This window comes from Lissotriton helveticus, chromosome 7 (assembly GCF_964261635.1).
Source record: "Lissotriton helveticus chromosome 7, aLisHel1.1, whole genome shotgun sequence".
Classification (NCBI taxonomy): Eukaryota; Metazoa; Chordata; class Amphibia; order Caudata; family Salamandridae; genus Lissotriton; species Lissotriton helveticus.
In genome coordinates, this window is record NC_136068.1 from 1847283623 (window position 1) to 1847514988 (window position 231366).

The 231366-nt window shown below is 43.1% G+C and overlaps 1 protein-coding gene across 2 annotated transcripts; it reads right to left on the reverse strand.

The window, feature by feature from the left end:
- Positions 1-47153: 47153 nt before the first annotated feature.
- LOC144767764 (uncharacterized) lies at positions 47154-191477 on the reverse strand. 2 transcript variants are annotated; one of them, XM_078651146.1, is made up of 7 exons: positions 190591-191477; positions 170773-170865; positions 169046-169153; positions 158605-158685; positions 150973-151136; positions 129124-129230; positions 50094-50979 (listed from the first exon to the last, which is right to left on the reverse strand). In XM_078651146.1, exons 1-7 carry the CDS (start codon positions 191438-191440, stop codon positions 50844-50846), a joined length of 1539 nt encoding a protein of 512 aa, XP_078507272.1. In that variant the 5' UTR covers positions 191441-191477; the 3' UTR covers positions 50094-50843. The 2 variants fall into 2 exon arrangements, with proteins under 2 accessions (XP_078507273.1, XP_078507272.1); XM_078651147.1 differs by lacking the exon at positions 170773-170865 and having other exon boundaries at positions 47154-50979.
- Between the last annotated feature and the right edge of the window lie 39889 nt (positions 191478-231366).

A 231366-nucleotide genomic window follows, 5' to 3' on the forward strand; every position in this document is an offset into this window, starting at 1 on the left:
TCAGGTACTCTTCATCCTCGATCCACCCTTGGATCCAACCGGACTCTTCTCTCCTGGTCGCCTGCAGCATCTTTTCTCCAATGCTCCATAGAACTCCACGACAAAACCCGACGCACTTTGACACCTATGCACCCGCTTCCTGTCGGTGAGGTAACGCGAGTACTGCGGTGCTCCTGTGTAGGTTTACTCTCCTAGTACCCCAGTTTCAAGTGGTTCTAGTCCAGTCAGAAGACTCCTAACTCTTTAACTTTCTAACTTTACGCACCCATTGACTTCTATAGGTGCACGCGTGGGCATTCAGACACTGCACCTGCATACTGTGGGCCTCCTGCTCCCTAACTTGTGTTAGTCCAGTGTAGCCCCAGCGATTCCCAAGGCCCAAGGCCTTACCGTTGTTCGTGACGTGGTTCTTATACCACTATTTTAGTATATGGTTTCACGGGCCACCAGGGCCTATCCATATTGTGCAACTTATTGTATGTTATACGCTTGTGCTTCTGTGCTCATAAAGAGTACAGAGGGTTGTGTAGAAATAAATACATATTTATTTTGAATATATAACCTGTGTGGTGTCCTTTCATTTGGTATTAAAAGTTTTGCATATGGTAAAACAGCTGGCTTCACATGCCCTCTTGAGTTTAGCCTAAGACTGCTTTGTCCATGCTACCACTAGGATAGCTGGTCTATAAGGTTGACTTTACAACCATCACCATAAGGGTTGCTTGCACTGGTACAAGGTGCTCACTAGAATAGTGAACATCATATACCAGGCCAACTTCTCACACAAATGAATCAGATACTCATCAACACTCAGTAACAATAGCTTGCATATAATAGTTGTAGTAGCAGTCTTTCTAGCAAACTTAGATATTCCAAGGTAATTGCGCAAAGTCGCATCACTTTCTTAGGAGTCTTGCTGTCTTCTGGTGGCTTACTCTCCTTGAAAGCTGCTTTGAAATCTTCAGCCATTAAGCTAGAATTCCGGTTTGCCTGGAGGATGATAATTTGCATAAAGGTCAGCTGCTTACCTGATTTTACCGAAAAAGTAAACACACCAGCGTTACTACCACTAAAATTCACTTTCAAAGTTTGCAGAGATCGAATTGAGTGGATAACACTTTAGCAGAGTTCCTTCTGATATAATTATGCACATGTTTACTACCATTGTGTCTATTGCAGTGTTTTGATTTTCAATTGGCAGCTAAAGCGTGTCTTTTTAAATTTTGGAATGGTACTTGATTCTTTTAGAAGCTAAGTGCTAATGTATGCTAATGAGGAAGCTTAGACATCGTAACTGTGGTCTGCTTCTACCAAGCACTCACTTCTAGTAAGTGAAATGTAAACAGTTGCCCATATGTTTGTGGCTGTTCTGCAGAAAGGGGGCATTCCAACCAACTCATTTAATACTGTGGCAGGAAACTACCCTGAATTCGAGCAGCCCTCAGAAATGCAGTCATTTTTTACCAACAACATCAAGCTTGGCCTTTCCTGTTTGAAAGCACCCTTGCAAATCGGCACTTGTCATTGTTATTAATTCTGTCAGAACAAACATGTTAGGATAACGGCTGAAAGACGCTAATTAGTTGCCTCAAACACATATGGTTCACGACTGAAACACAGTCATACTCATTCCGGAATGTTCCACTGAGCTCATGCACATTTTTTCTTTAATTCAAGGAGTGGGTACATTAGGAAAAAAAACATTTACAAGGTTTTTTTTTCCAGTGGGGCAACATTAAGGTCAGCATTTTATGGGAGCACACCCCAAAGAACGAATCTTTCAAATAGTACGTTCTTTTGATGTAAAGTTCACAGCCAATGAGTGAGACTTGTGGTGTGTACTCCAGCTGTAAGGGGCATCTGAGCAATACCTAAGGTTCCCTACAAATATTGCAATTGGCCACCATTTATTCAGCACCCTCTAATACACTAATGTCCCGATTTTTGAACTTCAGAATGCACAAACATTTCTGCCTTTAGCTCATAGGCTATGTACCGAAGATCAGGCCTTACAATTACAGACTATAGTAAGAGAATTGCAATTACATTTGCTTATGATTCGGCAACAAAAAGATCCCTACCGCAGACAATTGTCTTCTGAGCTGACTTCCTATGTCTCAATTTACCATTTGCAGGTTACATCCACACCTATGTAACCATCACTCAACATACTAAGCAATGCTCCTTTCAATTAAATATCTGATCTACTGGTTATAATCAGTCCTTTTCATCAGATGCCACACCAGTGAGCTAATTTTTCATTGCTTTAAACTTTCATTTACAGGTGACACTCATCTCTGCAACAGGCACTGATGCGCCTAGACAGCATAACAAAGTATGTACTTCGCACACAACTCTCTGCTGCAGGCAATAATCCAGTTACTTCACCTCCCCAGTTAGCATATCTAGAGCTTCAACCATATGGTGGATGTACATAAACAAAATCAATAGCTCTCGCATATTCAAGAACTATTGGCTTTGCCAATGCTTGTTTTCAATTTTTGTATTCTCTGTAGCCCTCTGGACCACTCGTGCATAAACGGCACCAATGCGGATCCCGTATGTGTGCCGTGTTCGCATTCTGATCAAGCATCTTTGTAGTGGCAAGGGAATAGTGCTCCCCTCGTCGCCAATGTAATAGCTCGACTAAACTGATCAAAGCGTGCACAAATAATCATGCCAGACACACTCAGATTATGTTGAGGATTAGCTGGCATGCTTCCATGCTCACAGCCAGCAGGATCGTTATTGACCTCCTGATGCCATGCTGGGCATCAGGATTTGCAAGCATGCATGTGTGTATGCTGCATCATCTGGGCACGGCCCGCGAATCATTACAGTACCCAATGTGTAATAATGTATTTTTCTATAATTTGTTTCTTTGACAGTCATCTTTTACTTCACCTGCTTGTATACATCAAGTTATTACTATTATATACATAACTACGTATAGACATATTAGAAGATGGCTTGCATTATTGTTTTTCACCTCAATAGAATTTGTCTGAATTTTGGGTTGGTTGCAGACCTGTGCACGCTTCAAAGCAGGCTCCGCCATGGGACAAGAAACCTGACTTTCCATATTACCAATATGCCACACTTTTATTTGTTGTCTTTTGTAGGAGAAACTATGGGAGTTATGGCGTTACGGTCAAAGCTGGCTCATTGGAACTATGGAACCAGGTTGAAGTAGTAGCATCAGTTTACCATCCGTTTTCAGGCAAATCACTTTATCTCCCTATCAGTGGCAGTCTGTACTTTTACTTTTGGTGTCCCCCAGGGCTCCTCGCTAAGTCCGACACTTTTCAACATCTACGTGTCGGACTTGGCGAGGGTAATTAAGTCATTTGGCATAGGGCTAACATCGTACGCCGATGACACACAATTGGTCCTGGAGATACACAAAAACGGAGAAGCTGTGGCAGCGAATTTTCAGGTAGGCATGAAGGCCATCAGTACCTGGATGAACCAGAATTGCTTAAAGCTAAATTCCGACAAGACGGAGGTATTGGTTTTTGGTGAACTGACTCCGTCTTGGTCTCCGGTCTGGTGGCCTTCGGAACTGGGTATGCCTCCATTGCCAGTAGCCAAGGTGAAAAACTTGGGCGTGCTTTTTGACAGCAAGCTTACGTTCCTTAGTCACGCCAATGCCGTGGTTTCGGCCTCTTTTTTCACTTTGAGAATGGTGAAGAAACTGCTCCCTTTTCTTCCTCCCACTGCTGGCAAAACTTTAATGTCCTCGTTGGTACTATCCAAGGTGGACTACTGCAATGGCCTACTGCTCAATGCACAGGAACAAGTGGTGAGCAAGCTACAGCTTGTTCAAAATGCCGCTGCAAGGATCCTCATGGGGATTCCAAAACATGCCTCTATCTCTCCTACAATTCGAGAGCTTCACTGGCTACCTATAAGAAGTAGGATAAAGTTCAAGGCCATGTGTATCACTTACAAGGCGCTGAAAAATAATGGTCCCGACTTTTTTAAAAGCGCTTTTAAAATCTACAAACCCAGTCGAACATTGCGGTCATCTACGGCCCAACAGCTCCAAATTCCTCCAACAAAAAAGGTAACATGGGGAGACAGACGTTTTGTAGTGGCTGCATCAAAACTATGGAACCAGGTTCCCTCTCAGATTAAGGAACACACCTCGCTGTTTTCCTTTCGAAAACATCTTAAAACCTGGCTCTTCAACCAGTAACATCTTTATAACCCTCGCAATCTGCAAACACTAGCGCCGAGACACCGTAAGGTATTTGTGCGCTTTAGAAATTTTAAAAATAAATAAAATAAATAAATAGCACAGAGGAGGGGCGGGGGCCACACACACACATACACACTCACTTACACTTGTGCATTCACACATGCACACAGATACACTCACAACACTCACTCCCAAATATTCATGCACACATGCACGCATGCACCAAACATTAAAAATAGAGTCATTCTTACCTGCACATCACTCACTCAGAGATCCCAGGAGAGTTGAGAATGCTGCCTTCCTTCATTGGCTGACCTTATATCAGCCAATAAGGGAAGGCAGCAGTCCCTCACTTGTCACAGAGTGAGATAGGGTCAGTGAGACTGCTGACCCCACCCTACTTTGTGATGAGGTGTCAGTGATTGACACTCGGTCCAGAGAACTTTACGGATTAGAACTGAAGGGTTCAGGTCCAAGGCAATCATGGTACAAAAGGGGGTGGTGATGGACGGAGCATCTGAACCAATCAAACACTCACACCCAGTCAACAGATCTGGGTTTAATCCATCAACGTTCTTTAGCCCACTCTGCCACTCCAGTTCATACATGGCCATATTCAAATCAGTCTGACCCTGTGCCTCATGGGAACAGTCCAGCCCGAACAGCCAAGCCATGCCTTCCCTGGACCGGAATCAAGCTTCCTAGGACCAGTTTCTGGCATTTCAGTCGTCTTCAGCCAGGCTTGCTTGAATCCAGTGGCAAAGTGAGCAAGGGACTCACGTCTGAGCATACCCTGCCAACTTATGGCGAACAAAGCGGTACAAAAGGGGGTGGTGATGGACGGAGCATCTGAACCAATCAAACACTCACACCCAGTCAACATATCTGGGTTTAATCCATCACCGTTTTTTAGCCCACTCTGCCACCCCAGTTCAGACATGGCCATATGCAAATCAGTCTGACCCTGTGCCTCAGGGGAACAGTTCAGCCCGAACTGACAAGCCATGCCTTCCCTGGACCGGAATCAAGCTTCCTAGGACCAGTTTCTGGCATTTCAGTCGTCTTCAGCCAGGCTTCCTTGAATCCAGTGGCAAAGTGAGCAAGGGACTCACGTCTGAGCATACCCTGCCAACTTATTGCGAACAAAGCGGTACAAAAGGGGGTGGTGATGGAGGGAGCATCTGAACCAATCAAACACTCACACCCAGTCAACAGATCTGAGTTTAATCCATCACCGTTCTTTAGCCCACTCTGCCACCCCAGTTCAGACATGGCCATATGCAAATCAATCTGACCCTGTGCGTCAGGGGAACAGTCCAGCCCGAACTGCCAAGCCATGCCTACCCTGGACCAGAATCAAGCTTCCTAGGACACGTTTCTGGCATTTCAGCCATCTTCAGCCAGGCTTGCTTGAATCCAGTGGCAAAGTGAGGAAGGGACTCACGTCTGAGCATACCCGAGGTGTGGCGCCGCGGCCAGGGCGACTGACGCTGGAATCTGGGGACCACGGTTCGATCCCCGGCTCCGGCGGCAGGGTAGCCCAGCACCATGTGACTCCGGGCAATAGCTCGCTTAATTTTCCCGACGGCCCCCAGCGCCTAGAGACCCTTACGGGTGAGTGTGCGCTTTACAAATGTGGACTTTACTTTACTTTACCCTGCCAACTTATGGCGAACAAAGCGGTATAAAAGGGGGTGATGATGGACAGAGCATCTGAACCAATCAAACACTCACACCCAGTCAACTGATCTGGGTTTAATCCATCACCGTTCAGACATGGCCATATGCAAATCAGTCTGACCCTGTGCCTCATGGGAACAGTCTAGCCCGAACTGCCAAGCCATGCCTTCCCTGGCCCGGAATCAAGCTTCCTAGGACCGGTTTCTGGCATTTCAGTCACTTCATCATGAGGGGGAGGACCTTGAGGTGCTTTGCCAAGCTGAAGATGTCACGTCCACGAGCTGTGACTTCTTCAGCCTTGCAAAGTTCAGCTCCAGCAGACAGAATCCTGCACATTTAGCGCATGTCTAGCTCCTGGCTGCCTGACCTCAAAATGAAGAGTTTCTGTCAGGCTGACGTTTGCTCACCCTGACACATTCTTTTTAGTGGCTAAAAAGTGAGGGGGCATGGCCTCTCAGCTCATTAGAACAGGTCCTGGCTGCTCCTCATGCTAAAAAATGAAAGTTTCCTTGTGTGATGAAACTGGTGCTTATGTAAAGCACTCTAATGCCCTTGAGCCATGTTTTTGCTGTAAAAAGCAGAAAAAAAAAACAGCAGAATGAGAAAACAAAATGGGGGCTGTGGTTGGTTGATTGGGGTGCTGCAGCGCCCAGCTACATGTTACAGATTACATTCAGAAAGCAGCAATACTAGAATAATCAGAGTTGCAGCACATTCTAAGGTGATTGCCTTTAGGAATGCAGCTTCTGGAGGGAGTAGGACAACAGAGCCTGGCATAATTCTGCGTGGGACCCTTGTCCAGCTTTAAAGTTAGGTAAATAATCTACACAGGGTGTAGTGCTTTTTTTGTTCACGTCTTCTAGTTTAATTTCAGCCTGATAAGGTTCTCAGGAAGTGTTCACATTTAGTTTTTTGATTCATTTGTATGTAAACACCTGGTACATCTTGTTCGGGAATACAGAACAGAGTAATTCCAGTTTGTCATGGCACACAAAAACTCATGTTTAGTGCACTGCAAGAATATATCCATGAAGCACTGTAAATTAGAAACATATAGGCTACCGTCAAAACCAATATGTTACGTTGATGCAGATACAGAACTAGAAGGGTTTACCGTGGTGTCTATTCCATTTGTGTTAGTCTATAATTGGTCAGTGAGCATGTCACGTCTTGGCAAAATAACTTTGTCATTTTTCAAGGAGGGTGGGAACACAGTGTGACTTCTGCTTCCATTTTATTATCTACTGTTCTGGTTTATGGAAAACACTGTCATTAACAAGCCATTTGATCAGTCCAGAGGATGACCCGGGGCATCACTGTACCTTTCTTAACCTCATTGTCACGTTGATGTAGTTCTATTACATGGAAAGCAACAATGATAGACTCACATCGCATCTAGACTTTTCTAACACTAGAGTACCACTTAAACCACCTCGTACCTGAGAGTCTTTCTAGCTCCATTAAATACATATTACTGTCTTTCTGAGCTTTCACAAAATGTTGTACTGGTTGTTTATTAGTTACTGTTTACTCTAATGCATGTTTTAGGCAATGGGCATGGCAGTGTATATAAATTGCTTATTCTGCAATCTCTCTTATTTTTGCTTGTACATCATTAAAACAGCCACTCAAGTCCAGCTTTCTGTACTTCATCAATGACTGCATCAAGGCATCTAACCTCTTCATATGGTAACACCCTAGTGCATTCTCCTGAACATTTGCATCACCATCAACAAAGCGGATAATAAAACTCAGCTGCTCTGTATGTGAGACATCTTTGGTTTCATCAGCAAGCATTGCAAAATATTATGTCACTTTTTTGACAATACTCTTATGGACAACGGTTGCCAGCACAGATATCACGTCATTATGGTAATCAGGGGAGGTATAGTGACCATACCTCTTGGACATTTGTTCTTTTAGCATCTCATCTTTAACAGAAATCCTCTCTAACCATTCATTGCAATATCCGCTATTGTCAGAATGCCCAGTTTCATCCGTGGCATGGAATGCAATCCCTTGATGTCCCAAGAAACAAACTACCTTGAGCAGCTGCTCCACATGTTGTCTATTCTCCTCAATCTTCTGCTCTGCACCTCTAGCATCATGGAATACACTGACTGCTGATGGTTTGCAGGCTGCTGTAAATTTGGAAGTTGGTCTAAGCAATAACTGATGATTTAAGCTTCTCTGACTGTGAATGTTTGGGCAAAGAACGAGTAAACTTTTCCCACTTACTGAAGCCATGATCAACGAATGCAACATTGCCAGGTTTACATCAACCTCATTCCACAGTACCAGTACTGAAATTCCTCATACAGAACAATGACCAGAATATTTAAGGACTGAAATCTCTACCCAAGGATGGATTTTGTAATCTTCATTAAACCTACAGCTTGCTGTTAAGAGGAATGTTTGAAGTTCTGGTTGCACTGGTTTGCAATAATGATTCAGTGACAGGTTGTCTGCCAAGATTTCACTTTCTAGGTGGGATTTGGATGTTGGTGTCTGACTAGTTTCTGTGATTCAAGTTGTCCCTATTATGTCACTCCTCAAAAAACAGCTAGCTGTATTGTCATCACAGGATGATGAACAGTCAGCTAGGCCAGCCAGGGAAGTACTGTTGTCTAAACTGTCAACATAAAAAGATAAATCTTCAACCTTGGTGTGAAATGAACACTCAGCACTGTCATCATGTGAAGTAGTATTGAAAATGTCAACAGTGGCAGAACTATCATCAGCACAGGGAGAAGCCGCTGCAATGGAAGTAGATATTTCAGGGATGTCATAAGAATGTGAGCATATGCAACACTTTTGTTGTCCTGTCTTCATTAGAACCTGTAGGAGGGTTTCGGCACTCCTTTTTTTAATCTTTCTTTTGGATCTTTGGGTTTTGTAGAATGGAAAGAGATTCTTCTGTGTCCTCTTGTTTGCAGCTGAACTCAGCAATTACACTGCTAAAATGACGAAAATGCAGAAAAAAGGGTTAGGGCATAGCATGGTACACTGAACATTACAGTTAGGAAACATCAGACAGTGGGGTAACATCAAACCATGCAGGGCAGGAGGGAGGGGCCAGGTGCATGGAGTTGGACAACAGAGGGCAGGGAGGCAATGTGTAGTAGCAGCAAGATAACTGTGTAGTGCAGGTAGAAAGGGTAGTGACAGAACAACAGCCACAAAGGACAGGACATGGTAGAAGGGGGATGGACTTGGACACTGGAGGGCAAGGAGGAGGGGAGTCTGGGACAGCAAGTTTGGACAGGGGCAGCACAATGGGAAATGCCAGGGCAGACCCTGCTTCCAGCTCCCTACTATGGATTACAATGGACATCATACTTTATTTTACAAAAACCCTAGGAATTCAATAACAACACAATGTTTAAAGTTACTTTATGTTTAAGAATTGTAATTTCTAACTTTTCATTAACAAAACCTTAGAAATTCATTGGAAAAAAGAAAAGGTTAAAAGGATGTTTTAGTTAGGTGAAAATGTCACGTAAAATATACCATTTGAAATTAACAAAGCCACTGACATTTAGCCTAAAATAACTATTACTCGTGCCCTTGCCCTTAAGAGCGAAAGAGAGACACAGTCAGAGATAGTTAGAGAGAGGGAGAGAAATCATTTTTAAAGAGTCAGTGGTGAGACAAAAAGAGACTGAGAGAGAATTTTATCAGAAGGGATCTTGGAAAAAAGCCCAAAAAAATCAGTTGGGAAAGGACAAGCTCCATCAGTAAGAGGAGTTGCTCTGATGGAAGCCAGCCTCAAGACAACTCCCACATCTCAGCAAGTTTCATATACACTTCAGTCAGCTGCATCACATCAGTGGTTCTTTTTACAGATACATTTTGGAGCATAGAAGTTCAAGGAATTGCTGTAATTATTGATTCTGGAGCAACAGGCAATTTTTGTGATATTCAGTATGCTTGTAAAATAGATATTCAATTTGTTAAGAAGACTACCCTGGAATTTTTCATCTGGCCCCATAACCCATGAACTGAGCCTATTTGTATGAAGGGACTAAACGGACACCAAGAACAGATAGTTTTCAATTTGATCGACACTCCTCAATTTCAGTTGATATTGGGCTACACTGGCTTTCTGAGCATAACCCAGCTATAGATTGGAGTCACAGAACAGTAATCATGGATTCTCAGTTCTGTAGAAAGAACTGCTTCCAAAACCATGAGAAGAGACTGGAAACTTCCCCCACCATCAGTTCAGCTTCTCTTCATACGACCGTTTGTACCATTAAAACTAAAGATATTCCAGGAGAATATAAAGATGTAGTCATTGTGTTCGACAAGAAAGAAGCTGAGAAGTTACCCCCTCATCATCCCTATGATTTAAAGATTGGATTGGAGCCTAAAGCAGTCTTACCATGCAACAGAATATATGCATTAACTGCGTCATCAACAATGGCTTCATGTCCATCCAAATCCCCAGTCTCCTCATCATTATTTTTTAATCCCAGAATGAAGGTGAATTAAGAGCATGCATAGATTACTGAGCAATAAATCAAGTCACTGTGTAATTTTTTTACCAATTACTCATTGATATCAGAACTTGTGGATCAAGTAAAGAATGCAAAAGTATTCTCAAAATTAGATTATCGAGATGCATACCATCTGATTTGAGGCCCCAAAGAGATGAGTGAAGATCGCATTTCAAACTTGTTTTGGGCTGTTTGAGTCTCAAGTGATAAAATTATCAATTCAACGAAGACCCTGTCCCTTGGGCAAACACACATGTAGATCAAGTTATCTTTGTCTATATACTAGAGGAGGAGACGAGGAGCTCTGTGTCGCTCCGGACAATTGATAAATACAATCGTATTGTCCATGAATAGAAGAGTTACATAAGGAGCCCATAACCACAATACTCTCCTCTCCAGCGGGTACGACTGACATTAGCTGATAGAGGATTGATAAAACAACCCAATAGCTACAAGGAAGAGACTTTTTATGGAGAACAGATTGCTTTCTTCAGCTGGTATGGAAACCAAGTGTCGCAGGGTTTCTGTTCTCACACAAAACTGTGCACAGAGGATTGGAACCTCGGCGAATTAGGGTGACCCAAAACTCACCTTAGTACCCAACTTACCCCTTACCGAGCTAGCTACAGTGTCTCATTGGTCTTATCAACCTCCCAATGTTTAGACAAACCAGAACATGAACTTACAGTACCTCAGGATACGTGGAACTCATGAACACTCTTTCGTTATATTATCATTACAAACCAGAACATGGAGTAAAGAAGACACATGTGCATTTGAAATGTTTATTTAGTAATGCCGTCTTCTCAGGCGCAGTATCTTAGATAATACAAGTATACTTATTATCAGTAGCAAAATTACCAGCATAGTTACTAAGACATAAAAAGCAAATGGTGACAGCATGTTAACATACTGTAATGAATAAGAGTTAACAACACTTATATCTCACCCTCCCTAACACATATATTATATTATTAGCTAAGAAGGTCTCTTTGGGTTGGTTTAGGGCGGGCCCATACCTTAGTGTCCTAGCATGAAGGAATCACATCAGCATACACCAGCTCTCTCTGCATGTGCACCGCATCAAGTGTTTTCTATGTGCCTCATGCAAAGTAATATCAATCCCGCCTGAAGCCAGAGTTGGCAAAGGCTGCACTTGTGTTATGACTATGAAGGCGTGGAGATCAGACCTCATAACAATTCCATATCGTGTTGTTCCTGAAACTTCAGCACTCTTCGTACAGACATAGTTTATTAAACAAAACTGATATCAGAGCAATAACATATTATTCTCACATAAACCACGGCAAACTACTAGGTTGAAAGCTAAGTCAACAATTAAGTGTCGTGTGCAGAAGTTGCAAGAATGGAAAATGGCGTTTAAACCTCAAATGTACCTATGCTAACTTAACACGATATAAGGATATTCAGGAGCTACATGACACCCCCCCATGATCCGAGAACGGACTAAATATAATAACAGAAGTGCCATCTCATGAGAGCAGAACTCAACAGTAAACGAGCATGATCCGAAACTAAACATTTAAAAAGTAATGCTAAAAAATAGCCCAAAAATATAACGTGGCTCAAGCCAATAGGCAAGGAAATAATAAAAATGTTGACAAATAAGTCAATAAAATCAATGAAATGCTATTAATCAGCACGTCAATCCGAGGCAGTGTCTATGACAAAACTGTATATGCAAAGTAAGAAGCAACAGCCTCCAATAGGAAATCACTGTCCTCATCCGAAAACAGTTCAGCCATCCAATTTAAAAGATGAAAAGAACATACGTGTTCTCCCAGCACCGGATCCTCTATAACCATCAGAGGACAGCTCGGTGGGTTTTCAAGAAAACTTAGTTCCAAGAAATTCTGTGCTGCCGACAATATATCCCAGGGACCAAAGTTCCATTTAGATGAGTAATGCATGTTCTTTCCTCGACATAGTGTCCATTCATGATTCGAAAAAAATAAAACACAAAACCAATTGACATAAAAAGGTAAACTGAAAAAAGGACCAGCCAAATGTATGTCCAAGGGGGAATCAAAAAATGTTTTTTAAACAGGCTAGCATAAACTGCAAAACGAGAGGGTTTCTTTGAGGCAAGGGAAACAGAGTCAAATGAAAATCTGGATTCCGTGGCTAAACGTGCTTGCAGGTCAGGCATGGACAAATCAGTGGGGTAGGCATAGTCTATCTCATCAATGTTAGTTCCAGGTAAATTATTTAATAAAGGACAGGAAAGAGCAGGTAATTCGATGGCCATCTCAGGTTCAATAGTAGAAGCAGTGGGCATAACTGAATTTCTCACAATGGAAGGACAGGAAACCGCCGGTGTCATGCTAAGAAGAATCGGCCACTCTGTGTATCTTGACATTGTCAATAGAAATAAACCTGTTTTCCTTACGACCAGGAAGTGGTGGTAAAATGACTGTTCTTGTGCCCTTCACTCCAAGGACTGGAACCGGAGCACGATAGGAAGGACCAAATTCTTTCTTGTTATCAATCTTCTCTCGAACCAGTTCTCCAACTTGGGGTAGCCAGCCAACTACCGGGATCTGCAACGCATCATCCGACGTGGAGGGCAAATGTTCCTTTGCAAGTCTGTCTCAGGTCTTTTGTAGATTCTGTAAAACATTGCAATGTTCATCGGCGTCAAAGGAAGTGGCGCAAACCACACAGTCTAGACCGTCAAGGTCAGGGACGTACATCTTGATGCCAAAGAGCATTTCGTATGGGGTCCGCCCACCCAGAGACCTTCTAGGGAGATTATTAAGAGCACGCTGCACGCCATAGAGGTGAGCAAGCCAGTTTCTGCCAGTGCCTATAACTCGGGCTGTCAAAGATTGCTTTAAATCACAGTTTATTCGCTCAACTACACTGTTACCCTCAGGTCTGTAGGGAGACGAAAACTTGACTTGGACCCCCATCGAAGTCATGGCATCCTTATATGCCTTAGAGGAGAAAGCCGGACCCTGATCCGAATGGAAGGTACCACAGGCAAAAATCCCTATAAAGACACGCAAATTTCTAATGACAGTCCGTGAATCAGCGCTGCGATGTGGCCATACCCACACAAAGTGTGTGCATGAGTCAACTGCTACTAAGATGTACTTATACGCAGTATCAGATGAAAAAGGACCGCAGTGATCTAAATAAACACAACCTAACGGTTTATTAGAAATATACAACTGAGTCTGTGGCGGACGCGTAGCAGTCGAAGGTTTAATCTGCTGGCATATGTCACAAAGAAGGACATAATCACGCGTCTGTTTGTACAGTCCCCGCCACCAGAAACGTTGCTGTAATTGAGTTACAGTGGCCGAGACGCCCGCATGCGCAGACGCCACACCTTCATGTGCCGCTGTAATCAAGTCTGCTCTGCGATCCAAGTTGGGAATCAGCCGTTCCCCAACTTCAGGAATTGTCACAAAAGGAACCTTTTCGGGACTTAAGTGGTATTTGTACTTCGAAGGGAATCCCGCAGGATGCTTACTTCCCTTCTCAGAGGCAGCAACAGCTGCCAAGATGTCGCTATCAATCTTGGTTTTTGACCTAGTAACCGCTGCAACTAAGTATGTAGATACTGCAGATTTCGCCGCCTCATCAGCAAGCGAATTGCCAACAGCGTGAACTCCTACGCGCTGATGACCGAGAGTATGAATCACATAAACGAGTGGCAACATCGCCTTAAGCTCTGCCACTCGAACCCAGATCATTTTATGTTTTATTGTGCTACCCTTGGAATCATGAAAATCATTTTGAATCCAAAAGAACAAGTTCTCATTGTAAGACTGGACACAGTAGTAAGAATCACTTACAATCAGAGTAGTCACACTAGGATCTGCGTACTCCAACGCTAGTAAAAGAGCACGAAGCTCAGCCAATTGTGCAGTGCAATCGCCAAGGGGCAACGTGTGTACTTCCCTGGAAATGAACTCATCGTTCAACATAGCACCAACCACAATAGCGCATGCGGAAACGTAGGCATGTTTAGAGCCATGCGCAACCTGCGCCGACCCATCAGTGTAAATGATGCAATGGAAGTCCTCCAAAGGTCGCATAGCCAGAGGAGCAGGATGAACGAATTCATACTGCAAGTACTCTTGCGACCGTAAGGAGGCGTCAAAAATAAACGTGACATCCGTGGATGTCAATGACGCAGCCCACTGAATCCACCGAGGGTGCAAAGCTTTTGAATTTGGTACACTGGCTTTTGTGACTGCCTCCAAATGAGGACAGGGTGTTACCACTAACATGCGTTTCCCCTGCGACAGTGCTCGTTCCTTAAGAATCGCCATCTGTACAGCAGTTAAAACCTTTTCCACAGTGGGAAACCGCAATTCAGCCGAAGTGTACAAGTGTGACTTGTAAGCAATAAGTACTGTGTCTCCTTCATTAAAAGTGAGGTACGTGAAACCCACCGTCCCAGGAATTATTCTTATTACCAGGTTGGTGTGGTTATCATGAGTCAGTAAATATTTAGAAGCGAGCAGATCAGCCTGCAAGGATTGCAAAATGGCTGAATGCTCAGGCAGCCAGCATGATTTTGAGAAAGTTGGTTGTATCAAAGCATACAAAGGCTTGATACGCTGGGCATATTCCGGAATGTAAGTTCTGCCGAAATTCAAGAAGCCCAGCAAAGACTGTAATTTTTTCAGTGTTGTAGGAGCGCGCAACTGTGCGCATTTCTCCAAGAAGTGAGGAGCCAAACCTCTACCTTCATTGTTCAGCTCATAGCCGAGGAACAACACTGTGTGTTCTGCAATGTGCGATTTTGCAAAATTAAATTTGTAACCCATATCTGCAAAGACACAAATGATGGAATTCACTCGACACAGATGCATCCAAATTTCGGCGTCTGTGAGATAAATGTCATCCACATAAGAACATGCATCTGGATCGATACTCTCCAATAGAGTGACTATTCTGGAGGTGAAGACTCCAGGACTATTTTGTAGCCCATCGGGAGTCGCCGGAAGCGTTTTTGCACACCAGCGGACGTAAAACTTGTCCATTGGGAGCTAAAGCTATCCAGTCTGTGGGCATAAAAACCGTTGGAAATGTCAAGCGTTGTCTTGAAACGCTTACGCACTAGACTATCCACTAGGGCAGAGCCGTGAGTATTCTGTACTGCACAGTTACGGCAATGCGAGTTCAAATGCCGGTAATCCAATACCAAACGATATGATCTGTCAGGCTTGGTCACAGTAAAAAGGGGATTATTCATCGGTGACACACACGTTTCAATAACTCCCTGATATTCTAATTGTTCAAGGATTTCTGCGACGGCTGCTTTAGCTTCACGCCGTATGGGATATTGAGGCTGAGGCTGCGGCTCAGACCGCAAAGGAATTTCGTGGCAAGGAGACAATTTATCCCAACCACATTGGTTGCGGTACAGAGCCGGCGCAAGAGCTCGAGCCCACTCTTCTGCAAAATGCTGCGCATGCTCAGTTGAGACAGTGTTCGCGAAACTGGGAAGGATTACTTCCTCCCCTCGCGGCGCCGCAAGCACAAAAGGTGGGGGCCAGTCAGCCTCCGAAAGCAAAATGTCATACGTAGAAGAAAGGTTCTCCCAAAATACCCCTCTGACAGTACGCTGTATGTCACCTTCAATTAACAGGATAATTTCAAAAAGTCTTTCAGGGGGAGCTAGTCTCGTATCGGCTGTTTCTATTACAACAAATACTTCAGTCGCTGTCACCCTCAGTAGTGGACGGAGCGCCTCTCTGACTATGGTAATCTCCGCCGCGCTGTCCAGCAAGGTCAGAGCCCACGTCAGATTCCGAAGCCGCGTTCTCACTATCTGTGGCATTTCTATGCGCTGTTAAGGCTGCGACTTTCTTTTTCGCAAACTGCGGTCGCTTAGGCGTAGAATCCTCCTGCTTCACTGCGCCGTCCGTCAGGCGGGACTGACCACGTCCTTGTTGGCCACCACGTCCACGTCCACCCCCTCCTCCACCGGTCTTCGGGGCCGATGTTTCCTGAAAGGAACGAGGAGAGCGTTGATCAGAACCCTGAAATCGATCTGGTGATGTAATCATCGCGCGATCGCGCAAATCATAAACTTTTTCTGCCGGCGCAGGAGCTTGTACTGCAGGAAAAGAATCCTGAGTCTGTTTATTCTGCTTCCCCTGTGTCTGTTTTTTAGGCCAATTCTGTTTTTTGGACTTGGGCTGGACATCTGTCACTGCAGATTGTCCCTGAGGTTGTTTTTTCTCCTTTACTGAAAAATATTTCAGACCTCTACTAGTGCGGCCAATTGTCTTATAAGCGGCCACAACAATCTTTGCTAACTGACGGGGTTTATCGGCATCGGGCAGAGCAGCCAAAGCATTCGACACCTGAAAGTTCACCGCATCTCCTTTAACATTGGAGAGTATGAGATCACTTACAATCTCAAAAGAACCACACAGGCGCATACCCAATTCAACCGCTGCCTCTGGACCGTGATCATTCTGAACACGTTTAATGATGTCAGGCAGGGCATTCATAGACGGGGTGCCGAAGCACCTCGTATAAACAGCCGCAAACGTTTTCCCCCAGCTTTCACAGTCAACAAGTTCAGGAGTTAAATCCTTCGGTAAAGTGATCGTCAACATTCTATGCTTATCAGCAGGAGTAGAATTCGGAAAAACCGCCTCCAGTTGATCAAACTTCTCTGCTAGCCAGAACGGGAAGTCATCGTTGTCAACTGGACGTGCACCAAAAACCGAATTTACCATTACTGGATTGAGACGCATACCGCCTCGATCTATGGGAACGGCCGCACCCCCCTGGGGACCACCAGGAAGATGGCGACCGATGTATTGCACTAGGGCTCGAATCACGGAAATAGAAACAACATGTAGCCTACGAATTTCTGCAAGGGTACAAGCGCCGTGATTCGGGTGCGGGGTAAAACCACCCAATGCAGGCCAGTTTGCACCTGGAATCAAGAGTGGACCTAACCTCGCAGCGGACAAAGAGTGGGGGAGGGCGCCATCAAACCAAACTCTATGCTGCCAATGATCAATAGGTATTTCCAGTGCCCTGTACGGTGTATATTCAGCTGGGACAGCGGAGGCGGTGTAGGAGTGGCACAAACCAGAAGTTGCATCCACCGCCGGAAACGTAACCCAAGAGTAAAACAACTCGAACGGGAAAGCCGGATCTGCCCCCACCACCAAAATCACAGCCATCCCATCCACCGGTACTTGGTACGTCTGGAGATGTGTGCGCACCGCTACGTGACTATGCTGCGCAATGGCCACCGACGCCATGACAACACTGGAAACTAGAAAAGACAAAGAATACTTTGTAGCACAACTGGGTAGTAATTCAAAGAAACCGTTTAAGAAAGAATCAAGCTTGAAAAAGACCTATTTCAAAAAATAGGTAGGTTTCACCGACACCCCGTTTTCCGGAAACGGAGGTGAAGGGGTTAAGGTTTGAACGATATACTAATCGAGTGTCATGATATAAGACCACCGAAACCGTTGGGCGCCATGTCGCAGGGTTTCTGTTCTCACACAGAACTGTGCACAGAGGATTGGAACCTCGGCGAATTAGGGTGACCCAAAACTCACCTTAGTACCCAACTTACCCCTTACCGAGCTAGCTACAGTGTCTCATTGGTCTTATCAACCTCCCAATGTTTAGACAAACCAGAACATGAACTTACAGTACCTCAGGATACGTGGAACTCATGAACACTCTTTCGTTTTATTATCATTACAAACCAGAACATGGAGTAAAGAAGACACATGTGCATTTGAAATGTTTATTTACTAATGCCGTCTTCTCAGGCGCAGTATCTTAGATAATACAAGTATACTTATTATCAGTAGCAAAATTACCAGAATAGTTACTAAGACATAAAAAGCGAATGGTGACAGCATGTTAACATACTGTAATGAATAAGAGTTAACAACACTTATATCTCACCCTCCCTAACACATATATTATATTATTAGCTAAGAAGGTCTCTTTGGGTTGGTTTAGGGCAGGCCCATACCTTAGTGTTCTAGCATGAAGGAATCACATCAGCATACACCAGCTCTCTCTGCATGTGCACCGCATCAAGTGTTTTCTATGTGCCTCATGCAAAGTAATATCAATCCCGCCTGAAGCCAGAGTTGGCAAAGGCTGCACTTGTGTTATTGAAAAACACGAAGTAGGGGAGGGTCAAAGAGGGCAATAATTTAACGACCAAGGCTACTTGGGCCCTTACAATAGCAAAACAAACAAAAGAAACCTGGTCAGAATCGCTGTGAGTATGCCATGTTGAATCTGAGACCATGAGTCCATTAATGACACTATAGTGATATCACTGGGCTAGAAAAATTCCCATCAGCCCACCCATCTGGTGGTGTATCGTCACATGGGAGATGTATCATAAATCCAAATCTTCAAGCAACTGAGATTGATGCAAAGAAGGATTTTGAGGATTTCTAAGACCACAGTGATTCACTCGTGATGTCTAATGGGGTGCAGTGCGCGTGAGAAAGTGAAAGTGTGTGATAAAATTGACTCAAAAGGACCAAAAATTCAATTTATTCAGTATGGTACTATGGTCAAAACTAAAAACAATGCCTCAATAGTTTTAAATAATAACTAACCCGAGGCATAGTGCATATTGGTCGACATGTTTCAGCTAGATGGACAAATGGTCCTAGCTTTCTTCAGGACCCGGTGAAATACTGCGACTGCAAATTTACACAATTAATAACGTACTTATAGTGTTGAATTTGTACAACAATAATGGATTAATCCTACCAGTTGTTCTGAGCCCAGATGTGAACTGGTGGCAATCCAATCATAACGTCTATCCTAAAGCAAGATAGAAAATTGTACAACTCAATTAGTGTGAAGAATAGTCTCAAGGATAAACAGACACACAACAGACACACTCACAGTACGGTAGAGAAATTCTCACCGCAACACAGTAGTTATTTAAAATCCTACTGGAAAAGTGTATGAAAATCACCGTAAATTAACAGAATAGCTAAACTCACCCAGCATTATGTGGAATGATGCCTCACCTCACCCGGTCACCCACTCGGGAAAAGGGAGGCCCCGCTCTGTCAGAGAGGAAAAATCAAGAAACCTCAGAAAAATATCAGGGGTACTTGAGTGCAATTAGTCACTATTCACCTATATTCTACTGACAAAACCTAGTCATTAAAAAGGAGATTCAACCTCAAAGAAACCTGGCAGTAACTAAGCAGGGTGGTTATGATGAACTGGGGGAAAAAAGAACTTATAGTATAAGTCAAAAAACACCCCAAACAAAAAGGTATTAATGCTAGAAGAAGATATTCTGCAGACTAAGTCTAGAATACCCCAAGCAAGAAGGTATTTGTGTTTGAAAGGGCATTTCTGACAAAGTCCAAGTACAATACCATAGTATGGAGTAGGTATTTACGCTTAAAGAAAATATTCTGAAGAGTAAGTCTAGAATAACCCCAGCAAATAGGTATTTATGGTTTAAGTCCAGGTACAATGCCATAGTGTGGAGTAGCTAGCCAGAGTCCCACCCCAAGCGTCTTACCTGTCCGTCGGTACCTCAGTGTTGGCATCCGAGAGGGAGTGGAGGTAAACGATGGACAGGCACACTCGTCTATATATAGCAAGATTCAATTCTAATGAGAGGCAGCTGTGTGCAAAAACGCGCTAAATCTCGCGTTGTGGAAGTGCGCTATACTCCATGTACATGCGCGCTGAAGGAAGCCAGCGCACTATGCACTGTGCCCATGCGCGCTGAAAACAGTCTTTACAATGTTAGCGTCGGCTGTAATCAAAGCTGTGCGCATGCGCAATGTGAAAACAGTATTTCATCACGCAAGCGCAAACCAGCTCCTTGTGCGAGTTCGCGCTAGACAGTCTCCAAACTACACGCATGCGCAGTTGGTGACCAGTATTGTACGCATGGGTGCAGCAGATGACGGGCATCATTACGGACGTCCAAACAGCGAGGAACCAACTAAATTGCATCTAAGATGTATTGGCAGATCGTATTTGAAAAGATATATATATTTTGCCGGTCAAGTAGATAAGAATAACTACCAGCCTATGGGGTGTGTTAAAAAATATGTGTTAAATATAAAAAATATATATATTTTCATATTGCCGGTGAAGTAGATAGGAATAACTACCAGACAATGGGGTGTGTGTCAATACCCAAACGTTGTCTGTATATTAAAATACACAAGGTTGTTTATCCAAAAAGGTGTATAGATAGCAAAAGGGTATCTGTATAAAAATACATTAAATTATACACCTAATGTGTTTGGACAACATGATAATACTTGAATAGAAGTTTTACACGGAGTATATCACTTGTGAGGCTCAGTCAAACCAGTCATATGCTTTATAAACTGTTATACGCAGGTTCTCACTCACAATTAAATGATAGAGTTCTCAGAATTACATGAACAAATACCCGGACGTAGATAGTTATAATGATGTCCACGGTATGTCGTCATTAAGTCCCTGGATGTGGCTTTTGAGAAGGAAAATCCATTTTTGTTCTTTCCTAAATAGGAACTTGGATATATCATTGATGTGAGGAGGGATGAACGGCTGCTCAAGGATTAGCCATTTCATCTCTTCGGCTGAGTGTCTTGCATCTAAGAAATGGCTCGTCAGTTTAGTAGCCTGTTTTCGACACCTGATGGTGCTCTTATGTTCCCCAATTCTTAATTTAATTTTGCGGGTGGTATAGCCAATGTATTTAAGAGAACATGGGCAGATGATCATGTAGATGACATTGTCTTTTTTTTTTTTTTTTTTTAAACCTTTATTGCACAATGTCATGAAACAAATACGGGCCTACAACCATCCGGCCGGCCTCAACAACGTTTTGGAGCACATCAGCAAACAATACGGCATCGCAGTAGTACTGCAAACAAAATACAGTCGATTCGAGTTACACTGGAAAAATACGTACTACTGGGGAGCAGGAGAAGGGATGGTTCATTGTGAAAGGTTTTTCTTTTTTTACTTTTTTAAATGAAGAATATTAAGCTGGAAAAGACTAGGAAGGATCAAAGACCGAACATACCAAACAAAATTGAAGTGGGCAACGCACAGCAAGAAATCCAGCAAGCATGGAGACATCATCAAAATGGCGGCACTAAAACAGCACATAAGGATAGACAATCGCAGAACACGTTGTGTGCCAGTTGCTACCCACCCCCTGACAACTAACACCAGTGACCCAAGAAAAAGGGGAGAGAAAAAGGAATATAAAATAAAGAGAAATAAAGGCCCATAGAAACCAAAAAGGACAAAATAACATCCCCCCACCCTACACGCATGCAGAGGCTACGGCCTACCCCCCCCTCGCAGTGTGTCTGTCGCCCCAAAAGAGTACCCGAAATGAAGAAGAAAGAAAAGAGAAGAAAGAAAAAGGAAACATGTATTACCGGAGGAGGGCCATCCACATGCACCCAGAACAGCCAGCAGGAATACTATCGGCCACCCCACCCCCGACCCCTAATCAAAACATAGCCAACGTCCAGCTCCCCTGTCTATCCATCATCGGTAAGTAAGAAGGGGAAAAACAGAGTCAACCTTGTCCCTTGCGATCCAGTGTGCCAATGAAGTACAGTAGCGAAGTAGCCCCACGGCACAGGGGAGGCAGCCAGAATGACCACAGCAAGACAAGGCACCATCCACCTATATCCATCCGACTCAGGGCAATGTGATCCATAAAGGCACAGCACGGGCCAGCACACAGCAGCAGTCCACCAAAGCGAGTCAACCCAGGCGCAGGCAACATGTCCAGAATAAGAGTGTCAGTCTCGCCAATAGATCTCGACGGAGGTATCAGACATGGCTTCCAAAGGCGATCCCCCAGCATCCGTAAAAGAGCAGGGCGCAAACCATCCACCATTGCTGTGACCGGCAGAGTCGCGATGTTGTTTGGTTCCCTCAACCTCAGCATCTCCACGCATCTCTGAAGAGGCGGCTCGCAACAGTCGAGCCCAGGGTGTGGCAAAACGCTTCGCACGCGAGCGCCAGCTCGGTCAGGCGAGGAGAGTGGGGGCAAAATGTCACACAATCGGCCCTCCAGATCACGGGCGTTATAACACAGGGAATCGCGCAAGTCGGCCAGAGCACTCAAAACATCGCCGATATTCAAGGGCTCCCCGAAAAAGGATGATACTGCAGCCCCCTGCACACGGGGCTCACAGACGTGTGGCAACCCCCGGTCTCGATCGCCGGCGCAACTTCCCAGCAGTCGGTCATCAATGCGGCTCCCCGACAAGCACAGCCAGGGCGTGGGGACCAGGGCAGCACCTTCCATTTCAGCGCCGCGTATGATGGCAACACAATGTCAGTTGTCGCAGACGCCCACGGCAAAGATCAGTTCGGCAATGCCGGCGCTAATCACTCCGCCCAAAATGGCCCCCACCACTCCGCTCAAAAACAAGAAGATTCACGTAATCATCAGGGGAGAGGGATACAAGTGTTGCAGCGCCAGCGATGGAGCCTTGAAAGCGTGGAAACCAAAGGGAATATTGTTGCGCCGCAGCGGAAGACCCAGAACCGCCGCCGCGTCTCGCCAGCCGATGCCGCCCTGCCTTCAATGGCCGATGTTGTTGTCGTCCGGCCGGGCGCAGCCGAGAACAAAGGACCGGTCCCCTTCTTAGAACACCAGCAGGATAGCAGGGCGTCCAGTCACTTCCATCGCAGGGAAACCAACGGGGAGCACTTCGTTGGAAACAGCGTCGCTTCCCGAACCCGATCCCGCAACACAGTAACAAAACAGAACGCAGGAGAAGAAGCGGTACGGGAGGGAAGCGGAAGGGTCGGCGGAGCCGAGGGCTCAGGCGGCCATCACGGTTGCTGGCTAGGCTCCTCCTAGATGACATTGTCAGTATTACAATTCGTATGTTTCCTAAGAGTCCATACTTTGCCTGTACCAATGTCAACTGTTTTGGTTTTAACCGTCTGTGGACAAGCACTGCAAGACCCACACGGATAGTGACCAGTAACCGGTGGAAGATCCCACAAGTTGGCCGATTTTTCACAGATGGACGTCTGGGGCCTGGTGTGGACAAGGGTGTCCCTCAGACTAGGTGCTCTTTTAAATGAAAAGAGGAGTTTCGGGATGTTGGCACTGGTAGTATTGAGGATACCCCAATGTCTACGGACTGTACGTTGCATGGTGTTGGACAATGCATTGTAAGTGCTAACAAACGTGAGTCGTTCCATAGGTGGTTTAGGTGGCCGTTTCTCAATAAGTGCCTCACGATTGTTGTTTGATGCACGTTTCCATGCTCTCTTCACAAGGTTGCGAGGATATCGTCGGTCTTGTAATTGATTGGCCAACACATTGGCATGTTTATTGAACAACTCTCTAGAGGAGCAGTTCCTCCTGAGTCGGAGAAACTGCCCCACTTGGAGATTATCCACTAGGGAACGAGGATGGTGACTCTCAAAGAGCAATAGCGAGTTCCTCGCCATTGGTTTTGTGAAGAGCTCACTCTGGAGTCCCCCAGATTCTGGAAAGATGTAAAGATCTAGAAAAGAGAGTCTCTCATGACTATACTCTAGCGTGAAATTCAGATGTTCATTTTGTTCATTGAGCCATAGATGGAAAGCCTGAATCTCAGTGACAGAGCCTTGCCAAACCACCAAAACATCATCAATATACCTCTTCCATAGCACCAGATGGTCAAAATACGGGTTGCTATGGTCGAGGACATGATGTTGCTCAAATTGATGCATGTATAGGTTGGCGAGGCTCGGGGCGAAAACACTGCCCATCGAGGTCCCAGAGATTTGAAGGAACAGTTGGTCCTCAAATTTGAAAATGTTTTTTCTCATAGCCAGGTCAGCGCAAGCTAGAATAAAACTAACCGGAGTAATACTGTTGAGATCTTCTGTCGACAGCAAACTCCTGATAGTATCGAGTGTATCCTGCTGTGGTATACAAGTGTAGAGTGATTCTACATCAAAACTCACAAGCAGGTCAGTCTCCACGTTGAATTCTATAGTTGGTAAAAGCCTAAGGACATCAGCCGTGTCCTCAAGATATGTAGGCATTTTCTTAACCAAAGGTCTAAGAAAGAAATCAACAAAAGTGGAGAGAGGCTCCAAAAGGGAGCCAATCCCAGAAATTATGGGACGCCCTGGTGGTGGTCTGGTGGCTTTATGAATATTGGGTAAACAGTAAAAGCCAGGGGTGATTGGTTTCTCTGTCACCAAAAATCTGGCTTCCTGTGGTGTGATCCATCCCTCAGTATTACCCTCGTCCATTAAAGTTCTGATTTTAGCAAGTAAACGTGGGGTAGGGTCTACAGTAAGACGTTGGTAGAATCTGTCATTGTCTAGTTGTCTCAGACATTCCTGTCGATATTGGGTCAAGTCCATAATCACAGTGGCTCCCCCTTTATCCGCAGGTTTTATAATAATAGACGGATCCTGAGATAGACTCTTAAGGGCCTGTTGTTCCACTTTAGAAAAGTTATGAAATACACGTTGATCTGTGTCCTGCATTTGTGCAACGTCATGTCTGACTGCATGTTCAAAAGTGATGACGTGAGAAGGGACTTGATGACTCAAAGGAGTGAAAGTAGATGCAGGACGTAGCCCTGTGTTGGTTGGCATAGTCTCTTCTGATTGAGAGTCAGTAGTTTTGTCTTTAAAAAAGAAAAAAAGACGAACTTTGCGAAAGAACTTCTCAAGTTCAGTTCTCATAAGGAATGGATCACCCAAATTAGTCGGCACAAAGCCTAGACCCTTTCTGAGGACTGACTGTTCAACAGTTGTCAGAGCTCTTGAACTCAAGTTAACTATTAAGTCCCGCTCGACTCCCCGCTGGTGCTCTGTTGAGCAGCTCTCCTGCTCCTGGTATTGGGGAATGTCTGATCGGACTCCCACTGTACAGTCTGAGGTCCTCTTCTCCTGCCTCGGTTTTGGCCTCGGCCACGCCCTACAAAAGACTGGTCAGGGAAGAACTGGGGGTATTGATAGGAGTTGGGCTGTTGTGCAAATGGTGGTAATGGTTGAAAACCCCATGGGCCGGGTGGCCACCAAGGGCCCGGATTCTGGTAGTTGCTAGGATGCTGATTATATGAGCCACCTCTCTGGCGACCCCCTCGTTTGAATGGTCGTTGTTGTTGACCACCCCTGGGGCCAGCACCAGTGTGGCTGGATGACCCTGAATCACTGGTGTCTGAGCCAGATGATGAATAATTGGAACCGTACCGTCTCCCCTTGCTGTTAAAGCTAGGTGCTACATAATCGTCGCTGGTATATGGATAAATCTTCACTAAGGAAAAGCGATCTAGATCTTTCTTAAATTTATCCATTTTGCTGGTAATGATGTTGTCTTTATAATCTTTATTAGCTTTGTTTGTTTCGTCAAGATGTTTCTTGAATAAAGTGCTACACGTGGCTTTTATCTGACCCTCCAGTATCTGGATATCAATGAGGATAGCATCAGCTATCCTCTTGGCCGTGCTAATGATCAAAATTAGCCAGTCACGTGTGCAACGCCATGCTATAAGGGACCAGTCACGTAGAAAAATTTTGTCGGTTAGAAACAGCCTAGGGGTGTTAGTAACAATAAGGCCCGTCGGGGCACACTTGCCTCTAAGATATTGTGCCATAATAGTGCCATGGATAGAGGTGCGTGTGATTTTTTTAAATTGAGCAACGTAACCCAGTCATCCTTGGCTACACTAGGGGTTTCTGTGGATGAGTCTAATAGGTAAGAATTCTCATCTAGAATCTTTTGTAGCATCTCGTCATCAAATGCCAATCCGGCAAAGTCTGCCATGGTTCAAGAGGGAATCTCCAAAAACACTAAACTAGGTGAGCAAAAAAAGGGAGGGGAATACCCTCAAAGAGAGTAGTTCACTAGAAAAAGACCCGCAACTGAAAAGTTGCTCTAGATACTGAAAAACACGAAGTAGGGGAGGGTCAAAGAGGGCAATAATTTAACGACCAAGGCTACTTGGGCCCTTACAATAGCAAAACAAACAAAAGAAACCTGGTCAGAATCGCTGTGAGTATGCCATGTTGAATCTGAGACCATGAGTCCATTATTGACACTATAGTGATATCACTGGGCTAGAAAAATTCCCATCAGCCCACCCATCTGGTGGTGTATCGTCACGTGGGAGATGTATCATAAATCCAAATCTTCAAGCAACTGAGATTGATGCAAAGAAGGATTTTGAGGATTTCTAAGACCACAGTGATTCACTCGTGATGTCTAATGGGGTGCAGTGCGCGTGAGAAAGTGAAAGTGTGTGATAAAATTGACTCAAAAGGACCAAAAATTCAATTTATTCAGTATGGTACTATGGTCAAAACTAAAAACAATGCCTCAATAGTTTTAAATAATAACTAACCCAAGGCATAGTGCATATTGGTCGACATGTTTCAGCTAGATGGACAAATGGTCCTAGCTTTCTTCAGGACCCGGTGAAATACTGCGACTGCAAATTTCTAGATCTAGAAAAGAGAGTCTCTCATGACTATACTCTAGCGTGAAATTCAGATGTTCATTTTGTTCATTGAGCCGTAGATGGAAAGCCTGAATCTCAGTGACAGAGCCTCGCCAAACCACCAAAACATCATCAATATACCTCTTCCATAGCACCAGATGGTCAAAATACGGGTTGCTATGGTCGAGGACATGATGTTGCTCAAATTGATGCATGTATAGGTTGGCGAGGCTCGGGGCGAAAACACTGCCCATCGAGGTCCCAGAGATTTGAAGGAACAGTTGGTCGTCAAATTTGAAAAAAAAAATTCTCATAGCCAGGTCAGCGCAAGCTAGAATAAAACTAACCGGAGTAATACTGTTGAGATCTTCTGTCGACAGCAAACTCCTGATAGTATCGAGTGTATCCTGCTGTGGTATACAAGTGTAGGATAGACGTTATGATTGGATTGCCACCAGTTCACATCTGGGCTCAGAACAACTGGTAGGATTAATCCATTATTGTTGTACAAATTCAACACTATAAGTACGTTATTAATTTTGTAAATTTGCAGTCGCAGTATTTCACCGGGTCCTGAAGAAAGCTAGGACCATTTGTCCATCTAGCTGAAACATGTCGACCAATATGCACTATGCCTCGGGTTAGTTATTATTTAAAACTATTGAGGCATTGTTTTTAGTTTTGACCATAGTACCATACTGAATAAATTGAATTTATGGGCCTTTTGAGTCAATTTTATCACACACTTTCACTTTCTCACGCGCACTGCACCCCATTAGACATCACGAGTGAATTACTGTGGTCTTAGAAATCCTCAAAATCCTTCTTTGCATCAATCTCAGTTGCTTGAAGATTTGGATTTATGATACATCTCCCACGTGACGATATACACCACCAGATGGGTGGGCTGATGGGAATCTTTCTAGCCCAGTGATATCACTATAGTGTCATTAATGGACTCATGGTCTCAGATTCAACATGGCATACTCACAGCGATTCTGACCAGGTTTCTTTTGTTTGTTTTGCACTTGTGTTATGACTATGAAGGCGTGGAGATCAGACCTCATAACAATTCCATATCGTGTTGTTCCTGAAACTTCAGCACTCTTCGTACAGACATAGTTTATTAAACAAAACTGATATCAGAGCAATAACATATTATTCTCACATAAACCACGGCAAACTACTAGGTTGAAAGCTAAGTCAACAATTAAGTGTCGTGTGCAGAAGTTGCAAGAATGGAAAATGGCGTTTAAACCTCAAATGTACCTATGCTAACTTAACACGATATAAGGATATTCAGGAGCTACATGACACAAGAGCTACTGAAGGTCACTCAGAGGAAAAGTGTCCAACTTTGGTGCTGTGGCAGAGTGTCTAGCCCTGAAGAATTTGCCAAAAATACAGTGGCAGAGAAACACGGTGGCAGTGGGTAGTGGTATACAAGGGTAGTTACCATTCCCTTTTGTTAATTCAACAGTAAACACCTAGTAATTAAGAATACAAGTTTGAGAGAGGTGTGCCTGTTGATTTTAATCACTTTTTGTCACAAATAGAGGGGGATTGTTTATCTCACATTTTTCTTTCTCTTTACTTTGGACACTTTCTTTTCTGGGACAATAAAGGACTGCTTATGATGAGAAAAGGGGCTTCATCTGGTGAGTACCTACAAGTTACCCCGTTGGTGGTGCGCCCGTGAGGGGTCCTTTTGTCCCTTACACTTTTTTTCCACTATTATTGGTGTACTGAATAACTGTTTTTCAGTCATGTATTTAGCCCTGGTTTGACTGTTGATTGAAAAAAGGTGTTTTATTTTAGAAGGGGCTAGAAATAGTAAATATTCACATGAAGGATAAAATCAGACAAAGGGTCTTGGTGCAGCAGAGAACATAGCTAGTTAATGTCTCATGCTCAAAAGTAGTATATAGACAAAGATAACTTGATCTACATGTGTGTTTTCCCAAGGCACAGGGTCTTCGTTGTATTGATAGTTTTTGAGTGGAGGGCAACCCTGGTCCCCTGTGTTTCCCTCTAGGCTCCTTTGTGCTATTGATGAGTCTCAAGTGATGCCTTAGGGTCTCTGCAATGCTCCAGCTGCTTTCCAACATTTTGTCAATTATGTTTTTTCAAGAATATCTTGACAGATTTGCCGTAATCTATATTGATGATATATTGATTTTTTATAACAACCTCAATAAAGATTTATCAGATGTTAGAGTCATCCTCGAAAAGCTGCTGGAGAATCCCCGTTATGTAAAACTAGAGAAAGGTGCTTCCATGTTGAACAGGTGGAATTTCTGGGATTCGTTTCCTTCGTCAAACAGAGTCATCGTGGATCCAGCCAAGGTGAAAGCAGTGCAAAATTGGTCAACCCCGAAGAGTGTTAAGGTAATTCAAAGCTTTATAGGCTTTGCAAATGTTTACCGGAGATTCCTCTATAATTTTTCACAGTCAGTCCTGTAACCTGCCTTCTAAAACAGGGGGTACATTTGAATGAACTGCAGAAGTAGATTTGGCTTTTAGATTTTTAAAAGAATCTTTTACAACAGCGCCCAGATTAATGCATCCAAATCCTGAAGAACCATTTTATGTCGAGGCTGACGAATCTGATGCTGCAAACTGAGGAATCCTTTCTCAGCATCAGAAAAGCACCAGACAGTTGCATCATCTGGCTTTTTATTTTTGGAAACTGAGTCTGCTGGAATTGAATTATTCAATTGCCAATGAGGAATTGTTAGCAGTTAAGGACGCGTTCCTAGAATGGAGGCACTATTTGTTGGGAGCTCAACATAAGGTCGCGGTGTACACAGATCATAGAAACCTGCAGTTCTTAAGATCAGCCCAACTCTAACAGCAAGACAACTACATTGGTCCCTCTTCTTTGCAGATTTTAATTTTATCATCACTTATCATCCAGGGGTAATGGTGAAGCTGATGCGTTATCTAGAATTGACATTGAAGCAACTGGTGTAATTTGAGAGAAAGTCCCTATAATTCCAGAAACAACATTTCTATTGGCAACTCCCTTTTGGGATTTTAAGATATCCATTGTGGAAGCCATACCAGAGAATGTGATGCTGGGATGGGTAAAACAAGCCTCAGGTTGAAAAAATCCAGGAACATTTACCGTATTTCAAAGAAGCGTTATACTGACCCACTGATGATGTACAGAAAATTGTTCTTTTAGCTTGTCATGACAATCCATGGCTGGTCATAAGGGTATTCTGAAAACTCTGGCACTTGTGAAAAGAAACTTTTAGTGGCCCAAGACGGAGGCTCAGATAAGACAATATGTTTCCACCTGTGAAGAATGTTCGAAAGGAAAACCCAGTGTATCTGCTCCTCAAGATTTTCTTCAACTTTTGCCTACCGCACCCCATCCCAGGCACAGTTTCTATGGATCGAATATTAGGCCTTCCCGTTAGACAAGGTTGTAATTCAATGTTGGTGTTTGTTGATACATTCTATAAGACGGTACCCTTTATACCTTTTAAAATGATTCCTAGTGCTCTAGAGCTAGCTTAGTTATTCATACAGCACAATATGAGAGCCCATGGGATCCCAAAGGTTCTAGTTTCAGACAGAGGATCTCAATTCCTTTTGTTTGGAGGGCATCCACTAAAAGATTAGAAATAGACTTCCACTATTCAACTAGCTACCACCCAGAAACTAATGGACAAACAGAGAGGGTCAAACAGGAGCTGGAACAATATTTGCAGCTTTATCTATCTGACCAAGTAAAGCATTGGGCAGAAAAGGTTTGGGCAACAGAATTTGCATACAACAATGCAGTTCACTCTTCAACAGGCTTCACACCTTTTTACCTTAATTATGGGAGACATCCTAGTGTGCTTTTGGGTAAAGAAGACAATATTGTCCAAGTAGTTGATGAGCTAGTCAAAGAATTGCAAAACACATCCTTGAAAGCAGAGAAAAACACAATCAAAGGCTAAAAAGTCATACAAAGCACACGCAGATAAAAAAAACTGAAAGAATGCCACGTTTTCATTAAAGGTGATAACGTGTGGCTATACACCCGGCATTTGCATTGAAAAGAGAATCACAAATTTCAGCCAAAATTTGTATGTCCTCTCCAGTTTGACAGGATGATAAATCCAGTAGCAGTCGTTAAAACATGTTTACCTCCATTGTTGATAGTTCACCCGGTTTTCCATGTCTCTTTGGTAAAGAGAAATCCACCAGAATTGAGAATTAACTCACTCCCAGCTCCTATTCAGATAGACTTGGCTGAAGAATTTTAAATCAATAAGATCTTAGGCTCCAAAAATACATAGAGGAAAATTATATTATTTGATTGATTAGAAAGCTTTTGGTGCTAAGGAGAGATCTTTGGAGCCACATGTCATGCGGATATAAAAATATTGGGAGGGTCTAAGGGGAAACTTAATTTATAGACCGACTTGCACCCTGTCCCCCAACTAAGCAATCAAAAAACACCAAAGGGGGTGCAAAGGGTCTCTAAACATACTGTGGAAAAGACTACACACTCCGAAGTAGTGTGACGTCAAGTGGTTAAGACACCAAACCAAAGGAGATAGAGAAAGCACAGGTATGAAACCCATCAGCCCACCCGTGGGCGGAACCACATCATCTGGGTTTATTTAGAGATGAAGACTGGTATCCACTAGATCCTTACTTGAAAGTTGTCACAGGATACTAGTACAAGGATCCACCAGTCAAATGGACAGCCAACAGGAAGTGTTGAAGGGCTGAGGGAAGAAAATAGTAAAGGGTTGCAGTGCTCAGAAAGTGAGGGAATTAAAAATGCCTGCTATGATGACAAAGAAAAACTTTATTGAGGGTGACCATCATACCGGCATGGTTAAAAGCAGAGTGATGATAGTATGAAAGGAATTACTATCAATTCAAGATGTTACCTGGTCAACATGTTTCAGCCTTAACAGGCTTTCGTCAGGACCAAAAGAAAACACTACTGCAACAGTGGGTCTCAAAATACCACCAGTGAGAAACTTATAGTGATTACAATGTAGACCTACCAGTAGAGCAGATTTTTCATTATGGTAGTCTTATTTACATGTGACAGACATTCTCCTAAGATAACAGAAATACAAACAGAAAAGTGAAAGCATTTATAAACATTCAGCAGTTTGTATACATGTTATTTTCCACAGTCAAGTAAATGAATTTAGACTCACCCATATATTTTATGGAGAAGACCCCACCTCGCCTGGCACTCGCTCAGGTCAGGAAAAGGCCACGCTCTATACATAGCGATTAAAGAAATGAAAAGGGAGATTTTTTATCACAAATGTGATTTGATCGCCAAAAAAGTGCGTCATAAAAAAATTCAGAATGATACTCTGAATGAGCAGCAGAAGACGGCAGAACAACAACTGAAAAAGCATTCAGGGACAAAAGCGTCTATATGTGGTGCACATTGGTTAAGCAATATTAGAATTGAGAGTCATGTATTTGAAATTAGCAAGGCAACCAAATATGTGTGCCTTCAATCGAAAAAAGTCAAGTGTGCATCTATATCCAGTAAGTTAGAAAGCAGGAAATAGAGGGGAACTGAACATCCTGGTAGTTTGCAAATGAAGTGTCTCCTTGGAAAAATAAAACGGAGACGTTTCAATTAAGCAAAACAACGGGAGCAAAGTTCTAGCTAATGGCACAGTAGCGCTCTCCTCGAACGAGAGTATAGCGCTCACAAACAGACGTAGAACAAAGCAAACCACGGTTGTCTCACCTACCTGTCCGTCGTTGCCTCGGTTCTGAATACTGAGCCGCGGGGAAGGTGGTGAGGCAACCCGTGTGTTTCAATTAAAAAGGGCCAGTGGCGGACCAGAGAGAGAACCACGTGTTTCTTGTTTACTGATTGGTTCAGTGGCGTGTAACAGCAGGTTTGCATCTGATTGGTCAGTGTTCATCTAAAAACCTCGTGTCCCGATGTTACTGGAGTCTTTTCTTCGATAAAACTTAGTAAGTAAAAATGAAACTAAGTATAACTGGTGAAAAACCTTATGGAATGGAAAACGTGGATCTATTGAATGCTAGTATACAAGATTTTGCAGCAGTTCACTGTCGGCTGCAAAACACAGTATATATAGGACAGGAAACGGAAATCAACGTAGTGTTTCCGGTTTTCTCTCGCCGAATTCGGTATGTAAACAGAGCTGGTAGCGGACTTGAAAGGGAACAAGGAGAAATGTAGGTTTGTTCATTCTATGCATAAATTCACCTGAGGAGGACTGGCACAATACGGTATAATGCAATCAGAGGAGTGTTTTACAGTCCATTACTCTTCATGACCCTTGGCTGTGGCCATTAATCAATGGACACATGGCGAGACTGTTTGTAAAGGATATCTTAAACAACGAGTCATATCCTTGTTCACAAGATAGGTAAGGCTGCTTAGAAGAGCTAGGAGTCAAACCTATGTCGTGGCAGCAGAGGGACACTGCGGATGGTGATAGACTTGTCCCTGTCTCATGTATTCGCAATGTGAGCTTGTGTTGTACACAATGTTCTAGAGTAATGAGGGAGTTTATCTCACCCTGGGCAGTGTAATAAATAGCAAATATCGAATTTGCAAAAAGGCATGAGTATATAGGCAAAGTCTCCAGATGCAAGGAGCTAGAAGGCAGATGGGAGCACTAGGTTGAGCCCGAAATGCATTGGGTATTTTTTTAAATAAACGCTGCCTGACATGAATTATTGCTTCAGTTCTGTTCATTCATAAAGTCCGGATAGACATGGGGTGAACAGTAAAAACTCGAAAACAGCATGTACACTCAGCGCGCAGGCTCGAATTAAAACGGATTAAGGAGGATGACAAGCGTGGAATATATATGGAACAAATTGGATGTAAATGAAATAATGATAAGTAAATGAAACATGAAGGCGATTGGCACATTTAGCTGTGCGATTGTTTGGGGCGTGATGGCGCCCCACTACAGTGATAGCACTAGGTTAGCAACATAATATTTCTATTGTGTGATACAATAAAAGATGTTTTGAAAAGTATGTATAACGGTATCATCATGAATGGCCCAGGTCCCTAAGATGGTGCATTTAAACCTGAATCCAGGAAATATCATCATTTAAACCTTGAATGTCACATTTAAGTTTAAAAATCCATTTCTGTTCCCTTACGAACAGAAAGTGGGAAATGTTCCTGACATGTGGGGGTATGAATGGTTGCTCAAGGACTAACCACTCCATTTCGTCCACAGTATGTTTCATTGTGAGGAAATGGTTTGTCATTCTGGTCGCTTGTTTGTTGCGCCTGATGGTACTTTTGTGTTCCTGTACCCTAAGTTTGACCTTCTGGTCGTCATACCTATGTATCGGAGGGCACAAGGGCAAGTAATTTGGTAAATGAACCTCTCGCTGTTGCAATTCGTGTGCTTCAGCTGTTGTTCTGCCGTCTTCTGCTGCTCATTCAGAGTATCATTCTGAGTTTTTTTATGACGCACTTTTTTGGCGATCAAATCACATTTGTGATAAAAAATCTTCCTTTTCATTTCTTTAATCGCTATGTATAGAGCTTGGCCTTTTCCTGACCTCAGCGAGTGCCAGGCGAGGTGGGGCCTTCTCCATAAAATATATGGGTGAGTCTAAATTCATTTACTTGACTATGGAAAATAACATGTATACAAACTGCTGAATGTTTATAAATGCTTTCACTTTTCTGTTTGTATTTCTGTTATCTTAGGAGAATGTCTGTCACATGTAAATGAGACTACCATAATGAAAAATCTGCTCTACTGGTAGGTCTACATTGTAATCACTATAAGTTTCTCACTGGTGGTATTTTGAGACCCACTGTTGCAGTAGTGTTTTCTTTTGGTCCCGACGAAAGCCTGTTAAGGCTGAAACATGTTGACCAGGTAACATCTTGAATTGATAGTAATTCCTTTCATACTATCATCACTCTGCTTTTAACCATGCCGGTATGATGGTCACCCTCAATAAAGTTGTTCTTTGTATCATAGCAGGCATTTTTAATTCCCTCACATTCTGAGCACTGCAACCCTTCACTATTTTCTTCCCTCAGCCCTTCAACACTTCCTGTTGGCTGTCCATTTCACTGGTGGATCCTTGTACTAGTATCCTGTGACAACTTTCAAGTAAGGATCTAGTGGATACCAGTCTTCATCTCTAAATAAACCCAGATGATGAGGTTCCCCCCAAGGGTGGGCTGATGGGTTTCATACCTGTGCTTTCTCTATCTCCTTTGGTTTGGTGTCTTAACCACTTGACGTCACACTACTTCGGAGTGTGTAGTCTTTTCCACAGTATGTTTAGAGACCCTTTGCACCCCCTTTGGTGTTTTTTGATTGCCACATGTCATGCTCCAAAGGTAGTACAAATCTTTCGTCAAAGCACCCCAACAAATCCAAAAAGGGGGACTGTGTTTTTTGAGGGGGGTACTGTCAAGAACTCACAGATCTGTAGTGTGCTGTGGTCTAGAAGCTTGTTTTCATGTAGGAAATACCTGTGTAGTTACAAGTATCCTCAATGGAGAAAACGGTGTCCCTTTTGGGAGACCGAGTCTAGGATTGTGCTGTGAAGATTGCATGACTTTAAGCAAAAAGAATTCCATGATGGATGCCGCAATCCAGAGGAACTTCTTGGGGCAGTCTAGTTGCAGTGGTTGATTGAGCTAGTGTTACGTTTTCGTGCTCGCGCACCTAGTGTGCTGCACACTACAACCAAAATTCCTGTCATGACAGTAGTATCTTGTTAGCCTGCCGACGACAAAGAAATTCATTGCGCTCACTGTTCCACTTCTGCACATGAGCTGTCAATAATATTTTAGCCATGAGTACGAACAAAAATTCCTTGAGGGTATCAAAGGCTTTCTGACAGGCCTCGGTCCACATAACTAACCAATCTGGGCTGCTTCTTTGAACACCCAAGTTGCTTCTCCTTCTGGAGTTCGAGTGTGAAGATGGAGAATGGTGTCTCTTGCAGTCCACTCTATTGAACGACATTACAAGTGTATGAAAGTTTTCCTTAAAGAGAATATTTGAAGCTTTTTCAAGAAAGTGACTTTGCAGTTTCCAGAGCTTTTCCTGAAGTGTTTCTTTTCAGAGGCATTCCTTTCCAGAATATATTAAGACTTTACAAAAGGACAATTTAATCGCTAATTACTTATTTTATGTTTATTCATTTGAAATATTGAGCACATGTAAATACAGGAAATCAAATTTACCTTTCCTCATAATCCATTCATATATATAAATATGAATACACATATATACACACACACATATATATATATATATATATATATATATATATATATATATATATATATATATATATATATATATATATATATATATATATATATATATATTCCACAAGTTGTTGCTTCTGGTAAGCCAAAAGCTCACCTCCTGTATTCCACAACAAAGAGCCGACCCAAAGATTGCTGGTGCGAAGAAAATTTATTCCAATAAAGCCAGCGCTGCCGCCATGACGCGTTTCGCCTCCAGGGAGGCTTGATCACATGACAAACTACACAAGCTTGATGAAGCTTTTTAAAGTGACAGTGCAATTAATGAAATCATAGGCATAGACAACATACTATACAATAGAAACGTCGCTGCAGTGCAGGAAATAGTCAAAGGGTGGTTACAATGAACCACAAATCTAAATGACCATATGCACATTCCAAAAAGTCATATAACCCGACATTTTTAGAAAGAAGAGCGTGTTTAAATGGGAAAAGTTCATATGAGAAAAAGGAGCAAAGAAATTGATATATTCACATGATAATCAACATCATCTATGTACAACTAATGTTCGCTTTACATATAAAAAAAACCCCTCTTTTAAAAAACAATCGCTCTTCAATCAAATGCAGTTGCGTTTAGTCAATATGCCTTTGATGATTAATTTTTCTGGGATAGAGCCCAAGTGGGCATGTCACATTAGCAAAGACTGGAATAGTCAAAAAAGTGCAAAGAGGAAAATAGTGCAAAGATCATTAAAGTGCTGATAGTCATTAAAAAAGTCCAATATTAAAAAACATGTGCCAACAAACTCAATCATTCTAAAAAACATCAATTCATCATTGAATACAGTTACATGATACAGAAAAAAGGGGGAATATATACATAGATCAATGAGTTAAATGTAACCAAACAGGACTATGATAGGAAACTCCAAAAATCCTATAGACATGTATAAAGATCTTCTCTATCATTGAGACCGTTTGGATGCTTGGTATTGAGCTCCAAGATGTATCTTGTCTCAAGAAGACGGAGTTTGGCCTCACGGTCACCTCCTCTCCTTGAGGGTTCAACGCAGTCAATGAGGAAATATTGGAGTTTATCAGGGACACCAAGGTGTTTCTCCTGAAAGTGCCGGGCAACCGGGTAGCTCTGGTCGTGCCCCGTTATTGCTCGCATGTGCTGGAGAATGCGCCTGTGGGCGGGCAGCTTAGTGCTGCCCACATACTGGAGCCCACAGGGGCACTCCAACACATAAATAGCAAACTCAGTTTTGCAATTCAACCATTTAGTAATGGGAGTAGGATGTTGTAGGAAGGGGCTTTGGAAATGGGTTCTGTTGGTGCCCTGATGGCAGGCTTTACATTGAGGGCATATTTTGAAACCCTTTCTTAATGCTCCCCAAGTTGTAGAGATCTTGGGCTCTAAGGTGTTACTCACCAAAGTTTTAGACATGGAAGGGGACTTCCTGAAAGTCAGGATGGGTTTGGTGCCAATGTCAGGACCGATAATGGGGTCACTGCGGACCAAATTCCAGTTTTTATTTACGATTTTACGTAAAGCTCCATGTTGACGATTAAAAGCTAAAATGAGTCGTGGAGCACTCATTTGTCCCTCTCTTGAAATGGAGTTCACCATGTCATCTCTCATAGATTTGGGAATAAGAGCCTCTTGCCTGCTTGTAGAGTTAGAACGACGCATAGCTTTCGTAATAACATCTAAAGAATAGCCCCTTTCAAGGAAACGTTCCTTGCATGCCTCTTGTGCAATAGCACATTCGGCATCCGTGCTGCAAATACGCCGGATTCGAAGCATTTCCCCGAAAGGAATGCTTCGAATCAAGTGGGCGGGATGTTGACTATTTGAGTGTAGTATGGTATTACCAGCACTCGGTTTCCGATAGAGCCTAGTATTCAGGGTAGAATCTTTCACAAAGACCTCCACATCCAAAAAGCAAATCACGTCAGAACTTACAGTTGCAGTGAAGTTAAGGTTAACACTATTCACATTGATCAAATTAACAAAAGCCCTGGCATCATCCTGGCTACCTCTCCAAATAATAAAGACATCATCGATATAGCGAAGATAAAGGGAGATGTTATTACACAAAGTCTCATGGTATTCAGTAGCCAAGACCTGCTCCTCCCACAGCCCCACGTGTAAACACGCGTAGCTGGGAGAGAAGCAGGCCCCCATTGCCACACCCCTTATCTGATGATAGATTGCGCCATGAAAAATGAAAAAATTCTGTTCCAAGCACATCTTGGTCATTTCAATCAACATTTTGCTATGTGCAGTTGGATGAGGTAGATCTTTGTTAAGGTAATGCTCCAAGGCTTTAAGACCGTCCACATGCCTAATAGATGTATAGAGGGATGAAACATCCAAAGTCATGAGTACCATATCATCATCCCATGCGAAATCTGCAAGTTTGGCCAGGAAATCAAAAGAGTCCTTCACAAAAGAACCCAAGTTCCTGATATGGGACTGAAGAAAATAATCAATGTATTTGGATACATGTTCCAAGGAACTATCTATTGCCGAAATAATCGGGCGTCCGGGCGGTGTTGAACTGTCCTTATGCACTTTGGGGAGTAGATAGAAGGAGGGAATTACCGGATGTTCTTTTTTGAGGTATCTAAACTCCTCATGCGATAAAAGCCCTGCACTTCGCCAAATCTGAAGTTTGTTGGTTTGTTCCATCCATGAATTCTTCACAATTTGAATGTTACTCCTGCGGTAGCATGATATATCGTTAAGTTGCAGTTCCGCTTGATCAAGATACATCTTTCTCGGCCAAAGGACGACATTTCCGCCCTTGTCTGCCTCTTTCACAATGATGTCATTATTGGATCTTAATTTCTTGGTCAGTTGGTAGTAACACTGATTTTGTTTGGAAATTTGAAATTTCTTTTTGTTGATAGTGGTGTATAGTTGTTTGATATCATTCACCACCATCTCTTGAAAAGAATCCAAATTGCCATGGGCCATAATTGGCTGGAACGTAGATTTGGGCTTAAAAGGTGTCGTTAAGCTCCCAATGGAAGCAAGTGGGACTTCACTCAAGTTGCCCGCAGAGGATTGTTGTTGTAAGTCCCATATGGTATTAAAGGTGGCTTGGCTTTGGGTACTCTGGAAGGTTGGACTCGATGTTATTGTTGATGGCAAAGGATCTTTTGGATGCAACTCGAAGAATTTTTTAAGTTTTAATTTCCTCGTGAATTTATAAAGATCCATTCGTGTGTCCGCATAGTTCATGTTGCAAGGCGGACAGTATGAAAGTCCTAAGTGTTTCTTTTCAGAGGCATTCCTTTCCAGAATATATTAAGACTTTACAAAAGGACAATTTAATCGCTAATTACTTATTTTATGTTTATTCATTTGAAATATTGAGCACATGTAAATACAGGAAATCAAATTTACCTTTCCTCATAATCCATTCATATATATAAATATGAATACACATATATACACACACACATATATATATATATATATATATATATATATATATATATATATATATATATATATATATATATATATATATATATATATATATATATATATATATATATATATATACACTGAAAAAACCATAGGTTATAGACCATATATAGTTAGGAATTAGCATTTACAAAACCTTGAAAATTCACTGAAAAAACCATAGGTTATAGACCATATATCGTTAGGAATTAGCATTTAAAAAACCTTATTTTACTCACACAAAACCATTGAAATTCCAATTCGTGATGTCATTTGAGATGTCATCAGTGATGTCATCAGTGATGTCACTGACCATGTCATGAATGATGTAATATGTGACATCATCAGCAGTGGATTGCGGGTGCGCGATATATAGTTAGTGCAACTAACTATATATGGAATTTCAATGGTTTTGTGTGAGTAAAATAAGGTTTTTTAAATGCTAATTCCTAACGATATATGGTCTATAACCTATGGTTTTTTCAGTGAATTTTCAAGGTTTTGTAAATGCTAATTCCTAACTATATATGGTCTATAACCTATGGTTTTTTCAGTGAATTTTCAAGGTTTTGTAAATGCTAATTCCTAACTATATATGGTCTATAACCTATGGTTTTTTCAGTGAATTTCAATGGTTTTTTAATAGCAAATATCATAAGCTGTCGAATGTCAAGTACGTGGTAAGTAAAAACATTTTCGTGTTTATGCACACTGATCTGCTTTGAATGCTGCCCCCCCCCTCATTTCTATTAGGAGTACTCTCTCTATGCAGATAGTGAAAGGTAGTTAACGCAGGCCTTTGCCCCCGTTGTAATACGTCGTGCCTGCTTCTCTCTCCATTTGATTGATTGTTATCTAAGCATTTACTGTTTTAGAATTGGTTCTCTTTGGTTCATTCTCTATTTACAAACAAACACAGAGTCGCAATACTCTGTTTAGTCTTTGCAGATAACGAAAAATCGTGTAAAAAAACAAAAGGAATCGAGCAAAATCAGTAGGCCACTAATGGGATCTCTTTTTGACCTCGCTAAAATAGAAACATTAGGAACAACCCCTCATGACAAATACGAAACTAGTGAGATGAACTGAACTCCACACCATGATGGCTGCAATACAGCTCGGCTCCGCCACCCACCCCGCCCAAAATAACGATAAAGAGCGGCTGCCATGATTGCTCGCGGAATGGCCACGACGGAGCTACGAAATGGTGGTGCTCTCATGCTAACCCCAGCTTCAGTCTGAAACATCCAGAAACACTGTAGACTACCAATTCGATCAGTTCCGGTAGCGCCCCAACGTAACCCGGTAGAGAAGAACTAGCCCTCCCCTCTTTGACTGATGGTTCTTGTTGCCTGTCCCTTCTGTTGTCATTTAACAGAACTATTTAGCCTGCTGAAAGGGGTTGTGTTCCGACCGCTGGTTGGTGGAGACATTTTGACTATATTCTGGACCTGCGTTGTCGCGTAATGCGTCATATGACGCGCCGCGTTAGCGCATCCGGAAGTCATCCGGGGCGCGACGCGCAGCGCGTAACGTAAGCATAACAGGTCATGTGACTTGTTAATAAAACTTTTCATTGGTTCATTTTACTTTTCTTATTCTAATGATGAAAGGCTTGGTCATATGACCTAAAAATTACGCTTTTTATTACTTCCGAACATTATTTTTTCTTAAATATATGTTATAATGTTCCAGGCTAATGTACTTTCCCGGAAAATTTACAACTGTCCTGCAAGTAAAATATATTCTTTTTTCTAGAAAAAGGGCGTTTCTTCGTCCCATGACGGAGCCGTTGAGCAAAAGAGGGTCGACCTGCTGTCTTAGTCGCCGATACGCCTGAATATGAGATTCTTATCGATCACTTTATGTTGCAGGAGTAGAAAACACAACAGCCCTTGACCATTTATCTTTACTGCGTTCCTGCGTATTATACCTTTTACCCTTCATGTAATTGGTCTGCTTTATTTCACTTGCCTTTTACTGATTCTAAAACAGTGACTATTATTAAAAACTTTACCAATGTATATACTACTACCATGTTTTCTTTTAAAAACCTTTATTGTGAAAATTTCATTATACAAATACGAGCCTATAACCACGTGGGCCGGCCACGGAGCAAACTGTAATCATATATGATGAGTAGACATTTACACTGTAGAGGAACATAACGGGCGGGCCATTAGGTTGCAAGAACTAAGGTGTCTAACAGTTGCGGAATCGGTGGACGTACATTTTATAATTAAAATACGACAGGGCCAGTTACAATACAATTATCTAGATATACATTTGCGGGCAAGTACCATGGGTAACGTTAATTCGAACTTTCAATAGTACAGTAATCAATAACACATCAGAACTTAATATCAATAGAGATGTCGAAATATTCAATCTATTCTCGTCCCCGCCCACCATGTGCTTCAAAACTGCATACGTATCTCGTGATATCAAGGTTGTGCAACCAGTACACAACAAGGAGTTACGAGTCCCATTTATTCCGGCGCCATTTTGGGCGAGGACGGGCAGGTCCAGGATATAGTCAAAATGTCTCTACCAACCATCGACTATGATGATGTTCATATGCTGTATTTATTAGAGTAACACTCATCTGTCCACATGAAATTAATTTGCCACAATCTAAACATGTCATTTTAATCTTTCCAAAGTTCTTCTAAATATTTGGGACCGTTTCCCTTGTCTCTGATGCTGTCAGTGCCACTTCTTTGATGAATGTACTGGCAGGTTGGGGGTTCTCCTCCAAATCTCTCTTTTATGCAGCACTATAATTAATTGGTGCCACCTCTCCATATGACGATGCATGGTATAGTTACCATAACTATATTTTTTTTCGGTTCCTCTGGAGAGTACATCGTGGCAGATGAAGCGTGTAACGTACCGGGCATTTACCTTTTTTTGCATGTAGAGGAAAGGAAAAAAAATTCGAGCGTCCGAGTTCTAAGGTGTCCCAGGGCCATTTTAGTGGACCAGGCCCAAATCCAAAGAACAGGCCGCCATTTTGAGAGTCCTGTTGCAGCCGCCTGTCGCTGTAGCATCAAGAGCGGCCGAAACTCAGCTAAATGGCAACTGAAACGGTAAAGGGGCGCCCCACTACAGCAGACGAGCCTCCACCTGGGGAGGCCCGTTCACGCCGCCTCCCCCCCCCCCCTTCGGGCACCCCACGCCGTTATTCGGAGCAGTATTGTAGGATGGCCACACCAGTGCGGCAACTTGCTAGACATCACCTCGGTGGTAACCGAATCTCAGCGCCTTGTGGTGTCTTCTATTCAGAAAATATTGTTGCGCTGCCTTTGGCCCCATTCGCACATCGGTCCGCTACTGACGCCATCTCACAGGCTAATGGGGCGCCCCACGCCGACTTTCAGCATTGTAGGATGGCCACACCAGTACAGCAACTTGCTAGACACCACCTCGGTGCCATCCGGATCTTGGCATCTCAGCGCCTAGTGGTGTCTTCTAGTCAGAAAATATTGTTGCGCTGCCTTTGGCCCCATTCGCACATCGGTCCGCTACTGACACCATCTCACAGGCCAACGGGGCGCCCCACGCTGACTTTTACCATTGTAGGATGGCCACACCAGTGCGGCAACTTGCTAGACACCACCTCGGTGCCATCCGGATCTTGGCATCTCAGCGCCTTGTGGTGTCTTCTATTCAGAAAATATTGTTTCGCTGCCTTTGGCCCCATTCGCACATCGGTCCGCTACTGACGCCATCTCACAGGCCAACGGGGCGCCCCACGCCGACTTTCAACATTGTAGGATGGCCACACCAGTGCGGCAACTTGCTAGACACCACCTCGGTGCCATCCGGATCTTGGCGCGTTGTGCTGCCTTCGGCCTATTCGCACATCGGTCCGCTACTGACGCGAACTCACAGGCCAACGGGGCGCCCCACGCCGACTTTCAGCATTATAGGATGGCCACACCAGTGCTGCAACTTGCTGGACACCACCTCGGTGCCATCCGGATCTTGGCGCGTTGTGTTGCCTTCGGCCTATTCGCACATCGGTCCGCTACTGACGCCGCCTCACGTGCCAACGTAATTTCTCCGCATTTTATACCCTATGCCGCATAACAGGTCATGTGACTTGTTTATAAAACTTTTCATTGGTTCATTTTACTTTTGGTTTCCTAATGATGGAAGGCTTGATCATATGACCTAAAAATAACACTTTTCATTGGATGAAAACTTTTTTTTTTCCCAAACGATGAAAGCCCCACCTTGTTTCTGGATGTTTCAGACTGAAGCTGGCGTCAGCATGAAAGCACCACCATCTCGTGGCTCCGTCGTGGTCATTCCGTGAGCAATCATGGCAGCCGCTCCCCACCAGAAGCCTGCAGGAGTCGGGGGCCCCCAAAACTTTTGTTGAATCCTCAAGGCAGAGGGGACGCTTTCGAGAATGGGGTCCAAGACCTAGCAGACAACCGTCCGATTTCCAAGGTGTCCCAGGGCCATTTCAGTGGACCAGGCCCAAAAAGGAAAGAGCCGGACGCCATTTTGAGAGTCCTGTGACAGCCGTCTATCGCTGCACCGCAAGAGTGGGCGCAACTCAGCTGAATTGCGGCTTTTGACACAGTGGACCAAAAGCGGACGGAATGGCAACTGAAACGGTAAAGGGGCGCCCCACTACAGCAGACGAGACTCCACCTGGAGAGGCCCGTTCACGCCGCCTCCCCCCCCCCCTGGGGCGCCCCACGCCGTTATTCGGAGGGCGGCAACTTACTGGACATCGCCTTGGTGCCATCGTTCGGCTGCCTTGGAACTATTCGCACAACAGACCGCTACTGATGAACCACCCCCCGCGACGCCCCACGCCTGATACCGAAATCAGTGCGGCACCCAGGCAACATCACCTGGGTGCCGTCCAGAAATCAGGACGTTGTGCTGCGTTGGGACTATTCGCACAACCGACCGCTACTTCCTTCTTTTTCCCTAAAAATGTTTAAATGTTTTTACTGTTTTTGTTTTGTTGTATATATTTCTAAGTTATTAAAGTTTTATAATCCTACTACTTTGTTGGAGTGCTATATATTTTTAATGTGACACATAATTGTAAAAACTTTGATGTACAAAGAGTCATCCCTGGAATCTTCCGCTTCAGGCTCGGTCCCCTCCCCAATCACAATACAGGATGGTTTTCAGATAGTAGGAACGCGTGTGCTGTAACGGATCTCATCGAGTGTGGGCCTTGATCTACTATAACTCCTTTGTAGAGGGGTGATTCTTTACAGCTGGGGCCATAAACTACATCTGCAGGGCTAGCTGATAGCCTGGGACCGGCCTGGACAATCGGACACAGAGGAAGAGGAGTGTCAGAGGGTGTGGTAGTGAATAGGGCGAAAGGGAGGTGTCGGGCGGGCACAGGGTTTGATTCTCAGGGAAGAGCAGCGCAGATGGGGGGAGGTTTATTACCCATGCATAACACAGAGAGCGGGGGTGACCAGTCCCTGGGGGAGATGCTTGCGAGGGTGGGGAGCCATGCTAAGGATCGACAGCGTGCAGAGAGTGGGTTTGGTCAAGGCATCTAAAATGACTGCCGTGCACGACAAAAGTGTGGCATTTGAAAAAAGGCAAGATGGCGCAGACAATGTTTTTCAACACTTCCTGATTTCCTTCGAATCGAACGTTAACCGACGTTGGGGCATATTACCAAAGTTAAGCGATATTTATCCCTAACGATGCTTAGCAACGAATTTTTTACTGCTAAGCATCGTGAGAAATTATCGCAGATAAACCTTGCTATTATCAAGGTTTATCGCAAATGCGATAAAAAACGACCGCAATGCATTAATATCGCTGAAAAGTCAGCGATATTCATGCATTACCGAGCTAATGCTCTTAGCCATTGGATAACATGGCTAAGAACTGCTCAGGGCAGGTGTTACTTTTTGGAGATATTCGCGCTTAGCGCAAATATCTCCAAAAGTTGGTAATAGGAGATAGCGATGTTAGCGACTGTTTCCAGTCGCTAACATCTTGGCATGCCCACTTTGCATGTCATTAGTGATAAATATCACTGACATGCAAAGTGGAGCCCAAGATGGTCGCTATCTCCTACTAGCGGTCGCTAACTGGTGTTAGCAACAGCTAGGTAATACAGAGATAATTTTATCTCCGCGAAGCGGAGCGCTGTTACAGATATATATCTTTTTTTGAACGTTAATTTCTCAAAATCCACTGAAGCACATATATTGAGACCTAGCAAAGGCACATCGGGCTACCAGTCCCTACAATTTTGCCAAGTTTCGTGCAAATCCATTCAGCCGTTCGATTATTATATTTTTTTTTTTTGCCCCGCGGGGCCCTTTTAAAACCTCCACATCAAACCTAAGAGGTCAAGGAGGATCTACTATGCCCCCTTATGGTCATTTGCCCCTTCGCTTTGGCCTCCTCTTGTCTCTCGATCCTACCGAGAGACAAGATGGCGGCCGCTACGGACTGTTTCGAATGTTTACAGACGCCGGAGAACCAATCAGCTTCGCTTCACAAAGCTCCGTAACGCGAAAAGTATGCGAACTGGAACGCTGCCCGGTCCGCTGTTACAGATATACATCTTTTTTTGAACGTTAATTTCTCAAAATCCACTGGAGCACATATATTGAGACCTAGCAAAGGCACATCGGGCTACCAGTCCCTACAATTTTGCCAAGTTTCGTGCAAATATATTCAGCCGTTCGGGCTAAAAGTGAGGCCAACCGCCCTATGGAAAACTCAATGTTAAAAACACGTTTTGGGACCCCCCTTTTTTCTCGGCCCCCCCTTGACGACCCCCCCCCCCAATTTTCAGGGGCTGCTCAGAAACAAAATGTTCCATTTTCCTGAAAATTTCAGCCAATTCCGTCCACAAACGCCAAAGTTATTAGACATAGAATTTTCAAAAATCCCATAGAGAAAAAATCCTAACTATATATACCTACTGGCGAACGCCAGTAGGTAATAAATATATATATATATATATATATATATCCATATATGTATTTAGCATCACTATATTAAAAGAAAAGAGCAAGTCTTCACTAAGAAGTTTGTAAGATTCAAATTCATTAGCATTACAGAGACTAGCAAACTAAAGAAAATGAATACCTTACCATCTTGATATATTAAAGACAAAAGAAAGAAGCTTCTCCTCAGTTATTTGCAGGCAAATAATTGGAGAACATACATACAGGTACTTAGTGTCTTGTCAGTGCACTTGGGTAATGTTAGCATCACAATTGCAAGAACGTAGTAATGGTGTTGTAACTCTTGCAGGTGGCAGCAAGAACTGAATTACTACTGGAAGAAGATTCCAGTAGCGAAGCACCATCTGTAGCTGAGGCTGTTTGTCTCTCTATCCACTTCCCCTTCCCCCCTGCTGCTGTGTGTGACTATTGTTATTATGGTCACATCCAGTGGTGGAGTGGACTGAGGACCATTCTTCTGCTCCTGTGAAAATAGAAATCTAACATCGTTTGACAATTAAGTAAGTAAGTAAGTAAGTAGTTTATTATGCATGATTAATTAAAATATTTGCAAACACAATGCAATAAAAAAATCTTGTTCACAGTTAAAAGAAAAAGATAAAACCTGCATTAAAAAACCCATCGATAAACATTTTTTATTTTTTTATTTTTTATTTTTGAGAGTTCTATATAGGGCGAACTGGACCCGAATCGGGTATCAGAGTGCTTTACTAGAGCACCAGTTTTGTTACAGAATGACACATTCATTTTTGTTAGGCACATGTTTGCAGTTATACAATTGCCCATTACGGTTGTCAATAAATCTAAAGTGCTTGTGCATCTGGAATAGCTGGACTGACAATAGTTACCCTGAGTTGACCAACCGTCCTAATACAGCATAATAAAGGACATTATTTCGAGCATATATAGTTATCATTAGTTAGGAGTGCTGGAGCGACTATAAAGTGCTGTTGCTTGCTTTTTTGCAGCCTACTTCATGGGGTGCCAGGTGCATTTTTGGACCCTGGCGACTCCTTGCGCTGAATTTTTGAGTCTCCTGATTGCAGTCTCAAAAAATGTGTTAGCTGGCAGTTAAGCTGTACCTCTGCAGGATTGAGGCACTGCTTTACTTCCTGCCTACATGTCTGGATACTGTGATGCCTTTCCACTTGTTCCTCCGGGGATAAGCCATGAGAAGAAACACTGCTCCCTGTAATGTCAGGGGGCTCTATTCTAGGGGTCAGGTCATCTCTTTCCACTGCAGGTGGCTCTTCCATCTCAGTATCTTCTCTTGTGTTCTCACCCGATATGGAGTGAAATCCTATGCAGGCTGTCATCGCTTTTGCAATAGGTAGGTAGTCCAAATTCCTTGCAGTCGTCCTTGAGCTGGTTTACAAAGTAGAGCTCTAAGCAAGCCAGCTCAAATCACATGGAGTCACTCTAAGTGCTGGGGTCAAGTGTTGTAGGTCCAGTCCTTCTCACCCAGGCAGGAAAGCAACAGGCCAGCACAGCAAAGAAGAAGTCCAGTAGAGCAGCAGCCTAGCAGAGTGGCAGTCCTTCCTGGAAGAGTTTCCACAGGTCCTGAAGTGTACTGAAGCGGTGGTGTCCGAAGTCCAGTACGTATACCTAGTAGTGCCTTTAAAGTGGGGGAGACTTCAAAGATATGCCTTTGAAGTACACAGAGGTACACCCTTCCTCCCTCCCATCCTGTCAGAAATGGCCCTTTGAGACTCACCTAAGCACCCATTGTTTGTTGTTATGTAGGAAGAGTACAGAAAGCCCATCTGCCAACTACAACTACACCCAGTCCTATGATCAGAGACAGGCTACAGGCCTCAAATGGCTAAAGCAAGAAAACCCCAACTTTCTAAGAGTGGCATTTCTAGAAATGCAATTTAAAATCCAACTTCAACATAAGTATGGATTTTACATTTTGATTTCAGAGACACCAGACTTGAAGGGGTTATCTCTTCCCTATTGGAAATTACAGTTTTAAAATATAATAAGGTAATCTCAATGTTATTCTGAGAGTTGTTCACTACCAGGATATGTAAAACTGAAAGGTATATGTCTACCTTTTAAACACATTGCACCCTGCCCTCTGGGTTGTCCAGGGCCTAGTTTACAGGTGAATTAAATGTATGAAAAGGAAAGGGTTGTTCCTGGCAAAAGGTTTATTTTGCCACATTAACTTGGCAGTATACACTCCAGACACAGGCTCTGCAATGGCAGGCCTGAGATGTGGTTAAAGGACTACTTAACTGGGTGACAAAAGCTGTGCTGCAGGCCCACTAATAGCATTTACATTTACAGGCACTGGGCATAAGTATTAGTGCTTTACTAGGAACTTATAAGCAAATTATACATGCCAATTCGAGAGGAACCTATATTACTATGTTTAGGAGAGAGAGCACTAGCACTTTACATTGTATACCAGTGGTAAAGTGTGCAGAGTCCTAATACTAGTAAAAAGGAGAACAGAAGAAAATGGAGGCGAAGGTTAAAACTTGGGTGGAAGACCACCCTAAGGCTGTCAGGTCTAACACAAGGTATGATTCAGAATCTCCATAGAAGGTACGGGATAGGTAATGGAGAAGTGTAGCTAGATAGACACACCCGTCACATATGGGATTTTTAGAATGCCTTTGGGAATCCTTGTTGACAAATACATAATTTTGCCACCATTCTCTCAATTTTTTCTGAGTAGGAGAAGTGAGGCACAATTCTTTCATCAACCTTCTCCCATCGACCAAGATACACGACATGAGTTCACTTAGGGATTCACACGATGCATGGATCACTAGGGGAGAAGTACATCTATGGCTGCTCATACAGTGACAGAACATTTTATTTATGTTGTAACAGTGTAACAATGTGCACTGTGTGACTTTTTATTTGCTCACATTACTGTTTTCTCTGGCATTCGTAATACAAATGTATGGCTTGCTGCCTTGTACAGTGCTCTCATACTTGCTCATATCATGTTTGTGATTTAGAAAACTCTTTAACTAAATAACCTGCAATACTCCTGAGAAGGGGCAGACTTCGCTGGCACACCACTAAAGAATGAGAATGTTTTCCGTCTACTCTTTTAAAGACTAAACACATGATTTAGAGTTTTGTACACTGTACTCCATCAGGTACTCGTCACAAACTTTGTAAGAAAAAGGAATGCAATACAGTGCATAGGCGTTTCTGTGAGTACACCCATTGATTTTGACGCAAAGAGATGTAAACATGGCTATGGTGTGACGTAATGAGGAGAAATATCATTATTTCTCCTTGCTATTTCCACTTTGTATGCGAGCTACATTTTGCAGCACACATTCAAAGAGGAAATAGCCTTAAAGAATAGTTTTTGAGCAGAAAGATAGCCCTTCCTGCAAAAACAATTATCCTGACCATAATTCAGGAAGACTTGCACCATGGCACAAGGGTGCCTGCATTGGTACTAGTGTCACAAAGTGCACCAGAGCAAGAGGAGAACAGTACTAGCAATTTCTTTGAAGTAGCTCAGTTCTGCTCTCTTTGTTTCACACAATGCAGCCTAATAACTTCACCTGTAGCTGCATGACTATGCTGGGTGAACTATTAGTAAATCTGTCCCTGTATTTATTTTGTCAGTTTCAGGTCTGTATAGAGGCAAGCAAGCTGGTCCCTGAACTGGAGAAAACACCTAATTCAAGATATGAGCAGGTTGGATACTTTGCCCTCTAGGAATAGCTAAACGTTAATACCAATAAAGTCACTTTGGTATGGTTGTTTTGGGTACTGCCACAGCTGGTACAATGTGTGAACCTGATCTGTCTTTATTGTGATATCGTCTCGCTAAGGATCAAACACAAACACACAATAAAGCCAGAAACACTTTTCTAAAATCATCCTTAAAAATGCAAGGATGCTGGTACCTGAACAAATTGCCAATGAGTGGAGAAAGATGAGAGGTTGGGAAATGAGAGTCCTCCCAATGATGACGTTTATTTAATACTTTAGAGACATGTACACCTCAGAAAGGCACTAACTTCTGCCTTGGTCCCCAGAGTAGCAGGACTGTGATTTATACACACAACTGGTCATTTATTTAATTACCAGATTATTAAACAGAAGCCACGCCCAACCTTAGCTAAGGTCACCGTTTGTCAAGTGGAGAGTGTTTTCAGGCAGATCACAGGAATATCAAGCCTGGTCAAATAACATCTTTATTAACAGCACTCGTCATTCTCAGAGTTCTTAAATTGCCAAGGAGGAGACAAATCATTTACTAGTATTTTAGTCCCAGCGAGTGAACCACCCATCCTGCTTGGCTTTCCCAGTTGCTGAAGTCATTGACTACAGGTTTACACCCTGGAGCTGGAGGTCCCCACTATCTTCTGGCAGATCCAGTATAAATCATTGATGCAACGTGAGGATACAATGGAGCCCCTGTTCACCACTCCACACCAGTCTCCATCAGCAGAGCCTGTGACACTTAACCTGTAGAAACAGGGACATTAATATGAAACAGCTGCTGTAATTATTAACTGGACAGACATTCATTACAAACTATTGGGCTGACATAGATATACAAGGTAAGACATGTTTTAGTGAACAATGTTGAGCATATGTCGCAAGATATCTAAATATGAACATTTGATCCCCTACACCAGGACTGTTCAAAGTTCAGATGTGATTTATTTCCTTCAGGCAGAACTAATTATACAATCAACTGCAGTAACTGCAAGAAAACAAATCCATTTTATTGCACCACAGCTGTCTGTTGCCTGCAGCACAAACTCTGTCTTTTAGGGAATCTGCAAATAACAGAGAAATAAGGGGAGGGGTCAACAGTGGCCATCTCTATTCAAAACAACTACTTTAAAGAGCTTGAATACTAATGAGAGGTTGAAACACAAACCGGATTTCTCAGGGCTATACCTCCCAGATAGCAGATTTGCGTGAATAAATATGGATTCATGTGCTAAACAAATTGTATGATTTTTGTTTTGTGTATTACCATCAGTTAATGCAGAAAATAGCAAATTAATGTTTCCATAACTTGCAGTGGTGGTATTATATCATTGAGGGAGCAATCCTGGCTCCCACAAGACAATTTACCACTGTTGTGTTCACTTTGTTTGTCCTGAAATATGCACAGTTGTGAAGTGAGTGCATATTTTTCAAGAACAATTCTTGCTCCAGCGAACCTGTAATTACCCCCTCCACATTTTCAACTGAGCGGGCGCTGCCTTGCCCCAAACACTGCCACATCATCAACGGCTAAATTGACTCCACCACCTTCCCTAAAATCTGGAAACATGCAGATATCAACCCCCTGCTGAAGAAACCCTCTGCCGACCTGACAGACCTCAAGAACTACAAACCCATCTCTCTTATCACCTTACCAGGCAAAGTTATCGAGAAGGCCATCAGTGCTCAACTCAACAAATTCATCAAGACAAGCCACACAGTGGTCCACTCCCAATCAGGCGTCAGAAGCAACCAAAGAACAGACTGCACTCCTCACTCTACTTGACCAAGGCAAAACCACAACCCCATTCTCCTGGAACTCTCTGCTGCCTCTGACACCATCTCCTACCACACTCTATGCACAAGACTCCACGATGCCGTCATCTGCCTCAAATCGCTAAAGTGATTCAGCTCCTTTCTCACCAGCCAATCCCAGAGAGTCAGGTTCCCACGATTCTCCTCAAATCCTACAGAGTCCCCCAGGGCTCCTCCCTGAGCCCCACCCTCTTCAACATCTACATTGCTCCATTCATAGCTATCGTCAAAATACATGGATTCAACTTTGTCTCCTACACCGACGACACACAGCTGATCTATGCTAGGAAGGGCACCCACTTCACCTTTGCTGGGGGACGCAGAGGGGCACCAATGCTCCCATGGCCCGTCCCTGCTCTTCGCCTCCAGCGGCAGCTGAAATTGCTCCTGCCTGCAAGGAGCATCTAAAAATGCTGGTCCCTGGAGATGGCAGCTATTTTTTCATCTGTTCCCTGTCTGCTTCACAGCAGGCAGGGAATCAAATCAAAAATAGCTGTCAGTTGGCGGGAGCATTTTTAAAGTCCCTGCAAGCTGGGAGCAGACTTAGGGGCCGATTACGATGTTGTTCGGAAAGGCTCTGAACGGCATTCGGTTTGTCTGAATCTGATTCGGAACCCATGTTTCCGACCAACTCGGAAATATTTCCGACTGACTGAATATGACACAAGGTAGTCAGTCAGTAATTCCAAATCGGTGCCAATAGGCATTCAGAGAGTATGAGTCGGTCGGAGCCGAATCATAGAGCTTTAGGTGCCGCGTTTCCGACCGACCGATTACGATCTCCGATTCTGACAGCCTTTCCAAATTAGCCTGCACCCCTTCACCCTGAATGGGTTCTGTGGGGGTAAACATGAGACCCTGCTTTCCAGCCATGCACAGTGTGGCAGGCACCATGGGGTGCCTGCCACAGGGTGCAAGGTTTTCCACAACCACCCCTTTTTTCAATGGAAGGCAGTGTTGTTGTTCGAAACATAAGCTCTCATTAAAGTCAGTGGGAGTCTGACCAAATGGTGTTCAGAACCATCGTAATCGGTCGTTCGGACTCCCCGAATCCGATTCTGTCAGAAATCATTCAGAAACCGAGTTGTTTGGAATGTGTATGCTTTCTATTGTTGGGAGCTTTAAAATTGCTCCTGCCAAGCGAGAGCAAACAGAGATGTCCCTGTCTCCAGCAGTGCATACGGGGAAACCACTGTGTCCCAGGGTGGGTACCCAGGGACATAGCAGTAGCTGGATTTCGGAATAGGGTCCCCAAAGCTATTAATGTCTCAGCCCTGCCCCCGTATAAATCACTGCCATGCCTTTGAGGATGGGATTTCAGGGCCAGAAAGGACCCGGGAGGGTGTCATGTATACAAGGAAAACAATGCTTGTATAATAATAACATTTCCCAAGGATTTGCATATCTGCAAATTCACAAGAGCCTTTTCCCAAAAATACTTTTGTACTCTACAACCAGGCCTAAGGGGTCAAGGTATTCCTACCTTGCTACCTTCTCTTTTATTTTGATGTTTTTCCGAGTCCCAAAATGACTGCCAACACTTCCTGCTTGTAGTGTTGGCAGCCAATCAGTTCTCATTTTGAGATCTGTTGTATCCATGAAGGGTCTGCCCCCCAGATATATATATAAATATATATCTAGGGGCATGTGGGCCCGAGAGCAGGATTGCTCGAAACGCGTCTGTTTTGTTGCCCAAATAAACAACACTTAGGGCCAGATGTAGGTAATCCCAGATTCGGTATTTAAGAACTGGCAATCGGGATGTAGGTATTTTTACTGATTTAATTACCGAATCGGTATGATTCGGTAATTACTGAATCGGTATTTACCGTTCTGGTAATTGCCATTGATTCCTATGGGCCTTGAGGCCCATAGGTATCAATGGCAATTACTGAATCGGTAAATACCGAATCAGTAAAAATACCAAATTGTCAAGGGGACAGGATATCACTTTGACACCCTGTTGCACCCTTGATTCTGGCTTGTGTGCCATGTGACACACATACATGCCCTATGTACACAGGAATTTGTTATTTACCATGGTGGTAAATAACAAATTCTTAAGGGCCTGTGGCACTGTTTTCAGTGCCACCTACATCTGGATTTACAGAATCGGTAAATTTACCGATTCGGTATTTTACTAAATCGGTAAATTTATCGAATCAGTGAATTTACAGATTCTGTAAAATTTAGGCCCCATACATCTCAAAAAGCAAATACCGGTCGGTAACGGCCGAAATCGCAGCTCGAGCAAAGTTGTTCGGGTGCAAGTTCTTCACATGTCATTTTACAGGTTACTTTTGGAGCATTAACCTTTTTGTGTCCTTCTGGAAAAGTAAAAATCTTCCAAATGAGAGCATCTTTCCTCTTCTTTGGAGGTTCTTCAGGAATGAAATTTCCCTCTGAAGAACTGCTGGAAGATGAGTCCATTGCTCTTATTATGGTGATCTTCCTTCTATTTGAGAAGATTCTCAGAAGAAATGCTTCTTCTTAGAAAGTCAAAGTCGAATGACTATAATGGGACGGAACTTTCAACAGTCGGAATAGGAAAAGTTATGAACCAATCAAATCTCTACTTTTAAAGTCACATGCCTTTGCGTACGCTTATGATGCGCTTACGCAGGTCTTTCGATACAAGTACGCATGATGTTCTACCGCGATTTGTGTAATTGTTTTTAAAAGTAATATATGATTGTTAAAAGTATAAAAAAAATTCATAGTTATCCCAAATGTCTGCCCTTAGTATGTACATTAAATACATAAATAAATATTTTAAGCCAAGTTGAAACATTGCTGCCTTTCGCGTACAGAACGCCGTACATGACGTCACATGGAAGCTTTAATGTGACGTGTAACGTAAAGCATATTCGTACCATATGCGCGGGTACACGCTGAGTACCATTAGCAGTAAAAAGTATGGTGCGAACACCCTCTCAGTGACAAATCAGAGCTCAGGGCGCGCTAAGGAGAATGATTAGAAGTGTTCACTCCTTGCAGATCCGATTCTGGGCTTGCCTCTGCGCACATTATAACACCGCCCCCATATCTCTCTGTTGTTAATTGTTAGTGAACATACTCATACTTGCACATGCACGGTGCACGCCCGCCCACACTCCCCACATGCCACCACCTAGCATGCTTGCTATCACTAAGCTTGGAATCCAATACATTAGCCAATGGGAGGTCCCCCAGGGCCGTCATTCTTGCAGACCGCGAAAATGCTACCAATGACGGCCCTGGGCTTGGGTTGGTCAGCCCCCGCGGTTCCCATATAATATGGGCACTGACGTGAGCATGCTCTCTTTTGCCTGCCTGTGCTGCAGTGACAAACAGAGTGTCATCATCAATTTTACTATGAACTGATTGCTCGAGTGGAGGAGGACTCCTGACACTCGACGTGGTGTCACTGCTGCTGCCGCCAGCCACAATACCATAGGCGCCGGAGGTGGCGGCGTCCGCACCCAAAACACCCCAGACTCAGCGAAACCGCAGCCTTTGAAGACACGACAAAAGACGACAGAAGCAAAGGTAAGAGAAGACATCACAACATCAGCCTCCACTGTGAATTGTATATGCATAATGCTATTTTTTCTCCATCATATGGCTTTCCTACCCCTGAATAGTTTTAATGTGTGCTTACATAATTGAAATGTTTCGTTATGAGTCACGAGGCCCTATTGACCTCTAATCTAGTGTCGTATTTCTGTAGGATGTATGACATTACAACGCATGCTTTTACATCGCATGCCTTTACAACGCGGTTTTTACAATGCAAACCTTTACAACGCGTAACGCTTTGGGGTGCTGGATAGTGAATAGTTTAATTTACTATTCCAACGCCAGTCCCCGTGGACACTAGGGAAGGTGTTGGATAGTAAATTACTCTTATTCCCTATCCTAGAGCGCCCCCCCAGCGCAATGCGTTGTAATGGTTTGCGTTGTAAAAGTTGCGTCGTAAAGGCACTGCATGGTAAAAGTTGCGTTTTAAAGGATGTTTCCCATTTCTGTACTACACCACGTGCTTAGGCCTCTATTATTATTAATTGTGCATGCATGATAGTATTTTTTTTTCTGCGTCACAAGGCCGTCCCAGGCCTGTATTAAGTTATTGATCTGCCTTTGTTTGCTGGAGCTGCATCAGTCTAACTACGGAATATTAAGAACTCACATTAAAATTCACTTTTGATAGTAGTTACGCAACTCAGTTTACGATGACTAGTCAAAATGTCTTTTTGTTTTCTTCACCAAACATCGTTCACAAGCAACCACAGCCTATCGAGCAGCAGCAATGGAATTGTCTGCAACGTATTGAATATACTTTGACGTATAGAAGCAGAGTTCAAGTCGAGTGGTGAACTCTAGTGGCCGCACTGTTTATACAAGGTAAGCACAGCAGTCTAGATCTACAAAGCCTGCATAGCAATGCATTATAAATAGGTTGGCATAACGGGCATCAGTAACGCAGTAGGCACTTCCATATAGACACCACTTGAACGCGGCACTATAACAAGTGAAATGTACCAGGTACACTGCACTCGTAAAACTGTAGAGTTACCTTTATTTGTGAAAGGAGAGAGGGCCATATTATCAAGCCTTGGCAACAAAATTATCGTCACTTTATCGGCAGGAAAGTGCAGCTAAAGTGGCGATAATGGGTTTGATAATATGCTCTATGGAATGCCAATCGAAGCTCATGTTGGATGTGAAGGACATCTAACATGATCTTCGATTGGAATTCCATAGAGCATATTATCAAACCCATTATCGCCACTTTAGCTGCACTTTCCTGCCAATAAAGTGGCAATAATTTTGTCGCCCAGGCTTGATATTATGTCCCAGAGTGCGTAGTGTACAGCAGCTTCTCTGTAAAATCTATAATTACCTCCGAGCAGTGACAACAGATAGGTTACAACAGTCTGACAAAGAGATCCACAACCTTGTTACGCCACTTTTGAGTCATTTCTAACATGGGTAAAGTGATGCAAGGAGCTTGTAAATCTATGTCTTACTTTTCAAGAAACAATCTCAACTCCAGACTCAGCGACACAGTTTTAATGTTGTTTTCTCTCTCTTTCTCTCTCTCACTCTCTGTGACATCATTTATCTTTCTCTCTTAAACGTATAAACACTGCTGTCTGCTTGGACGTGTAGAAGATCAGCCCAACTGAAGTTTTTAATTCCACTGTCTGAAGTGTTTGGCCGCAAGGTTTAATCAACGGTAAGCACAGAGACCTACATCTACAAAACCTTTATAGCAATGCATTAGAAATAAGTCGGCATAACGGGCATCAGTAACGCAGTAGGCACTTCCATATAGACACCACTTGAACGTGGCACTATAACAAGTGAAATGTACCCGGTACACTACACTCGTAAAACTGTAGTGTTACCTTTATTAGTGAAAGGAGAGAGGGCCATATCATCAAGCCTTGGCAACAAAATTATCGCCACTTTATCGGCAGGAAAGTGCAGCTTAAGTGGCAATAATGGGTTTGATAATATGCTCTACTGCGCCGGGATGCCCCTGGGTAACTGAGCGCGCTACAAATTTCATATAATAATATTAATAATTATGGAATTCCAATCGAAGCTCGTGTTAGATGTGAAGGACATCTAACTTGAGCTTCGATTGGAATTCCATAGAGCATAATATTAAACCCATTATCGCCACTTTAGGGGCACTTTCCTGCCAATAAAGTGGCGATAATTCTGTCGCCCAGCCTTCATATTATGGCCCAGAGTGTGTAGTGTACAGCAGCTTCTCTGTAAAATCTATAATTACCTCCAAGCAGTGACAACAGATAGGTTACAACAGTCTGACAAACAGATCCACAACCTTATTACGCCACTTTTGAGTCACTTTTAACATGGGTAAAGTGATGCAAGTAGCTAGTAAATCTACATCTGACTTTTCAAGAAAAAATCTCAACTCCAGACTCTGCGACACAGTTTTAATGTTGTTTTCTCTCTCTTTCTCTCTCTCAATCTCTGTGACATCATTTCTCTTTCTCTCCTAAACTTATAGACACTGCTGTCTGCTTGGACATGTAGAAGAATTGTTCAAAATAAATTGTGAAATCAACTTCCTGAAGTGTTTGGCCGCAAGGTTTATACAACGGTAAGCACAGAGGCCTAGATCTACAAAGCCTTCATAGCAATGCATTAGAAATGAGTCGGCATAACGGGCGTCAGTAACGCTATAGGCACTTCCATATAGAAACCACTTGAACACGGCACTATAACAGAACTGAAATGTACGAGGCACACTGCACACGTAAAACGGTAGAGTTACCAAAACTTGTAATGCTTCAGCTCATTTACTCACATCTACATAATTCTAAACTCTAATTTTCTTTTTTGTTTTGCAGATTACCAATCGGACATCTTTTGGAGTCCATTTAACAATTTGTTTACAATACTGTTTGTTGTTAAAGTAATTTTTCTAGTTGCTTCTAATATAGTTATAATTGAGTTTCGTTTACATTTATTGATGCTTGTTTTGTTTTGTGGGGGAGGGGTATGACGGTTCACAATAAAAAGAATGTTGAAATACTATAGTAAGATATTCAAGACTAGGAGTGAAAACTACTGAGTTCTAACTAACAGATATAATAAAAATAACAGTTAAAAACTACTAAAATTGTGGTAAACGGAGTACGTAATCAACATTTGGCGCCTCGGCACTACCTTTCAAATAAATATAGAAAAAATATGATTATTAATATATTACAAAAGTACAGCAGCGGATGACACACACGACCCGGGAAAAGAAAGCAACAAATTTACTACCTGAAATAAAGAAAGGTTTGCTTGTTGAACTTGAAGAAAAAGAAAAAAACGTGGGCTTCGAAACGACGCTGCGCATGCGTAGAGAGTACAACTGCTACACACAAAAAAAGGGAAGTTTTACATACTATCATAGAAATGAAGGAGCATATATCAAAAGGCGATACATTATCTCCACTTTTATCGACAGGAAACTGCAGATAAAGCAGTGATAATGGGCTTGATAATAGGCCCTTGTAAATTGCCATAGCAGCCCAGGTTCTGGTGTTAACCTGGGCTCCTATGGTTATTCACAAGGGCATATTATCAAGCCCATTATCGCCGCTTTATCGGCAGTTTCCTGCCGATAAAAGCGATGATAATGTATCGCCTTTTGTTGATAATATGGCCCATTGCTCTATTTTTTAACAGTAAACTTAGGTGCATATTATCAAGGAACGGTGTTAAAATTATCGCCATTTTATTGGCAGGAAACTGCTGATAAAACTGCGATAATGAGCTTGAAAGCCCATGGCCCATGGCACCAGAACATAGGCTTCTATGGGAATTTACAAGGACATATTATCAACCCACCCTCCCAACATTAATAAAAAACTTCAGCCACTTAACGGCGCCTTGTGAATAAGGCACCCTTTCATGCTTTACTTAGCGTGAAAGGGGTGGGCAATTGCTGTTGCTGTGGGCGTTCTGCCACAACACCCATAGATTTTGATGCTGCCCCATATTTTCTCGGCCCCTGCTTGATGGATTACCACAAAAGTTACCATGCACAAAATTTGTTACAAAAAACCCTTTTATAGAAAGTGTCATGAAGATTTGCCACTTGGCATCCGCCATGCAGTTTTTTCATTAAAAATGTCATTGCAAATGTTGAAATTATTTTCTCAATGATGTCCTAGAAGATGTCATGAGTGATGTAATAAGTGGGATAACTAGCAGTGCAATGCCAGCGAGCAAGGTATAGTTACCTTAAACATTTTACCTAAAATAACATTACTTTAACCTTTGTTTTTTTTAGAAAATGTCTTTGTTCTTTTCACATGAAGCAATATTTTACTACCATATGTACATCCAAACCTCCAGTGCACACAGCCTTTGGCAGGGAACAGCCAACAGCAGGGTGTTGTTTGCAGGGCCTGGCCTGTTGCCTGGCCCAGCGACCACCTCCCAACATGCGGCCAACCTCAAGCTGGCATTGGCCTTTGACAGTTCACAGTGGAGGGCATTTTCTTTAGAGGGGAGCGGACTGCATGACCCCCCTCCCCGAGCCTCGTTAGTCACTTGAGAGCCCACCCTCCCAGAACCTTATTTATTTTAAAGAGAAGGTGGTCCACGTTGCCCCCCCCCCTTGTGCAGTCTTATTAGGCCCTGGGGACCCTGTCCCCCAGAACTTATTTTGTTTTTTAAAGGGGAGGGTCCCAGTGTGGCCCACCTTCCCACGCATTATTAGCCCCTAGGTACCCAATCCCCAGTTCCATTTATTTTTAAATTAAAGGTGAGGGTTATGAGGTTCATGTAACAAACCTTATTAGGCCCTGGGAACCCCATCCTCCAGGGCCACTACTTAAAATAAAGGGCTGCATGGCCCACTGCCCCAAATGGTTATCGGACCGGGAACTCCATCTCCTGGGGCCCGCATTACTTAAAGGTAGGTGTCCTGGTAACCACTTAAGGCACTCACTATACACTCATTGAAGTCAGAGCGGAGCCCGAAAGCTCCAGTGGCCCCAGTCGAATCGCCGCATGCTGCGAAAGCCGGCAATGCTCCCGCCCACAGGGAGCAGATACTTATACTGCTCCCTCCGTGGGCAGGAAAACAGATCAAAAGTCTGCTCCCACCCAACAGGAGCATTTTGAATGTTCCTGCCAGGTGGTACCAGACTTTGTGTTGGTGAGAGTTTTGAAAATGCTCCTGCACACAAGAACAAACACAAGAAAACTGTTCTGTACTGGGGCTGGGTTCCCTGGGGCACAGATAGTGAGCCAACCCCGGGGGATGGGGTACCTGAAACCATTGATTGATCACAAAATTTGTTTCGTGGGCCCAGGGAATAGGGTTCCGGGGGGCTTTCGCGGCTCAGGTGGGAGGCCACGGTGTCCCTCTCATCTTTTAAATACAGTGGGCCCAGGGTAATGGTGTCCATGAGGCAAATACAACCGCCAGGTGGCCCGCCCATAAAGAACACTTCAGGCCCCAGTGGACGGGATGCCCGGGGCCGAAGACGGGTGGTGAAGGTGGGCCATGCGTGTCCTCTCCCCCCAAAAATAAATAGCATTATCCCAGTTGGCCCACGGGGGTGTTTAAAAAAGAAGCACACAACACCGCACTTCTTATTTTAAAAATGTTTGCTACAGATTTGTGGGTCCTTTTCAAATTTGCAGCAAATTGAAATATATTTTTTTTCCCAAGTGAGGACCCTCTGGCACGCCACATCCAGGCCTAGGGGGTCAGAGTATTCCAACTCTTCCCCCTTCTCTCTTTCTTTTTACCGTATTTTTAGGACTAGACTGATTATAAGTCCAAAGATGGCTGACACCACTCCACAGTTGGTAGCGGCCAATGATATCTCATTTGGAAATTTGTTGACTCCACGTATCCTCTGTGGCATGAAATATATACATTTTCATAACCTTAATTTATCTAAAGCTACTGAGAGGATTTAAACCAAATTACAAAAAAGCACTCGTCTAGATACATATCCTGATTCCTGTCTAGTTCCGTGGTTTGGGCTCTAGCGTGATCTAAAGTTCCTATGAAAAATGAGTGCTGAAAATGTGTTCTTGGAGGTCCCCTTTTGTCACGCCTTGCTTGACAGATTTGTCAAACGGACCAAAGTTATCAGCAACACAAAACAAAGCTTTTAAATATATATAGAAATAACTCTGAAAGGAGGCCTAGAAGGGGAACTGGTGAATTATCCAGGTACCAGCCAGTACTGCTCCTCACTGAGTTGATGTCTGTGTCAGGTTCAGAAAAGATCAGCGGCATGCTGTGGGTGCACTTCAGAGACTGATATGCATTTGTGCACATGGTAGGGGGAAGATACAGTGTTCTCGTACACAATAGATGGCCACCAGTAGCTAGCATACTAGTGTTGCAGGGTATTAATATGAGGTTCATTCAATTCCTCCTGCCTTGAGTATAAATCCTGTCCTAACTGCAACAGCATCACATTATTTGTAGCTTTATTATTAGTTATAAAGGGACTTCACAGGAGGAATACAGATCACAATAATAATACACGATGGGAATTAATTGTTGGTGCCATACATTTAGGCAACATGAATTTTAAATCCAATATACTAAACCTTTCAACAACCAAGGTGCTTGTAGTGACTAATCTTGCAATATATAATCGTAAGTCACTTTGAACCGTAATGTCATATTGAGGTAACATACAATGTGTTATGCAAGGGACATTCAAACTTGACATTCAGCATAGTTAACACAGATTTCACAATCATGTGTTGCATATATTTATCTTCCATTAGCCACTAACAAAGTGCACCACCTGTCTATTGATTTCTTTATCCTTGTTTATGCTGGTATTTAGAATTAGTGACAGCTGAAGAGCATGTATGCACTACTCCCAGATGCTGAGTGTGGCTTCACAATCCCCACCCCTGGGGTCCGGTACTGTCTTTTCCTAAACCAGTCACCTGATGTCATTGTTCTGGAGTTTGGCATTCTTGAAGTCTTACACAAGTGGGCTCCTTGTATTTCACAACTAAACCGACTACAATGTTGCAGAATTTTGGTTTTAATCTTCTGTCTAATTTGGCCAATCTGCATAGGCACCTTATTAAATACTAGATATCAGTGCTATTACAGTTTGTGAAGACTTTCAAGCTGTATTCCCTGTTGTTGTTTGTGAATTTCTTGCACTCTTGATTAAGGTGACAGGCTTTGCACCTGCCACACTTATTATCTCCCAACATTGGGGGAGATTACGGTGTGCAAAATGTCCAACTGATCAAGAACCCTCACTACATGATCCTGGATGCTTCTGTCTCATTTGAATGAAAAGAGGTGTTTATCAGCTGTATCCAGCTCATCACTTATTATATCCTAATGTATATGCACCACTCTCTTTATGCATTGCTACAAGTCCAAAAAATGATACCACATAGAAGTGTTCAGAGGCCTTATTTGCAAAAAAGACATTCCTTGAGCAGTACCAAGCCCATTACCTTACTCACTTAAGGATTCCTTAGGATATCATCTGTCCATTAGATTGGTAATGAGACTATCTGAGTCCCAGAAGTAATCAACCCTCAGAGCACTATTTCCCCTAAGCCTCAAGTTTTGCCAGTAAGGTACGTTGTCCTCCAGGTTTCTGGGGCTGTGGCTAAAATACATGAGGAGAGAATTTCACAAAGTAGCCTTGCAGTAGGCTACCAGAGGCCTTATCCAACTTATAGTGCATGTGCTGAATAGTAATATCTAAAAAGTTGATTTCCTCCGTGTGGTGAGACTTACTGAATTGTGTGTCAGCTGACCTGCTTTTTAACCAGCTCAAAAATGTCTGATGGGAAGCCTCATCGCTGGACCGGGTTAAAATGATGTCTTCTATATACGTCCTCTCCAGAGTACGGCAATCTGAGGAAAGGGATTAGATTGGTGTTACTTGTGTGTTTGCTCACAACTATCCATGAAGAGATCTGCCAGGTTAGGGGTAATCCTAAACCCATGCAAAATATAATGGGTTGAAAATATTATGAGTTTTAGAAAGTGAAGAAGCTCTTGGTCATGTTATCTCCAGTAGGGTTATTATTAAATAATGGGGTAGTTGTATGTGTCTCTCTATTTTCAAGAACGGATCTAATTACTTCTAAAATATATATTTGTGGAATGTCGATGTTGACTAATATCTGGTGCTGGGGTATAAATGGGTACTCCTCAAGCAATTTAATAAAGTGCTGTGTGCCTCTTATATATGCTTTATTTCAGCAAATAGTTTCATGAATGTGTTCATGTGCTTGCAAAGAGGCTCAAATATCTATGTTGTTAATATCAATGTTAAATATATATATATATATATATCTGTATGTTTATTTTAATACATATACAATTTAAAACTATTATTAATATAATAATTTTAATGTATATGATAATGTACTTATTTTTTGTAAAATATAAATATACATGTAAATATATACACACAATAATTTAAAAACCATAACAAATTAACTGGATATAATTTAATAAGAAACCCATTTAAATACACATAGAAAAGTAAACAATATACTTTTATGTGCAGTATAGATACAGAGTAGCTTCTAGAAATTTGAATCTACAAAGTGAAGAAGCACTCTGTAGTGACTAGTGATATGATATACGAATTCTGCCACACCTTATGACTAAGTTGGATCATTGCCTATTCAGGGCACAATTGTGACGGGTACACAAGGGCCAATATTGTCGAATCACATGGTCTTTATATGTCGCCCATGAAATGTGATACATTAGACCATGCAGTGACCATTATGGGTTTGATGGTCTGTTTCCCGTAATGTTGAATGTAAATACCTTGGTTATTTATCACTATTTATCATTATTTCTTGCACTTTCAAAGATGGCCACTATACAAACAGGCCCATTTCACCTTCTTTTATTTTTACTATCTCATCTGAAATGTTCGATCACATGGACCTATGAGGTTGTATTTAAGTCTAAAATTGACTTTGTGTCACTGACATTGAAAAATGTATTCCACGCCGAAACGCGTCTGTCAGTGCGGGGGTGCGCACAATGAAGAATCTTTTTAGAAGATCGACCCGCGAGTGCGTCTTTGCTGTTTTTATGCTTACAGCTGTGGATGAAGGTACCGCGACGACCGCACCCAGGACAAGTGGTGCGGCGGTGGTGACTACCGTGGTTGAAAAGAAAAAAGAAAAAAAAAATATATATATATATATATATATATATATATATATATATCCGCTTCCAAATGCACCAACTCTGCTCACTCACGAACAGGTGCTTGCTGCTGGAGGGGCACCCACATATATGAACACTGCACGCCTCGTACCTTTTCGTACAAAACCAAGCACTCAAGGGAGTATGAGTCAAGTTTTCAGTTTATTTTCTGACTCAAAAACTCAAAACACCAGACGCTTTTCGGCAGTCGCCTTTCTCGATGGAGAATGGGCGTGTCAGAAATGGCCATTTTTAATCATTTACAACAGAAGTCACATCCTGTTCTGGGTACTGAGGGAGGACTAATGCAATAATCAAAAGGTAGCGCCATTGTGTTACGTTATGACAGACCATTTGAAATACAAAATTCATCAATACACTGTGTGCCGTTACATTTCTGCTCTAGTTTCGTCAGCATTTTGTGCACGTCAGTCAATCAAATGGTATATACCAATTCCTGATTAGTGCAATCACGCCCTGTATGAGCACTTCCCATATTTACAATTATGCAATGGCATCACAGTAATATCACTATAATATCACTATTGAGTCCCAAAATCAAGCCTTGGTTCGGCATTTACCCTCTCAATACTGACGAAGTATTTCATAAACGGTATACATGTTATCTACAATACATTCTGCAATAGTCTACCCCCTTAGACACAATATCTGTAAAAGTTCACCCTGTCTTATCAAAAACAGAGGTAATGATAATTAGCACCACATAAACCTATTCATTTTCTTTCCAACCTCAAGAGAAATTCAATAATTAAATGTCACATTATATCCAATACTCATCAATGGCCCTGAGTTAAAAGGGCTTTCTTAAAAGATTTTTAAGAACATTTTTGTGAGCAATTGTTTAAGGTGATTATAATACCCTTAATTAAAAAAGTATTCTGATCAAAAACATACTAGGAGTTTACTCCCCCAAATGTACTGACAATTCTTCATTGGTATTCAAGCCATTGGGGGTCTTAGTGTGTAAATCTATAATATACATTGACTCTAGTCTTCTCAGCCTTGATATCCTTGGGTGTAATGGCACATGGTCGAAAGCAAAGTATGTCATAAGATTACTATTCCTCTTATGTTCTGCCAAAAAGTGCCTCGCCACTGGATAAGTAGCATCACAGTTTTTTATTGCCCTTGTGTGTTCCAAGACACGCATCTTGGTTTGGTTGATGGTACTCCCAATACATCTTACCCCACAAGGGCACATCAAACAATATACTGTATATGATGTGTTACATGTGATTAATTTCCTGATCCATCTAGGTTTATCAAAACCCAGTACCAGATATGATAAAACCGTTTACTATTGGCACAGGCTTTGCATCTCCCACACGGTAAGAACCCTTGTAAATCTGTGCCAAAGGGTTTAGGTACTGGTTTGTCGAAGTGGCTACTAGTAGGGGAGTCTCTCAGAGCTCTGGCTTTTTTTAAAGTTATCAACGGACGCACTGGAATATCAATTCCAAAAATTGGATCTGCTTTCAATAAATTCCAATTTTTCCTTAGTATATTTCTTAACTCAACAGCCCCATTGGAAAAAGTTGTGACCATTCTAAATGCGTTCTCTTTCTGTGGTTTGCCCACTTTCTCTTTCAACAGTTCCTGTCTGGACACTAGATTCCCTCTCTCAAGTGCCTCTTTCAAAGTTTGTTCTGAATAACCACGAGCCTGAAATCTTACAAGGCATTCCCCTGCAAATCTCTGAACATCTAAATCCCCAGTGTTGTTCCTTTTTATCCTAAGCAGCTCCCCATAATGCTGCTGATCAATTTTGGGTTGGTTACTGCTTGAAGCCTGGAGTACCGAATTTCCTGCAGTGCGTTTGCGATATAGCCGAGTACATAATCTTTGGCCAATGCAAAGATCTCCAAATCCAAGAAATTTACCACAGTAGTGCTTATGTCTGCACTGCAGTGTTTTTCAGACCAGATTAAATGACTGCATTACGCTTTTAAACTCACCTGACTGCTTTCAAGATTCCGTGAGAACTGTAGTGCTTGTGCCAGAAAAAAGTTCCACTATGGTGCAGTTCTATAAGGACTGCCAGACATTACTGTGAGGATATAAAAGCACTATGAGACTTGTATTTCACAACATGTAGTCACATGATGTTTTACTCTTTTAAAGCACGCTTGAGCACACTTTGCAAAATGATTCCCACCTGTGAGCAAGGCCATCCTGGGCTGAAAAGTTAGAAGGGGAAGCATGCTGTGTTTGCCGTGATGCTGAATAAATCGTCATTTCCAGTAATGAGCCTCAAGTTGTTTCTGGAAATGACGATATATATATCCAAACAGGCAAACTCTCCTTCTGGGTACCAGGAAACCCGTGGGAGGTGGCACGCAAACCTGTGGAGCCACCGGTATTGTGATCCATGAAGACTATGCGTAATCAGCGCGCTCTCATGAACCAAAACCACATGGAAAGAGATACAAAACGGATTTTATTACATCATAAATCCAACTTAGTGGCGCATTTCAACAGTCAAACGGTCTTGCTCGGACAAAATAAACAGGGCATACAGAGCGTCATAAGTACAAATTGATTACAAATTCTCTTCACGGAGATTATATATATATATATATATATATTACCTACTGGCGGTCGCCAGTAGGTATATATAGTTAGGATTTTTTCCCTATGGGATTTTTGAAAATTCTATGTCTAATAACTTTGGCGTTTGAGGACGGAATTGGCTGAAATTTTCTGGAAAATGGAACATTTTGTTTCTGAGCAGCCCCTGAAAATTTGGGGGGGGGGGTTCGTCCAGGGGGGGCCGAGAAAAAAGGGGGGTCCCAAAACGTGTTTTTAACATTGAGTTTTCCATAGGGCGGTTGGCCTCACTTTTAGCCCGAACGGCTGAATGGATTTGCACGAAACTTGGCAAAATTGTAGGGACTGGTAGCCCGATGTGCCTTTTCTAGGTCTCAATATATGTGCTCCAGTGGATTTTGAGAAATTAACGTTTAAAAAAAGATATATATCTGTAAGCGCGCTCCGGGCAGCGCTCCGGTCCGCGGACCTTAAGCGTACCGGAACTTCGCGTAGCGAAGCTGATTGGCTCTCCGGTGTCTGTCAACATTCTAAACAGTCCGGAGCGGCCGCCATCTTGTCTCTCGGTAGGATTGAGAGACAAGAGGAGGCCAAAACAAAGGCGAAAATTACAATAAGGGGGCATACTAGATCCTCCCTGACCCCCTAGGTTTAATGTGGAGGTTTTAAAAGGGCCCCGCGGGGCAAAAAAAACAAAAAAAAAATTATTTTTTTTTGCGTGGGGAGCGCCCGGTCCGCGAACCGGGAAGCGTTCTGGGCAGCGTACTGCAATGAAAAATGAATGATAGACTTTTCAAATGCTGTATGTTAATTGATTGTTGTTTTTGTTGATTATTTTTTATTTTCTTTATTTTTTAAGCATTTTTTTTTAATGTGATTGTGTTTCATAATTTATTTAACTTTCTAACATTTCATTGTCAGAAATTTCATAATTATCATGGAATATACATTGTAGTCTTTGAGGGTGTAAAATGTCCTCATTTGCAAGGAGGTTATCTACTGCTTGTACACATTGAAGTAGTTCATTGTCCCAAGTTTCATCGAAAAATTCAATGTCAATTTGATCAATTGTATCAATCAATTCTTGGCTGCTGTCTTGCAGGTCCATTTCAAAAGAAACTTGGTTTTCGCCTTCCATTTTGCCTGAAATTTGAATTAAAAAAATATATATTAGTAGAGATAGGGCAATGTTGGGAATAATTTTAGATAGGCATTTTTTATCAGTGAATTTATCTTTGGGCAGTGTATAGTATCAGAGTGGAAGTAGGAATATAAAAATGTGTATGTGATTTAACGTAAGTAAATTCATAATTATACAAGAGAAGCCTAACTCCATCCTTAACTATAACAGAGAAGTCTCTCTAAATCTATAAGTACTACAGAGGGATAGTATATATCTATCAGAAAAAGTTTACCATATTAACTTATAGTGCACAATATACTTCAGTTTTAAAAATAAAAACTTACCTTTAGAAAGAAGTTGAAGGAATTAGTGAAAATACTATTGAAATGTACAGCAAGAAGTAGTAGTCAAAATGGCTGTGTTTTCTTCTCTTCCTTTATATATATTCAGGTATATAACCAATGAAATGTCAGGTAAAAAAAATAGAAAATGAAAGTAACATTTTCATTGGTTGTCAATTCCAACACTTCAGATGTATTTTGTGAAGTAATTTACCTCAGGGTATTTAGAGAGGTCTACAGGCTAAATGACTAAATGGAATTCCAATCAAATTTGTGAAAATGGTAGGGATTGGTATGTAGTATGAGCTAATCTATATTTGGTGAAATTGTCTCCAGTGGCTTTTCTGTGAACTACTTTCCCACCTTTTTTGATGGTGCGCTTCCCAGGGAGCGACCCGGTACGCGAACCGTTGAGCGCCCCGGTTCGCGAACCTTAAGCATTCCGGGAGTCCACCATTTTGTGTTTCGGTCGAATTTAGATACAAGATGGAGGGCAAATAATGTTCAGAATGGGTAGAAGGGGGCACGGTAGACTTATCTTGACCCCCTAGGTTTTGTGAGGGTGGCTGAGGAGGCCCATATGTGCGAAAAAAAACATTTTTTAAAAAAATTTCGCGAGGTTAGCTCCCGGTTCGCGTACCGGGTAGCGCCCCGGGGAGCGTACTTTGTTGAAAATTAGTGAAAATGTTAGAGTAAAATAATAATTGTGAGTGATTAGATGTAGGGTAGCTCTGAGAAGAGCTTTTGGGTTTATGGTACATTTAGGTACTTATAAGTAGGTACCAATGCACATTCTTAAATTCAGAGTGAAAACTCTGTTGCCCTCATCTGAGAAGTGAACTCCATCTCCTCTGTAGATATCTTGCATGTAGTATCGCAAGTTATTGTTGTACAGGGAGCCCATTCCATGGTCTCTCATGTAAGCTGAAACAGATTTGTTTACATGCTTCCTCGACTTCTCAATTTGTGGACAAAATTGGTTTGACCACCTCCATTTCTGTCTTTGGCATATATTTGAATATACCAAGGCAGTCTGAGGAAAAAGTGCCATTAATTGCTCAAAGGTGTCCTTTAAAAGCATTTCCAGACCTACACCAGTCAAAGTGCCCAAGTCATTACCTCCACAGTGCACAATTAACAGGTCAGGTTTGGGCAAATGCATAAAGGTTTTCACCAATGGTATCAATTGGTGACATTTTAATCCTCTGTGGCCAAACCACTTAATTTCCACATCTTGTAAATTGAGGTTAGGTAATTTCCTGTTTTCAACGTACCTTTGAGCCCAGTGAATATAACTATGTCCAACAATCCAGACAGAAAACATGGTGAGAGAAGGTTCTCCTGCAGTCAGATGAAGTGTGGCAATGAAATGGCAGTTGAAAAAAAGAGAGTTTAAAATGAAAAAAACTGTGGAGTTTCTGTGTTCATGAAGCAGTAACAGTGATTGGTGGATTTTGATTGCTGAAAACAGAAAGTTAGGGTGCACGGATGTGTTCTTTGAAAGATGTATTTTGAATGGTCAATAAAAAATCATTAAATGAAAGAATGCACTGGATATGCAGGTGCACTGAGAGTTCAGAGTTCAATTGCAACAAAGTTGTGTGAACTTGCAAACACCAGAAGTCTTCCAATGAGGTGGTTGCCATGCAGAAAAGACAGAAAGGGCAGAGGGGGGAAGGGTTTTCATTTGAAAAAAAGTGAGGGAAGAGTTTTGATTGGTTGACATGAGAAATATGTGTGAAGAATTACAGCATTTCTGTGCTTTTGATAGCTGCAGACTCTGGAGTGCATACCTTTTGCTCTGCTGAAGACAGGTCAGCGGGTAAACATGCGCAGGACATTTTTGAGCTCCTAGATACCGTGAAGCCGCTATGTCTTATGCTAACTGAGACGTGGTGGGGTGATTCTTCCAACCCAGATGTCGTGACGGCAATTCCGCCTGATTACAACATCTTCAGGAAGGATAGAGCTAAGGGCAGGGGAGGTGGAGTGGCTTTGGTGGTCAGGAAGGGCACCCCGTGTGTGATTTTGCCAGTAAAGGACATTCGAGGTTCGGAGACCCTTGCTTTTTTTATTACTCTGTCTCCACATCAATCTGTTAAGGGATTGCTCGTGTATAGACCCCCGGGCTCACCCGGCACGTTCTTTGAAGATCTGGACTCCGTGCTGTTGGGGCTGGCCCTGAAAACGGAACATTGCATCGTGGCAGGAGACTTTAACTTCCGGATGGATGATCCATCCGACCCTGCTGCCATTAAACTTTCCGAGGCTATGACCCCGCTGGGACTGATCCCCTATTTGCAGGGGCCTACGCATGAGAAGGGGCACACTCTGGACCAGGTATTCTCGTCTTCCCCTCTTGAGGAGATTGAGATTACACCTGTACTCTGGTCAGACCATCTGCTTGCCAAATATACGATCAAAGGCATAGCTAAACCGAGGGTTGCCCTGGCACAGCAACAGGGCCGTGTCCATAGAGCTTATCATCGAGTGACCCCAGAGTTGCTGGCTCAGGCCGCTGTGGATCACCCGTGTTCCCTCTCGGGCGATTTGGACAGGGATCTGGAGACCTTGCAAGATTGGCTTCTAGACAGGCTAAATGATCTGGCCCCGGAATTGACACCACGCCTGACACCGAAACGGGTCTCTGCGCCTTGGTTTACCGCTGCACTGTCGGCTTCGCGGCAGCAGTGTAAGGTAGCCGAAAGAGCTTGGCGGGCAAAATATGATACGGTAGCCAAGCTGACCTATCAGACGGTGGTCAAAGCCTATCACCGGGACATTCGCCTGGAAAAGAAAGCATATCTTGCTAGGAGAATAGAAGCCGCTTCTAATTCCTGCAAGGAGATTTTCTCCATTGTGAGAGAATTTATCTCCCCATGGTCTAACACCTCGGATGAGAAACCGTCTGGCACCTGGGCTTCGGACCTTGCTGATTTCTTTACGAGCAAGATTCAACGCATACAGGATTCTTTTCCATCGCCTGGACCTATGGTCCAGACTAATCCTGAGATCAACTTATCCCCGCTGGCTTTGCCAGCTGTGACGCTGAATGTGTTTCCACCGATGTCTGCCCCGGATTCTTTAGCGATAATGGGCAATCTTAAATCGGGGTCGCCCCTCGACCCTTGCCCCGCTAAATTTTTAGCGAAAGTTGCGGAGGTGATCAACCCTCTGGCAAACCCGCTGTTAAATCTCTCGTTGAGTAGGGGAGTGGTCCCGCAAGCATGGAAACAGGCGATGGTGATTCCATTGTTGAAAAAATCTGGCCTGGATCCGAAGGCCCCGGCCAATTACAGGCCTATTTCTCTGCTGCCGGCTTTCTCGAAGATTGTGGAAAAGCACGTTCAGGCTGTGCTTTCCAATTTTCTTGAAACCAATGAGATCTTGCACGCCACCCAGTCTGGTTTTCGTCCCCATCTAAGCACAGAGACTGCGCTCCTTGAGGTCTCTGAAACCATTAAAGGTGTTCTGGACTCAGGGGGCAAAGTCATGCTGGTGATGCTGGAATGTCGGCGGCATTCGACACCGTCCCCCATGATGGCCTTCTCGCAAGACTTTTTGAGATAGGTCTACGGGGGACGGTGCTCGATTGGTTTTCTTCCTTCCTAGCCGGCCGCCGGCAAACGGTCTGGGCGTCGCCAGACTCCGCCGTGATGCCGCCTCTGGGAGTCGGGGTCCCACAGGGCTCTATTTTGAGCCCAACCCTTTTCAACATCTTCATGACCCCATTGGCGGCGTTGGCGGAGTCGTATGGCGCCCGGATCGTGTCTTACGCTGATGACACCCAGCTCCTCTTCTCTTGTCAGAGGGGAGGAGACTTTGAGGAGGAGAGTATCCGGGATTGCCTTGGGGCTGTTTTTCATTGGTTCCATCTGAACAGCCTCAAGTGCAATTCCGATAAGTCCGAGGTACTCTTCTTCGGGTGTGACACAGAGCCAGACTGGCAGGCCTGGTGGCCGATTAATATGTTTCCTCCATCCTGCTCTTCCCATGTCGCTAAAAATCTGGGGGTCAAGATGGACAAAGGACTAACACTGAAATCCCAGATCCTTGGGGTGGCGGGCACTTGCTTCGGCATCCTCAGGATGCTGCGGAGGTTCCTTCCCCTGTTGTCCGAGGAGCACAGGAAAGTGACAGTGCAGGCTCTGATTGGGTCCAGGTTGGATTACTCCAACATTCTTTACCTGGGCCTTCCAGAGTACTTGCTGCAGCGGCTTCAAGTGGTGCAGAACGCTGCCGCGAGAGCAATCTTTGGATTAAACAGGCGGGCCAGTGCATCTGGCCTGTTGATAACTCTGCACTGGCTTCCCATCCGGAAACGGATTGCCTTCAAGGCTTTGACTCTGGCCTACAAAGCTCTCCACATGGTGGGAGCTAAATACCTTCAAAAGAGACTGGTCTTTTATCAACCGACTAGGTCCTTGAGGTCAGAATCTCTGTTTTTGGCGGTCGTCCCGCGTGGGCAGAGAGCGCGCCTGGGAGGCCGCTCCTTTGGTTTGCTGGCACCACAGTTGTGGAATTCTTTGCCGCTTGCCCTCCGGGGAGCTTCTAGTCTCCTTGCTTTTAGAAAAGGTTTGAAAACCTGGTTGTTCACTCAGTAGCCGGTTTCCTGTTTGTACTTGTTCTGTATTTCTGTTCTTTCTTTTATCGGTGTTATGTTATTGTGTGGCAGCCTTCCTTCTCCAATAAAAGCGCCTGGACACTCTTTTTGAGTAGCCGTGCGCTATATAAAAGAATAAATAACATAACATAACATAACATAACAAATTGGTGTGTTTCTGAGACTGTTTTCAAACTCAAAGTATTTGCTAAGGTGAGAAAATATTTCTTTAACTTAGATAGAGAATAGTGTGCTTTAAGGAGAAAATTATGAATTATGTGGCGCAAATTGCTTGTAAATATGCTCCCACCTGTGCATGGAAAATTTAGATTTTGAATGTTTGTGTTACATAGCCATGTTAAAAGTGACCCAACCATGCAGGAAAGGCAATCAAAAAACGCTTTTATGTGTCTTAAGGACATTTTAAGTAATTTTCCCATGTGCAGTGTTTTGAAATTATGAATTGAAAATCGTTTTTGAGGTAAAGGAATTGTTTTTAAATTTATGACAAGAACATAATGGTGTATGCTTCTTTATAAGGCAATTGACTGTCCCTGATGTTATTTTTCCCATTTTAATGTAAGACCTTTCTCTGTGGCGCAAATTGCTTGTAAATATGCTCCCACCTGTGCATGGTAATTTTAAATTTTAAATGTTTGTGTTACATAGCCATGTTAAAAGTGACCCAACCATGCTGGAAAGGCAATCAAAAAACGCTTTCATGTGTCTTAATGACATTTTAAGTCATTTTCCCATGTGCAGTGTTTTGAAATTATGATTTGAAAATCGTTTTTGGGGTAAAGGAATTGTTTTTAAATTCATGACGAGGACATAATGGTGTATGCTTCTTTATAAGGCAATTGACTGTCCCTGATGTTATTTTTCTCATTTTAGTGTAAGACCTTTCTCTGTGGCGCAAATTGCTTGTAAATATGCTCCCACATGTGCATGGAAAATTTAGATTTTGAATGTTTGTGTTACATAGCCATGTTAAAAGTGACCCAACCATGCAGGAAAGGCAATCAAAAAACGCTTTTATGTGTCTTAAGGACATTTTAAGTAATTTTCCCATGTGTAGTGTTTTGAAATTATGATTTGAAAATCGTTTTTGAGGTAAAGGAATGTTGTTAAAATTTATGTGCGCCATATGCCCCCAAATTTCTTTTTCAGGGGTGCAGCAGGGTGTTATTGAGACACCCCTGCAGCTTTGGAAAAATTCCTAATTTGTGATGAGCACATTGTTAATCGCAAATTGCACCTTCATTTATATGAGCCTCCTAGCCCATGGAAATGAATGGGTAATTTGCAATTAGCAATTTTCTCATTGCAAATTTGGAATGGTAAAGAATCGCTATTTATTCCTTAAAATTCGCTTTTTTGGAAATGCAATATAGTTATATGATACATATGGCGGTTGATGTCTAACAAGATAAGAAGCTTAGGCATACATTTATGATGACTGGCGCAATGAAGTAGAAATCACTTACTTCATTGGTAGAGCTTTACATGTATTATCTCCTCTGTATTCTTCATCAAGCGTAACTTTAATCTGCAATCCTGAGTAGGCCTCACTTTAAACAAACCTCTGGATAGGCCACATCTTATTGTTATCTTGATTTAATCATTTAAAATGCTAGAAATGTGTCGCTAAAGCTGCTTTTGTGGCAGAAAACTGCCACTAAAACCACTTTTGCATCAGTTTTCTGCCAATAAAAAGCAATAATTTTATTGGCTGTGTTCATAATATTCCCCTTAGTGTGCTTCAACTACACAGAGAAAGCATTATGAACAAGTAGTGATAGAGTGATCAGTCAAAGACACTAAGAGTAATAGAGACGCAGTGAGTGAACAAGAGTGAGGAACTATGAGAAGAGAGGGACTGAGAAAAAGAGTGGAAGGAGTTGAGTAAGTAGGTAATAGAGAAAGGAATGAGGGAAGTAGCAAAGGCAGGAAACTGAGGGTTAAAGAAATGAAGCAGTGGAACTAATAGTAGTTAAATGTGATAGAAATGTAACGAAAACAGTACAAAATATTTACCTTATAATTGTCGTTAAATTACTCACTTTTTGTTTTTATACTTTCAATCTGTGAAAGAGAGAACAAACATTTGAAAAATATTAAAAAATGTATTTTAAAATTAGAAAAGACAAGGGAAAAGATTGAAGGACAAACAGTTTTTCAACAACTTTGACACTTACAGAAGCTTCTGCTTCTCCAGGCCCCCTACACAGTCCTAAAGATATACATTTTAAACTAACAGTATCTTGATGCAGATGAAGTGAGGCCTATCTTAAAACATGGTGCATCTTTTGCATTGCTGTTGTTTCAGAAAAGTGTCGCAAGACACTAAAATTTTAAATAATTGCTTCAGGATGCCAATAAGATGTCTACTATCCAGAGGTTTGTTTCAGGTGAGGCCTACTCAGGGTTGCAGATGAGATTTACACTTGTTGAAGAGTACAGAGGAGATAATACATGTGAAGGTCTACCAATGAAGTGAGTCATGTCCACTGCACTCTTCAACAAAGTCCAAATCTCCTATGTTTCCCTGGACAGACCTAAACTTGATCTGCACAATGTGATTCATAATGATAGGAAACACAGGTTAGTTTCTCCATATCTACCTCACATTTCTAAATGTATATCATAAGTACAAAAAGTAGAACATTAATTATACATGTTAAATGGTTTATTTTTGCTGTTCTCAGAATGTATCAAATTTCACTAAAAACAGTGACTTGAAGGTATTCATCATGTAACAGCGGGGAAAAAAAAACACAATCAAAATGATTGTGTTTAAAAAACCCATACAACATCAGAAATCAAAATTCAGAACTCCTTAAAGTTAACTTACTTTCCATGACGTCCAAGGATGTACTATGAACAGCTTACACTCTTTTGTGCTGTTATTACTTTCAGCCCGCCACTTTCTGAAAGAAAATCTCCATCGTTTTTAAAAACACGTTACATGCAATAAATGACTTCTTGCTCTCTACCACAATTTTCCACAAGGCCAAATCTGGTCAGAGCCATTTATAACTCTTGGATTTCTTGTAAGCCAATCCCGTCATTTGGCATTTCCGCAACTTTCAGAATTAAAATGTTGAAGATCATTTTCACAATCCTGGAATAGTAATATCTTCCCCTTGATACTGCTTACTATGAAGCAGACTTACACTACCTCTATGACTACTACAATTATTTAATTCTCTACATCACTTTTAATCACAAAGCAATGTAAAACAGTAGACAGCATTGCAGACTTACATTCCCTCTACTCCATGTTTTGATTGGCTGCTTCAATTAGCTTATAAAAAGAAATAGTTTTTCTGAACTCATTCAAAGTGCAGTTATTTCTCCATGACGTCCAGTCCTATGGTTAGATGTTATGTCTCTGAACTACACTTATCCTCAAGGCCAAATTGTGTAGGAGCCATTAGAACTTCTTGAAATTCCACAAGGCACATCCCGAGATTATTTCCCTAAAATGTTGGTTTTAAAAACACCAGGTAAGAGTTTTTAAGGTCATACGGCAATTTTTTTTTGAAAATTAAAACAGAATCATTGCAGAATGACCAGCCATTTCTAGACTTTAAATAAGCTGTGTAATGTCCTGATGTTATTGAAGGACCGTCATGATATATAATTGCTGTAGTTACAAAAGTCCTTCCTGATATTGACAACTGCGAAGCTACAAAATTTTTAATTAAAGTTGTCAATTTTGTTCCATCAGGCCTACATCGTTGGAACATTAAAATGACATACTGGCCATATGTTCGTATAAATAATGTGGACATCATTTCAGATTTACATTGGCTACACTCCATGTTGTGATCAGCTGCTTTTACTAGCTTATTAAAGGAGACTGATTTACTGTCTGGCAAAGTTAAATATATAAATCTTTCTGAGTCTACACTAGTAGTACTTGATACCATACAGTTCTCGCAGTCATGCTGCCATTGATAAGAAAGCCCAAACAGGTGATCTACATCTACACCTTCAGCATGCAATACATCAAGCATATACATTAAAAACTCCTGACAATCTTGCTGACTATTTTGAGAGAATTGTGTTTGGCCTGAACATCTGTCTAACAGATTTCGAATTTCAGACACACTTTCTATGTTTCTTCTATCAGTGCTACATTTCTCTAACACAGAATTTAACAAACTGCAAAATCTTTGATCAGAATTGACCACAATCTCTTCTTTTACATTTTTTAGAGAAAACAAAACATTAACCACTACATTAGCATAGCAGTTGACACCAGAACTGTTTTCAAACTGAAAACCAACAACATCTTCAACAGAATCCTTTTTGTTTCTGCTTGTAATTTTAGGTTCATTGACTTTTTGTCTTTTTGCTACAACCTCCCCAGTATTGTTCTCATTTCTTCGTTTCCGGCCTACCACACGTTTCTCAAACAAAGGATACTGAGGCAAATGTGGCACATACTCTCTTCTTAACCTATTGTATTCCTTAACACAATCTAGATCCGCACAAATGTTTGTGACATCACACTCAATCAAGTACAATCCCGATAAAGTTCTAACTCGTGACAATGCCACATATGCCATACCCTCCTTGAACACAGAACTGCCAATATTCACCAATGCACTGTCTACACTTAAACCTTGCGATTTATGGATTGTCACCGCATGTGCCAAGCAAACAGGAAACTGCTTACGGCGAACATATAAGTCTTTTACAAGCAAAAATCTAGCAGAACAACGAGCAATTAGCTGTACTTCCTCAATGCCATCAAATTTAATTTTTAAAAATTCAATTCCATCTCTATTTCTGTATTTCACAAAATCAACAACATTACCCATTGATCCATTTACCAGACCTCTTTCAACATGTAAATTCCTTCTTAAAATTATACGGCAGTTCAAGCACACATTCAGAGTCTTTTCAAAACCTGCAGTTTTAGATATACTCTTCTCTAATGAATCCAATTTTGTTTTCAGATTCTCAGACAAAATAATTGTTGATCCCATATGCTCTACTCTATCAATAGCTTCCAGTTTCACAATCTCTTGCTTTTCTAAATGCAACATTTTGTTGTTAAATTTGGCACATTCTGCAAGAGTTGGCATCAAACATATTCCAGATTTCTTCTCAGTAATTTTCTGAAAAATATTCTCAGGCACAACATCTTGTTCTGGATATAAATTTGACAGTAATCGTGCATGTAAAGCTTCTTTCCCATGCTCGGTCACTTTTCCAATTCTAACATCTTGTAGAATAGTCTTGTAAACTTCATCCTTCGCCTGACGCATATTTTCATGCAGTTCAGCATAATTGAAGTTTAACCATATATTGACGTTGCCAATGCTGCCTAGGCACTTCCTGGTATCTTCATGCGTGAGCATTTTGAACACAGGTTGCCCTTTCACTGGTGTCAGCTGCAGAAGATCTCCGAAAACAATGATGTGTTTGCCACCAAATAACACATCATACTCTGTTTTGAGAACTTCTTGCATCCTCAAATGCACAAAGGCAAGCATGACATTGTAAACCATGCTTACCTCGTCAATGATAAGAAGTTTCATTTTCCTCAAGATTCTTGAAACTTCAAAACAAGCATCTCCAGATAGCTTGTGATATTGTAATTTGTTGTCATGCTCCACTGGCAGCATCAGTAAACAATGTAAAGTAATCCCTTTAATATTATGTGCTGCCAGTCCAGTTGGAGCAGTGACAACACAAGACAGCGATGACTCTGTCCTTTCCTGCAAATAGGATGAAATTGCTTTAATGAGGAAACTTTTTCCAGTTCCCGCTTCTCCACTCACGTACAGTCGGACAGGCTTCAACGACGTACATGAGCACTCTTTCTTATCATGACTTAATCCATGATCAATTTGCATGGTAACTTCGTCATATATTTTCCTCTGCTCAACGTTGAGTTGTCTTTCCAACTCTTCTAAGTTAACCGCATCCTCTTGAGCATGTGCCATGGCTCTTTCCACTTCATTCATAGCAGTGGCAGCTTTATTTTCAATAACAGGTCCTCCTAGTGGATCCTGACTCAATGAAGCAGAACTCTGACTGTCCTGAGAACTGTCTCTGGCAATCTCGGCTGCAATCGTTGCTTCCTGCTCAATTTCCGCATTCAACATTTCTACATATTTGGGAAAAGCAGGACATTCTATGGTCTCCTTGGCGGCATTGAAAGGGTCTTCGTAACAGAGGAAATCTCCAAGCAGTTCCTCTTCTGCACGCCAAGGCTTGAAAAGTTGCAAAAGTGCTAAATAGAAAAACTCCTTTTTTTCAGGAGATTCGCCACTCAATTTTCGATGGTTTACCAAGTGGCATTTTCTTTGCTTGACCAGACATCCCTCACTTCCTATTACAGCATACACTCCTTTCTCAGTATCTTCTTTGATGTTCCTCTTGAATATGTAATTTTGAAGAACCTCATACAGACAAACATTGTCGAGGTGAATGCTTCGATTTGGATAATATGTATCCAACATGTTGGTCTTCAAAATGTCGGTACTGTTTGGCTCCTTTTCCGCCAAATACTCAATTTCCCGCACAGGTTTGAGAACTCGATTACGCGTTGCAGCAAGACCAAGACTCGCCCAAACGATACTCCTGGACTTGGCATAGAGACTTGCTGAAGACAACCGGTCAGAACATTCGTACGCTCCGATTTCTCGATGCGACAACATCTTCAGACTGAAACTGTACAACTTCTTGCTGAGGCTCTTTTCATGGGAAATGTCCTCCCACATATCCTTCAATTCTGTCTTCTCTTTTTTGGTGATGTAAGACGTCACATACCGAGCCACACCCATACAGTTATCAGCCACAAACTGTATATCCATGTTAGCATTCCACATGGACAAAATCACCGGGTTGTAGTCGTTGATGTACTTGGACTCTTCGTTCCTCTTCAAATTGTAAGTGTTTTTAGGTGATTTCTTCATGACATTGTGTCGCAGCGAAGACATCAAACTGTTTACTCTTCCTTTAGAAATCACCGGTCGTGGAAAGCCGAAACGACATTTAGTGTAGAACTTGTCCTTGTTTCGGAATTTACGACGGCAGTACTTTCCACATCGATGGCTTTGGAAACGCAGAACTTTTTCTCTTACGCTTTTCTTCTCCTTTGCGTTTGGAACAGCACACGTAGAATACTGTTGGATGAAACTCATCACTGAGTCTTCTGGATCCGTTCCAAATTTAGGTGCATCCTTGATCCACAGCAACATATGTATATGAGGAGCACCTCTTGCTTGGTACTCCTTTCTCCAGAAGAAATCCAACACCTCTCCAAGAGGTGGATTCTTCTTATTCATGATGAAAGACATCATAGCTTCAAATCTATGATTGAAGTACCTACATACATTGACTGGATCCAAAGAGCACAGTTCTCCGGGTGTCTTGAATTCGATGTTATCTACGTTAGCATTTGCCTCTCGTAGAAATTCAAGTAAGTCTTCCCAGCCATACTCGGCACAGCTCAGAGTGAGGAACCATGTGGGAGTACCTAAGTTCCTCAGCATACATTTTAAATCACCATGACGACGGTACCAGTACTCATTAGTACCACGCTGACACGCCATGAGATTAATCAGGTGAGAATCCAAAATACTGTCTTGGACATTGACTTTATCCATAAAGTCACTTGCCGAGATGTTTTGCATGTGTATACCACTTTTCAAGATGTGGTTCACTGCATATGACAGTCCAGACAGATCGCTTTCAAACAGGAGATGAAACAAATAAGGAATGCATTGTCGAAACCTAGCATCTCCTGCATACAATCGCAAAGTCCCGTATTCAGAAGCAGGAATTTGATGAGGTCGTTCATCATATCTTCCTCCCTGACCTGTTGGAAAAAGCTGTGGGAAACACCGAGCTTCCAAACTTTCCTCCCAAACACTAATGGGACTCCCTTTGGCTTGTTTCATTTGAAACAACTCAATAGCATTCCCCATGACTTCCTTGGAATGCAAAGGATGAACACTATAATGTTCATATATTTCTTCACTAGTAGAGGGTTCTACTTTCTCAATTTGACCAGCACACAAATCGCTATCCTCTTCCTCACTTACTTCCTCTTCTGCAACATATACATTCTTATAGTATTTATTATTTTTTTTCAAATACAATGTTGCCTTTTTAACTTTCCTAACATCTACTAAATCTTGCCATATTTTCTTATTCTTTGTCGGAACCCCATTAACTAAGATAACCAGAGGTTCCTCTTCCACTTTTTCTACTCCAATTGTGTTAATGTTTTTCTTCAAATCTAGAGGCAAATAAACAACTCTTCCCTTTAATCCTCTCTGTAAATCTGATGGAGGCAATTTCCCTGTCTTTGGCTCCATTCTTACAATAGCTTGAAAGGGATGAATACTTTGAATCAAAATAGATTCATAAGTATTTAAATCCTTCAATTCAGAAGGAATCTCAACCAATTCCAGATTATTATGAACTGCTCTAGCAGGCATCTGGTTTTGATTTAATTTGCAACAACAATAAGTACACACACGTTGATCCAATCCCAAATCAAAACAATTTTCTACCATCAAGTATGTTGCGAACTCCTTCCATTCACTATTATTTTCCCTTTCACTTTTTGCATATAAATCCACTAACTTAGTCTGATTCTTATAATAAGTGCGTCGACAACACACACAAGTGAAATTAGGCCTCTCACTTGATTTCACCTCAAACGTCGCAATTTCCCTCTGGAAATTATCTGTACTGGAAACCTGTACCCTATCTTCCACATGACCCTCTTCTTCTTGCTCAATTTCAACATTCTCCTCTTTACTTCCAAAGTAACAAAACTCAATTTCTTCACATATATTCTTCACATCTATTTCAGAACCATGCAAAAGAGCAGCGCATAATTGTTTAAGCATAATTGCTGGACTCTTAGCATAATACAACATTCTAACTAATTTCCTCACTTTATTATGATGCACTGCTAGCATCCTGAAATGATGAAAAACACTCTGGCATACTCTCCTGGAAAGACAAGCCAGTGAATGACCATGCAAACCTGTCACTTCTCTTACTCTGCAAGGATCTAATTCTTGCAACAACCTTATTTTCTGCTTCAAACTTTTCTTATTAAATGACCGTACAAAATCACAAAGCAAATTGATGGAATCCTGTCGCACACTGCAAATACTACTACACTTCCAGGTGTACACAGGACCCTTAGCACGTCTTCCTAAAACCTCATTACCTAACACCTCTTCTGCCTCTGTTGTCACAAGTTTTTCTTTTTCAACTGGACAACCATCTTTCACTTCATAAGCACGACCACTGGTGTCAACTGCATGCACCAAATCATTATCCTGGAAATAACTCTCCTCATTAAAAAATGCCTCACAGCTTGAACTATGCATCCATTCTCCAGAAAAAACTTCACAAAAATTACTACGATTAACTATTCTCTTCCATCTACTATTTCTTTTGAAATCATAAATTGCCTTGTTTAGCTTCCTAATTCTATTGATTATCAAAATAAATAACTTACGTTTAATTTCAAATGCCTGATCAATAACTTTCTCAACTTTTTTTTTTCTCTTATAAAAAACCAATTTCTGTTGACCTTTCTTAATATTTTTTAACAAATTGCCAATTATCCTGTTGCGGAACATTCGTTTACGAGTCTCCCTAAACTGTTGTTTCCTTCTACTATCATGCACAGAGTTATCTCTTGCTCTAGCACTAACATTTTTGATTGGCCTTTCCTTTCCATTTGAATTCCTTCTCGTTTTATGGACTGAAACATTTTCTGTAGTAATATTTTTTTTACTACACATATTTCTTATAAAATATTTTGTGCTCTTACCCGGTGCTTTCTTCGTGACTTGACAAATCTTTTTGTTAGAGGACTGCTGCTTATTTGATTTCACCTGCTGTCTTTGACGTTTTGCAGCCTTTCTCTGTCTTACTATTGTTGGCATGGTGAAATTTTGAAATGATCTGCAGTTGAATCTGTGGTAAAATATAATAAAAAATGTTATTAACCATTATTACCAAACAGTAAATCAATAACAGTGATCAAAAACTTAACACACTACTTGACATTGACCCATGGTGTGCCGTATTTACAATCAGATAGGAGAAAGCTGCGTCAAAACCCTGCGCCTGCTTTAAGCAGGCATAGGTCTTGACGCAACATTGTGGAGATGGGTCACCCCTGAGCCTTGCTTGAGCTGCATCGCACTTGCGATACAACTCCAGCAATCACTACCTTTACAGCACAGATACGTCACGCATCTGTGCCATTTTTGCCCCATGATGCCCCGCATTGTAAATGCAGCACACCATGGGTGGCGGAACAGCGGCGCAGGATGACTGACACATCCCTGGTGATGCACCAGTCATCATAAATCTATCCCTAAGCTTCTTATCTTGTTACAGATGAACCGCCATATGTACCATCAAACTATTTTGCATTTCCTAAATAGCGAATTTTAAGGAATAAATAGCAATTCTTTACCATTCCTAATTTGCAATGAGCAAATTGCTAATTGCAAGTTACCCATTCATTTCCATAGGCTAGGAGGCTCATAGGAATGAAGGTTTAATTTGCGATTAGCAATTTGCTCATCACAAGTTAGGAATTTTTCCAAGGGTGCAGGGGTGTTTCAAGAACACCCTGCTGCACCCCTGAAAAAGAAATTGAGGGCATATGGCACACATAAATGCCCTAAGGGCATGTGTTGGCGTCATATGGGACCTTTTGTTTTTTTGAAAAAAAGTTTTTTGAAAAGAATTCACAAATTATCACCAATTTACCACAATAGTTTCCAAATCCTTAATGTCATTTTTTACATATTTTTTTTTGATACATTGCATTTAAGTAATCGCAAAATTTGCAAATCCTTCAGTGCAATCGCAAAATAAGGAATAGCAAATTTTGCTACTCCTTATTTTGCATCAAACTTGTTTGATACATACCATTTGTCTAATTAACATTCGCAAAGGCCGAAATTCGTAGAATTTTGATCTTTGCGAATGCTAATTAGCTTGATACATATGGCCCCAAGTGAGGCCTGTCTTGCGACATGGTGCATCTTTTGCATCACTGCTGCATCGGTTTCATGTGGTACGTTGTTTTTACACCATGACATATCTGCCTAGATGCATCAATTTGTAATTTTCTCGCCTCATAGCAAATCTTTTGCACCGCCGCTGCATCATAAAAGTGACGCACAGTGGCACAAAAGAGGCATACACCTATCATAAATCTGTCCCTAGCATTTTAAATGATTAATCCAGGATGGCGATAAGGTGTGGCCTATCCAGAGGTTTGTTTAAGGTGAGGCCTACTCAGGATTGCAGATTAAAGTTACGCTTGATGAAGAATACAGAGGAGATAATACATGTAAAGGCCTACCAATGAAGTAAGTAATGTGCACTTTATTGCGCCAGTCATCATAAATGTATCCCTAAGCTTCTTATCTTGTTACAGATGAACCACCATATGTACCATCAAACTATTTTGCATTTCCTAAATAGCAAATTTTAAGGAATAAATAGCAATTCTTTACCATTCCTAATTTGCAATGAGCAAATTGCTAATTGCAAATTACCCATTCATTTCCATGGGCTAGGAGGCTCATAGGAATGAAGGTTGCAATTTGCGATTAGCAATTAGCTCATCACAAAATAGGAATTTTTTCAAGCGTGCAGGGGTATCTCAAGAACACCCTGCTGCACCCCTGAAAAAGAAATTTGGGGGCATATGGCACACATACATGCCCTAAGGGCATGTATGGGCGTCATATGGGACTGTGGAAGACCGGGGGTCCCTACCTCTTCGGAAGAACGTTGTAGTCGGGGGGGCCAAACCCCCACTCCGGGTGGAACAGCGTCCCTTGGTCACCGGACATCCTCTCTTCACCCACAGGATCCGCTAAGCCCCAAGGACCCGGAAACAGAACAGCAGGAACCCGGAAGCGGAACTCCTGTCGACGAACCCGTCCCATCCGGAACCGGAAGCGCGTCCACTGAGGTCCGCCGGGAACACAGAAAAGACGGCAGGAACGGGGAAACATGGTTCAGCCCAGCGGACTCGTGGCAGGAGACAGCGAACGGCGCGAAACCCCCGACGGAGAGCAGAAGGAAGGAGGAGAGCGGAGAAGAGGCGGAGATCGGAGAAGAGGACGAGGAAGAAGACCTGTGGACGGAGGATTGGTGGCGACCTCCGGAGGTGGCTGGAGAGCGGCCGTAACTCGGATGAGAGTTACGGCGGGGCACGTGAGTACATTCTATCCTTCTCCGTGTCCCATAGTGTAAATATTGTGATTGCTTGTACCATACTGTATATAGAGCCTCACGAGCACCCTGCACTCGCCTTAGCCTTTAAGAAACGTATCACGAGCACTGTAATTACCTCCCTCGCACTCACCCCGGACACCCCCCTCGCACTCCCCTCCTGCTTGCGGATTGGTCTTGTCCCTACCTACCCTTCCCACCTTCCCCACTTTCTTGACCTGGCCCCTCACTTCCCGGTGACGGTGGTAGTACTCAGCAGTCCTTACTGGACGGGACTAACCCCTGTACTCTCTCTTACTTATCTCCGAGGAGACCCATCAACCGGCCGTACCCTGATGACATCAGCCCCGCAGAGGACCACAACCCGGAGATTCCCACAACAACCACACCCTCCCGGCTGGGTGCTTCTCGGCGGCGCTTCTTCCCTGGAAAACTCTTTGAACCCAGACATTGTGTACAATATCAATCGAATAAATCCTTGAACATAGCTCATTACATTCGGCCTCCCAGCCTGTTATTCCGGTCCGCCCAGCCCACAGTCTCACAGGGACCTTTTGTTTTTTAGAAAAAAATGCTTTTTTAAAAGAATTCGCAAATTACCACAAACTAGAAGTTGGTGGTAGTTTCCAAATCCTTAATATCATTTTTTACATATTTTTTGTTTTATACATTGCTTTTAAGGAATCGCAAAATTTGCAAATCCTTCAGTGCAATCGCTAAATAAGGAATAGCAAATTTTGAATTAAGGACATTTTAAGTCATTTCCACATGTGCAGTGTTTTCAAATTATGATTTGAAAATCGTTTTTGGGGAAAAGTAATGGTTTGCAAATTTATGACAAGGACATAATGGTGTATGCTTCTCTATAAGGCATTTCAGTGTCTCTGATGTCATTTTTCCCATATTACATTATAAGACCTTTCCCCATGGAGCACATTCCTTGTAAATATGCTCCCACCTGTGCATTGCGAATTTAGATTTTGACTGTTTGAGTCACATAGCCATGTTAAAAGTGACCCCAAAAAAATTGCAAACGTTTTAAAAAAACACATTCATGTGTCTTAAGGACATTATTAAGTCATTTCCCCATGGACAGTGTTTTCTAAGTGGCGCAAAAGAGGCATACACCTATCATAAATCTGTCCCTAGCATTTTAAATGATTAATTCAGGATGACAATAAGATGTGGCCTATCCAGAGGTATGTTTAAGGTGAGGCCTACTCAGGATTGCAGATTAAAGTTACGCTTGATGAAGAATACAGAGGACATAATACATGTAAAGCTCTACCAATAAAGTAAGTGATGTCCACTTCATTGCGCCAGTCATCATAAATGTATCCCTAAGCTTCTTATCTTGTTAGAGATGAACCGCCATATGTATCATCATACTATTTTGCATTTCTTAAATAGCGAATTTTAAGGAATAAATAGCGATTCTTTACCATTCCTAATTTGCAATGAGCAAATTGCTAATTGCAAATTACCCATTCAGTTCCATGGGCCAGGAGGCCCATAGGAATGAAGGTGCAATTTGCGATTAGCAATTAGCTCATCGCAAATTAGGAATTTTTCCAAAGGTGCAGGGGTGTCTCAAGAACACCCTGCTGCACCCCTGAAAAATAAATTTGGGGGCATATGGTGCACATAAATTTTAACAACATTCCTTTACCTCAAAAACGATTTTCAAATCATAATTTCAAAACACTGCACATGGGAAAATTACTTAAAATGTCCTTAAGACTCATAAAAGTGTTTTTTGATTGCCTTTGCAGCATGTTTGTATCACTTTTAACATGGCTATGTAACACAAACATTCAAAATCTAAATTTGCCATGCACAGGTGGGAGCATATTTACAAGCAATTTGCGCCACAGAGAAAGGTCTTACATTAAAATGGGAAAAATAACATCAGGGACAGTCAATTGCCTTATAAAGAAGCATACACCATTATGTCCTTGTCATAAATTTAAAAACAATTCCTTTTCCCCAAAAACGATTTTCAAATCATAATTTCAAAACACTGCACATGGGAAAATGACTTAAAATGTCCTTAAGACACATAAAAGCGTTTTTTGATTGCCTTTCCAGCATGGTTGGGTCACTTTTAACATGGCTATGTAACACAAACATTTAAAATCTAAATTTACCATGCACAGGTGGGAGCATATTTACAAGCAATTTGCGCCACAGAGAAAGGTCTTACATTAAAATGGGAAAAATAACATCAGGGACAGTCAATTGCCTTATAAAGAAGCATACACCATTATGTCCTTGTCATAAATTTAAAAACAATTCCTTTTCCCCAAAAACGATTTTCAAATCATAATTTCAAAACACTGCACATGGGAAAATTACTTAATATGTCCTTAAGACACATAAAAGCGTTTTTTGATTGCCTTTGCAGCATGTTTGTATCACTTTTAACATGGCTATGTAACACAAACATTCAAAATCTAAATTTTCCATGCACAGGTGGGAGCATATTTACAAGCAATTTGCGCCACATAATTCATAATTTTCTCCTTAAAGCACACTATCCTCTATCTAAATTAAAGAAATATTTTCTCACCTTAGCAAATACTTTGAGTTTGAAAACAGTCTCAGAAACACACCAATTTGTCTTCAGCTGAGCAAAAGGTATGCACTCCAGAGTCTGCAGCTATCAAAAGCACAGAAATGCTGTAATTCTTCACACATATCTCTCATGTCACCCAATCAAAAGTCTTCCCTCACTTTTTTTCAAATGAAAACCCATCCCCCCTCTGCCCTTTCTGCCTTATCTGCATGGCAACCACCTCTTGGAAGACCTCTGTTGTTTGCAAGTTCACACAACAATGTTGCAATTGAACTCTGAACTCTCAGTGCACCTGCATATCCAGTGCATTCTTTCATTTAATGATTTTTTATTGACCACTCAAAATACATCTTTCAAAGAACACATCCGTGCACCCTAACTTTCTGTTTTCAGCAATCAAAATCCACCAATCACTGTTACTGCTTCATGAACACAGAAACTCCACAGTTTTTTTTTCATTTTACACTCTCGTTTTTTCAACTGCCATTTCATTGCCACACTTCATCTGACTGCAGGAGAACCTTCTCTCACCATGTTTTCTGTCTGGATTGTTGGACATAGTTATATTCACTGGGCTCAAAGGTAGGTTGAAAACAGGAATTTACCTAACCTCAATTTACAAGATGTGGAAATTAAGTGGTTTGGCCACAGAGGATTAAAATGTCACCAATTGATACCATTGGTGAAAACCTTTATGCATTTGCCCAAACCTGACCTGTTAATTGTGCACTGTGGAGGTAATGACTTGGGCACTTTGACTGGTGTAGGTCTGGAAATGCTTTTAAAGGACACCTTTGAGCAATTAATGGCACTTTTTCCTCAGACTGCCTTGGTATATTCAAATATATGCCAAAGACAGAAATGGAGGTGGTCCAAGCAATTTTGTCCACAAATTGAGAAGTCGAGGAAGCATGTAAACAAATCTGTTTCAGCTTACATGAGAGACCATGGAATGGGCTCCCTGTACAACAATAACTTGCGTTACTACATGCAAGATATCTACAGAGGAGATGGAGTTCACTTCTCAGATGAGGGCAACAGAATTTTCACTCTGAATTTAAGAATGTGCATTGGTACCTACTTATAAGTACCTAAATGTACCATAAACCCAAAAGCTCTTCTCAGAGCTACCCTACATCTAATCACTCACAATTATTATTTTACTCTAACATTTTTCACTAATTTTCAACAAAGTACGCTCCCTGGGGCGCTACCCGGTACGCGAACCGGGAGCTAACCTCGCGAAATTTTTAAAAAAAATGGTTTTTTTTTCGCACATATAAGCCTCCTCAGCCACCCTCACAAAACCTAGGGGGTCAAGATAACTCTACCGTGCCCCCTTCTACCCATTCTGAACATTATTTGCCCTCCATCTTGTATCTTAATTCGACCGAAACACAAAATGGTGGACTCCCGGAACGCTTAAGGTCCGCGAACCGAGGCGCTCAACGGTTCGCGTACCGGGTCGCTCCCTGGGAAGCGCACCATCAAAAAAGGTGGGAAAGTAGTTCACAGAAAAGCCACTGGAGACAATTTCACCAAATATAGATTAGCTCATACTACATACCAATCCCTACCATTTTCACAAATTTGGTTGGAATTCCATTTAGTCATTTAGCCTGTAGACCTCTCTAAATACCCTGAGGTAAATTACTTCACAAAACACATCTGAAGTGTTGGAATTGACAACCAATGAAAATGTTACTTTAATTTTCTACTTTTTTTACCTGACATTTGATTGGCTATGTACCTGAATATATATAAAGGAAGAGAGAGAAACACAGCCATTTTGACTACTACTTCCTGAACTACATTGCAAGATCATTTTCACTCACAACTTAAACTTGTTTTTAGAAGGTGAGATATTATTTTATAAATTTGAAAACATTTTCAGATAGTTATATACTATCCCTCTGTAAGAGTTAGACATTGAGAAAGGCTTGTTTATTATAATTATGGATTGATTTAGGTTTCTGTGGTATAATTATGAATTTACTTAGGCTTCTTCACAGGCACTTTTTAATAGTACTACTTCACGCCTCACAAGTACCTGTCTGAACTTAAACCCAACAGTGCCCTATCTCTACTGATATATTTATTTTTTATCCAAATTACAGCAATAAAATGGAAGGTGAGCAGAATGTTTCCTTCGAAATTGTTCTGGAGAACAACACAGAAAAAGATATTGAGGACAATGATGACTCAGATTTCATGGATGAATCACGGGACCATGAATTAGTTCAATGTGTAGAATCTGTGGATCATTTACTTCATTATGATGACGGTCAAATGTGGGAACTTATGTTCACTCAACAAGAGGACATATCGGACAGTCAAATGCTAGACGTTCTATTAAATTTTGAAAAACAATCCGAAAAATAAAATTGTATGTAATATTAAAAAATTGTTTGAGTCTTTAATCATTTTTATATGTAATTCATAAACTAGTTAAATGTTAGAAATGTTATTAAATTTTCAAACACAATTACAATAATAAATAATTGCTTAAAAAATAAAAAAAATTAAAAAATAATCAACAAAACTAACAATCAATTAACATACTGCATTTGAAAAGTCTCTCATTCATTTTTCATTGCAGTACGCTGCCCAGAACGCTTCCCGGTTCGCGGACCGGGCGCTACCCACGAAAAAAAACAAAAAAAAATATTTATTTTTTTGCCCCGCGGGGCCCTTTTAAAGCCTCCACATTAAACCTAGGGGGTCAGGGAGGATCTACTATGCCCCCTTATGGTTATTTCCACCTTTTTTTTGGCCTCCTCTTGTCTCTCAATCCTACCGAGAGACAAGATGGCGGCCGCTCCGGACTGTTTAGAATGTTGACAGACACCGGAGAGCCAATCAGCTTCGCTACGCGAAGTTCCGGTACGCGCTCCGGTCCGCGAACCGGGGCGCTGCCCGGTCCGCTGTTACAGATATATATCTTTTTTTAAACGTTAATTTCTCAAAATCCACTGGAGCACATATATTGAGACCTACAAAAGGCACATCGGGCTACCAGTCCCTACAATTTTGCCAAGTTTCGTGCAAATCCATTCAGCCGTTCGGCCTAAAAGTGAGGCCAACCGCCCTATGGAAAACTCAATGTTAAAAACACGTTTTGGGACCCCCCTTTTTTCTGGGCCCCCCCTTGACGAAACCCCCCCAAATTTTCAAGGGCTGCTCAGAAACAAAAATGTTCCATTTTCCAGAAAATTTCAGCCAATTCCGTCCACAAACGCAAAAGTTATTAGACATAGAATTTTCAAAAATCCCATAGGGAAAAAATCCTAACTATATATACCTACTGGCGACCGCCAGTAGGTAATATATATATATATATATATAGCTGCAAGTGCCCCAAGGGGGCAATGAAAACGCACTCTCTCGCCTCAATTCAAGTGATAGCGGTTTATTTAGTAACCAGTACCCAACGCGTTTCGCTTCTTACAAAGCTTGCTCACGGGATGTTGAGCCAGTTTCTAAGTCCTCCTTTTAAGCACCAGGTCATGTGACTTCCTCTGTTGGTGGTTCATGCATGCTGGTTAATGTAGTTCATTTCCATTATAGTCACCAGTTTGCACTTATCTGTTATAATTCACAGTTTACAGCAACAGGAAAGAGGGGAAGGGGTGAGTGCATTTATTAATTTGCAGATATTTTTTTAAACTCCTTGGTGAGTGTATTATTTTATCCTTTGGGTTTTTAAATCCATTGGATTTCAGTTTCCGAGGTACTCCTTCTTGCACCCAGTTAGATCAGTTCTGTTCTTACATTCAGATCTGTGTGTTTAGCCCTCTGGTGGGCATTTTTGCTATTGTTGAAGGGGATAATTGTCTGTGATTCAACACCAGTACGTTCGAGATGAACGTAGAGTTCTTCAGTCAAGTTCAAGCCTGTCGGTTCTAAGGTTCTGAAGTTTATGATGTGCTTCGATTCTTTGCGTCTCAGTGTTTTGAGTCGATCACCTCCTCTCTCCGATTGTTGAACTTGTTCTATTGCACAGAATTTCAAGAGTTCCTAGTCGTTGCTGTGTGCTTGCTCCATGTGCTTTGCCACTGCGTAACTGCGATCCTTATTCGTGACCCACTTGTGGGACACCCCCGCGCCGCACGGCCGCCAGCTGCTGCGTGTGCCACTCCGCTTTGCCCTCTGCCTCGCTGCCTGCCTCGTGGCCGGCTGACGCCGCTGCCGTCTGTTTTGCTCGTTTTGTCTAACCATTGTGCACGTATTTTTCCCTGCCTCGTGGCCGGCTGACGCCGCTGCCGTCTGTTTTGCTCGTTTTGTCTAACCATTGTGCTTGTATTTTTCCCTGCCTCGTGGCCGGCTGACGCCGCTGCCGTCTGTTTTGCTCGTTTTGTCTAACCATTGTGCTTGTATTTTTCCCTGCCTCGTGGCCGGCTAACGCCGCTGCCGTCTGTCCTGCTCTTGTATATCATTTTATGCCTGTTCACTTCTTGTATTAGCGTCCTGTTCTTGCACCTGTGCCTCTTGTTCTAGTCACGTTTGCCCGTTTTTCGCGCTCTCCTTCCTGTCTGCCCGCCTTCCCTCCCCGCTCCCCGCTTCCCGCCACCACCGCTGACCACGCCCCTTTTCCTCCGCTCCCGCCTCCCAGCTGCCCCGCCCACCCGCGCACTTGGCCTTAAATGGCGACCGTGCGACGCAGGTGAGTGTGACCCACTTGTGGGACACCCCGGCGCCGCACGGCCGCCAGCTGCTGCGTGTGCCACTCCGCTTTGCCCTCTGCCTCGCTGCCTGCCTCGTGGCCGGCTGACGCCGCTGCCGTCTGTTTTGCTCGTTTTGTCTAACCATTGTGCTTGTATTTTTCCCTGCCTCGTGGCCGGCTGACGCCGCTGCCGTCTGTTTTGCTCGTTTTGTCTAACCATTGTGCTTGTATTTTTCCCTGCCTCGTGGCCGGCTGACGCCGCTGCCGTCTGTTTTGCTCGTTTTGTCTAACCATTGTGCTTGTATTTTTCCCTGCCTCGTGGCCGGCTAACGCCGCTGCCGTCTGTCCTGCTCTTGTATATCATTTTATGCCTGTTCACTTCTTGTATTAGCGTCCTGTTCTTGCACCTGTGCCTCTTGTTCTAGTCACGTTTGCCCGTTTTTCGCGCTCTCCTTCCTGTCTGCCCGCCTTCCCTCCCCGCTCCCCGCTTCCCGCCACCACCGCTGACCACGCCCCTTTTCCTCCGCTCCCGCCTCCCAGCTGCCCCGCCCACCCGCGCACTTGGCCTTAAATGGCGACCGTGCGACGCAGGTGAGTGTGACCCACTTGTGGGACACCCCCGCGCCGCACGGCCGCCAGCTGCTGCGTGTGCCACTCCGCTTTGCCCTCTGCCTCGCTGCCTGCCTCGTGGCCGGCTGACACCGCTGCCGTCTGTTTTGCTCGTTTTGTCTAACCATTGTGCTTGTATTTTTCCCTGCCTCGTGGCCGGCTGACGCCGCTGCCGTCTGTTTTGCTCGTTTTGTCTAACCATTGTGCTTGTATTTTTCCCTGCCTCGTGGCCGGCTGACGCAGCTGCCGTCTGTTTTGCTCGTTTTGTCTAACCATTGTGCTTGTATTTTTCCCTGCCTCGTGGCCGGCTAACGCCGCTGCCGTCTGTCCTGCTCTTGTATATCATTTTATGCCTGTTCACTTCTTGTATTAGCGTCCTGTTCTTGCACCTGTGCCTCTTGTTCTAGTCACGTTTGCCCGTTTTTCGCGCTCTCCTTCCTGTCTGCCCGCCTTCCCTCCCCGCTCCCCGCCACCACCGCTGACCACGCCCCTTTTCCTCCGCTCCCGCCTCCCAGCTGCCCCGCCCACCCGCGCACTTGGCCTTAAATGGCGACCGTGCGACGCAGGTGAGTGTGACCCACTTGTGGGACACCCCCGCGCCGCACGGCCGCCAGCTGCTGCGTGTGCCACTCCGCTTTGCCCTCTGCCTCGCTGCCTGCCTCGTGGCCGGCTGACGCCGCTGCCGTCTGTTTTGCTCGTTTTGTCTAACCATTGTGCTTGTATTTTTCCCTGCCTCGTGGCCGGCTGACGCCGCTGCCGTCTGTTTTGCTCGTTTTGTCTAACCATTGTGCTTGTATTTTTCCCTGCCTCGTGGCCGGCTGACGCCGCTGCCGTCTGTTTTGCTCGTTTTGTCTAACCATTGTGCTTGTATTTTTCCCTGCCTCGTGGCCGGCTAACGCCGCTGCCGTCTGTCCTGCTCTTGTATATCATTTTATGCCTGTTCACTTCTTGTATTAGCGTCCTGTTCTTGCACCTGTGCCTCTTGTTCTAGTCACGTTTGCCCGTTTTTCGCGCTCTCCTTCCTGTCTGCCCGCCTTCCCTCCCCGCTCCCCGCTTCCCGCCACCACCGCTGACCACGCCCCTTTTCCTCCGCTCCCGCCTCCCAGCTGCCCCGCCCACCCGCGCACTTGGCCTTAAATGGCGACCGTGCGACGCAGGTGAGTGTGACCCACTTGTGGGACACCCCCGCGCCGCACGGCCGCCAGCTGCTGCGTGTGCCACTCCGCTTTGCCCTCTGCCTCGCTGCCTGCCTCGTGGCCGGCTGACGCCGCTGCCGTCTGTTTTGCTCGTTTTGTCTAACCATTGTGCTTGTATTTTTCCCTGCCTCGTGGCCGGCTGACGCCGCTGCCGTCTGTTTTGCTCGTTTTGTCTAACCATTGTGCTTGTATTTTTCCCTGCCTCGTGGCCGGCTGACGCCGCTGCCGTCTGTTTTGCTCGTTTTGTCTAACCATTGTGCTTGTATTTTTCCCTGCCTCGTGGCCGGCTAACGCCGCTGCCGTCTGTCCTGCTCTTGTATATCATTTTATGCCTGTTCACTTCTTGTATTAGCGTCCTGTTCTTGCACCTGTGCCTCTTGTTCTAGTCACGTTTGCCCGTTTTTCGCGCTCTCCTTCCTGTCTGCCCGCCTTCCCTTCCCGCTCCCCGCTTCCCGCCACCACCGCTGACCACGCCCCTTTTCCTCCGCTCCCGCCTCCCAGCTGCCCCGCCCACCCGCGCACTTGGCCTTAAATGGCGACCGTGCGACGCAGGTGAGTGTGACCCACTTGTGGGACACCCCCGCGCCGCACGGCCGCCAGCTGCTGCGTGTGCCACTCCGCTTTGCCCTCTGCCTCGCTGCCTGCCTCGTGGCCGGCTGACGCCGCTGCCGTCTGTTTTGCTCGTTTTGTCTAACCATTGTGCTTGTATTTTTCCCTGCCTCGTGGCCGGCTAACGCCGCTGCCGTCTGTCCTGCTCTTGTATATCATTTTATGCCTGTTCACTTCTTGTATTAGCGTCCTGTTCTTGCACCTGTGCCTCTTGTTCTAGTCACGTTTGCCCGTTTTTCGCGCTCTCCTTCCTGTCTGCCCGCCTTCCCTCCCCGCTCCCCGCTTCCCGCCACCACCGCTGACCACGCCCCTTTTCCTCCGCTCCCGCCTCCCAGCTGCCCCGCCCACCCGCGCACTTCGCCTTAAATGGCGACCGTGCGAACGCGCAGCGGTCACGCGCAGCGGGCGCGCCGATTGTGCGCCAAAGGTAAGCCCGTCTGCGCCCGTCCGCGACCGGATCGCGACCAGCGCCAGGACCCCTGGCCCCCGAAGACCCCGACCGACCCACCTGACGTACTCCGCCGCCACCCTCATCGCTCTCAACTCCGGCCGACTCCCAGAATGCCATCAAGCCACACCACGACACACCCACGGACCTTTCAGCTGCCACACCTGCAAGTTCTCCTGCACCCGGACCTGCCTCGCACCAGCACCCGCCAAGTCAAACTCCAGCAGCACCCACCTCAAGTGCATCCTGATCAACACCCGCTCCGTCCACAGACACGCCATCGAACTCTGGAACCTCCTAGACGCCACAGCCCCTGACGTCGCCTTCCTCACGGAGACCTGGATGAACGCCTCTTCAGCCCCCGACATCGCCATCGCTATCCCGGAGGGCTACAAGATCGTCCGGAGGGACCGAAACGCCAACCAGATGGGAGGAGGCATCGCCATCATCCACAGGAACACCATCCGTCTCACGACCAGCACCGACAACACCCTGACCAGCGCCGAACACCTGCATTTTCAGATCCACACCAACCCGAACACCACCCTCAGAGGCACCCTGATCTACCGTCCCCCTGGACCACGCACGCAATTCAGCGAGGACATCGCCGACTTCGTCAGCCCGCATGCCCTCCCCTCCGCTGACTACATCCTCCTGGGGGACCTGAACTTCCACCTGGAGAACAACAACGACCACAACACCAGCACCCTGCTCGCCAACCTCGCCAACCTGGGACTCAAGCAACTGGTGTCCACCCCCACCCACCTCGCCGGACACACACTCGACGCCGTCTTCACATCCAGCACAGACATCGACTTCAGCCACGCCACAGAGCTTCAATGGACGGACCACAGCTGCGTCCACTTCACCTTCAAGAGAACGTCGACCCACCACCACCAGCAACAGGCCGCCCGCAGAAGCTGGAACAAGATCACAGCAGACCAGCTCGTCACCTCCCTGAGCCAACACCCTCCTGCCAGCTCAGCAAACCCCAGCCAGGCCGCCGATAACATCACTAAGTGGATCAGCAACTGCGCGGACGAACTCGCCCCGCTGAGGACCCCGCCCAGCAGACCCGGCAGCAAGAAGGCCCCATGGTTCACCGACGAACTCAAGAGCTCCAAGAAGGACTGCCGAGCCCTCGAGAAAGCCTGGAAAAGGGACCCGACACCGGACAACAGGACCTCCTACAAACTGGCCACCCGGAAACACCACCAGCTGATCCGAGCCGCCAAGAAAACAGCATTCAAGGACCGGTTGGACAACAACGCACACAACAGCAAGGAACTCTTCAACATCGTGAAAGAGCTCTCCAACCCCAGCGCAGGAAACAACGACATCACCCCATCGCAAGACCTCTGCAACTCCCTCGCCTCATACTTCCACAACAAGATCACGGACATACACAGCAGTTTCAACAACCAACCAACGCACACCACGACCGACCAGCCACCCCCCCCCACCACCACCCTCCACGCCTGGACCCCGATCAGCACAGAAGACACCATCCGCACGATGAACTCCATCCACTCCGGATCACCAACCGACCCCTGCCCTCACCACGTCTTCAACAAGGCCGACGCTGTCATCGCACCCCACCTGCGAGACATCATCAACACATCCTTCGACACCGCCATCTTCCCCGAAAGCTGGAAACACGCCGAACTCAGCGCTCTACTCAAGAAACCAACAGCAGACCCCGCCGACCTCAAGAACTACCGCCCCATCTCGCTTCTCCCGTTTCCAGCCAAAGTCATCGAGAAGACCGTCAACAAGCAGATGGCCGCCTTCCTCGAGACGAACGGATCCCTCGACCCCTCACAGTCCGGCTTCAGAGCCAACCACAGCACCGAGACCGCCCTCATCGCCGCCACCGATGACATCCGAGCCCTGATGGACAACGGAGAAACAGCGGCCCTCATCCTCCTAGACCTCTCCGCAGCATTCGACACGGTCTGCCACCGCACCCTAATACGGCGCCTCAGCAACATCGGAATTCAGGACAAGGCGCTGGAATGGATCATCTCCTTCCTCGACGGAAGAAAACAGCGAGTCCGCCTACCACCGTACAAATCAGAGGCCTCCGAAGTCATCTGCGGCGTCCCCCAAGGATCATCACTGAGCCCCACCCTCTTCAACGTCTACATGAGCCCCCTCGCGGCCATCGTACGCAAACACCACCTCAGCATCATCTCCTACGCCGACGACACCCAGCTGATCCTCTCCCTGACCAACAACCCCGCCGCCGCCAGAGCCAACCTGCACGAAGGGATGAAAGAGGTAGCCGAGTGGATGACGACCAGCCGCCTGAAACTGAACTCGGACAAGACGGAGGTCCTCATCCTGGGCTCTTCACCCTCCGCCTGGGACGACTCCTGGTGGCCTCCCGCCCTGGGCACCGCACCCAAACCGACAGACCATGCACGAAACCTGGGCTTCGTCCTGGACTCCTCCCTCTCCATGACCAGGCAAGTCAACAGCGTCTCCTCGGCGTGCTTCAACATCCTACGCATGCTACGGAAGATCTTCTGGTGGATCCCCACAGAGACCAGGAAGACCGTCACCCAGGCCCTCGTCACCAGCCGACTGGACTACGGCAACGCCCTCTACGCCGGGACCACCGCCACGCTCCAGAAGAGACTCCAGCGGATCCAAAACGCCTCGGCCAGACTCGTCCTCGACATCCCACGATCCAGCCACATCTCCGGTCATCTGAGAGACCTTCACTGGCTCCCCATCAACAAGAGAATCACCTTCCGCCTCCTCACCCACGCACACAAAGCCCTACACGACCAAGGCCCGAGCTACCTCAACAGCCGAGTCAACTTCTACGCTCCCAAACGCCACCTCCGATCAGCCAACCACGCCCTCGCCGCCGTCCCCCGCATCCGAAGAGCGACTACAGGAGGAAGGTCCTTCTCCTACCTGGCCGCCAAGACCTGGAACTCCCTCCCGCTCGACCTGCGCCTGACCCAAGACCACCTCTCCTTCAGGAAGAAGCTGAAGACCTGGCTGTTCGAGCAGTAGCGGCACCCCCCCTCCCCAGCGCCTTGAGACCCTACGGGTATGTAGCGCGCTTTATAAGTGTCACTGATTGATTGATTGATTGATTCGTCGTTGCTCTGGTATGTTCCAGGATTCGCTTCTTGCATTCGAAGGTGGTGCTCCCTATGTATTTTTTGTTGCAGGGGCACTCGATTAGGTATACCACATAGGTGCTCTTGCATGTTAGATGTTGTGGTATTGTCCATTTCGTTCCCTTTCTGATAGCAATTTCCTTAGTAGCTTTTGCGATCCTGCACACCTTGCAGTGTCTGCATGGGAAGAAGCCCTTTCGTTGTAACCACTCACTTCTTTGTAGTGGCTATTGACCAGCTGGTCTCCCAAGTTTCTTGTGCGTCTGTACGTTATGTTTGGGTGGTCGCCTATAATTCGTGTTAGAGTCAGATCACTTTTCAAGATTGGCCAATGTTTTTGAATGATTTTCGCCAGCTTGTTATTTTCTGCACTGTGGGTGGTGATTAGTCGGATCACTTCCTGTTGTGCTGGAGTTTTTTCTGGTTTGTTAAGGAGTTCATTACGATCTTGTGCCTGTGTTCTTGTAAGGCTCTGTTCTACCACTTTCTTGGGGTATCCTCTTTTCCAGAATCTAGTGACTGCATGGGCACTATGGAGCTTGAATTCTTCATCCTCTGAACAGTTGTTGTGGAAGCTCTCCCCATGGAGAATCGCGTTAGTGGCTGTCTTCTTTCGATGCTTCGTGGTCTGTATAGTGCCATTCTTTATGTAGATCTCTGTGTCCAGGAATACCACCCTTTCAGTACTCATTTCCACAGTGAATTTCAGGTTGGTTGCTGTGTTATTTAGATTGTCAAAGTATTTGAGAAAATCCTCCTTGCAACCATCCCAAATAATGAGCAGGTCATCTATGAATCTCAGCCATAGGACGATCTTTGTGCTCCATTGGTAGTTATGTGTGTGCCACGCTAAATGCTGTTCAAACCATCCCATCGTCAGGTTCGCGTAATTGGGCGGGAAGGAAATGCCCATGGCGCATCCTTTTGTCTGTTTATATAGCTTTTTATTGAACAGAAAGATGTTTTGGTTCAGACATAGGTGGATCATTTCATTCAGCATCTTATTGTGGTCCTTGTATTGGATATTCCTTTTTGCTAGGAAGAATTTGCAAGCCTTTAACCCTATATGGTGTTCAATATTGGTGTACAATGACACCACGTCCATTGTTATTAGTAGGTACTTCTTTGATCAGGTAATTGTTTTGAGTTTTTGTAGTAAGTCCGTCGTGTCTTTGAGGTATGCTGGTAGTTGTTTAACCAAGGGTGCCAGGAATTTGTCAATGTAATTGGATATAGGCTCCATTAGAGAGTTTTTGGCTGACACTATCGGTCTTCCCGGGGGTTTGTGTTTGTCTTTATGTACCTTCGGAAGGTGGTAGAAGGTAGGTGTTACTTGATTTTTGTTGTCCAGGTATTTGTGTTCATAATCATCAATTAGGCCTTGAGCATGCCATTCTGATAATTTCTTTTGTAGGTTAAGCTGTAGTTCCTTAGTTGGATCTTTCTCCAATTCTACATAGCATTCTATGTCTTCCAGTTGACGTTGTGCCTCTGCCACATATTCCGTTTTGTCCATGATGACAATGTTGCCCCCCTTGTCTGCGGGTTTGATCTCTATTCGCGGGTCCATTTCTAATTGTTTTAGTAGGGTCATCTCATTCTTGGTTAAGTTGTTCTTGATCTTGGTAGGCTGCAGTTTGTAGAGGTCCTCTACCACTAGTTCTTGAAAGAGGTCAATTTTGTTCCCTGGTGGCAACTGTGGATTGAACTTTGATTTGTGCCTCAGGCCACTCTCACTGGCTCCTTGGATCGGTAGTACCTCCTCCAGAGTTATCATTGCTTCTTCTTCTTGTGAGAGGGTGGTAGTTCCCATAGTTACTAATGTGTTTAGACCCTCAAGGTCTTCCACTAGCAATTGTTCTGTTTGTTTTCCCCTTGTGTTTTTTATTTCTCTCTTTGATTTTTCAGCATAGATCTTTGCCAATTTGAGTATTTGTATATGTCAATCCTGACTTCTGTGGTGTTGATATGGGAGGTAGGACAGAAGTTTAGGCCCCTGATTAGGATGTTATTTTCCATTGGTGTTAATTCTCTACTCGAGAGGTTCATGATATTTAATTCTTGTAGGGGATCATCCATTGTGCTTACTTGCGTGGCTGTCTCAGACGGGTTTTCGACCATATATCTTCTTTTGGGGTTGCGTTGGCCCCTCCAGCCCCTCCGGCCCCTTCTCGTTTGTCTCCTCTTCCCCGTCCTCAGCGCCTCTGCCTCTTCCCCTCATCGGTGGGTCGTTTCTTTTTTGGCGGTTCTCCACTGCCTCTCTCATCTCGATTAAAAAGTTGTTGTTTTTTTCTCCTATTTCTGATGGTGTGATTGTTTCTTCCATTGCATTATCTTCCAGGCTTGAAAGGGAATCAAAGCTAGATGTCTCATCGCCTTGTATTGTCTGGCGTTGAGTTGGTTTCTTTTCTTTGTCTGTTTTCTTCGCGAAGGTGAAGATTCGGCCTTCCTCAAAGACTGCCTTGTCCCGTAGGAATTTGTATTGTTTCCTCATCTTCACTCTATTTTCGTGTCTTTCCAGATTTTTGATGATCCCTGTTTTCAGTTTCAGCAGTTCCTCATCTAGCATCAGTGATTCCACCTCATCCTCCAGTATTTTTAGTACGTCTTTAATTCGTTTTACTGTTCTCTCCAGGTGTTTGATTAGTATTGTCATAAGGCCCATCGAGGAGTTCAGTAGGTGTTCACCCCTCTCTTGAAGGAGTTCAGAACAAGTGTCTTGGTGACTTGGCATTAAGGTAAGTCGAAGTCCCCTCGGTATTCTTCTAGCTTTGATATATTTTTTGAGAGTGAGAAGCTCCCACCACTTATTGATCTCTCTTTTAGAGAGGCGTTCCCAAAGTCTAAGTTTCTCTCTATTAGTATTTGGTGGTGTTACGTAGACTTTTTCCTACAGCCCTTGGTACAGAATTTACCTTCGTACCTCAGGGACTCCGGTCACTTCCTGGAAAAAATCAATGACATGTCCTGGAACCCCAATTGGCTATTTATGACCCTTGATGTTAACAGCCTCTATACCTGCATCCCCCAACAGCAAGGTATTGAAGCATGTAGGAATTTCTTTAAAACACGGTCTATCTCCTATCTCCTTCACACTGAGATGCTTCTTGAAATGGCATATTTATGCCTTACCAAGAATTACTTCCTTTTTAACAACACGGTTTACCATCAGCTACTGGGCACCGCGATGGGGACTTGTCTGGCGCCCAGCTTTGCCTGTCTGTACTTGGGACTATGGGAAGAGAAAGTGGTCTACAAATCCGATGCATTCCTTAACAAAATTGTGTGCTGGCTCCGTTACATAGATGATATCTTCATCATCTGGAACGGTAGCCAGCAGGAAGCATCGGAATTTGTTAAAGACCTGAACATTAATAATTTCAACCTGAGCTTTACTAGTCATATAGATCCCGCAGTCATCGAATTCCTAGATGTTAAAGTTGAAAGCAAAGATAATAACCTTACCATGACTCTATTTAGGAAGAGTACAGCAGGCAATAGTCTGCTACATGCCTCCAGCTGTCACCCCACTAATCTGATCAACTCTATTCCGGTAGGAGAATTTCTGAGAGCAAAAAGAAATTGCTCGAACGAAAACGATTATAAAAAGGAAACAACCCTGATGAGCGACAGATTCAAGGAACGAGGGTATGGACGTAAATGCATAACGAGTGCCCTAGCTAAGGCAAATAAGCGAGAGAGAACCAGCCTGATTAATACTAAAAAGGAAGAGAACCAATCCACTTCGAAAAATATGAGTAGATTTATCACGGATTATCACTGTGAGTCCCAAGAAGTGAGGAAAGCACTCGGAAAATACTGGAATATACTCAAGCTAGATAAAGACCTAGCCCCTGAAATTTCAGATCATCCCCAACTTACTTTCAGGAGACCCAAATCTCTTAATGACCTTCTCTGCTCTACTCTCCTACCCAAGATTGTGAAGCCCAGAATTCCGGTGCAAGGCTTTTACATTTGCGGCAGGTGTAAAGCCTGTCGCAACAGTAAAAACACAAAAGAAATACAGTTGTCGAAAGACACTAACAAATTCAAAATTACCAAACACGTCACTTGCCTAACGGACCATGTTATATATGCTTTACAATGTCCCTGCCAATTATGCTACATTGGCAGTTCCAAACATCAGGCTAAGAAAAGAGTGCTGGAGCACATGCGGGCAATAACAAACGTAGATAGACAATACCCCATTGCGAGGCATTTTGCTACACACCACAATAGCAATGCTAATATGTTGTCCTTCTGTGTACTGGAGACAGTTCCGATAAGATAGAGAGGAGGAGACCGCATAAAGGAGATGAGGAGACTTGAGTCCAGACTTATTATTAAATATAGGACGACCCAACCAAATGGTCACAATTTGCATGAGGAACTTAATGTCCACTTGGGTTAACTTGTGAGCTTGACTGTGTATATACATACCTGCTGTTTTTAACCACTTTTTACCATTTATTTTGTTATTTCTTCACCTAAAAAACAGTCACTGATTTTGTGTTTTTTAACTTTTGGTCTACAGAATCTGTTGGTGATCATATTTGGGAATCTGTTCGACCTCTGGGAGCACCTGATTACATAAGACTATTTGTCATGGACTATTTGAATTGAGATTACGAACAATCTATGCCCACTTGGGCTTTACCGCAATGCGAGCAGCCACTCTGAATGGTGACCGACCATTTAGACGGCCTATGCTAGGAATTTTGATAGACTTATTTAGCCCACTTGGGCGACAATCATAATGCATTGATAATTATGAGGTATCATTTATGCTTTAAGTGAGAAGCCAGCGATATAATTCCTTAGTATGCTCTGTTCACTTGTTAATCATGCATTTGCAGTTTGTATTACTCTAGTCCAGTTGATTTAATTTACTGCATTCTGCGTGTTAATCTAACGCATTCTACAGCTTTATTATTATTGTTTACTATCAAGCTCCAGAGCAACAAACTCAGCCCGCAGATATACCTACTAGTCTGTTTTCCATGGATGTGATTTTAACAAACATGTGACCGTATATAAAAAACACTTGGTGCTCGGTTTCTGTCTCGTGAAAAAGCAGGTTTCACCTGCGAAACGCGTCGAGAAAGCCATTGAATAAATCACGCTTTTGCATTTCTAAGTGGCCCGGATTGCTTTTCTTACCACGGAGGAGGTTTTTGGCTGTATATATATATATATATATATATATATTCAAAAGTTCCAAAGTAACGGTGCTCTCAGTCCGCAAAGTAACACAACACTGCTGAAGTCTCCAAGGGTGTTTATTTAAACTAACAACATGTTTCGGCTGCGGACAGCCTTGATCACGTTAGTTTGAAAGTGAACAGTTTCCGGTAAATAATGCCAGGATTCATGGCCATAGAAACAGGACTTGGTAACACACAACGTTAATGTAAAGTTTCATATTCGTAACATACATATTGGCATTAGTGACATAATGTACTCTGTCAAGTATTGTCCAACACACATTTAGAGCGATATAAAATAATTCTTTCACATCGTACACACTTTGTTGCAAATACAGAAATTCGTATGTGCCCGTCTTAATACACTCTTCTGTTGACTGCACAGAAGAAAATTAATTAATGCCCCTTTGAAAGCATACACCTCAATGTGATCAAAAAATATAACAGAGGCGTCCACCGCCATGATTGTAGTTGAACAGCAACACGGAACTACACGTTGCTACAACAACCATGCGTGAGAAAAATACATCATAGGGATTGAATCGCAACCCAGCACCAATGCGCATTGCCTGGAAAGGAAGTGTGACACACTACAACAATGTATACCAGCGCAATCTAAGTACGTGCAAGTTGTAAATACATATGGCCCAACATGCAAAATAATTTTCTACAAGTAGTTAGATGCAGTCGGTGCATCTTGACCCCGGGTCACCACAGTAAATATAACTGCATTAGTAGGCAGATGTGAGCCAACATTCAGCAAGAAATTAAAATGCACATAGTTGTTATGTGCACTTGGTACATACTGACCATAAGTCTATGTCTGTAAAATACACGGGGGCAACAGGGCGGGAAGCCAAGGTTGTCTGGTAAGTTGTAATGGTCAAATACCACAACACACATGAGGGAACTTTCCAAAAGGGGAAATTTCAAAGTACCAAGTCCAAGGTGTATGGTTGCCCCCCATATTGGGGCCTACCTTATCTGAAACTGTCTAGATGTCAAGTGAAGAGAAGAAATAAAGTGCTCCCAAAAGTGAACGTCCATTGTATAGCAGGACGAGTGAAAAAAGTTAATTGCTGTCAAATTCTTTGTGGAACCAAATCTGTAAGAAAGAGACATAAAATGCCACAATTCAGTGCTCAACATTTTCAAAATTCTCACTAAAAACATCTTAAATAAATAAACAGTGCATACTTGATCGGAGGAAGAGGCATAATGTTACAGATAGCATGGGAGAGAAGCTAACACAATGTAAAAATTGCTATACTTTCAGATGAACTGCTAGCTCCTCATCCTGGTTAAGGCCCCCCGGCGTCTTAGTTTGGAATTCAATAATATATTTAGACTCCTTTTGTCTCAATTTCAGGGTCCTATCTCCCCCCCGAGGGCTTCTCTCAATTTGTTCCAATATAAGGAAGCTCATTTCAGCTGGGTTGGAAAAATGTATTTCAGCAAAATGTCTTGCCACAGGGTATTTTTCGTTCTTGTTGGCAATGGCACGATAGTGTTCAAGTACTCGATGTTTTGCTTGTTTGGTACTACTCCCTATATACCAGAGCCCACAGGGGCAGACAATAACATATATGACAAAATCTGTACTGCAGGTCAGAAATTGAGTCAGCTTTTTCGTTGTCCCATTGTATGTGACAGATTTTTTGTGAATACTGTGCCTGCAGGCCTTGCAGTGGCCGCATGGAAAGAAACCCAATAGACCCAAATTCTGGGTTTTGGGGTAAACAGTAATGTCACTTTTTACCAACATGTCACGTAGAGACTTGCCTTTTCTATACGTGATAAGAGGCGCATTGCATAAATCCTTACCGATCACACTGTCAGCAGTGAGGATGTTCCAAATTTGGGATACTATTTTACGAATTTGCTTAGACTCAGTATTGTAAGTGAGAATTAGACGTGTTTGATCCTCCTCACTGACAGTCTCCGTTTCATTGTCTCTATCTTGTAATGTGTCTGCTCTGGGAATACCATCAGCACGTGCTTTGGCTCTTTTGATGACCTATGTAGGGTAACCTCTGTCTTTAAATCTTGCCATCATTTCACGGCTGGTTTGTTCATAACCCTGGTCTGTACTGCAGTTTCTTTTTGCCCTGAGTAGTTCACCAAAGGGAATGCTCCATTTGAGAGTTTCAGGGTGACTACTCAGGGCATGCAGCACACTATTGCCTGCAGTGGATTTTCTGAAAAGGCAAGTCTGTAATTTGCCCTGGACTACCTCTACTCTAACATCAAGGTATTCTGCAGTACTCTTGCTGATGTTACTTGTGAGTACAATATTGAGATCATTGATATTGAGTTTGTTCACAAACTCGTTAGCCAATTCGGGGGACCCACTCCAAATAACAAAGAGATCGTCAATGTATCTCCACCATGTATCCACAAATGGCCAAAAGGATCTTAGGTTGGGGTCTGAGTTGATGCTTTGCTCCCAGTGGCCCAAAAAGAGGTTCGCAAAACTAGGAGCAAAGCATGAACCCATCGCCGTCCCAGTGGTTTGTCTAAACAGGACACCATCAAAAACAAAGTAATTGTTACATAAACAATACGACATCATGTCCACTAGCATTTTGCTGTGTTCTCTAAAACGCAGTGGACGCCCGGCTAGAAAGCTAGCGCAGGCACGTAAGCCTTGTTCGTGGTCAATGATCGTGTACAAAGATTGTACATCCATGGTTATTAAAAGATTGTTCTCCTTCCACTGGACCGATGACAGTTTCTTCAAAAAATCTTTGGTATCCTTAATATAACTAGGAAGTTCTTGTACCCAGTCTCTAAGAAAAAAGTCCACATATTTTGAAATATGTTCCGAGACACATCCCCTCGAAGACACAATGGGTCTCCCCGGTGGATTGGTTGTGTCCTTGTGGAGCTTGGGAAGAAGATATAGTACCGATAATATGGGATGGTCATTTTTTAGGTATCTAAACTCTTCCCATTCTAGAATGCCTTGGTCTTTCCATTCAATGAGTTTTTCCCATAAGATCAGTATGCTGTTGTTATACAGATCATAAGAAGTAGTGGTATAATACTTCACATCACCCAATTGCCTTAACGCTTCTTTGGTGTACATTTCTCTGTCCATAATAACTATATTCCCTCCCTTATCGGCTGGACGGATGACTATGGTTTTATCCTCCATCAGGGAAGTCAGAGCTTTTCTTTCTTGTGCATTGAGGTTATGCTCCCTCTTTGCTCCTCTACCTTTTTTACTTCTATGTGTACAAATTTGTTTATTAACACAGTCATGAAAGGTATCAAGATTATCATGCGGCATGCTGGGGATGAAAGTTGATTTAGGTTTAAAACCAGATAGTGTACTATCATCAGTCACAAATGCCGCCTCATTCAGCATCTGGGTAATGGAACCCAAGTCCGTTTCATCCTCATTGGCTAGTTGGCCCTGATCTAAAGTGATGATATTGATTATACTGTCCATATCACTAATAGAGAAGTTTTCCTCTCTGATAATAGAACTATGCCCTCGCTTGTCGTAATTGTGATTCAATCTTTTCAACTTGTGCCATTTTTTTAATTTAAGTTTACGTATAAACTTAAAGATGTCAATGCGTGTGGTGCAAAAATCAAATGGCATGGAGGGACAAAATGAAAGACCCAGGCTCAAAGTCGATTTTTCTAAATATGACATTTTTCTTTTTGATAGATTAATCACTGTTCTATTTACCAGTTCTTCATTGTTCATTGGCCTCTCTTGGAGCGTGTGACGATGTTTCTTGCGTCGCCCGTTGCCTTGTCTTTGTTCCCACCTCTGGAAAAGCCTCTTCCCCCGGTTGTTCCTCTTCCGCCTCTTCCTCGTGCTCGTCCTCTGCCCCTCGGTGTATGTAATACTGGTGCCGGAGTCTCCACTTCCGCCCGTCTGCTCCGGCGCAGGTGGCGGTATTCCTCAAAAAAATTCACCCTTTGGGGGTGTGCATCAGGTGCTGTGACATCTTCCATTGATACATCCGATTCTGTACCACTGGAAATCACAGATGTTTCCACATTGAGTGGTGTGGAGATTGTTGCGTTGGTTTTACTTTGATACAAATGATCGTATTTTTGGCTGAACGTCAGGATTCTGCCGCTCTCGTAATCATTGTAATCAACAATGTAATACAACATCGGGTCCCCACCCACCACCAAAGATACATTTGACAAATTGGAGAAGCTGAAGAAGAACGAGATCTCCAAATGGTGGGAGGCGACATCACTCCAAAATGATATAGATCAAGATATGGTTCCACGGGGTCTAAGGATCTTCACCACACCCACCTACGAAACACCCAACCCTGCGATGCTGAAAGAGTGGTCAGACAATTCCGCTCTGAGTTCAAAACGCATGCTTGAAATCCTGGTCAAGTATGCATGGATTGATCGTGAAGAACTTCTTAAACAAATCAATGACCTAATGGAAAGTATCAAATCCGAGGTTGATGAAGATACAGCCAATAATTTGATTACCCCCATGAAAATACGCCAAAAAAAATACGAAGAAGATATTAAAGCAAGAAAGGAACGTAAACTGGATCGTGATTACAATGATTACGAGAGCGGCAGAATCCTGACGTTCAGCCGAAAATACGATCATTTGTATCAAAGTAAAACCAACGCAACAATCTCCACACCACTCAATGTGGAAACATCTGTGATTTCCAGTGGTACAGAATCGGATGTATCAATGGAAGATGTCACAGCACCTGATGCACGCCCCCAAAGGGTGAATTTTTTGGAGGAATACCGCCACCTGCGCCGGAGCAGACGGGCGGAAGTGGAGACTCCGGCACCAGTATTACATACACCGAGGGGCAGAGGACGAGCACGAGGAAGAGGCGGAAGAGGAACAACCGGGGGAAGAGGCTTTTCCAGAGGTGGGAACAAAGACAAGGCAACGGGCGACGCAAGAAACATCGTCACACGCTCCAAGAGAGGCCAATGAACAATGAAGAACTGGTAAATAGAACAGTGATTAATCTATCAAAAAGAAAAATGTCATATTTAGAAAAATCGACTTTGAGCCTGGGTCTTTCATTTTGTCCCTCCATGCCATTTGATTTTTGCACCACACGCATTGACATCTTTAAGTTTATACGTAAACTTAAATTAAAAAAATGGCACAAGTTGAAAAGATTGAATCACAATTACGACAAGCGAGGGCATAGTTCTATTATCAGAGAGGAAAACTTCTCTATTAGTGATGTGGACAGTATAATCAATATCATCACTTTAGATCAGGGCCAACTAGCCAATGAGGATGAAACGGACTTGGGTTCCATTACCCAGATGCTGAATGAGGCGGCATTTGTGACTGATGATAGTACACTATCTGGTTTTAAACCTAAATCAACTTTCATCCCCAGCATGCCGCATGATAATCTTGATACCTTTCATGACTGTGTTAATAAACAAATTTGTACACATAGAAGTAAAAAAGGTAGAGGAGCAAAGAGGGAGCATAACCTCAATGCACAAGAAAGAAAAGCTCTGACTTCCCTGATGGAGGATAAAACCATAGTCATCCGTCCAGCCGATAAGGGAGGGAATATAGTTATCATGGACAGAGAAATGTACACCAAAGAAGCGTTAAGACAATTGGGTGATGTGAAGTATTATACCACTACTTCTTATGATCTGTATAACAACAGCATACTGATCTTATGGGAAAAACTCATTGAATGGAAAGACCAAGGCATTCTAGAATGGGAAGAGTTTAGATACCTAAAAAATGACCATCCCATATTACCGGTACTATATCTTCTTACCAAGCTCCACAAGGACACAACCAATCCACCGGGGAGACCCATTGTGTCTTCGAGGGGATGTGTCTCGGAACATATTTCAAAATATGTGGACTTTTTTCTTAGAGACTGGGTACAAGAACTTCCTAGTTATATTAAGGATACCAAAGATTTTTTGAAGAAACTGTCATCGGTCCAGTGGAAGGAGAACAATCTTTTAATAACCATGGATGTACAATCTTTGTACACGATCATTGACCACGAACAAGGCTTACGTGCCTGCGCTAGCTTTCTAGCCGGGCGTCCACTGCGTTTTAGAGAACACAGCAAAATGCTAGTGGACATGATGTCGTATTGTTTATGTAACAATTACTTTGTTTTTGATGGTGTCCTGTTTAGACAAACCACTGGGACGGCGATGGGTTCATGCTTTGCTCCTAGTTTTGCAAACCTCTTTTTGGGCCACTGGGAGCAAAGCATCAACTCAGACCCCAACCTAAGATCCTTTTGGCCATTTGTGGATACATGGTGGAGATACATTGACGATCTCTTTGTTATTTGGAGTGGGTCCCCCGAATTGGCTAACGAGTTTGTGAACAAACTCAATATCAATGATGTCAATATTGTACTCACAAGTAACATCAGCAAGAGTACTGCAGAATACCTTGATGTTAGAGTAGAGGTAGTCCAGGGCAAATTACAGACTTGCCTTTTCAGAAAATCCACTGCAGGCAATAGTGTGCTGCATGCCCTGAGTAGTCATCCTGAAACTCTCAAATGGAGCATTCCCTTTGGTGAACTACTCAGGGCAAAAAGAAACTGCAGTACAGACCAGGGTTATGAACAAACCAGCCGTGAAATGATGGCAAGATTTAAAGACAGAGGTTACCCTACATGGGTCATCAAAAGAGCCAAAGCACGTGCTGATGGTATTCACAGAGCAGACACATTACAAGATAGAGACAATGAAACGGAGACTGTCAGTGAGGAGGATCAAACACGTCTAATTCTCACTTACAAAACTGAGTCTAAGCAAATTCGTAAAATAGTATCCCAAAATTGGAACATCCTCACTGCTGACAGAGTGATCGGTAAGGATTTATCCAATGCGCCTCTTATCACGTATAGAAAAGGCAAGTCTCTACGTGACATGTTGGTAAAAAGTGACATTACTGTTTACCCCAAAACCCAGAATTTGGGTCTATTGGGTTTCTTTCCATGCGGCCACTGCAAGGCCTGCAGGCACAGCATTCACAAAAAATCTGTCACATACAATGGGACAACGAAAAAGCTGACTCAATTTCTGACCTGCAGTACAGATTTTGTCATATATGTTATTGTCTGCCCCTGTGGGCTCTGGTATATAGGGAGTAGTACCAAACAAGCAAAACATCGAGTACTTGAACACTATCGTGCCATTGCCAACAAGAACGAAAAATACCCTGTGGCAAGACATTTTGCTGAAATACATTTTTCCAACCCAGCTGAAATGAGCTTCCTTATATTGGAACAAATTGAGAGAAGCCCTCGGGGGGGAGATAGGACCCTGAAATTGAGACAAAAGGAGTCTAAATATATTATTGAATTCCAAACTAAGACGCCGGGGGGCCTTAACCAGGATGAGGAGCTAGCAGTTCATCTGAAAGTATAGCAATTTTTACATTGTGTTAGCTTCTCTCTCATGCTATCTGTAACATTATGCCTCTTCCTCCGATCAAGTATGCACTGTTTATTTATTTAAGATGTTTTTAGTGAGAATTTTGAAAATGTTGAGCACTGAATTGTGGCATTTTATGTCTCTTTCTTACAGATTTGGTTCCACAAAGAATTTGACAGCAATTAACTTTTTTCACTCGTCTTGCTATACAATGGACGTTCACTTTTGGGAGCACTTTATTTCTTCTCTTCACTTGACATCTAGACAGTTTCAGATAAGGAAGGCCCCAATATGGGGGGCAACCATACACCTTGGACTTGGTACTTTGAAATTTCCCCTTTTGGAAAGTTCCCTCATGTGTGTTGAGGTATTTGACCGTTACAACTTACCAGACAACCTTGGCTTCCCGCCCTGTTGCCCCCGTGTATTTTACAGACATAGACTTATGGTCAGTATGTACCAAGTGCACATAACAACTATGTGCATTTTAATTTCTTGCTGAATGTTGGCTCACATCTGCCTACTAATGCAGTTATATTTACTGTGGTGACCCGGGGTCAAGATGCACCGACTGCATCTAACTACTTGTAGAAAATTATTTTGCATGTTGGGCCATATGTATTTACAACTTGCACGTACTTAGATTGCGCTGGTATACATTGTTGTAGTGTGTCACACTTCCTTTCCAGGCAATGCGCATTGGTGCTGGGTTGCGATTCAATCCCTATGATGTATTTTTCTCACGCATGGTTGTTGTAGCAACGTGTAGTTCCGTGTTGCTGTTCAACTACAATCATGGCGGTGGACGCCTCTGTTAAATTTTTTGATCACATTGAGGTGTATGTTTTCAAAGGGGCATTAATTAATTTTCTTCTGTGCAGTCAACAGAAGAGTGTATTAAGACGGGCACATACGAATTTCTGTATTTGCAACAAAGTGTGTACGATGTGAAAGAATTATTTTATATCGCTCTAAATGTGTGTTGGACAATACTTGACAGAGTACATTATGTCACTAATGCCAATATGTATGTTACGAATATGAAACTTTACATTAACGTTGTGTGTTACCAAGTCCTGTTTCTATGGCCATGAATCCTGGCATTATTTACCGGAAACTGTTCACTTTCAAACTAACGTGATCAAGGCTGTCCGCAGCCGAAACATGTTGTTAGTTTAAATAAACACCCTTGGAGACTTCAGCGGTGTTGTGTTACTTTGCGGACTGAGAGCACCGTTACTTTGGAACTTTTGAATATTTACCTTACCGGCGTGCTCGGCCGGCATTGGTGCCACTTCCCGAGGGGCCGCTGTCAGCGTTTTCTGAGCGGACTTTGAAACATATATATATATATATATTCACTGAAAAAACCATAGGTTATAGACCATATATAGTTAGGAATTAGCATTTACAAAACCTTGAAAATTCCCTGAAAAAACCATAGGTTATAGACCATATATAGTTAGGAATTAGCATTTAAAAAACCTTATTTTACTCACACAAAACCAATGAAATTCCATATATAGTTAGTTGCACTAACTATATATCGCGCACCCGCAATCCACTGCTCATGATGTCACATATTACATCATTCATGACATGGTCAGTGACATCACTGATGACATCACTGATGACATCTCAAATGACATCACTGATGACATCATCCAGTGACTGTGTGTTTCTGTAAAGTTTAAATATGTTTTACATATTGAAGAATGAGTAGATGTATAAGTGTCTGGACGAAGGATTTAGTAGGTGCATGACTGAATGTATGAGTGAGTGATTAAATGTGTCTCACTGAGTGCATGGGTTAGTGACTAAACTGTCTTAATTTGTGCATCATTATGTCTGTTGTTCTGTAAACTGCTGCATGTGTTGATCAGTAGCTATATGATTAACTATATGGGTTATTGATTGATTGTCCAAGTATTTGTATGGGAGACTGAGTGTGTGTGTGGCTGGCTGGGAGGTGTGTGACTCTGTGCAGATCAATGTGTACTTGTATCAATGATTGTATAAGAAAGTAAGTATGTGTTAGTATATGTTTGAAAATGTAAGGTGCTCTATGTTTAACTGTATAGACAAGAAAATGGAAGTGTGATTGATTCTTTACAGGACTGACTAGGTGTGTGAGTAACTCCATGGATGAGTGGCAGAGTGTGAGTGTCTGTATAGGTGTATGAGTGCATATGATAGTGTTGTAAAGATGAGTGATTGTATGTATGAATGATTGTATGGGTGAATGAGTGAATGTGTGTGTAGACGTAGGAATCAGTGAGTGCGTATGTAGTAACTAGTATTGGTGTGTCAATGGTTTCAAAAATTATACTCTGTATTTAACACTGGGTGAAACAGAGGTTATATTAAAATGTGAGGAGATGCATTGTATTGTCACATGAATGATATCATCAGTGATGTGGTCATTGATGTCAAATGAGATGTCATCAGTGATGTCATCAGTGATGTCATTTGAGATGTCATCAGTGATGTCATCAGTGATGTCACTGACCATGTCATGAATGATGTAATATGTGACATCATCAGCAGTGGATTGCGGGTGCGCGATATATAGTTAGTGCAACTAACTATATATGGAATTTCAATGGTTTTGTGTGAGTAAAATAAGGTTTTTTAAATGCTAATTCCTAACTATATATGGTCTATAACCTATGGTTTTTTCAGTGAATTTTCAAGGTTTTGTAAATGCTAATTCCTAACTATATATGGTCTATAACCTATGGTTTTTTCAGTGAATTTGAATGGTTTTTTAATAGCAAATATCATAAGCTGTCGAATGTCAAGTACGTGGTAAGTGAAAACATTTTCGTGTTTATGCACACTGATCTGCTTTGAATGGTGCCCCCCCCCCTCATTTCTATTAGGAGTACTCTCTCTTTGCAGATAGTGAAAGGTAGTTAACGCAGGCCTTTGCCCCCGTTGTAATACGTCGTGCCTGCTTCTCTCTCCATTTGATTGATTGTTATCCAAGCATTTACTGTTTTAGAATTGGTTCTCTTTGGTTCATTCTCTATTTACAAACAAACACAGAGTCGCAATACTCTGTTTAGTCTTTGCAGATAACGAAAAATCGTGTAAAAAAAAGAAAAGGAATCGAGCAAAATCAGTAGGCCACTAATGGGATCTCTTTTTGACCTCGCTAAAATAGAAACATTAGGAACAACCCCTCATGACAAATACAAAACTAGTGAGATGAACTGAACTCCACACAATGATGGCTGCAAAACAGCTCGGCTCCGCCACCCACCCCGCCCAAAATAACGATAAAGAGCGGCTGCCATGATTGGTTGCGGAATGGCCACGACGGAGCTACGAAATGGTGGTGCTCTCATGCTAACCCCAGCTTCAGGCTGAAACATCCAGAAACACTGTAGACTACCAATTCGATCAGTTCCGGTAGCGCCCCAATGTAACCCGGTAGAGAAGAACTAGCCCTCCCCTCTTTGACTGATGGTTCTTGTTGCCTGTCCCTTCTGTTGTCATTTAACAGAACTATTTAGCCTGCTGAAAGGGGTTGTGTTCCGAGCGCTGGTTGGTGGAGACATTTTGATTATATTCTGGACCTGCGTTGTCGCGTAATGCGTCATATGACGCGCCGCGTTAGCGCATCCGGAAGTCATCCGGGGTGCGACGCGCAGCGCGTAACGTAAGCATAACAAGTCATGTGACTTGTTAATAAAACTTTTCATTGGTTCATTTTACTTTTCTTATTCTAATGATGAAAGGCTTGGTCATATGACCTAAAAATTACGCTTTTTATTACTTCCGAACATTATTTTTTCTTAAATATATGTTATAATGTTCCAGGCTAATGTACTTTCCTGGAAAATTTACAACTGTCCTGCAAGTAAAATATATTCTTTTTTCAAGAAAAAGAGCGTTTCTTCGTCCCATGACGGAGCCGTTGAGCAAAAGAGGGTCGACCTGCTGTCTTAGTCGCCGATACGCCTGAATATGAGATTCTTCTCGATCACTTTATGTTGCAGGAGTAGAAAACACAACAGCCCTTGACCATTTACCTTTACTGCGTTCCTGCGTATTATACCTTTTACCCTTCATGTAATTGGTCTGCTTTATTTCACTTGCCTTTTAATGATTCTAAAACAGTGACTATTATTAAAAACTTTACCAATGTATATACTACTACCATGTTTTCTTTTAAAAACCTTTATTGTGAAAATTTCATTATACAAATACGAGCCTATAACCACGTGGGCCGGCCACGGAGCAAACTGTAATCGTATATGATGAGTAGACATTTACACTGTAGAGGAACGTAACGGGCGGGCCATTAGGTTGCAAGAACTAAGGTGTCTAACAGTTGCGGAATCGGTGGACGTACATTTTATAATTAAAATACGACAGGGCCAGTTACAATAAAATTATCTAGATATACATTTGCGGGCAAGTACCATGGGTGACGTTAATTCGAACTTTCAATAGTACAGTAATCAATAACACATCAGAACTTAATATCAATAGGGATGTCGAAATATTCAATCAATTCTCGTCCCCGCCCGCCATATGCTTCAAAACTGCATACGTATCTCGTGATTTCAAGGTTCTGCAACCAGTACACAACAAGGAGTTACGAGTCCCATTTATTCCGGCGCCATTTTGGGCGAGGACGGGCAGGTCCAGGATATAGTCAAAATGTCTCTACCAACCATCGACTATGATGATGTTCATATGCTGTATTTATTAGAGTAACACTCATCTGTCCACATGAAATTAATTTGCCACAATCTAAACATGTCATTTTAATCTTTCCAAAGTTCTAAATATTTGGGACATTTCCCTTGCCTCTGATGCTGTCAGTGCCACTTCTTTGATGAATGTACTGGCAGGTCGGGGGTTCTTCTCCAAATCTCTCTTTTATGCAGCACTATAATTAATTGGTGCCACCTCTCCATATGACGATGCATGGTATAGTTACCATAACTATATTTTTTTTCGGTTCCTCTAGAGAGTACATCGTGGCAGATGAAGCGTGTAACGTACCGGGAATTTACCTTTTTTTGCATGTACAGGAAAGGAAAAAAAAAATCGAGCGTCCGAGTTCTAAAGTGTCCCAGGGCCATTTTAGTAGACCAGGCCCAAATCCAAAGAACAAGCCGCCATTTTGAGAGTCCTGTTGCAGCCGCCTGTCGCTGTAGCATCAAGAGCAGCTGAAACTCAGCTGAATGGCAACTGAAACGGTAAAGGGGCGCCCCACTACAGCAGACGAGCCTCCACCTAGGAAGGCCCGTTCACGCCGCCTCCCCCCCCCCCTTCGGGCACCCCACGCCGTTATTCGGAGCAGCATTGTAGGATGGCCACACCAGTGCGGCAACTTGCTAGACATCACCTCGGTGGTAACCAAATCTCAGCGCCTTGTGGTGTCTTCTCTTCAGAAAATATTGTTGCGCTGCCTTTGGCCCCATTCGCACATCGGTCCGCTACTGACGCCATCTCACAGGCTAATGGGGCGCCCCACGCCGAGTTTCAGCATTGTAGGATGACCACACCAGTACAGCAACTTGCTAGACATCACCTCGGTGCCATCCGGATCTTCGCATCTCAACGCCTAGTGGTATCTTCCATACAGAAAATATTGTTGCGCTGCCTTTGGCCCCATTCGCACATCAGTCCGCTACTGACACCATCTCACAGGCCAACAGGGCGCCCCACGCCGACTTTTACCATTGTAGGATGGCCACACCAGTGCCACAACTTGCTAGACACCACCTCGGTGCCATCCGGATCTTGGCATCTCAACGCCTTGTGGTGTCTTCTATTCAGAAAATATTGTTGCGCTGCCTTTGGCCCCATTCGCACATCGGTCCGCTACTGACGCCATCTCACAGGCCAACGGGGCGCCCCACGCCGACTTTCAACATTGTAGGATGGCCACACCAGTGCGGCAACTTGCTAGACACCACCTCGGTGCCATCCGGATCTTGGCATCTCAGCGCCTTGTGGTGTCTTCTAGTCAGAAAATATTGTTGCGCTGCCTTTGGCCCCATTCGCACATCGGTCCGCTACTGACGCCATCTCACAGGCCAACAGGGCGCCCCACGCCGACTTTTACCATTGTAGGATGGCCACACCAGTGCCACAACTTGCTAGACACCACCTCGGTGCCATCCGGATCTTGGCATCTCAGCGCCTTGTGGTGTCTTCTATTCAGAAAATATTGTTGCGCTGCCTTTGGCCCCATTCGCACATCGGTCCGCTACTGACGCCATCTCACAGGCCAACGGGGCGCCCCACGCCGACTTTCAACATTGTAGGATGGCCACACCAGTGCGACAACTTGCTAGACACCACCTCGGTGCCATCCGGATCTTGGCGCGTTGTGCTGTCTTCGGCCTATTCGCACATCGGTCTGCTACTGACGCGAACTCACAGGCCAACAGGGCGCCCCACGCCGACTTTCAGCATTGTAGGATGGCCACACCAGTGCTGCAACTTGCTGGACACCACCTCGGTGCCATCCGGATCTTGGCGCGTTGTGTTGCCTTCGGCCTATTCGCACATCGGTCCGCTACTGACGCCGCCTCACGTGCCAACGTGTTTTCTCCGCATTTTATACCCTATGCCGCATAACAGGTCATGTTACTTGTTTATAAAACTTTTCATTGGTTCATTTTACTTTTGGTTTCCTAATGATGGAAGGCTTGATCATATGACCTAAAAACAACACTTTTCATTGGATGAAAACTTTTTTTTTTCCCAAACGATGAAAGCCCTACCTTGTTTCTGGATGTTTCAGACTGAAGCTGGCGTCACCATGAAAGCACCACCATCTCGTGGCTCCGTCGTAGTCATTCCGCGAGCAATCATGGCAGCCGCTCCCCACCAGAAGCCTGCAGGAGTCGGGGGCCCCCAAAACTTTTGATGAATCCTCAAGGCGGAGGGGACGCTTTCGAGAATGGGGTCCAAGACCTAGCAGACAAGCGTCCGATTTCCAAGGTGTCCCAGGGCCATTTCAGTGGACCAGGCCCAAAAAGGAAACAGCCTGCCGCCATTTTGAGAGTCCTGTGACAGCCGCCTATCGCTGCACCGCAAGAGTGGGCGCAACTCAGCTGAATTGCGGCTTTTGACACAGTGGACCAAAAGCGGACGGAATGGCAACTGAAACGGTAAAGGGGCGCCCCACTACAACAGACGAGACTCCACCTGGAGAGGCCCGTTCACGCCGCCTCCCCCGGGGCGCCCCACGCCGTTATTCGGAGCAGCATTGTAGGATACCAAAACCAGTGCGGCAACTTACTGGACATCACCTTGGTGCCATCGTTCTGCTGCCTTGGAACTATTCGCACAACAGATTGCTACTGATGACCCACCCCCCGCGACGCCCCACGCCGGATGCCGAAATCAGTGAAATCTGGACGTTGTGCTGCGTTGGGACTATTCGCACAGCCGACCGCTACTTCGTTGTTTTTCCCTAAAAATGTTTATATGTTATTACTGTTTTTGTTTTCTTGTATATATTTATAAGTTATTAAAGTTTTATAATCTTACTACTTTTTTGGAGTGCTATATATTTTTAATGTGACACATAATTGTAAAAACTTTGATGTACAAAGAGTCATCCCTGGAATCTTCCGCTTCAGGCTCGGTCCCCTCCCCAATCACAATACGGACCTTGATCTACTATAACTCCTTTGAAGAGGGGTGATTCTTTACAGCTGGGGCCATAAACTACATCTGCAGGGCTAGCTGATACCCTAGGACCGGCCTGGACAATCGGACACAGAGGAAAAGGAGTGTCAGAGGGTGCGGTAGTAAATAGGGCGAAAGGGAGGTGTCGGGCGGGCACAGGGTGTTATTCTCAGTGAAGAGCAGCGCAGATGGGGGGTGGTTTATTACCCATGCATAAGACAGAGAGCGGGGTTGACCACTGCCTGGGGGAGATGCTTGCGAGGGTGGGGAGCCATGCTAAGGATCGACAGCGTGCAGAGAGTGGGTCTGGTCAAGGCATCTAAAATGACTGCCGTGCACGACAAAAGTGTGGCATTTGAAAAAAGGCAAGATGGCGCAGACAATGTTTTTCAACACTTCCTGATTTCCTTCGAATCGAACGTTAACCGACGTTGGGGCATATTACCAAAGTTAAGCGATATTTATCCCTAACGATGCTTAGCAACGAATTTTTTACCGCTAAGCATCTTCAGAAATTATCGCAGATAAACCTTGCTATTATCAAGGTTTATCGCAAATACGATAAAAAACGACCGCAATGCATTAATATCGCTGAAAACTCAGCGATATTCATGCATTACCGAGCTAATGCTCTTAGCCATGTTATCCACCTCCCATTGGATAACATGGCTAAGAACTGCTCAGGGCAGGTGGTAGCTTTTGGAGATATTCGCGCTTATCGCGAATATTTCCAAAAGTTGGTAATAGGAGATAGCGATGTTAGCGACTGTTTCCAGTCGCTAACATCTTGGCATGCCCACTTTGCATGTCATTAGTGATAAATATCACTCACATGCAAAGTGGGGCCCAAGATGGTCGCTATCTCCTACTAGCCGTCGCTAACTGGTGTTAGCAACAGCTAGGTAATACAGAGATAATTTTATCTCCGCGAAGCGGAGCGCTGTTACAGATATATATCTTGTTTTTGAACGTTAATTTCTCAAAATCCACTGAAGCACATATATTGAGACCTAGCAAAGGCACATCGAGCTACCAGTCCCTACAATTTTGCCAAGTTTCGTGCAAATCCATTCAGCCGTTCGATTATTATTATTATATATTTTTTTGCCCCCGGGGCCCTTTTAAAACCTCCACATCAAACCTAAGAGGTCAAGGAGGATCTACTATGCCCCTACTATGCCCCCTTATGGTCATTTGCCCCTTCGCTTTGGCCTCCTCTTGTCTCTCGATCCTACCGAGAGACAAGATGGCGGCCGCTACGGACTGTTTGGAATGTTCACAGACGCCGGAGAACCAATCAGCTTCGCTTCACAAAGCTCCGTACCGCGAAAAGTCCGCGAACCGGAGCGCTGCCCGGTCCGCTGTTACAGATATATATCTTTTTTTGAACGTTAATTTCTCAAAATCCACTGAAGCACATATATTGAGACCTAGCAAAGGCACATCGGGCTACCAGTCCCTACAATTTTGCCAAGTTTCGTGCAAATCCATTCAGCCGTTCGGGCTAAAAGTGAGGCCAACCGCCCTATGGAAAACTCAATGTTAAAAACACGTTTTGGGACCCCCATTTTTTCTCGGCCCCCCCTTGACGAACCCCCCCCAAATTTTCAAGGGCTGCTCAGAAACAAAATGTGCCATTTTCCTGAAAATTTCAGCCAATTACGTCCACAAACGCCAAAGTTATTAGACATAGAATTTTCAAAAATCCCATAGAGAAAAAATCCTAACTATATATACCTACTGGCGACCGCCAGTAGGTAATATATATATATATATATATATATATCTATATATATATATATAGATATATATATATATATATATACAAACACACACACACACATAAATTTAATAAGAATCCAATTTAATTACACAAAGAAAAGTGAACAATTTAAAACATTTATTTTAATAACAATATATTAAATAATACATACATTACTCAATAAAAATAATGTAATTTTAAATACACACAAACAATGTAATAAAATAAATGTAAACAATATAAACAGGACCATAAAATTGTAGGAATAAAACATATACCATTCCCACTCCAATCTCTGCAACAGTTAGGTAAAGGTTGGAATCAAGGAGGGTAAAAGTTACTAATCCCACTCCAGTTGGTGCAACAGTATGGAAAGAGTTGGACTCAGGAGAGGTAAAATGTACTATTCCTACTCCAGTATGTGCAAAAGAAGGGAAGGCATAAGACCCAGAAGGGGTACAATTTACTATTCCCACTCCAAGAGTATGGAAAAAGTTGGACTCAGGAGAGGCAACATTTACTATCCCACTCCAGTCTGTGCAACAGTAGAGAAAGTGTTGGACTCAGGAAGGGTGACATTTAATATTCACACTAAAATCAGTCCAATAGAAGAGAAAGCGTTGGACTCAAGAGAAGTCATTCTTTCTATTTCCACTCCAGTCTGTGCAACAGTAGGGAAAGCATTAGATTCAGGAGTTGTAAAATGTACTATTCCCACTCCAGTCTGTGCAGTAGTAGGGAAAGCATTGGATGCAGGAACGGTAAAAAGTAGTATTCCCACTCAAGTCGGTGCAACTGTAGGGAAATCACTGGACTCAGGAGGGGTACATTTACTATTCACACTCCAGGATCTACAACAGAAGGGAAAGCATTGATCTCGGAAAGGGTAAGATCTACTATTCCCACTCCAGTCTGTGCAACAGTATGGAAAGCATTGGATTCAGGAGGAGTAACATTCACTATTCCCACTCCATTCTGTTCAACAGTTGGGAAAGGGCTGGACTCAGGAGTGGACTCAGGAGTGTTAAAATTTACTTTTTCCCTTTCCAGTAGGTGCAACAGTAGGGAAAGAGTTGCATACAGGAGAAGTAAAATGTACTATTCCCTCTCCAATCTGTGCAACTGTAGGGAAAGCACTTCACTTCAAACACATACCTTATTTTAATATAAGTATTAATTTCATAAAATTATAAAACTATTACTTAAAATCAAAAATATACATAAACATGTGTCTTGCAATTAAAATAATGATAATTTGTTTAAATAATTCATTTTAAATAATTAATATAAGAAATAAATGTTATTTAATAATTATTTCACACTATAGTGCCACATACCTAGCAACATTGCTAACAGCCCTGTGGCAGGGGGCTGACACGCAACTGCTGGTGCGCTGCCTTTTCTTATTTTATTTTGACTTCTGCTGACTACGAGCAGTTATTTTAAAATCACTCCGGTCCTGCTGATTGCAAGCAGCGACCTCTATTTTTAAACTTCCTACCTTCCTTCGCTGAGCACTAGCGGGGACGCTCTTCTCCTGACTACATCGCCTCCCGCGTGGTGCCTGGCCGCATGCTGTGGTTGGTCCGCCTAACGGGCTCCCCAGCGGCCGCGGGCGCCATCTTGTAACGGGTTGGACGCGAGCTAGAGCCTCGCCACACCCCCTCGCCATTCTCCTATTTTAGGTCCCCCCCCCTCGCTCCCCTGTGATTGCTAACAGCCCTGTGGCAGGGGGCTGACACGCAACTGCTGGTGCGCTGCCTTTTCTTATTTTATTTTGACTTCTGCTGACTACGAGCAGTTATTTTAAAATCACTCCGGTCCTGCTGATTGCAAGCAGCGACCTCTATTTTTAAACTTCCTACCTTCCTTCGCTGAGCACTAGCGGGGACGCTCTTCTCCTGACTACATCGCCTCCCGCGTGGTGCCTGGCCGCATGCTGTGGTTGGTCCGCCTAACGGGCTCCCCAGCGGCCGCGGGCGCCATCTTGTAACGGGTTGGCCGCGAGCTAGAGCCTCGCCACACCCCCTCGCCATTCTCCTATTTTAGGTCCCCCCCCCTCGCTCCCCTGTGATTGCTAACAGCCCTGTGGCAGGGGGCTGACACGCAACTGCTGGTGCGCTGCCTTTTCTTATTTTATTTTGACTTCTGCTGACTACGAGCAGTTATTTTAAAATCACTCCGGTCCTGCTGATTGCAAGCAGCGACCTCTATTTTTAAACGTCCTACCTTCCTCCGCTGAGCACTAGCGGGGACGCTCTTCTCCTGACTACATCGCCTCCCGCGTGGTGCCTGGCCGCCTGCTGTGGTTGGTCCGCCTAACGGGCTCCCCAGCGGCCGCGGGCGCCATCTTGTAACGGTTGGCCGCGAGCTAGAGCCTCGCCACACCCCCTCGCCATCCTCCTATTTTAACGGCCCCCATGTGTCAGCGCAGCGGGCGCGTCGTAGGCGCGCCGGAGTTGCGCCTGAGTTAAGCCCGTCTGCGCCCGTCCGCGGCCGACCGGGGCTAGGGGCGCGTCACTCTGTCCCTCACCTCACGTACACCCGTGCCTCACTTGTGCTATGTCACAATTCTGCACTCCCCCCACCTGAGTCTGTTCCCAGGTTGATCTCTTTAGGCTTGCTCACCACTCGTAACTCTTTTCCCGAAATAACAAGGCCATGCTCTACTCCTAGGCCCCCGGTCACGGAGCTCAGACCTGGCACCCACTTATTGCCTACACCGTCCCTTCCTCCCCTCTCGGTGTCCTACCTTAACACTCGGTCTCTGGTTAGCCATCAACTCGATATTTTCCATCTGCTGGAGTCTGAGCAACCAGACATCTTATTTTTGACCGAGACCTGGTTAACAGACGACTCTGCTCCCGATATTTTGGCTGCCATCCCCCCCGGTTACTATATATTACAAGCTAACCGTGCCTCCGGCAAAGTCGGAGGGGGGGTCGCCGCTGTCATCAAGCACCCGCTCCGCTTCTCCATAGTGCCTTCCACCAGCATTCCCCTGATAGACTGCCTGGTACTTAGACTGGAACTGTCAGGGTCCTCTCTTATATGCGCTCTGATCTACCGTCCCCCTCTATCAATGCCCAACTTCCCTGCTCAGTTTGGTGACCTCATTTCTCAGCTCACCATCAACAATTCTAATATTTTGGTCTTGGGTGATTTTAATTATTGGCCTTCGGACATCCACGAATCCCCTAGTTCACTGGCCTTTTCAGACCTCATGTTAGGTCTGAATTGCATTCAGCATATTCATTCACCCACGCATGTAAAAGGGCATATCCTAGATCAGGTGTGGACATCCGGTTTGGATATATCCGCCCCTCTCGTCCTGCCATGTCTATGGTCAGATCATTTTTTAATTACATTTACACTAGGGATTCTCTGGTCTACCATCAAGCCTCGAGAAACGAACTTCCTGGCCCGCAATTGGAATAGGTCAGATCTAAATGCTCTCAGCTCTATTCTTAGCTCTTCAGTCCCCTCTAACCTTGATACACCTGTCTCTATTGACACACAGTCATTAAACCTTACTCGCTGGCTTACTTCTGCTGCTGACGTAGTAGCTCCCTTATAACTCGTTAGAGCCAGACGATGCCATGACGCTCAAAGGTGGTTCACCGAAGACCTGAGAGCTCTCAAATTAGGCCTCCGCCAAGCAGAACGACGATGGCGCCGGGGATATTCCCCTGAGAATAAAGAGATATTTTCCTCTTTGCTCAAAAAATATAAAGCCGCTATAGCCCTGGCCAAATCCACGTATTTTTCAAATAAAATTATGGACTCTACAAATAAGTCAAAGGACATTTTCTCCATTGTAGAAGAACTATCCAACCCAGCCAGACTTACTTTAGGGCCACTCCCCTCCCAAACCCTGTGCGATTCCCTGAACGACTTTTTCATTGAAAAAATAGCAAAAATTAAATCCAGTATTGCTGCCCAAACTTTGTCTGTCCACCCTCTAACTACTGAGCTCTCTAAATTCTCCAATTCTCACACTCTTACCGCTATTCCTCCTATTCCACTGGTCACTTTCTCTTCGCTTTTGCACAAAATCTCTTCTGGTTCTCCCCGTGAATGCTGCCCTCCCTCGGTCTTTCGAGCAGCCTTTGTCTCCTGTCCCGAGCCCCCCCTGGCCCTTTTAAACAACTCTCTGGCCACCGGGGAAGTTCCGCGCTCCTTTAAACAGGCCGAGGTGGTTGCCATTTTAAAAAAACCTTCGGCAGATCCTTCCATCTTGAGCAATTACCGCCCTATATCCCTTCTCCCCTTCCTCAGCAAAGTCCTGGAATCACACGTCACTCACACACTTAGTTCCTTTGTTGAGGACTCGTGTGTTTTAGATCCTAAGCAGGCAGGGTTTAGACCTGCGCATTCCACGGAGGCTGTCATTCTCTCCGTGATGGACGAACTGCGCAGAGGGGCTGACGTTAACACCCGACAAGCCCTCGTCCTTCTGGATCTATCGGCCGCCTTCGACACGGTCGACCATGGGATCCTGGTCGACCGTGTCGGAGAGGCCGGCATCCGAGGGACCGCTCTCGACTGGGTTCAGTCCTTCCTGACAGAGCAACAACAAGCTGTCAGGCTGGCTCAGTTCTCCGCCACCCAGGTCGAGTTGTCCTGTGGTGTCCCCCAGGGCTCCTCATTATCCCCTCTCCTTTTTAATTTGTATTTAGCCCCGTTACTTCGTGCTCTCCGCGGGTTGAACGTTACCACGTTCAACTACGCGGATGATATTCAATTGATTTTTAACATCGATTCTTCTGAGGACTCTATCTCTACATTCCAAAATACACTCTGCTTCATCAGTAGCTGGATGAGCCAAAACCACCTGAAGCTAAACCCCGACAAGACAGAACTGATTCTTGTCGGGGGAGCCTCCAACCTCTGGCAGCCTTCCATCTGGCCTGCCAGCCTTGGAAGCCCGCCCTCTCCAGTCAACTCTGCCAAAAGCCTGGGGGTCATTATTAGTAATGACCTCTCTATGACTCCCCAGATTAGTGCAATGGTGTCTGCCAGCCACTTCCAACTAGGGAAACTCCGGAAAATCTCCCGCCTTCTTACCACCGAAGCTCTCACGTTAGCTCTTCTGGCGCTAGTGATTAGTCGACTCGACTATGCTAACGCGCTGTACGTCGGCATCCCCGAGTACCAATTGAGAAGACTCCAGCTGATACAAAACCAAGCTGCCCGTCTGATCTTCCACCAGCCAAAAGATCAGCATGTCCGCCCACTCTTAAAGAGTCTTCATTGGCTGCCGGTACCCGCTCGCTGCAAATTTAAGTTAGGTTGCACTATCTTTAAGTCCCTCTCGGGTTCAGGCCCCTCTTTCATTTCTTCCCTTCTCCATTCTTACATTCCCTCCCGCAACCTACGTTCATCTCAAATGGCCCTGTCATCCGTCCCCAGGTTCAAGAGGAAAAAACATGGGGGCCTGAGGTTTTCTCTTCTGGCTCCATCCCTCTGGAACTCCCTTCCACTTTCCCTCAGACTTGCACCTTCATACTCTGGTTTCAGATCACTTCTTAAAACTTTCCTCTTTACTATTTCATACCCTTAGATTCTGTTTCACATCCTTTTTCTCTACGCCCCAGCACAGCGCCAAGAAACCTAATGGTGTTAGCCGCGCTTTATAAATTATTTTCAAATCAAATCAAATCAAATCAAACACACATTTAGCATATATGTATAAACTAAAAAAATATAACAATTACACAATTTACATAATTAATAAGTAAATCATTTATAATGAGTCCATTATTATTTAATTAACTTCCCACCCTAGACCCCTACAAACCAAACAACATGCACCTAAAATGTATATAAATAAATGTACACAATGAATAAATCATTTATAAATAATCACTAATTAATCCATTATCTAATTAAATTCTTACCCTATACCCCTACAAACCCAAACCCAAAAACCCACACCTATACAGTACACAATTTCCATAATTACCTTAAATGAATGAATTAATAATGTATCAATTAGTATGTCATTAACTTCCTACCCTGTGCCCCGCAACCCCAACAACCTGCACCTAAAATTTAAATTAAAAATATATATTTTCACAATTTCCATAATCAATTAATAATTAACTATTTATTAATTTATCAATAATTAATAATTGATCAATTATTATTTACTAACTTCCCAACCAAGAATCCTATAAACCCAACAACCCTCACCTAAAATATAACTTAACAAATATTATTTACACAACTTACATACTTAATAAAAAAATTATATTTAATACTATAAATTGAAAAAAGTATAAATTAATTATACTTGACAAACCTCTCACCCTGAACCTCTACAAACCTCACAACCCGCTACAAAACTATAGATTACTATTTTAAATTAAATAAAAAATACAAATAACTTAAAATTACAAACTATATTTAAACACATTAACAATATTATTTAAACACATACAAAAATACAAAATTATATTTCTTACCTTAAACAAGCAATATTTTGTTAACAATATTTTTGCACACAATATTTTTGTGTCATGATATAAAAAATGCGATATTTGTGCAACTCTATATTTTTGACTCAATATTTAGTCCGAACACCTAACAGTACTGGCCGGTGCTCAATAACTCACTAGTTCTGTTGATTGCATTACACTGACGTTTACAGTAATATTTTGGGAGGAGGGGACATAAGTGGGTGCCTGCCTCCCATCAGAGCTGATTTAGGCACCGAGGACCCCGATCCTTCAGGCCAGCTTTAAAAAAAAGGCGCAATAGTGATATAACTATATTTGGGATAAAATACCCCCAGATAGGCATACTAGTTAGCAGTGAGTTATGTGATATATGCCCACATGCATCAAGCCTTTTTGCATTCGCAAACGGTGCGAATCGCAAAATTCGGCCGTTTGCGAATGCAAAAACCTTTTTGGGATGCATAATTTTTTTTTCATTTTTCGCAATTTAAGAAATCGCAATTTTTTACGATTTCCTAAATTGCAATAGCATTTAAGAAATCGCAAATTTTGCGATTTCTTAAATGCTATGCATGATTATTTTTATTTGCGAATTCGCAATATGGAAGGGGAAAATTACCATGTAGTAAACCTTTGTGGTAATTTGCGAAAAGTTTCAAAAATGCACAAAAGTGCATTTTTGAAACTTATATTTTACACACACACATGCCCTTGGGACATGTGTGTGAGTAAAATGTACTTACATTATATTTCAGGGATGCAGGGGGGGATCCTTTGGACCCCCCCCTGCACCCTTGAAATTGCATTCTCATTTTGCAATTCCTTAATTGCGAATTTCAAAATGAGAATGCCTTCCCATTGATTCCTTTGGGCCTCTAGGCCCATAGGAATCAATGTAATGCCATTCCTTAATTGCGATTCGCAAATAAGGAATCGCAAATACAGAAAATTAAGAAATCGCAAAAACTTTTGAGATTTCTTGATGCATAGGAATTTGCGATTCCTAAATTGCGATTCCTTAATTTTCGCAATTTAGGAATCGCAAATTCCTACAATGATGCATGTGGGGGATAGAGAAGCACGAGGCAGGATTCCATGTACCTTCTTATGATCAATGATATAGAGGATCCATGGTCTATACTTTTATTGTAGAGTTGGGTGGATCGTGTGTCAATATATGCGAGTGAGACAGAACTCCCTGGCCTGCCATGGCTGCCAGGGAGATGTATAGCCTCTACATTTGAAAACCCTATTGCTTCTTAATACTAGCAGCACAGTCGCTGCCCTGAGGTTTGTAAAGGTGCTGTTGGTGAGCAGGTGTCAGCTCGCACTGCTGGATCCAGCACCACTGTCAAGAAGGCACGGCCTCCTGTGTCACTGGGACAGGCAGTGAATAGGAGGCCGAGAGGAACCTGTCTGTGTGACAAAAATAACATTTTATGTTCAAATACAGCCACTATGCTTTATGTCACACTCTCATTCTGCAATTGAGGTGGATGTAGGGAAGGCGGGCCCTGAAACATGAAGGTAGGGATTTGAAAAACTGCAAGGGGCTGTAAAGGTACCAATCCTTGTATAAAAATTTACTTATTGCAACATACATGAATGCTGGGGTCTATTGTTGCTTGTGAATATTCTACACATTTTGAAAACATTTAACACACTAAAATGCACAACTTTTACAATAGTGTACATTAGACTTCTTTAATATTGTTAAAAATACATGTGCCAAACTTACACAGTGTCATTCAGAGTAGATCCATTAACCCAGGTCCAGCGTCCTCCAGCGGGAGTTTTGAAAAGTCCAATCCATGCCTGGTTATTGAATTTGGATGAAAGAAAATCCTGCACAAATTAATACAAATATGAGTTAAGTAGAATCAGTACATTCACTGTTCCCTCTGAATGAATACAACTATGTCAATGAAACAGAAAAGTATGGAAATTAGTGACTATGTTTGACATGTAAGAAAATAAGTTACTTACCTGTAAAATCAGTTCTCCAGTATTGGTATCTTTCATAGATTCACATGCTTGAAATATTCCCCGTCATCGAAGAGGGAGTCCCGCGGTACCATAGTAAAGCAGTAATTATTGGTATAGTAGGATATAATGGTAATGAAAACATATTTTAATAGCCTATCTATGTGCTTTTAAAAAGGACCAAACTTGAACCATAACCAATCAGGCAACTGCACCCTCTAGAACACTCTCAAACTAGGCTGCATATCCCAGATTTTCTAGCACAAGTGGGAATAAATAATTCAGATCTGTAAGGGGAGCCTCTCTGAGGAGGAGGGTGGGTCGCATGTGAATGTATGAAAGAAACCAATACTGGAGAACTGCAGTTAAAGGTCAGTAACTTATTTTCTTCTCCAGTATTGGATCTTTCATAGATTCACATGCTTGAATCAGAATAGCAAACATTTTTGTAGGTTAGCATATCAGTAATAGAAATACCCTTGAAGATGGTGGGTAAAAGTCGATAGCATATCTGTATAAATTAATCTATGCATTACTTTGCTTAAATTATCCATGTATGAAAAGGCAATCATGAAGTTTACAACTGATAACAAATGCATTAGCAGAAACATATCAATAATAATTTTAAATTACAGAGGCTCACCTTACTGAAATAGATGACGTTAAACTGCCTGTCCAATTCCAAACAGCAGTGCTTTGTGAACGTATGTGTCCTTTTCCACATCACAGCATGACATATCTTCTCCAGCAGGCCACCTATAAACAGAGCAGCCGAAGTGGACACTCCCCTTGTTTAATGCCCTTTCGTTCTTGCTGAGAGTGGTTTGCCTGCCTAGTTATGGCAAAACTGAATGGCAGTCGAAATCCCCCTTGAGACTGTTGCTTTCATACCTGTAGTACCTTGGTGAGACTGCGCATGAGAGACAGGCAGTTGATCAATTTTCCTGATTCGTTTAGTGCAATGAAGATAGAATTTAAGACATTACTTAATGTTCAAGGTATGGAGAGACCATGCTGGGGATGCCGAATTTGGGAGAAAAGTACAAAGTAGGATCGCGTAATTTAGATGAAATTGCGATGGTATTTTGGGATATATTTTGGATTTGTCATTAGAAGAACATAATCATGAGTAAAATGCAGGAATGTTTCCTGTGTCATGAAAGCGTGAATATAGCTTACTCTTCTAGTGGAAGTGAGAGCCAAGAGTAAAGCGACTTTCTACGTGAGATATTTCAGATCTGCTTTGTGAATGGGTTTGAATGGAGGCTTCATAAGCTGGGAGAAAACCACATTGAGATGCCATTCTAGAGGAGGACCTCGTATCGGGGGAAAAGCTCTGAACTACCCCTTCATAAATTGTTTGACTATTCTTGTGGAACAGAGTGAAAGAGAATGTGTAGAACGTCAGTACCTAGAAATTGCGGCAAGGTGAACTTTAACATACGCATGCACCAAACCTGATCTGGCTAGCGACATGAGGTAATGCAGAATCTCTTCCAATTTAACATGTACATATTTTTTATAGATTCAGCTTTTGATTTAGACAACATTTCTCTACAGTCTTGCAAGATATCTATATCTCAGAACTTGTTGATTTCAGGAGCCATGCATGTAATTGGAGAGAGGTTGGCTCTGGATGTAGCATTTGGCCTTTGCCCCTCGTCAGCAGCATCTGAATTGCGGAGAGGTGAAATGGCTTGGACTCCAACATCAGTAGGAGCTTCATAAACCAGTACTTCCTGGGCCATTTAGGAGCTGTTGAAAGGAGTCAACTGTGCTCCATCTTCATTGTATTGAGTATGAGAGGGAAGGGGAAAAAAGCATATGCATAAATCCTGGACCGTCTCATTGAAAAAGGCATTTCCTCATTACCCTGAGAGCGGGTATCGTCTGGCATAGAACTGGCATGTGACACTTTTTTCTGTCGGGAAGAGATCCAATGCTGGCTTGTCCCACCGGAAGAAGATTTGGTCCAGATCCTGCTGATCCAGTTCAAACTACCTGCAACTGTCTCTGGATCTACGGCACGTGTCTTCTAAGGTGTTGTTTACGTCCTACACATGCTTGGATTTCAGAGCTATCTTGAGGATTGCAAGCCATTTCCAAAGTTCTTGGGCTTCCTGCGAAAGATTTAGTGACCTCGTACCCCCTTTCCTGTTGATTTAATGCATACTAGTAGTATTGCCTGTACAGATCAGCACAGAGGTTCCTGCTATATGTGGAAGAAAAGCCTGGAGGGTAAGAGATATCGCCTTTACTTCTAGGCAATTGATATGCATTGTCTTCCAAATTATTGACCACTTTCTTTGTAGCTGTAGGCTCTGTAAGTGGCCGTCCCAGCCCTTTAAGAATGCATCAGTGGTGATGATAAATTGAGGTAGAGAAGTCAAGCATGTGAGGCCTTGGGATAAGTGAGGTATTTGAGACCACCACACTAACATGTCTACCATCCTTTGGGTGATAATTATCGAGTCATCAACGATTGCTCTGGCTCCCTTCATTGCGCTTGTGGCTCCTCCTGCAGCGGCCTTTTTTTGAGCTGTTGCAGTGGAACTAGATTGATTGCAGACGAGATTATGGCCATTACTGACTTTTACAGCTGCACTAAAACAGACTTTCTTTTAGAAATCTTTAGAGCTAAGTTTGATAGTCCTAGCAGTCTGCCTTGGAAGTAAAAAGCTTTGTTTTGCTTTGTATTCAGATTGGCTCCCAGAAACATTACCATTTTAATAGAGATAGTTGAGGATTTTGGACAATTCACAGTGAGGACTAGTCTGTGAAACAGAGAGAGTCAATCGCGGGTATCTCTGAAAGTTCACAGTTGTGTGAAGATATTTGGTGAATATACATGGAGCTGACTTGAGGCCGAATGGAAGGACTCAGAAAAGGCAATGGATCCCGGCTACGGTAAAGTGCAGATATTTGCAGTGTGCTTGAGATGTATGGGGATGAGAAAAAAACATATCTTGTAGGTTCAGAGAGGTCATGTAGTGTCCACTGTTTAGCAGGTGCAGGATGTTGGAGAGAGTAATCATACCGAAGGAATGTTTGCGTAAGAATTAATTCAGCTTTCATGAGGTCTAATAGAATCTCATGCTTCTCTAGTAGTAAGGGACCTTTTCTCTCTCACCCTTGGAAACACAATAAGCATTTTTTTCTCTATAAATGAAGACTATATGGGGGCGCTCCCTTTGGAGGGTTGTTTGTTGGCCTCTGTACAAACTCTAGGGTATGTCCATAACTTACTAGTACCCATTTGTCCGATGTTATTTTTATCCATTGAGGGGGTAGTTGGAAATATTCGCACCCACAGGATTTGAAGGAGTGGATATGTTATGTTAAAATGTTTGTAATGTGCCTAGTTACTCCGTTAGGAGTGTTCCGCACCAAGATTCCATCACTACAGTGATCCAATACACATGGCTAGACCTAGTTAAGATTGTCTTTAAAGCCAGGTCATACATTTCTACTGTAAGATCACTTCTGAGCTTTCCTGTCTCATATCTGCTGGGAGAGTTCCACGGTTTGGCAGCCAGAAAACTGAACAAGTGACCTTGTATCCTCACTCTTTCCATCCTAGGGACCCCAGTGAATGCTGCTCCTGTAACTTGAGACATCTGTGAGATGATAAGCCTTTTCCTTATGGCGTCCAAGTGCCTGCCTTCCTTGTCTGGTGGCGCAGAGATGGAGGTGAAAGGAATTTCGGATTGCCTTTGCCCCACTTGTGAGATTACAGAGTCAGGTTTGGGATAACCTGTGAGACAAGGGGGGGAAATCTTCAGTGGCTTTATACTTATTGTCCATGCGAGTTGGCACTGCGGCCACTGTAGCAGGGTTTATTATTATTTTAATCCCCTCCTCCCAGATAAAGTCAATGATGGAGATGGTGCTTATTGACTTCCTTTGCTCATCTTTGAAGTCATAGGGAAAGCAGACTGACTGTTTAACAGAGGTTGGGAGATGTACCTGTGTTGCATCTCAATCCATTATGTTATGAAAGCCCTGATGTCCTCTGGGGGGGAATCGGAAGGATGTGCCAGTCATCCCTTGGGGATTGCAGGTCAGGGAACTTCCCTTCCTCCCTTTCCTTCTCCAAAGGCGTTAGATTGTCTCTTCGTGGCGCCGCTATATAAGACAGAGGTGTCATACAAGGCATACTAGCTGGTAAAAAACGCCTTGGCTTAGCTGGAGAGGCAGGTTGAGGTGGTACTATTGGCTGCTCCTGTGGAGTGTCAAGACACCTCTTCTAGTAATCCTCCACCACGGGCTGCATAACTTAAGCCAGGGACATGGGCATCTGTACCTCATCATACCTGGGCTGCGGATGAGTATGGCACTGATAATGCTAATTGTGCCTCTTGAAAGGAGCATAATACTGGTGGTACAAATGTTTGTCATCTTCGTCCTCATCATCCCCCTGGTATTTGACCCTAAATTCTGATGGGCTGTGCGCTGCCCCAAAAGAAACATTGTCATCTGATTCCTTTATGTCTAAGTGGTGACTTGGTAGTAGAGCTGAGAACTTACAAGGGGATGTCAACTCAGCTTTTAGAGCAGTCTTGGTTATTTTAGTAATTTTTTTCATCGTTGATGGTGCCGTTAATGATGTCATAGATGATTTCATTGTCAAGGTATATTTCAGCATTCGTGGCTAGGATTCCGTTACTGTCGTCGACGTTGCCATTGTCGGCAGCGCTGTCTCCATCAAAGATGTCTTTCTCGTCAGTGTCATTGTCAATGGTGCCTTCGTCAATGGAGTCTTCATCAACAGTTTTGTTGTTGACATTGTCAATGGCATTTTTGATATTGACAGTACTCTAGTCGACAAAATGGGCCCATCGATGGCTGTCATCATCATCGTCTTCGTCAAAGATTGTCTGGTGGTGACTGTGGTGACCGCAGTCCTTGACACCATCATCGATGGTGAAGACGTTGTTGACTGGGCTCTCAGAGGACTTTTACTCTTTGATGTTGATGGTTCTGAGGAGGAAGAACATAGGGGCATATTATCAAGCCCCTTATCGCTGCGTTATCTGCATTTTTCTGCCGATAACACAGAGATATTTGCATCACCCTATTATCAAGGCAGCGTTAAATCAATTAACGTGGCTTAAAGCCACGTTAATTGACTTAGCGCTGCCTTGGTAATAGGGCCCCTTTCACGATAAACTCATCGTAAAAGGGGGCGTGCAGTGGCTGTTGCAGTGGGCGTTCCACCGCAACACCCATTTACTTCGACGCTGCCACCTATTATCAAGAGAGGCGATAATAGGTGGCAGCTCCGAATTTAAGAACAGGAAAGACCTGTTCTTAAGGTGGCGAAAAGAGGAGAAATGTTTGATTTCTCCTCGTTTTTACTTTTTCCATGTGTGCTGCCTTGTGCGGCACACATGGAAAAAGCAAAAGGCCAAGGTTTGTACATGTGCAGGAAGGTGTCCCTTCCTGTACATAAACAAACCTCTTTTTAAAAATGCCAATTTGTAACTTACATGTGTGCTGCATGAAGCAGCACCCATGTAAGTTACAAAATGGCATTTAAGCTTTGTTTATGTGCAGGAATGAACACCTTCCTGTACATAAACAAACCTTCCCTGCCTGCGCTGGCATTAAGTTATAAAACTTATCGCCACTGCAGGGGGAAGCGCTAGGCTGCACCATGTCGTTGGTAATATGGTCCAGCCTAGCGTTTCCGAAGTGGCAAAGAGAGGCGCTAAGCCAAGGGAGCTAACACCTCTCTTCGCCACTTAGTTGGTAATATGCCCCATAGCCTTTTCACAGGCTTTAAAGGCTGGAGATCTGACCTGTGAGGAGGAAACCTTGGATGAGAAGAATTTTGTTTTCTCCTTTCTCAGAGGTGAGTTTTCAAAGCCTTCCAGCTTTCCTCAGATATAACTTGGTCAGAAGATCTTGATTTTTTGTGGGCTCTCACAGATGAATCATTGTCTTCCTCAGAAGTGGGGGATTTCTGAGTTTTTGACTTTTATATCCACAGATGTTGCCTCCCCTCCCTGTCCTTAAAGGTCTTAGAGGAAAAAGTGTGACATATTTTGCACTCAGGGTAAAAGCAATAATGACAGACCTTATGTGGATCATTCACGTGGAGCCTTTTCTTTCCATTTGTTTTTTCAGTATCAGAAGAGGCTTTTCTTAGAAATATCAGACATAGTAGCTGTAGATAAGGGAGACTCCCTTCATATGACTTGCAGTAAAAAAATCTGAGGATTGAGCCTCTGTTCAGGTAGTTCCAGAGGGTGGTGTTGCCAAATTGGTTATAGTTTAAGTTTGGTAATTTTTAAAAAAGGACATAGATAGGCTATTAAACTAACTTTCCATTGCCATTATAGCCTAACATACTAGTGCATACTACTTTACTTTGGCATTTTGGGACTCCCACTTCGACGATGGAGAATGATCAAGCATGTGAATCTATGAAAGATCCAACACTGGTGAATTAGATGATTTTACCCAGAGATCTTAAAGTGTGTAGCCCCCAGCCTCAGGTGCATCCTTCTTAGGTTATTGTGGTACAAGAGATGAGCTGAACAATTCCTTCTAAAAGCTAGGAAAAGACAGACTTTCTCAAATTTGCGGAAGAACCTGTAAGCGTTTCTTGTTTTTCCTTTTACAGATCATTGTTATAAATTGTATTAGTCCAACCAAGCACACAAAGACTACAACTCCAAAAATACAGAGTACAAACATGGTGTATTGTCCACGAATACGTCTGAAAATCCGAGTTGCACAATGCAACAATTCTAAAAAGTGCACCTTTATTGATTATTCCAACTGAAATGCTCCACGCTAAACATACATTTTGTGTTTATTAAGTGGATAAGTTGACCTTTTTCTATTTGGCCTTTTTCAAAGAAATACATGGGTTTGACATTTTACAACAATGTAGATCAGACACTTTAATTCCTTCACTATTCTGGGTTACCAAATGTTCTCATTAGAAACGATTTTGATGTTTAACAAGTTTATTTCTGCAGGTAATTTGCCCCATGCAATTAATCTGTGTAAATGGACAACCTGAGAGCTTTCATTGAAATATGACTTGGTACTATGCTCCATCTAGTGCAAAAATATAATTAAGGCACAACTTGTACCAACATTTGCAAAAAGCGCTTGCAAATTGCCACACACTTTCTGTAAATAAAACCAGATTTTGCAAACTGACCAATTTACTAATAGGTCATGTACAAAATATTGATTCAGTCACCATTTGATCTTCCTTATTGATACGCACATGGCAGATTGCAAACTGTGACTCAATTTGTTTGGCGGGCATTACAGGGTTGGTTGTCTTCTAGGTTCCGCAGACTACCATGTCTGTGATTGTCTTTAAATAAAGGAAACTTTTTTTTACATGCAGGCTGTTTTCCTTAAAGCAAATAAGACTTTAATTTAAAACAAAATAATTTACAAATATTTTTTAAGAATTCCCAGTGGTCCTCTGGGCTACTGCTTTTTCCTAAACAAACTCTTTCCAGCATCTCAACCCTCTGGCAAATCGGCTACCACCTCCTTTGAGGAGTTGGTAACGTTTCAATGGTTTGCAACCAGAACTGCAGTTGCAAACCATTGCTACATCACATATCAAACAGCAATTTGGTAGGGACGCCCTAAACTCAAACTGTGATGTGGTATCTGTTTCTAAACAAATTTTGAAATTCGGTAACCCTTTATTTACTGGCACAACAGGTACCACATAGCAAAATGCTTTTCAGTTGCACAATGTTTTATATGTAAGTTTAGGTGAAGCTTTTAGTCTCCAAGGAAAACCAAGAATCTAGCAGATGTGAGTGGCTCTGCAGATATGCCAATAGATCTAAGTTATTCAGCTCAATCATTAGAGAGCTCTGGAGCTTCTCCAGGCCCGGACTGGCCATAGCGGGAACCGGGCAATCCCCCGGTGCGCCGCACGAGTGGGGGCCGGGTTTGGGCCCCTGGGAGCCGTTTTTGGTACATGGACGTTTTTGCAGCATAGCTGCAAAATCGGCCCTGTACCAAAAACGGCCGAAAACCGGCCCGGCAAAGAGCTCGGCGGCACCTCCAAGCCCCCGAGTCCAGAGGGGGGGCCGGCCAGGCACTTTGCTTGGGCCGGTTGTGGTTCCCAGTCCGGCCCTGAGCCTCTCTCAGTAATACAATCATGCAGTATGTATAGGCTGTTTCATTTAAGTTTAATATACAACATCAGTGCTCAGATTGCTAAAATACTGTTTGCCAAGGTGATGGGACTAGTAAGCCTGGGTTTACACACAGCAATGTCAAACAGACCTATTGTTTACAATATACACTAAGGGGCTGATTTAGAAGCCTCTTGCGCTGCCAGTGCATCACAGTGAAGCACCAGCAGCTCAAAGGGCTTGCAAATAAGCACCAGAGTGAGCTTTGCTTCTGCACTTTTCAGCCACTAGCTTTCTTTGATCAGCCTCTTTCAGAAATTGGTTGGAGACACTGTCAATCACTTTAGACTACATCCCCTGGTGTATTTGTGGCTCACTCAGTGCTTGCTATTAGCTGTGTAGGTGTAGCTGTCTGTCTGCTTGGACTTGCTTGCATTTAACTACACAATGAAATATATTACAATTTTAGCCCTCTCTATCTGCACCAGCTGGCTCCCTCTTGTGTGTTACTATCACACTATACCCAGGCCTATTGACTTTGCCAATGATTGTTTTTCTGTTTATCTAAAGATGGAGCTGTGTGTCATCAGCATACTAGTGAAAAGAGTTTCCATGTGTCTGTGTTAGTGGTGATGATGATGACGAGTCTATCATTGCCAAAGACCCCAAAGAAGAGCTGTGGATCAGCTTGAACCACAACACCTTGTGCTCTGGGGAGACCACATATTGGGATCATATACCATTGAAAAGTCTGAGAAGACCCAGGAGCAATCAAGAAATACTAATGTGAGGGTCCTGTGCAAACAATCATGTCTAATTCAAAATAAGATTTATATCCGGTTGAGCATTGATTTATTAGATCAGTGACAGAATATCGACCACACAAATATATTTTTCCTATACTTATAAAGGTAAGTAGAAAGATTTTGAAGTAAAAATATAGTTTACACTAATATAGTTAAAAATAGGACAACCATATGTTTTAATAAATACACAGTTTAATATAGTAAAATTAAACTTTTTAATACATAACTATAATATTACATAAATATAAGTAATATTTAATATTAAAAATAAATATATATTTACGCAAACATACACACATAAAAACGTGTGCATGTGTGTATATACTTATCTATATAAAAGTTTAGTATTAAATATATACATTTTAAATGTTATTTTAATGTTTTTTAATTTACTATTATCAAAACTATACAAAACATATTTGTTAGAAATATTAATAAAATATAAAACTATACACTAATATATTGTTACATTCTGTCTTTCCCTGTATTTCTTGTGTATATACTCTCTGATATCTGCCAGCTGGAACGTGGAATGTAGTGATGCTTTCCTGCATCTTACATTTCAGGTTCCAGGTTCAACGAAGGGCAGTTTACTGGATTTCTGACTGCTACCAGTTGTGCTGTGCTTTCCACTTCAACTCCTAAATAAATACTTAATTTTAATTGAATGCTGTGGACCTCCTTTTTAACATATATGTATACAGTTAATATAAAGTTAAAAAAATAAACAAATAATAATATTACATACATTTAAACAATAATAAAAAACATTCTATTACCAATGCAGTCTGTGCAACAGTAGTGAATGAGTTGGATGTCGAAGGGGTAAAATTTACTACTCCCACTCCAGTCTGAATACCAGTAGGGAAAGCTTTGGACGCTAAAGGGGTAAAATTTACTATTCCCACTCCAGTCTGTGCAACAGCAGGGAAATCATTGGACGCCAGACGGGTAAAATGTACTATTCCCACTCCAGTCTATGCAACAGTAAAAAGAATGTATTTCACTTCAAACACATACCATATTTTAATAAATCAATTGTCCAAAATATAAAACTATTAATATATAAAAAAAGATATACATTTGAAAAACAATTGAATAACTTAAATAATTTGTAAAATGTCTTATTAATTGATCATTCAATTAAAATATATTATACTCCCCCACACATAACACACAAATAAATATCATTAAAATAAAAAATAACACAATTAACATAATAAGCATTATATAAACCAATTATTAGTAAATGATCAATTATATGTTATTTTATTATAATAAAGGGACTTCACGCCTCATTCCCCTACAAACATAACACTTTTTAAACGATTTACATAATTAATAATAGATTAAATATTTAATTTAAAATTAAAACTTTATAGATTATTGATTATTATCTACCCACCCTAAACCCCTTTAAACCCAACAACCCACACCTACAAAATGAGAAAAGAAATATATATATATATATATATTTAAACAATTTACATAATTAAAAATTCATTATGTAATATTTATTAAACGATTAATTAATAATTATGAAACAATTACTTAACCTCCCACCCTATACTCCAGAAAACAATACAGCCGCAATTAAAATATCACTTAAACAATAAAAGTTACACAATTTACATACTTAATTATCAATTACCTAATTAATAATAAACAAATAATGAATAATGAATTAATTATCACTTCATTATCTTCCCACCCATATAAACAAAACAACCCGCTCCTAAAATATCACTAAAAAATATAATAAGTACACAGCATACATAATGAATTATCAATTAAAATCATATAAATTCATTATAATCAGTCATACTCAATTAACTTCACACAAACTTCAAAACCCACCACAACAATATACATTAAATTAAAAACTATATTTTTAAATTATTTACAATTATTCAAACAATATGCAATTAAAATATGAACCAAAACACATACAGAGAATAACTAAATATATTTTTTATATTAAAAACACAGATATTCTTGCAAACAATATTACTTACCTAAAAATCGATATTTATATCCACAATATTTCTGCATCACAATATTAATGTATCACGATATTAAAAACCTGATATTTGTGTAGCTCCATTTTTATAACTCAATATCAAGTCCACACTGCTGGACTGCCTACCATATTCTAACTGCAGCGGTCAGACTCCCACAGGACCATTGCAATCGCCAAGGATCCAGAATCCCATGGTGGTCCTGCAGTGGTCAGAGGCAGTAATATGCTATAGGTGCCGTTCCGTTACAGCTGAACATATTACGAGTTGCCTCAATGCCACCCTTTTCATGGCGTGAGACCGGATGGCGGTGAGGCAACAAAGAGGGCCTTTACAGGGCCCCTTTGTGCCTTTGGGCCTGTGGGTGAATGGGGGAACATGTAATGCCCCCCTTGATTTCCATCCCCTGTTCCTGCACAGTTTTGCCTGATGGTCGGTCGCACCACAGGTTTGGTGATCCCACAACGGATTGCACATTGCAGCATCCGCTGTGGGACTGCCAAACTCATAATAAGCCCCTTAGTCTTCTGGAATTCATTTTGCTGAGAGATGAGTACATTCAAATGCATGCCTTATTTCAAGGAGTAGCCCAATGCTTTCAATATTTTCTAATATTTATGCCTAAGGTAAAAATCTCTCAAAGGAGTAACATTCAAATGTCTGTTTACACCTCAACACTACAAATGCACCACATTTTATAGCATTCTTCCAATTTGTTCGAAAACTGCTTTCAAATAATCTTATTGCAGTTTGTGTCACAATTTATCAACAAATAGAAGGTGCATCTTTCTTTCTATGCCAGTGCTATCGAAAGGGATGTACTTCTTTAAATTATGTCAGTCCAAGCAATGTTATCAACATTTAGGAACAGTAAATATAACGATATTATTGGTTATGTCTCTCATACACTTTTTAATTGGGCAGAGGAAAATAAAGTTGAACTGAACCAAAACACAGGTGACACAGTTTTATTCTAATTCATATTCACCAATACAATCTAGACCATTTGTATAATGGAATTTTTGTAACCCACTCCTGATTCACTATGAAACTATGAGTATGAAACTATCAGTAACATCAATACCTACAAGTGCTTTTTCAGTCTTGATGTTGCATTATAGCAACATTATAATAACCTCAAATAATACATCCATTTATCCAAGTGGCAATAGAAATTCTTTTGCATATGCATAATATGAGCTCAATGCCCAGCCCCTCACATGCAAATCACATTTTAATAGTCTCCTATTAGTTTATGCCTTCTAAAATCATTCTCAGGCCACAATATCACATTAGATTAAATTATCTGGGAATTCTTGAATGAGATAGTAATGAACATTAATTCTTAAATGGTAATCCCTGGAGCTCTTGTACCATTACACATTGATCAATTTTTAATCATAAGAGACTGCTCTAGTAGAAGAGATGTCAGCACGGTGTACAAAGCAACACAAATACAGATGCGTTGCATCTCTTGCAGAAGATCAATCTATGACAAAAAATCAATTAAAAGCAAGAAGAAGCCAATAAGAAACATCATAATCGACTGACAAGCAAACAGGGAAAAGTACAGCAGAACTGGGAGAACAAAGAAGCACAGGAGATCTTAAGAAATGACAAGAGTTGTTTTGAGGGTGAGGTAGAATTAAGAAAACATGAAAGTAAAACAACATTGGGATGAAGGGCTACATAGAGGAGAATTGCAGGGAGATGGAAATGGACAGAGGATTAGGTAAATATTCAGAAAGTGATAAGGGTGAGTTGGAAGAAATTAATAGACAAAGGAATAAAAGGGTGCCAAGCAATGAATGGAGAGATGAAGCGATGAAGCGATCTCAAGTTGTCTAAACAGGTAAGTTTCCTAAGATATGCGAAATTGTAGAAGATCCTCTGAATGTCTGAGGTAAACAGGTAGAAGGTTGCAAAAGCACTGGGGTTCCTCAAGAGATACAGTTAGTCATAATTGTTTTAGTTTTAAATATTAGATACTCTAAGCTTCTCAGATGGAATGTATGACATAATATCGACAGACAAAATATCTACATACAAAAATATCGACACAAAAATATCGAAATCAAAAATATCGGAGTCATATCTTCATAAAGGTACGTACAAAAATATCAAAAAATTTATATCTTAGTACAAAAATATCGAAATTAAAAATATCGTTTTTTTAAATGTATTAATAATAATGTAACAATAATTTTAAAATACATATAATTTTACAAATATAATTTTTTTTAATTTAACATAATTGAAAATAATATAATTTAATTTAATATAATTCAATGTAATTTAATTTGTTTTAATTTCATTTAATTGATTTATTGAAATTTAATTTTATTTTATTTTTACCCTGTACCCCTGTATCCCAAAAACCCAAAACTGACCCTTAACCCTAAAAATACCCCTGTACCCCAAAAACCCAAAACTAACCCTGAACCCTAAAAATACCCCTTTACCCAAAAACTGAAAACTGACCCTGAACCCTAAAAATACCAAAAACCCAAAACTGACCCTGACCCCTAAAAATACCCCTTTACCCAAACATTGAAAACTGAGCCTGAACTCTAAAAATATCCCTTTACCCAAAAACTGAAAACTGAGCCTCAACCCTAAAAATACCCCTTTACCCAAAAACTAAAAACTGACCCAGAACCCTAAAAATACCCCTTTACCCAAAAACTGAAAACTGACCCTGAACCCTAAAAATACCCCTTTATCCAAAAACTGAAAACTGATCCTGAACCCTAAAAATACCCCTTTACCCAAAAACTGAAAACTGACCCTGAACCCTAAAAATACCCCTTTACCCAAAAACTGAAAACTGACCCTGAACACAAAAAATACCCTTTTACCCAAAAACTGAACACTGACCCTGAACCCTAAAAATACCCCTTGAAAAACCCAAAACATATAACATTTAAAATATAATTATATACTTACCTATACTTACGTTGTAATGGTATACGTTGTAAAGGTACCTGCGTTGTAAAAACATGCGTTGTAAACACATGCGTTGTAATGGTTTTTGCGTTGTAAAAATTTCGTTGTAATGGTAGTGCGTTGTAAAAGTTGCGTTGTAAAGGTTGTTTCCCGTTGGATAGCGTAGGGGTAAAAATTACTATTCCACTCTAGAGGGTGCAACAGTAGGGAAAGCGTTGGATAGCGTAGGGGTTAAAATTACTATTCCCACTCCAGAGGGTGCAACAGTAGGGAAAGCGTTGGATAGCGTAGGGGTAAAAATTACTATTCCCACTCCAGAGAATGCAACAGTAGGGAAAGCGTTGGATTGCGTAGGGGTAAAAATTACTATTCCCACTCCAGAGGGTGCAACAGTAGGGAAAGCGTTGGATAGCATGGGGGTAAAAATTAATTCCCACACTACTCCCCCTTTAACACACAACACACTACACATATAAAAAAGACAATTAATATAATTTTCAATTAATAAATTAATAACAATTAATATTACTAAATTGATGTAATTATAAATGAACTAAATAACACATATTAATTACTAATTAATTAACAATAAATACCAAAAAAAAATACAATCTCTTTAATTAATTACATTTAATTATATCACACCCTATCCCCCTATAAACACACAACCCACTACACATAAATAAATCATATCATGTAATCACTTAATAATTATTAATTACCAATTAATTATTAATTAACAATAACAAAAAATTCAATATATTAGCACATTAACTCTAAATAATTTAATTACATAATTAATATTAATTAATTACCAATTAATTATTAATTAACAATAACAACACATTAAATATATTAGCACATTAACTCTAAATAATTTAATTACATAATTAATATTATTTAATTACCAATTAATTATTAATTAACAATAACAATAAAGTAAATATATCAGCACATTAGCTGTAATTAATTGAATTTACTAATTAATATTATTTTTTCCCAATTAATTAATTAACAATAACAAAAAATTATATATATAAAAAAATCTCTAATTAATGTAATTAACTAATTCATATTAATTAATTACCAATTAATTATTAATTAAAAATATGCACAAAATTATATTAATTAATTACCAATTAATTATTAATTAAAATTATTTACAAACATATATTAATTAATTAATTATTATTAAATTACTTCCCACCCTATTCCCCTATAAACCCACAACCCGCTCTGATACTAAAACGCAAAATGTAAACAAATTTACACATTTTCAAACATACATTACAAAACATGTTTAACAAACATATAAACAACATAATAAAATACATAACACTAAACAAAATTTCGATATTAGTAAAATTCGATATTAGTAAGATACATACCTTAAAAAAACGATATTCTGTCTGTCGATATTTTGGACATCGATATTCTATACTATCGAAATTAAAACATCGATATTATTGTATATCGATATTTTAATTTCGATATTTTGTCTGCATACCTCTCAGATGTTTGTTACCACCAGAGATTTTGATGGTTATACGTAAGGTACTCCAGAAGTTGATGGTGCCAGCTTGAGTTTTATTCCCACTTCTGGGGGTTACCAGTGGCAATCCTTTAGAACCCGATATAAGTTGTTGAATTTTCTTATTCTGGAAATGAGTCTTGCTGCTAAATCTAGCACTGAATTAACTGAAGACAAAGAAAATCTAGATGTTCTCATTAGGACAATATTTCCAGGGCTTTTGTTATGTTATGTTATAGGATTTGTAAAGCGCATGGCTGCACCAGCGATGGGGTGTCCAACCCCTAGATCCATACAAACACAACAAGAAAGGCAGTGGTGGCATGTACAGTAGCACATCAATCCTATCAATAGACAAGTACGTTTCTATTGGTGACCAGTTTAAACTATTGGTGCCTCTCGTGAACACACCGACATCCCCCTACACAAAGATGTTGCTGCACAGAAGTTCCTAAGAGCTTCTGTGTTACTAGAACAAGAAACACTGTGTCTCCACACTCTAAATGTCCAAATTCTAGTCTTTGATAGTCAACAAAACAGTCTTGGCACTATTCTTGAGACTGCCCAGAACCAGGTAATGCTTTCAATAAATCATTACAAGTAATTTCTTAGATCATTTGCAAAAAAGTTTACATTTTAATTATCTAATGATGGTACTTCACATGACAATCAAAGATCATGTTTCATAAAGCATAGTAACAAAAATACTGTTTGAGTCAATAATAGACATAGTCCTAATGTTTCCTTCATTTTTTGAGAGACGATGGCAACCGACAAGTGTTTTGTTACACACTGTAACATTGTCAAGGCTTAAGACACTAGGTACTTACGCTACTCTAAGTAAAGAGTTGTATCAATTTGGAGTACGTCAAAATGTGCAAAAAAACTTTAAAACACTTGGTCCTTTCACTACTCTAAGTAGAGAGTCGCAGCCATTAGAAGTGCTTAAATCTGCAAGAAAATCCTTACTTGAGAAATATTAGTAGAAAAGGTAGTGTTCCAAAAATCCAAGCAAAGTCCTTGTTCAGTAGTTCCCCCCGCAATTCCTGGGAAGATATATCCAGACCAATACGGACTTTCGTGTAGAACAATCTGATATGTATCAGAATTATTCCCATTGCTATGTAGACAGAAAATGGGTTTCAGATTTAGAACATTTGGAAAGACTAGAAATTCTCACACCCTATAACAGGGTCGATAAGAGCCAGGGTTGAGATGGAACCCCGATATGGTGTAAATCCGCCGAATAATGTACTTGATGAAAACCAGTCCCAAAGTACTGTAATGCCCAACGACTTTGTAGCAAGGATTAGAATGCACCCGGGCTAAGATATGCCCCTAGTCTTCTGTGTTGCAGCCGAGCGTTCCTGCCTCCCGTCCAGTCCAGGAAAGTTGGAAAGTATCGACCACCCCTAGATCAGCAGGTAAAACCGAGGAACGGGTGCGAGACAGAGGATGAATCAAGGGAAGAGCCAGGTCTTAACTGCCGTCCTGAAAGCCCCATGATCCTGCTAGGGAGAGCATTCTAGAGAAAGGAAACTAGACCTCGGAACAACTGGCCTCCCGCCCGGGCTCTTCTATCCCGGGGAATACATAGCAATTGTTGGTTCAAGGAGCAGAGGGCACGTTCTATCCTCTAGGCCAATCTCTTGCAAAAGTACCAGGATTTTGCGAGATACAGTGTCAAAATTGGTGCAAGGTCGAGGAGAATCAATGCAGAGGTATGGCCTTCATCCAATGAGCTCCGCAGTTGTTCAGTCACTGCCAACAAAGCAGATTGAGTGCTGTGGGCAGGTCTGAAATTGTTCTGCGCTGGGTATAGAAAATGTTGGGATTCTATAAATGTGGTCAGGATGGAGTTGATGTAAGACTCTGTAACTTTAGCCACAAAAGGAAGTAGTGAAATTGAGCTGAATCTTTTGGGTTTCGAGGCATCCAAGGTAGGCTCTTTTAGCAAGGGAATGACCTTGGCATGCTTCCAAGAGGTAGGAACAACTGCAGATACTAAGGATAGGTTTATCAATTCACAGAGCGTGGGTGGGAGTAGGGGTAGGAATTGTAGAAGCTGATAAAGTTGAATATGATCAGCTGGAGATCCTGATATGATTTTGTAGCAAGGAGTCTTTAACGTTTCACAGGATAGCGCTGGGAAGGAGGATAGACGACTACACGAGCAGATAGGGTAATCAATACGCTCTGCAACGTTAATAGTGGATGAAATGGATTGCTCACATTGAGAGTTAGAAAGAGTGGTGGATGCCCTTGCTGAAGGGGAATCTCTTATTTCATTCAGCAGGAAAAAAATACTTTTGGCCTAATTATTACTATTTTGCAGCAAGGTGCTCGTTCTTTGGTTGGTAGAAGTGGTTTAAATGTTTTTCAAGGCGTGACTCCCATTTTCTTTTTTGAAGAGTTTCCTATAGCGTGAACTAGACCCAAACTGAATCAGGTATCAGAGCGCATTACATAGCACCAGTTACGTTACATGGGGACACACATTCATTTTTTAGGCACGGGGAGATTAAGTGATTTGCCCAGAATCACAGGAGGTTTTTTGGCATCATTACCGAGACTCGAACCCAGATCCCCAGGTCTGAGGCCGAGCACCCTAGCTGTTAGGCCAACTCCTCTCCCCATTGTTTTTGAAGTGTGCTTTTGTAAAGATATAAAAAGGTGAGGATTAATCCACAAGCTCAGTGATTTGCCTTTATTCGCTAGAGTACAGAAGACGTCAACAATGTGTATTTCCGAAGGCCAACCTATACTTCATGTAGAAACTTTGGGCCTGATTACAATGTCGGGGTGGTGGTTCTGACTGCCTGATTTGGATGCGACTGCTCATAGGTCGGGCAGAAACATCCCTTCTACAATAGAAGCTTGTGCAGGAGGCAGAATATGCCCGCAGGACAAACTTCCATTGTAGAATGGAGGTTGGCAAACATCCCTGCACCGTGTGGCAGGCACCATGTGGTGTCTGCACACGGTGCAGGGATATTGAAGGGTACACCATAGTTGCACCCCGGCCGGCTTGCGGGGAACAGGGGAGAAGGGGGCCCTTGCGTCAGAAAGACTGACATGGAAAGACTATTGGAAACTTCCATAATAATCCAGACAGTGGAGCCAAGTCTTGCTCTACCATCATTAGAGGATTATGGTGTGTTCTGATGCACCGATGGGCTCCTAGATCTCATCAGAAGCGCCACAAATAGTCTGTCCACCCGATGCCTCTGCCCGCCGCATCATAATGTAGCAGGCGTACTGCATGTAAAAATGTCGGCTCCATCGCAACCCACAGGCCATTGGTTTCGATCCGACCGACATCTTAATTGGCCCCTTTGTTTTTTTAACATTGTTTCATCAGGGGCAGAGCGTGTCTGTTTTTTCATTTCATCTTTCCTCATATAATATAAAACTTGTCATTATAAAGTGAAAGGTTCAGGTACCAGATGATGAGTCCATTTAAGCATTAGCTCTGGACAGATGGCCAAGACTTTCAACAGACATGTTGAGACTGCTCCTCATTATCTAGGCCAGGGATCAGCTATTATTGTGCCCTCCCTCATAGCAAGGCATTTCCAATTTAACATTCAGATGCTCAATATGAGTCAGCTGGAGAAGTGTTTCAGGGGTGTGTTACCTTTACTTCCCAGCTTTTACATCAGGAGTCATTACATCAAATACAGCACATAGGGAATATTTACATCGATGGCTTATATACATTTATTTGTAGAAATATATTAAATTTAGTACATTGAATTTATGTTACATATACAAATATTTCATAATACATTAAACTACATAAATAATTAACATATAATCAAACTTACATATTATACTTAAACTATAAAAACTCTTCTTTGATGTTGCTTAATAAATATAAAAATGTATATGAGAAAATGCCTGGTGTTGCAAGTTGGCAGTTTAGAGTTTGATGAAATGTACAACTGTGAAATAGTCCAGAATTTGTCCCCTGATGAAAGACCTGTCTGGAAATGTATTCTGGCTCGAGGGTTTTCACAGTTGAATGTAAAAGGAACACCACGGAGGATCAAAGATGAACTGACTAATAGAGGATTTTAAATAAAATAGCATAACATATGGATTAATATGGATTAACATTAATCAAATATTGACAACACTGGAGACTAGAGCATTGCCCTGTGCATTGGGAGTGATTGACCAGATTGGATGAGTGTTTACAACTCATTTATTATCTCATCAATTCACCCCCACCCACCACATGTATTGAAATCTTTATTCCAATGAACCTCCAATCACTGAATTTGGAGATTCAAAGTATTTCTGATGTTTGCTTGACTTTGGTGTGTCCAACTAGTCACTGGCTATTAGCATTATTAATGGACATTAACCCCTCCCATGCTGATGACGAGCTCAGCTCGTCATCAGCCATGGTGCTTGTGTGCTGATGACGAGCTGAGCTCGTCATGGCCGTTAGAACGCTCACACGCTGGGATAATTCCCCTGCTGTGCTGAGCGTTCTAAGGAACGGGCGTGGCCGTGAAGAGTTTAGCTCGTCATCAGCACACAAGCACCGTGGCTGATGATGAGCTGAGCTCATCATCAGCATTGGGGTGCTGTGCGCGCCCCCCGCCTCCCAGCACAGCGGGGGAATGTGCCCCGCAGCCAAGGGGTTAACACATATAAACTGACAGCAATGATTCTCATAAAGCCCTTAACACCTCTACTCTAGATAAGTTTCTATATTGAAGAAAAGATAACATGGACATAAAAGACATTTTCACAGAACATTTCCCACCGAGCTCTGTGTCATCAATGTTAACCCAGCATCAATGAATTCTTACCTCCTCTGCCTTGTCTTTTGAGGCTTAAGTTTTCCTATCATTGTCTCTGCAGTCTTATCAAGTTTACCCGCCAGGCCACCAAAAACTCCCTACTTGGTTTTCATGCTGTGGCCAGTAGGGCCCATCTGAAAAACTTCAGAATGCCTAGCACAGGAGTTTTAGATTTCTGGCAAAGATGCCCTAAGATGTCCTCCCCAGCTCTGATATTCCGGGATTTATGGACACACAGAATGAAAAGTTCCTTCTCGGGCAATGCACCCTTGGTTTGGAAAACATTTCCAACACAAAACAGAACAGCATTCTGCATATCATTAGTCAAGGCAGATATCAAGCTACACCTTCTATCATCTTATTATAGCGCCGCGGCCAGGGCGACTGACGCTGGAATCTGGGGATCACAGTTCGATCCCCGGCTCCGGCGGCAGGTTAGCCCAGCACCATGTGACTCTGGGCAATAGCTTGCTTAATCTTCCCGACGGCCCCCAGCGCCTAGAGACCCTAACGGGTGATTGTGCGCTTTACAAATGTGGATTATTTATTTATTTATCTTCCGATGTTACTAATCTGCAAATTCCTGCTTCCTCCCCTCTGCTTATCTGCCTTCTCTTGATGTTTTTTCACACTGCACTCTCCATGTGTGGATGATTTCTAACCTTTGAAATTATGTTCTCCTGTGTTCTCACACTTCAGTGCTGTGAATTGCAATATATAATGTTCATTAAAGTTATTAACATTTACAGTCATTCTTTGAAACTGCTGCACCCCAGTTGGGCTGAGAATGAGCTATTTAGAGAACTACAACACATTGTCCTTTGACTATATCTTGGAATCCTTACAGTTCTGCCAGGTCCTGTCGCTAAATGCAGGCAAAGGATCACTGAGGCAGGCTACATACACCTATATCACGAATGCTTTACCTGCTGTGCCTACTTCTGTATCAATGATGCCTTACTGGTTCTGTCTGCTTCTGTACCACTGTCGCTTTACCGGTTCTCCTTCTGTATCACTGATGACTTACCAGCTCTGCCTGCTACTGTATAACTGATGCCTAACCACCTCTGCCTTGGTCCACTTTCACTGATGCTTTACCAGCTGTGCCTGCTCCTGTAACACTGATGCCTTACCAGCTCTGCCTGCTCCTGTATCACTGATGCCTTACCAGCTCTGTCTGCTTCTGTATCAATGATGCCTTACCAGCTCTGCCTGCTCCTGTATCACTGATGCCTTACCAGCTCTGTCTGCTTCTGTATCAATGATGCCTTACCAGCTCTGTCTGCTTCTGTATCAATGATGCCTTACCAGCTTTGTGTTCCTTTATCACTAATGCCTTACTCCTGTATCACTGCTGCCTTACCAGTTCAGCCTTGTCCTCTATCACTGCCAGGCGGGAGCCCCTGGAGGAGCAGTCTTCATGGCTCACACTCCAGTTCTTCTCATCTGTTTTTTCTGGAAAGTAGTAGCACTTCCCTTCACGCTGTTGCCAGTTTAGAGGACAAGATGGCGTACAGTGAGCTCCAGCTAAAGAAGAAATTAAACCAAAGGTTACTGTGGATTTCAAATATTAATTAAAAAAGATTAATAGCATGAGCAAGTCAGACGTACCAGCCTTTCAATAGGATTTTAATAGGTGGGCTTATCTGCTCTATGCTGAAATGAGTTCCTACCCTATGGGTCCCAGAGCCAGCAACTGACATGTCTAACTCAGGCCTTTCATCCTTCTAAAGCTGATCCCTCTAGTACTGTGAAAGTGCTATTTACAGGGCTTTTAACCCAGAAACCTTTGACAGCAAATGTTGCTTTTGAGTTGATATTTATGGAAGGAAGACAAGCACCCAAAGTTTTCTTGGGGCTAGCAAAAAAGAAATGCTACCTATATATTCTCTATAAACAAAATGGACTATATCATGAACTGCTGAGCGGTTGCTTGTAGGCACTTGCACTCTCATACTTGCTTTCATTTAACCCAATGCTTCTCCGAATTTGTGCATGATTTTGAGACAACACATCGCAAAACAGAAAGAGGCTCACTGTGTCGCCAGTAAATCTTGGTTTAACCCGAAGAAATAACAGGTTTACTGATTGCACTTTAAATGGTGTAAATGCATAAAAACAGGAACTGGGCTTTGTGCTGCCCTAATGCAGGGTTCAAAAGAGGCAAACTCTCTAGAAAGACAGAAGTTAAAGTTCACCTGTCCAAGTGCCTGCGAATAACATGTATTTTTATGTTCTATTTCATTTAGATGAATATATTTGCATCAACAAAGACAATGAGGCAGCGGGGCTGACGGCAACTGCACTACCTAGGCTAGTCATGTAGTGTTCTTTGTACTTGTATTGCCCACCTCAAATGGCCAGCTGCCACATGACTTCAAATAGAAACATGAAGAAGAAGAAAAGAGGCAATACACACGATCAGAAAATTACAGAGTATGCAAAGTAATATTCTTTCAACAGTCGAGTTGTAGGTTTCGTTGTATGTCTTTATTTTACACAAGCTCTGTGTGCAGCTGTAGAAACAGCCAACGCGTTTCACCCTAGCAAGGGCTTCTTCAGGGCAAAAAGTTATTGGGGTATATTTGTCTATGGATTAAATTTGCTAGTGTGTAATAAAAGCAAAGTATCCCTCTTATGGAAGGGATCTCCAGAGAAGAAGCGTTAGGCCAGTTAGAAGTGCCTACGTATCTTCCATCAAGAAGTGGTGTACGTAACCTCCAAGGCAGAAGTGAACCTCAAAAGGTAAATGACCGCCTCCAGTGTATTTTGTAAGAGTACTTGTTTATATCGGTGAGTGTATCCGAAACCAAGTCTGGCATGCCGGAGGTTCACCTCTGCATTGGAGGCCACATACACTACTTCTTGATTGAGATCTTATCCATCTCTGCAAAGGCCAAACAAATGCCAAAGGTGCAACCCTTTACATCGTAATAGCTGGAAACAAAGCCAAAAACATCCTTCCAAATGACTGGTCAGATCACCACATCCTTCAATGCCAAATCAATCAAACAAACATTCCCCCTGTTCTCTCTCAGAAAACTTGCCAATGGACTTAGTCAGATTCCTCTGATTGATCTAGAAGATAGAATGATGGCACAGCTCCCTCCACCCCTAACAGACAACCTTACAAAATAGAAACTTACAGCACATTATAATTCAACGACTTCAGCCAACCGAGACAAATAGATCTTAACTCTGAAAGAAGGCAACCCAGAGCTGCAGAAAGACTTTGGAGAACAAAACCGTCCATAACCCATCTTCAACAGCTCACAGTGGAATGCAGAAATTACTACAATCGCATAGTAAAAGAAAAAGCCTCTTTCTTCGTCAGAGCACTAGACTAAGTATAAAAAGTCCAAAGAACTTTTTAACACCATTAAGCAACAAACCTCAAAGCCAGCAGGAGATAGTCCTCATGTCACTAAAGAACATAGTGACAATTCGTGAAATTCTTCAATGACAAAATAACAAAGATTTAACATTTTGCTTGGTTACCCGAATCAGCCTTCCACAGGAATCTCTCCCATCACAAAGGAGGAAACCTACACTCCTTCAGTCTGCTCAGACTCTCAAGGGTCTGCCTCTTTACATGAGCCCTTATCTTCACAACTCTGAGAAACTGGAAAACATTCAATTCACTCATGCCAAAGGACAGCTCATGATGATTTTGAAAGCCAAGCCCTCCTCTCACCTAGCAGACTCTTTCTTGGCTTCCCTACCGAAGAGTCTCAACCAAGCCCTGACCCTCTATGGACCAAAATCAAAAATAGGTCCCTAAGCAATGAGGTTAAGCCCAATTGCCTTGCTCAAACGTGGGAAAGTCACCCCTTACTACAAAAAACAGATGCTAACACAAAATACCTAAACAACTTTAGTCCTGTCTCCAAACTTCCTTTCCTAGCAAACATTCTTGAGTAGGGCATTTTTTCCCAACTCAATCAACACATTGACACCAACAACCTACTGAACCCACTACAATTGGGCTTTAGGAAAGGCTGTATCAGAGAAACAGCTGTCCTAAATATAGAGATGAATCGCACAAATCTCTGGATATGGATAGATGCTGCCTGATCATCCTCCTTGACATATCAGTGTTCTTTGACACAGTTGATCACAAGCTGCTTTTAGGATCCCTCCAAAAATGAATTGGAGCAGATGGTTTGGTTTTTAAATAGTTACCTTCATACCTACATAACTCCTGCCAAAAAATAAAAAATAAACAATGTGATCTCCAATACTTCCGCCATAATTATGAGTGTTCCCCAAGCATCAGTGCTCTTGCCTGCACTCTTCAATATCTAGATGGAACCCGTTACCACCAATACTCAAACAAGCTCCTGTTCCATTCAACCTTTATGCAGATGACACTCAGCTCTACTTAGAAATATACTCCATAGAGGACCTACCACACTTAAATTCCACTCTCTCAAAAGTCCCAAAACTGAATATCACACAACCACCTGAAACTCAACCAAGACAAGACAGAAATCTCCTATTCAACAACGATCAGGCGATCCAGGTCCAAAGAATGGATAAACACTTTTGGCGCTTTTGAGTGTAAATTGACTGTGGCTGACTACGTTATATCCCTAGGAATTACCCTGGACCCTTAACATGAAACCACACATAAGAAATTCAGTGAAGAGTGCATTCGACAATCTAAAACTCCTACACAAAATCAATTCCCTTCTCCCTCCCAATGATCTAAAAGTCGCCACTCAAGACTGGACTATGGAAATGCCACCCTCACTGGCACCGCAAAGTCACACTTAGCTCCCTTAGGAGCTACTCTAAATGCAGCAGTAAGGATGGCTACTGGATCTAAAGACACAAGCACATTTGTCCTACCTGGATAATCTTAAGTGACTCATTGTTGCTTCAAAACTGCCTGTCTCACTCACAACAGAAAACCAGTCTACCGTGGGTCCAAACTAACAAAATCCAATCTAAGAAGAACCAACACCCTATTTCTCATCCCACCCTCAAAACTAAAACAAAAGGCCATAGTGCTCTCTTTCTGGGGTGATGACCCCACAATCTGGAACTTCCTCCCAGTACATATTCAAACAAACCCATCCTTCATGAGCTTCCAAAGACAATTAAAAGATCTTCTCATCCCTCAGCACCTTAACCCTTTGTGGTGCCCTAACTCCTAGCACATAACTAGAGTCTCCTACTTGAATTGTTTATTATTTGTTTTGCTTCTCTCCAAGAAATGCTCTGATCCGACTCTCAACTAGCTCTCACTTTATATTCTATGTTTGCTAACCCTGCCTGACAATGTCTGTAAAGCGCTCTGATGCCCCAGGGTCTTGCCAGCTCCATACAAATCTTTAAATAAATGAGTACAAATTACACTTTATGAAAGCAGTAGGGTGGCATAGGGGGCCTGACAAAATGGAACACATGTGTTATGTTATGTTCCAGTGCCATCTTTATGGCGGAGCAACCGGTGCAGTCACACCTGGCACTGACCTCTGGAGAGACGCAGTGTTCAAATATACATGTTGATTTTAAAAGCACCTTTTTCTTTTTTTGTATTTATAAAGTTTTTTACAGTGCAAACGTGACCTTTGAGGGGTATCAGAGCTCTTTAGAGACGATCTGAAGGAAGAAACAAGAAATTAAGCTCACAAATAGAGGAAAGTTACCGCCATATGAGCAAGCAGGCAAGATAAAAATGTGTTAATAAAGTAATATTTAATTATTTTTTATTTAATGAAGCAATTGAGGGGATCGGTAATTTCAGGTGGTAGAGAGTTACACATTCTCGGGGTAATACCCTAGAAGGCTCTGTTACAAGTTTTCTTTTAATTGAATTTCTGTGGTTTCAGCAAGAAAGGTGCTGGTGCTCCTAGAGGATCATCATCCACAAGATAATTGTAGTTTTTGTGCCAAGTACCTTGGGATGTTGTAGTGTAATGCTTTATGGGTCATGCAGGCAATTTTAATTGTATCCTTGCCTCATATGGGAGCCAGTTTAGGAATTTTAGATCAAGAGTGATTTTTTGTTTCCTTTTGTTCCCGTGATGAGCCTAGCAGAAGTATTAAGAGAGGCCCCTAGAGGCACCAACTTGGATCCAGGAAGGCCACATAGGATTGCAATCCACAGTCCACCCTGGGAATAGTTAGCGCTTAAACTTATTACAGGGGCGGAAGGGTTACATTTTTTTTAAATGTTCATTAGGTAGTTTTCTCCTTTTGTGGCGGTACTGAGCTGCTCCTGCATGTTCTTGTTATGTTATGCTATGTTAAAAAAACTTATAAAGTGCAACATATAGCAGCAGAACAAGTACAGGGAAAAGCTATTGAGTAAAAAGCCAGGTGTTATAGGGATTTCCTGAATTGTAGAATGGAGCGGGCTGATCTGATGTGCCTTAGGGAGAAAATTCCATTGATTGGTCGCTCCTGCCAGGAAGCTGCTCCCTCCCCATTTGGATTTTTTATATCTAGTGGCATTTCTTTTGAAGGATCCTAATGATCATAGATTTCTCGTTGGGGTGTACCAAGACAGAGCTTTTTTTAAGAAGAGTGGTCCAGGGTCATGAAGAGCTTTGTAGGTAAGACACAGGGATTTGAATGTAATCCAATTTTTTATATTTAACCAGTGAGATCTTTTATAGCAAGAGAGACGGAGTGATACCTGGACAGTCCTATGAGTGATCTTACAGCTGAATTTTGCAGGACCTGACGTTTCTTGACATATTGGACATGCAAACAATTTTATAGGCCATTACAGTTGACTAATTTTGACAGTGTTAAGGTTGAGATGACTGACTTCCTGGCCTGATGGGGAGGAAATGAAAAATTTTCCTAGAGGTTTTCGTAGGGTAAAGTAAGAAGATTAAATGACTGCATTGATTTGTTTACCAAGATTTAGTTTATCATCCAGGATGACCACAAGACTAATAGTTTTGTTTGTGGGGACAGGGAGTGGTCCCAGTTCAGCTGGCCAACAGGGTGCTGACCAGAATTTAGGATTGTTTTCGAACAGGATCACCTCGCTCTTCTCAGAATTGAGTTTAAGACTACATGCTCATCCAGGACCTGATTTGACCCATACAGTTCCGGATTCGATGTCAAGTGTTATTCCCAGAGATCTTGTGGAATCTATACTGCGTGGTGAGCAGTAAAGGGCATTTAGATGCTTTATCCATAATTCACTCTTGGGAGAATGTTTGGTTGGGACGATTAGGAAGAATTCCATTTTCGATGAATTTAGTTTGAGGTGGTTTTGGGTTAGCCAGGTTTGGGTTTTTTGGAGAGTTATGTTTGGGGGCCTAAAACCTTCCGGGGAAGAGATTTTCAACTACAATTGGGTGTCATCAGCATACACGTCACAATGAATGTTGGTAGATTTCAAACTTTGAGCTAGAGGCTCCATGAATAGGTTGAGGAGGGTAGATCAGAGAGAGGTGTGACATTGGACACGAACCATATAACCTTGATTATTGGAGTAGTATTGTGGAGAAATTAGGTGAAGAAATTTAAGACAGACACTGATAACCACATCCTTTGTTCCAGTAAGTCTAAGAGGCTGATATGTTTAACCTTATGGAGAACAGACAATAGATCTAGAAGGAATAGAAGTCATGATATGTTCAGATCCAGCTTTTTTAGCACACCGTCCACTATGTGCAGGAGAGATGTTTCAGAGCTGTGGCCTTGACGTAACCAAATTGGAAATGGTCTAGAAATTTGAATTGTTCTATGTGGTTGCATAATTTGACCTGGACACATTTTTCAAGGAGCTTTACCACAGAAGAAATGTTGGAGATTGAAGTTGTTTAGGTCCGAGCAATATGCCCGTGGTTTTTTCCAGAATAGGGGTTACCTACCCTACTTATAAAACAGTATAGCATAGTGCCTTCAGGAAGCAAGGCATTTTACGATCTTGGTCCACAGTGGAGTATAGCAGATTTGATATCCCTGAAGATGTTCACTTGTAAGGGGTAATTGTAGTGGTTTGAGGGTTTCAAAGCTGAAAGAATGTTGTGAATGCCACTTTTGTCAAAAGTTTTAAATATGTTCCAAGAAGCGTTGAAGCGTTGTTTTTAAGGGGGTGTCCTGGGAGACCTGGGGGCTCCGCTATACTTGCATCCAGCAGTTTTTAGGCAACAATAAAAATGTCAAGATAACTCTAGTGATTAATGTTTCTGCTGGAGAGATATCATGTTTTGTCTAGTGGCAGGTTTGACTCATTATAAAGTAGCACAGACGGTTAATATGCCTGCTGCAAAGAACGTACACTATGCAGATCACGGAGTTGTATTCCTCATTTTTTTGTCTAACATTTCCTGTAGACTGATTTACACATGTAAAATTCATTGCCCTTTATAACGAGTGTGGGATGTAAAGTGCTCGGCCAACCTCGATTTGAAATGAGTAGCAAAATATAATTTTTTTAAAATGCATATTAAAGAGTGTCTGTGGAGAGTTGAGTGGTATTGTTGGAAAGTTATAGCGAGGAAATTTGTGGAAAATGAGGTCATAGGGGAGGCACACAAATGGGTTGTCGCACTAGGCTCCTCTAACTGTAAAGCCTGCACCTGTTATGTTATGTTATGTGATGTTATGTAACACTGGTGCACAACTGTCTGTCTCTCTTAGGGACACAGAAATAACGTTTTTTTTCTGTGGGGTCATAAACACTCTCTTATCTCCGAGGTGATTGCCAGAAGAAAAGGCCAACCTCAAAGGAATGGAGGCTTCACTCTAAAATAAGACCAATGTCATTCTGTGGACGCTCTTTCCCCCAGAAACAATACACAAGCTTGTTGTGATAGTTGTTAGATGTTTGTGAGCAAATGCAAATTGGAGAGGATGGTTAGTTACCCTTTACTAACTAAGTACATTCAGAGGACCCCGCTGGACTATTTGTAGGCCATATATTCCTAAACTGTACAGTGGACAACAGGGTTTGTGATACTTATTCTAATTTTGAGAAAAGTAAGCAACATGAAACTTTGTTGAAAGAATAATATGAATATACCTGAGTTATTGGTGCCTTCACATTCATCTCTTTGTTTCTGGCTCATCTTCAGGGCCCCGTTCTCCTGGTGCAACTTGAAAACTGAAGCAAGAGGAGTTAGAAGAGAAGGAAGCCATTAGAGTGGAATGTACAGGTGAAGAATTGGGAGAGTAAGGAAATGGTCAAACTTTTCAAATGCTCCTTCTACAGCTCAAAGAAACTGATCATCACAACCCCTGTGATTCACATGCCATCAGTTCCTCCTCTGCTTATTCTATAAAGCATGAAGTATTCCTCCATTTTCTCTCATGTAAAAACATCCAGGCATTCATTGGAACATAAAAGATTGGCAATCCAAGCTAGGAATTTGTCAGGTTCTCTGATGAAATATCGACCCAAAAAATATCCCCATACAAAAATATCAAGACCAAAATATCGATGTCACGAATATCAGCATCTTATATTTATTATGGTCTGTATAAAATTATTGAAATAAAATATAGATTTCATTAGTATTGTCGCATTAAATATTGTTTTTTAACTATATATACAATTAAATATTAAATATGAAATACAATGAATAGTAACATTAATTTAAAAAAACAGATGTACTATATATTTTAACACATATAACAAATAAACTTAATTTAAAACACATATATATATATAATTATTATATATCATTACCTTTATCTACTTAAAAACAATTATTAAAGTAATAGGTTTAATTAAAATATATATATATAGGTCGCCAGTAGGTAGTTATAGTTTGGACCTATTATCCATAGGAAATCCGCAACATTCTATTCCCAATAACTTTGGCGCCGATTGATGAATCTTTGCAAAAAAATTCCAAACTTTTGGCCAGCTCTGGTCTGCTCCTATCCTGAAAGTTTCACGGTGATTCGTCAAGTTGGTGCCGAGAAAAAATGTGTGTCCCAAAACATGTTTTCCCCATGCAATTTCCCATAGGACATTTAGCCACAGCTACAGCTTGAACTGCTGAACGGAATTACGCCAAATTTGGCAAAGAGGTAGTCTTCAGTTCAGACTTGTGCCTTTTGCTTAAATGGTGTCAATCTGTTCAGTAGTTCCTGGGAAAAATACAGTTAAAGTAATTTATATATCTATGGGCGCGGTGAATCCCCGGAGTCTGTGCGCATCGTCATCGTACCATAAGTGCACCCTTCCGATCAGGCACTGAATGCTAATTGGCTGTCAAGTGGTTGTCAACATTTGAAACCAGGAACTGTTGGCAGCCATTTTGTGCCTCTGTAGAAGCGAAGCCGAGAAAGTCAGGGGAATATGTGTACAAAACGCGGAAAGGGGGCAGGGTAGAAATAATTTTACCCTCTAGACCTGCATAGTGGGTCCCAGAAGAACCCCCAGGGCCCACAATTTTTTTTAAAAAAGACCTGGCATCCCCGGGGCTAAAAGAAAAATGGTGGGGGGAGCAGTCCAAGGTCCCCAAAGCAGCGGGGAGCACCACCCCCGGGGCTTTATGTATTGTGGAAGGGGGATGGTGTGGCCCCCCCGGGAGCACTCGAGGGCCCCATTACTCCCTAGAGCTACAAAAAAATGTTTGGGGTGGGCTGCTAGGTCTCCAAAGCCCCGGGGACCACCACTCCCCCGGGCTTTATGTATTGTGGGAGGGCCGGCTCCTGCAGTGTCCCGGGGTGTCCATCCCGGCATCCCATGGCAAGGAAATCTGTTCTCTCGTAGAAGTTGTGCAACAAAGGCGCTGGAGTTGCGCACCCTACAGATTATGAGTCGTGCATCAAGTGTGTGCTAAACAGGGGGCTTCACTGAACGCTGCGCTGGGTGAGCGACTTTTAATTTTACCGTAAAAAAATAGTCCCTATCAGTAATTTCTAATATCCCTGGGGACCCTATCCCCCGGGTCTTATAAAAAATGTTGGGAACCGTGGGGGGAGCCACAATGCCCCTACAGTCCCGCCGGCACCCCACATCCTTCGGGAGCCAGTATTGCTCTTCCACATGGGGAGATGCTAACTTGCATGTGGAAAAACAATCTGGTTTGGATTTTGAAATTGAGAACAGATTTCACTGCTGTGTCTTTCAAAATCCAAACTAAATTTGCTATGGGAGGGCAAGAGCCGTGAGACTCCAGCCTTCTCATAGCAAACAGTAGAGTCCCAGGGGTAGGCACCCCGAGAAACTGCAGGAGACGGCCCTGGCACGTGGTGGTCCCCAGGGCCCTCGAGAGCTCCAGGTGGAGGGCCACACAGTCTGCCTCCCACAATACACAAATCCCCGGGGGTGGTGGTTCCCAGGGCTTGAGGGGGGATGGTGAGGTCCCCACAATTCTAATTTTGCAGGGGGGCCTTCGAACCTCCCAGAACCATTCATTATATAGCCCCGGGGGGTGGCTCTCAGTCTTCTATTGGAAACAGCAATGTTGAGAACATTTTCCGGTAAGATAACAAATGATTTTGAAGTCCATTTTTAGCGTTTTTGTTGTAGTTTACAGGTGTTAAATCGACGCCAATTTTAACACCGTCTTTGTAAATATGCCACTAAGTTTTGTAATATCGACAATCTCCTCTTCCATTTAAATAGGTACGAAGCATTTATTGAAGTTCATTGTGAATCGTGAAGCAATACTGTCTAACTTTGATCAATGAAGAATTGAAGGAGTTGTGTACTTGTTTTGCTCATAATGGGCATAGGGACAGATTTACAAGTTCATTGCATTACTATTGCATCACTTTTAAGATGGGAAAAGTGACGCGAAAGTGTCGGAGGGGGCTTGTAAATCTGCTACACAGTGTTAAGTCTTACTTTGCTTTCCTTTCTGTCATGTAGAGGATCCTGGGTAAATATAATGGTTTATGTACAACCAGTACCTTTCAACCCTACCCCCAAACTGCTTACCGCCTGTTACAATAGTAACAGTTCATGGAACACTTAAGTGAGCACAGAGGTAAGAAGTTCACCACACAATGTTGCTAATTGAAACAATTACTGTGGTGTAGTTTTAAACGTTTTCCATAGGAACCGTTAGTCGTAGAAGAAGTCAGTGGATAATATAATAAAAATAATAGCGGCTGTTCGCTGGGGCCCCCACAGTCCCGGGGCTTCACTCATATTGGGAGAGGGGTGCAGTAGGCTGTGAAAATTATATTGGGAAAACAACAATGCGGCGTATTGCAGCTTTTTTTTATATAATGTAGAATAATGTTTATTTATTAGGCAGTGTTCACTTTTGTTTCAGATAGAGTCACTTTGTTACAGGAAATGTATTAATATGTGGGAGGGCGTGTTCTGTGTGTGTGTGGAACAAATTTAACGTTTAATTGGCTAAGATGTTCCAACAACAAGCTTAATGTTCATTGGGTGCGAACTATCGAAAGTAAAAGTGTTTTCTGCAATTCACTTCTGCTCCAGAGAGTAGCAAGGTCATATAATTGGCTTACATGTTGTAAGGAGGACTTTCCTGAGCTTTCTGTTGGTTGGTTGCGAACTATTGAAAGTAGAAGTGTTGCCAGCCATTCACTTCCGCTCTGTGGAGTAGGAGGGACATCTGATTTGCACACGTTTTCCAAGGAGGACTTTCACAAGCTTAATGTGGATTGGCTGTAAACTGTTGAAAGAAGAAGTGATGTCAGCGATATCTTCCATCTTCGCAGATTATTAGGGACATTTAATTGGGTAACGTGTTCCAAGCGGGACCTTACGAAGCTTAATGTTCATTGGCTGTGAAGCATTAAAAGTAGAAGTGTTCGAAAGAGGAGCTACGCTAGTGAACAAGATGGCTGCTTAGGCTCCCGGCTCCGCCAACCTCCATCTCCTGCCAGATGATCCTGTCATTTATCCTGTGTTTACGCCCTGCCTCCGTGTGTATGAACCGAAGTACTGTCTGATGGTGCGATCCCAAGAAAGACTTTTATCGGCTTGGTGGACGGAGATATGTCGTGTTTCACTTTGCGGCCTAACCCAGCTTGGAAGCCGGGGCCTCGAGTACTGGCCCAGCCGGGTTCCAGTTGAACAACATCGGCCATGGGAGTTCGGCAGGGTCCGGTCTATAGAAATGGAAGTTGTCATTGCCCTATTTTGATAGCGGTCATCAGAGCTGGTTAATATCGAAGGAGGGGTGACGAGGCACAACTGAGGCTGTGGGCGGAGGTCCCTGACCCAGGGACCCGGTCTGCCCCCCGCCGGCGTTCGTGTGGTCGGGGTCTTCGCTTGCGGTAGCGGAGTGCACATTGTAGCCGTGGTGAACAATAAGTCGCCCTCCATTGTCGTCCGTTCCGCTCTTGCCTATTCCCCCGGAGAGACCGGGCTCTCTCGGGGAACTGAATATGATCGATGCCGAGCGAGGAGAGATGGGACGGGCTGAGTGTGAACCGTCGTTGAGATCTGTACTGGCGGCCATTGGGGCACTTCATTCTCATGTGGAAGCCCTTGTCTACAAAATGATTGCTGGCACATTTGAAACAGGGGGTATGGGACCGGACTCTGCTCCATTGCAAGAACTAACTTGAGCTAAGATACCCACGATGGCCATTTCAGCGGAGGATGTGGGCCCCGTGCAGCGAGAGGTGTCGAAGCCTCTGGTCAGTGTGATGGCCGATAACCGTGAGCTTGGTGCTTCGAACGGATCGTCAAGCCTAACATCGTTGCTGACTGTGGGAGGATTAATCGGTGCTCCCTTTCCGGAGACTCCTGTTGAGGACTGTTCTAGGCTCGAAACATCATCTTTCCCCCCCGGCAGTTTCATTACGACTGCGGAGGAAACAACGTTGGGAGTTCATGGCGGTGAGGGGGGTTTTTGGTGCTGGTGGGGTTCTCAGTGACTTAACATCTTTGCCTCGTCTCCAGAGGAACTTTGCGGGACCTTTTTTGCACTTTGACTATCCTGCAGAGGTGGCAGTTCGACCGGAAGGGGTTCGCACGACTGCTCGGAAGGGCCAAGGATGAGACTTATTGATTGGGTCAGATATCGTGGTCTCGATGGATGTGGGATTTGCTACCATGGTGTGTACGGGAGATTGGGCGGTGTTTTGGCTTCCCAGGTTTAGTTATGTATGAGCTCCTTAAGATTTATGGGTCCATTCTAGGGGTTGCTTGGTTCTGGCAGGGGGTAGGGGGGACCGGGGGTCCTCCTCTATTTTCTACTTTTAGTAATTAGTTAGTTGGGGCGACAGGCACACTGCTAGTTGGGGTTAGGCTCAAGCCATATGCAGGCGGTGCAGGGTGGGGGCAAGGGGGTTTTGTGTTGTATGTGTTTTTGTTTTTCTGTTTGATATCCTATTCGAATCCTGATGTCGGGGGCCTTACCGATGGACAATCCTGTTTTGTGGGTGGACGGGTCCTGGGGGCGGTATTGATTGCACAGGTATTAACAACGTGTCGCAGTCCTTATGGCTGCGTATTGGTTGCGGTCGTAGTCCCGGCCCATTGCTCTGCTGCGCTCCACCTTCCCTGCCACTTGTAATTGTTTTCTTTACGCCAATACTGTTCTTTTGGGAGGAGGGGTTTGTGGTCAGTGCTGGTTGGATTGGGCTTTGAATATTTTTTTGTATACTATACGGCCGCATGCTTGTTGTAGTTTTTTGTCTCAGCTCTCGCCTTGGTGGTCATCCGTTTATGTTTGTATATTTTCCTTTCTTGTTTCGTAATGTAAGGCACCTCCTGTTGATTTCTTTGTTTCATTTAATAAAAAGATTTTTTTTTAAAACAGTAGAAGTGTTGGCAGCCATTCCCTCCTCCTCTGCAGAACAACATTGACATTTTAGTGGCTAAAGTGTTCCGAGTACAAGTTTGCTCCTTATTGGGTGGGAACGGTTCACTGTTGTCAGTGATTTTGTGACGTACTTCCAAAGGAGTATGGGAAAAGAACGTAGTAGAGGGGAGGGTAGGAACACTATTTATTTATTTAGCGATTTGTAGGACGCCTGGTGACCCGGAGGCATCCCCGCGCTATAACATTTGTGGAGACCAGAGGGGAAAAAAGAGGGGACTTTATTTTGGGAATAGCAGCGTTTTCAGTTTTTACTAGTATTAACTCTGTACAGTGGTCACAAGGTGGTGACAGGGATTGTGAGAGTAAAAATAGTTTTTATATGTTTTAAGGGCCATTTATATAATTGCCGTGTTGTGTACAAATCACGGCGGAAAAATTACAGTATCTTGCGGTGTTTTTTTTAATCAAGTTGGCGGGTGGGATACTTCCCAGGAGCACTATTTATTTATAATGTGGCATTTACTTTTCTGATGGGGAGGTGTGGTTGCACAGCAAAAATTTCAGTCAAGGTTTGAAACAGTTTTTATTTAGCAAATACAAATAAACTTTCTTCAGAAACTGATGCTGTATGTGTGAAAGGGGTGACAATTAAAAATGGAATTTCATAAAATATCAGTTAAGCATGGCCATACACTACTTTTTTCTGCTCTAGTTTGTAAAAGTGTTGCCCCATATTCTTGATAATGTAGGAGGGTATCAGTTACTTTTAGATAATGTAGAAAAGAAGTGCTACAACCAACACTCCCGCACTACATTATCTGAGTTGAGAAGAGCAAGTAAGAAACAGTTAAATACAAATGACTTCATATTACATAGAAATGTATGCATTATCAATTTTTCAAATTTGTGTTTTGTAGAATTCAGGAACGTTCTGTCGTAGTGCTTAGAGGTCGCAAACTGTTTCGCTAACAAATCACATACTCACTTAAGAATATATAGGATAGTACTATTATAATATACAGAACTAGTCCTACATGTTCTTTAGGGAGAAGGGGAATAGGAATCGCAACTGAGAAGAATAGAAATTAGAAAATAACATTCAGAAATGTAGGGTTTATCAAATATTGAAAGTAACAAACTATGTATAAAAGCTGTTTTTTATTCTGCAATTTCGTAAAATATGCGCCCTGAAAAATATCTGATCAAGTACGTTCTAATGTTTCGTAAGCTGTATTACAGATGGCACCTAAAAATCTCCTATTCCTCTTCTGTAACAATAGGAAATTCTATTACAATATAATGAATGACACCATTGTTACAGTAAAAAGACAAGGAAAATAAAGTTATCTTTAGAACAGAAGACCCATAATGAAATACTTTAGAGTGGTAATTATTTTCTGAGCTTCTTGTCTCCGGGAGGTCAAAAAGATTGATCTTCGTGGCGACGGGTCATTAACTCTTCAGAGATCATTATGACTGTGAAAAATATAATATATATTCACTGTATATGATCAAAAGGTGGGGGAACACACTAAAAACTAGAAGCTGGTTACATTGCTTATATATCTTTACTCTTTGTGCTGACAGGTCATGAACTCCACTGAGATCAGCATAACTGTTAATATTATAATATACATATTAACAGTATGTGATCCTTAGGGGAAAACACACTAACAACTGGAAAGTGGTGAAATTGATTGTAAATGTTTAGGGTTTGCGCCGATGGGTCACCAACACCTCTGAAGCGAAGTACAGTGTCAATATTATAATATAGAAAGTCACAATATATAAGCTGAAAGGAGCCAGAAAAGGGGCAATGTTTGTTGTAATCTATCTGTTTCTGAAAACAAGCTGCTGACGTTACAGAGAAAAAGGGAAAAACATGTGATAACGCTTTTTTCTAGATATAAATGTTTAAATATTGACAAATAGCCACAAATAATAATTCTCTACTACACCATAATTAAACAACGTACAACTCTGGAATATGTTTTGTTGACACAACACAAGAATCCAATGCTAGAAAAGGGAACATGCATCACAGATTGGCAACACAGAAATAACTCGCGAAAACAAAACTAATCGCACAATAGGTGTGGTTTATACAGTTTTTGGTTGTTTAGTAGTCTATTGAAGGAAGATTCGGCTCTGCTCAAGATGTCACGTTTTACAGTTTACACGTGCTCACATTTTAACTGTTTACTTGTGCACGTGTTGGGAAAATTTACAAACTGTGAAGCTTTAAAGGTTTCGATTTCCATAATAACACATATAAGGTTGTTATTATCTACATGCATTGGAGAGTTTAAAAAGTGTTACCCGGTAAACTGTGTCCTTTGCATTCTCATGAATAAAAACATCTAAATAGAAGACATAAATAAATATCGTTTACAATAGAAGAAAAAAAACGTGTTAATATTTGTTATTACTATGCTTTTTAATTAAAAAATGCCAGCATTTGTAAAGCGTAAAGCTAGCCCCGGAAGGGTGTGCTGGCGTTTGGGGCATTGGGAAGATTAAGCAAGGTGTTACCTACAGTGAGATAGTGGTGGGCTAAGATGCTGATGGATTTTGGAATCGAACTGTGAACACTGTTGTTCGAAGTCAGGTATTATAGGTGCTGCATCATACTTTTACCACACTTATATGTTAATTACTGCTAATTAAGTTGAAAACATTCTTAAATTATAAGTAGGGCTCCTTGTTTTATGTTTTTATTGATTTTTACAGATAAATACAGAAAGAAAAGGATTTATTTTCCTCTCTGTATTTATGTTAAAGTGTGGAAAAATAAGGATATTGGGTAATTTTTTGAGCTATTATAAATGCTGCCAATGATGAGTACTAAGCCAATAGGTCTGTCCTTCTAAAAGTAAAAGGGTAAAAACAATAAAAGACTTTTAGTAAAGAGCCTTAAAGAGCAATATATATGCTTGTATAAGAAAACTTGCACATTTTAATATGAAGGTTGTGCATAGTTTATCATCTAAGAGTGTTTACATAAGTGAAAACGGTCAGTCTTTCAGCCATGAGATGCATATTTTATCAGTAAAATAAATGTGGAAATATACTAATTTCAAATTCATTTTTTTACAAAAGCCGAAATATATATGGGTAAATACAGATACAATTATTTTTTTTAAAAATGGATAAATACAGTTGGACTGTCCGAAAAAATAATACCATAAAACCAGGAGGTATAATTATAAGTTATAAAACACTACTGTTAAGTTTGTTTTTACTACAAAAATTATACACGTGTTTTTAAAATTTACTTAAAAAACACTATAGGTTATACGTTTATTGTAGCTAGATATTGACATTTAAAAAACCTTTAAAATTCACTGAAAAAAACAAAGGTTTCAGGCAGGTTATAGTTAGGAATTATCATTTCAAAAACCTTAGAAATTCAATGAAAAACCATAGGCTTCGGAGTGTTATAGTTAGCAGGACATTTCACTTGTACAAAACCATTGAAATTCCTCCGTTATAGTTAGTTGTACTAACTGTAACTCTCGCGCCCGCAATCCACTGGTGATGATGTCACATATTACATCAGTCATGACATGGTTAGGGACATCCCTGATGACATCACTGATGACATCTCAAATAATGTGTGTAATGCAAGTGTAAAGTGCAACATTCTCAGTGCTTTCTGTCACAGGTTGTGATCTCGTAGCACTAAAAATACACTAGTCACTATTCTCTACTCTACCAACCAAATTCAATTATGTGGCTCTCTGGTTACACACAGTCCTCTGCAGTGCATTAACTAATAGAGGTTATCCTAATATACTACTGTGCATTTCTCACTTTAAAATAAAACTCTTTAATGCAACAATATGGTGACCAAGTTTTGTTGTTTTCTTTTTGTTGCACATTCTTGCAAAGGAAAATAAAATAACCATCTCACCAGCCCACCAAGTCTAAATCTATTTCCTTTGTCAATGCTTACCTATACCATGATGCTGACACAACAATAAACGCTGTCTCTAGAGTTATGCCACATCTCATATCTGCTGCACTGGACACTGGATTGGGTAAATCTGTGGATAATTGTGTGTTGTACTCCATGTACATTATTTTGAAGGTTGTTATTTAATGTCACACAGATCCATGCACATTAACAGCTAGAGGCATAACATAGGCCCCTGCGGACTCTACAGTGCAGGAGGACCCCTACGTTCAGTAGGCCCTCATTCTGCTTAAGGCTTATACATTTCTCTGAGATCTCTGCATCACATTCTGCAGGGGACATCATTTTTCATCACACCACTCAAAGTCAATAGACATTATCTGTAAAGGAGATGGCAAGCCTTGTATAAATTGGTTCAGAAGAGACAATTGTTGGGATTTTTATCAGGAAAAATGTGCAGTGAGGTACTTATGGAACGTAGATCAACATCAAATGGCGGGAGGGGCGAGGGGCTTGGGTGTGTGTGTGTATGTGCGTGCACGCACATGTGTGTTTGTGCATGCACATACACACATGCATGTGTGTGCATATGGATGCGTGTGCATGCATGTGAGTGTTTATGTTTTTTGGGTTTCTGGGATGGGTTGATAATGCTTTGGTAGTGACTGAGAGATGGCTAGCTAGTAGTAAACCTGATTTCACATAACCTTACCTTGTGCTTCTAATAAATGAGATTAAATTCGATAATCTTGAAAATGTTTCCACTTAGATTAGTTTATTCAGCAACAAAAGTCTCCTTGATTTGTACACAATGTATTTCTGCGAAATCATTCACTTACTCCAAAGGCCAGATCCCACTACAGTCAGGACTAGTAGCACAGCCAGGACTATCAGCAAGACGATTATCCACGGGGCAGGTCTGCGGAAATGGGGACCTTGTGGGTCAGCTGCAAAATTCAAAGAGGAAATACTCCATTAATGATCACTAGAGCTGCACATTTTCACCCATTGTGGTTCCATGCTCAGACATCAAAGATCTTGAGAGCTCCAGCTACAGCCAGAGATGTTGGATCACTCATCAGTATGTCACACTTGTTTTATCTCTTACCCATATCTGCCCAGTTGACAATGAAGGCTACATTTTGCACTATCAAATGTCTCTTAAAAGTAGTCTACACTCATGTATTTCATAAGTCTAAAGAAACTCTATACTGAGCAATTGCTTTTCCTAAAATCCAACCTCTTTGCTCAATGCTATATCATATTTAAGAGCTGCGTATGATAATCCACCTGCTGCAGGATCCGTGTATGGTTTATTAGGTCGAGCCTGGCGTACGCAGCCCAGGGCCAGCTGGGACATCGGCGTCTCTCTCCTCTGGGGGCGTCGCCCTGGCGCCAATGATGGATGCATTTAGGACATGACATGGTCCCTTTCCGCTGCCTCAAGCGTTCAAGCATGGGCCTCCAGGTGCCCTTCCTTAAGCTGTGTGTGGGCAGTGGTTGGCCACACTGCTGCAGGCAGTGTCTGGTGGGTCCGGCAGACCCTCAGAGCAGGCACTGGGCTGTTCACCGTCTAGGTGTGTTCCAGGACTCGCTTCCAGCTCGGAGGCCTTATATTAGTCGGCAGTTGGCTGATCGAGCAGATGAGCTAACCCGCACTGTTCTTAACTGGCCAACATCTTAACCACGCCAGGAAAAATGCTAAATTAAACTTAAAAACAAAAGGGCCACTAGTGGAATGATGTGGATACATACACCGTTACATCATGAACTGATGCAGGGACATATTCTGACTACCATCTTAGGGTGCTCTTTGCTTCAGAAAACCCCTTCCAAGATAGTGGACCATGTGTCTTGATGCACTGTCGGCCATCTTGGAAAGGAACAACTCATTCCAAGATGACCTCCTGTCCGTGTTCATGCTGTGATACACTGGTGACATTTTTTTCCTATATTTTTAAATAATGCTACACAAACATTAAAAACCATTAGATTGGCAATCACATTATAGAAGATAACGCACTGGCTTTGCCAATGCTTGTTTTATTTGCATATTTTTCCTTTTTCAGAGGATACGCCATTTACAATGCACTACCTGACCACTCCTTTCTCTATAATGCACTTTTATGCACATTTTATATTTTCGGATTTGCCACTCCTAGATGAGTGTCTGATATTTTGAAACAGTCAATTTGAAGTTTATTTTTTTTAATGCTGCTGCGCCTACTTCATCACACTGAGGGTGGAATTTTTTCTGCTAATGCTGTTCAGAAAAATTAAGCTCATTGTAACACAGGAAAAGGCAGCTGTGTGGGCCCAAAACCATCTCCAAAACGCGTGTGTGCCAAAGACTCAATTTCACAGCCTCTATCCGACAGGTGCCCTTCTATTTCGACACTCCAGATTAAAATATAAAAAACATTTAGGCATTAAGGCAGAGAGAAAAAATCTATTTCAGCAGCCGTGGAGATAGAGTTCACCTGACAGCAGCTGCCCTCAGATGTGAGGGTTATAGGTGTGGATTAAGAGAAGAATCAGAAATCGCTCACGTGGGTGCCATTCTCACCTCCTTGTCCCAGAGAGCAGATGAGCACTAGAATGAGCAGACCATCCAATATCAGTCCTCTGAACTGTGCAATCCAGCGGCTGGGACATATTCCTAGGAAATTTTAAAGGTGGCTTTACATCTCTCAAACAATACCACTCAGTGCCAGATAATTACATACCACACAATTACACTCTACTGAATACAACAAACACTCCACAAAATACCACTCAGTGTACCCTAATTATATGCTACATAATTACACTGCGCTGGACACAACATACACTCCAAATACCACTCAGTGCCACATAATTACACACCACATAATTACCCTCTACTGAATGCAACACACACCCCACACAATACCACTCAGTGCCACATAATTATATGCTTCATAATTACAATGCAACATAAACCCCAATCAATACCACTCAGTGCCACATAATTATATGCTACATAATTACACTGCACTCAATGCAACATACGCTCCAAATACCACTCAGTGCCACATAATTACACTCCACATAATTACACTGCACTCAGTGCAACATACACTCCAAATACCACTCAGTGCCACATAGTTACACGCCACATAATTACACTGCACTCAATGCAACATACCATCCAAATACCATTCGTGCCACATAATTACACACCACATAATTACACTCTACTGAATGCAACACACACTCCACACAATACCACTCAGTGCCACATAATTCAATGCTACATAATTACACTGCACTCAATGCAACATACACTCCAAACAATACCACTCAGTGCCACATAATTACATGCCACATAATTAGACTATCTATCATTCTATCGCCCTCACTCTATCTATCTATCTATCTATCTATCTATCTATCTATCTATCTATCTATCTATCTATCTATCTATCTATCTATCTATCTATCTATCTATCTATCTATCTATCTATCTATCTATCTATCTATCTATCTATCTATCTATCTATCTATCTATCCATCTATCTATCCCTCTCTATCGCCCCTCACTCTATCAATCTATTTATCTATCGCCCTCACTCTATCTATCGCCCTCACTCTATCTATCTATTTCCCTCACTCTATCTATCGCCCGTCCCTCTAGCTATCGCCCTCCCTCTATCTATTGCACTCACTCTATCGCATCACCACAGCATCACTCAGTACCACCACCGCATCACTCAGGGGCACCACAACATCACTATGCGCCACAACAGCATCAATCTGTGCAACCATTCAACAACAACTGGTTCAAATATGTTCTCTAAATGTTTTAAGCTTTATTACAAATGTCACAAAAAGATGTTAATATTTCACTTCTGTTCTTGGATTTTCGTCACAATAAAATACACTGAACATAATCTTCACAAAAGTTATTTACAAAAGTTTAAGCTATTGCATTATAAATTACAATAACTTTTATTTAAGGATTAATTATTAAAAAAAAATTAAAAGCCATTGTTATTTGTAATATCAATACATCTAAGTCACGTAAATACAACACATATTGCATAACAAATGCTATAGGTGTCACATTTGCAAAAGTTAAAACTATTGGCATTGTAAATGACAAAGCTATTAATTTGGCTATTTTCAAAACCAACACATAAATAAAAAATGTGTCATTTACAATACCAATAGCTTAAACTTTCCTAATGCGAGACCTATTGCATTGCAAATGCTTGTTCAATTGATAGAGGTTCTAATCTAAGCGTGTGGGCACTGTTATACTTTAGAATACATTGAGAAATACGTAAATATTTTCTGTCAGTATGTACTAAATAGTCCATCTTGACTATACATTTCTTAGCCAGTTTTGAGAACAGAAACCATGGTTAGGCCGCTGCTCTCGTGTGGGCTTTTGTAAAACTTCAAGGGCGCAACATTCCTTTTGGATTTCCGAAGGTGTGCAAATCGGACCCTGAGGCTGTGTGGACATTGGGGGACGGCAAATCTACCTACACCCGGTCAGCGTTACCAGGACTCAAAGCCCCAGAAGGCTCTGGGCATCCTACACCTGGCCCGGGAACTGCCATGCCCACATCACCGCCCACACCATCAGCCCTCTTAAAACCTTGCCGCACACGCTGGCGTGGGTGCCGCTGCGCTCGTGTGGCTTTTGTAAAACTTCAAGGGCGCAACATTCCTTTTGGATTTCCGGAGGTGTGCAAATCGGACCCTGAGGCTGTGCGGACATTGGGGGCTGCAAATCTACCTACACCCGGTCAGCGTTACCAGGTCTCAAAGCCTCAGAAGGCTCTGGGCATCCTACACCTGGCCCGGGGACGGCCACGCCCACATCACCGCCCACACCATCGGCGCTCTTAAAACCTTGCCGCACCTGCAGGCGCGGGTGCCGCTGCGCTCATGAGGGCTTTTGTAAAACTTCAAGGGCGCAACATTCCTTTTGGATTTCGGGAGGTGTGCAAATCGGACCCTGAGGCTGTGCGGACATTGGGGGCTGCAAATGTACCTACACCCGGTCAGCGTTACCAGGACTCAAAGTCCCGGAAGGCTCTGGGCATCCTACACCTGGCCCGGGGACTGCCACGCCCACATCACCGCCCACACCATCGGCGGTATATAATTACCTGGCTTAATCGGCTGCGCAGGAGTGTCCCGGGAGAAGCCCGGGACAAGGGCAGGACCGTCTTTGGCCGTTAGTGGCCGGGAGAGGCTGGGCTGGGCTACCCCTCTTGGTCCTATGGTCCTGCGTCCCAGTACCTACATAGGTTGCTTTAAGATCCTGTTACCTGCTATCTTCACGACTGTGAGCTGTTACTAGCTAAGGTCTGACTGCATATAGAAACATTTCTTTGATTAACTTTACTCCCTTAGGGTGCTGCATTGTGTTACATCCAGTGTAGTCTTGTTAAGTGCTAATCTTACACTCAGTACTTAGTTTTGCACCTGTTATCAAGATTGCATAGGAATGGGAAGGCGTAATACCTCGAGATCTGCCCCTGCACCTAAACAAAATGTAGCCGCTAACCCTCAGCTTCCTAGCTTGACGGCGATAGATCGCATGCTGCAAAAAACAATTGGTGTGGTGGGAAAGCACAGAACATCGCATGTCATTGCCTGTGGGTTTTCTCCCTCCCTTGCCCCCCTCTAACATATCAATGTTTACCACCAATTCCCAAGATTCAATCTTGGCACCTTCCTTTGCTTCTCTTCCAGGTATTCGCCAGGTCACAGCGACTCAAGTTTTATCTCCTTTGAATAGTAATGTGCCCTTTGTGACATTACCATTATCCCCACACGATAGGTTATCTCAGACTCTGACTACCCCTTTATCCCAGCCAGATGAATCTAAAAACAGCGAGAACTGCAAAAGATCATTAAGTTTGACCTCGATTTCTGAGGGAGACCAAAGTATAAGCAGCCCCAGTGTAATCACTAGAGGACAACTGGCTAGGCTCAGGTCTGAACTTCTTTCTGGAGAAAACCTTCTTGACCAAAGGTCTAAGAGGAGCGCAGGAGATGACAGGAAGAAGAAACAGAAAAGAGCCGAAAAGCCTAAAAACACCACAGGAAAAGAATAATTGTAGCTATGTATCAGACCCTGTAATTACATTAGCTGAAACTGGTGGCCCTATATCCGGAGAACTCTTCTTGCAAAGACTGGAGGCCTTGTTGGAGAAACCCTCTACCCAAACTAACAGTGGAATCCCTAATATTGAAACTGTTCCACTGCCTAGTGAAAGCCTGAACCTAGAAAGCTCACCAAGCCCTCCCAAAGACATTCCTCTTATTGTCCATATTGAACAGATCATGAAGTCCCTTATACTGCCGGTACTTGAGAGGGTAAAGGCACTATCAAAAAGACTTGATAGTTTTGAACAAGGGACTCTTGACAACTTCTTCTCGCTAAAGGCACTAATTAAGCTACATTCAAAAAATAGCTTTGCTTCTGACGAACAGAAGTTGCAAGACCCATTGCAGACACCTATTATCGCTCCTCCAAACCAAAAAGGTCTCCCTAGGAAAACGGGTAGTAGCAATCTCCCAGTACCTATCACAAAAAATGGAAGTAAACCAAAGAAACGACCAATAGCAAAAAGTTAGGGGTGTAGAGACAGTGAAAACTCCCAACCGCAGGGAGACTGAAACGCCCCCAGTAAGGTAGCAACTATAGGCGGCAAGGGAGGTAGCACTGATGTACCCACACAGACCCTGAAAGACAAAAATAATTCCAGTAATGTAGCAAATGAGAGGACAAATCTGACTCATAGATCGGGCGAAACAGATAGCGAACGGCTTAGCTTTCCCCATATTGACTTGCCCTCTGCAAGTATGACCTATGTAGTTGTTTTGGTAGGAGTTCCCCGGCTACTGCCTGGCAAAACGGAAACATACTCCGAACTAAAAAACAAAACTACATATTGGTTGAATAATAATATGTCTCTACCGAGGCAAATAGATGGAAAGGTTCTTTTCGTTAGAAGAGTTGGCTGGGTGGGTAGTAGAGCAAAGGATGTCCCTGGCGATTGTATCCTGGTTAACTTTCGGGATATACGTGCCGTAAAGTTCATTTGTAACCATCATAACAAGCCTGGCAACAGTGGAATTAGAGCATTTGGTTTGGGGCATTTTTATCTGCAACAACTGCCTCCACTCCAATGGCAGAATTATGGATATTATTGATAAAATGTCCTTGTGATGACATCTCGACTCAGTCTAACATCCACAGCATTTTTTTCTGTAAATATTATGAGTGGGGGAGAAAGAGACTTTTGTTACCCCTATTAAGGCTGTGGGGTCTGCGCCAATGCAGACCTGCTCTAACTAGACTGTACATGCTACATGATGAACTTACTGTGGATACAGCTGCCAAATACCTGAAATACGTGGTTAGAACTAGGGGCACTATGATCTAATACTAGAATTGTCCCTACACATATATGCTGCTAATAGTACATTTAATGAGCTGATTTCCTCTGATTCCCTTTTTATAATGTTTTTTATACACGTTTTTAGATCTTTTTAATATTTGACTGTATTACACATGTGGTATGAATTTTATATGTGCTTTTGTGGTCTTTTAATAATACCGAATAAAGCTATCTTGACTGACTGACTGGATATCAATCCTGGGGAGGGTTTCCCAATGATCACTGTATTCACCCCACCTCAAATTTTGGCAACAGGCGAGAACATTATGGCCCTGATTTAGGGTATTGACATATCAATTCCTCTCTACCCCACTTAGAAGATAACCTCACAAGTGACCTTTTGACCTTAGCAGTATATCCAATTGACCAGGGAGTTGCCCCGGATTTGGTCATATCCCTTCGGCTCATCCCAGCTATTGAGTCATTCGAAACGGAATCTAATCCCCTCAGAGAACGACTGGACTCTTTAATAAATCATGCCCCAGACACTATTGAATTACTTAAGGTTATCAGTTGGAACATAGCAGGTATCCATAGAAAATTAGGCTCACCAGACTGGAATACCTTGGTGGAGGCACATAAGATTTGTATTTTCCAGGAGACTTGGAGCCTGAAACCCCTCCACAGAGCTGGCTATGTTACCTACTTTCTACCTGCAACACCCCCAATTACAGGGAAGGGTCGCCCTTCGGGGAGGCTTCTTATCTGGGGAAGCATTTCCCTGGGCTGCCACATTACGCAAAAGCAGTGCAACTCCCAAGATATCCTCAGAATCTCGTTGAAGGGTCCTAACAGGGGGCGAACCCTTGAGCTATTTAACATCTATGCTAGGGGCACAAAAAATGGCTCTCTGTCTCCAATAGTGACCATCCTTGAAAGTGAGCTCAGAGACTGTAATGACGGTATCCAAGTCCTGGTCGCAGGAGATTTTAACTGTACATACGAGCCTCTTGCGACAGAGGATATTTTGGACCTAGGTGAGGATGATATAAGGAGGGGTATACCCATGCTATCCATTAAACCAATAAAAAGATGGTCCCAAAGGGTGATTCAGCTGAACGCATTGACCATGGAGTTTGGTTTAAGAGCTGTCAATGGCCGAACTATTTCGGACCCCATGGGTGCTGATACATTTAATAGGGCGAACCATACGTCAAGGATTGATTACATCCTCCTTGATTTCATGCTTTGGAGGTTGATCCAGGATATGGTTGTCCTACCCACTGTAGACAGTGACCACAACTCGCTTTCATTAACCCTTAAGAGCTTGTGGCCCGGAAAGATAAGCAAAATAATACCAAACAAACTGGAGCTCGCCTCCAAAGTTTTTCCATCCAATTGTGGGAGACGCCTTAAGTGGTGTAAAGTAGCCCTGGACAAAACCAAGCTAAAAGCTCTAGACACAGCACTATCAACTTCGCAAAGGGAGCTGGACACTATATAATTAGCCCACCTAGTCCCAGGTAGGGCAACGCTTGTCTTCGAGGAAACAATTAAGACTGTAGGGAAACTATTCCTGAAGCAAGTTTGCGGGGGTAAGATTATAGGGACCCAGAAACCAAAGGGTGCGCATGACTGGTTCACCCCTACTTGCAGACATAAAAAGTCAGACCTGATTAAGGCCATCAAAGGCAAGTCACAACCTTCGATACAGTGCGCTAGAAAAGAGTACAAGCAGGCAATAACAAGCGCAAAAAAGTAGTGGGAAGACGGGTATTGTCAAACTTTAAAAGAGGCTAGCTCTAGCAAAGATACTAGGCGCTTCTGGGATACCATAAGAGCTAGAAACAGACCAGATAGCGATCTCATTACATGTAATATCACCAGCCAAGCATGGTTTGACCACTTCTCAAAATTATACACCTGTCAGCATAGAACTAGCGCCTCAGTCACATCTAACTTTCATGTTTTGGAGGGTGACTCAAACGAGCCCCCCATTACAACTAAGGAAGTGGAGTATGCTATTAGTACCATTGTGCCCCAAAAAGCAGCCGGCCCAGATGGCATCCCTGGGGACTTGCTTCGTTCAGATAAGCCGAAATGGGGGAAGTTTATTCACTCTTGGCTCACCGCCACCCATAGAGGTGCTGCCATCCCTGAGTCCTGGAAAGGGGCCGAGGTTGTGCCCATTTTTAAAAAGAGGCTGAGGGATGACCCTTCTAACTATCGGCCCATAAGTTTGTTAGACACAATCCAGAAGGTTGTTGGCAAGGTGTTGTTGGAGAGAATACTACTATGGATTGACGAAAACAAAATTCTCTCCGATTACCAAGCAGGGTTTAGGGCTGGTACGGGCACAATAGAGCAAGCGTTTAGATTAATGCTAATTTACTGGAAGGTGGTGGTCATAGGCAAAGGCAGTCTTTATCCCGCATTTATCGACCTAAAGACTGCCTTTGACCTTGTGCCTAGGGAGATCCTTGGGGGAGTTCTCTCCGACATGGGGCTCCCAGATTATATTCTCTCCATGTTGGTGAGGCTCAACGAAGACAACTTTGCCCAAATAAGATGGGGTACAGAGGGCGAGAAAACCAACAGAATCCCGGTAGAGAGAGGGGTTCGCCAGGGATGCGTCCTTTCTCCCACTCTTTTTTCCTTATATGTTAATGGTGTGGTCGAGCACTTGCTAAAAGATCCCTCAGATGAACCATCCCTGGCGGGCGAGCGAATTCCCACCCTCCTATTTGCGGACGACACGCTCTTGCTGTCCAAGTCCCCAATGGGCCTTCAAAATCTCCTTGACAACTTCCAGATCTTTTGCTCGGAGCGGGGTTTAGTAATCAACACTGACAAAACAAAATATCTAGTGATGAACCCCCCAAAAAAACTTGGCCGTCCACCTACGTTGAATCTTGTGCCTCTGGAAAGGGTCACTGTATTAGATTATTTGGGCATACGTATATCGCATACCATGCAGTGGACCCCACACCTTTTCAAAATGCTGGTAACACATAAGAGGGTAGCCGGGGCATTGCTTAAGGAGCAGCGTTCCTGTTCAATAAGGCCAATAGCCCCTGTCATTGACATTTACAAAGCAAGGGGAGTCAGCTCTGCTCTTTACGGGGCAGAGCTATGGGGTACTAATAGTATAGATGAATTGACAAGGTCTGAAAATAAATTATATAGGTTCCTTATGTCACTCCCCCAGAGCACCCCAAAGACACCACTAATGCTTGACTTAGGTTCTCGCCCCATTAGCGATTTGGCAAAGCTGCGGCCGTTGCTCTTATGGGCCCGGTTGTGGCGAGTACCCGAATTGGCCAAATATGCCATAGGGCTGTCTGAAGTAATGTCATTGCCCGGATGGCATAAAGTAAAGTGGTTAAAAGATGTAAAAGCTTTGCTCGGCGATCTGGGCTTAAATGAGGCATGGGTTGGTAAGTCTTCTCCTCCCAAGGCAACTCTAAAGAGCCTCTATTGGAACTGGGTTGTGTTCCGAACTAATACTAATCATGCGCTGGGCAGGCTTACGGATGACTTCCTGAAGTTTAAGGATCTGCCGATCCGGGAACTTTATTTGGATATTATCTGGAAGCCATTTGATAGGGCTCTCTACTTTAGATTTAGGGTCGGGGCTCTCCCAGTACGTGCCCTTACAGCTTGCTGGAAACCCCCGGCTCAGACCATAGTATTTTGCCCTATTTGCCCAACCAGGCCAGAAACTATAGCGCATTTTATGTTTGAATGTCCGGAGTACATGCATCCAAGAAACAGGTGGCTTAAACCATTGTGTCTCACAATGAGGCGTTACGTATCTTAACGTAAGATTCACGGCCATTGTATGCTTGTGGCCTTTCTAAATTTTTATCATGGGCATGGCACCTTAGAAGCAAAAGGCTTAAATGAAATGTTTAATCAGTTTTTAATCAATTACTCAAAATGTTTTTCTTAACTTGTAAATATTGAATGTAAAAATTGGTGTAAATAGACAATCCCTTGTTTTTATTTCTAAAATGTGTTTTTAATGTGAAGCTTTTAAGATATGTTTTTATCGAAATAAAGCCTTTTTGACTTGACTTGGTTAGACCTTAATTCTGCATTGGATGGAAATACACAGCTGTTTATACAAACAAATCAGCATTGAAAGTCTGTTCTGATATCACACTGATCTCTCAATTTTTCACTCCACCAAGTTCACCAAGTAATATTTGCATTTGCCCAGGGAACTAGCTCAAGAGCTCTACAGCCTACAATAGAGGAACGCTTGAGGTACTGCAGCCTTGCACCTCATTCTAATCCCTGAGACTTGCAGGAATGAGGGAACATTGCACCAGGAAAAAACATACCCTGAGATATCAGTATTTGGCAAGGTGACATTACTGCACAATTCAGAATGCCAACTTAAGTGTCCACCTTTTCAAAGTAAGAAAATTATCTGATCTTCTCAGCTTTTCTTCTGTTAGGGTTGGCAGCTTGAAGAGTTGGCTTTATTTGCTTTTGGCAGAAAAATAAATAAAGTGTTTTTATTGTTTGGATGGTCCTACATTGTGGTGTTTGGGAATTCCCAACATTGGTACAGTGAATGGGTGTTTTCATTGGAACACACCCACGGAACAAAAAGTGATAGTATGCTCTGCAATGATGTAATTAGAATAATAATATGCCCTGGGGCAGTAAGTAAGAAACAGTGACGATGTCTGAGTTCTTATTTACTCCAGCAGCCTTAGACTGTGAAATAATAGGATTTTTGCGAGGCATGGGGCATAGTGTTCACCCACACTGCCTCACCAATGTGCAGTAGTGCCTCTTCCCCAAGCCCCATCCCCTGGGCTCCTCAAGGGGTTTCCAGTCTCCTCTAAGCAGCCAGTCCATATATGGTGACTGACCCCGCTCAGGTGGGTGGTGGCAGGCGGCAACGCTTGTGCATCAGCTATATTAAGTATATAAATCCAACTAGACACAGGAAAGTCCATGATGGACATCCTTTTATCAAGACACCTCAAAGAACTCTCTAAAGGCATGGTTTCCTAATATGACAGCATTATTGAAGAGGCCAATAAAGATAGAACCCGTCAACCAAGTGGCTCAGGGGCTGGCAACCAGGAAAAAGAGACATACACAAGGCACAGCTACATTGCAGGTCCTGCACGTGGTGCAGCAATCTCTTCCTACACCCAGGGAAGTGCCCTGCAGTAGGTTAGATCTGTTATGTATGCAGTAAACTGAATCACTACACCAAGGAGTCTCTCATCTTGCAGAAAAGAACAAAGAAGGTGGTGGCTACAATGGAAACCCCTCCCAACACACAACAGAAGACAGCAGGGATAAAAGGCTCTCTATTTTTCATTCTGGCCATAAAGCTGTTGTACATTGGCGAGGACCACCCTGAAATGCCCGGTGCAAGTGGAAGAACACACCCTCTCAGCTATTATTGATACTGGGGTGTCTATAAACATCATGAAACAAGAATTCTTTGAGACTGTAGGAAAAAAAAACTTTAGACAATCTGTGTGTGAGTTATGCCAGTTATACTACTGAACACCCCATGCTAGCAGGCTTATCTGCAACAGACATCAGCCATGAAGGACACTCTACTACTGCTAAAATATACAGCACCAAAGAAGATAAAAAGATGATGCTTTGTTGTCAGAGTGTATAAAGATTTCAACTAATACAGTTTGAACTTAGCGTACGCATGTTAAAAATGGACTTGCCGTTGGAAGAATACCAGAGCCCGTTTTACAAAATGCTGTGCTAAAGAAGGGACGATGGTCCAGCTTTACGTCAGCTGCTCTAACCAGCAGAAACCCTGTATCACCACCAGTGGCCTTCAATCTCATGCCTAAAGTGGAGCAAAAGTTGACAAAGTTGGAAGCAGCCAACATAATTGAACGATTGAGAGGTCCCACCCTGCGGGTGTCCCCAATTTTGTTGATCCAAAAACAGAAGCAGCAAGATGAGGTAAGGATATGTGTGTACATGCACCTCCCCAATCTAGCTGCCTAGTGGGAGAGACTCTTTACCCTGACAGTCAATGACATCTTGTATGTGGTCACAGGGTACTGTTTGTTTTAGAAGATGGACCTCAGGTCAGAGTATTATCAACTCATGCCAGCCCCAGAGCTGCATTATGTAACTGGATTTCCAACTCAACTGGGACTCTGGTGTTACAAGCACCTCAACTTTGGCATATCCATTATTTCAGGAGTTTTTTCAAAACAGCATACAGGTGTGTGGGCAGAGATCCTTATGGTCTTCAATTTCAGCAATGACATCAGGGTTCATGCCTAACACTGGAAGAGCTTATACAGTGGTTGAGAGAAGAGTTTTCAGACTCCAAGAGAGTGGACTGACACTTCACAAAGAAAAGTGTGAATTCTTGAAGAATGAGCTTTGTTTTTTGGCTCCCAGTTCTCGGCGGTAGGAGTAACACCATCTCCAGCCAAAGTAAAAGAAGTAAATCTACCCCAGCCCGACATCATCTACAGAGGTTAAGGGGTCTTGCGCGTAGTCAGTTACTTTATACCAAATGTTCTGCCCGCAAAGCTCCTCTCAGAGAACTTACAAAAACCTCCACTCTTGTGTGCATGGCCAACAGACCTGGAACAGGCATACAAGAACACAAAAAAGCCCTCTATGGAGACATCATCATGGTGTACTTTGACACATGGAAAGGCTCTTAACTAGCTGAAGATACCAGTACCACAGGACTAGGAGCAGTCTTGTCCATGAAGCAAGCTTGTGGAGAATGGGCTCCTGTGGCATATGCATGCCGTGCTCCCACCCCAACCAGGCAGCGCTGGTATCACTTTGAGAAAGAGGGAATGGTGGTGCAGTTACATCTGTATTTGTATTTACAACCCTTTGTAGTCCATTTGGACCATAAGCTCCTCATTCCTTTATATCTGAGTATTCAAACCACCACCTCAGATAGAGAAATGGTTCCTGCCAAAGAGTACCACCTCACCCACAAATACAGGCCAGCGGTACAGAATTCTGCTGATCATCTCTCCAGACATGTTTGCCTGCTACTGCTGAAGAAGAAGAGATTGATTTATAAACAGGAAACTATGTCAGATTGATTGTGGAACACTTCAGACCACTGGCAATGTTTATCCAGGTGACAGTCGAAGCTACCAGGACCATTGACTGCCTGCAGCTGGCAGTGGAAATCAATTCAAGAGATTGGAGGACTTTCCACAAATCTAGAATCAAATCGGACAGGACACCTGTAACTACGTACACAGAGTTTATTCAGACAACCCTCATAAATGCTATGTTATTAACGTTGCGGTTTATATCGTTTCCGCCCCACATAGACGTTGTGGAATTTATCATCGGGTTGTCCAAATGTGCTGTATGCCAGCCTCAAACCTGAGGCAACCTCTGATGCTGCGTAATAGTGTCCAGAGATGTGCACAGATACCCCCAAAAAATGAAGGTTAGGGTAAAAAACAAATCCACATCCTAAAGACTATTTTAATTAACAAGGGATGTGGTTTGTGGTTAAAAAGGGAGATGGGTATGCCACTGCCTGGTCCAGGGGCAGAACCAGCACTAGATGCGGAAATCGCCTTCCTTGCGGCCTGGGACCTAGTGTCCTTTTCCCCCTGTAGACGAGAGCAGTTTCCAACAAAAAGGTGAATTGAACCTTACGGAAACTGTGGATAACTATATTTGTCCACTGAACACTGCACAAGTTGTGTGAGTAATTTTATTGTGTTTTTTGTTCTGTTCTGTCCTGACGAATGCTCCATAGACCCGGCTGGGCATAGAGGAGCTGAAACATGTTGACGATAAAGTGATATGCATAGATCCAGTAACCTGATCTTACGGCATACCCATCTCCCTTTTTAACCACAAACCACATCCCTTGTTAATTAAAATAGTCTTTAGGATGTGGATTTGTTTTTTACCCTAACCTTGATTTTTCGGGGGTGTCTGTGCACATCTCTGGACACTATTACGCAGCATCAGAGGTTGCCTCGGGTTTGAGGCTGGCATACAGCACATTCAGACAACCCGATGATAAATGCCACAACATCTATGTGGGGCGGAAAACGATATAAACCGCAACGTTAACAACATAGCGTTTATGAGGGTTGTCTGAATAAACCCTGTGTACGTAGTTACAAGTGTCCTGTCCGATTTGATTCTAGATATCTGACCAGGGGAATTGACTGGACACTATATTCCCCTCCCCACTTTTGATTAAGAATAGGACTTTCCACAAACACATAAAATGCTGAGCTGGCATAGGTAGACACGTTCTGGCATCACTTTACAATGTAACTCACCTTCTTATGAAAAGTGCATCTGCTGCTAAAAAACTGCCTTAAAATCTCTCATTGAGAAAATATTTAACTAATACTCTTACAAAATGTGCAGCATAATTAGTTTTTTCTTGGCACATAATTTACTTTACCCTGCCACATTATTTGGCCCTTCCCTAATTCGAGTGACCCTGTCTATAAACCACTGCAGATAAACCCATGTAACCCATCACATCATCAACCCCAGCTGCCAGGTGGCAATCTACATGAGTTTGGTGTAAGAGAACTTTGTTATTTCATTTTCGGCACCCATTGCTCCTGTAAAAGGTCAATATTAGAATGACTACGCACCAACACACGCCCCCACCTGAGGTTTCCTTGCTGCAGGCCCTGAATGACAGTGACAGGGAGAGGGCGAGATGATCTCTTCTTGTTCAGAATCTTGTTTTTCTACTAACAGACCGGACACACTTTCTTTTTTCAGTCAAAATTGCTCAAGAAAATAACTTGAAAAATCAAGTGGGGTGTCACACGACAGGCTATTGCTTCTGGAAAGCCCTGGGGGCACTTACACTCACACACACAGCTTTCCCCAAAGACTTGTGAATTTTGCAAAGAACAGACCAATGCGCCTGTTTGAGGTGCTTGCACAAACTACAAACCCCTCCTTCACTTCAGCTCTTGAGCCATCAGTGGCCAGCTGCAAAAACTTTGCGGATTTCTTTGATAGAAAAGTCAGAGACATCCATATCTTGCTACACTCCAGAGAACCTCTAGCAACTGAGATTCTATCTTGCGAGGTGCTTCATTTGTGGACCTCTTTCTCCCACCTTTCCAAATGAGACCTACAATGACCATTCTCCAAAGTGAAACTCTCGAACCACTTTCAGGACGCCATTCCAGGGTCTATCAGCAAATCTTTTGCCACACACCTACTCCCCCTATAGACCAACATGGTCAACTACTCTCTTCAACAGGACCTATTTCCAGAATGACTAAAAGAGGGTCAAGTCTCTCCTCTCCTGAGAAAACAAACTCTTGACCCAGAGAACATGAACAACTACCGCCCAGTCTCCACACTTCCATTTTTAGGCAAAGCCATGGTGAAAGTTGCATTGCTTCTCAGCTCACTTCACACATTCGAATAATTCAAACAACCTCCTGGACTCTCTCCAATCAGGTTTCCCACAGGGACACAGTACAGAAACTGCAATCCTACAAATTGTCGACAACTCCCTTAGAATCTTCGACTCCGGTAACTCCTGCCTCCTGGTCCTCCTGGACTTGTCTGCTGCATTTGACACTGTCAACCATCTGGACCTGCTTTACACTCTTGAACAACGCATGGGCTGTGGAGACACAGCCCTCAATTGCTTCTACTTTTACCTAAGCAACCGCTCCCAAATTTTGAAAATGGACAGCTCATTCTCGAGACCAGTCAATGTTCATCAAGGGGTTCCTCAACCCTCTTTAACATTTACCTAGAACCACTATGTGTGATTCTCGAAATGCTCTGATTATTATTATTACTATTATGAAGAAGCTTATAAAGGGCAACTCCAACCGGAGTGTCCCCACGCTTGGACATAGCTGAACCCCAAACCCTCCCAAGCTGGCCACCAAGAAAAATGCAGGCATCCATATAAGATGGCACCTTACCACTTTAGCCCACCCCGGGGAGACGGAAGAGCCATGTTTTCAATTTTCTGATTCTCTTCCACCTCTATGCTGACGACACTCAAATATAGATGAAAATCCCTTCCGATGAAGACCTTGCCCTTCTTTCAATCATGCTCCTAAAGATCCAAAACTGGATGTCTAACCATCATCTAAAACTCAATCCAAATAAAACTGAATTTCTGTTGATGTCACCTCTGAAAGCAAAAACCATAGTACAGGAATAGATGACCAGCTTTTCCGCCCAGGATGGCTGCCCTGCTATTGTCCAAAGTGCTACAACCCTTCACAGTCATCTAAACCTCCACAGCCATGTCACAGCCATGGCCAAAAGCGCACAATACCACAGCCTCCACAGCCATGTCAGGCAGCTTTGGGGAGTCAGACAATTGATCCCTGAACAAGATCTCAAAACAGTGGTGCAGTCTCATGTCCTCTCCAGACTAGATTATAGAATTTCCCTTCTCTCAGGCATTCCCAAAGTTCATCTACGCCCACTGATAGCAACATTACATGCGGCAGCACACTTTGTGTTATGTCTCAGGAAATGTGCCACATTCCCCTGGCCCTGCTAACCCTTCTATGGCATCCCATTGAAGCTCTGGCCCAATTCAAAATCACATGCATTACCCACAAAGCACTCCTCTCCATTTCCTACCTAAGTGAAAAACTTAAAATGTCTCTAGCAAATAGGGGGTCCATAAATACCTAATCCCTGCTCCTGGAAACCCCTAACGTCAGTCGCAATGGTACATGAGCCAGTTACTCTCTGGTAGTGCCACACAAATCTGGAACGCCTTACCTATCTCCCTTCACCTAACAACCTTCATAGCTCCCTTCAAAAAGGACCCCAAGCTCCTCTTACTTGACTGACACCTGGGTAACTCACCCTCGACCCTACCCAAGTACTCTATCCAGGAGACGAACTACCTCTACTGTGAGTCCCCACCATCTTCATCGATGAACAAACCGTGTACATCCCTTGACCAACAACTGCATTTGTCCTGGTCGCAGCTACCGATGCAAATCTCTGAATGTAATTATTGTAACTGTAACTTCCTGTATCCTTGTATCCTGCAACTGTTGTAAAGCACTCTGATTCCTTCGGGCCATGTCCGCATTATATATATTTGCAAAAATAAACTAAACAAAAGACTAGACCGGCAATTTATGGAATATTATGAGAGGCTTGGAAAGCCACTACTTTGACAACATCATATGTAGAAACACATGATATGATGTGTACAACTGAGAGAATGAGGTGAAATCATGAGTGCGCAATTGTGCTACATTTTTATGAAGATTTAAAATGTAGGCAGGAGTGCCTTGCACTTGACAAAAAAAATCACTTCCAAGTTGGAAGCTCGTTCATAGTGTAAAACCGATCATCCTTATACATTTATTTGAAAGTTTCAATGCGCGGACCACGTCATTGAGCTTTTACATAGATATACACATATGACCATTGTATAATTACACGCAACTGGTAGCATAAAGATGACAAAAGCTTAAGCGATATTTGAAAGCAGCATCTTCAGAGTGTTATCTCTACAGTGGGTTATCCCATCCTCCCTTGTGTGACTGCAAGAGAGAACAGGTCCAGTGGGAGCTGCAGTCAGGTACATCGCTGCACACACCCAAAGTCTAGTTGAAAATACCTCTTTTTATGTATTTCATGCTCCAAAGCAAAAACAAATTATTTTTCTCCATTTCACCCTTCCTTACCATGTTGTAAACGAATATAGTTGTCAGTGTCCTCTCACCTATGCCATTTTATCATTATATTATCAAATGCCATGGATTTGTGTGGCTTAAGGTTGACTGAAAGATGAGACTGGCCCAAGAAAAAAGAAAGGACCCCATTGCAAGAGTGGAGGATTTAAATGCCTTCCCATTATTTAGTTACAATATTTATTTTGTAAAATCAAAGAACTTCCGTCTGAGAGGTGTCTACTGTCACAGATTTGTGTTCATAGTAAAAATGACAAAATGCCATGAGGAAAAAAAAGTCACAGCGCAATTATATGGAAAAAAGCATTTAAGGACAAGACTGCTCATTCACAAATTCTTTCTAAACATCCATCCTTATACTCTAAATTCTTAAAATTTGGTTTAAGAGCACCATTTGGCACATCTGTTTTCAAACTTTTTTCAAAGGGGAGAAACACCCAGAACCCACTATGTTGGATGGGCTCGCTTTCTTCTTATACCTACTTTTTGTGCTCACCACTTTCACAAGTCACCAACCACCACTGAGATACAGTGGTTGCAGACAGCTAAGCCACAGCATGAACTATATATTAACAAATTATAATAAGTGCATACGTATTGTAAGTTGACGGGAGGACACAGGAGGGTTTCGTAGGTTGGTAAGAGACCTGCTGAGTTCAGCCCTTCTCCCCAGGAATGGGGATCTGCTTTTGTCATGAACACTCTCAATGGTATGACTATGTGAGGTTACAACGCCACATATTACATAGCGCTAGGTAACAACGCGGACGTTACATCGCCGGCATTGTTACCACGTATGGCATTACAACGCAAGTTCTTTCTACGACTTGCACTAGATGGTGCGCTGGACTTAGGAATAGTATAAATTACAATTCCTACTCCAGTTAGCGCAACAACAGGGAATGTGGAGTACAGAGTTTTATGATACACCTACCCTGATAAAAGGACTTATGTCATGAGAATCCTATGTTGATGAATATATCTGACCATATATTCTGAGGTCATATTTTATTGCACATTATTTAGTGAAATCGTTGTCTCTTATTATAAGGATTGTTGTTCCATCCAAAATACCCTACTCTGACAAGGACTAGCCCCAATATAGGACGTTGTCCAGTGTTTTTCTTGTTATTGTTTTTAATCAGCACCTGCGATGGTAATTTTATCTGCTGTTCACTTTTTTCACATTAAAAGATGCTGTACTTTTACACCACAATTTTCAAGCAGGTTGTTCAGTTTCCTGGGGGTCACATATTGTTTCTACTATGTTTATTGCAGCTTATGAGCTGCATCTGCTGACTGTATGAGACAGGGAAGTATTGCAACAATGTATCCAGTGGTCACCAGTGAGGTGAGGAGAGGTTTGAGTTAGACTCTGCATATTCGAAAATCAATGCATGAGCAATAAAACTAGATTGTATCATTAACGCTGAGACGTTAGTGTATTGTCAGGAGAGAGCTATGATTGACTTAATCAATTATCAAGAACATTGATGTGGGCGGCGCATCAGTAGGAGTAGAGGTCTTTGCCGAGATATTTAGGTTTCATATTGTAAAGTTCAGAGTGTACAGAACAGAGCACAGGGAAACGTGTATCCATATTTCTCCACAAATATCACCACGCTTACATAGAAAATGCCTTGCAGTTCCCACGCTTGCTTGCTCAGTGATACCATATTTGGTCAACTTTCATATGACTTTGGTGAAGCGGCACCACTGGCGGGCACTCCACTCTGAAACGTGTTCCGGGACATATTTGGTACTTAATTGCCCTATTATTCTGCAGTGTGCCTACTTCAATATTATAATGCACTTTACCCTATAATATTGTTCTCACTTTTTGTAAGATTTTTTCGAAATGTATTTTTGCATTACCCTGTTGCTTTTAAAGTTCTCTGATGCCTCTTTGGTCCTGTTTGCTTTCTACAAAACTAAATTTAAATATATAGAATTATAGATGGGTAACAGTGAATTATTGGGAGGTTTTCAGCGAGGGGTTGTGAGGTCAAATAGACAAGAGTGAAGTTTGAGTTGTCTATGATGGCACTCTGAAAACTCAAGTTGTCTTTGATGTCACAATTTTATTTAGACAGGAGGAAAAGAAGGGGGCAATTTTAGCTTCTGGGCCATCAGAGATAAGATATGAAGAGGAGGGGTGGGTGGACTAGTAATCATTGTGGTGTAACAGATCTCTGTTTGTGGAGCCTCTGTCTCTCACTCATTTCAATCTACCCTACTGCAGCAGGAGAACCCGGGTCAAGATCATGCAGCAGTCTAACCATGTTTGTTTCCTGGAGATGCTCTGAGAAGTGAAATATTATGGGATATCCAAGAGCAGGAAGGGATCCTGGCAGCAGACATGCATGAGTCCAGTGTGAAGATATTAACAAGAAATCCTGGAGTTCTGCTTCTCTGTTTTTCCTCATTGTCCCAGTTTTTTAAAGATAATATACTACTTTTAGCTATTCTATTGATGTTCCTTCTGGTATTGCTTCCCTAATTCCATAGCATTACTGAAAACGGTGGAGGCACAAACTGTGTGAATGTACTATATAAGGAAACAAGCAGACCAGGTTCTACCTAACTATTCATGCAAGACTAAATTAATGGGGAGACCAACCAATAACTCTGGATGTCTAGCTCTATCAGCTCTAGAATGCAGCAGAGAAAACTAAAGGGAGGATCTCCTGCAATCTAAAGTGCCGACACATTCACCTTGGGCCTACGAAGAATTCCCATTATATTCAAGTGCACTGGGGGCTTTTGTCTTAATTTCCAGAATGGACCCTGTTCCCTCCTGCTGACTGTTCAGTCAACGAGAACCTGCACCCAGGTGGATGACGCTACATAAACGCAGAAGATCTACAGAAGGGGATAATTTTTATGGTGGAGGACTTTGCACGTGAACGTCATGAAGTTCACACAATATCGGCTTTTAATTGAGGTGAGGTCCTCACAACTGAGCTCCAGAAGCTTTGAAAGTGTTATCTGGAGATGGAGCCCACTGGAAACCTAGAATAATAACAATATGCTCCAGCCTATCAGATTTTCAAAGAGGAGTATGCAAAGTATGCAAGGAGGGATGTCCCCAATGCTATCTGTAAACACATGCTTGATGACAGTCATATAACACACCTTGTCATGGCCCTCTCTTGAAGTAGCTGCTGCAAAATAAATCCACTGTTAATAATATCCATCTACAGCTCCTGTGCAGCCCTCTGTAGGAAGGAAATGATGTTAAGGACACCAGGGAGGCACATGATATGTAGAAATAATGTATAGGAAAGTAAAGGTAGGAGAAGTAAGGTAACCTCTCACCTCTCAGTACATATTCACGCCTGTTGTCCTCAGATTCCATCCTGCCCTTGAGCTGCAGAGCTGTGCATCCCTCTTCGTTCTGTGGTTTCCTCCTTCCCTTGAACTGCAGAGCTGTGTATCCCTCCTCATCCTCTGGTTCCCTCCTCCCCTTGAGCTGCAGAGCTGTGTATCCCTCCTCATCCTCTGGTTCCCTCCTCCCCTTGAGCTGCACAGCTGTGTATCCCTCCTTGTCCTCTGGTTCAATCCTCCCCTTATGCTGTAGAGCTGTATATCCCTCCTCATCCTCTGGTTCCCTCCTCCCCCTGAGCTGCAGAGCTGTGTATCCTTCCTTGTCCTCTGGTTCCATCCTCCCCTTGAGCTGCAGAGCTGTGTATCCCTCCTCATCCTCTGCTTTCCTCCTCTCCTTGAGCTGGAGAGCTGTGTATCCCTCCTCATCCTCTGCTTTCTTCCTTCCCTTGAGCTGCAGAGCTGTGTATCCCTCCTCATCTTCTGGTTTCCTCCTTCCCTTGAGCAGCAGAGCTGTGTATCCCTCCTCATCCCCTGGTTTCCTCTCCTTTTTGAGCTGCAGAGCTGTGTATCCCTCCTCGTCCTCTGGTTTCCTCCCCTCCTTGAGCTGCAGAGCTGTGTATCCCTCCTCATCCTCTGGTTTCCTCCTCTCCTTCAGCAGCTGAGCTGTGTATCCCTCCTCTGCCTCTGGTTTCCTCCTTCCCTTGAGCTGCAGAGCTGTGTATCCCTCCTCGTCCTCTGGTTTCCTCCCCTCCTTGAGCTGCAGAGCTGTGTATCCCTCCTCGTCCTCTGGTTTCCTCCTCTCCTTCAGCAGCAGAGCTGTATGTCCCTCCTCACCCTCCATAAGTGAACTTTTAAAACTTGTCTTCTGAACTGAGCGGCTGATCTTGGGTGGAAACTCGCAAAGCTTGTAAACTGGGTCACTGCTCTTGGCCCCTGTACAGGAACCTGAAACCACCAACCCTCAGACAGAAGGGGCCGGAAAGTGTAGTGCTGCCCACAAGCCTCTGAACAACTAGGACAGAGCTCAGGCGATGAAAGTTTCAAAACTGACATAATTCATGTTTTGTGTTTAAATCTCAAACTGTACCCAGGGCCTTGGCCCAGTCTATCTTAATATGGAAGCCTAAGGGGTGTTTGATTCACTTTGGTTACACAAGGCTCATTTGTACACCCTGAGGGTCAGAGTGAGTGGAGACAAACACCACAGTGTAACTAACACAGGAGCTGCTTTCAGGTTGAGTGGAGAGAGAAAGGTCTATGTAGATTTACACAAACAAAACAATGTTGTCACTTCAGATTGAAAACCTATCACTATCAGCTGACTAGTCTGTATTCTGGACACCAAAAAGCAAGGAAGATTTCTTATAATATCCGACTAGGAAATATTAACTGGAAATGTGATGATTTACACATTTGACCCTGGCTGCTGTTCACAACAGAATAGAGATACCTTGCTACTACCCATGGGGGAGGGGCGCTCCAATACAGTCAATGGGTCACACCCTGTAAAGTCCCTCTTTTCTGTCCTCAGCTTGGTTAATGTCTCTCTCCTGTGGGCGTGGTGTAACTACTTCATGTGTGGGCTAAGTGCTGCCCAATCAAATGCCTTGAAAAACAAAATGGATCTGAGGTGGAGCCCAAGCCCTTCTTAGTGTTTTTAAGTAATTACTTATCTATAATCACTTACGCTCTTGCTATTTTGGTCTACAATATTCTCGCCCAAAAGTTTTGCCCCCAAGATATTTAAGTCTTCAAACCTAAAGATGACATTTCTGTAAATTATACTACACAATAAGTATCGCTTCCCAGCAGCATAATAGTTAGGGAAGGGGAGCACGGTTTTAAATCATGAGGGGCGGGGGCTTGCCCAAACTAACGCAGTACACACCCAGCTGCAACCACTGAGCAGGAAAAACAAGTCTGATTACTCACACAACATTCACCTGAAAGGCACATGCACGACCTACAACCAGATGACTGTGTCAATATCCTGTGTTAGATCGAGCTTCAAAAATACCTACTCCACCATATGGACTACCAACCTACTGTCAAGGTAAGTACATGTGGAGGGAAGAATAGAACATCTATACTTACCTTTATATATCTTGAAACTATACTGAAAGTCGATATTGTGGAGTAAATCGTTTTGTACGTAGATATGAAGACGACGTCTGGTGAATTTAAGGTGCATATCTACTGTACTAACATAAGACACGGTCTAGTGTCTGAGTTCCTGCTGTAACAATACACCTAACACCCACCCACCACCAGGCGTCATAGAGCACATGACCCTGGCCCATAAAGGGGCTGAGCGCACGTGCTCAGGGCCCATTACCTATCCCCCAACATGGTGTCCGTGTCTGCTTACTGAGTGATTGCATGCCTGCATGATGAGGGCCTAGCGCCCCCTCACCAAACCTTACAATGGCGATGAGGGTGTAACGCAATGCCATGCGTGCCAGCTGAAAGGAACACATCGTGGGGGAAGAGGAGAGAGCTGAGAGGCGACGTTGTGCACCCCCCTCCCCCACAGGATCGGCGCCGGCCTGCAGTGAGGCCCGCGGGGAGTGTGCGGTGCCCCGGGCCTGGATGCCACACGAGGTGACCGGGAGCTCACCCCACACCCCACGTCTGCCAGATGATAAGCAGACTGACCGGTGCCCACCCGAGTCAGCTGCGCTGAGAGGCGACCACCGCAGAGCCCACCTGCGTGGTAGAGCAGGCCCGCCGGCCGAAAGTGAGAGCCCAGCGAAGAGAGGCGGACCGAGCAGTGCCCACCTGCGCGGCCGCACCGGTGGCCGGACCCGAGGAAAGCCAGCGGAGCCCACCCGCCACGGACGTAGCTATTGAGGAGGCCCATGGGCCTGAGGTGAGCCGGGAAGTGCCTGGGTGGCCGCATGTGCCTGCAGCGACCCCCCCTATGACCAGAAGGTAAGCGAAGCCCGCCCGCATAATTATGGCGGCCCACTATGAACATTAGGAAAAGCAGGGCCAGCGGAGCCCACCCGCGGCCTGCCCAAAGCGTCCCCTGTCCCCACCGCGTATGTGAAGAGAGGCGGCGGGGTGAATGAACTTAAGAGAGAAGCGCCCGCAGCGTGTGAAGAGTTGCCGGGCGCCGAGTAATTAAAGCAGAGCCAACCCGTATGAGAATGGCGCCTTGTGGGTGTATGCGAAGAGGCCCCCAGCAGAAGCACCGGCCCTCCCCCGCCCCGCACAGCATGTGAGGTGAAAGGCTGCCGCGGGCGGGGAGAGCAACGAGAGACTGCGTGGGCAAGGGGCAATGAGGCCAGCGTGCGGCCCGCAGAAGCTCAGAGCACCCCCCCCTCCGCCGCTGCCCGTGAACTGAAAGGGCCTGCTGTGAGGGGAGGGGGACCAGGGAAAAGACTGCATGCCGCCAGCGCGCCTAGAAGTGTGCTATCAGGCCCCGCAGAGCAGCGTAGGCCATGACCCCCTCTTCCTCCGTCACAGCAAATGATCACAGGGGGAACAAGAAGGGCACGAGCGTCCCTCCACGCAAAGCCCCGGCGGAATGGGAAAGGACCTCAAAACTCACCGGCTGTCAGGAGGAGCCCCCGGTGATCCCTGCACCCGCGTGTCCTGAGGAGTGGCCAGTGTGCATCCAAAGCAGCAGGTATCCGCGGGGAGGGCCCAGTCCATGAGAAGAAGAGAGCCGGCTGCAGTGAAGAAACTGCAGAGAAGGAAAAGGCAGCACTGCCACCCAGTGGCCAGCGGGCAACACTGCAGGCCAAAAGGCACAGGCCCAGGAAAGGCCAGCAACAGGGACAACTGTACAGCACACAAAGGTGCTCAGGGGAAACGTAGTGCCCTTAGGCGTAACTATAGGACAGAGACTGCAAACTGCAACAACCTACCTGCAACCAGGGTAAATTGCAACCAGCCACACACACAGCTGCGCAGGACTGGCGCACCAACGCCACGCAGTAAGAGAGATGCCAAGCCACCGACAAGAGTGCGCAGGACGGCGCAAGGAGTGAAGAAACTCCCAGCACCAGAAGAAGGACGACAGAGCAGCAGCACAGACCACTGGACGCACCAAGCCAAACGGAGACCGATCAACGACAGCGGAGCGGCACCTGATGGCCACAGGTTGTCGCTACACCGCAAGAAGAGAAAGGAGCACCACCACGAGACTCCCCACCAGGCAAGTGCGACACAGTGAGGAAGCGCGACGACCGCCGACACTGCTCCAGGGTCCCTAGAAGAAAGCAAGCACACCCCGTAAAGTAACGGGAGCAACCTGAACACGAAGAAGCTCGGAGCGGTGACGTAACCCTCCGCACCTCAAAGAAGCACAGGAAGAGCGCAGATGAAAAGCGCGCCAACGCTACAGCACCGGAACGGAGCGAACAGCGACCAAACAGAAGATGGCGAAGCGTGAGGACTCACGCAGAAGACCACCCCGCTGGTAACCCAAGAAAGCCGACCCCTCAGACGGTCGCACGAAGTATCCCGGACGGTCACACATGTGACGCACCCAAGAAGCCGGCCAGCCAGATGGGCGCACCAAAAGCCGACCCCCTCAGACGGTCGCACGAAGAACCCGGACGGTCACACATGTGACGCACCCAAGAAGCTGGCCAGCCAGATGGCCGCACCAAAAGCCGACCCACCGGGGGTCGCAGAGGGAGGTGACCGAAGCAAGGGTCAACAAACCGCAACACAGCAAGTATCCCACAAGAGGACCGAAGATAGCCTGCCTGCATCGGCAGAGTGGACCGGCCAGAGGTCCCAGAAGTTCGAACACCAAGACACAGTCCACGATCAGCGACTAACGAACTTCACCAACCACAAGTCAACACTCAACGTCTATGGAGAGAGAGAAGATCGCAACGCCCGGTCCAGTCACAGATGAGTAGAGACAGTGTCCGTGAACCAGGACAAGACCGGATGGAAGCAGGCGGAGTGCACGCTGCCTGGAGAAGTCTGGCCAGGAAGAGGAAGACAGCAAGGTGACCAGACCGCGTTGCGAAAAGGAAGGAGAGGAAGCCTGAGTGGCACAACGCCACCAAAGGACGAAGAGGAGGTCTGAGTGGCACGACGCCACCAAAGAAGAAGAAAGGAGAAGAGGTCTGAGAAGCACGACGACAGGAAGATAAGAGAATGGAGTAGAACCAAGAGGAGTGTGGACCAAGACACTACGACACACGAAAGGGGAAACACCGAGGAGAACGTGAGAGGTGCACAACAGTCCACACGCACGACTAGGATAAAAGTAACACCACTGGAAGCAAACATCCACGTGCGAACCCGACAGTCATCCAGGAAGGACAGAAGCGAGCAGGCCGGTTTGTTGCTAACAACCACCTTTGGGATGGAACGGACACAAGGGCCGTTGAAATCCAGGGGCAGAGGCCTCAGGGACACCGGTGGCAGCGGGTCCCCAACGAGAGACGGACTGTTGAAGCTCGCGCAGAAGATCCTGGAAGACCGAAGGTCGCACAAGACGGAACCAGCGCCAACAGCACCCTTTCAGGTGGAACTCGGACACGGAGAAGAGGACCCGTAGCGACGTCCTTCAACATGTTGAAGAGGCAAGGCGGCATGTCCACCGGTCCAGTGGAAGCCTGGCAGAAAGGCCTCCGGGTCATCCAGTAAGAAGGGACACCCACGAGAGAGGGGTATCCGTGAGAGGGATAACCTGCAACTGAAGATCCCGTCAAGGACAGACACCAGTTTAAACCGAGCACTTTGTACAGGACGGTCCAGCGGAAAGCAACACACTTGGGACCGGCTATAGGTACTTCTGCACGTTCACAGGATGTGAAGCAAAGCGAAATAGACTGTACAGCCCACTTACAAGCTGCAAGTCTGCCAAGGCAAGAAAAGACGCCATTGCCAGCAATTGAAGTGACCAGCAGTAAAGAAGACAATGTGGGAGTCGTCATGATTGAATTATGGGTTTTGTGTGAACTGTATTCTTTCCCACAGGTTGGATTTTAGTTAGTGTAATTTTATTAACTAAGGTTGGGAGGGATGTACTGACGTAAGACACGGTCTAGTGTCTGAGTTCCTGCTGTAACAATACACCTAACACCCACCCACCACCAGTCGTCATAGAGCACATGGCCCTGGCCAATAAAGGGGCTGAGCGCACGTGCTCAGGGCCCATTACCTATCCCCCAACATGGTGTCCATGTCTGCTTACTGAGTGATTGTATTCCTGCATGATGAGGGCCTAGCGCCCCCTCACCAAACCTTACGTCTACCACTTTACCAAACCAAGACCTGGGAAACAACCACACTTGACATCTTTCAAATGAGATTGAAAATGAGCCTTTTCAGAGAGGCTTTCCAGCCCCTTAGATGTCTCAAGGTCCACCTTTCCTTTGCTTTAAAGGACAAGACCCCTCAAAATACAATATTCTCTCCTAAGCAGCAAAACATTTAATAAACTTCAAAACAACTTCCAGATCTTGCTGACTCCTGCAATTGTTAAACAAGAGGAGGAATATCTGAGCTGTAAATATTTGACATTGGAAAGGTCTAGTGCTACAAAGTGCACTCTCCTACTACGCAGCACTATACCACACAATATAATAAAATACAATTATAATAAGTGAAATAAAAAACTGAGATGATTTAGTTTCAATGCTCTTTTTTGAAGGCTTTAGTGACTTTGTGGGAGACCAGTGGTCAGTTTCAAAAACTATCTATTTCTGAAAATAATAGAAAAGACACTGGGAATAAAACTATTTTATCTATAAGAGTTCTTAAAATAGATGTAAGTTCTCATATTGCACATCAGTTCCCCCATTTATACTTTATATAACAAACATATCTTCAAAACCTTGGTACTGAAATCTTAAGTTAGAGAAAGCAAATTCATCCAATGTAAACGTGAAAGCCGTAGTCACTTAGTCAATATTTATACATACCTGTTTACAAATTTAGAAATCATTAATTGTATTTATATAGGGCTAGATGTAGGTAATTCTATTTTACCACTTCTTAAATACCGAATTTTACCGATTTGGTATTTAAGAAGTGGTAAAATAGAGGGGGGGGGGGGTGTTGGTATTTCTGAATCGGTAAATACCAAATCGTTAAGATTCGGTATTTACCGATTCTGTAAATACCGATTCGGTAATGCCCATTGATTCCTATGGGCATTGAAGCCCATAGGAAACAATGGGCATTACCGAATCGGTATTTACCGATTTGGTAAATACCGATTCCAGCAAGGGTGCAGGGGGTGTCACTTTGACACCCTCTAACACCCCAAATACAGGCATGTGTGCCATGTGGCACACAGACATGGCCTAAGGGCATGTCTGTCTGTCACATGGCATAGGTGTGCATGCACACATGTGCATGCACACCTGGATTCGGTATTTTACCACCCATTGAATTGGGTGGTAAAATACCGAATCTGTAAGGCCTTTGGGACTCAGAAGAGTCCCACCTACATTTGGATTTACCGAATCGGTAAAATTACCGATTCGGTATTTTACAGAATCGGTAAATTTACCGAATCTGTAAATTTACCAATTCTGTAAAATAAAGGCTCCTACATCCGGCCCATAATTGTTTGTTTTTGTTGATTTGCCGGTTTATATCTTTTATATAGGTCTACAAATCTAAGGGTAAAGGAGAACCTTACAGGAAATTAGCAGAACAGTGTCCTGAAAAATGAAGAATAAAGAAAACTTGGGGTGCAAAGGATCACTGCTCATTCTAAAAAAGGAGAGTTAGAGAAAAATACGTATGGTAGGGCTAGTTTTGGAAGAGGAACTATTTGAATATTACATTTTTGGAAAACAAGTCATGCATGTTTTAAGGTAAGGAGTAACATATGTCGGTCATTACAATTTGGACGGATTTATTTGAACCCACCTTTTCTTCAGAACAAATGATTTTCTAACCTCAGAGATGCTTTGTGTGAGACCCTTGGAACCACTGGATTAGTCAGAGAAGGGTTTGCCTTCAAACACACAGTAAGTGATGTGAGGAGTGCTTTAAATTTGTCTTACCACTGGGAATTGCTCACGGTAGCATTCCAACCCATAGTTTTTTGCCAATAATACCACCGTAGTTTGAACTCAGCCATTTGCAACGCAATTTTGACCTTACTCCAATAAATGCTGTCCAGCCCGAACTGCCAGGTCAGGTCCTTTCTGAAATAGAACAAAATCCTACCTAGTCCAATGTAACCCTGACTGGGGCTCTTCAGTCAGGTGTAGCACAGTAACCACGGGGCCCATGTCTTTACATACCCTTACTGCTGACGTCAGCCACCGAAGTCCGGAGATTTTTGGGAACGACCACATACTGTGGCCAATTCATCCCTAACTTGGCATCCCTATCCAAGCTGCTCCGTGCCCTCATGAAGGCCGGCCAGCCATGGTTCTGGTCCGCCAAGGAAGATCTGGCATTTCATGAAGTCAAAGACGCCCTCATTGATGACCGAGTCATGGCGTACTTTCACCCGCATCGGCGCACAGAGGTCGTGGTGGATGCCAGGCCCGTAGGACTAGGGGCAGTCCTGATGCAAGAGACCGAGTCCAAAGAATGGGTCTCCACCGCATATGCCAGCCAGGCGCTGACTGCCACAGAGATGCGGTACGCACAGATAGAGTGCGAGGCTCAGCCATTACATGGGTGTGCCAGCACTTCCACCTGTATCTGTATGGGGATGAATTTTGAGTGATCACCAATCACAGGCCTCTCGTCCCGCTCTTTGCCAGCACATCTCGACTTGCTCCTCCCCGGATCGAGAGGTGGGAAGTACAGCTGCAAACATACCACTTTCAGGTGATCTTCCGGCCGGGGGCCAGCAACCCAGCTGACTTCTTGTCACGGCACCCTGGCCCGATCCGGCTGCTCCGTGCACCGGGAGATGAGGACTACACCGAAGATTTTGTCTGAATAATCTCTCTCGAAGCATGTCCCGTTGCCCTAACACTCGAAGACATCAGGAAAGCAACGGATTCAGATGAGTGCCTTGTATGCCCAAGGGTTTAAATAAAGGGGCTCAAGACCGCTCAGGGTCTTGGCCCAGTGAGCAGATACTGAGTGCGTGTCTCACTTATTAAAGCGGCCCACGTCTACAGCCTAGTTCATGTCTGCGAGTGTCCCCTTATTCCTGACACTACACATTCCAGCCCATACTCCCATCACTGTTTGTGTGTTTGATGACGCCACCTAAGTGCAAGGGTATGCCTGTACGCAAAGGAGCAGGGTCCAGATTGATTGACATATGGAGGGGTCCAAACTGTGTTGGCATGGTGGGCAAAAGAACAACGGGTTGGAATGCTATCTTCATCAAGATTAGCCCTGGGCAAAGTGCTACGGTGCGCTCGCTAGTTTGCGTAGTTTGAGCATTTCTCATGTATCAAGAATATTTTGGAGATTGTATTTATAATTTTACCTCACCACTATCCATCTTTTTTCCCTGAGGCATTTAGCACTTTGTGTAGGAATAGTAATTACTAACGTCAACATAAACAGTATCTTCACACATGCTTGAACCCCTTTCTTTTCCAATACTTATTATTTCCGCACCACTATGGAAAATTTTCTCTGAGGTACATACCCCTCGGATTTACAAAAACATTCTTCACCACACCACAATCCAGTATTTTCCTTACACAAGCACCATGATAAGTGGAGATAATATGCTTATTAATATGCTTAACCCCACCACTATGCATCTTCTCACCAGAGGAAGGCTCCCTTGGCTGTGAAATAGTACTTATTAACTCCACACTCTTCAGCATGTTTTCAAAATGTAAGCAACCATTTCTGTTTCCTTATTATTCTTATCCACACCATTAGTCTTCATTCGTCTGTGAGAAACACACTTTATAGTTGCTACGTATTTCATTATTTTTGTAAACATATCCCTCTCACATTCTCAATTGTTCATTGCTATTTTCCGGTATCTATATGCTTTTTATTTTGCTGGTTTTCTATTTTTACATTCTCAGGTACATCATTTTATAATAGCTTATTTCTATTTGATACCTTTAATTTTTTACATTTTTCTTCTTACTTACTTTGGAGAATGTGAAGCGAAAACAAGGCTATTCTCTGTTCTCAAAAACTCTTATAAATTTTTGAGAATCTGTTAAAAAATGAACAATTTTCCAATTATTATTTTGTTCATTTTATTATAGTAGCTAAATATTCTATTGATATTTAAGTTACTTACTTGGAGTATCTGTGAGGCTGTTTCGCGATGTCACAGTGACAGTAACTGACAGTGAGAGCAGCAAAATAAGCGTGTGGTCTCTGGGGTAGTCAGGTAACCACTGGATTTCAAATGGTGGTCGGCTCCTTTTATACCTTTTTTTATCTACCACCTTTATTTTCACAAAAATATGTATTGTGTACTTTTTTTCCCCTCATTTATATAATGTGTAAAACTATAATTTAATTTCCGTTTATTTTTATTCCCATTACTTCGGATTATGTTAGTTTTGACCTCCATTTTGTTTGCCTGAAGGTCAAGTTCATGTCATGGAAAGGGTTGTAGGACTTTTGGATGAGGTTAGCTCCTAAAATGGTGGTTTGTCCGTTTACTGTTCTTCGCGTTTTTGTCTGTGTATTTTTTGTACATTTTGCCGATAATCTGTTAGGTGCTTCTTTCCAATTCCACTACAAAAATTGAGAAATTTTTCTATTATTTTTCATACTTTCAATAATCGAGTATTAAAATTAATACTGAGTATTCATTTTTTCAACGAGTACTTTTTTTACGTTAGTGTTGAGAGTTTCTCTCCACATTTTAATACACTTCCCCACCCAAAACCCCTATTTTCCCTGTATCCCATGCCAGGGGTTTATTTTATAAATTTTTGAAAAAAAAAATATGCATTGTAATGGCATGCGAAGTATTGTCATGTTTTGTAATGGCATTTGCAATGCATTTATTAAATTTGCATTGTCATGGTATGCATTCTAATACCATTTGTTGTAATACACTTTGCGATGTAAAAATGACATTGTGAAAACATGCTTTTTAATAGTATGCGTTGTAACATCATACATTATTCATGAACACCTGAGTCAATTATTTTGCTGTTGGTAATTTCTTTAGAGGAATGAAGTGGTTCATACGTGTAAAATGATCAATAACAGTTAAAATGGTAGTATATCCAGCTGAAGTACGAGGTAACTCTACAATAAAATCAAGGGATACTGTATGCCATGGTTGCATAGGTATGAGTAATGGATGTAATAATCCACTTGGAGCATGGTGCACTGCTTTGTTCTGAGTACATGCTGTACAAGTGTCCACAAATCCACAAAAGTTTGTATGTCATTAAACATGGAAGGCCACCAATAACCTCTTTTTATTAATTGGTAAGTTTTTGTGACCTCTTTTTATTAATTGGTACGTTTTTGTGATTCCAGGATGTGCAGACAATGGTGTATCATGATGTAATTGCACAATTTGATTTCACAACAAACGAGATGGTACAAATACTTGATTATTCATATAAAGAAGGTCATCTTTCCATTGCAATAAAGGGTAATCTTTTTGCCAGTCCTGAGCTTCTTTTGTTTTTACTTCTGTCTTGATGTACTGAATGATGTCACTATCAATCACACCTACTTGTAAGCATTGTGCAGGTAATATATATTGTGGGTTCTCTTGTCTTGTACTTAATTAATCACTTATCCCTATTCGGACAACGTGTCTGCTTTTTTATTTTCTATTCCTGGTTGATAAGTGATGACAAAATTGTAATCATTAAAAAATAAAGTCCATCTTAACTGGCGAGCGGAAGGAGCTTTGGCAGTTCGTAATGATTGTAAATTACGATGATCGGCATAAATTGTTACACTATGATGAGCACCCAACAAGTAATTATGCCACTCTTCAAAAACAGCTTTTATTGCCAATAATTCTCTTTCAGCTATAGCATAATTTTGCTTAGTAGATGACAATTTTCTAGAATAGTATACTAGGGGATGCATCTAACCAGTGTTTTTATGTCTCTGAGATAAAATGCCCCCTATGGCAAATTGAGAGGCATCAGCTTCGACTATGAAGGGCTGAGTAGGGTCTGGATGCATTAAGACAGGAGCAGTGGTGAATTGTTTTTTCAGGTTTTGAAAAGCTTGTTCAGCTGCATGATCCCATTCGAATTTGGTATTCTTTCTTAACAGTTTAGTGATTGGGGTTATGAGTTTAGAAAAATCATCAATGAATCGTCTATAAATTGGTGAACCCTCAGAAACTTTGGATTTGTTTTACAGATGTAGGGCTCAGCTCACATTTAATCACTTACTTATACAATCAGTCTTATACACCTGCTAAATCGTCCATCCAGACAGTTATACACCCACTCATTTTTCAATCCACCCTGGCATATATATATATAAAACATATTTAAACTTTACAGAAACACCCAGTCACTGGATGATGCCATCAGTGATGTCATCAGTTATGTCATCAATGAAGTCACTGACCATGCCATGAATGATGTAATATGTGACGTCATGAGCAGCGCATTGCAGGGGCACGAGTTATAGTTAGCTGAACTAACTATTATGGTGGAATTTCTATGGTTTTGTAAGAGTGAAATGTCCAGCTAAATATAACGCTCCTGAAACCTATGGTTTTTCAGCGAATTTCAAAGGTTTAATATTTATAAAACCTTTGAGATTCACTGCTAATTTCTAGCTACAATGTCCTTGAAACCTATATTGTTCTTAAGTAAATTTTAAAAAGACGTGCACACTCTTTGTAGTGAAAAACTAACTGAAACATAAGTCTGATATAAGTTATCATTTAACAATGTTTAAAACTTGATTAGCACTAATTAAAATCTAAGTGTAGAAAAACTGTGACGCAGCAGCTGTTATACCTGACTTCGAACAACCCCGTTCACAGTTCGATCTCCGGCTCCGGCGGCACGTTAGCCCACCACTATGTCAATGTGGGCAGTACCTTGCTTATTCTTCCCAACATCCATAAGCGCCTTACAAATCCTGGCATTTTTTAAAATTTAAAACCATAGTGATGACAAATATTAGCGCGTATTTTATTTTTCTTCTATTATGAATGATTTTGTTTTAATGTCTTCTATTTAGGATTACGGCAATTAATAGATGTTTTTAGTCACAAGAAACGAAATGATACAGTTAGCCGGGTTTTTTAAGCTATCCAACATAATACATATACATGTGAGGATCGAAATCGAAACCTTTACGGCTTAACATTTTGTAACTTTTCCCAACACGTGCACAAGTTAAACAGTGAAAACGTGAGCAGGTGTCAATTGTAAAACGTGACATCTAAATGGGCGGAGCTGCATGTTTCTTCCATAGACTGGTGAATAACCAAAAAGTATATAAACCCCACCCGTTGATTGATTAGTTTTGTTTTTGCGAGATATTTACGCTTGTCCGTTCTGTGATGCAGGTTCCGTTATCTAGCGTCGGATTCTTCTTTTGTGACAACAAAAGATATTACGGAGTTGTAAGTTGTTTGATTATGGCATAGTAGATACTTACAATACGTAGGTATTTCTCAATATTTAAAGATTTGTATTTAGAAAAAGTATTGCTGGTAGTTTTTTCCATTTATATGTATCGTCAGCAGGTTGTATTAAAGAAATTCTGTAAATAGAGGAAACACTGTTCCTTTTCTGGCTCCTTTGAGATCATATACTGTGACTATGTACATTTGTAATAATCAAAGTATAGCAGATCTCAGAGGTGTTGGTGACGCGATGACTAAAAATGTATATATAACCCCAACAGCTTCTGATTCTTACTCTGTTTCCCCCCTGGGATCATATAGTGTGAGTATGTATAATTTAATATTCACATTCACACGGACCTCAGATGTGTTTATGACCCGTCAGCGCGAAGACGAAACATTTGAAAGTCCCGAAGAAAAGAAGCTTTTAACATATTCACCACTGGAAAATATTCTCCTTCACCTTATAGAATATATGGGTATAGAGTGTATATTATACTAATATTCTTTGTATTCTTAAATGAGTACCTGATCTATCAGCGAAGCAGTAAGCAACCTCTAAGCACTACGCCAGATCTTTCCCGCGTTCTACAGAACAGAAATTGTAAAAATGTTTTTTTTTGTAGTGACCCTTATTCTTCTTCTGTGGAATTCTTTAAACTCACCCTGTATATTCTAATACTGTGTTTATAGTACTTCAAGGGGGTTGGGCATCTATCTGTGCGACAGATTTATAATACATGCTACAGGTATTTCCATAGATAACTTAGTACCTCACAGTTTGTTACACGGCTAATGTTTCACAAAATAGTAGTTGCTAAAAAGAATTGTATACATAGTGATTCATGTACTGTTTTGAAGAAGAGTACATTTCTATGTAATATCACGTCATTTGTGTTTAACAGTTTTTCACTGGTGATTGTTGTTGAGACCTGAGATTAACCCTGGGCGTAGTGTGCGAAGTGGGGCTACGCGAAGCTGCGCAAAGTGGGCGAGAAACTACGCCCACACACGCACTTCGCGTAGCCCCACTACGCGCCGCATGCCCCCCTCCCCTACATACCTGAATTTAGTAAATGGGCATTGAAAAATAAATAAAAGGCTCTTACCTTGTCCGCGGCGTCCCGGGGCTCCCTCTGCTCGTTCACGCCGCCGTCTTGATAACCAATGCGCATGCGCGGCCACCCGCGCATGTGCATTTCTTGCAAGAACGAGCAGAGGGAGCCCCGGGACGCCGCGGACAAGGTAAGTGCCTTTTATTTATTTTTCAATGCCCATTTACTAAAGTTAGGTATGTCCTGGAGGGCGGGAGGGAGGCGGGTGGCGGGCAACTTCGCTACGCCCCAAGAGTGGGCGTAGTGTTGCCTGCTTCGCCTACTTTGCAAAAGGCGAAGTATGCAACACTACGGCCTCTTCGTGGGCGTAGCGAAGTCCTTCGCCCAGGGTTACCTGAGATGATGTAGTACGGGAGAATTTCTTGTAGCACTTCTTTTCTACTTTATCTAAAAGTAACTGATGCCCTTTTATAGTAACAAGAATATGGGGCAAAACTTTTACAAACTATAGCCGGAAAAAAAGGGGAGGGTGTGGCCACGATTAAGGGATATTTTATAAATTGCATTTTTATTTGTCACCCCTCTGATATATACAGCTTCACTTTCCTAAGAAAGTATATTTGTGATTGCTTAATAAAAACTGTTTCAAACCTAGACTGTGAAACCACACCTCCCTGTCAGAAAAGTAAACACCACATTCTAAGTAAATACTGCTTCTGGGAAGTATCCCACCTGCAGACCTAATAAAAAGAAGTCCGCAACACACTGTTATTTTACCACTGTGCTGGGCCCACACAAATTATATAAATAGCCCTTAAAATATACAAAAATCTTTTTTTTCCTTCACAGCCCCTATCCACCACCATGTGAGCACTGTACAGATTTAATAGTGTTCCTACCATCCACTACTTTTTCTCCTGTACTCCTTTGAACTGCATCACAAAATGGCTGACAACAGTGTACCGTTCCCAACCAATAAGGAGCAATCGTGTACTCAGAACACTTTAGCCAATAAAATGTCCATGGTGTTCTGCAGAGGGGGAGGGAATGGCTGCCAACACTTCTACTTTTAATGCTTCACAGCCAATGAACATTAAGCTTGGGAAGCTACTGCTTGGAACACGTTACCCAATCAGATGTCCCTCATACTCCACGGAGGGGGATTGAATGGCTGGCAACACTTCTACTTTAAATGATTTACAGCCAATGAACATTAAGCTTGGGAAGGTCCTGCTTGGAGCACGTCAGCCAATCAGATGTCCCTCCTACTCCGCGAACAGGGAGGAAATGTCTGGCAACACTTCTACTTTCAATGGTTTGCAGCTAATGAACATTGAGCTCGTTGGTGGAACACCTCAGCCAATTAAACGTTCAGTTTGTTCTGTGCACAGGGACAGAGCATGCTCTCCCACATAATATTAAATTTCGTCTAAGAAAGTGACACTGTCCGTGATAAAGGTGAACACCGCAATATAAGTAAATATTACTGCACATTATATTAAAGGAAAGCTGCAATACGGCGCATTGTTGTTTTCCCGATATGATTTACACAGCCTACTGAACATTGCTACAATACCGACACTATATGTGTGTGCACCCTACAGACTGCTTGCCACAATACAGTGCATTGTTTTCCCGACAGGATTTCCAGAGCCTACGCAACCTTGCAGCAATGCAGCACACTGTTGTTCTGTGGATGTAATTTCCACAGCCTATGCAACATTCAAACTCCCTGCCTCTGCAACATTCAAACTCCCTGCTCCCTGCTTCTACACCGTACAGACTGCTGAAACTAAGAGCACAGTATTCCTACTATACCCTCTTATACAATAATCTTTTTTTCCTGGTCTTCGCCTTTCAACTCAGTCACAAAATGGCAGTCAAAACTTTCTAGTTTCAACAGTTTGCAGCCAATGAGCCGCACGATTGTGCTCGTAATGCCTCAGCCAATCAGATGTCAGAATTCTCAAATATCAATATCTATAAAATTTCATATTTCTCAAAAACTACTGAACAGGTTTACACCATTTAAACAAAAGCGTGCTTTCTGGACCAAGACTTTTCTCCCTGCCAAATTTGGTGTAATTCCGTTCAGCAGTTTGACCTGTAGCCTTGTCTAAATTTTCCAATGGAAATTGCATTGAGAAAACAAGTTTTGGGACACCCTTTTTTCTCAGCCCCCCTCAGACCAATCACCCAAAAACATTCAAGATAGCAACTGATCAAAAAAGGGAAATGTTTGGGAAAATCTCCTAAAGATTCGTCAAAAGATGCCAAAGTTATAAGCACATGGAAGGCTCTAAGAGGGGGACCGCACAACCCCCTCCCAACATGAGTGATTCCCCATGGCTGCGGGGGCCCCAATGGGCCCCCGCAGCCCCAGCGAGCCCCCCTTATTATTTTTTAAGAATTGCCCACGGAACTTTGCCCACCCAGTGGCCTCATTAAAATAAAACGTGTGAACCTGCGACCCCAGCACAAATTGCACTGAATTTTTATTTTCTATTTTAAATAAAATGCTTTTTTTGGCCCTGGGAGTCTTTGTAGGACCCCCTGAGCAGGCCTAGAGGGTCAGGGTGTTTCTACCCTGCCCCCTTCTCTTCTTTTATATCTTTGGTTGTCTGTTTTCTGGTAACTCGCTGCTATCGAGGAGTGGAGGAGTGTGGCTCACTGATTAGAGCGGCAGACCCTGAAGCAGAGGTCTGGCCCGGGACCAGGGTTCAATTCCTGACGCGGCAGGGTCCTGAGCCCAAAAATGTCCACGGACTCGATAATTCTCGCCTCTGTGCCTATTCTAATCATGGGGTCCAACGCTGCAACTCTGGGCAATAGTTGCTTAATCTCCACTGCAGCGGCCCACCTGCTGCGGGATGCCTGGCTTTCAACCTGGGGATACCCAGTAGGGGTTATCTCACAGGGAAAAGCCAGGACGGGTTCCCAAGGCAAGCTCCTTGATACCTTCGGGTGATACTTGCGCTATATAAGTCGCAATACATTTACATCGAGTCACTTGATGGCTGCCAACACTTCCTGGTTTGGAGTGTTGGCAGCTAATCACAGTGAAGCTCGTGCTCGGGACTTAGGCTCTGCCCAGATATCAAAACTTTTATTTTTCTAATTTCTCAGCAACGACTGAACGGATTTACACCATTGAAACAAAAGGTCGCTTTCTGATCCAAAATTGGGGTAATTGGCTATCCCAAATAGCCAAAAAAGGCCGTGGCACAGATGGGGGGGGTGGGTAGGCCTGGCAGCAAAGGGGTTAAATAAAACCATACTAGTACTATCATAATCATAACAACTGTTATTAAGAAACCCAAACACATAATATATGCAGTTATTTCTAAGGCAACAAAAGTTCTCTTTAGTGTCAGACAATTGTTATGTAATGAAGTTCAAGATGAAAGTATTTTTTTCAAGTTTCTCTTTGAATGTTTAATTTTCAGCTAACAAGATGGGACAATAATTAACCCTGCTTTGCGTTCTTCTAAATGCTATCCCTACTCTTCTACTGCATAGCCAGGCATAGTTTGGTCTTTGTAAAATAATAAAATCACAAATAAGAAAATAGTCTCTTGTAAATTCAGTTTGTTTCTGCCAGATTTCTTCTGTAGCACAGCTTATCTCAATAGTATCATGGGGGTTCAAACAATGCCGCTCTCAGAACACACATTTCATCAATTATTTCACAAAATGTTTAATTTAATGCTTCATTCAAGTAATAAGTCCACTCAGTGGTGAACACGTCCGAATAAGTACTCTTACTCTTTTTGATCATATCACCCTTTGGCTGTTTTCTCCGACGCACTTTCTTCACTTGTCTTCGTTTCCTCGGATATTGGGACTGGGATTTGAATAGCAGACAAACTTTGTATCAGTCATCTTCGATTTCAAGTTTGCAGCCATTCAACTTTGTGAGTGACTCTTCTTCATTCTTCGTTGTTCACCCGGATCTTCTTGTTATTTTGTGTTTTTAGTTATAGCTTTAAACTGATGATCAGTCTTTGCTTCTACTTGGTTAGAGACTTCTATATCACTTAGTGCGACAACAGGTTCCTTGATTAGTGTGAATTGTTGAATTTCTTACCCCTTTCTTTTCCTTACTGCTATTAAGACCCTGACCATTGCCTTACTCAGCCGCTCAACATGTGCTAGTGCAGTCACCAAGGCTTTATGTTCAGGGCAAAAGAGCACAATCTCTTCTACAGGATTTCTCACCTTCTTAGTGTGAGAGGTATGCACCAAGTTTGGAACTCCTCCACACTTCACAGCAGTATTGGTCACCAATAGGAGTTTGAAGGGGCTTTCCACCTAGGCTCCAGACAGTTTTTACAAACGTGCTTCATGATCACTGCCCACTCACCAGGAATGAGGTTGTGGCACTGTTCTTGGTGGGGATCTTCAGTGGCAGCTGCAACTTGATATGAAACAGAACGCGCCACATCAGCCAATCCTTTGCAGTAGTCGAGTATCATCATCTGTGAGGTTCAATAATGCATTTACAGGTACAACAGGCTATCTCATTGCTCTTCTCATCACCACTTCTTGGAGAGAGAGACCAGTCCTTTCAGGAATACTTTGAATATTCATCAGTACCAATCATAAAGCATCCGGCCATTTAAGTGAAGTTGGTGCACAAATGTATGCCAAACCCGATTTGATAGTTCCAATTATCTCTTCCACGATTCCAGAGGCTTCTAGTTGATAACTTCAATGTAGTATTTTCTCAATTTGTAACGCTGTGCATTTCATTTTTAAGACTTCATTATTAAAATGGGTCCCCCTACCTGGCTTCAAAGAGATTAGCAAGCCACACTTGGGTATCAATTCTTGCAATGACAATTTGGCTACTGTGAGACTGTCATTCCTCCTAATGGGTAAGCTTCCACCTATCTTGAAAAGGCACATACTATAACCAAGACTTTTCTCAGCCCATCACAAACAGGCATCTCAACAAAGTCAATTTGCATACTGTTGAAAGTCCTTATCTGACTTAGTGTAACATGTCGATTTCCCAGCATTAATTTGTGGACAGGCCACACATCTGTGGCACACCTCTTCTGCTAGCATCCTGAATCAGGGGTTAAACCAACTTTGGCAAAATAATTTAGTTATGGCATCTCTTCCCAGGCGTGTGTACCCATGCACGTAACGTGTCACTGGAACCAGCAAACTTTCAGGTATCACTAGCCTCTCATCAGTTGACATACAAATGTAATTTTTGTTTTTAGTAAAACATGCTGTTAACCCAATATGCTGTTCTGCTTCAGAGACATTTTCTTGTACTCCATTTAGTTTATCCCAGATGTCAGTTACTTTCATCAGCATCAAAATATTTGTCTCTCCTGACTCGCATGAGAAATTTCGATTAAAAGTACAGGCCAACAAAGCATAAAACCCGGGCAAATGAATGTGCATATTCATTTCCCATGGCTACAAAGCCTTTTCCACTTTGATGAGCAGTATATTTAACCATTGCAGTTTTCAACTGCCAACCGGAGAGCATGAGACCCTTGCGGGTGAGTAGTGCGCTATACAAGTATCAATTTACATTTAATAAGTCCTTCGCCTGCACTCCATTTCTAATCGCACCTGAAAAGGTCATAAAACTTCTTTGTAACCATATTGCCCATAATCATGGACAACACCAAAGCCATACTGACTATCTATAAACATTGTAACTTATTTGAGCAGTTAAACAGCATGCTGCAGTAAGGACAATCAAATCTGCAACCTGTGCTGAGGTAACTCCTTGAAGCCATGAACAAAGTTTATTGTACATACAAGCATAAGCTGCTCTCAGGGTGCCTTCATGATTTCTCAGACACGATCTGGCACAATCAGGGGTTCATCCTTTATATTTGGTCTTGGCTTTGTGGATACATCTGCAACATCTAAGCAATCATGTTCAACTTCATTACAAACATTACAAACATCATTTACAGGCATCAGGGTGGCAAAATTCAATATGTGGCAACATTTGATTATAATATACATTGATAACAAGATCCTCTGCTCATATTTAGTCAATATATTAGGAGTCGTGTTGTTTTTTCCGTTCTTGTCAATAGAAGCCCCATAGAGTGAGGGATCATTACAGTTACTGGATATCCCATTACTATGCTTTCACTCTTTTGCAGACTAACTCACTGCAGCAACAGCTTGAAGCCAGCCAGGCAGACCTGCTGCTATAGGGTCATGGGTTGTAGAAAACTATGCCACAGTTTTGTGCATCTCCATGTTTTGGTGTCAGCACAGTGTGCTGTCGTACCTCTCAATGCAAAAAATAAAACACTACTGTAATCTGATTTGCCTAGTGCGGGGCACAACAAATACTCTCTTTCAGCTGTAGGAAAGCTTTCAAACATGTGTTGCCCCACGAAAGTGAATCCGGCACATCCCAGTGTGTCAGCCTCATTAAAGGCTTAGGCCTACATGCATAAGAGTGAATTGCATTCGCAAACGGTGCGAATCGCAAAATTCTGCCATTTGCGAATGCAATTCATTGTTTTGGGATGCATTAACCTTGCGATTTCTTAAATTGCAATTGCATTTAAGAAATCGCAATTTTGCGATTTCTTAAATGCAATGCATCATCTTAAAAAAATGGCGAATTCGCAAATTAGAGCATGAAGTTAACCTTCATGGTAATTTTAGAAAAATTTCAAAAATGCACAAAAGTGCATTTTTAACACTTTCATTTTACACTCACACATGCCCTTGGGCATGTATGTGTGAAAAATGGACTGTATGTTACATTTCAGGGGTGCAGGGGGGGCTCCTTTGGACCCCCCCTGCACCCTAGAACTTGCATTCTCATTTTGCCATTCCTGAATTGCGAATCGCAAAATGAGAATTCCTTCCCATTGATTCCTATGGGCCTCTAGGCCCATAGGAATCATTGTAAAGGAATTCCTTATTTGCGATTCGCAAAATTGGGATTCGCAAAAAAGGAAAAATAGGATATCGCAAAAAATATGCGAATTTTTAATGCATAGGTATTTGCGATTTCTAAATTGCAATTCCTTAATTTTCGCAATTTATGAATCGCAAATACCAACAATGATGGATATGGCCCTTAGCTACTAAGGAAAGATTTGGTTATCGACTGTTTACAGTAGCGAACCATTCCTAGAAACATCCAGACTTCCTTCTGTGGATTCATTTGAAGAATTGCTTCCACTCACTCTGGTGACACCTTTCTAGTTCCTTTTTCAATTATGTGTCCCAGATAAAGAACTTCTTTCTGACAGTACTGTAATTTCACTGGGCACTCTCAGCCAGGAAATTTAACAAGGCTATGGTAACTTGTTCACATTCTTTTTGTGCTTCTGATGCCACAAGTCAATCATCTATGTGCTGTAATAATGACTACAGATTCTATTCCAAGATCTGGTTGAAAACTGATCAGCTCTCTGTATACCTTTGTGGAACTCAGCATCATGCCAAAACACTCTGCTAGAGCACAAATGAAAAGGGGAACTGGCCGTTTTCATGTAAGGACACTGAGAAAAATGCTTGATTGAGATCAATGGCTGTAAACCATTCTGCAGTACAAGGAATCTGAAACAATTTTGTGGCTATATTCGTTACCACCGGACAAAGATTTCAATAATTGTCTTCAATTCCTGCACAATCTGATATTTTCCACTTGGTTCCTGTAAACCTATCACTGGAGAGTTACATGGACTCCCAATTAGTTCTCCCAATATTCCTTTCTGTAACATATTCTACTACAGGTGTTATTCCTGCAATTGTTTCTGTGGACAAATGATACGGTTGGGTTCTTGGAAACACTGCATTCTTTTTAACTGTAATCTGTACTGGTTCTACTACTTTGATTAACTCAATATGTTTCCCTGTAAGGTCCCATACTTCTGGATTCACAGTTCCCCTTAAATCAGCAGGCAGTTCTTCAATTGTCATTAAAGGAAATAATCCTACAGCTGTCTTTGCTGAAACGTTTTAAACCACACATCATTTGTCTACAGCTCAATGCCATTAAGTGTGCAATACTTTGTGCAATTTACCTTACACAACAAATCTCTTCCTAACAGATTTATAGGACTAGTGTCACAAACCATAAACTGATGCTAGTTTTCAAAGGTATCTATTTTTACAGGAACCTCTTCTGAAATTGGATTTGTAAGCTGTCTTTTTTAAACTCCTACATCTTGGAGCATCTTTTCCGAGAGGGGTAGGTCTTGGACTTCCTCAGTTCCAACAGTGGATCTGGTAGCTCCAGTATCAACCAGAAACAATACTGAGTGGCCTTCAGCTTACTATTTACAGGTAGTTCCCTCTGGTTTACCTCTAAAACTGCACCAAGCAAGCAATCTTCCTCCACTCTCAGGCGCCATCACTGAGAGGTGTCTGAGCATGAGCCATCACTCCCAAAAAAGGAAATTGTTGAATCACATTCAAATTTGCAATTTGTAACTGTTGCATTGCATTTGGATTCATATTATGAACAGAATTTAAATGTGTTTTTGGTATTTTAACATAAAACTTTGTGTTCTCCATATTTTGTGGAATCATCTGTGTTTGCAGAACCTGTATCATAGGGACTTGTTCTTGCATCGGAACCTGTATCTGGTATACTGGCATATTCTGTATTTGAAGTCCTCTTGGCATGGTCATATGTCCATTTGCTTTATCTCGATTTAATCTACATTCTGGTTTCCAATGTCCGACCTTGTGAAAGTTGCAACAGGGAGTCATCTTTTTCAATGCCAAAACCTCCATTCCTGAGCATGAATCAATAGGTGCTCCTTTACCCCTACCATGTCAAACCCCAAATCTTCCAGAATTCCCCTGAAACCCAATCTGTGGAACCACAACACCTTGCATTCCTCCTGGTTCCCTTGAAAAGATGAACTCCGAAGAACTTTCTGAGCAAACTTTGTTTGTGCCAACATACATTTCTCAACCTTTTTCTGCTTCATTTCTAATGTATCGCTGCAAAATGTTTCATATCGTAGCATCTCATAAAGCAACTTATTCTGCAAACAGATCACACTGGGTTATAGGTGAACTAATTTCTGGTCTCAAACCAGACACAAATAGTGGCACAAAAATCCCCCTATCCTTTTCTTCAGGATATTCCCTTCCACTGTGCTCTTGAAGCACCTGTAACAAACATTCATAGTACTCATGAACTATTTATTTTGCCTCCTGTGTGTTCGATTAATTTTCAGCCAATTCAAATCTGTTGCTGTTACTTGACCTTTCAGGAAAGTCCCTTCCACTGTGCTCTTGAAGCACCTGTAATAAATATTCATAGTACTCATGAACTATTTATTTTGCCTCCTGTGTGTTCGATTAATTTTCAGCCAATTCAAATCTTTTGCTGTTACTTGACGTTTCAGGAAAGTAATCACTGCTTCATACTTTTCCAGAACTATAGGAGAGGGTGCATTAGTGCGTTTATCTCTCATTGGCTCATTTCGTGGCCATTGTACAGCAGTCTTACACTCAACCCACATATCACTGGCAACCACAAACTCAGACAATGTATCCAAATCAGTCCAAAACACTTCTGAAATTTTCACAAACAGCTCAACTCAAGCATACCACTGCACAGGTTTGTCTCTCTCAATTTTGGGAAATTATTTGTAAATGCTGCAAGATTCCCCCTACACCAAAGGTGCATGGACAGATATGCCTCCCGCTACTTCCCTAAGGCATAAGCTGAAACTCCATCTTCCTCAAACTCTTTATTTTCATTCCCTAACTCTGGTGGTTCCTTTTACTTTTCGTGTTTCTTTACCCACCTGGCTTTCAATTTTTCAAAATCACTCCATTTATTAATGCATTTTATTAATTCACTAATGTTCTTTGGCCTCCCTCCAGGACGCAAGCTCACAATTGAATCAGCATCTAACTGTACTCTATACCTTTTCTGGTAAAGAGTGTTTTTATTAAATCTCCACATTAAATTTCTGTGCCAATTCAGTCAACTTCTCATGTGTGGCTGCTGCTCATCTTGTAATTTCTTTAAACAATTGAACTAAATATTTTTCTTGACAATTGCTCACATATTCTTTTTCCAGAAATCCCACAATACTTTCTTTAAATTCAATCGCTTTGCCGAATATTGAGCGGCCTTTCCTTCTTGTAATCTGGGCTGCTCAGTTACATCCGTCAATTTAATCCCCACTGCTTCCGCAAACAATGGTGGAAAAATACCTTCATTAAACAGTTAGTTTCCTCCTGAGTCATAGGTGTAGTAAAGCCCTTCTCTCCATCCCTTCAAGCTTGGACTGTCTGAGGTGGTCTCAACACCACAACCTGTGAATTTTGTGAAGTCTGAAAATATCCCGTCACAGGTACTCCTCCTGTAGCTTCTGGTGTCTCTGGAGTTAAATTAATATTCACTGGAGCATTAGCAACTGGTCTGTGTAGTCACTACTTGTGGTCATGTATTTGTGCAGATATACCTGGTAGATTTACCAGGGGTGGTGGGACAATCGTTCGCTGAGTAATTCATGAAACTTGCGGTGGAGCAATCAGCAGCACTTGAAGTGGTCTCTGAATTTGTACCACTCTAGTTTCTGCAGGAGCAGTCACTACTGTACTGCTAGCTGGGGCACTACTTCCAGAACTATCAACTGTTGTTGCATAATGTTGGGGTCAAACAGCCAGCATGTCTTCAAAGATATAGTCCCGTGAATTACTATTAGTTTTGTTTTCTTTTTTCTCATTATCTTTCTCTGTTGTATTCTTTTTCTTCACTTTCTCCAGCATGTCTGTAGTCCCTTCGATTAGAACCTTCCTCCATCTACGCATAATTACGCATTGCTCTCTTTGTCCTTGTCTGATATCTCTCTCTTTTTGTTCCTTGTTGCTTTTTCCCACATGCTTAAGGCTTCAGAATGTAGAGGTCTATGGGATGGTTTCATTTCACATAATTTTTCCCTTCATTTGTCAATAATTCTTATTTCAAAACTCTCAAATTTTGGAAATCCCAATGGACCTTCCTTCTCTGTAATCTTACACCACGGACGATTCTATAAACAAGGGCATAAACATAAAATGTGCAGGCTTACCCTTAGGAGGTGCCTCATCACCTTTCCGTATTGGAACAGTGACATCTCCTCTCACAAAACACGTAAATCCTTTGAAAAAGTTTGTATTGTAACGATAATTCGTAAACAACCAATCTTAGTGGAATGTTATGATTTTTGTTCCTGTAAAAGTTACTTTGTCTTCACCCAACCCAGTTCCATTTAATATTTTCTCAATATTCTGTCCTCAAATCTCAATTAGACATTCACAACTCACTGACCAATTACAGCACAGCACTTTCGATGTCACCAACCAATCCCGAGCACGAAAACACATGTACTGACCAATACCAGCGCCGACCACTATGACATATGTTGTCGCTCCATGCAGCAGCTTACCCTCCTTTACAATTTCTCTTGTACTTTCACAAATCACAAACTTTAAACAAAACAACATATATCAGCTTTTGTTTGCTCTTCTAAAAGACAACAATAGAAACTCAATCGGAATAATAAGGGTTTTACACCTTCCAGCTTTTATCGTACACACAGAAATCCTCATTTACAAGTGAAATCTTGAACAGGGCGAAATCACCCTAATCAATGCAGCTTCCCCCATTTGAGCAATTAGGTTCTGCCAACATCAAACAATATTAGACAACTGCAATACGATTAGTATTACTATCTCAATTGTGTAGGAGATTGTACCTCAACTCTACGGTGAGCAGTCAAAATATCGATTTTTTTTTTATTTTTAAATATTGACCTACACTAATATGGAGTTTTTAATACTTGGTGGACAGAATATTGATGTCAAGAATATCGTTGACCAGAATATCGACCTTAAGGTAAGTAATATAGTTTTTTGCTATCACAGTAAGTAATATCGTTAGCAAAAATATTTTTGTTAATAATATCGATATTTCTATTAGTGTTATGTAATTTAGTAATGTATTTTTAATATTTTGAAATATATGTAATGAATGTTTAAAAATTAGTAATTTTTTTTAATTACATTTTGTGTTTTAGTATCCGAGTGGGTTGTGGGTTAATAGGGGAATAGGGTGGGAAGTGTTATTGATAATTAATGTATTATTAATTAATTATTAATTGGTAATTAATTTGTATTAATTGATTAATTTAGAATTATATTAATTATAATTCATTTATTTATTTATTTATTGTTGTTGTTAATTCATTTAATTGTTAATTGACAATTAAATTATTATTTGTTTTTTATGTGTAGAACACAGAATAGGGCAACCCAATATTCCCACGGAACTGGGTATGTTTTTTATGTGTAGCGTGTGTTTATGGGGGAATACAGTGGGAAGTAATTTAATGTTATTTTAAGTAATATTAATTTCATTTTATTGGTATTTGTTAGGTAATTAATTTTTATTATGTTATTTATTTTACAAAATGATTTCATTAATTAGTATGTGCATTTAATCCATATGCATTCCTACATTTCCCACACTGTTACATTCACTGTAGTTGGAATTTTAAACTCTATTTTAACCTCTACGCTATCCAACACTTTCCCTACTGTTGCAATCACTGGAGTGGGTATAGTAATTTTAACACTTACACTATCCAACACTTTCCCTGATGTTGCACTCACCGGAGTGGGAATAGTAATTTTTTACCCCAACTCTATCCAACACGTTCGCTACTGTTGCACTCCCTGGAGTGGGAATAGTAATTCTAACCGCTACGCTATCCAACACTTTTCCTACTGTTGCACTCACTGGAGTGGGAATAGTCATTTTTACCCCTACGCTATCCAACACTTTCCCTACTGTTGCATTCCCTGGAGTGGGAATAGTAATTTTAATACCTATGCTATTCAACACTTTTCCTACTGTTGCACTTATTGGAGTGGGAATAGAAATGTTTACCCCTAAGTTATCCAAAACTTTCCCCATGTCAGGTCCCAGATTCTTCGCAGAGGCAGAACTGATGCTGGCTCCCAATGCCCTATCCTCAGTGACGCCGCTTCACGAGCAACGGCACCAGAGACGGGGAAAGGGGAAGTGGACAGAAAAGAGGGACACTCCAACGACAACTGGCACCCACTTGACCTTCTATATTCTATTAGTGGTCAGTACTGCACGTGGTTTCCTAATGTACAGAGGAAAGAGAGAAAGACAATGCAGAAACTCCAACTACACTTTCAGGACATATAGTACACAAATCCAGTCTATCCTACCAGTTGTCTTTAGAGCCTTGCCCCTCTCTGTATGTGGTTGCGAGTGGTTACCATGAAGGAGTGGACAATACTGAAAAAAGGAGGACACCCCGTTAGTAACTGAATTAGAGGAAATGCTCCTTAATCTTCACCCCAGTATTCTCTCGCCTACCTTCTTCAATGATAACGTTGCTGTCAAATGGGAGTCTATTCACACGTATGTGAAGTTGGTCATGCAGTTCATGGAAACAGTCTCGAACTTGTGGAAGATGCGCGCAAAAAGGAACCAGGAAGGAAAGAGGGGAAGGAAAGAAATAGGGCAGCGCAATGGGGGAGCTCTGGGGAAAACTAGAAGATCTTCCAGTCAATTGGAAAAGTCTTACTTGGTCCTTCAGTGGATGCCGACTTGCTGTCCTCCGACGTTCATAGACTGGTCCTCGCTGCGGGGATGGAACTGCAAGTTGAGGATAATTTTCCTCAGGAAGAGTCCAGAAGTCTTTCTCACAAAAACTCCTCAGACTCTTGCTAGAATAACTGTCAAAGCGCAACCTGCTCTCGACGGACTTCTCTTCACTGACGCGTCGAAAGCGAGAACCGTTCACAGTCTTGGTTCTCACAGCTACACCCAACTTCGACTCTGGACTAAGATATTCAGGAACAGGACTATGAATTATTCTCACAGAAACACTAAACTCGAAACTCCGGTGAGCGCCTTGGATTACGGCCACTCACGGTAAAGTCTATTTTGAAGTGCGCAGTTCTCAGCGCTCTCGCTCTACAAGATAGCGGGCGACTAGAACGTCGCCGAAATGTCACAACGGCAATAGCGGCGACCATCTTGAATTCCCTAACTAATTCACATTTACCCAGAAGTTCACCATACTAGGTTTCACCACAACCCTGAATGACTTCTTGGGGCGGAAATGTCCTGTGTTGTATAGAGAGCTGACTGAATGATTCCTGACAGTACCCCCTCTCAATGACCGAGACAGCGGTCCTGGCTTGGATGGAAACTGAGAATGAAAGCGTTTGACTAACTGAGAAGCATGAACATCTTCAGCTTTTTCCCAGGAGCGATCTTCCGGACCATATCCTTTCCAATCTATCAGATAGAACAACTTATTGGAACGGATCTTGGAGTCCAGAATACCTTTGACCTCATATTCAGAATGTCCCTGAACAAGAAGTGGAGGAGGAGGCTTCTCTATCCTAACCTGAAGGGAAGTCTTCTTCAACAATGACACATGGAAGACGGGGTGGATCTTCATAGTAGGAGGAAGTTTTAATTTCACCGTGACTGGACCCAGAACCTCTTCAATTAAGTATGGACCCACAAACCGAGGCTGAAACTTCCTATTTCCCTTGAGATGCAAATGCTTAGTGGACAACCACACCCTGTCACCTGCCTGATACTCTGGAGCTGGTTTACGGTGTCTATCTGCATATTGCTTGTACTTTTCTTTAGCCTGGATTAAATTCTCTTCTGCAGATTTGTGAAGGGCAGACATGTCTTTCAACAACTCCTCTGCTGCTGGCACCCCCAACTCCTCCTGAACACAAAAAGGGTTAGGATGTCTGCCATAATTGACATAGAAAGGAGAATAGCCTGTAGATGCACTTTTCGCATTATTACATGCGAACTCAGCCATCCACAACTGATCAGCCCACTCCCCTCCCTGATCCATAAGAAACAGTCTTAAATATTGTTCAAGTTCCTGATTTTGACGCTCAGTTTGACCGTCAGTCTCGGGGTGATAACTTGTTGAATACCTAGGCTCAACCCCTAACCCATGAAGAAAAGCCTTCCAGAAGTGGGAAACAAATTGAGCCCCCCGATCAGAAATCACTATCTTGGGAACTCCATGTAACCTCACTACGTATTCCCCAAATAATCTCGCCAACTCTTTTGCAGAAGGGAGTCCAGTTAGGGGGACAAAATGACACATCTTGGAGAAAGTATCCACAAAGACCAAAATGGTGTTAAACCCTTTGCTAAGGGGCAGATCTACAATAAGATCCATGGATACAGTATGCCACGGACAGGTAGGAGTTGGTAAGGGTTGCAACATACCCTGTGGAACTTGTCGTGTAGCTTTACTTCGGGCACATAAATCACAAGACAACAGATACTGCTTGACAGAGGCAGACAGCTCAGGCCACCAAAAATAACGCTAAACCAGATCTAGAGTTTTCATAATGCCCTTATGTCCAGCTAATGGTTGATCATGGCACATCCTCAAGGCCTTTTCTTGTAAGGACAGTGTTGGGAGATATAACGCTTCTCGATAGTATGGCAATTGTTGATGACACTTGCGTTCTGGATCTTGAGCTACCCAAGCCTTGATTTCTTCTGCAGACAGACTTTTCTTGACTTCTTCTTGAAACCCATCCAAGGTGACTGTGCAGATAACTTGAGTCTCCGGAATAATTGGTTGAACCTCCACCAAATGCTGCGTCTCTACAGTATCAATTCGCGACAATGCATCTGCCTTCCCATTCTTACTGCCTGGTCGATAAGTAATAACAAAATCAAAGTCAGAAAAATAGAGAGACCAACGTAGCTGCCGGGGGGTTAAAGTCTTTGCCGTCTTCAAGAATTGCAGGTTCTTGTGATCCGTGAACACGGTTACTTTATGTCGAGCTCCCAAAAGATAATGTCTCCAGTCTTCGAAGGCATCCTTCACAGCCAAAAGCTCTTTTTCAGCAATCGTGTAGTTGATTTCCGCTGCATTCAGTTTTCGTGATCGAAAAGCTACGGGATGCAGTTGTCCTGTATCTGGATGTCTCTGTGATAAGACCCCTCCAATCGCCTGATCCGAAGCGTCTGCTTCCACAAAGAAAGGTTCCGCTGGATCAGCATGACGTAAGAGTGGAGCGGACGTGAAAGTCTTCTTCAGGGTAACGAAAGCGTTCTCAGCCTCACTGGACCACTGGAATTTCACCCCTTTCTTGAGAAGTTGAGTAATCGGAACAATCAATTGTGAAAAACCGGAGATGAATCGACGGTAAAAATGAGCAAAGCCCAGAAATCTCTGAATCTCCTTCACATCCTTGGGCAATGGCCAATCCTCAACAGCTCGTACTTTTCCCGGATCCATCATCACTCCCTGTGGAGATAGCACAAATCCCAAAAACTCCACTCGATTGGAACTGAATGTACATTTTTCCAATTTCACAAATAGATGATGAGTTTGTAAACGATGCAGCACCGTCTTCACATGTTCTGGATGTTCTTGAGGGTCTTTGGAGAAAATCAAAATGTCATTGAGATAGATTACTGCAATCTTGTCAATCAGATCTCCCATGACATCGTTAATAAAATGCTGGAACACAGCAGGTAACTGCAAACACAACAATGATGGACAGAATGTGGATCAATGTCACACATTCACCCCAGTCCAAAGATCTGGGCCCAGATCCATCGTTTTTCCACTCCACACCACCCTGGGTTAGACAATGGCGATATGCAAATCAGCGCTGACCCTGTGCCCCATGGGAACAGTCCAGTCCGAACTACAAAAGCCATGTCCTTCCCAAAACGGAATCAAGCATCCGAGGACCGGCCCGGTGTCGAGGTAACACCTCTCATCAGCACGGCTAGCTTGACTCCAGTGGTGTGGAGTGCCTGGGACTCACGTCTGAGCATCCCCAGTACACTTAGAGCGGTAACTGCAAACACAACAATGATGGACAGAATGTGGATCAATGTCACACATTCACCCCAGTCCAAAGATCTGGGCCCAAATCCATCGTTTTTCCACTCCACACCACCCTGGGTTAGACAATGGCGATATGCAAATCAGCGCTGACCCTGTGCCCCATGGGAACAGTCCAGTCCGAACTACAAAAGCCATGTCCTTCCCAGAACGGAATCAAGCATCCGAGGACCGGCCCGGTTTCGAGGTAACACCTCTCATCAGCCCGGCTAGCTTGACTCCAGTGGTGTGGAGTGCCTGGGACTCACGTCTGAGCATCCCCAGTACACTTAGAGCGGTAACTGCAAACACAACAATGATGGACAGAATGTGGATCAATGTCACACATTCACCCCAGTCCAAAGATCTGGGCCCAAATCCATTGTTTTTCCACTCCACACCACCCTGGGTTAGACAATGGCGATATGCAAATCAGCGCTGACCCTGTGCCCCATGGGAACAGTCCAGTCCGAACTACAAAAGCCATGTCCTTCCCAGAACGGAATCAAGCATCCGAGGACCGGCCCGGTTTCGAGGTAACACCTCTCATCAGCCCGGCTAGCTTGACTCCAGTGGTGTGGAGTGCCTGGGACTCACGTCTGAGCATCCCCAGTACACTTAGAGCGGTAACTGCAAACACAACAATGATGGACAGAATGTGGATCAATGTCACACATGCACCCCAGTCCAAAGATCTGGGCCCAAATCCATCGTTTTTCCACTCCACACCACCCTGGGTTAGACAATGGCGATATGCAAATCAGCGCTGACCCTGTGCCCCATGGGAACAGTCCAGTCCGAACTACAAAAGCCATGTCCTTCCCAGAACGGAATCAAGCATCCGAGGACCGGCCCGGTTTTGAGGTAACACCTCTCATCAGCCCGGCTAGCTTGACTCCAGTGGTGTGGAGTGCCTGGGACTCACGTCTGAGCATCCCCAGTACACTTAGAGCGGTAACTGCAAACACAACAATGATGCACAGAATGTGGATCAATGTCACACATTCACCCCAGTCCAAAGATCTGGGCCCAAATCCATCGTTTTTCCACTCCACACCACCCTGGGTTAGACAATGGCGATATGCAAATCAGCGCTGACCCTGTGCCCCATGGGAACAGTCCAGTCCGAACTACAAAAGCCATGTCCTTCCCAGAACGGAATCAAGCATCCGAGGACCGGCCCGGTTTCGAGGTAACACCTATCATCAGCCCGGCTAGCTTGACTCCAGTGGTGTGGAGTGCCTGGGACTCACGTCTGAGCATCCCCAGTACACTTAGAGCGGTAACTGCAAACGCAACAATGATGGACAGAATGTGGATCAATGTCACACATTCACCCCAGTCCAAAGATCTGGGCCCAAATCCATCGTTTTTCCACTCCACACCACCCTGGGTCAGACAATGGCGATATGCAAATCAGCGCTGACCCTGTGCCCCATGGGAACAGTCCAGTCCGAACTACAAAAGCCATGTCCTTCCCAGAACGGAATCAAGCATCCGAGGACCGGCCCGGTTTCGAGGTAACACCTCTCATCAGCCCGGCTAGCTTGACTTCAGTGGTGTGGAGTGCCTGGGACTCCCGTCTGAGCATCCCCAGTACACTTAGAGCGGTAACTGCAAACACAACAATGATGGACAGAATGTGGATCAATGTCACACATTCACCCCAGTCCAAAGATCTGGGCCCAAATCCATCGTTTTTCCACTCCACACCACCCTGGGTCAGACAATGGCGATATGCAAATCAGCGCTGACCCTGTGCCCCATGGGAACAGTCCAGTCCGAACTACAAAAGCCATGTCCTTCCCAGAACGGAATCAAGGCTTTTGTAGTTCGGACTGGACTGTTCCCATGGGGCACAGGGTCAGCGCTGATTTGCATATCGCCATTGTCTAACCCAGGGTGGTGTGGAGTGGAAAAACGATGGATTTGGGCCCAGATCTTTGGACTGGGGTGAATGTGTGACATTGATCCACATTCTGTCCATCACTGTTGTGTTTGCAATTACCGCTCTAAGTGTACTGGGGATGCTCAGACGTGAGTCCCAGGCACTCCACACCACTGGAGTCAAGCTAGCTGGGCTGATGAGAGGTGTTACCTCGAAACCGGGCCGGTCCTCGGATGCTTGATTCCGTTCTGGGAAGGACATGGCTTTTGTAGTTCGGACTGGACTATTCCCATGGGGCACAGGGTCAGCGCTGATTTGCATATCGCCATTGTCTAACCCAGGGTGATGTGGAGTGGAAAAACGATGGATTTGGGCCCAGATCTTTGGACTGGGGTGAATGTGTGACATTGATCCACATTCTGTCCATCACTGTTGTGTTTGCAATTACCGCTCTAAGTGTACTGGGGATGCTCAGACGTGAGTCCCAGGCACTCCACACCACTGGAGTCAAGCTAGCCGGGCTGATGAGAGGTGTTACCTCGAAACCGGGCCGGTCCTCGGATGCTTGATTCCGTTCTGGGAAGGACATGGCTTTTGTAGTTCGAACTGGACTGTTCCCATGGGGCACAGGGTCAGCGCTGATTTGCATATCACCATTGTCTAACCCAGGGTGGTGTGGAGTGGAAAAACGATGGATTTGGGCCCAGATCTTTGGACTGGGGTGAATGTGTGACATTGATCCACATTCTGTCCATCACAGTTGTGTTTGCAATTACCGCTCTAAGTGTACTGGGGATGCTCAGACGTGAGTCCCATGCACTCCACACCACTGGAGTCAAGCTAGCCGGGCTGATGAGAGGTGTTACCTCGAAACCGGGCCGGTCCTCGGATGCTTGATTCCGTTCTGGGAAGAACATGGCTTTTGTAGTTCGGACTGGACTGTTCCCATGGGGCACAGGGTCAGCGCTGATTTGCATATCGCCATTGTCTAACCCAGGGTGGTGTGGAGTGGAAAAACGATGGATTTGGGCCCAGATCTTTGGACTGGGGTGAATGTGTGACATTGATCCACATTCTGTCCATCACTGTTGTGTTTGCAATTACCGCTCTAAGTGTACTGGGGATGCTCAGACGTGAGTCCCAGGCACACCACACCACTGGAGTCAAGCTAGCCGGGCTGATGAGAGGTGTTACCTCGAAACCGGGCCGGTCCTCGGATGCTTGATTCTGTTCTGGGAAGGACATGGCTTTTGTTGTTTGGACTGGACTGTTCCCATGGGGCACAGGGTCAGCGCTGATTTGCATATCGCCTTGTCTAACCCAGGGTGGTGTGGAGTGGAAAAACAATGGATTTGGGCCCAGATCTTTGGACTGGGGTGAATGTGTGACATTGATCCACATTCTGTCCATCACTGTTGTGTTTGCAATTACCGCTCTAAGTGTACTGGGGATGCTCAGACGGGAGTCCCAGGCACTCCACACCACTGGAGTCAAGCTAGCCGGGCTGATGAGAGGTGTTACCTCGAAACCGGGCCGGTCCTCGGATGCTTGATTCCGTTCTGGGAAGGACATGGCTTTTGTAGTTCGGACTGGACTGTTCCCATGGGGCACAGGGTCAGCGCTGATTTGCATATCGCCATTGTCTAACCCAGGGTGGTGTGGAGTGGAAAAACAATGGATTTGGGCACAGATCTTTGGACTGGGGTGAATGTGTGACATTGATCCACATTCTGTCCATCACTGTTGTGTTTGCAATTACCGCTCTAAGTGTACTTTTGGATGCTCAGACGTGAGTCCCAGGCACTCCACACCACTGGAGTCAAGCTAGCCGGGCTGATGAGAGGTGTTACCTCGAAACCGGGCCGGTCCTCGGATGCTTGATTCCGTTCTGGGAAGGACATGGCTTTTGTAGTTCGGACTGGACTGTTTCCATGGGGCACAGGGTCAGCGCTGATTTGCATATCGCCATTGTCTAACCCAGGGTGGTGTGGAGTGGAAAAATGATGGATTTGGGCCCAGATCTTTGGACTGGGGTGAATGTGTGACATTGATCCACATTCTGTCCATCACTGTTGTGTTTGCAATTACCGCTCTAAGTGTACTGGGGATGCTCAGACGTGAGTCCCAGGCACTCCACACCACTGGAGTCAAGCTAGCCGGGCTGATGAGAGGTGTTACCTCGAAACCGGGCCGGTCTTTGGATGCTTGATTCCGTTCTGGGAAGGACATGGCTTTTGTAGTTCGGACTGGACTGTTCCCATGGGGCACAGGGTCAGCGCTGATTTGCATATCGGCATTGTCTAACCCAGGGTGGTGTGGAGTGGAAAAACGATGGATTTGGGCCCAGATCTTTGGACTGGGGTGAATGTGTGACATTGATCCACATTCTGACCATCACTGTTGTGTTTGCAATTACCGCTCTAAGTGTACTGGGGATGCTCAGACGTGAGTCCCAGGCACTCCACACCACTGGAATCAAGCTAGCCGGGCTGATGAGAGGTGTTACCTCGAAACCGGGCCGGTCCTCGGATGCTTGATTCCGTTCTGGGAAGGACATGGCTTTTGTAGTTCGGACTGGACTGTTCCCATGGGGCACAGGGTCAGCGCTGATTTGCATATCGCCATTGTCTAACCCAGGGTGGTGTGGAGTGGAAAAACGATGGATTTGGGCCCAGATCTTTGACTGGGGTGAATGTGTGACATTGATCCACATTCTGTCCATCACTGTTGTGTTTGCAATTACCGCTCTAAGTGTACTGGGGATGCTCAGACGTGAGTCCCAGGCACTCCACACCACTGGAGTCAAGCTAGCCGGGCTGATGAGAGGTGTTACCTCGAAACCGGGCCGGTCCTCGGATGCTTGATTCCGTTCTGGGAAGGACATGGCTTTTGTAGTTCGGACTGGACTGTTCCGATGGGGCACAGGGTCAGCGCTGATTTGCATATCGCCATTGTCTAACCCAGGGTGGTGTGGAGTGGAAAAACGATGGATTTGGGCCCAGATATTTGGACTGGGGTGAATGTGTGACATTGATCCACATTCTGTCCATCACTGTTGTGTTTGCAAGGAACACAGCAGGGGCATTGCAAAGGCCGAAGGGCATCAAGCAATATTCAAACAAACCAAACTTCGTTCGGAATGCGGTCTTCCATTCGTGTCCCTCCTTCATCCGCACCAGTTGGTAGGCCCCGCGCAGATCCAGTTTAGTAAAGATCTGAGCATCTTTGATCTGATCCAACAAAACCGAAATTAAAGGCAAAGGATATCGATTCTTGATGGTGGCTCGGTTTAACGCTCGATAGTCAATACAGGTTCTTAAAGTTCCCTCTTCCTTCTTAGGAATAAAAAACAATGGCGAGGATACCGGGGATTGGGAGGGTCTAATGAATCCATTTGCCAGATAACGATCCAGATATTCCTTCAAATATTGGTTCTCTTTTTCCGTAAGAGCATAGATTCTGCTACAAGGAAGCACCGCTCCCGGCTCCAAATCGATAGTACAATCATAGGAGCGATGTGGAGGTAATAATTCAGCTTCCCTCTCATTAAAGACTTCCCTGTATTCTTGGTATTCCGCTGGAATTTCCACAGACGTAATCACACTGATCGTCTGCCCCCATGCGAAAGTAATTGCGATTGAGTCGGAAGGAGCTTCGGTGGATCCTGACTATAACAATGTTCATGACAAAAATCAGATTGCATCTTCACAGTCCGATTTTCCCAATTAATTGTTGGATTGTGCAAGGTAAGCCATGGTAAGCCTAAAATCAACTGAAACTGCGGCGCGTCAATCAGATTAAATTGCACCTGCTCATGATGACCATCTACTTGATAAAGTTCCACAGGTTCGGTGTGACAAGTGATTGGACCAGAAGACAAGTTGGTTCCATCCACCGCTTTCACTGGTTCACTCTTAATTTTTTTGATAGACTGGATGCCCATTCGCTCTGCATACTTGATATCGCAAAAATTGCCTGTAGCCCCTGAGTCTAACATTACCGCCACTCCAGGAATTTCTTGACCTTGAAACTTTAAGGTCAACTGCAAGATAAGATGAGGCATCAGAGTCTGCAACGTGTTCGAAAGCGAATGACCTTCTGGGATCGTCTTCTCAACTTCTGCCATCAGAGCGACCCCTTCTACTGATGGTTCATGGCGTTTCCCTTCATCTGGATCTTATGCCGTTTTGTGCATTCTTTAACAAAATGCCCCGGCATTCCACAATACAAACACAATCTCTTCAATCTTCTCTGTTCTTTCTCTTCCTTACTCAGGGGTCCACGAACTGCCCCAATCTGCATTGGTTCGACATCCGACTGGGCACTGACACTCTTAGACCCTTCTGTCTTCATTCTATCAAAGCGTGGAATACTGACTCGAAAATCTCTTTTCTTTTCCCCTTTTCTTTCCACACTACGAAAATCCAGCTCCAACACCAAATCAACCAGGGCCGAGAGCTCAGTTGGCCGGTTAGGTATCTGGGCTAGGGAATCTTTCAGTTCATCCCGAAGTCCTCGGTAAAACAGAGCTGCTCTCTTCTCCTCAGGCCATTGAGTTTCGACAATGAGTTTGTAAAACTGTGCCAAATAGGTAATCAAATCTCCTGACCCCTGTCTGAGCTCAAGCAATTCATTATCAGTAGCCTGAGATATCCTCCTTCTATCAAATATACGGAGATACTCCGTTTTAAATTGATCAAAATCATGCAGGAATGGTTCATCTCGTGTTATCAGAGGCATTGCCCAATTTGCAGCGTCCCCACCCAGATATGACAAGACAAACGCCACTCTAGACTGAGCATCAGGGAAAAGGGTAGGACGACACATAAAATGTAACGAACATTGGGTCAGAAACAACTGGGCCTTTTGGGAGTCCCCATGAAATCGCTCCGGAGCCGCTAAAGGAATTAAGGGAGAAACAGAATGAATAACTTGTGCTACCGTTCTGGTATCAGATTCTGTGGTACTCTTACTAGAACTTGGGGAAGACCCTGCAGGATTACTCATTGCCAATCCATCGACCTTCCGGGACAACAGCAAGGTTTCCTGACGAGAAACTACTAACTCTTGTTTCAAATTTGTATTTTCCTCCCTCACAGCTCCAATCTCTCTCTGAATCCCTGCTAACATTTCCCCAAGGGACTTTAGACTAAACTCTTCAACCATTCTGCCTGGGCAAGTGAACCACTTGGGCACTTCAGACTGTCAGGTCCCAGATTCTTCGCAGAGGCAGAACTGATGCTGGCTCCCAATGCCCTATCCCCAGTGACGCCGCTTCACGAGCAACGGCACCAGAGACGGGGAAAGGGGAAGTGGACAGAAAAGAGAGACACTCCAACGACAACTGGCACCCACTTGACCTTTTATATTCTCACAAAACCCCACAAACCCGCCTCCCTCAAACTCGCCTCGCTTAACTGTCGCTCGCTCCCCAAACATGCGACACAGATCAACCATCTTATAGAGGACCTGGAGATAGACATGCTTTTCCTTACGGAAACCTGGCTCTCCATACATTCGCAATCAGATATGGCATTAGCAACCCCACCGGGCTTCCTTATCCAGTCCCTACCCCGTCCTCTAGGCAGAGGTGGTGGTGTCGCCATTATTCATCGGGACTATCTTCACTGCAAAACCAGCGATGCGCAGATCCCCGACTCTGAAATCTTTCAGTTCACTATTAAACTTAATCCGACCAACTCACTTACAGGAGTCCTTGTCTACCGTCCCCCTGGCCCACCAGGCCCTTTCATCAGCTCCCTCTTGGACACTGTAACAAATCAGGCCCACTCCCTATCAAATTTCATGATTGTAGGTGACCTGAACATCCATCTCGATGACCCTGTAGACCTGGCAGCTACCGACCTGATCTTCGATCTGGCGGCACTCGACATTCGCCTCCTTAACTCCGGAGCGACCCACATTAAGGGTCACCTCCTGGACCCAGTGTTCACCAGCTCCCCTTCGGTACAAGTGAAGGAGGCCCTCCCCCTCCCTTGGACAGATCACTTCCTGGTCCCTTTCCAACTCCCAGGAACATTCAGGAAACCACAAAAACCTCCTACCTACATCAGGGACAGGACCTGGTCCAGACTTCCCACCGAAGAATGGGCAAGGATCCTAAAAACAACCATCCCTGCATGTGCGGAAGACCCGACTGTCGCCGATATAAAATTTAGAGAGTGGATCACCACCTCCCTGAACACAGTGCTCCCACTTAAAACTAGGGAGGACAAAAACGGTAAACCCGGTTCTGCCCCGTGGTACACCTCGGACCTCCGTCTACTTCGCAAAAACTGCAAAAAAGCCGAACGGCTTTGGAGGAAAGACTGGCAGCACGCCAGCAAGGAAGCATACCATAACACCGTCAGACTCTACAAAGAGGCCATTAAGCACGCTAAAGCTTCCCACTACGACGCACGAATAAAAGAATCCTCCAACTCCGCCAGGGAATCCTTCTTAATAGTAAAGGAGCTGCTTAAAGTACCCAACACACCTCTCACCCGCATCCTAGCTTCCCTTCCTCCGCCCGGCTCCTCCAGCCACCTGGCCAGCCGCTCATCCCCCGGCCTGATCAAAAGCAACCCTCGCCCCTCCTCACTTGCTACAATCCGGCCAGTAACCTGCACAGAGGTAGAACGAACCCTGACAAAAATGAAAAGCGGATCTCCTCTGGACCCGGCACCCATCAGATTCCTGAAAACCGTGGCCCCTGTCATCGTTCCCACGGTCACAGAGCTTATCAACAGCTCGCTTGCCCAGGGATCTGTCCCTGACAGCTGGAAACGTGCGGTGGTAAAGGCACTTCTAAAAAAAACCCAGCTTGACCCAGCGGACATGTCAAACTATCGACCAATATCTCTACTCCCCGGAATCAGCAAGGTAGCCGAGAAATTGGTCAACGAACAATTATCTCTGTTCTTTGAGACCAATAACGTACTACGGCAATCACAGACTGGATTCCGCCCGGCCCACGGCACAGACACCGCCCTTCTTGCCGTTATCGAGGAGGCAAGGCGCATCCTGGATTCAGGAGGGTCAGTGGCAGTGATCCTCCTGGATCTCAGCGCAGCCTTCGACACAGTCAACCACCGTGTCCTTCTTCATCGACTCGCGGCAGCAGGGCTCTCCGGGACGGCTCTTAGCTGGATCGAATCCTTCCTTACTGGACGTACGTTCCAGGTATGGGACGACAATCATCACTCGTCCACCCTCCCCCTCACAAGCGGGGTCCCTCAGGGTTCCTCCCTGAGCCCTGAGCCCGACGCTTTTCAATGCATATATGGCCCCCCTTGAGGACGTGGTGATACCATTTGATATAAAAATGGTAAGCTACGCTGATGACACTCAACTGGTCGTCTCTCTATCACAACTAATCGACCACCCAGAGAATTTGACCAACTGTCTCACAGAAATCCACAACTGGATGAGTGACTCATCATTAAAATTAAATGGGTCAAAGACGGAAGTGATGCTCCT

What these genes read in the sequence shown, in the direction of transcription:
- LOC144767764 (XM_078651146.1), bottom strand. Translation starts at nt 191,440, where the DNA reads ATGGAGGGTGAGGAGGGACATACAGCTCTGCTGCTGAAGGAGAGGAGG. An exon ending in TAGAGGACAAGGCTGAACTG is followed by an intron (nt 129,231 to 150,972) that starts GTAAGGCAGCAG and finishes TAATTTGTGCAG; the next exon opens with GATTTTCTTTCATCCAAATT. An exon ending in TCTACTCTGAATGACACTGT is followed by an intron (nt 50,980 to 129,123) that starts GTAAGTTTGGCA and finishes CTGTTTCTACAG; the next exon opens with GTTAAGTGTCACAGGCTCTG.